General features: G+C 40.9%; 10 protein-coding genes, 1 long non-coding RNA gene, 2 other non-coding genes and 1 pseudogene across 30 annotated transcripts in view; 5 read left to right on the top strand and 9 right to left on the bottom strand.

Annotated features, from left to right (window-relative positions):
* Nucleotides 1–37,058: 37,058 nt before the first annotated feature.
* On the bottom strand, nucleotides 37,059–37,917 carry LOC131752844 (olfactory receptor 4N2-like). Its single transcript, XM_059057535.1, is given in 2 exon segments — nucleotides 37,059–37,094; nucleotides 37,096–37,917. Coding segments are annotated over 2 exon segments (846 nt in total). The 5' UTR covers nucleotides 37,906–37,917.
* Nucleotides 37,918–53,616: 15,699 nt separating this feature from the next.
* On the top strand, nucleotides 53,617–54,489 carry LOC131752409 (olfactory receptor 11G2-like). The gene has a single exon (XM_059056744.1). It carries the CDS (start codon nucleotides 53,617–53,619, stop codon nucleotides 54,487–54,489), a length of 873 nt encoding a protein of 290 aa, XP_058912727.1.
* Nucleotides 54,490–91,238: 36,749 nt separating this feature from the next.
* On the top strand, nucleotides 91,239–92,148 carry LOC131752220 (olfactory receptor 11H4-like). Its single transcript, XM_059056379.2, is given in 2 exon segments — nucleotides 91,239–91,555; nucleotides 91,557–92,148. Coding segments are annotated over 2 exon segments (909 nt in total).
* A 9,857-nt stretch (nucleotides 92,149–102,005) lies between these two features.
* LOC131752219 (olfactory receptor 11H7-like) lies at nucleotides 102,006–102,943 on the top strand. Its single transcript, XM_059056378.2, is given in 2 exon segments — nucleotides 102,006–102,057; nucleotides 102,060–102,943. Coding segments are annotated over 2 exon segments (936 nt in total).
* Nucleotides 102,944–104,419: 1,476 nt separating this feature from the next.
* Nucleotides 104,420–116,473, bottom strand: LOC136793926 (uncharacterized). Its single transcript, XR_010840012.1, has 3 exons — nucleotides 116,387–116,473; nucleotides 115,696–115,777; nucleotides 104,420–104,498 (listed from the first exon to the last, which is right to left on the bottom strand). It is a non-coding gene; the product is annotated as an uncharacterized lncRNA (long non-coding RNA).
* On the top strand, nucleotides 111,144–112,616 carry LOC131752115 (glutamate dehydrogenase 1, mitochondrial-like; annotated as a pseudogene).
* An 8,586-nt stretch (nucleotides 116,474–125,059) lies between the features above and the next one.
* Nucleotides 125,060–145,294, bottom strand: TTC5 (tetratricopeptide repeat domain 5). Of its 4 annotated transcripts, XM_067028893.1 has the most exons (11): nucleotides 145,207–145,281; nucleotides 141,786–141,985; nucleotides 141,542–141,674; nucleotides 140,401–140,612; nucleotides 139,894–140,044; nucleotides 138,609–138,700; nucleotides 135,455–135,511; nucleotides 134,748–134,894; nucleotides 134,198–134,412; nucleotides 130,743–130,887; nucleotides 125,060–127,600 (listed from the first exon to the last, which is right to left on the bottom strand). In XM_067028893.1, exons 3-11 carry the CDS (start codon nucleotides 141,576–141,578, stop codon nucleotides 127,481–127,483), a joined length of 1,176 nt encoding a protein of 391 aa, XP_066884994.1. In that variant the 5' UTR covers nucleotides 141,579–141,674; nucleotides 141,786–141,985; nucleotides 145,207–145,281; the 3' UTR covers nucleotides 125,060–127,480. The 4 variants fall into 4 exon arrangements, with proteins under 4 accessions (XP_066884994.1, XP_058913395.1, XP_058913396.1 ...); XM_059057412.2 differs by lacking the exon at nucleotides 141,786–141,985 and having other exon boundaries at nucleotides 145,207–145,294; XM_059057413.2 differs by lacking the exons at nucleotides 130,743–130,887; nucleotides 141,786–141,985 and having other exon boundaries at nucleotides 126,997–127,600; nucleotides 145,207–145,294.
* Nucleotides 145,295–147,436: 2,142 nt separating this feature from the next.
* Nucleotides 147,437–174,295, bottom strand: CCNB1IP1 (cyclin B1 interacting protein 1). 6 transcript variants are annotated; one of them, XM_067028890.1, is made up of 11 exons: nucleotides 174,041–174,240; nucleotides 173,721–173,824; nucleotides 171,831–172,019; nucleotides 171,249–171,309; nucleotides 167,289–167,464; nucleotides 163,896–163,971; nucleotides 162,513–162,576; nucleotides 161,112–161,195; nucleotides 155,463–155,783; nucleotides 150,249–150,582; nucleotides 147,437–148,471 (listed from the first exon to the last, which is right to left on the bottom strand). In XM_067028890.1, exons 9-11 carry the CDS (start codon nucleotides 155,757–155,759, stop codon nucleotides 148,269–148,271), a joined length of 834 nt encoding a protein of 277 aa, XP_066884991.1. In that variant the 5' UTR covers nucleotides 155,760–155,783; nucleotides 161,112–161,195; nucleotides 162,513–162,576; nucleotides 163,896–163,971; nucleotides 167,289–167,464; nucleotides 171,249–171,309; nucleotides 171,831–172,019; nucleotides 173,721–173,824; nucleotides 174,041–174,240; the 3' UTR covers nucleotides 147,437–148,268. The 6 variants fall into 6 exon arrangements, with proteins under 6 accessions (XP_066884991.1, XP_066884992.1, XP_066884993.1 ...); XM_067028891.1 differs by lacking the exon at nucleotides 174,041–174,240 and adding an exon at nucleotides 173,911–174,000; XM_067028892.1 differs by lacking the exon at nucleotides 161,112–161,195 and having other exon boundaries at nucleotides 174,041–174,295.
* LOC131754186 (small nucleolar RNA SNORA79) lies at nucleotides 161,490–161,637 on the bottom strand. The gene has a single exon (XR_009335219.1). It is a non-coding gene; the product is annotated as a small nucleolar RNA SNORA79 (small nucleolar RNA).
* On the bottom strand, nucleotides 163,357–163,432 carry LOC131754200 (small nucleolar RNA SNORD126). The gene has a single exon (XR_009335230.1). It is a non-coding gene; the product is annotated as a small nucleolar RNA SNORD126 (small nucleolar RNA).
* Nucleotides 174,296–174,315: 20 nt separating the features above from the next.
* PARP2 (poly(ADP-ribose) polymerase 2) lies at nucleotides 174,316–187,587 on the top strand. 3 transcript variants are annotated; one of them, XM_067028888.1, is made up of 17 exons: nucleotides 174,365–174,438; nucleotides 174,882–174,944; nucleotides 175,402–175,536; nucleotides 175,871–175,941; nucleotides 176,534–176,584; nucleotides 181,948–182,044; nucleotides 182,469–182,544; nucleotides 183,162–183,264; nucleotides 183,875–184,037; nucleotides 184,295–184,433; nucleotides 185,240–185,303; nucleotides 185,385–185,519; nucleotides 185,997–186,124; nucleotides 186,289–186,388; nucleotides 186,729–186,827; nucleotides 187,073–187,197; nucleotides 187,318–187,587. In XM_067028888.1, the coding sequence occupies exons 3-17, from the start codon at nucleotides 175,476–175,478 to the stop codon at nucleotides 187,475–187,477; spliced, it is 1,572 nt and encodes a 523-aa protein (XP_066884989.1). In that variant the 5' UTR covers nucleotides 174,365–174,438; nucleotides 174,882–174,944; nucleotides 175,402–175,475; the 3' UTR covers nucleotides 187,478–187,587. The 3 variants fall into 3 exon arrangements, with proteins under 3 accessions (XP_058913391.1, XP_066884989.1, XP_058913392.1); XM_059057408.2 differs by lacking the exon at nucleotides 174,882–174,944 and having other exon boundaries at nucleotides 174,316–174,438; XM_059057409.2 differs by lacking the exon at nucleotides 174,882–174,944 and having other exon boundaries at nucleotides 174,371–174,554.
* Nucleotides 187,588–196,806: 9,219 nt separating this feature from the next.
* TEP1 (telomerase associated protein 1) lies at nucleotides 196,807–236,402 on the bottom strand. Its single transcript, XM_067030609.1, has 35 exons — nucleotides 236,376–236,402; nucleotides 234,604–235,014; nucleotides 229,891–230,052; nucleotides 229,515–229,589; nucleotides 227,631–227,755; nucleotides 227,297–227,416; nucleotides 223,590–223,695; nucleotides 223,056–223,146; nucleotides 222,641–222,827; nucleotides 215,263–215,431; nucleotides 214,616–214,774; nucleotides 214,079–214,156; nucleotides 212,442–212,572; nucleotides 209,256–209,432; nucleotides 207,665–207,782; nucleotides 207,313–207,507; nucleotides 207,018–207,193; nucleotides 206,775–206,931; nucleotides 206,486–206,665; nucleotides 205,926–206,018; nucleotides 205,500–205,631; nucleotides 204,143–204,257; nucleotides 203,458–203,698; nucleotides 203,136–203,262; nucleotides 202,116–202,240; nucleotides 201,896–201,995; nucleotides 201,528–201,686; nucleotides 201,147–201,381; nucleotides 200,479–200,691; nucleotides 199,348–199,388; nucleotides 198,275–198,382; nucleotides 197,652–197,896; nucleotides 197,365–197,389; nucleotides 197,089–197,229; nucleotides 196,807–196,929 (listed from the first exon to the last, which is right to left on the bottom strand). The coding sequence occupies exons 1-35, from the start codon at nucleotides 236,400–236,402 to the stop codon at nucleotides 196,807–196,809; spliced, it is 5,067 nt and encodes a 1,688-aa protein (XP_066886710.1).
* A 5,237-nt stretch (nucleotides 236,403–241,639) lies between these two features.
* Nucleotides 241,640–255,093, bottom strand: KLHL33 (kelch like family member 33). 8 transcript variants are annotated; one of them, XR_010839633.1, is made up of 6 exons: nucleotides 250,527–250,616; nucleotides 249,490–250,266; nucleotides 244,595–245,519; nucleotides 244,312–244,479; nucleotides 242,999–244,205; nucleotides 241,640–241,835 (listed from the first exon to the last, which is right to left on the bottom strand). XR_010839633.1 is itself a non-coding variant. In XM_067028887.1 (6 exons), the coding sequence occupies exons 2-6, from the start codon at nucleotides 250,244–250,246 to the stop codon at nucleotides 243,653–243,655; spliced, it is 2,322 nt and encodes a 773-aa protein (XP_066884988.1). In that variant the 5' UTR covers nucleotides 250,247–250,266; nucleotides 250,563–250,627; the 3' UTR covers nucleotides 241,640–243,652. The 8 variants fall into 8 exon arrangements, 7 of the variants coding, with proteins under 7 accessions (XP_066884988.1, XP_066884987.1, XP_066884985.1 ...); XM_067028887.1 differs by having other exon boundaries at nucleotides 241,640–244,205; nucleotides 249,490–250,029; nucleotides 250,111–250,266; nucleotides 250,563–250,627; XM_067028886.1 differs by having other exon boundaries at nucleotides 241,640–244,205; nucleotides 249,490–250,029; nucleotides 250,111–250,266.
* A 4,990-nt stretch (nucleotides 255,094–260,083) lies between these two features.
* Nucleotides 260,084–265,001, bottom strand: part of OSGEP (O-sialoglycoprotein endopeptidase) — a 6,808-nt gene continuing 1,890 nt past the window's right edge. The window contains exons 3-11 of the mRNA XM_059057422.2: nucleotides 264,791–264,966; nucleotides 262,264–262,359; nucleotides 262,078–262,127; nucleotides 261,853–261,931; nucleotides 261,150–261,215; nucleotides 260,948–261,038; nucleotides 260,638–260,713; nucleotides 260,439–260,537; nucleotides 260,084–260,286 (exon numbers count right to left, since the gene is read on the bottom strand). Coding sequence (XP_058913405.1) covers nucleotides 260,247–260,286; nucleotides 260,439–260,537; nucleotides 260,638–260,713; nucleotides 260,948–261,038; nucleotides 261,150–261,215; nucleotides 261,853–261,931; nucleotides 262,078–262,127; nucleotides 262,264–262,359; nucleotides 264,791–264,966 — 773 coding nt within the window. The 3' untranslated portion in view covers nucleotides 260,084–260,246. The remainder of the gene's footprint in view (nucleotides 260,287–260,438; nucleotides 260,538–260,637; nucleotides 260,714–260,947; nucleotides 261,039–261,149; nucleotides 261,216–261,852; nucleotides 261,932–262,077; nucleotides 262,128–262,263; nucleotides 262,360–264,790; nucleotides 264,967–265,001) is intronic.

Genomic DNA, 265,001 nt, shown 5'->3' with positions numbered 1-265,001 from the left:
CTATTTAAAGGAGGGCAGATTCTGTATGTCTTAGGTTTTCCAGGGCAGTTTCAATATTTTTATAATTTCGTTTTGTTTTGATTAAGGTAATTCATTAAAAGCATAATTACACATAATTTCCTTTTTATGCCTCTAATATTTTAACATAAATTATCTATAACCATACCATGAGGAGTTATTAAACTTAAGACTCAAGCCCATAGACTAATTATAATTATATGCAAATTACTATTTAATTAAATTACACATAACCACATACTATCGATATAGGGAGAAAGTTTTGGTACTAATTTCCAATTCTCTTTATGGAACAGATGAAAACCCTTAGGCAGTGTCTCTGGTTGGATTTCTGTTCTTCTGGCATTTGTTTTGTTCATCTTTTATGTCTCTTGGAATGTTCTTGCTCCTTGCCACGTTCTTACTTCATTGTCTCGATTTCTTATCACTGATTATAGAGCAATCTCAGTCTTTGTGCCAATTCTTAATATTTTAAATGTCTTCATTAACTTCTGTTAAAATGTTCCACAAACGTGCTTGCTATTAGCAATAGTTTGTTTTTGCCAGTCTCCTCTCTGCCTCCATCTCTTTTTAAAAAATAGGTCTTTATTGGAGTATAATTGCTTCACAATACTGTGTTAGTTTCTGTTGCACAACAAAGTGAATCAGCCATATGCATACACACGTTCCCATATCCCCTCCCTCTTGAGCCTCCCTCTCATCCTCCCTATCCTACCCTTCTAGGTGGTCACAAAGCACCTAGCTGATCTCCCTGTGCTATGCAGCTGCTTCCCACCAGCCAACTATTTTACATTCAGTAGTGTATATATGTCGATGCTACTCTCACTTCGCCCCAGCTTTGCCCTCCCACCCTGTGTCCTAGAGTCCATTCTCTGTCTACCTCTTTATTCCTGCCCTGCAACTAGGTTCATCAGTACATTTTTTTTTTTAGATTCCATATATATGCCTTAGCATACGATATTTGTTTTTCTCTTTCTGACTTACTTCACTCTGTATGACAGACTCTAGGTCCATCCACCACGCTATAAATAACAATTTCGTTTCTTTTTATGGCTGAGTAATATTCCATTGTATATATGTGCCACATCTTCTTTATCCATTCATCTGTCGATGGACACTTAGGTTGCTTCCATGTCCTGGCTATTGTAAATAGAGCTGCATTGAACATTTTGGTACATGACTCTTTGAATTATGGTTTTCTCAGGGTATATACCTAGTAGTGGGATTGCTGGGTCGTATGGTAATTCTATTTTTAGTTTTTTAAGGAACCTCCATACTGTTCTCCATAGCGGCTGTATCAATTTACATTCCCACCAACAGTTCTGCCTCCATCTTTTAGCTGCTGTGGTATAATTCATTCTGCCAGTGCTGGACTGCTGGGTGGGAGGTTTTATACATGTTGTCTTTTTTGTAGAGTAACTCTTTGACTGGGACTTGTAGTAGACATGCTGGTCCTTTCTCCCCTTTCCTCCTTAACAGAACTCCGATTTAGTTCAAGTATGTAGCTGCCCCACACACCCATCTGTCCCAGGGGCAGCCAGGTTGGATGGAACTCATCTGAGGTGATCCTTTTCTCCTGGTCAGTGGATGATTTGGAATGGATGAGTGATCCTGGACAGTGAGACCTGAAGGAAAATCTGCTGAGGTGCTTCTGGGAATTTTCCTCACTCTTCATAAGAATGCGTATGAATTAACACTTTATTTTTATCCTCCAGATATTTCTGAGTGTGACTCCTGTGACTGCTGATGCCACCTTGCAACCCCGAGGATTAACTATGACTTAGGATAGCGCAGTGGTGAGAGGCAAAGAATCTGGGTCTTTGATGACAGAATTGAGCCTCTGAACAAACCAAACTGAAGTCTGAAGTACTTCTGGACTTCCTGCTACATGAGAAAATAAATTTCTGTGCCCTCTAAGCCAGTTTGAGTCAGAGATTTTGTTATGTGCAAAACCCCACTGTATTCATTTGCCATTGCTGTATAACAAATTGCTATAAAATTAGCAGCTTCAAACAGCCTCTATTTATTATCACAGTTTCTCCAGGTCAGAAGTCCAGACACAGCTTTGCTAGGTTCTCTGCCTGGGGTCTCACAAAGCTGAAATCAAGGTATTGGCAGGGCCATGTTGTCTTCTGGTGGCTTGACTGGGGAAGGACCTGCTTCCAAGCCTCCTCGGTTGTTGGCAGAACTCATTTCCTTGAGGCTGTAGAATTCATGGCAGCTTGATTCTTACAGCCAGTGCCAGAAAGAGTCTGTGACCTCCAGGCCCTCTTTCAGGTCAGCCCACCCAGGACAATACTGCTTTTGATTAACTCAGAGTCAACTAATTAGGGACCAGGGTCTTTAACTACATCTGCAAGATCCATTCACTTTTGTGATATAATGTAACATAATCATGTGAGTGGTAGCCCATCACCTTTGCCATATTCTGCTGTTAGAAGCTAGTCACAGTTTGGCCTGAACTCAAGGGGAGGGAATTATACAAGGACATGAACAGTAAGGAGGAAGGAATCATAAGGCAGCCCTAGAGTGTGCTTACTATAGACACTAAGGGATTCAGGGACCAGGATGAACATTGTTGCCCCGTTGTGGAGAAATACACTTATTTTTCCTGTAAAAGTAAAAATTTTCTCTTCAGAGTTTATTGTTTAACCATCTCATGCTCACAATTAATGAGCAGTACTGAAATGCAGATTTAAACAAAAGCTCTTAGAGCATAACAGAGGGAACAACTAAGTAGAGCACAATATCTCAAGAGCGAGTTCCCTAAAGAGGGTCATTTGAATTAGAGCTTGATGAGTAAGTAGTAGTTCGTAAAGAAGTTGGGAAAGAACAAATTAGACACAAAAGGAGCACTTACTCATGGACAGGAGAAAGTTAATGAGGGTTTGAACACACTCATGTGGTCAGATTGCTGGGTGATTGGGGGTGGGGATGGAGACTGAAAGGTATTGTACAAAGCCTTTAAAGCATTCTAAATAATTTGTGCTAATTCCTACCTCTAGGAAAGAGTAATCTGAGGTCAAATACGACACAGCAGTGTTCAGTGGAAGTTCTATAGACATCTATATAGTAATATGTGTAATCACACATATTGTGTGGTTACATATACAATGTGAATTCTATTTATTCAACTTGCAGATAATATTTTTTAATACAGATTTCTAGACTCCTTGAAATTACTCCATGCAGTGGTATACCTAGCATATTTGACACCTGGATGGGGCCTTCATGATGGGATTAGCACCCTTTAAGAAGAGGGGCCAACGAGCTTGTAGTGTCTCTCTGACCTGTGAAGACACACTGAGAAGGCTGATGTCTGTAAGCCAGGTAGAGAGCACTGTAACCTCACTGTAAATGGTCCATGATCTCAGACTTCCAACCTTCAGAACTGTGAGAACATTTCTGTTTCTTTTTTTTTTTTTTTTTTTTTTTTTTTTTGGTATGCAGGCCTCTCACTGTTGTGGCCTCTCCCCTTGCGGAGCACAGGCTCCAGACGCACAGGCTCAGCGGCCATGGCTCATGGGCCCAGCCGCTCGGCGGCATGTGGGATCTTCCCGGACCGGGGCACCAACCCGCGTCCCCTGCATCAGCAGGCGGACTCTCAACCACTGCGCCACCAGGGAAGCCCAACATTTCTGTTTCTTAAGCCACCCTTGGCATTTTGTTATGGCGGCTGAGCTGATTAAGACACTGTTATCAGGACTCCCCTGGTGGTGCAGTCGGTAAGACTTGTGCTCCCAATGCAGGGGGCCTGGGTTCGATCCCTGGTTGGGGAGGTAGATCCCGCATGCATGCCACAACTAAGTGTTCACATGCCACAACTAAGAAGTCCACATGCCGCAACAAAGATCCCGCATGCTGTGACTATCCTGGTGCAGCCAAAATAAATAAATAAATATTTTTAAAAAGATACTATTACCACATTATCTCAAATCTACTATTTAAACATGAGAATATGTACTACCACAGGGGCTGGAAACATGAAGGGTGCTTGAAGTAATCTGGAATGATTCTGGACCTTTGCAACTTACTCTCTAAATGAATGAGAATTGCTACCAAGTCCACTTGTGTCTGGGGGAAATTGTATAACTGGGAGTTTTCTGAGTTAAATTCTGTGTAGAATATGATGTTCACTGAAGGATAAGTAGTAAAAATGTTCAACTTGAAACTTAAATAAATATTATTAAAATTCAAAAGTAACCATGGCAATGTTTAAAACTTGGCCCCACAGGATATTTCTTTTGGAGGAATAATTTATCACTGACATTGTTCAGAATTGCTGGTGCATAGTGATAATAAATTGCTGACTGATTTTTGGCAAGTTTTATTATTCTTTTTAAATTCTCTACAGACAATGCATACTCTTGTTGCCTGCACCTGGGGCTGACTCTGTCCATCAGCTTGCTCTTGGTATACTACTGACTCCATGATGTCTTAGGTGCTTGTTTCACAGGTTAAGAACCACTGGTCTAGCTTGGGAGACTAGGAAGATTTGGGGTTGATATGGTTTAAACATATTCATTGGGAGGCACCAGCCAGGTCCAGGTGGCACTGTCTAGTAGGCTTTAAAAATATGGATCTGGGGCTCAGGGATGGAGATAAAGATTTTGGAGAAGCCTATGCATCTGGTAGAGAAATCGAAATCAGGAGTGTGGGATCAGATATATTTCTGTTTGTTTCAGAGGTGCCTTAAATCAAGAGGGAATTCTTCTGACAACCATCTTGCCTGTTTTCAATCTAATAAGAGGAATATTTATTAACCTATTGAACCATTTTATGAAATCTCAGTAAGCAAGAAGTTCATTTAATACCAAGCCAGATTCTTTTTTTAGGGAGCTAACAGGCTGGACTTCTCCTTGGTAGGGATAGCACGGTTTTTATGTCTTCATTCTAGGTTCACAAAGAGTGTCCTTGGAGGGATTAGAGATTGGGGGAAAAAATCACAGTTAAGCTTCAACATATACAAAAATATTCAAGATAGGGGCTCCCCTGGTGGCACAGTGGTTGAGAGTCCATCTGCCAATGCAGGGGACGTGGTTTTGTGCCCCGGTTTGGGAGGATCCCACATGCCATGGGGCGGCTGGGCCCATGGGCCATGGCTGCTGGGCCTGTGCGTCCGGAGCCTGTGCTCCACAATGGAGCATACACTTAAAGAGAACAGAGCCAGCTAGAACCAGACCCTCAGGGTTTCAAATCCAGAAACTTGGGACCTGACTTCACCCCTAATAGGGCAGTGACAGCCACAAAGCAGAGGGGAAGAACCACGTCACACCTGGCTCAGTCCCTAGCCCTCCCATGTCCAGCCCCACCTCCTACCAAGGTGAGAGCTGCCAGCGCACCCTGAGGAAAGATGTGACATCAAATCCAGCTCTCCCACCAAAACCACTGGGCACAAACAGACTGTATAGTGTTGCTCCTATATAAGGACCCACTTCAAGGCTAACATAGTTAACTGTTTCATCTAATTTCATAGAGTCAGAGAAAGATAAGCAAAATGAGAAGACAGAGGAATTTGTCTCAACTGAAAGAGCAAGAGAAAACCCCTGAAAAAAAACTTGTTTCATTAGTTAATGAAACAAGTAAATAATTTGCTAAATAAAGAACTCAAAACATTAGTAATAAGAATGCTAACTGAATTAGGGAAAAGAATAAACACAGTAAGAATTTTTTTAAAATAATTAATTAGTTAATTAACTTTTGCCTGTGTTGGGTCTTCGTTTCTGTGCGAGGACTTTCTCTAGTTGTGGCAAGCGGGGGCCACTCTTCATCGCGGTGCGCAGGCCTCTCACTATCGTGGGCTCTCTTGTTGCAGAGCATAGGCTCCAGACGCGCAGGCTCAGTAGTTGTGGCTCATGGGCCTAGTTGCTCCGCGGCATGTGGGTTCTTCCCAGACCAGGGCTCAAACCCGTGTCCCCTGCATTGGCAGGCAGATTCTCAACCACTGTGCCACCAGGGAAGCCCCACACAGTAAGAATTTTAACAAGGATCTAGAAAATATAAAAACGAACAAGTGAGAGCTGAAGGAATAAACAGTAGACTAGATGATACAGAAGAATGTATAAGTGATTTGGAAGATAGAATAATGTAAACCACCCAATCAGAACAGCAAAAAGAAAAGCAAATTAAAAAAAAAAACAGTTTAAGGGATCCTTGGGATAATATCAAGCATACCAACATTTGCATTACAGGGGTCCCAGAAGCAGAAAAGAGAGAGAATGGGGTCAAAAATGTATTTAATGAAATTATGGCTGAACACTTCCCAGCCTAAGGAAGAAATAGGTATCCAGGTATAGGAAGCACAGAGGGTCCCAAACAAGATGAACACAAATAGACCCATACAAAGACATATCATATTTAAAATGGTAAAAGTTAAAGAGAGAGATTCTAAAGGCAGCAAGAGAAAAATAAAGAGTGATATACAAGGGAACCCCCATAAAGCTAAGTTGATTTCTCTGCAGAAACTTTGCAGACCAGAAGGGAGTAGCATGATATATTTAAAGTACTGAAAGGGAAAAACCTGCAACCTAGGATACTCTACCCAGTAAGATTATTATTTAGAATTGAAGGAGAGATAAAGAACTTTTCAGACAAGCCAAAACTGAAAGAGTTCATCAATGCTAAACTGACTCTAAAAGAAATGTTAAAATCCTTCTCTAAGTGGAAAAGGCTGTAACAAGAAGTATCTATAGGAAAGGAAAAATACCACTCGTAAAGGCAAATATATAGTAAAAGCTGATATCAACTACTTTAATAAGCTAGTACAAAGATTAAAAGACAAAAAAATGTAAAATCAAGTTTAACTACAGTAATCAGAAAAGGGATAAACATGAAGTTGTAAAATAGACATCAAAAACAAAAAGCATGAGGAAGAGAGTAAAATGTGTATATCTTTTAGAATGTGTTTGAAACATATAGATACAGTTATAGGTCAACATACATGAACTCCATGGTAACCACAAATCAAAACCCTACAACAGATACACAAAAATAAGAGAGGAAAAACGCAAACATACCATTAAAGAAAATCATCAGGGAATTCCTGGTGGTCCAGTGGTTAAGACTCCATGCTTTCATGGCCGAGAGTGTGGGTTTGATCCCTGGTTGGGGAACTAAGATTCCACAAGCCATGCGGTGCAAAAAAAGAAAAAAAGAAAATCATCAAACTACAAGAGAAGAAACTAAAAGAAGAAGAAAAGAACAGGGAAGAATTACAAAAACAATCCCCAAAAGGTATTAAATGGCAGTAAGTACATACCTATCAATAATTACTTTAAATGTCACTGCACTAAGTATTCCAATTAAAAGATATAGGGTGGCTGATTGGATAAAAAAACAAGACTCATCCAAATGCTGCTTATCAGAGACTCACTTCAGAACTAAAGACACATATAGACTAGAAGTGAGGGGGTGAAAAAAGATATTTCACACAAATGGAAAGGACATGAAAGTGGGGCTAGCAATATTCATATCAATCAAAGCAGTCTCTAAAACAAAGTCTATAACAAAGACAAAGAAGGGCATTATGTAGTGACAAAGGAATCAATACAAGAAGAGGATATTATGCTTGTTAACATATATGTACCCAATACAGGAGCACCTAAACATATAAAGCAAATATTAATGACATAAAGGGAGAAATTGGCAACCATACCATAATATTAGGAGACTTTAATACTCCACTGGCATTAATGGACAGATCATCCAGTCAGAAACAAATAGGGGAACAGTGGTCTTAAGTGACACAATAGACCACTTGGACTTAATAGATATCTATAGGATATTCCATCTAAAAACAACAGAATATGCATTCTGTTCAAGTTCACATGGAACATTCTCTAGGATAGATCACATGCTTGGCCACAAAACAAGTCTCAATGAATTTAAGAACATAGAAACTACATGAAGCATTTTTTCCAACCACAATGGTATGAAAATGGAACTAGAAATCAATTACAGTAAGAAAAATGGGAAAAGTACAAACCTATGGATTCCAAACAACATGCTACCAAAAAAACAGTGGGTCAATGAAGAAATCAAAGAGGAAATCAGAAAATACCCTGAGACAAATGAAAATGGAAACACAATGCTTCAAAATCTATGGCACGCAGAAAAAGCAGTTCTAATAGCAACATTTATAGCAATACAGGCCTACCTCAAGAAACAAGGAAAATATGAAATAGACAACCTAACCTTCCATGTAAAGGAATTAGAAAAGAAAAACAAAGCCCAAAGTTAGCAGAAGGAAGGAAATCATAAAGAACAGAGAGGAAATAAATAAAAGAGACCCCAAAAAACAACAGAAAAGAACAATGAAATCAAGACCTGTTATTTTAAAAAGATAAACAAAACTGATAAACCTTTAGCCAGGCTCATCAAGAAGAGGGAAGACCCAAATAAAATAAGAAATGCAAGAGAAGAACTTAAAACTGATATTACAGAGACACAAAAAAATCATAAGAGAATACTACAAATAGTTATATGCCAACAAATTGGAGAACCTAGAAGAAATGGATAAATTTCTAGAAACAAACAACTTGCCAAGACTGAATCTGGAAGAAACAGACAATCTGCACAGACCAATCACTTGTAGTGAAATTGAATTTGTAATAAAAATATCTCTCAGTAAACGAGAGTCCAGAACCAGATGTTATACTACAAAGCTACTGTGATCAAAACAGCACAGTACTGGCACAAAAACGGACACATAGATCACTGGAACAGAATAGACAGCCACTAAATAAACCCACACATTTATGGTCAATTAATCTCCAGCAAAGGAGACAAGAATATACAATGGGGAAAAGACAGTCTCTTCACTAAGTGGAACTGGGAAAACGGGACAGCTACATGTAAAAGAATGCAATTAGAACATTTCCTCACACCATGTACAAAAATAAGTCAAAATGGATTAAACACTTAAATGTAAGACCTGAAACTATAATACTCCTAGAGGAAAACTCTTTGACTTAAATTGTAGCAATATTTTTTTTTGGATCTGTCTACTAAGGCAAAAGAAATAAAAGAAAAAATAAACAAATGGGACCTAATTAAACTCAAAAGCTTTTACACAGCAAAGGAAATCACTGACAAAATAAAAAGACAACCTACTGAATGGGAGAAAATATTTGCAAATGATATGAGTAATAAGGGGTTAATATCCAAAGTTTATAAACAGCTCATACAAGTCAATATAAAAAAAAGAACCCAAATAAAAAAGTGGACAGAAGACTTGAATAGACATTTTTCTAAAGAAAATATACAGATGGCCAATAGGCACATGAAAAAATGCTCAACATTGCTAATCATCAGAGAAATGCAAATCAAAACCACAATTAGATATCACCTAACACCTATCAAAATGGCTATCATTAGAAAACCTTAAAGACTCTACACAAAAACTATTAGAACTTATAAATGAATTCAGTAAGGTAGCAGGATACAAGATTAATATACAGAAATCTGTTGCATTTCTTTACACTAACATTGAAATAACAGAAAGAGAAAGTAAAAAAAAATCCTGTTTAAAATCACATTTAAAAAATATCCAGGGACTTCCTTGGTGGTCCAGTGATTAAGAATCTGTGCTTCCAATGCAGAGGGCATGGGTTTGAACCCTGGTCAGGGAACTAAGATCTCACATGCCACACGGTACAGCTGAAAAAAAAAAAAAAAAAAAAAAAAAGCAAATAAAATACCTAGGAATAAACTAGGAATAAACCTAACCAAGGAGGTGAAAGACATATATGCCCCAAGCTATAAAACACTGATTTTAAAAATCGAAGATGATTCAAGGAAATGAAAAGATATCCCATGATCTTTGACTGGAAGATTTAATATACTCAAAATGGCCATATTACCCAAAGCAATCTACAGATTTAAGTTATCCCTATCAAATTACCCATGACATTTTTCACAGAACTAGAACAAATAATCCTAAAATCCATATGGAACCACAAAAGACCCAGAATTGCCAAAGAAATCCCAAGGAAAAACAAGAAAGCTGGAGGCATAACCCTTACAGACTTCAGACAATACTACAAAGCTACAGTAATCAAAGTAGTGTGGTATTGGCACAAAAACAGACATATGGATCAATGGAACAGAATAGACAGCCCAAAAATAAACCCACACACCTATGGTCAATTAATCTTTGACAAAGGAGGCAAGAATATACAATGGAGAGAAGACAGTCTTTTTGGCAAATGGTGTTGGGAAACTTGGACAACCGCATGTAAATCAATGAAGTTAGAACACTCCCTCGTACCATACATAAAAATAAACTCAAAATGGCTTAAAGACTTAAATATAGGACAGGGCACTGTAAAACTCCTAGAAGAGAACATAGGCAAAACATTCTCTGACATAAATCGTAGCAGTGTTTTCTTAGGTCAGTCTCTCAAGGTAAGAGAAATAAAAGCAAAGATAAACAGATGGGACCTAATCAAACTTATAAGCTTTTGCATAGCAAAGGAAACTACAAACAAAATGAAAAGACAAAAAAAAAAGAAAGAAAGAAAGAAAAGACAACCTATGTTCTGGGAGAAAATATTTGCAAACAATGTGACTGACAAGGGCTTAATTTTCAGAATATACTAATAGCTCATACAACTCAATAACAAATAAACAAATAACCCAATCAAAAAATGGGCAGAACGCTTAAATAGACATTTCTCCAAAGAAGACATACAGATGGTCAACAGGCCCATGAAAAGATGCTCAACATTGCTAATTATTAGAGAAATGCAAATCAAAAGTACAATGAGATATCACCTCACACTGGTCAGAATGGTTGTCATCAAAAAGTCTGCAAATAACAAAACTGGAAATGGTGTGGAGAAAAGGGAACCCTTGTACACTGTTGGTGGGAATGTAAATTGTGCAGCCATTATGGAGAACAGTATGGAGGTTCCTTAAAAAACCAAAAATAGAGTTACCATATGATCTAGCAATCCCATTTTGGGGTATATATCCAGAAAAGATGAAAATGCAAATTGAAAAAGATGAAAGCTCTATTTTGAAAAGATGCACCCCAGTGTTCACAGAGGCACTATTTACAATAGCCAAGACACGGAAGCAACCTAAATGTCCATCATCAGATGAATAGATAAAGAAGATGTGGTACATATATACAATGGAATATTACTCAGCCATAAAAAAGAATGAAATAATGGCATTTGCAGCAACATAGATGGACCTAGACGTTATCACATGAAGTGAAGTAAGACAGAGAAAGACAAATATCATATGATATCACTTATATGTGGAATCTAAAGTATGATACAAATGAACTTGTTTATAAAACAGAAACACAGACATAGAAAGCAAACTTATTGTTACCAAAGGGGGTGGGGGTGGAAGGGAGATAAATTGGGAGTTTGGGATTAACAGAGGCACAGTACCATATGTAAAACAGATAAACAACAGGGATTTACTGTATAGCACAGTGAACTATATTCAATATCTTGTAATAAACTATAATGGAAAAGAATTGAAGAAGAATATAGATATATACATACATATAATTGTATAACCGAATCACTTTGCTTTACACCTGAAACTAATACAATATTGTAGATCAACTATCTTCAAAAAAATAGGTATCATCAAAAAGTCTACCAATAACAAATTTGGTGAGGATGTGGAGAAAAGGGCACCCTAGTACACTGCTGGTGGGAATGTAAAATGGTACAGCCAGTATGGAGAACAGTATGGAGGGTCCTCCCAAAACTAATACCACATGTTCAAACAATTCTACTGCTGGGTATATAGCCAAAGAAAATGAAAACCCAAATCTTTTTGCTTTCATTTTTATAAGTAATTTATTTTTCATTGAAGTATAGTTGATTTACAGTGTTGTGTTAGTTTCTGGTGTACAGCAAAGTGATTCAGTTATATATATTCTTTCTCATATTCTTCTCCATTATGGTTTTTTACAGAATATTGAATATAGTTCCCTTTGCTACACAGTAGGACCTTGTTGTTTATCTATTTTATATATAGTAGTTTGTATCTGCTATTTCCAGACTCTTTATTTATCCCTCCCCCACCCCCTTTTCCCCTTTGGTAACCATAGGTTTGTTTTCTATGTCTGTGAGTCTGTTTCTGTAAATAAGTTCATTCTTACCATATTTTAGTTTCCACATTTAAGTGATATCATATAATATTTGTCTTTGTCTGACTTATTTCACTTAGGACGGTAACATCTAGGTCCATCCATGTTGCTGCAAATGGCATTCTTTCTTTTTTATGGCTGAGTATTATTCTATATATATACTCAGCCATATATATATATATATATGTATATATACACCACATCTTTTTAATCTATTCATTTGTCAATGGACATTTTGGTTACTTCCATGTCTTGGCTATTGTAAATAGTGCTGCAATGAACACTGGGATGCATGTATCTTTTCAAATTAGAGTTTTCTCCAGATATATGCCCAGGAGTGGGATTGCTGGATCTTATGGCGACTCTATTTTTAGTTTATTAAGGAACCTCCAGACTGTGAAAACACCAGTTCTAAAAAATACATGCACCCCAGTGTTCACAGCAGCATTATTTACAACAGCCAAGATATGGAAGCAACATGTGTTCATAAAAAGATGAGTGGCTAGAGATGTGAGATCTATATCTATATACACACACAAACATATATATATATATATAAAATGGAATATTACTGAGCTATAAAAAGAATGAAATTCTGCCTTTTGCATTAATGTGCATGTACCTAGAAGATATTATGCTTAGTGAAATAAGTCAGAGAAAGACAAATACTCTGTTATCACTTATATGTAGAATCTAAAAAAAACCCAAATGTATATAATAAAACAGAAAAAGACATAGATATAGAGAACAAACTAGTGGTTACTGGTGATGAGAAAAAATGTGGGGAGGGGCAAGAGAGCAGCATGGCATTAAGAGGCACAAACTACTACATATAAAATAAATAAGAAAAAAGGATATATTGTACAGCACAGGGAAATATAGCCATTATTTTGAAATAATTTTAAATGGAGTATAATCTATAAAAATATTGAAACACTATGTTGTACCCCTAAAAATAATAGGTGTTAGTTTCCATATCACCCAAACTTCAATTAAAAGAAAAAGATTGAAGAATCAGAACCAGGGAAAATATAAGTAAGAATAAACAGAGGGCTTCCCTGGTGGCGCAGTGGTTGGGAGTCCGCCTGCCGGTGTAGGGGGCGCGGGTTCGTGCCCTGGTCCAGGAGGATCCCGCATGCCGCAGAGCGGCTGGGCCCGTGGGCCGTGGGCGCTGAGCCTGCGCGTCTGGGGCCTGTGCTCTGCAACGGGGGAGGCCGCAGCGGTGAGAGGCCCGCGTACCACAAAAAAAAAAAAAAAAAAAAAAAAAAAAAAAGAATAAACAGAATACTATATTCAGTAAGAGTAATTTATTTTATTTCCTCTCATTAGTTTTATTATTTATTTTTATATGTAATTTTAACTTTATTTATTTATTTATTTATGGCTGCATTGGGTCTTTGTTGCTGAGAGTGGGCCTTCTCTAGTTGTGGTGAGTGGGGGCTACTCTTCATTGCGTTGTAAGCGCTTCTCATTGTGGTGGCTTCTCTTGTGGAGCACAGGCTCTAGGCACGCGGGCTTCAGTAGTTGTGGCACGTGGGCTCAGTAGTTGTGGCTCATGGGCTCTAGAGTGCAGGCTCAGTAGTTGTGGCACACGGGCTTAGTTACTCCATGGCATGTGGGATCCTCCCAGACCAGGGATCAAACCCATGTCCCCTGCATTGGCAGGCGAATTCTTAACCACTGCACCACCAGGAAAGTCCCTCTCATTAGTTTTAAAATCGACTTTACTGAGGTATATTTTATACCATATATTTTTAAACCTTTTTATTTTGAAATAATTATATATTTAGAGGAAGTTTCCAAAATAATACAGAGGTCCATGTACTCTTCTCCCAGTGTCCCTCAGTAGCCACACCTTATATAACTATAGTACAATATCAAAACTAGGAAACTGGCATCGATAGAATGTGTGTATTTAGTTCTATGCCATTCTATCTCATGTATATATTCAGGTAACTATCATCACAATCTAGATGCAGAACTATTCTGTCATCACAAAGATCACCCTTGTATAAAGGGATAAATCTCCAAAATTTACAGAGCCCATGCAGCTCAATATCAAAAAAAACAAACATTGCAATCAAAAAATGGGCAGAAGACCTAAATAGACATTTCTCCAAAGAAGACATACAGAAGGCCAAGAGGCACATGAAAAGATGCTCAATATTGCTAATTATTAGAGAAATGCAAATCAAAACTACAGTGAGATTTCACCTCACACCGGTTAGAATGGCCATCATCAAAAAGTCTACAAATAACAAATGCTGGAGAGGGTGTGGAGAAAGGAAACCCTCCTACACTGCTGGTGGGAATGTAAATTGGTGCAGCCACTATGGAGAACAGTTCGGAGGTTCCGTAAGAAACTGAAAATAGAAGAATCCTTGCATCCCTGGGATAATCCCCACTTGATCACGGTGTATGATCCTTTTAATGTACTGTTGGATTCTGTTTGCTAGTATTTTGTTGAGGATTTTTGCATCTATGTCCATCAGTTATATTGGCCTGTAGTTGTCTTTTTTTGTGGCATCTTTGTCTGGTTTTGGTAGGGTGATGGTGGTCTCGTAGAATGAGTTTGGGAGTGTTCCTCCCTCTGCTATATTTTGGAAGAGTTTGAGAAGGATAGGTGTTAACTCTTCTCTAAATGTTTGATAGAATTCGCCTGTGAAGCCATCTGGTCCTGGGCTTTTGTTTGTTGGAGATTTTTAATCACAGTTTCAATTTCAGTGCTTGTGATTGGTCTGTTTATATTTCTATTTCTTCCTGGTTCAGTCTCAGAAGGTTGTGCTTTTCTAAGAATCTGTCCATTTCTTCCAGGTTGTCCATTTTATTGGCATATAATTGCTTGCAGTAATCTCTCATGATCCTTTGTATTTCTGCTGTGTCAGTTGTTACTTCTTTTTCATTTTTAATTCTATTGATTTTGAGTCTTATCCTTTTTTTTCTTGATGAGTCTGGCTAATGGTTTTATCAATTTTGTTCATTTTCTCAAAGAACCAGCTTTTAGTTTTATTGATTTTTGCTATCGTTTCCTTCATTTCTTTTTCCTTTATTTATGATCTGATCTTTATGATTTCTTTCCTTTGGCTAACTTTGGGGGTTTTTTGTTGTTGTTCTTCTTTCTCTAATTGTTTTAGGTGTAAGGTTACGTTGTTTATTTGAGGTGTTTCTTGTTTCTTGAGGCAGGATTGTATTGCTGTAAAATTCCCTCTTAGAACTGCTTTTGCTGTATCCCACAGGTTTTGGGTTGTCGTGTTTTCATTGTCATTTGTTTCTAGGTATTTTTTGATTTCCTCTTTGATTTTTTTAGTGATCTCTTGATTATTTAGTAGTGTATTGTTTAGCCTCCATGTGTTTGTATTTTTTACAGATTTGTTTCCTGTAATTGATATCTAGACTCATAGTGTTGTGGTCGGAAAAGATACTTGATATGATTTCAATTTTATTAAGTTTTCCAAGGCTTGATTTGTGACCTGAGATATGATCTATCCTGAAGAATGTCCCATGTGCACTTGAGAAGAAATGTAATCTGCTGTTTTTGGATGGAATGTCCTATAAATATCAATTAAGTCCATCTTGTTTAATGTATCATTTAAAGCTTCTGTTTCCTTATTTATTTTCATTTTGGATGATCTGTCCATTGGTGAAAGTGGGGTGTTAAAGTCCCCTACTATGATTGTATTACTGTCAATTTCCCCTTTTATGGCTGTTAGCATTTGCCCTCTGTATTGAGGTGTTCCTATGTTGGGTGCATACATATTTACAGTTGTTATATCTTTCTCTTGGATTGATCCCTTGATCATTATGTAGTGTCCTTCTTTGTCTCTTGTAATAGTCTTTATTTTAAAGTCTATTTTGTCTGATATGAGAATTGCTATTCCAGCTTTCTTTTGATTTCCATTTGCATGGAATATCTTTTTCCATCCTCTCACTTTCAGTCTGTATGTGTCCCTAGGTCTGAAGTGGGTCTCTTGTAGACAGCATACATACAGGTCTTGGTTTTATATCCATTCAACCAGTCTATGTCTTTTGGTTGGAGCATTTAATCCATTTACATTTAAGGTAGTTATCAATATGTATGTTCCTATTACCATTTTCGTAATTGTTTTGGGTTTGTTATTGTAAGCCTTTTCCTTCTCTTGTGTTTCCTGCCTAGAGAAGTTCCTTTAGCATTTGTTGTAGAGCTGGTTTGGTGGTGCTGAATTCTCTTAGCTTTTGCTTGTCTATAAAGGTTTTAATTTCTCCTTTGATTCTGAATGGGATCCTTGCTGGGTAGAGTAATCTTGGTTGTAGGTTTCTCCCTTTCATCACTTTAAATATGTCCTGCCACTCCCTTCTGGCTTGCAGAGTTTCTGCTGAAAGAACAGCTGTTAAACTTATGGGGATTCCCTTGTATGTTAATTATTGCTTTTCCCTTGCTGCTTTTATTTTTTTTTTTTGCATTTAATTTTTGATCGTTTGATTAATATGTGTCCTGGAATGTTTCTCCTTGGATTTATCCTGTGTGGGACATTCTGCACTTCCTGGACTTGATTGACTATTTCCTTACCCATATTAGGGATGTTTTCAACTATAATCTCTTCAAATATTTTCTCAGTACCTTTCTTTTTCTCTTCTTCTTCTGGGACACCTATAATTCAGATGTTGGTGCATTTAATGTTGTCACAGAAGTCTCTGAGATTGTCCTCAATTCTTTGCATTCTTTTTTCTTCTGCTCTGCAGTAGTTATTTCCACTATTTTATCTTAGGTCACTTATCCGTTCTGCCTTAGTTATTCTGCTATTTATTCCTTCTAGAGAAGTTTTAGTTTCATTTATCGTATTGTTCATCATTGTTTGTTTGCCCTTTAGTTCTTATAGGTCCTTGCTACATGTTTCTTGTATTTTCTCCATTCTATTTCCAAGAGTTTGGATCATCTTTACTATCATTACTTTGAATTCTTTTTCAGATAGACTGCCTATTTCCTCTTCATTTTTTTAGTCTGGTGGGTTTTTACTTGCTCCTTCATCTGCTGTGTATTTCTCTGTCTTCTCATTTTGCTTAATATACTGTATTTGGCATCTCCTTTTGCAGGCAGCAGGTTCATCGTTCCCATTGTTTTTGGTGTCTGCTCCCAGTGGGTAAGGTTGGTCCAGTGGGTTGTGTAGGCTTCCTGGTGGAGGGGACTGGTGCCTGTGTTCTGGTGGATGAGACGGGATCTTGTCTTTCTGGTGGGCAGGACTGTGTCTGGTGGTGTGTTTGGGGGTGTCTCTGACCTTATTATGATTTTAGGCAGCCTCTCTGCTAATGGGTGGGGTTGTGTTCCTGTCTTGCTAGTTGTTTGGCATAGGTGTCCAGCACTGTAGCTTGCTGGTCGTTGAGTGGAGCTGGGTCTTAGTGTTGAGACTGAGATCTCTGGGAGAGCTTTCACCATTTGATATTACATGGGGCCAGGAGGGCAATAACAAAGCTATACAGACAAAATCACACAAAGGAGCATACACATACACACTCACAAAAAGAGAAAAAGGAAAAAAAACTATATATATATATATATATATATATATATATATATATATATATAAAAGGAAGAGACAACCAAGTCAATAAACAAATCTACCAGTGATAATAAGCTCTAAATACTAAACTAAAATAAACATAAAACCAGAAAAAAAATTAGATGCAGAAAGCAAACCCCAAGTCTGCAGTTGCTCCCAAAGTACACCACCTCAATTTTGGGATGATTCGTTGTCTATTCAGGTATTCCAAAGATTCAGGTCATCAAGTTGATTGTGGGGACTTAATCTGCTTCTTCTGAGGCATGTGGATAGTGACCTGTGCTTGCACACAGGCTTCTTGGTGGCTGCAGCTGCAGCCTTAGCGTCTCATGCCTGTCTCTGGTGTCCATGCTGATAACTGCCACTCACACCCGTCTCTGGAGCTCATTTAGGCAGTGCTCTGAGTCCCCTCTCCTCTTGCACCCTGAAACAATGGTCTCTTGCCTCTTAGGCAGTTCCAGACTTTTTCCCGGACTCCCTCCCAGCTAGCTGTGGTGCACTAGCCCCCTTCAGGCTATGTTCACGCAGCCAACCCCAGTCCTCTCCCTGGGATCTGACCTCTGAAGCCTGAGCCTCAGCTCCCAGCCCCCACCCGTCCTGGTGGGTGAGCAGACAAGCCTCTCCAGCTGGTGAGTGTTGGTCGGCACCAATCCTCTGTGCAGGAATCTCTCCGCTTTGCCCTCTGCACCCTTGTTGCTGCACTCTCCTCCATGGCTCTGAAGCTTCCCCCCTGCCCATACCCCTTCTCTGCCAGTGAAGGGGCTTCCTAGTGTGTGGAAACTTTTCCTCCTTCACAGCTCCCTCCCCGAGGTGCAGGTCCCATCCCTATTCTTTTGTCTCTCTTTTTTCTTTTCCCTTACCCAGGTACATGGGGAGTTTTTTGCCTTTTTGGAAGTCTGAGGTCTTCTGCCAGTGTTCAGCAGGTGTTCTGTAGGAGTTCTTCCACATGTAGATGTATTTCTGATGTATTTGTGGGGAGGAAGGTGATCTCCATGTCTTACTCCTCCGCCATCTTGAAGGCACCCCACACACTCCCCTCGCCTCTGGACAGTTCAATCAATCTACCATGGGGGCTTCCCTGGTGGCACAGTGGTTGAGAGTCTGCCTGCCAATGCAGGGGACACGGGTTTTTGCCCCGGTCTGGGAAGATCCCACATGCCGCAGAGCAGCTGGGCCCGTGAGCCATGGCCGCTGAGCCTGTGTGTCCGGAGCCTGTACTCCGCAATGGGAGAGGCCACAACAGTGAGAGGCCCATGTGCACCACCCCCCCAAAAAAAATCTACCATAGGCATCATGTTTCCTACCAATCTTTCCTAATGATTTTAGCATCCATTGATGATTCCCACCAGAATCAATTATCACACTGATGACAAAAGGCTGATTTCTTAATTCAGTAATTTCTTCTATATTTTCTTCCTTTTTTTCTTTTGGCCATACCACATGGCATGTGGGATCTTCCCTGACCAGGGATTGAACCTGTGCCCACTGCAGTGGAAGCGCAGAGTCTTACCCATATATTTTCTATCTAGTAAAGTCCTATATATTTTCTATCTAGCATTCGTCTATAAAAAGAGCCCTCCTTTATTTTCCTTTTCTCTCATCTTTGCACATTATTATAGGCAACATTTTAATCATTATTTTAAAAATGTATGCTCATAAAAATTCAAGCAATACAGAAATACACAAAGTAGGGAGTGAAAACCTTCTGTAATCCTACTTTCTAGAGGAGCAAGTTACAATTTTGTACACATTCTTTTATATATATATATATATATATATATATATACATATATGTGAGAAACAAAAATGGGATCTCACTTTACATAACACTCAGATTTCAGATGTTTTTGAAATAGCAAAATAAGCATCTTAAGGTACTAATATTTTAAAACAGAGCTAAGTGGCAAAACACTTTCCCCAAAACTTGTTTTCCCTCCTACATTCTTAGTTTTTCTTAGAAACGTGTATTGTAAATCCAGCATTGCCAATCACCACTTCCACATCCAATTAACCACCAAGTCCTATTTAAATCCCGTCATTGTCCTTGGATTGCAGTATATCATCTTCATCTTGGCCCACTAGCTGCTCCTCAATCTGATCACTCCTTTCATCCCCATCTTCACCTGCTGCCATCACTCTTTCTGCCCCAGTCATGCCAGATTTCTTTCAGTTCCTTGAACTCACCACACTCTTTGTGCCTCCTGGCCTTTGAACATGTGGTTCCACCTCCTGAAACACCCCCTCCTTACCTTCCCCCAGCCCAGCTGTGCCTGACTACATCTTATTCACTTTCAGTTTAGATACTACTTTCTCAGGGAGGGCTTCTCTGACTCCCAAATTGGTTTATGTTCTCCTGTTTTGTATCCTGTAGTACTTGAAATTAATGTTTCTATTCATGGTCAGATTATAAGTGCCAAAGGACTTATAATCTGTCCACCACTGTATCCTCAGGGCTGGCACAGCATTTGGCACATCATAGGTACTCAATACATGTTTATTTAATGAAAAAAATAAAATGGTGTTCTGAAATACTGGGAACTAATACTGGCAGGGCCCTACGGGGCTCCTGGGCACAAAAGCCTTTTTTGTGTGTCCCCCATTTCTGTGATTACAGGAAATAGGCTTCATTCAGCCACCAAGACCTTCCCTGAGTTCCAATGCACAGATTCAAGCAGTTGTTAATTAGAGAAGGGAGGGGATATGAGACAAGGGAGAAACAAATAGTCAAGAGAAACAATAATGCAGCCTTGGGGCAAGGTCCTGGTTAATGATTAACGATGGTATGCTGCCTACCAGCAGGTAGACCCCAGACAGGTTGGAACCAGAAGGTTGATGATGCTGACTCCCACTTACCTCACCATCAACAAAATCAGAAGAATGTCCACAAAGTGATCATGCCCTCTTTCAACCATTACTATAAATCTTCTCACTACCCTGTCCAAGTGGGGACACACAGTTTTGAGGGCATTAGCCCACTGTGGCCCCCTAGCCTGGAAGAGCAAAAAAGCTATTCTTTTCTACTTCGCCCGAAACTCTGTCTCCAAGATATAATTTGGTGTCGGGGTACAGAGGCTGGATTTGGCTTCAAAACCAGTATCACAATCCCATTTCCAACCATTTCCCCCTTCCCTAGCCTTTCAGTTCCTGAACATGCTGTATTGGACCCTGTCAGTGCTCTGCCTAGATTCTCTGGGACTCTTTGGTACATGATTTCTGCCTGCTTTTTAATGGCCAACACCTATAACTCTCTTAGGAGGACTATCTTTGGGTGATTAGAATTGCTTTTTTTGAGGTATAACTGACTAATAAAAATCCTAGGGCTTCCCTCATGGCACAGTGGTTGAGAGTCCGCCTGCCGATGCAGGGGACACAGGTTCGTGCCCCGGTCCAGGAAGATCCCACGTGCCGTGGAGTGGCTGGGCCTGTGAGCCACGGCTGCTGAGCCTGCGCATCTGGAACCTGTGCTCCACAATGGGAGAGGCCACAACAGTGTGAGGCCCGCGTACCGCAAAAAAAAACCTTTTTTTTAATTTTTAAAAATCCTATATATTTAGGATATACATGATGATTTAAAAAAATTATTTATTTATTTTTATTTATTTATTTGTTTGTTTTTGGCTGTGTTAGGTCTTCGTTGCTGTGTGTGGGCTTTCTTTAGTTGTGGCGAGCAGAGGCTACTCTTCATTGCGTTGCGTGGGCTTCTCATTGCTGTGGCTTCTCTTGTTGTGGAACATGGGCTCTAGGCGCATAGGCTTCAGTAGTTGTGGCATGAGGGCTCAGTAGTTGTGGCTCGTGGGCTCTAGAGTGCAGGCTCAGTAGTTGTGGTGCACGGGCTTAGTTGCTCCACGGCATGTGGGATCTTCCCAGATCAGGGCTCGAACCCGTGTCCCCTGCATTGGCAGGTGGATTCTTAACCACTGCTCCACCAGGGAAGTCCCATGATGATTTTTAAAATCTTTTAATTTTAATTTAAACAATTCAGAAATGCACAAAAATATATTCTTTTGTTGTTCACAATTAAACAACATGATGATTATATATATATATATATATATATATATATATATATATATATATATAGTGAAATGATTACCACAATCAAGTTAATTAACACATCCATCACCTCACAAAGTTAGCTTTTTTTTTGGTGGTGAGAACACTTAAGATCTACTTTCTCAGAAAATGTCAAGCATGCAATACAGTGTTATTAACTACAGTCACCATGCTGTATGTTATATCCCCAGAACTTAATCATTTTATAAGTGAAAATCTGTACCCTTTGAACAGCATCTCTCCGTCTCCCTCAGCTCCCAGTCCCTGGCAACCACTGTTCTCTTTTCTGATTATTCAGTGAGTTCAATTTTTTAGATTCCACATATAAGTGAGATCATCCAGTATTCGCCTTTCTGTGTCTAGCTTATGTCACTTAGTGTAACTTCTGGGTATATAGCCTAAGGAAATGAAATCAGTATTAGAGCTGCTTTGCTTAGGCAAAGGCAAAAGGAATTGACCGGTAGTTTACATTGTAACCGGTAGTTACATCCTGCACCAACCTGCCCAGTCCTCAACTGCTGCAGAAGTATGAAAACCCAGCTCCTTTGATTCCAGTTGGGATAAACTCTAAACTCTGAGCAATAATCTACATTCCAGAGGTCCCCTGAAGGATCTGGCTGAGGTCCATGAGATTGCACCCTTTCCTGTCTTTCTTCTCTCCCTATCCTGCTTCCCCAACTCCCTTACTAGTTTCTCTTGGGATCATTTTCTTTTTCTCCTTCTTCTTCTTCTTCTTTTTTTTGCAAGAACTCAGGAAATATTGTTCCCATGAGCCATTTTAAAATTTAATTTTTAATAGAGATATAATTGACATATAACATTGTATTAGTTTTAGATGTACATAACGATTTTTAAATTGAGGTATAACTTACATACAACATTGTATTAGTTCAGGAGTGCAACATAATAATTTGATGTTTGCATATGGTGTGAAATTATCACCACAATAAATCTAGTTAACATCCTTCACCTCACATAGTTACAATTTTGTGTGTGTACAATTTTGTGTGTGTATGTGATGAGAACTTTTAAGATCTACTCTCAGCAACTTTCAAATATTAAACACAGCATTATTAACTATAGTCACCATGTTGTACTTCACACCCCCAGCACCTATTTATCTTATAACTGGAAGTTTGTACCTTTTGACCACCTTCATCCATTTTCCAACCCTCCCACGCTCTGCCTCTGGAAACCACCAATCTGTTCTCTGTATCTATGAGTTTGGTGGGTTTTTTTTTTCTGATTCCACATACAAGTGAAATCCTACAGTATTTGTCTTTCTCAGTCTGACTTATTTTACTTAGCATAATGCCCTCTGGGTCTAACCATGCTGCTGCAAATGGCAAGATTTCCTTCTCTTTAATGGCTTCATGATATTCCATTGTATACATACATACTACATTTTCTTTATCCATTCATCTGTTGATGAACACTTAGGTTGTTTCTATGTCTTGGATGTTGTAAATAATGTTGCAATGAATGTGGGGTGCAGATATCTTTTCAAGATAAGTGATTTCATTTCCTTCAGATAAATACTCAGAAGTGGAATCCTGGATCATATGAGTTCTACTTTAAAATTTTTGAGGAACCTCCATAATTTTTTTTATAGTTGTTGCACCAATTTACATTCCCATCAACAGTGCACAAGGGTTCTCTTTTCTCCATACAAACACTTGGGGAACATTTTTTTAATAAATCACCTGAATATGAATCTTCTGATTCCGGGCACTTGACCTTGCTTTGACTTCTTTCCTTCCTTCATCCAGGTCTCTGTTCACATGCTATCCCCTCTGAGAGGCCTTCCTGAACCCCTGATATAAAAAATAGCACCCCTTCTCCCTTCCCATCCTGCTCCTGTTGCCTTCCATCTCAGTAACTTGCTTCATTTTTCTTTCATAGCACTAATGACTCTCTGAATTATATACTTATCTTTGTGTTTATTGACTGCTTCCCCAAATGTTTCTCCAGTAGCTGTTCCATGAGGGCAGGGACTTTGTCTTTTTGTTATTGCTGCTCTAGAACAGAGCAGGGGTGCTCAGTAAAAATCACTTAAATGAATTATTACTCTTTAGTACAGCAGGGAAATGTAGTGGTGAAAAATTGGGGTCAAAAGAATAAGATAAAATTCTACTATTAAAATTCATATTTTCCTGAAAATTGTATATAATCTTTACAGTTTTGCATGTTTTTTTGTTACTGTTTTCATTTTGCAACAATTTGTCAGAAATAAATATTTTAATTAGTGTTGTATGGCCTACTTGTAGGAACCCCAAAGACTAGTGTCATTTTCCAACTAAACACCATTTTGGAGAACTTAACACCATTTTGGATGCTACAAATGAAAATAATTTGCAATGGAAGGAGCATGAAATGGTAGTTGTAGTCCTTGTTTTCTACAAACTAGTTCTGTAATCTTGGCCATCATACCCTTCCTGTGAAATGACTGCGTTAGGCTTGGATTAATTGTTCTCAAACTTTTGTGTGCCAGGAAGATGAAAATTTCCTGACCCAAAAACCGGAGAGATTTTAATTCAGGAGGTCTGGAGTGGGCCTCAGCATTTTTCCATAAGCATACTGAGAAATGGAATATTGCCTGCCTTATCAGTAAACAAAGGATGTCACAATCATCAGAGATTGCAGCCACCGGCCAAGGTGAATTTGTGAGCCCTGAGGGAACTCAGGAAGGAAACAAAGAATACTTGCCATCTCATAGCCTTCAGACTGCAGCCACTCCCCATGGTGAGCCCTGAGAAAACACAGGATACTGGCCTCAGTTAGCTGAGGTGCATAACAAAAGAATGATTTCAGTGAGCCCAGACTCTTGCCTCTTCCCATACATAGAAAAGAGCTAAATTCCTTAACATGCCATATCTGGTTTTCTTTAATTAACAATAATCTTTTGATGTTCAGACTACCTGCCCTTTGTTGCAAAACTCCTATATATCCGGGCTCCTGCACTTGCCTCCTTGGAGCAGTTCTCTCAGGGTTACTTGAGATGCTGCCTCCCGAGCTTGAAGTCCTAAAACTCCTGCCAATTAAAACATAACTCTCAACTTTTAGGTTGTGCATAATTTTTTAGTTGACAATACTATAACCAGGTGACTTAGAAAGAGTCAGTAAACCACACTTTTAGAAAGCTGGGCAAGATGTTCATTTATTATGTCCATCATTCCACAAACACTTATTGAGCATCTACTATGTGCTCTGCTATGTGTTCTAGAGCCTGGTGATACAGCCATGAACAAAATAAACCAATCTCTGGTCTCCTGGAGCTTATTCAAAAGTGTGTGTGTGTGTGTGTGTGTGTGTGTGTGTGTGTGCATGTGCGTGTATGTGTATAGACCCTAACTTTGCTCATTCCCTCCTTGGTCCCTGCTCCTAGTGGCCCTGAGGGATTGTTGGGTGGGGGCAGCCCCACAGAGTAGGAGGCTGAGGGGGAGAAGGTCTGCAGATCTAAATGTCCCGGACCCACCCATGTCGAAAAATCGGGAGGAGGAGGAGACAGCAGAATAGGCCCAGGAGCAATGGTGTCCAAAGAAGAACAAGCAGTAAAAAACTCAACATGGAAAATGCCCAGGAGGAGAACGAAGGAGGGGACCAGGTCCCTGTGCAGAGTGGAGAGGAATCACGTCATTTGGGAGGGGGTTTAGGCCAGAAGCCTGGGGGAAATGTAAAGCTGGGGCGGGGCTAGGTGACTTGTCCCTAATTTTCTATGGGCCATGCCAGACAGGCATATTGATCACAATGAAGTGGGAGAGGATGTAGACAAATACATAAGGCAGATGATGGAAATCAGGAGAAAGACTAGGGAGCAGCAAATGTGCGCTTCCAAACTGCTGAGCCTGACAGTCATTATGTATGACTTCTGCCTTAAACTTTGAATCCTAAATTTTCCCCTGAGGTTAACAATGTGGCCTCTGCTCTACAAGTTTGTAATTTTGTGATTACTTTTTCTGTAAATCTTTTGGTGTTTCTACTTACCAGTTTCTAATTGAATATTGTTTTGTCTCAGTGTAAAAGTTTCTGTCCAGCAGGGCAATTTCACCCAGTTATAGGAAAAAAATATTCTTCTCATAATATGAAATTGATGAAGCAGTTTAAAAAGCAAAAAAAAGTGTGTGTGTGTGCGTGTGTGTCCGCATGTGTGTGTCCTCGCGTGTGTGTGCCTGACAAGAGACACAAACAAAAAAACCCATAAAAAAAAAATCTATAGTGTCAGGTGATGCTAAGTGCAAAACAGAAAACTGAAGGAGGGGGCATAGAGTGCTGAGCAGGTGGGGTGGTGGTGAGCGGGGTTGTAACCATGGAGACCCACCGAGATGGTGGATGTTTGAGGAGAGGGAGTGAGAGATGAAACTGCCTGGGAGAAGAGCGTTCCAAACAGAGAGAAAAGGCTCTGAGGAGGGGCCTGCCTGGCATGCTGGAGAAGGGCAAGGAGTGTAGTGACAGGAGATGTGGTGGGAGCTCCTGAGAGGCCAGATCACACGGCGCGTGGTAGGTCATCTTAGAGTCTTAGGTTTTACTCTGAGCAGAGTCAGAGGCCAATGGAGGGAGAAGAGACATGGTTTACTCTACTCTTTGGAAGATTCACTCCCTAAGGGTGGAAATATGCGTGTGCTAAGTGCTCGATGTGTGTAAAGCTGATTTACTTCTCGCAACAAAGAGCTTTAACATTCTATTACCTATTGACTGTCTGAGTTGGTAAAAAATTTTTTTAAAATTGATATTATTCTGTTCTTTGTCTTTCCTGCTTTTATGGTTTCTGTGACTTACTAATTCTCAACAATTTACAATTTCCTGACCTTTTTTCAGCAGGGGTGTGGTAGGATGGGAGGGACGAAGGCCAGTCTTTCTTGCTTCCTGACATTTCCTTCCTCGTGGGTGGACATATGTTCAGCCAGTACTGTGGGGCTGAGGATGTTTTACCACAGTGGATGAGGGTGTGGAGGGAGGAGGTGGGCATTTCTCTCTCTCTCCTTCCTGCCCTCCGGCAGTGTTGATTCTTCTCTGTTCCTCCAGGCGCTAAGAGTTTTAGGGTTCTACTTGGGAAGGTCTGTGGTGGTTTAGCACTATTTGAACCCTTAGAAGTGGGTCCAATTGGGGGTTGAGCCTTCCGAGCATGTAGCTCTCATACCTCTGTGCATATAACATGGGCCAACATCAGCTTATCAATAACAAAAGTGAGGTTTGGCTTCCAACCACCTTTTTTATTGTCTCTATCCTTTTTGATCATAAGGTAGAAAAGAGCTGTAATACTTGGGTCATCTCAAGGCCTAGAGGTACTCTTTGCAGCATTTCTCTCAGTTCTTAGAACAGTGTTAATGAGTTTTTATTCCAAGTTTTTGATTTTTTTTTTAGATAAAAGCTTGCTGGCTGGTCATTCACAAAAATTACAGTAGGTGGCAGACACACTCTATCAAAATCAACTTTCACAGCAGTTCTATTAAGGAACTAGTCAATTTTTTGCAACGGCCCATTAGAAACCAGATTGTCTTTGTTCAGGCTGTTAGAACAAAACCATAGACTGGGTGGCTTTTTTAAAAATTAACGTTATATGTTTAATTTAACCCTTATTTAAATCCAGACTTTGAGGCAAAATTTAATCATTACCTATTCTCCCCACGACAAGGCAGCTCTAGCTACCAGAACATTCAAACTCCCTTTAAATAAAATGTCTATTTTCATCTCATTATAAAAGCATAATAATTTTTTTTTTTTTTTTTTTTTTTTTTTTTTCGGTACGCGGACCTCTCACTGCAGTGGCCTCTTCCGTTGCAGAGCACAGGCTACGGATGCGCAGGCTCAGCGGCCATGGCTCACGGGCCCAGCCGCTCCGCCGCATGTGGGATCTTCCCAGACCGGGGCACGAACCTGCGTCCCCTACATCGGCAGGCGGACTCTCAACCACTGCGCCACCAGGGAAGCCCCAATAATTTTTTTTTTAATTTTAATTTTTTAGGGAGAAAACAATCACCTATATTCCCACCAATCATCACTGTTAACATTTTGATAAGTACGTATCCAATGTTTTTGCTATTCACATCAGTTTTTTATATGGTTACATGGTTAATTACTATGCTTACTTTTGTTTTTAAATTAGTATTTAATAAGCTTTATAGAGTTTATTATATAGTGAAACTGAATCAAACTAAATAGTTCTCCCAGTTGAAGGATTCAAGGCTGAGTTCTGTTTTGCTCGTTACAATATGAGACCTGACAGTGACATCTAACTGCAGAAGAAAGATGTCAAATCAAAGGTGCAAAATAAAAATTTAATAAAATGAATCTGGGGGGATATTTTTCTATATTGAATTTAAAATAGTTTGGGTGGCTTTTAAACAACAGAAATTTATTTCTCACAGTTCTGGGGGCTGGAAGTCAAAGATCAGGGTGCCAGCACAGTTAAGTTCGCCTGAGGATGCTCTTCAGGGTTGCAGATACCTGGCTTCTCATTGTATCCTCATATGGTGGAAAGACAGTGAGAAAGCTCTCTGGCCTCTTTTTATAAGGGCACTAGTCTCATTTATGAGGGCTCCACCATCATGACCTAATCATCCCCAAAGGCTTCATATCCAAATACCATCACATAGAAATTTCAACACATGAATTTTTCAACATATGAAATCTGCATTTAAGGTTTAAGGGGTTGTCGTGTAAGAGCAGACTTACTCTGTGCAGCTTCAGAGAACAGACTCTAAGCCAGTGGGCAGGTAATTACACCTCATCACAAGGAAGAATTCTCTAACATTTTGAGCAAACATGGAATGGAGCAGTTGGTGAAATAGTGAGCATCTGTACCTGGAGAAAGATTCTATCTCTTTTGATTGCTTTGTTAGATAACAACAACAACAATATCTTGCTGATTGCATGGTGCTGATGTTCAATATGGGTTTACATCCTGGCTCTCTACTTGGAGTAGCACCACTAGGTAGAGTTGGTGGACAGACTTGGCACCCAGGCTTTCACTAGATATGTGACATTGCTCAACTGCTTAACTTCCTTGTGACTCAGGTTCCTCATATATAAGTGAAGATAGTTACGGGATTTAGCTCATGAATTGTTGTGAGGATTCCATAAGTTGATCTAAGTGGCCTCTAGTAAGTATTTGGAAAGCATGAGCTATTATTTCTTGATTTGTGATGGTCACTATTATGGACTGTATGTTTATATCCCCTCTCCTCCCAATTCATCGGTTGAAACCCTAACCCCTAATGTGCTGGTATTAGGAGGTGGGACGTTTGGGAGGTAGTTAGGTCATGAAGGTGGAACCCTCATGAATGGGAGTGGTGACCTTAAAAGAGACCCCAGAGAGCACTCCTGTTCTTCCACCATATGAGGACACAGCAAGAAGATGGACATCTATGAACCAGGAAGTAGGCTCTCACCAGACACTGAATCTGCTATCTTGACATTGGAATTCTAGCCTCCAGAACTGTGAGAAATAAAAGTTTGTTGTTTAAGCCACCCAGTATATGGTAATTTGTTATAGTAGCCTGAACTAAAACAGTCACTATATCACTTGTAAAATAAAAACCGTGTTTTCCATAGGCAGAACACTCTATGACATAAATCACAGCAAGATCCTTTTTGACCCATCTCCTAGAGAAATGGAAATAAAAACAAAAATAAACAAATGGGATCTAATGAAACTTAAAAGCTTTTGCACAGCAAAGGATACCATAAACAAGACCAAAAGACAACCCTCAGAATGGGAGAAAATATTTGCAAATGAAGCAACTGACAAAGGATTAATCTCCAAAATTTATAAGCAACTCATTCAGCTCAATAACAAAAAAACAAACAACCCATTTTCAATCCAAAAATGGGCAGAAGAACTAAATGGACATTTCTCCAAAGAAGATATACAGATTGCCAACAAACACATGAAAGAATGCTCAACATCATTAATCATTAGAGAAATGCAAATCAAAACTACAATGAGATATCATCTCACACCGGTCAGATTGGCCATCATCAAAAACTCTAGAAACAATAAATGCTGGAGAGGGTGTGGAGAAAAGGGAACACTCTTGCACTGCTGGTAGGAATGTAAATTGATACAGCCACTATGGAGAACAGTATGGAGATTCCTTAAAAAACTACAAATAGAACTACCATACGACCCCGCAATCCCACTACTAGGCATATACCCTAAGAAAACCATAATTCAAAAAGAGTCATGTACCAAAATGTTTATTGCAGCTGTATTTACGATAGCCAGGACATGGAAGCAACCTAAGTGTCCATCAACAGATGAATGGATAAAGAAGATGTGGCATATATACACAATGGAATATTACTCAGCCATAAAAAGAAATGAAACTGAGTTATTTGTAATGAAGTGGATAGACCTGGAGTCTGTCATACAGAGTGAAGTAAGTCAGAAGGAGAAAAACAAATACCTTATGCTAATGCATATATATGGTAAGAAAAAATATGTCATGAAGAGATTAGTGGTAGGACGGGAATAAAACACAGACCTACTAGGGCATGGATTTGAGGATATGGGGAAGGGGAAGGGTGGGCTGTGATGAAGTGAGAGAGTGGCAGGGACATATACACACTACCAAATGTAAATTAGGTAGCTAGTGGGAAGCTGCAGCATAGCACAGGGAGATCACCTCTGTGCTCTGTGATCACCTAGAGGGGTGGGATAGGGAGGGTGGGAAGGAGGGTGATGCAAGAGGGAAGAGATATGGAAACATATGTATATGTATAACTGATTCACTTTGTTGTAAAGGAGAAACTAACATACTATTGTAAAACAGTTATACTCAAATAAAGATGTTAAAAACAAAAACAAAACCCGTGTTTTCATATTTCCAAGTCAACATTATTTTTTTGTGACTTAAGAATGAATCCTGGGCTTCCCTGGTGGCGCAGTGGTTGAGAATCTGCCTGCCAATGCAGGGGACACGGGTTCGAGTCCTGGTCTGGGGAGATCCCACATGCCACGGAGCAACTAGGCCCGTGAGCCACAACTACTGAGCCTGCGCGTCTGGAGCCTGTGCTCCGCAACTAGAGAGGCCGCGATAGTGAGAGGCCCGCGCACGGCAATGAAGAGTAGCCCCCGCTCACTGCAACTACAGCAACGAAGACCCAACACAGCCATAAATAAATAAATAAATAAAATAAATTTATGAAAAAAAAAAAAAAAAAAGAATGAATCCTGCCAGTTCTTTCTCAGGGTCACAGAGTCTTTTCAATGTCTATACAAGATGGAATTGACTGAGAGTAAATTTTATTTCTTGAAGTAGTCAAAAGTTATTCAGAGCCAAGTCCTTCAAATAAGAAAAGCCATTAAATTGCGTTTTTGATGTGTGGCAGGATAATTTTTGAAAGTAATAATTTGTATTTTGCCATGTACTTATTTCTGCTTCTCCAACCCAAGTGCATGGCCAGGCCTTTTTAGAAATTCCTTGCTTCAGATGTTTATTGTAGGCTATAAATACCAATTTTGATGTCAATAAATCTTTTTTTGATTTTGATAGTATATGACCTCCACCGAGTTTAATTTATGTCCTGGAGGCATAAGAAGGAGAAGAATAGACAAACAGAGAGAGATAAGGAAAAGACACTAGAGAGTGGGATGGGGATAAAAGTCACTGGGACTTGTGCTTATCAGAAACCTGGGTCCCAGGCACAGGGACTCCTAGCCTTGCCTCTGGCTCCAGTGCTCCAAGTGTGCATAGAAGAAGTGAGATGCTAAACCAGAAGGGACCACGATCTATTGGGACAATGGGCTTCTTAAGCATTTTGGGTAGATGACTGAGAAACTCTCTCATGCTTCAGCACTGAAAGATCACAGGATCTTGACACAACTTGGGAATCAGGAACCCGAATAGTGGATGGAATGGCATTTCTCCAGCAGCCTGGCAGAATGGGGCTCAAAGTCAGATTTCAGACCATTAAAAGAAAATAAGACAACAAACTGTTTTCTGTATCCCTGAAATCATCAGATTTCAGATGATTAAAAGAAAATAAGGAAACACTATTTCTTGTATCCCTGAATTTGTGGACCTGGAGTCATAACTGCTACAAATATTTTTTGCTAAATACAAATGTATGTCTCTAAAATAAACATATTAACTTTTCCAGCTCCAGTGTTTTTTGTTTTGTTTTTTGTTTGGTTTTTTTTGTGGTATGCAGACCTCTCACTGTTGTGGCCTCTCCCGTTGCAGAGCACAGGCTCCAGACGCGCAGGCTCAGCGGCCATGGCTCATGGGCCCAGCTGCTCCGCGGCATGTGGGATCTTCCCAGACCGGGGCACGAACCCGTGTCCCCTGCATCGGCAGGCGGATTCTCAACCACTGCACCACCAGGGAAGCCCCCCAGCTCCAGTGTTTTATAGATCTGTGAGTGCCCCACATTTTCTGCACAACAGCATCATTGGAATAAGTATAGAATTTTCTAGCTGACTATTTGAAAGTCAGTGCTCTTTTGCCTGTATAGATTATTTTTTTAAATTGAGATATAATCGACATAATGCCTACATGAATTACTAGTAGATAAAACGGTTTCATTATTTTGAATTACTTTGTTTCATTACTTTGACTTCCTTTGTCTGTTATGAGGGGTTCTTGGGAAAAGCCTGAAATTAGGCTTGAGATCCTATAGTATCTCCATGTAATGATATATTTTAATTTAAGTTAATTTAATTTTTAAAATCCATGTAATGATATTTACTTCTCACATTTATAGATTAACTAATAGATTTTGAGACAATTAGCTTGTTGATTATTTGGGGATAATAATAATAATAGTGTTAATGATTATTATGATGATAAACTAATTGAAATGATAGAAACAAAAAAGAAGGCTACCTAGTAAAGTCAAAGAAACAGTATTTTTGGATTTATTATTGTCATTTAACTATTCAGTGAATATTTTTATAGAAGTTACTGTATGTGTTGTATATTTTTCTAAGGACTTTACTAATATTAACTCGTTTAAGACTCATAACAATTTTATTAGGTAAACACTAGTATCTTTTCTACTTTAAAGATGACGAAATTGAGACTTAGAGAGTTTAAGTAACTTGTTTAGGTTATGCAACTAGTGATGGAATCAGGGCTTAAACCCAGGTAGGCTACCTCTAGAGTCTATGTTCTTAACCACTATGCTACACTGCCTCTCTCTAACAGGGTCTAATGAGCAGCTGAGATCCTCTTTTTTAGGAGGAAAATGAGAAGGCATGGGTGATCTGTGACAATAGGAAGAAACAGCTCATTAATTAATTTGTTTATTCATTTGGTTCCTAGGCTCCATTTGTTTAGTTCTCAGCCTCAATTGCTATTCCAGAAAGTTTATGAAATCTACTCAACCCTGTTACCAACTGTTTCAATTTAGTGCTTAGGTGGTGAATATGTCCATCAACTCTGCAGCCAATTCATGGCTTCACTGGTATTATTGAATGATTTTCCTACATCACATAAAGAACAAGAGCCATATTTTTGTCTGTGGATTTACCATGCAACAAACAAGATAAAGAGACTATCTTTATACCTGTCCTCATCTTTAATCACCAGAGAATCTCCTGAAAGATTACATACTAAATATCTCAATTGTTCTGTTACCTAATCAAGGCTAGGACAATCACACCAACCATATGCTATTTTGCCACAAGCTGAAATTGCTTCTACTGACACCATTATCCAACTCATTATAGACTCTAGAACCTCTCGTTTTCCTCTGGTTTGATACTTATTTCTGGTTGGTTATTTATCTGTAGGTAAATGTGGAGTACAGTAGAAGTTCCTGGGCTTCTCCGGTGGTGCAGTGGTTAAGAATCCGCCTGCCAAGGCAGGGGACACTGTTCGATCCCTGGTCCGGGAAGATCCCACATGCGGCAGAGCAACTAAGCCCGCGTGCGACAACTACTGAGCCTGCAAGCCACAACTACTGAGCCTGTGTGCCACAGCTACTGAAGCCAGCGCACCTAGAGCCCGTGCTCTGCTACAAGAGAAGCCATGACAATGAGAAGCTCCTGCACCGCAGTGAAGAGTAGCCCCCGCTTACTGCAACTAGAGAAAGTCCGCGCGCAGCAACGAAGACCCAACACAGCCATAAATAAATAAATTAATTAAAAAACAAAACCCCTAAAAAACCAATGGAAATTCCTAAAGGTATGATGTTTTGTATAAGTCTCAAGTTCCTAGTCAAGATACTTGTTCTTCCCCCATCGCCCAAAACCTCAGAATGTGACTTTATTTGGAGATAGAATCTTTTTTTTAATGTCATATGTCTTTTTTTAAAAAACCATATTTTTCTTTTTGAAGACATCTTGAAATGAAGGGGAGGCTTGAGGTACCATGGAGACCCACAGTCTTCTGGGACCCTCAAACCAGGAAAGCAGGAGAGGACAGCTCTAGTAACAGGCTGGAAGAAGGTGAACCAGTAGTTAAGCTTACTGTTGTCAGACAGAGGGTCTTGGAGATTTTCTCTCCTGGATAGTTTATTTTCTGTGAAGTTGACATGAAGTCTTTGTGGTTGCAAGGGATTCTCTATCATTCTAAGTAGGTATGCTGCACATCGACCGTTTCCTGGTAGCCAGGGTGCTGTCTCATCTCGGACACAGGAGGAATTTGTTCTCCATGTACTTCATTATCAAGTAAATAAAAACGCAGGGTGTTGACATGACACAATTTCCCAGGCGAAACAATTGGCTATTTTGTGGTCTCAGTAGAATGTGTTGTTATTTATATCCAGAACTGTTAATTAACAACTTTACATATTGGAATAGACAGTTACATAGTAAGAAGTGATCAGGATAATTTTGACATTTCGTTACATTTTGAGATTTCTAACTCTGAAGCAGATATTATGAAAATCGTGGCCACCTCTTATATCATCTTTATTTTTTCTCTACATTTCAACCTTCTTATGGTTCTTTCCATAATATTTTCTCTCTCTTCTTCTCCATTTTTCTTATTTAAAAATGCTTCCTCATGTTCTGAAAATCTCCTTGAGTCAGGTCTCAGCTTAAATGAGTTTTCCAGCAAAACCTCTTCTATTGCCCAGATTAGATTTGGTAGCACTACTAAAAGTATTAATAGCTAGTGCAATTGATCAGTTCACTCATTTATTAATGATGTGAATGAAATCATGTTTATATTTTTAATGTTTGTCCTCTCTGCCATTAGACTTGGTGAGGGCAGGGACACATTTGCTTCTTTCATTGCTAAATTCCCAGGGCTGGCATATAATAGTAGGTATCAACAGTTAATTGCCACCTTTTGGAAGGTTAAAAAATCTTTTTTTCTTTTCTATTTCATCAGATACCTCAAATATATTTATATGCAATACAGAATATTAAACCTGGAAGGGACTGTCAATGGTTATCTAGTCCAATTCTCTACCATTTCCCCTAAATTTAAATATGAGAGAACTAGGGTCCAGATTGGTGAAGTGACTTCCACATTGTTACATAGAACACAGGGGACAGACCTAGGACTCTCAGTCCAATATAACCCTATATTACATTGGCTTCCCCCCCTTACTTCCCTTTTTGTTACTCCAAGTATCTAGTAAGTAAGGAGGAAACCTGTACAAGATGAAGGGAATATTTCTCTTCTATTTAGTTCAGTTCAAGTTATCTTAAGTTTTCAAAGCCTTATTTGGGGATGATTTTAAAATTATTTTTGAAGTATAGGAAACAGGTATAAAAATTTTCATAATTCAACATAAGTGGGCCATGTACACATAAAGACATCAACCTTGAAGATGTGACTCTATTTTCCTTAGAGTCACACTGTTATGATTGAAAGGATGGAAAGTGAGGACAAGGATAATGCCAGGGATGCTAGAATAATCTGATATGGAATTCATAATCCCATAGATCTCTGAGGTTGATCTGGCAAGCAGGAAAATAGTCTTCTCTTCCCTTAACAATACACTAAACTTCCTAAGACAATACAACTTAGTGAGATAGAAAAAGTACTCCATCCAGAGGAGGAACTTGGGATTTGAAAAAGTCATCCTGAGCAGGAAGAATTATGAGAGGTAGTTGAATCATAGGTATTCCAGAGGCTAGGTATTACAGGGGTACTAGGCTATTAGCCTAGCGGCCAAAGCACTGCTATTAAAATAATTCTCCTTAATCTTATATGAAAATGAGGAGTTAGCATGAGAGTGCTTCTATGAGATTGTAATGTCTTAATAGTGTATCATTTTTGAGAACCAGGGGGAAATCATTTTTTATTCAGTTCTAGTTTTTGCTTTAATAGACTGATGCATTGTATTTTTTTAACATCTTTATTGGAGTATAATTGCTTTACAATGGTGTGTTAGTTTCTGCTTTACAACAAAGTGAATCAGTTATACATATACATATGTTCCCATATCTCTTCCTTCTTGCATCTCCCTCCCTCCCACCCTCCCTATCCCACCCCTCTAGGTGGTCACAAACCACCGAGCTGATCTCCCTCTGCTATGCGGCTGCTTCCCACTAGCTATCTATTTTACGTTTGGTAGTGTATATATGTCCATGCCACTCTCTCACTTCGTCACAGCTTACCCTTCCCCCTCCCCATATCCTCAAGTCCATGCTCTAGTAGGTCTGTGTTTTACTCCCGTCCTACCCCTAGGCTCTTCATGACATTTTTTTTTCTTAGATTCCATATATATGTGTTAGCATATGGTATTTGTTTTTCTCCTTCTGACTTACTTCACTCTGTATGGCAGACTCCAGGTCCATCCACCTCACTACAAATAACTCAATTTCGTTTCATTTTATGGCTGAGTAATATTCCATTGTATATATGTGCCACATCTTTATCCATTCATCTGTTGATGGACACTTAGGTTGCTTCCATGTCCTGGCTATTGTAAATAGACCTGCAATGAACATTTTGGTGCATGACTCTTTTTGAATTATGGTTTTCTCAGGGTATATGCCCAGTAGTGGGATTGCTGGGTCGTATGGTAATTCTATTTTTAGTTTTTTAAGGAACCTCCATACTGTTCTCCATAGTGGCTGTATCAATTTACATTCCCAACAACAGTGCAAGAGGGTTCCCTTTTCTCCACACCCTCTCCAGCATTTGTTTTTTGTAGATTTTCTGATGATGCCCATTCTAACTGGTGTGAGGTGATACCTCATTGTAGTTTTGATTTTCATTTCTCTAATAATTAGTGATGTTGAGCAGCTTTTCATGTGCTTCTTGGCCATCTATATGTCTTCTTTGGAGAAATGTCTATTTAGGTCTTCTGCCTATTTTTGGATTGGGTTGTTTGTTTCTTTAATATTGAGCTGCATGAACTGTTTATATATTTTAGAGATTAATCCTTTGTTGATTCATTTGCAAATATTTTCTCCCTTTCTGAGGGTTGCCTTTTCAAGGAAAGATTACAGTGTGAAAGAGAGAAACCAACCACCTTGTCAGCTGGGAAAGCTCTGAAGGGGCAGGTGTAGATGAAGATGCCAGGCCCAAACATGAGAAATATATTGATGATATGGGTGGTGCATGTGGACACGGCCTTGCTCTTCCCCTCAAAGGAGGAACCACATTCACAGCAGAGGGTGACTACATAGGAGACCAGAGGTCCCAAGAAACACAGGAGGGTCATCAGACCACTGTTGCAGATCATCAGGATCTCCACCACAAAGGTGTCTGTGCAGGTCAGCTTGATGACCTGTGGCACAACACAGAAGAAGTTATCCAGTCAGTTTGGGCCACAGAAGGGCAAGCAGGGGATGAAGGCCACCTGGATAATGGAGTGGACAAAGCCTCCAAGCCACAGAGCCAACAGCAAGGCATAGCAGGTTCTAGGGTTCATGACAGTTGAATAGTGTAAAGGATGACAGATGGCAATGTAGTGGTCAAAGGCCATCACAACAAGGAGTAACCCCTCTCCTCCTCCAAGGAAGTGCAAGAAAAAGAGCTGAGTGATGCAGCCTCTATAGGAGATCACCTTCTTCTCAAAGAGGAAGTCCACCAGAATCCTGGGAGCCACAATGAAGGAGTAAGATGCATCCAGGAAAGCCAAGCTGCTCAGCAAGAAGTAGAGGGGGGCCATGAGGCCAGGGTCTGACCTGATGGTGAAGATGATGAGGAAATTGCCAGGGAGGATGATATGGTAGAAAATTAAAACTAGCACAAAGACCAGGAGCTGAATATTTTGAGACTGAGTCAGACCAGCAAGAATAAATTCTGTCACCACAGTACTGTTCTCATGCTCCATCCTCTCTGCTTGCAGTACATAAAGAAGCAGAGTTTATTATTACAATTTCTTACAACTAGACCTGAGTTGTTCTCCAGCTAAAAATATCTGACATATTCACCATTTCAGTGTTTCAACACTCTCCAATATCCTGGGCAAACTCCAAACATTTCCTTCCTCTATATTTAAAACAAACAAACACTGTTCTCAAAGATGCAGTCTTATTCCCATTCAGCCATGTGCTTCTATACCACTGCTGTTCACTCTCAGAGTCTAGTATCCTACACCTTCTTGGGATTCCTGCCTTCTTGAGTCATAGAAAATTTTCCTGATTGAGATATAACATAACTCCAATTATTAAGATCTTTACATTTTAAAAATTTTATTTATTTATTTTTGGCTGTATTGGTTCTTCGTTGCTGTGCATGTGCTTTCTCTGGCTGTGGCGAGCAGGGGCTACTCTTCATTGCGGTGCACCGGCTTCTCATTGTGGTGGCTTCTCTTGCTGCGGAGCACGGGCTGTAGGTGCACGGGCGTCAGTAGTTGTGGCACACAGGCTCTAGAGTGCAGGCTCAGTAGTTGTGGCTCATGGGCTTAGTTGCTCTGCGGCATATGGGATCTTCCCAGACCAGGGCTTGAACCTGTGTCCCCTGCATTGGCAGGTGAATTCTTAACTACTGCACCACCAGGGAAGCCCAAGATCTTTACATTTTGGTGGTTGTACTGTGCTTGAGATTTAGCAGTTTTCTTGGAATTACACACCTTTTCTCCTCATCTACCAACCCAAACTTTTTACTGAGTATTATGCTTTCTTCAGCTCTTGTGGAATTCCCAGTTGCTGCCTGCTAACTCTCTGCCTTGCTCTGTTTTCTCTTATTGCCCTCCTCTGACCTGGTTTCCTTGTATTACCCTGTCTCCAAGCTGGTCACTAGTTTCCAACAATAACTTTACTTTCCCTCTAACTTAGAGGTAGGCTCCAGCTGTATCCCTGGTGATATAGCACCACTTACATAGCCACTCTTCACCTTGTCCATGCAGGTTCATAACACTCTCTCAGTCTCAATTCCTTTCTACATTCTCCTCATCTCCATCTTTCCCTGAAACCAGCATGACGCCCAAGGGAGAGCCTTTTGACAAACAACAGGTTACTATATAAATTTGCCAGGATAAATTTTTTAAATTAATTATGTCAACACATAAAATCATAGCATAGAAGAGGGAGAAGTAACAGTAAAGATCCTATAACCTAATGATTACTTTCAAAGACAAGAGAACTAAAGCTACCGTGGTAGCAGCACTTAAGTTTAGAATGTTATCTTTATTGTTACTATTGAAAAGTAGTAGAAGAGGGCAGGTGTGGTAATTCAGTATAAAAACATAAAAAATTATTTGCACAGCTTTAATCAATGAATGCTGTTTTTTGTGTACTTGAATAACAAAAAATATTACTAGTCTAAAATCACTCCTTAACAGAGCTTAGAATTGGAAGTTTAACCCTGTATAATTAAAACACTAGTTATTGGGGGAGGTGGAATCCAGATGTAAGGCTCAGTCTGTTTAGTGGTGGGTGCTTATTCTAGAAGTGTCATGTGATGATCCACTGAAGAGTAAAAAGAAATAGTATTAAGTATGTACTGCATGTATATAATGATGCATATATGTGTATATATCATTGGCTTTTAATTTTATTCTTTTCAAAATGCTACTTTTAATATATATAATATATTAATATAATGGCATACAGACATTTTAAATATATGTGCATATATTTAAGGCAAATGCTCAAAAATATTTTGTTGTGGGTATGAAATGTTTTTAAATATGAAAATTGCTAATCTACAGAAAAATACAATGTAGTATATATTAATATTCCCAATACCATTTAATTAAATAGCACAATTGTCTTAAGTTCTGTGGAACATTGGGTGGAAAGAGGAGGAAACTTTGACAGAAAAAGCTAGTGACTCAGTACTTAGAAAAGAAAGATAGAAAGAGAGAAGTGAGTGACAAAAGAAGAAGAAAGAAATAAAAAAGTGAAAAAAACCAAGTTTACACGGTGCATTGTTATGGTACATATTTTAGGAAACATTAAAAATATGTTTTAAATCTCTCCAGAGCTGAATAGAATGGCTAATATACTTCCAGCCACTGATGGAATTTATGAAAGTCTTCCTTTAAAATATCAGCATATATATGTATACAAACACCACATACACACACACACACACACACACACACACACACAGAGGCAAAGTGGGACCTACACAAAATTGTAATGAAAGATATTTTTTAGGGTCTTCAATTAGCCTCTCTGCTTATTTCTTAACTTTCCTCCACTTCCACAGACACTTGTCTCAACATTCATTCTATCATGTGCCTATAAAAATACACCCTCAAATCCAGGAATATATGTGAAGAGCCCCTCTACTTACTCTTAGGTTTGGTGCATTCCACAAGCTCACTCAGAGTTGGTTATTTCATAATGTGTCAGTGTTTGAGGATGTCTCTAAGACATCAGAGGATTTCTGAAGGTTTCTATGATTGAGGGTTATAGATGCTTCTACTCTGCCTATTTCCTGTTTTTCATCTCTGTTTTTCCACTATTACCCAACAGACAGGATTCCATGCTACCTGACATATTTGATCCATTTCCCTCCCATATCCTGTTCCCATCTACGTACCTTCTGGACCTGTGATTCTGAAATCATGCTTGACACAGATCAAGAGATTGTGTTTCAGATGAGCATTTCTCTAGGTAAAATAAGATACATTTCTGAAAAAAAAATTATGGCCCTCTTCCAAATCAAATATTATATGTTAGCCAAATTAGTGGGAAAAGTGTTGTCAGAAAAGGCTGAAAGAGGAATCTAAATTCTCACCATTATATCTCTAATCTTCCATGGCACTTCAGCTAATTAAGAGATTCATCTGACTCTGGCAGTGATGAAACAGTAGAGGAATAGTAAGGCCAGGGAGACAGGCTCCCTCATTCTTAGGGAGGAGACACAAACATCATCAGACAACATGGTGCCTGCCTGGAGCGCAAACTGTGGTCAGACCAGCTCCTGGAGCCCAGCACTTAGAGACCCAAGGAGCTTACTTCCCCATCTCTTGGAAACATTTCCTCACTCTTCCTTCCTTATTTTCTCTCTTTTCTCTTTCTCTTCCCTTTTATTCATCAACGAGCCTTTCACTTCCTAATTTATTTTTATGAGTTCAATTGTGGTTTCTTTTCCCCTGTTAATTTATTGTCTCTCATTTTCCCCTAATTTTCTTTCCTTTTTCATTTTATTTTCTTCAAATCTTGCTTTTCTTTATTATTTTCTCTTCTTTCTCCCTCTCATTTATTCAAGTTCTTTCATCTGAAATGTTTTCGCTCTCTCCACTTGTCCTCATGTTCATTGCTACTCCATTATATCTCATGCCTGTCTTGCCATTATATTAAAAAAAAAAAGACCTCATTGTTGTTTCCTTTCAAGGGAAAATGAGAAATGTGTATGCTTCCCACCATCTTCCATTCTAAAACAGTTGGACTACAAAAGAAAATTGTATAATTCACTATGGAGTACTAACCATTTTCTCTTGAATGGAGAATTTTTTTCAGTTTACCACATCTGAACAACTCATTAATTACTTCCCATTTCCTCATATATTTTTCTTTATATAAATGAAACTAATAAAATGACATGATTTGCCTTTCTTGAAAAAAGGAAATCTCATTACTATCATTCCACTGGAATGAATATATTTAATAAAGTTTCCAAAATTTCGAGTACAATATCTGTCAGCATATTGATTGAAGTTTATGTTATTTAAGCACAAATTAACAAGTTTTACATATTACAAAAAATGTGAGTTAGGCTTAAAACATGACCAAATATTTAATTGATACTGATGCTGATGATGAATACATGAAGCACCAAACAAATGTATGGGTCTTCAGCCAGGAAATCCCCTCATTATAAAATGGAATGGTTAAATTAAATTACCTCTAAATTTCCTTCACATGCTACCTTTCTAGGCAATGTTAGAAGGACCCTTGGTTTGGAATCATTTTATCTGAGTCTAATGCTTTGGCTCAGTAATTCACTAACCATATGGCCCTGGGCAAGTCACTTAGCTTTCAGAAGTCTGTTTTCATTCAAGAAATAGAATACTGTGTTGACTCTGACTGGGGTGATCTTAGGATCAAATTGACGTGAGGATGGTAACAATAATTCATTCAAGTAAGTTCAAACCAATACTAACCCTGAAAATAATTAGATGTTAAAAAGTAGCTCTAATGAATGGACACATTGCCACTAGAGACTCTGCCAACATCTTTAGGATGAACCCTGGGTGATGGTAGCTGCATAAATCTGAGTGATTAATAGAGAGAAGAAACTGTGGAGGTGAAAAACCCTTCAGGTAAAATTGCCATTGCAGTCAGTTGTTTGTATACCCAGCTTTTCTCAGTTTCACAACCTTCTATCTAACCATCAAAGCCCTATATTGATGAACACTAGAACCATAGGCAACAGATGAAACTCCTAAATATGTTGAGTATGGAAAATAAGAGATCTGGGCTGGGCTTCCCTGGTGGCGCAGTGGTTGAGAATCCGCCTGCCGATGCAGGGGACACAGGTTCGTGCCCCGGTCCGGGAAGATCCCACATGCCGCGGAGCGGCTGGGCCCGTGAGCCATGGCCACTGAGCCGGTGCGTCCGGAGCCTGTGCTCCGCAACGGGAGAGGCCACAACAGTGAGAGGCCCACGTACCACACACACACACACAAAAAGAGATCTGGGCTAATCCTCTGCAAAATCATAAAATAGGTGAAGTTTTTCTCTGAAGCCTTAGCCTACCCTTTTTAATTCTTCCTCCCTTTCATCTATACTTTATAAGGAAAATAAAATATATCATTCATTGTATGCTCCTGGTTTTAAACCAGATGTCAACTCTCTGAAAGCTATTGATCATTTCACTTAATTATGGTAATAGAATGAAAGTTTTTGTCCACCATTAAAGTAATTCTAAGCATCAAGAATAGATGGAAATATATTGGGGAGAGGGTAGAAAATGCCACACTGATGAATGTTGACCTAAGCTTCTGGCTGTTACTGCTCAAACTCTGACCTCTACTCCACTGCTTTCCAAGGCAGCTGATGAACCAGTAGAATAGTCACAATATGTTTTCTATTGTCTTCTCCTTCTTGTTTCTCATAAATATGTATAGCCTCCACCTCAAAAATTTGAATCTCCAGGTTTTATGTAACTCGCACAATGTTGCCATTCTTCCCATTCCCATAAAACATTAACTGACTATTCTTGTCATTGCTCAGAAATATTTGTTCTCACACAGGGAACCTTAGATTTTGAAATCTCCTCTAACTCTTTATGATGCAATGGAGAAAGTGCCATGGAGATTTGAGACTGCCACAATCCTACTGAATTATCTTATTAATATTTTGGTGGGATTCTTGAATATGGAGATTGGTGTCTCTCATTAGTTTTGGAAATTTTTCAGTATTATCTTTTCAAATATTGCCTCTGTCACATTTTTGTCTATCCTCTACTTCTGAAACTCTGATGAGGCATATGTTAGAATTTTTCATTCAGTTCTCAGTGTCCCTTAATCTGTCTTTCATTCTTTCTATCTCCTTTTGTCTCTGCCCTGCATTGTTGATAATTTACTTAGCTCTGTATTCCAGGTTCCTATTTTCTCTGGGTGTGTCTAATTTGTATTTAAATACACCTATTGAATTTTTAACCTGAATCTGTTCTCTTTATTTTTCTTATACTTTTCCTGTTTGTTTTTATAGTGTCCTTTTTATTTATATTTCCAACCCTTTTTTATTTTTCCAAAAATACTAAATATACCAAGCCTGCTTGGTTTTGTAGTTAAGCAAACTGCTTTCTTTTTTTTTTGCGGTACGCGGGCCTCTCACTGTTGTGGCCTCTCCCGTTACGGAGCACAGGCTCTGGACACACAGGCTCAGTGGCCACGGCTCACGGGCCCAGCCCCTCCGTGGCATGTGGGATCTTCCCAGACCGGGGCACGAACCCATGTCCCCTGCATCGGCAGGCAGACTCTCAACCACTGTGCCACCAGGGAAGCCCCAAACTGCTTTCTTGAGTGATCATTAACTTACAGGGGTCTCCCATACTTTTTTCTTTATCTCCAATCCCCTAGTGGGATTAACTATTTAATCACCTACTTTTTCCTTTTACTCTGTCCCTATCATATCCTTTGAGACTTCAGCTTGTGGTCTCCTTGGGTGAGCCCTGGGTTTTGTCTCCTATCCGTCTCTGTCCCTACCACTAACACTTGTGGCCTTGAAAACAGAACACAAATCCTCACAGGAAAAGCTGATTTCTATTCACTATTTATTTCTCTGGGTTTCCAAATTCATTTGATTTTTAGATTCTCAATATTCTACACCATCTTTTTTTTTTTGACCAGTTCATCAAAGTATTTCAAAAGATGTTTATCGAAGATGTGTATTTGTTTTTAGTGAGTGGTTCAGTAAAGTTATTTAATGTGCCACCAGATGGAAATGGAGCAACTCTATAGTTCCTGTATTGTCAAAGCATGTAGATTTCATACTTTTCAGCCATGCAAATTCCCACATTAGTTTCAGGCTTAGATGTAGTTTAATATATTTAATATTCAATACCCATCCTTTTCCCTAGTTTCTTGGTTTTCACATGATTGACTGAAGTTTGCTCTCGTAGTTTCTTCAAAAGGGTCCTGTGAAACAACATTCCCAAATTTTTGTTTAAAATTGTTTGTAGGCTTTTAATTTAAATGCCAGTTTTGCTAGATATAAAATCTGAGGTTTACACTTACTTGTCTGAAGAATTTTGTAGCTTTTGTCGCACCTCCATTTACTTAATGACAATTAATCATATTGTGTAGAAATGCAAAATAGGCAAACTGGCCTGCATCCAATGGAGCTGGGTAGGGGAAACCTCACAGGCTTTGTTAGAGGAAAGCCCCAATACCTGGGGAAAGAGAGATTGCCAGTAATATTCGGCTTTTTCCTTATATGTTCATATATTTTAACTTTTTTATTTTTAATAAACATGTTATTTTAGTAATTTAAAAAACAGGAGAACTTTATTTTTGTTTGGATAATAAAGATGTTTTTTACCAGATGAAATAGTAAAGTCCATCTTGTTAATTAATACTGAGATCTGCTAAAAGCTATGAGAGGGGTGGAACTTGAGTTCTAAAATCTCAGGCTGGTCAGTGAGTAATTGAAAGTGTAATCATTATCCGGAACCAACGATATTAACTTACTCAATTCAGATACTGCTGATATTAAAAACAGAAACACAACAGCAGTTTGGGAGAAATAGGAGAGACTAAAAGACTAAAAAAAGATTAAAAGACATTTAGAAGTAATGGAGAGAAACAGGGAAGAGTTAAGTGGGGAGAAGGAGTCTACCCACATACCTGAGGGTACTAGGTTACTTAGAGGCAGCCCTGCACATTAAAAGATTATGTATGAGATTAACACCCATTTACCTACATTAGCCTGCCTTATATCCCTGCTCATTGTCTAAGGCAGGATTTCACAATCTTGGCACTTTGACATTTGGTGCCATATAATTTGTGTGTGGGGGTAGCTGATACACATTTAGCAGCACCCCCAGTTTCTACATACAATATGGCAGTCACACTTCCCAGCGTGACTACCAAAAATGTCACCAGACATTTCCAAATGTCCGCTGGATGCTGCAATTGCCCCAGTTGAGAACTACTGATATAAGTCTTTATACCAATCACGTCCTCCATGAATTGGGCTGGGTCATTGCTTGCCAGTGAACCAAAAGTTCTCCACTTCTCTATTTATGTTAATTCTAGATGTGTGTCTAATTAAGCAACTCTTCATTACAATACTATTTTTGATTTTTTTTCTTCTTATTGTTACCTTCAGTATTCTCAACAACTATCATTCTGTAGTATCAATATACTGGTGTTTGAAGGGCACACTGTGTCAGCAGTCTCTTTCGAAAGAAATGTAATCTTCGCTAAATGAAGGATAAGTGACAAAATGAGTAGAAGGCTGGCTGGTTTGAATACAGAGAAATAACAATAAGGTAACAAACTCTAGAAACATAACTCATCATTTTTATTATGTATGTTTGTATCTTTTGTATGTTAGATTTTTTTTTCATTCTCTGTTGTAAAATATTAGAGAAGTCTACTGTTTTATTTCTTTCCAGGCAATGAAAAGTCAACTCAAAATTCAAGAATCATAATTTCTATCAGTGTCTTTGGGTTCTTAGAAGAAAATTCACTGCAACGTTGAAGATGAAAGAGGATCATTGTGATATTGTGTTTTATTTTTTAATTTTTATTTTTTTTTGTGATACACGGGCCTCTCACCATTGTGGCCTCTCCCTTTGCGGGGCACAGGCTCCGGACACACAGGCCCAGCAGCCATGGCTCAAGGGCTTATCCGCTCCATGGCATGTGGGATCCTCCCAGACCGGGGCACGAACCCACGTCCCCTGCATCAGCAGGCAGACTCACAACCAGTGCGCCACCAGGGAAGCCCTGATATTGTGTTTTATAAGAAATACATATATTTGGTCAACCCTTGGCTCACAGATCTCAAAACCCTTGGAATTTTCTGATTGATACAATGGGGAGCATTTTTGTTATAATATTTGGTCTCTTGTCCTCAGGGTCACAAAAGAGAATGAGTGTCTTGTTATTCATAGCAAGCCCTTTCCATCACAACTAGGTTTATATTAATGAAGGTGACTTTTGAATTCTACCCCAGGGTGGGGGTATAGTTGCCAGGGGAACCAACCATGTGATCACAGGGTTGGAACTTTCAGTCCCACCCCCTGATTCCCAGGGAGGGGAAAGGGGTTTGAGGTTTAATAAAACATCATTGGCCAATGATTTAGTCAATCATGATTATATTATAAAGCCTCCATAAAAACCCAAAAGGACAGCTTTTTGTCCTTTTTGGAGAGTTTCCATACCCCAGAAACAGAGTACTTCCACATGCTACCATGCCAGGCCCCAAGCTCCACAAGGACAGAAACTCCTTTGTTCAGAACCTCACCCTACAGTATCTCTTCATCTGGCTGTTGATTGATACCCTTCGTAATAAGTTGCTTATCGTGAGTAAATAGGTTTTCCCCAGTTCTGTGAGCAGTTCTACCAAATTAATCAAACCCAAAGAGGGGATCGTAGGAACCTGATTTGTAGCCAGTCAAGCAGAAGCACAGGTAACAACCTGGGCTTGCATCTGGCATCTCAAGTGGAGGTTGGTCTTGTAGGACTGAGCACTTTACCTGTAGAATCTGATTCTATCTTGGGTAGATAGTGTCAGATTTGAGTTGAATTTTTGGACACCCTGCTGCAGTCCAGGAATTGATTATTGGTGTGGGGAAGCCTCAACACAAACAAGGGGGCTGGGAACCCCATTGAGTCTTCATAGGGAAAAATTCCCAAAGCAAAGAACAAACTTTATGTACTATTATTCCTTCCTATGTGCCTGAAGTGCGCTGGATCTAGCACAAATTACCTTCTCAATTAATAAACAGAATATAGATAAAGAATAACCCTGGTATTGTTTTAATCAGTTATTAATGTATATTCATTCCTAATGCTGAAAAGAACCTATTTCCTTCAAAGTCTAATCATAGTATGTTATCAAAAAAATATAAGACTAAAGCTCAAAGCTCAAAAAGTGCTCTTGCCCTTGGATGAACAGACCCCCTAGTTTTGAAATTGAAAAGTTCATTTAAATTTTAAAAAATTGTATGCACTCAGATATTACAACCTTTTACATTCTGAAGCATGGTCAGTAATTGGGTTCTTAGTGTCAGAGAAGAGTAAATTGATCACTAACAAATAATTCACTAGACAATTATGGAAACCAATACATCCATTTGTATCATTAAAAAATAAATAAATAAAAATGGATTTAATAGGAAAGTGGCGGGGGTGGTGGTGGTGTGATGAATTGGGTGATTGGGATTGACATGTATACACTGATGTGTATAAAATGGATGACTAATAAGAACCTGCTGTATAAAAAAATAAATTAAATTAAATTTAAAAAGAAAAAGAAAACTGCAAAACAATAACCCTCATGAATATAGACGCAAAAATCTTCAACAAATACTTGAAAACTGAATTCAGTAGCATATTAAAAGGATTATACATGTGACCAAGTGGGATTTACCCCATGGATAAAAGGACACTTCAACTTATGAAAATTAAGTAATATAATATACTGCATTAGTAGATGAAGGGAAAAAAAAACATGATCATCTCAATAGATGCAGAAAAAGCATTTGATAAAAGCCAACAAACACCCTTTCATGACAAAAACAGTCAACAAACTAGGAATAAAAAGGAACTTCCTCAAGCTAATAAAGTGTATTTATGAAAAATGTATAGCTAATGTTATACTCAATGCTTCCCCCAAGTTCAGGAACAAGATAAGGTGTTTTCAGAATATATTTTTTAAATATTTAAAGTAACAACAAATTCCCAACAGAAAATTGGACACGACTCTTAAGTCTTTTCAAAAAAAGAGTGTAGGGGCTTCCCTGGTGGCGCAGTGGTTGAGAATCCGCCTGCCGATGCAGGGCACACGGGTTCGTGCCCCGGTCCGGGAAGATCCCACGTGCCGCGGAGCGGCTGGGCCCGTGAGCCGTGGCCGCTAGGCCTGCGCGTCCGGAGCCTGTGCTCCGCAACGGGAGAGGCCACAGCAGTGAGAGGCCCGCGTACAGCAAAAAAAAAAAAAAAAAAAAAAAAGAGTGTATCCATATATAACACAGGGTGTGTTTTCCTAAATGTTTAAAAAAAAACTGACATAACCAAGGACTGGCAAAAAATGCAGAATAATGGGGATTATCATATACTACTCATGCGGGTGTACATTTGGCAAATATTTTGGAATACTTTTCGATGTTATCTATTAAAGTTGAACATATTCCTTCCCTAGGATTCAGCATTTCATATATATATACAACATAAATATTTGCAAATATACACCAAGAGATATGTAGAATACTATTCGTTGCAGTATTATTCATAACAGCCCCTAACTGGAAGCAACCCAGATGTCCCAACTACAAAAGAATAAAGATTTGTGGTATATTTACTCAAAGGAATATTACAAGCACAGAAAATAAATGAAATACAGTTATATGAAAACCACAAATAAATCTCACATATTTAATTATGGATGAAAAATTCCAGACACAAAATAGGCACTGTATAATTTCCTTTACATACATTTCAATAGGGCAAATTGATGATATCAGAAATAAAGATACAGGTTACTGTGGAGAGAGAAGTAGTAATAGGAAGTAATAGGAAAGGTCACAATGAGGCTTCTGGGATGCTAAGTAATGTTCTATTTCTTTTATTCAGGTGGTTGTCAAATGGGTGTGTGCACTTTTAATAATTCAGTGAACTGTGTAATTGCAATGTATATAGTTTTAGGTATAATGTTTTGAAATTAAAAAAAAAAACCTCCTAAGCCAGATCTTTTTATTCTCTGCTCAACACCTCTACTGATCCTTTCTTACAGTGAAAGCCAAAGTCTTTACAATACCCTACAAAGCCCTAAATGATCTGCCCTCACCCTGTCATCTCTCTGCTGTCATGTCCTATTACTTTCCCCATTGCTTACACTACTATAGCCACACTAGCCTCCTTGCTGTTTCTCCAACATGTTATAATTTCTTTCACCTCTGGTTCTTATGATTAACTATTCTTTTTGCCTGGAATGCAGTTCTCACAGATATCCAGAAAGTTTGTTCTCTCATTGTAAGACATTATTTAAATGTCACCTTCTGTGAGGCTTTCCTTATCACTCTATTTAAAATCATAACCCATCATGCTAACGTTCTCTCCCCCACTCCCTGCTTTCTTTTTTCTCCATATTATTTTCTAATATATATGTAATTATCTTATTTATGTTATTTATTTCCTTCTCCTTCCAATAAAATTTAGACACTGTGAAGACAGGAGTTCTGGGGTTGTTTTCTACAATATCCCTGAGATCTGAAATAGTGATTGGCATATGGTAGGTATTCAATAAATATTTGTGGAATAACTGAATGGCAATTAAATTTCTTAAGCCAACAGTTTTTTTCCAGGTTTATTGATGTATAATTGACATATAACATTGTGTAAATTTAAGGTGTATAACATGATGATTTGATACACATATAGACTGTAAAATGATTACCACAATAAAATTAGTTGACACCTTGATTGCCTCACATAATTACCTTTTGCGGGGGGTGGCGATTGTGAGAAGGTTTAAGATCTATTTTCTTAGCAACTTTCAAGTACTTAATATAGTTGTTTAACTATAGCCACCACGCTGTACACTAGAATTTATTCATCTCAAAGGTGGAAGTTTGTACCCTTTGACCAACATCTCCCCATTTCCTTCATCCCCCAGTCCCCAGCGATCACCATTCTACTGTTTCTATGAGTTTGACTTGTTAACCCTTTTTGCTCTAAAAAAGAAATGCAACTCAAAAATCTCTAACAAACTATACAAGTACAGATACCTGATGGGCAAGGATTTCTTCTTCTTCAAAATAGATATAGGGAACCCAGTGATAAACTTCTATTGTAGCTATTATGACAGCCCCAATATTACTTAACTTTTCCCCCAGGAACCTTCAACTATACACGGATACTACGGAATGAAAAACAAAAATAGTCAATTTTCACATCTTCACTATTCTTTGGAGAGTACTAAGACTTGGTGTTTGATTACAAGTAAGTGAAAATTCAACATGATCTCTTCTTTTAAACAGACCATTGAGAGAAAGCCTGAAATCCCCAAAGATTATGATGCAAGGAAGTATGCATATATATTACCTTCATCTATGCTTTCATCTTAACCATAAACATGTGCCTTGAAGCTGGAGAAAAATTACCTTGCAGGGTTCATCCTATGCAACCCTTAAAAGATTACAAACTGGATCATCCAATTTCTTGGAAGTCCCTCACATACCTTTTGTGCCATGGAGTACAGTTTTATCACCTGCCTCTGAAATTCTTCTCAGCATTCATCTAAGGAGTGAGTGGAAACTATAACATGTGAGCCACATGTGCCTCATATTTTGCAAAAATAATTTAATAGGAAGCATTTTCTTCTTTGAGAAAACTAAATATTTCATTAGGATGAAATGCTAGCCAAAAAGAAAAAAAGCCTAAAAATATAGATTTCCTTCTTGTTTCCTTAACTTTTGGAAACTTAAGCTCTAAGTTTCACTTAGTTCATTCTCTCTCTAAAAGATGAATAAGAGATATAAACAAAGAGGCTTAGATTTCAAGTGAAGATACATATTAACTCATAAATTGCTGGAGAAGGATTTATTTTGATGATTGCTGTTGCTTGGTTAGTAGAGGAAATATGACAAATCTTTCATTTCAGAGATATCGTCTTTCCCAAGCCCATACACTGTTTTCCAGTTCCATTAAACTAATGAGCCCTGGTTTAATATGCATTCTTTTTGAAGTAACAATTTTCAGCATGTATGAGTTTTTGTTGTACATACAAGATTTACTCTAAATCTGTCACTGGAGAGTTGCTATCTCCAGGAAATATTCCAAAACAAAAAGGGTAAGTATCAATAATGATTTAAAACAAATCCTTTGTCAATGACTTTTCTCTACATAAAATACATTAACTGAGGTGGCTGACACTAGGATCCTGAGTCAAAAGGACATAGGAATGTCTAAAGGACAGAGAGATAATTCATTTGAATATAAAAATATCTTTCAAACAAGGTATTAGGAGACATGTTTCCTCAAAAGCCCTGCGAATGAGTGAATTCTTTCTTTAAAAACATTAACGGACTGTTTTATACAACACATAGAGTCACACGTTTAGCTGGCCTAATTTACTGCATCCATATTTACATAATCCAAAGGGCAATGAGGATCTATAAATAGTAGTCGTTCCAATTTAGGTGCCATCTCGATCGTCAAATGAAAGAGTCAGCCATCTATGTGGTCTGACTTAGAAAGCCTGATATTACCTTCCTACACAGAAATATGTCAAGGACTTCCCTGACACAAAGTCTTGGATTCCCACCTTGAAAAGACTTCCTTGATTTATTAAATATTCTTTCTAAAATGAAAAAATTGGAAAACAAATGAAAATTCAGCACAAAATGTATTAAAAGTCTACTGTTAACCTCTTGATTATAAGCTCCATGAGCTCAAGATCTGACATGTCCACAATTGTTTCTCCAGCAATTAAAAGCCTACTTGACACAATGAAGATGTTAATAAATATTTTTGTGGCTACGTAATATTCCATTACACTGTAATATTACTGGTGCAATAATATATGTGATATATATTATATATATAAATATATATCCATTCATCTGTTGATGGATACTTGGTCTGCTTCCATATCTACCATTTGCAGCAATGTGCATGGACCTAGAGAATATTCTGCTTAGCGAAATAAGTCAGACAGAGAAAGACAAATACTATATGATCTCACTTATACACAAAATCTAAAAAAATAATACAAACAAATGTATATAGCAAAACAGAAGCAGACTCATAGATACAGAAAACAAACTAGTGGATAACAGTGGGGAAAGGGAAGGGGGAAGGATCATGTGAGGGGTATGGTATTAAGCGATACAAACTACCATGTATAAAATAGATGAGCAACAATGATATACTGTATAGCACAAGGAATTATAGCCATTATCTTATAATAACTTTTAATGGAGTATAACCTGTAAAAATACTGAATCACTATGCTGTATACCTGAAATAAGACAATATTGTCAATCACAAAAAAGAAAGATAAATAAATAAACATTTTTGAATGAATTATTTTGCCTAATGTATTAGGTCAGAGTAAGGTCCTGAGGAGACAGGAGAATTGAGTTTTGATTCAATAACAACTACTTGGGATGGAAGCGGCCAGAGAGAGAGAAGTGAGAAGTTTCTTGTTTCAGAACGTGCCCAGATGCGGTGGAAAAGGGCTGTGAATAAAGGAATATGAAAATTCTCACCCCCTCCCCCCAAAAAATAGATAGGTAGATAGGTGGATGGATGACTAGATAGATAGATAGGTATCTTTCTATTTTTCTTGAAGCTAACTTGACCATGGATACCAAATACAGGCACATTGAACTTGGCCAGTCACTGAGACAGTCTGTTCTTCCTTGTGTCAATTGCCATGAAGGGCATATTACACCTTGAGTAAGCTGGAGGAACTGAAAGTGAGAATGAGAATTAATTTATGTTCTGTCATGGCACTGCATTGAGACAGAGTGTTTTACAATATCTTGATTTCATTTCTAATATTATATCAGTTATAAATCATAAAGAAACAGGTATTCATAGTACTTTTGAAAGAACTTCACATGAACAGAAATGTAATATCAATAGTGCAGGTAAACAGATGCAAGAGCAGACTAATACAGGTAATTTAACAGAATCACAAAAGTTTACATTCTTAGTATCTAGTTTAGAATTCTTAGAAAGGTAAAAATTTGTCTCCAATTCATGTTTCCCCTGCTTTCTATTATGGTGACTCTTTAAAATAATATATGTTGAAGGCCAAGCCATGAAAGTCATGGCTTTGTTGCTTAAAGAAAAGTCTATTTACAATTTTATGAAATAAAAGATAAAGAAATTAGATTTTTTTCAGGACGAATCAGCATACTCCATTAAAGTGCAATAACCACTGTCATCTCCATGTCTTCCAGAATAATGAATGTGTCCAGCAGAAAAACCACCCAGTCTGTTAGCCACTTTATCCTCGTGGTCTTTCCCTCACACCCAGAAATGCAGCTCCTCTACTTCGGGCTCTTCTCAGTAGCCTATACCCTGACCCTGATGGGGAACACAGCCATTGTCTGTGCTGTGCAGTGGGATCAGCGCCTTCACACCCCCATGTACATCCTCTTGGGGAATTTCTCTCTCCTGGAAATATGTTATGTCACCACGACCGTCCCTAACATGTTGGCCAACTTCCCATCCACAAGCAAGTCCATCTCCTTTGTGAGTTGTTTTGCACAGTTCTACTTCTTCTTCTCTTTAGGGTGTGATGAGGGCTTCTACCTTTGCATCATGGCCTTTGACAGGTACCTTGCCGTCTGCCATCCTCTGCATTACCCACGCATCATGACTAAACAGCTGTACACTGGCCTCGTCATCTTTGGCTGGTCCTGTGGGTTCGTGCTCTTCCTAACCCCAGTTGTTCTCATTTCACAGTTGCCCTTTTGTGGCCCAAATATCATCGACCATTTTATGTGTGATCCTGTCCCATTGATGATGCTGTCCTGTTCTGAAGACACCGCCACACAATTCATTTACTCTACTTTCAATGCTATTTTCATGATTGGCACCTTTCTCTTCATCCTTTGCTCCTATGCTCTGGTGATTCTGGCTGTGCTAAAGATGTCCTCAGCAGCAAGCAAACGCAAAGCTTTCTCCACTTGTGCTTCTCATCTGGCTGTAGTAATTCTGTTTTTTGGCTCTGTTATGGTGATGAATGTTAGTCCCAAATCAAGTGAAAATGCAAAAATTCATTACCTTATTTTATTCTGTGATAACACCTTTATGCAATCCTCAGATATATAGTCCCAGGAACAAGGAGATGAAGGCTGCCCTAATGAAACTCTTTGGAACTGAACGACATGTTAATAAAATATAAATGAGAGCTAAATTTCACCTCTCAAATGCAACTTACCTTCATAAGACATGAGTGATATTTTTGTCTCTAAATTCACTGTTTTATTAAGAAGCTAATGTAATGAGGGCCCATTATCACCTTAACTACCACTCACCACAAGATGCAGTAGTCTTAAGAAAAATATGTTTTAACAAGTGAATTCGATTTTGAAGTTACTATCAAGTAAGTGCAATTTCATGTATCTAAACCTATCAGTCCCTCTATATATAATTCAGTTTCTAAAAAGAAGACAGAAGTCTGCTTTGCATTACTGAGATGAAGCTAATAATACACATGTAATAGAAATCATAGACTGACTGGGGATTAATACTGTAAGGCAGTAATTTTCCACTGGGACATATTGACTGATAAATAAGATTCCACCTTGCCAGAGTGTAGCATTTGTCTTTACTAAGGAAACAGACTAATAACTTTAGCTAGATATTAGTGATTTTTTGATGCAATTGTAAATGGGATTGTTTTCTTAATTTCTCTTTAGGATACTTCATTATTAGTGTATAGAAATGCTGCAGATTTATGAATATTGATCTGTATCCAGTGACTTTATTGAATTCATTTGTTAGTTCTAACAGTTTTTTGGTGGAGTCTTTAGAGTTCTTTATATATAGTATTATGTCATTTGCCAATAGTGACAGTGTTACTTCTTTCTTTCTGATTTGGATGCCTATTTTTTTCCTTGCTCAGTTGCTCAGGCTAGGACTTCCTATAGTATATTGAATTAGTGGTGAGAGTAGGCATCCTTGTTTTATTCCTTATCGTAGAGGAAAATGTTTCAGCTTTTTACTGTTGAGAATGATGTTAGCTATGCGTTTGTCATGTATGGCCTTTATTATGTTGGGTACATTCCCTCTATACCACTTTGTTGAGAATTTTTATCATAAATGGATGTTGAATTTTGTCAAATGCTTTTTATATATCTGTTGAGACTATCAACAGATGAATGTAAAAAGAAGATATGGTTGTGTATACAAAGGAATATTACTCAGCCATAAAAAAGAATGAAATTCTGTCATTTGCAGCAATGTGGATGGACCTAGAGAATATCATACTTAGTGAAATAAGTCAGAGAAAGACAAATACTACATGATATCACGTATATGTGGAATCTGAAAAATAATACAAACAAATGTATAAAGCAAAACAGAAACAGACTCAGAGATATAAAAATCAAGCTAGTAGTTAACAGTGAGGAAAGGGAAGTGGGGAGGGACAAGTTTGGGGTATGTGATTAAGAGATACAACCTAGAATGTATAAAATAGATAAGCAACAAGGATATACTGTATAGCAAAGGGAATTATAGCCACTAGCTTGAAATAACTTTTAATGGAGTATAATCTGTAAAAATACTGAATCACTATGCTGAACACATGAAACTAATATAATATTATAAAGCAATTATACTTCAATTAAAAAATAATAATTTTTTTAAAAGAGATGCTCCATGTGATATGTCATCAGGGAAATGCAAATTAAAAGAACAATGAGATACCACTACACACCTATTATAATGTCCAAAATCTGACATTCACCAAATGTGAATGTCACTGACAACACCAAATGCTGACAGGAAGGTGGAGCAACAAGAACTCTCCTTCATCACAAGTGTGAATACAACATGGACCAGCCAGTTTGAAGACAATTTGGTGGTTTGTTACAAAACTAAACATGCTCTTACCATACAATCCAGCAAGTGCACTCCTCAGTATTTACCCCAAAGAACTGAAACTTATGTCTACAAAAACCTACACACAGATGTTTTCAACATTTTTATTCAAAATTGCCAAAACCTGAAAGCAACCAAAGTGTCCTTGAAATCACAAAATAAACTGTGATACTTCCAGATAATGGTATATTATACAGCACTAAAAAGAAACAAGCCGTCAATCCATGAAAAGATAGGAAGAAAAGTTAAATGCATATTACTAAATGAAATAAGCCAATCTGAAAAGCCTACATTCCAGAAAAAGCAAAACTATGGATACAGTACAAAGATCAGTGGTTTCCAGGAGTTTGGCAAGGGTGGGGATGGTAGTTGAAGGGATGAGTGGGTGGAGCACAGAGGATTTTTGGCCAGTGAAAATAGTACAGTACCATAATGATGGCTATATGCCATTATACCTGTCTAAACCCATAGAATGTACAATACCAGAAATGAACCCTGAGGTAACTATGGACTTTGGGTGATTATGATGTGTTACTATGGGTTCATCAATTGTAACAAATGTACCACCCTAGTGAGAGGAGTTGATAATAGAGAAATTTATACACACGTGGTGGCAGGGGGTATATGGGAAATCTCTGTATATCATCTCAATTTTAACCTAAAACTGCTCTAAAAAAATAAAGTCTTAAAAAGGAAAAAAAAATTACTATCTTCATTCACTATGCCTAGGCAATTGCCTCAATCAAAATTTTATCGGTGTCCAACTTATTCTGACTTAGGGATTCATCATTCCAACCTAAGAAAACCTAAAATATTAAGAGTTACCTCAAAGATGGATTCGATACTCTCAAAAGGAGATATATACATACACACACAATTTGGCACAACATACCTGGAGTTATCAGGGAAGGATAATAGCAGAGTGGTAAAAACCAAATCTGATTTCAAAAGATGATAAATTACTGCTGTAAAACCAGTTTTTGTGTGTGTGTGTGGTACGCGGGCCTCTCACTGTTGTGGCCTCTCCCATTGCGGAGCACAGGCTCCGGACGCGCAGGCTCAGCGGCCATAGCTCACGGGCCCAGCCGCTCCGCGGCATGTGGGATCTTCCGGGACCGGGGCACGAACCCGTGTCCCTTGCATCGGCAGGCGGACTCCCAACTACTGCGCCACCAGGGAAGCCCTAAGACCAGTTATTAAATGACACAATATGTCCAGTGAGCTGCTTCTCTCCCTCCTTCCAATTTTATAGAAGGGAGCATAAAAGACTTCAGAGCCATATACATTACCCCAGAAAAGGCAGGGTGAAAGGGCAGGTTCCAGGTGTCTTGACCTGTACTACTCACAGAGACCTGACCCATAACCAAGCCTGTGATGCTTCCGAACCTATTCTTACCTAAAAAAATTATCTGGGAAAGTTGGCTTCACTTCAGGTGTGCCATTTCATTCTAATTGCTTTTAGGTCCTAGTTTCTACCCAGTGGCCAAATTCGGAAACCCAGTCAGGATCTAGTCTACTTCAGGAGTTCTTATTAGCTAATTAATGGTTTAGCTAATTAATGGCTCCTCAGTCCTGAAAGAAAGTTGGGGTTTTGCTGTTTGTTTTTGTTTTGTTTTGTTTTGCCACTGCACTAAAATAATTCGTCTTACTTGGCAATGGATGAGCTAAGAATTATCCTGGTACATTGAGGTTACGTGATTCTAGGCTTCCCAGAGTTTTACTGTCTCAGCCCAACTACCTACTAAAAATAAAGCAGGGCAGAAGACAATGAGCTCACTGGAGATGTCACAGAGCCTCTTTACATGCCAGCAATTTTTAGAAGAGAACACAAAGAAGGGTAGAGAGAAAGGAAAGGAAAGAGAGGAAAAATGCAAGAAAAGTTGGAGAATAATAGAAAAACATACAGTGTCTACTTCGAGTGGAGAAATGCATTGAAAATTCTGGGGAAAACAATAACATTTTCGGAAAGGCTAACTTTCCAACAACTTGGAGAGATGTGGTTTGATGGAAGAATGGATTCTGAGCTATGGCTCATCTTAGACGAAAAGTAAAAGGATTTGGGACTGATTTAGAAATACACAAACTATTATAATACCAAAACATTCATATTAAAGACACTAGATAGCCATTAAGATGGAAGAAAATGAACAGCTATTTTCTGTAAGCAGATCATTGAGTTGGGTGTGAAAAGGTTTGGGTTTTTTTTAAGCTTTTAAAAAATTAGTTATCTATTTTATACATATTAGTGCATATATGTCAATGCCAATCTCCCAATTCATGCCACCACTACCACCACCACCCCCGTTTTCCCCCCTTGGTGTCCATACGTTTGTTCTCTACATCTGTGTCTCTATTTCTAATAAGAGCCTTCTGTATTAAAAAAATAAAATAAAATTCAAAAAAAATTATGTTAAATTAAAAAAAGTTTATAGATAAAATAACGTTCATGGATTTTGTGGGAGCAACATTTACAACGTTGAATCAGGATAGTCAAAAGGCTCCCACATATACTTAAACATTTCTAAACAATCTTAGGTATCCAAGATTTTGGATTCATACTGCAGCATTGATGCAGGTTGGTCTTCACAAAAGGTCCCCTTTAGCTGTTACACACAGAAAGGAATAGAGACCAGGAAACTTTCCTTCCTTTTATTTTGCATCCTGTTTTGGCCCTATATTGTCACTGGAGGTCACCTCTTAGGAGCAGGATGGACAATGCCAGTGCATCACTCAATCCCCAAGTATGTTTTACTTTCAGTGATGAGCTCAGTGGTGAAAAGCCCTCCCTGAATCCATCAGTGAGACTGTCACATACTAATGACCTCTCTAATTTGCTGCTCACCTGACACCTCCAGACAGGTTCTGGATTTAAAAACCAGCTCCATATTGGATGTCCCCAGTTGCTTCAAGTCTCCTGGAGCTCCCCTTCCCTCATATGTGCTTCTTTAAGTGACAGATAAAATTCACTTTAATAAATCCCCAAATCCCAAATACCTTCCTAATCACCCACTAAGAGTAACATGCCTGTCTATTTTTCTCTCCCAGTATAGGGGTAGTAAAATTTGGTCTCCTCTATTCCATCTATAGGCCACTCAGCAGAGGAACTGATGCTCACTGGAGTGGTCCACTAGCCTTCACAATTCAGTGTGTATAAGAATCACCTGGGGTCTAATGTAGTGTTCAAGTGCCTGGGCCCTCACCACAAGTCTATCCAATGCCAGGGCACTGTGCCAGCAGATTTTACATGCAAAATGTGAGGGAGGCATTATCCTTTTCAAGTGATAAAACATAAGTTTACAGAGGTTAAGAGATTGGATTTGGCTATAATTCAGCTAGATGTTTTATGTTTTGACATTCCTAACATCCATACTGTGTTTTATGTTTCAAAAGATTAGGATAGCCCTAGTGAAAATTATATCTAATCTGAGTATGGCTTCTAATTAATGTTAAATTGTAATGCCTTTTCTTCACTCTGGTCAACATTATGATAGTTGGTTGGTTTTTTTTAAGCTGATTTCTTAAATAATGTTGTTACTTAAAGCACTATACTTGATAAACAACATGATTCAATGAACAAGTATTTGAATGTTAGGCTCTGGAGAGACAAGATAATAATTAATCTTTGCCCTCAAGAAGCTCACAGTCTAGCCAGCCACTCTGATCAGACCAAAGTTCTAGGGAGTCTATAGGGGCAAAAATCCAGTCCAGGGCAGAACTTCAGACCTGATTCATTTTTAGCTAATTGAGTATTTATGTTGTCATCTGACACTGACAGTGAAGTACAGTCTTGGCCAAATTGATTTTTATAACAAGGAGAGAGGAGGATGTGTTCTGAACTTACTTCTTCAGTCAGGCATTCTGATTCCCTTCTGCCCTGGCCACTTTTCTCCAAGCTTTGTTCACGTTGGCCCAGAGCCACAAGGTGGCAGGATAAGCCTCATCATTTCTTGTTCAAATCGACTGCAGCCACAGGCTTTTAAGTGCATGCTCACTCTGCCCATACGCCTCAAACTCATGTTGGGAGCAATTTAGAGCAAATATCCAGAGTAGTATTACCTCGATTAACTAGTTTCCTTCTACCACCCACCCTCAGTTCTACTATCCTTTCAGTGCTAACTCAAGAACATTCCAAGGTTATACGTTGGAGAACCCTTGGAGTATCTGGGGTTTCATTGTGCATTTCAAAACGCTTTCAGAGAAGATTGGTCCTAGATGGCAGAGTAGAAGGACGTGAGCTCACTCCCTCTTGTAAGAGCACCAGAATCATAACTAACTGCTGAACAGTTATTGACAAGAAGACACACTGAAACTCGCCCAAAAAGATACCCCACATCCAAAGACAAAGGAGAGGCCACAATGAGATGGTAGGAGGGGCACAATCACAATAAAATCAAATCCCATAACTGCTGGGTAGGTGACTCACAAACTGGAGAACACTTATACCACAGAAGTCCACCCACTGGAGTGAAGGTTCTGAGCGTCACATCAGGCTTCCCAACCTGGGGGTAGAGCAATGGGAGGAGGAATTACCAGAGAATCAGACTTTGAAGGCTAGTGGGATTTGATTGCAGGACTTTGAAAAGACTGAGGGAAATAGAGACTCCACTCTTGGAGGGTACACACAAAGAAGTGTGCACATCGGGACCCAGGGGAAGAAGCAGTGACCATACAGGAGACTGAACCAGACCAGCCTGCTAGTGTTGGAGGGTCTCCTGCACAGGCAGGGGACAGCTGTGGCTCACCATGAGGACAATGAAACTGGCAGCAGAAGTTCTGGGAAGTACTCCTTGGCATGAGCCCTCCCAGGGTCCGCCATTAGCCCCACCAAAGAACTGGTAAGGCTCCAGTGTTGGGTCGCCTCAGGCCAAACAACTAACAGGGAGGGAACCCAGTCCCACCCATCAGCAGACAGGCAAATTAAAGTTTTACTGAGCTCTGGCCACCAGAGCAACACCCAGCTCTACCCACCACCAGTCCCTCCCATCAGGAAACTTGCACAAGCCTCTTAGATAGTCTCATCCACGAGACAGCAGAAGCAAGAAAAACTACAATCCTGCAGCCTGTGGAATGAAAACCACATTCACAGAAAGATAGACAAAATGAAAAGGCAGAGGAATACATACCAGATGAAGAAACAAGATAAAACTCCAGAAAAACAACTAAATGAAGTGGAGAAGGAAACCTTCCAGAAAAAGAATTCAGAATAATGATAGTGAAGATGATCCAGGACCTTGGAAAAAGAATGGAGGCAAAGATCGAGAAGATGCAAGAAATGTTTAACAAGGACCTAGAAGAATTAAAGAACAAACACCTAGAATAATTAAAAAACAAAACCAACAAAGATGAACAATACAATAACTGAAATGAAAAATACACTAGAAGGAATCAATAGCAGAATAACTGAGGCAGAGGAACGGATAAGTGACCTGGAAGACAGAATGGTGGAATTCACTGCCGTGGAACAGAATAAAGAAAAAAGGATGAAAAGAATGAAGACAGTCTAAGAGACCTCTGGGACAACATTAAATGCAACAACATTCGCATTATAGGGGTCCCAGAGGAGAAGAGAGAGAGAAAGGACCTGAGAAAATATTTGAAGAGATTATAGTCAAAAACTTCCCTAACATAGGAAAGGAAATAGCCACTCAAGTCTAGGAAGTGCAGAGAGTCCCAGGCAGGATAAACCCAACGAAAAACATGCAGACACACATAGTAATCAAACTGACAAAAATTAAAGACAAAGAAAATTATTGAAAGCAACAAGGGGAAAATGACAAATAACATATAAGGGAACTCCCATAGTTAACAGCTGATTTCTCAGCAGAAACTCTACAAGTCAGAAGGGAGTGGCATGATATATTTAAAGTGATGAAAGGGGCCCTGTCAGCACCAAGAAGTCCTAGCCTGAGGGATGGGGTGATGCAGGCAAAGTGAAACTATTCTTCGTTCCCTTTTTGTGAGACTCTTTGGGATTTTCTCCTTAGATGATGAGGTCATCTACAATAGTGTGGAGGACAGGATCTTGGTGCTCCAGCCAGGCATCAGGGCTGTGCCACTGAGGTGAGAGAGCCAAGTTCAGGACACTGGTCCAGAAGAGACATCCCAGCTCCACGTAAGATCAAATGGTGAAAATCTCCCAGATATCTCCATCTCAACGCCAAGACCCAGCTCCACTCAATGACCAGCAAGCTAAGTGCAGGACACCCTATGGCAAACAACTAGCAAGACAGGAACACAACCCCATCCACTAGCACAGAGGATGCCTAAAATCATAATAGGGCCACAGACACCCCAAAACACACAACCAGACATAGACCTGCGCAAAAGAAAGACAAGATACAGCCTCATCCACCAGAACACAGGCACTAGTTCCCTCTACCAGGAAGCCTACACAACCCACTGAACCAAGCTTAGCCACTGGGGACAGACACCAAAAACAATGGAAACTACGAACCTGCAGCCTGTGAAAAGGAGACCCCAACACAGTAAGTTAAGCAAAATGAGAAGACAGAGAAACACACAGCAGATGAAGGAGCAAGGCAAAAACCCACCAGACCTAACAAATGAAGAGGAAATAGGCAGTCTACCTGCAAAAGAATTCAGAGTAATGATAGTAAAGATGATCCAAATCTTGGAAATAGAATGGAGAAAATACAAGAAACGTTTAACAAGGACCTAGAAAAACTAAACAGTAAGCAAACAGTGATGAACAACACAATAAATGAAATTAAAAATTCTCTAGAAGGGATCAATAGCAGAAAAACTGAGGCAGAAGAATGGAAAAGTGACCTGGAAGATAAAAGAGTGGAAATAACTACTGCAGAGCAGAAGAGAAAAAAGAATGAAAAGAATTGAGGGGCTTCCCTGGTGGCGCAGTGGTTGAGAGTCCACCTGCTGATGCAGGGGACATGGGTTCGTGCCCCAGTCCGGGAAGATCCCGCATGCCGTGGAGCAGCTAGGCCCGTGAGCCATGGCCGCTGAGCCTGTGTGTCCGGAGCCTGTGCTCCGCAGCGGGAGAGCCCACAACGGTGAGAGGCCCGCGTACCGCAAAAAAATTTTTAAAATTTAAAAAAAAGAATTGAGGACAGCCACAGAAACCTCTGGGACAACATTAAACACACCAACATTCGAATTATAGGGGTCCCAGAAGAAGAAGAGAAAAAGAAAGGGACTGAGAAAGTATATGAAGAGATTATAGTCATAAACTTCCCTAATATGGGAAAGGAAATAGGTAATCAAGTCCAGGAAGCATAGAGAGTCCCATACAGGATAAATCCAAGGAGAAACACACCAAGACACATATTAATCAAACTATCAAAAATTAAATACAAAGAACAAATACTAAAAGCAGCAAGGGAAAAACAACAAGTAACACATAAGGGAATCCCCATAAGGTTAATAGTTGATCTTTCAGCAGAAACTCTGCAAGCCAGAAGGGAGTGGCAGGACATATTTAAAGTGATGAAAGAGAAAAACCTACAACCAAGATTACTCTACCCAGCAAGGATCCCATTCAGAATCAAAGGAGAAATTAAAACCTTTATAGACAAGCAAAAGCTAAGAGAATTCAGCACCACCAAACCAGCTCTACAACAAATGCTAAAGGAACTTCTCTAGGCAGGAAACACAAGAGAAGGAAAAGACTTACAATAACAAACCCAAAACAATTAAGAAAATGGTAATAGGAACATACATATTGATAACTACCTTAAATGTAAATGGATTAAATGCTCCAACCAAAAGACATAGACTGGTTGAATGGATATAAAACCAAGACCTGTATGTATGCTGTCTACAAGAGACCCACTTCAGACCTAGGGACACATACAGACTGAAAGTGAGAGGATGGAAAAAGATATTCCATGCAAATGGAAATCAAAAGAAAGCTGGAGTAGCAATTCTCATATCAGACAAAACAGACTTTAAAACAAAGACTACTACAAGAGACAAAGAAGGACACTACATAATGATCAAGGGATCAATACAAGAAGAATATATAACAATTGTAAATATTTATGCACCCAACATAGGAGCACCTCAATATGTAAGGCAAATACTAACAGCCATAAAAGGGGAAATCGACAGTAACACAATCATATTAGGGGACTTTAACACCCCACTTTCACCAATGGACAGATCATCCAAAATGAAAATAAATAAGGAAACAGAAGCTTTAAATGATACATTAAACAAGATGAACTTAATTGATATTTATAGGACATGCCATCCAAAAACAACAGAATACACATTCTTCTCAAGTGCTCATGGAACATACTCCAGGATGGAGCATATCTTGGGTCACAAATCAAGCCTTGTTAATTTAAGAAAATTGAAATCGTATCAATAATCTTTTCTGACCACAATGCTATGAGACTAGATATCAATCACAGGAAAAAAAATCTGTAAGAAATACAAACACATGGAGGCTAAACAACACACTACTTAATAACCAAGAGATCACTGAAAAAATGAAAGAGGATATCAAAAAATACCTAGAAACAAATGACAATGAAAACACAACGACACAAAACCTATGGATTGCAGAAAAAGCAGTTCTAAAGGGAGGTTTATAGTTATACAAGCCTACCTTAAGAAACAAGAAACATCGCAAATAAACAACCTAACCTTACACCTAAAGCAATTAGAGAAAGAACAACAAAAAAACCCAAAAGTTAGCAGAAAGAAAGAAATCATAAAGATCAGATCAGAAATGAAGGAAAAGATAGCAAAGATCAATAAAACTAAAAGCTGGTTCTTTGAGAAGATAAACAAAATTAATAAACCATTAGCCAGACTTATCAAGAAAAAAAGGGAGAAGACTCGAATAAATTAGATACGAAAAAGGAGAAGTGACAACGGATACTGCAGAAATACAAAGGATCATGAGAGATTACTACAAGCAACTCTATGCCAATAAGATGGACAACCTGGAAGAAATGGACAAATTCTTAGAAATGCACAGTCTTCCAAGACTGAACCAGGAAGAAATAGAAAATATAAATAGACCAATCACAAGCACTGAAATTGAAACTGTGATTAAAAATCTTCCAGCAAACAAAAGCCCAGGACCAGATGGCTTCACAGGCGAATTCAATCAAACACTTAGAGAAGAGCTAACACCTATCCTTCTCAAACTCTTCCAAAAGATAGCAGAAGGAGGGACACTCCCAAACTCATTCTACGAGGCCACCATCACTCTGATACCAAAACCAAACAAAGATGTCACAAAGAAAGAAAACTACAGGCCAATATCACTGATGAACATAAATGCAAAAATCCTCAACAAAATACTAGCAAACAGAATCCAACAGCACACTAAAAGGATCATACACCATGATCAAGTGGGGTTTATTCCAGGAATGCAAGGATTCTTCAATATATGCAAATCAATCAATGTGATACACTATATTAACAAACTGAAGGAGAAAAACCATATGATAATCTCAAGAGATGCAGAGAAAGCTTTCGACAAAATTCAACACACATTCATGATAAAAACCCTGCAGAAAGTAGGCATAGAGGGAACTTTCCTCAACATAATAAAAGCCATATATGACACACCCACAGCCAACATCGTCTTCAATGGTGAAAAACTGAAACCTTTCCCACTAAGATCAGGAATAAGACAAGGTTGTCCACTCTCACCACTCTTATTCAACATAGTTTTGGAAGTTTTAGCCACAGCAATCAGAGAAGAAAAAGAAATAAAAGGAATCCAAATCAGAAAAGAAGAAGTAAAGCTGTCACTGTTTGCAGATGACATGATACTCTACATAGAGAATCCTAAATATGCTACCAGAAAACTACTAGAGCTAATCAATGAATTTGGTAAAGTAGCAGGATACAAAATTAATGCACAGAAATATCTGGCATTCCTATACACTAATGATGAAAAATCTGAAAGTGAAATTAAGGAAACACTCCATTTACCATTGCAACAAAAAGAATAAAATACCTAGGAATAAACCTACCTAGGGAGACAAAAGACCTGTATGCAGAAAACTATAAGACACTGATGAAAGAAATTAAAGATGATACTAACAGATGGAGAGATATACCGTGTTCTTGGATTGGAAAAATCAACATTGTGAAAATGAATCTACTACCCAAAGCAATCTACAGATTCAATGCAATCCCTATCAAATTATCAATGGCATTTTTTAGGAACTAGAACAAATCATCTTAAAATTTGTATGGAGACACAAAAGACCCCAAATAACCAAAGCAGTCTTGAGAACGAAAAATGGAGCTGGAGGAATCAGGCTCCCTGACTTCAGACTATACTACAAAGCTACAGTAATCAAGACAATATGGTACTGGCACAAAAACAGAAATATACATCAGTGGAACAAAATAGAAAGCCCAGAGATAACCCACACACCTATGGTCAACTAATCTATGACAAAGGAGGCAAAGATATACAATAGAGAAAAGACAGTCTCTTCAATAAGTGGTTCTGCGAAAACTGGACAGCTACCTGTAAAAGAATGAAATTAGAACACTCCCTAACTCCATACATAAAAATAAACTCAAAATGGATTAAGGACCTAAATGTAAGACTGTACACCATAAAACTCTTAGAGAAAAACATAGGCAGAACACTCTATGACATAAATCACAGCAAGATCCTTTTTGACTCATCTCCTAGAGAAATGGAAATAAAAACAAAAATAAACAAATGGAACTTAATGAAACTTCAAAGCTTTTGCACAGCAAAGGATACCATAAACAAGACCAAAAGACAACCCTCAGAATGGGAGAAAATATTTGCAAATGAAGCAACTGACAAAGGATTAATCTCCAAAATTTATAAGCAACTCATGCAGCTCAATACCAAAAAACAAACAACCCATTTTCAATCCAAAAATGGGCAGAAGAACTAAACGGACATTTCTCCAAAGAAGATATACAGATTGCCAACAAACACATGAAAGAATGCTCAACATCATTAATCATTAGAGAAATGCAAATCAAAACTACAATGAGATATCATCTCACACCGGTCAGATTGGCCATCATCAAAAACTCTAGAAACAATAAATGCTGGAGAGAGTGTGGAGAAAAGGGAACCCTCTTGCACTGCTGGTGGGAATGTAAATTGATACAGCCACTATGGAGAACAGTATGGAGGTTCCTTAAAAAACTACAAATAGAACTACCATACGACCCCGCAATCCCACTACTAGGCATATACCCTGAGAAAACCATAATTCAAAAAGAGTCATGTACCAAAATGTTTATTGCAGCTGTATTTACGATAGCCAGGACATGGAAGCAACCTAAGTGTCCATCGACAGATGAATGGATAAAGAAGATGTGGCACATATATACAATGGAATATTACTCAGCCATAAAAAGAAATGAAACTGAGTTATTTGTAATGAGGTGGATAGAACTGGAGTCTGTCATACAGAGTGAAGTAAGTCAGAAGGAGAAAAACAAATACCGTATGCTAACACATATATATGGAATCTAAGAAAAAAAATGTCATGAAGAGATTAGTGGTAGGACCGGAATAAAACACAGACCTACTAGAGCATGGATTTGAGGATATGGGGAGGGGGAAGGGTAAGCTGTGACGAAGTGAGAGAGTGGCAGGGACATATACACACTATCAAATGTAAATTAGATAGCTAGTGGGAAGCTGCCGCATAGCACAGGGAGATCACCTCTGTGCTTTGTGATCACCTAGAGGGGTGGGATAGGGAGGGTGGGAGGGAGGGTGATGCAAGAGGGAAGAGATATGGGAACATATGTATATGTATAACTGATTTACTTTGTTGGAAAGGAGAAACTAACACACTATTGTAAAATAGTTATACTCAAATAAAGATGTTAAAAAAAAGTTACATTCTTTTCAAACCATATAATAAATTCTTACCTCCTCACATACCGAGGCCAACCTTGCAGCCTACTTCATTTATTACAATAATATGCACTACTATTTCTAAGAATTTATCAGCTACTAATCACTGACATAAACCAACTATATAAACTATCTCCAAATTTACCAACATTTTTTTTAGGAATAATCCATGTGAAGTTAATAGGAAAGGGGGCTCAATTTTTTAAGTGCCACATTTAAATAAAGCAAGTAATGGGTTACACCAAATTAAACAAATTCATGAAGGCTTCAAAACGTTATAAGCATGATGAATCTCCAAAATACATATACTAGAATGGAGCTTTATCCATTTTTGACAGGATAACTTCCTTGTCTCCCAAATCACCTCATGGGACTATTACTGCACTGAAAGTTTGAGGTCAGTCACTTCATTTATTATATACAACCTTCTGGAGCAAGATATTATCAACACCATGTTAAAAAATTAGCAAACTAACAGTTTTAGTGAGGTTCAGGAATTTTCCTAACATCACACAACTAGTAAATGATCACGGAACCAGAAGTTTATTGTAGCAGATGCTTTTGGTGAGCTTCTATTTTCAGCTGCAGTTGTATTGAATAGTTCCACGTGAATTTTAAATCATACTAACAGTGTCCCACTTGAAAAGTACCACATATCTTTCTAATTTCTGCCTCAGAGTTTCTCAAAAGTCACCAGAGTCCCTACAGCTTATACATAAGTGCAGCCCTGAAGTGTATGGGATTAGTATAGATGGATGAATGCATCAAACATTTATCTTTCTGGGAGACATTCCCTATGCATTTCAGAGGTCCTAAAATCCAATCTCCTTCTACAGTGGCTTTTTCTCCTCCCCTCTTACTCTCTCTGCTCCTTCTTGCTTTTTAAGATCACCTCATATGTAACATGTGCACCCAAGTCCTTGTATCAGGCTCTGCTTTTAAGAGAACACATATGAACTGGTAAGATAAGTGGCCCTAGAACTCAAACCCTCCATATAAGATTCTGGAAAGATGGCAGCAAAGACCCCAGTGCAGGGAGTAACTCGAGTGATGATAACCCCTAGTATAGAAGAGCATCACACTTGCTAAGACTTTCACCTGTGATAAATTAGGAGGAGTCACAAGTGGAAGGGAAAGTACTGTCTATGCAATAACTCTAGTACTTGAAGTAGATGGAAATAATGGTAATTATAAGAGCTGTGGAGTTGTGAACTTTTTATTTCCTAGAAAGAAGTACAAACTCAAGTCAGTCAACCAATTATCAAGTCAGAGAACATCTCTGAAATAAAGGACAAGTTGTTATACTTTGTTATACTTTGCAACCCTCCTACTAAGAAAGACACAGGACTGGGTGGGATTCGATATTTGGGATACAGATAAAACCACATTTGTTGATTATTACTCTGACACACGTATCAAGACTTGGAGAATGCCGATTTTGAGTGAAGCCAAAAGAAACTTCCACAGGCTGCTGTTCATGTTGCCCTGCTGAGCAGCAGGCTATGTAGATAACATGATAAGCATTGGTAGACTGGTCCAGCATATCCCTTGAGTCCTAGAACAAGGTCATATTTTTTATTATATAGAACTACTCACTGTTTTCAAAGGAGATCTTGATTTCCACTGGGAAAAAATCCCGAGCATCTTTATATGAGAAATCAAGTGGCATGCAAACAGAGCTTCCCATCATGAGCTGGATACTGTCACATCCACCAAGTCATAAGTTCAGTCAAGAACAGCAGCAATTCATGATGCATTGGTAATGGTACATTAGTGTATGTGTCCAGACAGGTTCAAAGGACACATCACCTTCTTCTGCTGTACCAACACCTCGTCCTTAGTTTAAACGTATGGTCTCACGATGGGTTTCCAACAACCAGAAAATGAAGGAAGAAGAATCTCAGTCCTGATTTATGGGTAAGTTGATTCATATATTCATGGGAGCCAAAAATAGATGGCTGCTTCATTCAGCCTAACTCGGAGGCTGACTAAATCATGATGCTGAGGGTAAGTTCTTACAGTATGTAGAAATGAAAAAAGAAAACTTAGTTTTCCAGCTGTATGATGGGGAAAAAAACCTAAGATAAGGCTTATTTATGGGTTCTTAGGCTGTAACAAATGGTTTTTCTGGTCAGTCAGGGATCTGGAAGAAGCAAAATTGGAAAATCAGAGATAGGAAGGAAGATAGAACGATGGGAGTGGACACAAAGTGAGCAAATCTTGGTGTTTCATATTGATGCCTACCACTTGAAAACCAAGTGAATAGAATGATTCATACTGCATGTCAGGTAGCTTTTGTCATCTGTCATCCCAGTGCTTGTACAATATGCTCACAAATGGAGGCACCATATGGTAGGATTGAGGCTATGCATGAAACCCAAAACATGAGCCTCTTACCAAGGCTGACCTAGTTAACTAACTAGTTACCTAATTATCTAACAGATGACCAGCCAGCCAGCAGCAGAGACTGATGCTGAGCTGTCAATATAGTCTTCACTGAGAAGCACCCAGCCACTTGGTGGCAAGTTGATTACATTAACCCCCTTCCTTTATGGAGAAGTGATTATTTATCTTTTCTGAAGCTCCTACTTATTCTGGAGACAGGTTGTGCTTCCCTTTTGATAACTGCACACAATTTCTATTCACAAAAAGAGACAGTTTTCAATTCTACGTCTTACATGTTATATGTAATCTCAAGGTGTGAATATATTCCTAAGCACAAAATCGAAGTATAAACCATTAAGAGAAAGTGATATATATGACTACATAAAAAATACCTTTGATTGGTTTTAAAAATTACTGTGCACATATTGAACAGGCAAATGCCAAAAATGGTAAAGGTGAATATTTATAAAATATAAAAAATTATTTTAAATCAAGAAAAATGAACACATGATTAGAAAGATGAGTTATATACATAAATGAGAAGAAAAGGAAAAAAGGCAAAATGACCAATAAAATATTATTTTAATTTCAACCTTATTACTAATTAAATAAATACACATTAAAATAATGACACATTACTTTTAAATATTCATAAGGGTAATTTTTAGAAAGAATTATAATAGCCTGTGTGTGTGTTTCAAATGTGAGGAAAATGAGCATTCTTACTACCTGCTGGCTGGAATGTAAGTTAGGACAACACATTTAGAGAGCAACCTAGCAATATGGCAAATAAAAACCTTAAAATATACATTTTGATTAGTTAATCCACTTATAGTAATTCATTGTAAGGGAATATCATCACAGAATAGTTTGTAATAGAAAACAATTGCAAAACAATCTAAATGTCCAACATGAGAGAACTACTTACATTATGCTGTAACCATAAATGGAATACTATGCTCCTAGTAGTGATTAGGTAGAATTATATTTACTAACATAGCAAAAGATTCACTCCAGTTTATATATATATATATATATATTTTTTTTTTTTTTTTTTTTTTTTTTTTTCGTTACGCGGGCCTCTCACTGTTGTGGCCTCTCCCGTTGCAGAGCACAGGCACCGGATGCGCAGGCTCAGCAGCCATGGCTCACGGGTCCAGCCGCTCCGCGGCATGTGGGATCTTCCCGGACCGGGGCACGAACCCGTGTCCCCTGCATTGGCAGGCGGACTCTCAACCACTGCGCCAAAAGGGAAGCCCCAGTGTGTATATTTTTTAAAGAATGTTCCAAGGCAACTTGTATGAAATGAGCCATTTTTAATGTCAATATAAATAGAAGGAAAACATCAAATTTTAATATTATACCATTTTTTGTTCTGATTTTTTTAGGTTTTCTTTAATGACATGCAGCCTAACTTGCATAATTCAAAGATTTTTTAAATGCATCAGCATTTTGGGAGAAACCAAGAGGGGAAAAAAAAATCACAAAACAGTGATCTAAAGACAATGTGAATGTGGATGGAACACTGGAGGACTGAGGAAAGTTATGGGTATAACTGAGGTATTTCTGACATAATCAGAGTCTCCCTGAGCCAGTGCCAGGTGCCTGCCCCCAAGCCTATTAACATTCTATTTCTGCCCAACTTCTTCTGAGTCAGGGATTCCACCTCTCAGACCTGAGATTATCAGTCACATCAAAGAATCTCAAAATCCCACAAAATTCTCAAAATTAAATTAATTAAATTCACTTTCATTTGAAAATTCATTATTTAATGTACAGGGCATGTTTGAAGAGAAGAAAAGAAGCAGCATGGTGAAATTAAGCACTACCTATACCAACTCCAAAAGTTTGGATATCCTTGATGTAAAGACAGTCATGAAATGACAAGTATATATATTTGGCCACTACTCTCTCTTCGCCCAAATTCATGGAGGACATAGCAACACTAAGAACATTTATATATGGCCAGGGAAGGCTGTGCAAAGACAGGGATCTGGTGTCCTGGGCCATTTTGCCCAAAGCAGAACCTGGTCCAACACAGCCCTTGGGGCTTAGCTGCCTGGAACAAAAAGAGTGCCTGGGAAGGTCTGATTTGCCCCAGGTGCACCACTTCCTGCTAATGGCTTTCAGGTCCAGTGCTGATTGCTTCCCAGAGTTTGAATCCAGAAACCTAATCAGCAACAGGTTTCCTTGGGTATTCCTAACTAAAGCAGTGATTTCCAGGCCCAAAGCACATTTTCTCTTCAGCAGTAAAATGTCCTGTTTGACTTAAGTTTAGAATTGTCCTGGATTATCCAAACTGGGCATGGTTCGCATACCCCCAGAGCTTTACCATATGAGCTCAGCTACCCACTGACAGATTTAGTGGGACAAGAGAGGCAGTGAGCTCACTGGCAATATCATAGAGCTTTGGTTGCCATGGCACCAATTCTAGGAAGAAAACACAGAGAAAGTGAATCAGAGAATGGAAAGAGAGAAAAATATAATAATGAAGAGTGAGAGAAAAATATATGGGTTCAAATTTACATTTGAGGAATTTATCTGAAACTGAAACATCTAGAAAAATTCAATTTTTTTCAGAATGGCTTTCTTTCTTGGGGCAATTGACATGTCAGAGAGGACTGGCTTCTGAGGTACTTCTGAAGTTAAAAAGGGAGAGAACTGATTTGGAAGGTTACATACTAATGAAATACCAAGGTAAATATCATCAATAACAAAATATTTTAAAAGATCATACCAAGGGCTTCCCTGGTGGCGCAGTGGTTGAGAATCCGCCTGCCAATGCAGGGGACACAGGTTCGTGCCCCAGTCCGGGAAGATCCCACATGCCGTGGAGCGGCTAGGCCCGTGAGCCATGGCCGCTGAGCCTATGCATCCGGAGCCTGTGCTCCGCAACAGGAGAGGCCACAACGCTGAGAGGTCCGCGTACCACAAAAAAAAAAAAAAAAAAAAAAAAAAAAAAATCATACCAAAGAAGTTAGACAGTCATCATCAAAGCAACAAAGAATCCAAAGAAGTTTTTATAAGCAAGTCATTGAGGGAGGAGGTTAAAGATGAGTCTCCAAATGCAATATGAAAGTATTAGTGGGTCTCAGACTTCCAGATACATCAATGGTGCTTCCAAAATGGAAAATTAGAGTAACCTTAAGTCATCACTAGAAGAAGCAACAGGAAGCAGGGGCAGCAGTAAAACAACCTGGCCACTGTTACTAAGAAGTATTTTCCCCAAAGTTGCTTTTTGCAGGAACTAGTGAACATTGAACAGAGTTAGTCGGCTACTTCCAGTATTGCTGCCTTTGTCAGCTTGGACTTGAGACATTCTGGCTGGTTTCTGCCACCTGATATCTCTGTGTTAGAATAACTAAAGCTTGGAGAAGAAAGATAGAGCCTAATGCAAGTAATAGAGAGTCTAACAGAAGAAGGTAACATCTGAATCTGGTCTGATTCCCACCTTGCTGTGAACCATTACCAAGAGTTCAAATGTACCTCATTTTCAAGACTACTCCGTGTCTACTTAAGCAGCAAAAAATAAAAAGGAACTAAAGTTTTGCCCTTGCACAGGGTTTTTGCTGAAACTTTTGCCAAAGCAGCTCATTACCTTGAAAGCTTCTCATGGGTAATGATTGTTTTGAACAAATCTTTGTTCACAATGGACAATCATTTTTCAGTGAAATTTGTTGTACCAAGATAAATAAGATGCTAAGCCATAAAGACCAGGTTCTGAACAACCTTATCAAGTATAGTGTTTGAAGTAAAAAATATTTAAGGAAGCAAAGAAGTCAAAATAATAATATTAATAGAATTTTCCCAGAGGGACAGAAAGGCATAACAATGACCAGGAAAGAATAATAGGTAGAAACTTTAGGCAGATTAAATATAATTTTTCACTTCAGACATCCTACTCGTAGAAAAAAATAAATAAACCAAGACGAGTTATCACCAAATATAAACTCTTATCCTCTGTGGACATCTCTTCAATCATTTTAAAATGGTACGACAGTCTTCAAAAGAATGTAATGAGTATTTTATAAGATAACACATGTGAAATCTGCTGGCACAGTAATCAGCACATAGCAGCTACTAAACACTATCACCTAAACATAATGTAAAGCTGGGTAGAGTGTTTATATCCATTGAGACAGGAGAAGATAATTTAAAAACATAAGAAGACATAAAATCCTTGCTGTTGAGGATGTGACAGGAAGCTCTGAATGTTAAATGACACCCTGGGTATTCTTATACTCATGAAATCTGAAAGCCAGGGGACAGTTCTAGCGGGCATCAGTCCCTGCTGCCAGGAGTCTGCTGGGGGGATGCCGACCAACTTTTAACACCACTGTACTGAATGAATAAAGATCAGTGGGGAGGTTACTTTTAGTGAGTCATTGGGAAGATACTCAGGATTTGGGGATTTGTTAAAGTGAACTTTCTATGTCATTTGAAGAAACACATATGAGGACAAGGGAGCTCCAGGAGCCTTGAAGCAACTGGTGACATCCAATATGGAGCTGGTTTTTAAATTCAGAACCTGTCTGGACGTGTCAGGTGAGCAGCAAACTAGAGGGGCCATTACTAGGTGACAGTCTCACTGATGGATTCAGGGAGGGCTTTTCACCTTTGAGCTCACCACTGAAAGTAAAACACACTTGGGGATTGAATGATGCACTGTGATTGTCCCTGCTGCTCCTGAGGGTTAGCCTCCAGGGACAATATGTGGCCAGAAAGGGATGCTTAATAAATGAAGGGAGAGTTTCTTGGCACTTTATTCTTTTTTGCAGCTAAAGAGAATCCTTTGTGAGGCTCAAACTGTGGCAGAGTGTCACCAGGAACCCCAAATCCTGCACATCTAGGATCTCTAAGAGGTCACAAGTGGTAGCCCCTTGACTGCCTGCTGCAATGTCCACCGTGTATATTATTGCTACAAAAAGAGGGCTGTAAATGTTCTTTTGTATTTTTATCTATAAATATGTTATATTGTAGACAAAGTTGTATATAAAATAATATATATATTTTTTACAAAGTCCCCATTCTTCCTTGTGGAAGAATGTCTATCCAGGATGTAGTTGTTTGTTTAAAAATCCCATCAGGAAAATCTGAGCTGACACTTCTCTGTTTTGCACTGTCTATCAGATAAAAAAATGACAGAAGCTAGTGGGCTCCATATCACTTCAAAGGAGATAAAACATTTGTAAGTAATGGATATTTATTTTCATTAAGTATGATCAAGATTGAAGAATTCCTATATTTGCAGTGAAAAGAAAAATGAATGTGTAGTCCCAGGTAGAATCAACAGTGACCCAAGACAGGGAGAGAAGGACCCTCAGTGTGTTGGACTTAGTGAGGCAGGAATAGAGGGATTTTCAAAGATCAATAAGTCTGCCCTTGAAGTGGGAAAGGAAGGAAGAACATTCACAAGAGTTGCAGGCTGTACCACAGATAAGAATTTGAAAGAAAACCTGCTGCTTCTTTCTCTTTCTCTTTGCATGACATTTTCTTTTCTCCTACTTCAAATTTTGATTAACACCTTCTCATTCAAGAGCCACCCTCAAAACATCAAAGGCTTCTTCTCAAGTGTTCCTTATTCTCTCCTTAATTTTGAGGTGAGTTTATACTGACTCTGACCAAGAGTGAAGGGGGATTTCTTGTTCAAATACAACATCTTTGAAATGTACCTTCCTTCCACTCTTTCATTCCTTATCATGTTTCTTTGCCCTGTTCACATGCAGTCTTACCCACCATAGCCAGTTCAACTGTAATAAGTAAAATTGTGGTCATAATCAAGAGTGTGATGGCTCTTACTAAACACATTTTAGCTAAATATCAAATAATGAAAATTCAGGTTGTCTAACTATGGTTTAAAGTATAATATCATCCCTTCCAATCACTGAATTTCCAGTCAAAGTCTCCTCCAGTGAGCCCATTACCTCGAATTTACAGTTTATAGTTTTCCATTTCAACTCACACATCTGTTGTATGCCATGTTTGATCTTCCTAAATGAACACAGGTGACATCATGTGGCAGCAAGGTGAGCTTTCAAGTCGCTTGTTCTTCCTCTGTGCATCCACTCTCTGCCTGTTTATTCAGAAAGTATTAGTGGAAAGACCTTCAAGATGGCGGAGGAGTAAGACGTGAAGATCACCTTCCTTCCCACAAATACATCAGAAATACATCTACATGTGGAACAACTACTATAGAACACCTACTGAATGCTGGCAGAAGACCTCAGACTTCCCAAAAGATATATATATTTTTTACTTTTTCTCTTTTTGTGAGTGTGTATGTGTATGCTTCTTTGTCTGATTTTGTCTGTATAGCTTTGCTTTTACCATTTGTCCTAGGGTTCTGTCTGTCCTTTTTTTTTTTTTTTTTTTTAGTATAGTTTTTAGTGCTTGTTATCATTGGTGGATTTGTTTTTTTGGTTTGGTTGCTCTCTTCTTTCTTTCTTTTTTTCCCCTTTTTTTTATTACTTTCTAATTTTTAAATTTTTAATGATTGTTTTTTATTTTAATAACTGTATTTTATTTATTATTTTTTTCTTTCTTTCTTTTTTTCTCCTTTTTCTTCTGATCCATGTGGCTGACAGGGTCTTGGTGTTCTGGCCAGGTGTCAGGCTTATGCCTCTGAGGTGGAAGAGCTGAGTTAAGGACATTGGTCCACCAGAGACCTCTCGGCTCTATGTAGTATCAAGTGGTGAAAACTCTCCCAGAGATCTCCATCTCAACACTAAAACCCTGCTCCACTCAACGACCAGCAAGCTACAGTGCTGAACACCCTATGCCAAACAACAAGACAGGAACATAACCCCATCCATTAGCACAGAGGCTGCCTAAAATCATAATAAGGTCACAGACACCCCCAAACACACCACCAGACGTGGTCCTGCCCACCAGAAAGACAAGATACAGCCTCATCCACCAGAACACAGGCACCAGTCCCATCCACCAGGAAGCCTACACAACCCACTGAACCAACTTAGCCACTGGGAGCAGACACCAAAAACAATGGGAACTATGAACTTGCAGCCTGCAGAAAGGAGACCCCAAAGACAGTAAGTTAAGCAAAATGAGAGGACAGAGGAACACACAGCAGATGAAGAAGCAAGGTAAAAACCCACCAGACCAAACAAATGATGAGGAAATAGGCAGTCTATCTGAAAAAGAATTCAGAGTAATGATAGTTAAGATGATCTAAAATCTTGGAAATAGAATGGAGAAAATACAAAAAACATTTAACAAGGACCTAGAAGAACTAAAGAGCAAACAAACAATGATGAACAACACAATAAATGAAATTAAAAATTCTCTAGAAGGAATCAATAGCAGAATAACTGATGTAGAAGAATGGATAAGTGACCTGGAAGATTAAATAGTGGAAATAACTACTGCAGAGAAGAAGAAAGAAAAAAGAATGAAAAGAATTGAGGACAGTCTCAGAGACATCAGGGACAACATTGAACACACCAACATTTGAATTATAGGGATCCCAGAAGAAGAAGAGAAAAAGAAAGGGACTGAGAAAATATCTGAAGAGATTATAGTTGAAATCTTCCCTAATGGGAAAGGAAATAGTTAATCAAGTCCAGGAAGCACAGAGTCCCATACAGGATAAATCTAAGGAGAAACACACCAAGACACATATTAATCAAACCATCAAAAATTAAATACACACAAAAAATATTAAAAGCAGCAAGGGAAAAACAACAAATAACATACAAGAGAATCCCCATAAGGTTAAGAGCTGATCTTTCAGCAGAAACTTGGCAACAGTGGTCTTAAATGACACAAAAGGCCAGTTGGCCTTAATTGATATGTACAGGACAATACATCCAAAAACAGCAAAATACACATTCTTTTCAAGGGCACATGGAACATACTCCAGGACAGATCTCATACTAGGTCACAAAACAAGCCTCAACAAATTTAAGAAGTTAGAAATTTTATCAAGCTGTTTTTCTGACCACAACAGTATGAAACTAGAAGTTAACTATAAGCAGAAAAATGGGAAAAGAACAAACACATGGAGCCTAAACAACATGTTAGTAAAAAATCAATGGGTCAATGATGAAATCAAAGAGGAAATCAGAAAATACCTAGAGGCAAATGAAAATGGAAACACAACTTCCCAAAATCAATGGAATACTGCAAAAGCAGTTCTAGGAGGGAAGTTTATAGCAATATAGGCCTTCCTGAATAAACAAGAGCACAAAACAGCCTTAATAAATTTTGAAAAATTGAAATCATATATCTCTTTTCCAGTTACAATGTAATGAAACTAGAAATCAACAGCAGAAGGAAAACTGGAAAATCGACAAACAAGCAGAAAGTAAATGGGACAAAGAAAAAATTACAAGGAAAATTACTTTAAAAACTTTAAACAAATGAAAATAAAAACACAACATACTAAAACATATGGAATGAAAATAAAGCAGTGCTAACAGAGAAATCTGCAACTGTAAAGCCCTACATTAAAACAGAAGAAAGATCAACAATAAGAGGAAAGTGAGAAGATCTACAAATATGTGGAAACTAAATAACACACTTCTAAACAACCATTACATCAAAGGAGAAATCAAAAGAGAAATAAAAAATTATCTCAAAACAAATAAAAATGAAAACAGAACATATCAAATATTATGGGATGCAGCAAAAGCAGTTCTGAGAGGAAAGTTTATAGCAATAAATGCATATATTAAGAAATTAGAAAGATCTCAAATAACCTTACTTTACACCTCAAGGAACTAGAAAAAGAAGAAAAAACGAAGCCCAGAATTAGCAGAAGGAAGGAAATAATAAGAATCAGAGCAGAAATAAATGAACTAGAAACCAGAAAAACAATAGAAAATATCAACAAATCTAAGGGCTACTTCTTTGAAAAGATAAACAAAATCAACAAACTTGTAGCTAGATTAAGAAAAAAAGAGAGAAGACTCAAATAAAACTAGAAATGAAAAAGACATTACAACTAATACTACAGAATAAAATCATAAGAGACTACTATGAAAACTTATATGCCAACAAATTACATAACCTAGAAGAAATGAATACATTTCTAGAGACACACAACCTACCAAGACTGAATCAGAAAGAAATAGAAAATCAGAACAGACAAATAATAAGTAAAGAGATTGAATAAGTAATCAAAAAACTCCCAAAACAGAAAACTCCAGGACCTGATGACTTCACTGGAGACTCCTACCAAACATTTAAAGAAGAAGTAACACCAATCCTCCTCAAGCTCCTCCAAAATATCAAGGAGAAGAGAACACTTCCAAGCGCATTCTAAGAGGCCAGCATTACTTTGATACCAAAACCAGATAAGGGTAACACAAGAAAACTGTAGACCAATAGCCCTGATAAATATAAATGCAAAAATTCTCAACAAAATACTAGCAAAGAGAATTCAAGAACACATTAAATAAATTATACACTATGACCAAGTTGTATTTATCCCTAGGATGCAAGGATGTTTCAACATACACAAATCAATAAATTTAATATATCACAACAATAAAATGAAAAATAAATCACATGATCATCTCAAAAGACAGAGAAAAAGTTTTTACAAAATAAAGCATCCATTCATGATAAAACCCTTAAGAAACTGGGTTTAGAAGGAACATATCTCAACATAATAAAGACCACCTACAACAAACCCACAGCTAATATACTCACTGGAGGAACAAGGCAAGGATATCCACTCTCACCGATCCTATTCAATATGGTACTGGAAGTCCTAGCTAGAGAAATTAGGCAAGACAAAGAAAGAAAGTCATCCAAATCAGAAAGGAAGAAGTAAAATAGTCATTATTTTCTGATAATATAATCCTATATATTGAAAATCTCAAAGAATCCGTCAAAAAACTATTGGAATTAATGAACAATTTCAGTAAAGTGACAGGATACAAAATCAATATACATAAATCAATTGTGTTCCTTTACATTAATGATGCTGCATCTGAAAAAGAAATAAAGAAAACCACCCTATTCACAATAGCATTAAAAACAATAAAATACTTCAGAATAAATTTAACCAAGGAAGTAAAAGATCTGTACAAAAAAATTACAAAACTTTGCTGAAAGATATCAAAGAAGACAAAAATCAATGGAAAAACATACCATGTTCATGGGTCAGAAGAATTAATATTGTCAAAATGCCCATACTACTCAAAGCCATGTACAGATTCAACACAACCCCCATTAAAATACCAAAGATATTTTTCACAGAAATGGAAAGAAACAATTCTAAAATTTGTTTGGAAGTACAAAAGACCCAAGACAATCCTGAGTAAAAAAGAACAACGCTGGAAACATCATGCTTCCAGATTTCAAATTATGCTACAAAGCCATAATAATAAAAACAGTATGGTACTGGCACAAAAAATAGACACATTAACCAATGGAACAGAATAGAGAGCCCAGGGTTAAGTCACAGCATATATGGTCAACTATTATACAACAAAGGAGTCAAGAATACCCAATGAGGAAAGAATAGTCTCTTCAACACATGGTGCTAGGAAAACTGGGGAAACATATGTTAAACAATGGAATTGGACCCTTATTCACACCACTAACAAAATTAACTCAAAATGGATCAAAGACTTAAACATAGACCTGATACTATAAAACTTTTAGAAGAAAATATAAGGAAGAAGTTCATTGATATTGGTCTTGACAATAATATTTTTTTGGCATGACACCAAAAGCACAAACAACAAAAGAAAAAAATCAACAAATGGGACTACATCAAACTCAAAAGCTTCTGCACAGCAAAAGAAACAATTAACAAAATGATAATAATGGGAGAAAATTTCTGCAAACCATATACAGATAAGGAGTTAATATTCAAAATATACAAAGAACTCAGTCAACTTAATAACAAAAAAACAACCTGATTTTAAAATGGGCAGAACAACTAAGTAGACATTTCTTCCAAAAAGGCAGCAAAATGGCCAACAGGCACATGAAAAGATGCTCAATGTCACCAATCATCAGGAAAATGCAAATCGAAACCAGAGTTATATATAAGCTCACACCTGTTAGAGTGGCTATTATCAAGAAGACAAGAGACAATAGGTGCTGGCAAGGATGTGGTGAAAAGGGAACTTTTATACATCGATGGTGGGAATGTCAATTGGTCCAACCACTATCAAAACAATATAGAGATTCCTCAAAAAATTAAAAATACATCTATCATATGCTTCAGCAATTCCACTTCTGGGTATATATGCAAAGGAAATGAAAACAGTATTTCAACAAGATATATGCATTCCTGTGTTTATCACAGCATTATTCCCAACAGTCAAAATATGGAAACAACCCAAATGTCCATCAGTGGATGAATGGATAAAAATGATATGGTACATATACATAATGGAATATTATTCATCCATGAGGAAGGAAAATATCCTCCTATTGCAACAAAATGGAGGCACCCTGAGCACATTATGCCAAGCAAGATAAGTCAGACAAAGACAAGTACCATACGATATTCCTTATATGTGGAATATAAAAAGTTAAACCTATAAAAAACAGAGTAAAATGGTGGTTACCAGAGGATGGGGAGTGGAAAGGGTAAGAGTGATAGTTTAAGGGTACAAACTTGAAACAAGTAGTAAATAAGCCATAGTATAATGAATACAGACAATAACATTGTACTATAATTATGTAATGATAAATATTGTTATATCAGCAGTCATATTACAATATATAAATGTATCAAAGGAATACTTGTACACCTTCAACTTACACAATGTTACAGATCAAATTTTTTCAAATTTTAAAACCCTGAAAAAATTAAATTAAAATTTAAAAATAAAATTAAAATAAGCAGTAGCACAAACAAACAAAAGAAGAAAGATCTCAAGTTAAAACCTAACTTTACACCTTAAGGAACTAAAAAAAAAAACAAGAAAAAACCATACCCAAAGGTAGCAAAAGGAAGAAACTAATAAAGATTAGAGCAGCAATAAATAAAATAGAGAATAGAAAATTAAAAACAACAACAAAAGAAATGAAACCAAGAGTTGGAATTTTGAAAAGATCAACATAATAGACAAACCTTTAGCTAGACTAACTAAAACCCAAATGAATAAATTCATAAAGTGGAGACTTCACAGCTGATATTTTAGGAATAAAAATTATTATAAAAGAGTACAATGAACAATTATCCATAAAAAATGGTTAACCTTGATGAAATAGACAACTTCTTAGAAACACACAGCTACCAAGATGAATCATCAAGAAATAGAAAATCTGAATAGACCTATAACCAGTAAGGAGATTAAATCAATAATTTAAAACCTTAAAAACGAGAGCTCGGATCCAGATGGCTTCACTGATGAATCCTACCAAACATTTAAAGAAGAATGAACAACAATCCTCAAACTTTTCCAAAAAAGTTGAAGAGGAGGGAACAATTTTACCTCATCCTATGAGGCCAATATTATCTTATATCAAAGCCAGTACAAAAAAGAAAACTACAGACTAATATCCTTTATGAATACAGAAGCAAAAATCTTCAAAAATATTAGCAAACCAAATTCAACAGCATATTAAAAGGATTATATACCATGACCAAGTGGGATTTCTTCCAGCAAGTTTCAGCATATGAAAATCAATGTAATACACATTGGCAGATGAAAGAAAATCTATATGATCACGTCAATTGATGTATAAAAGGCATCTGACAAAATTCAACACCCCTTTCCTCAAAAAACAAGGAACAGAGGAAAACTACCTCAACATAATAAAAGTCATATATGAAAAACTCACAGTGAACATCATACTTAATGACTTTTTTAAAAACTGAAAGTTTTTCCTCTGAGATTAGGAACAAGACATGAATGCCTAGTTTCACCACTTCTATTCAACACATTATTGAAGACCTAGCCAGAGCAACTAGGCAAGAAAAAGGAATAAAAGGTATCCAAATTGGAAAGAAAGAAGTAAAATTATCTCTGTTCACAGATGCTGTGATCTTATATGTAGAAAACCCCAAAGATTACACACACACACATACACACACACACACACACACACACACACACACACACACACACACCTGTTAGAACTTAAAAACAAAGCCAGGAAAGTTACCAGATACAAAGTCAACAAACAAAAATCAGTTGCATTTTTATACACTAACAATGAACAACCCAAAAAGGAAATTAAGAAAATGGTGTCATTTATAACACCATCAAAAAGAATAAAATACTTAGGAATAAATTTAACCAAGGAGGCAAAAGGACTTCCATATGGAAAACTATAAAATGTTACTGGAAAAAAAAGTAAAGAAGACACACATAAATGGAAAGACATCCCACATTCATGGATTGCAAGATAATATTATTGAGATGTCAATACTACCCCAATGTAATTTACAGAGTCAATGAAATTCCTGTCAAATCTCAATGATGTTTTTTTCAAAATTAGAAAAATCCATCCTAAAATTCATATGGAATCTCAAGGATCCCTGAAAAGCCAAATCAATTTTGAAAAAGAAAAACAATGTTGGAGGTCTCACACTTCCTGATTTCAAAACTTACTGCAAAGCCACAGTAATCAAAACGATGTGGTAGTAGCATAAAGACAGACATGTAGACCAATGGAATAGAATAGAAATCTCAAAAATAAACCCTCACATATATGGTCAAATGATTTTTTTTTTTTTTTTTTTTTTTTTTTTGCAGTACACGGGCCTCTCACTGTTGTGGCCTTTCCCATTGCAGAGCACAGGCTCCGGATGCACAGGCTCAGTGGCCATGGCTCATGGGCCTAGCCACTCCGCGGCATGTGGGATCTTCCTGGACCGGTACATGAACCCATGTCCCCTACATTGGCAGGTGGACTCTCAACCACTGTGCCACCAGGGAAGCCCTGGTCAAATGATTTTTGACAAGGGTGCCAACATCATTCAGTAGAGAAAAGACAGTCTTTTCAACAAATGTTGCTAGGAAAACTGGATATCCACATGCAATATAATGAAATTGGATCTTTATCTTATACTATATTCAAAAATTAATTCAAAATGATTCAAAGATATAAACATAAGACCTAAAACTATAAAACTCTTAGAAGAAACACAGGGGAAAACTTTCATGACATTGGATTTGGCAATGGTTTCTTAGACACAGCACAAAAAGCACAGGCAGCAAAAGAAAAAATAGATAAATTGGACTACATCAGGATTTAAAATATTTGTGCATCAAAGGATGCTATCAACAGAATAAAAAGGCAACCCAAGAAATGGGAGAAAATATTTACAAATTATATATCTAAAAAAGGATTGATATCCAGAACATATAAAAAACCAAAAACTCAACAACAACAAACAATTAAAAAATGGGCAAAGTACTTAAAAGAGGCAAAGAAAATACACAAGTGGCCAATAAGCACATGAAAAGATGCTCAACATCATTAATCATTAGGAAAATGCATCAAAACTACAATTAGATACCATTTCACACTCATTAGAATGGTTATTACCAAAAACAAGCAAACAGTAAGTAAGAACTGGCAAGGATGTGGAGAAACTGGAGCACTTGTACATTGCTGGTGGGAATGTTAAATGTTTCAGCCTCTGTGCAAAATAGTATGGCAGTTCCTAAAAACCAAGACTTACCATATCATTCAGCAATTCCACTTCTGGGTATATATCTAAAAGAACTGAATGCAGAGAATCAAGCAGATATTTGTACACGTCTGTTCACAGCAGCATTATTCACAATAGTGAAAAGGTGAAAGCAACCCAGTGTTCTTCAAAAGATGAATAGATAAACAAAATTCTATATACACAAACAATGGAATATTATTCAACCTTAAAATGAAAGGAACTGCTGACACATGCTAAAACATGAATAAATCTTGAAGACATTATGCTAGGTGAAATAAGCCAATCACAGAGGACAAATTTTATGTGATTCCACTTATATGTTTCCTAGAGTAGTAAAATTCAGAGGCAGAAAGTCAAACAGTGGTTGCCAGGGTCTAGGGGAGAGTGGAATGAGAAGTTATTTAATGGGTATGGAATTTCAGTTTGGGGTGATGAAAAGTTCTGGAGATGGATGGTGGTGATGGTTGCACAACAGTATGAAGGTACTTAATGTCCCAAAACTGTAAGCTTAAAATGGTTAAAATTATCATTTTTGTGTTATGTATATTTTACCACAAGAAAAAATATTTTAAAACCATCAAAAGGACTTCCCTGGTGGCACGGTGGATAAGAATCCACCTGCCAATGCAGGGGAAACAGGTTTGAGCCCTGGTCCAGGAAGATCCCACATGCCACGGAGCAGCTAAGCCCGTGCGCCCACAACAACTGAGCCCGTGCTCTAGAGCCCGCAAGCCACAACTACTGAGCCCACGCGCCTACAGCCCATGCTCCACAAGAGAAGCCACCACAATGAGAAGACTGTGCACTGACATGAAGAGTAGCCCCCGCTCACCACAACTAGAGAAACCCCATGCGCAGCAAGGAAGACCCAGCGCAGACAAAAATAAATTAAAAATTAAATCTTTTTTTAAAAAAAACCAAATAGTAATGGGAAAGTAAAATATTGAAAATTCTTGAATAATCTAGAAGAAAAGAAAGGAGAAATAAAGGAACAAAGAACAGACAGGACAGATGGAAAACTAATAGTCTAACAGTAATTGAGGGCTGGAAACAAAAATTTACAGTTGTCAAGTATGTGAAGAAAATATACTCCCAGAGAATATTCTACAGAGAAAAAGACTTTTCCTGAAATCAAAAAGGAATTCTCTGGAAATCTGCACAGACAGCTCACCACTGCCTTCAAGACATTACCCCTGCCTTCACTCTGGGAGCCAATTTAACCTAAACTATAATGAAAATTATAGATAAGGAAAGGATGTTACACCAAGGAGTCTTGAGGGAGTCATAAACCAGCCCAAGAGGAATCTGAAGACTTCACAATACTCTCTAAGATGAAGCTTTAATTGCACCCTGGAGAGTCTCAACAACACTCGCTTCCCCTTCATTCACCTATGCCCCATTATTGAAATCTCATGAGGTTCATACTCCATTTCTTTCAGCTACTCTATGGCAAAAGTAACCAACATATAAAACTCACTTGTTGAATTTTCTCTTCTGGGTGAGACAAGTGAAAGATGTGGGTGCCTGAGGGTGATTGAGGTCCCTTATGTAGCTCTTGATGAAAATATCAGTATGTCAAATGAGGCCCACATCTCAATGACTAATCATAGGGCTGTGCTTCTTTTCACTGGCTATCATATGGCCCAACAGTACCAATGTACCCTGTTGCTACAACTGTTTCCTTTGAGCACTTCAGGAAGGGAGGAAAGGGAGTTTCAGCATTTAACTTTGTATATCCTAGGATGATCAGGGTCAGGCCCCTGGGTTTTGATTGCATATAAAGGAAAAAGAAGCATCTATGAGAAGATACAGACTCAGTATTTATTCCCAGCTTTGTCTATGCTTAGCCCTATCATGAAGGGTAAGTAACTTTTCTCCCTGTCTAGGCATCACTGTATTTTTTCTAAGACATCTACAAATGGATGCTAGCTCCAGTGGAATCCCATTTTAATATTAATATACTTTTGCAAACTTGTGTGTTTTATGTTTCGGGATATATAGTTTCACCCACTAGTAACACAAGTTATGTTATATGAAATGCTGACTCCAGTGCCCAGCTACTCATCTCCCTCAGTTTAACAATCCCTGAAACTTTCTTGCTTAATGATTCACAAAGGAAGGCCTCATTATTCAGAAATTTGATAAACTATGCAACTTGGTATGAGAAGACTGTTTAGTGTTGTATTCAGTAACTCATTTTCTACAGCACCCCCAATAAAATATAACTCATTCTCACTTACTTTCATGTTCATTACAGGTAATGTAACACACTCCCTTTAATTATTTATTTTCTGCTTCTTGAATTATTAACATTATTATGTTTTAATGTCTTCTTCCTTTATATCAGACCAAACTGTATGTTTTTAAGTGCCAGAATATATAAGGAGGTCAGTAAAATAAATCTGAGCAACCCAAGAGAGTTGCCCATAGCTTTGCTGTGTGATACATTGGAACAGAGTGACTTTTTAATCATTTAGGTTTTTAAATAATTATGCTAAAAATTTATTTTAGCTACTTTGTAATCATATTTGTTGATAGTACTATTATTAACAACAACAGCTATGAATTTTTTCAGGTCCTAGTATATTCCAGGGACTGTACTTGGCATATACATTCAACAGCATTTTCACAGGAGTGCTGAAAAATAGGTGTTAACTTGCCCAAGAACATGCAGTCTGTCATATGCTATTTGAACCCAAATCAATGTGACATTGTCATTTATTTTCCTTTAAGTATAGTGATGTAACAGGACGACTGAGTTAAGTATTACTGGATTTAGTCAATCAGTTATAAACCAGATCCAGTTGTGGTATCTCACCACATAGATTGCAGAGTGAATGTTCTCTTTCTTCCTCACCAATCTGTTTGAGGATCCATTTTTCTCCTAAAATGACATTCTCAGTCCTTCCTAAAGAGGCCCATTTTTCTTTTTGGTTATATGTGGAGCTGCTTCACTCTGCTACTGGACCATCCAAACAAGGAAAGCATTTACAGTGACCTCCTATGTGCCCAGGACAGATTTGAAAAACATCTGGGAGGGAAAATCAATAGGATTTGGTGACTGATTGCATATAGGATGTGACAGAATTAGAAAGTGCCTTGAACAACTCAAGTTTCTAGCTTTAGCAAATGCTAAATGGATTAGTGAATGGAGAGTAAGTAGTTCCATTCACCAAGATGTGAATACTAAAGGGGAAGGAAAAGACGGAATAAGAAGTACTGATCAACTATACTCCAATAAAAAATTTATTAAAAAAGAAGTACTGAGGAGAATGGTGATAATAGGCCTGAAATATAAAAGAGGGTAAGTAACTAGGGAGGCTTATATTTAGAATGGACACTCACACATGACAGGGATATGAGGCAAGCTGGGTTTAGTAGACCATAGATTTGCTATAAATTTGAGTCAGTCACACAAGACTGCCCAGTGATGTTCAGATTAGTGATGGTGATGTTCATAAATTCAGTAGATTAGCTTTTCACTGACAGAATTGATGAGTTTGAAATGCATTCAACCATTAATTCATTGAGCAAATGCCTACTAAGCACCAGAAACTGTCAACTGAGAATATAAATTTAACATAATTTATGAATTATAAGTTTTCAGTCTAGAGGAAACAAAAACATGATTTAGTCATTATGGCACATGCTTTAGTAGGGATATGTACAACATGCTATGGAAATATTAAGCAGGAATTTTTCTTATATATAATAGGGCTTTGCTTTGCTGACTTCAATAAATGATAGGTATCAAAGGATATCTAAAAATCTTCATCATCAAAAGCTAGGACACAATACATTGATTAGTCTAATTATTAAATTTTTAATCATTTAACCTCACTTTATGGGTCAAGTATATTAAGATATATGCTCAAGAATATTAATTAGAGTACTTATTATAATACAAAACACTGATAACAATCAAAATCTATCACTAGGGAGTTGATTAAATCTATAGAAAACCACGTAGCCACTGAACTGATGATGTAGAGCTATATTTTTGACATGGAAAAAAAGCTGAAATATATTAAGTTTAAAAAGCAGATTATACAAGTACCCATCAACAGATGATTGGCTTAAGAAGATGTGATGTGTGTGTGTGTGTATATATATATATATATATATATATATATATATATATACACATATACACATATATATAATGGAATATAACTCAGCCATAAAAAAGAATGAAATATTGCCATTTGCAGCAATGTGAATGGACTTAGAGAATATTATGCTTAGTGAAGTAAGTCTGACAAAGAAATACAAATGCTATATGATAACACATGTTGGAATCTAAAAAATAATACAAGTGAATCTATATACAAAACAGAAACAGACTCACAGACATAGAAAACAAACTTATGGTTACCAAAGGGAAGGGGCAAAGTAGAAATATGGAATTAACAGACACTAAACCTATACATAAAATAGATAAGCAACAAGGATTTACTGTATAGCACAGGGAATTATACCCAATATCTTGTAATAACCTATAATGGAATATAATTCACACAAACACACAAAAAACTGAATCACTATGTTGTACACCTGAAACTAACACAATATTGTAAATCAACTATACTTCAATAATAAATAAATAAATAAACAGGTTATAAAACAACATATTTTGAAAAATCTCATTTTAATTTTTAAATAAGAGAGGACTGCCATTCTCCAAAGAGTTAAAATTTGTTTACTCTGGGAAGTAGGATTACTTTTTTGCCTGGTTCTATATTTTTCATGTTCTAATTATATTTTAAGTACTTTTACTTTGAAAATAAATTTTATTTTGGTAAAGTATATATTGAACATTGTAACATTAATAAACTGAAATAATAGGACATAAGCAATTTCTATTACAGCATTTGAAATGTTCCAAATAACAATGTTAAAATATGTCCTTGCGTTTGGAGAAGGCTTATTGAAAATTTTTTACATGTCTTGTGTATAACCAAAATGAACGAAAAGAAAATATCATTTGTGTTCAGCAAGAATTGATCTTTTGCAACATTTAGAGTAATGTTATGTCTGTCTACTTGACTTTTGCCAAATGACCTTTCCAAGCTTATTAAGATCCTAAGTTTCCTGGAGGTAGGCAGGTGGGACTGCAGTCAGAAATGTCAAAACCTATCATCTGTGATATGTGGACAACATAAGAATGAATCCTTTTAAGTAACTGAACCATATATTTTGAAATGGTTTATTTTAATGAGAGATTTGTGTAAAATGATTTTATTTTTTATTTCTTTTTTCTTATTGGAGTAAAATTGCTTTACAATGTTGTGTTAGTTTCTGCAGTACAATGAAGTGAATCAGCTATATGTATACCTATATCCCCTCCCTCTTGGACCTCCCTCCCGCCTTTCCCCACCTTGTTTAGGGTAGTAGAGACTCAACTGACACATTAGAGGCGTTTACAATAAAAGCATGAAGTAAAATCAATTCAAGAATATTCTGAGGTAACTTAATTCTGTACTCTCCAGAAAAATTTTACTATGACCTGTCCTCTTGGTTTCTATGCTGACCCTTATTCACTAATTCACTAATATGTTCTAAGAGAAAATTATTCTGATGTGAACAGCTCAGAGTGCATGATGGACATTCACAGCTCTGGAGTATCTGAGAAGTATGTCAAGTACTTTCCACTTGGGGATAGATGTCCAAAAAATTAGTTATTCTGCTCCTAATTCTTGGCTAAAAATTAACTCAGACTAAAAGCTGTTCTATTAGAAATAATTAATGATGGGTAGGGAAAAGAAGTACAAACTGATAATCACCTTGCTCCTTTTCACAGAGGGTAGTGCTTCTGAGTTTCCAAAATTTCAAAGGGAAGAGAGGAGTTTTTTAAACCTAACCCATTGATAAAGAAAATCCAAGTAATGTAAAGATTCTATTGTTATGAACCCAATTTTACTGAAATTTGGGATCACTAGGATTGTCGGTTGGTGGCTTTTAAATAAGAGGTAGGAGTTAATTGATGGGTTATTCCAAACTAATTGTCAAACAGACAACATAGCTACCTTGCATAGGTTTCCTACAAGTTTTTCAAGAAACAAAACAACTTATATATTGGTGTTTTCTGTCTTCTCTGCAGTTCTGGGATTCATGAACAATGCAGTGGCAAGCACGGTGACTGAGTTTGTCCTCCTAGGCTTCCCTGGTTGTCAAGAGTTACAATGTCTCCTCTTTTCACTGTTCTTTGGAGTCTATATATTTACCATGGTGGAAAATGGGACCATTGTTTGTGCTGTGAGGTGGGACCAAGGGCTCCACACCCCAATGTATATTCTCCTAGGGAATTTTGCTTTCCTTGAAATCTGGTACATTACCTCCACTGTGCCCAGTATGCTAATCAATTTCCTCTCAGACACAAAAACCATTTCTTTTGTTGGCTGTTTCCTCCAGTTATATTTTTTTACTTCTATATTTCCTCTGCATCATGGCATATGATCAGTTCCTTGCTATCTGCCGCCCATTGCACTACCCAACCATCATGACCCAATGCTTCTGCTCTATTTTGACGTCTCTTTGCTGGGTGTTTGGGTTCCTTAGTTACTCTGTCTCTACTGTGCAGCTCTCTCAATTGCCTTTCTCTGGGCCCAACACCATCGATCACTTTGTGTGTGACATGGACCCACTAATAGCTCTGTCCTGTGCCCCAGCTCCCATCACTGAGATCGTCTTCTATGTCCTGAGCTCCCTCATTATCATGCTAACTCTTCTGTACATCCTTGGCTCCTATGCCTTTTTATTGATAACTGTGTTAAAAGTCCCTTCAGGAGCTGGCCGGCAGACGGCCTTTTTCACCTGCGGATTACGTCTAACAGTGGTGTGTTTATTCTTTGGCCCTCTTTTGGCCATGTATGTGAGCCCTACAGCTGATAACCCAGCTGAAATTCAGAAGATTATGACTTTATTCTATTCTGTGGTGACTCCCTTCTTAAACCCCCTGATTTACAGCTTATGAAACAAGGAGATGAAGGCTGCACTGAAGAAGGTCCTGAGAATAGAATGAACATAAACTAATCTACATGAGAACAAGTGAACCATTGTCCAGGCATAAAAGATTAATTAAGAAAGACTTCAGGGCTTCCCTGGTGGCGCAGTGGTTGAGAATCCGCCTGCCGATGCAGGAGACACGGGTTCGTGCCCTGGTCCGGGAGGATCCCACATGCCGCGGAGCAACTAAGCCCGTGAGCCATGGCCGCTAGGCCTATGCATCCGGAGCCTGTGCTCCGCAACGGGAGAGGCCACAACAGTGAGAGGCCCGCATACCGCAAAAAAAAAAAAAAAAAAAAAAAAAAAAAAAGACTTCATATACTGCTGCTAATTCTCCAATGCACACTTTAAAGAAGATATTTTTCAGTGCAGTCCATCCATGTTTTATTCTTCAACTAACCTGGCAGAGTTAAACCACAGCTGATTCAGAATACATTCTAAGTGTAATAATAATATTTTCAACATGAATAACTTCTTAGATAGTAATATGAGGGCATTATATTTGTCCTATTTCACACACTGTCTTAGTTTTGATTTTGGGGGGATGGAGGTGAAGCTAGAACAAGAGAAGTTATCCCAGGTGATCATCATTAGTGTACTCAAGGCATTTCTTAAGACAGTACAATATTTTTTAAAGTGAATAAGTAATCTAATTTAAATGCCTAATGGATTCTTACCTAAAGAATTTAGTAACAGAAAAACCTTCTTATCCCCTTAGCTCTTCATGGTTGAGAATCTTCCAGATTAGGGACAAACTTTCATGTGTATATAAGTGATGTTTTAACATCATATAAAGCAGTAATTCTTTCAGTCAACAAAAATTTATTGAGCATCTACTTTATTCTAGACACTCCTGTAGGCATTAGAGATACAGTATGGCCAAAATGGTCAAAAATACTATCTGTGTGGAGTTTAATTTCTAGTGAGGGACAGACAATTAAAAAAAGTAAAAAGTGGGCTTCCCTGGTGGCGCAGTGGTTGAGAGTCTACCTGCCAATGCAGGGGACACGGGTTCGTGCCCCAGTCCGGGAAGATCCCACATGCCATAGAGCGGCTTGGGCCTGTGAGCCATGGCCGCTGAGTGTGCGCGTCCGGAGCCTGTGCTCCGCAACGGGAGAGGCCACAACAGTGAGAGGCCTGCGTACCGCCAAAAAAAGAAAAAAAAAGGAAAAAGTAAAAATATAGCATGTTGGAGAGTGATAAGCAACATGGAGAAAGGGGTTAGGAGGACAGGAAGTGTGGGAGAAAAGGGTGAAATTTGAAATAGGATGATCAGGGAAGGTCACACTGAGAAGGCAACATTTAAGCAAAAGCTTGAAGGAGATGATGGAATGAGACATGTGGACAGCTGAGGGAAGAGCATTCCAGGCAGAGGAAGGCAAGTTCTCTATAAGATCCTAAGGCGAATTGTGTTCCACTAACAGCAAGTAGTTTGGTTTGGTAGAAGTAGAGAGATGAAGGGGGAAATTATCAGAGATGAAGTCAAAGAGAGTATACAGAGTGCCAAATTGTGCAGGACCTTGTGAGCCACAGTAAGAACTTTTAATTCTGTATGAAATGGGAAGCCTTTTTGAGCAGAGTTTTGAGCAGAGGAGTAACATAATCCCATTTACATTGTAAAAGGGTCATCCCCCTGGTTGCTGCATTGACAGTAGACTAAAGAGAGGCAGGGGCATTTAAAAACTCTTATTTCTAGTTGTCAAATAAAACGTTATTTCTCTTTAAAGGAATTTGTATCTGCAAGCTGATCTTGAGGCTATATATTTGGGGAAGGGGAAAAGTCAGGGAACTTGCTTGCCCAAGAGGAATGGAAAGTCCTCCTAGATCCTCAGACAGGAAATTCTAATTATAGAATGACATTTTCATGACAATCTTGAGAGATAATGGAGTTAGGAATCCACTCTTGAGGCTCCTGAATCACACTTAATCATATTATGATTATATAGACATTTACAAAATATTTTCATGTCTATTATCTCATTTCATTCTCATATCAGCCCTATGGAGAACAAAAAGGTGAGTATGTCTCTAATACTTGAAGAAATGAACTCACCAAGCTCTTACAGCTAGTAAGTGAAAACACTCAGGCTAGGACCTAGGTTTTCTGTGTCCTAGTTTTCTATCTAATACCCCACCACCTTCTCTTTAGGTTCAACTCTGTTCCCATCCAGTGCCCCCATTTTATCTCAGGTCATTCCCTTTCACATGATGTCTGAATAATCTTCTCCACCATTTCCCTGCCTATGCCGGGCCTCCTTGTTTTCCTCAATATATCACAGCATGGAGCATGGGGCAAAGTCACAAGAAATAGGCAGGAGGAATAGTTAACAATTCTAGACAGAGTTTCCCAAGACCTACCGGCATGAAGTTGCAGAGCAAAGAACAGACACTTCCTGGGGGTCATCCTTGGGGATCAGCAGCCCCTATGTCTGACCTCTGGTCAAGGTTCCTACTAGACCTCAGCAGAGAACCCGAATTCTGACCCCTGATCTATCACCAACCAGCAGTGTGATCCTGGATAAACAGACCCTGGGTCTGTTTCTTCTTCTGTGAAATGAGCACAAATATGTTTTTCCCACTAAGACACAGAATTTCTGTGAAAACCAAAATGACACAAAATCAGAGCCTGGTTTAAATGAAGCAACAGAGGTTACAAAAAGAAAAAGATTTGTCCAAATTTCTACAGCTTTTTTCAGAGTCCCATCCAACCTAAACTCCCAGCTTCAACTGTTCTGAGGGCCCCAGTCTGCCAGCTGCTTCCACTGCTCCATGCTGTAGGTGAAAACACTGGGGAAATGATAATGTGCTGGATTTGACACATTACTATTATTGTTATTATTATTATTATTTATAAACCATATAAAGATTGTTGTGAGTTCTTGTCCTATAATGGTATGGCTGGTTTATATGCTCTTATCTTCCTTAAAAATAGAAATGACAAAATTTAATTATTAAAAAACCAAATTAAAAAAAAAAGTCTTCTAGATGCTTAAATCTAAGCCTACTTTTCTAGATAACAACATCACCTAAAACTCAGCTTCAAGTGTCAATTATCCCTGCAAGTATCATTCTTAATCCTCTCTCCAAACCATGCTCAACTAATCCCTAATCCTACTGAAATCCTTCCCAAACTTAGAAGCTATTTCAAACATACCCATCCTTAACCCAGACTTTAATGATCTATACACTGGTTGTCAAACTACAGCATGCATCAGAATCACATGAAAGTTTATTTAAAAAGAGGTTTGTGGGCCCCAGACTGAGAGTTTCTGACTCAATAGGTTGGGGTAGGGCCTGAGAACTTGCATTTTAACAAGCTGTCGAGTGGCGTTAATACTGCTGGTACAGGGACTATATTTTTTAGAAGCTGCTTTGTTCTTACACAGCCTCACTCCTAAACTCAGTAGTGTTCTCTCCTTGAGTTCTTGCTATGATTGAATTCATCTTCCCCTCAGGTTCTCTGCCTCACCTTGTTTGTTCTCCTTCACCTGATATCAATGAAAGAAATCATACTTCCCATCTCTGAACCATTTACAGTGCTAAACTTTCATTTTCACTAATGTTGTATCATGTCAGTCAACAGCATTACAAATCCACTTTTACATAAAACTCAATTTTTTCAAACAAATGTGTTCAAGCTATCCTTAAAATTGAAAAAGGAGATTCTTTATCTTATGTTGAATGTACCAAAATTAAGTAACTATATATAGACGAAGAAACTTTTTAATTTGAGTCCTTACAGGTTAGACACCAAGAATGAAGTGGATGTACTTTGGAGAAAAGATCACATACACATACACACACACACACACACACACACACACACACACACACACACACACAACCTTATATGCACATATATTCTTTCTCTCCTTCTTTCTCTCCTCTCCCATTAACCTGTCCCACTCTCCACCTGCCTTCCCAAACTCAGATCAGTTCTTTAGAGGAAGATTATCACCACAAAGAGGAAAATTTTCCTGGCTTCTCTTGGATATTTATCCAGACCTCTGTGTGTCACTAGTTAAACCACTGGGAGAAATATAAACAAATATAGGTAGGATTAGATGCATACACAGAAATACATGCACAGGGAACTAGGTGCCTCTCAGTGAGCACACTGGGGAATCATGGATCCTATTCAAGAGAGACCTGTAAACTCTTTATAATCATGGACATGAAAAATACATTTCATTTGGTTCAGAATACTAAAGGAAGCAAGTCTCTGGAGCCACAAATGTGGCTCTCCATCCATGAATGAGCTTTTTAGATTGGGTAATGAGGACAATCTTGTAGCTAGAGATGCTCTCACATCCTCCTCTTGGAGACAGAAACACCACCAGGTATGTAAGGAAAGTCTGCCTGCATCAGTGCATCACTCCTTCTGTATACCCACTACTGTAAGAGCATGCTATTCTTCTGTAAATCTGTTAACTCTTTGTTCCTTTGTTCTTTGTATGAACAATGTGTTAGGGCCTGCATGAACAATGTGTTAGGGCCTGCAGGTCTCCTCTCCCAACTTACTTCTAAGGAGTTCTTAGTGAAATACTCACAATAAGGGCTCACTCAGGTATCACAGAGTTCCCACTATGAAACTCACTTAAGGAAAATAGTGTTCAAATGTCTTGGATATTTTGGAGGGGCATGAAATATCCTTCAGTTAGAATGTAGCCTGAGTCTTGAACCACTTTCTTTCTAATATTGGTCAGTGAAGTTTTCATTGGTAAATATCCTTCAGCAAGAGCAATTAAAGCAAGATGTTCTTATTCTTTCAGAGTTGTTGGCAAGTGACAAGTGGCAAGTAGAAACTGAGAAAGAAGAAGACCAACAGACTCTTTTGTCCTTTGGATTTATCTACAGATTAACCTTAAAATATAAATATTTAAAGAAAGAAGAATCCGTGCAATTACAATTTTTAAAGTGCTCTCCTCTGAGCAAGTGGCTTAAATCCTAAGCAAGTGGTTGGGGTTAGAGAGGTGGATCTAGCTTCCTTATTAGTTAATACAGAAAGAATTGCCCCGGTTCCTTTTTCCGCCTCTTCTCTCCAACTGTTCATTTTGTTGTATCACTTGAGGGGAATAGAAAGATGAAAGAGGTGGATTGAAATTTATCATTTGGGGGGCTTCCCTGGTGGCGCAGTGGTTGAGAGTCCGCCTGCCAATGCAGGGGACACGGGTTCGTGCCCCCGTCCAGGAAAATCCCACATGCCACAGAGTGGCTGGGCCCATGAGCCATGGCCGCTGAGCCTGCGTGTCCAGAGCCTGTGCTTTGCAAAGGGAGAGGCCACAACAGTGAGAGGCCTGCATACCGCAAAAAAAAAAAAAAAAATTATCATTTGGGGCTTAATGCACTACAATTTAAATTCAACATTCAACTTTTTTTTTATTGTAAGCCTAGTAACTATGTTTTCCAGCCAAAATGACAGCATGCGCTCTGGCAAATATAGGTATAGTTATGGAAAGCATATTTGAAATTATAACTCTCCTATAAATTTTGATACATACAGTCGTTATAATTATAGTCCATTAACTAAATCACTTGGACAAAAGTTAAATTTTCATGTTTATTAGTCATGTTTATTAGAGGCAGTCTTTCTTATCATTCTAAAAATATTGTTATTCAATACAAATATCCAAAGTTACCCTGGCAATAAAACATTTATCCTCTGAGTTTGCTCCAAGTTTGATCAAATACTTAGAGGCAGGCCTCCTGCCTGCACTCTGAAGAATGTATAGACTGCAAAAGGATGAAACTTTGTGAGTATCTTAACAATGACATTAATATATAACATAGCCAATTATCCTACTTTTGTAGTTAATATATAACTAAATTTAAAATATTGATGGTCAAAAAATCTACAAACAATAAATGCTGGAGAGGGTGTGAAGAAAAGGGAACCCTCTTGCACTGTTGGAGGGAATGTAAATTGATACAGCCACTATGGAGAACAGTATGGAGGTTCCTTAAAAAACTAAAAACGGAACTACCATATGACCCAGAAATCCCACTACTGGGCATATACCCTGAGAAAACCATAATTCAAAAAGAGTTATATACCAAAATGTTCACTGCAGCTCTATTTACATTAGCCAGGACATGGAAGCAACCTAAGTGTCCATCAACAGATGAAAGGATAAAGAAGATGTGGCACACATATACAATGGAATATTACTCAGCAATAAAAAGAAATGAAATTGAGTTATTTGTAGTGAGGTGGTTAGACCTAGAGTCTGTCATACAGAGTGAAGTAAGTCAGAAAGAGAAAAACAAATATCGTATGCTAACACATATATATGGAATCTAAGGAAAAAAAAAGGTCATGAAGAACCTACGGGTAAGATGGGAATAAAGACACAGACGTACTAGTGAATGGACGTGAGGATACGGGGAGGGGGAAGTGTAAGCTGTGACAAACTGAGAGAGTGGTATGGACATATATACACTACCAAACGTAAAATAGATAGCTAGTGGGAAGCAGCCGCATAGCACAGGGAGATCAGCTCAGTGGTCTCTGACCACCTAGAGGGGTGGGATAGGGAGGGTGGGAGGGAGGGAGACGCAAGAGGGAAGAGATATGGGAACATATGTATATGTATAACTGATTCACTTTGTTATAAAGCAGAAACTAACACACCATTATAAAGCAATTATACTCCAATAAAGATGTTAAAAAAAATCACATACCCTGTTTGAAACACACAGGTTTAAGGAGACCATAGGATCCCCCCAGTCAATGTAGCACATTATTTCTAATAATCCCTATGAGCCAACTTATCAGAAATATTAATGAAACCCCCAGGCAAGAAGTAAGAAGGTCACTAGGGGAAGCATGGGAAGTTATAAGATCACATTTAAGAAAGAGATACCTGAAAATTCTCAACAGTGGCTAAAATGATGCATAAATGAAGACCAACACATAGTTACAACATACTCTGTAGGAAAGAGGCCACTAGAATCTTATGGTGCAAGGGAAGTAAAATAAGTTATGCATGAAGCTCTCCCATAGGGCTTCCACATTAAAGCCAGTGAAGGAGAGGGACTTCCCTGGCAGTCTAGTGGTTGAGACTCCCTGCTTCCACTACAGGGTGCACGGGTTCGATCCCTGGTTGGGGAACTAAGATCCCGTATGCTGCACGGCATAGCCAAAAAAATTTTTATTTTTAATTTTAGAAAATAAAAATAAAGCCAGCGAAGGGGAGAATCTATGGGCTTCCCAGGATGACCTGGGAAAGTTTCATGCTATATAGGAGATATTCCCTGCTGGGCACTGCTGCTATTATACAGCACAGGTGGGCCTAGTCACCTATACATCTGTACATTTGATATGCTCAAGAGGTTGAGTATCAAAGAATATTGGTTTCTCTTTCAGCTCAAGAACAACAAAAAAATCTCTCAGAGAATTTAGATCACCATGGAACTCACACTCTCCAAAATAAATGCACTAAATGGTACCAAAGTCATCCACGGGTCTTCCCCTTTTCAGGAAGTGGCTGAGCCACCAGGAATAGTATGACTTTTATAGATATTTTGGGTTTTTTTGTTTGTTTGTTTTTGTGGTACGCGGGCCTCTCACTGTTGTGGCCTCTCCCGTTGCGGAGCACAGGCTCCGGACGCGCAGGCTCAGCGGCCACGGCTCACGGGCTCAGCCGCTCCGCGGCATGTGGGATCTTCCCAGACCGGGGCACAAACCCGTGTCCCCTGCATCGGCAGGCGGATTCTCAACCACTGCGCCACCAGGGAAGCCCTTTTATAGATATTTTGAACAAAACAGTATGAAACTAGCTCCATCCACTGCAGCTAAACCCAAGAAAAAATGGAGGTGGGTTTTTTTTTTTTGGTATCCTCTTTCACCTCTCCCCTCTTTGTCCACCCTATTACTCATCTGCAACTTCAGGAAAAGTGGCATTAAAACATTTTTTAACAATAAAATCAAATCAGTGTGTATGAGGACTAAGATTCACATAGGGTTTAATGATGAATTAAGAACTGCTTCTTACAATTATGTCAGAAATTATCTGTGAAATTCATTTACAATGCTTTCACTACAGTTGACTGATAGTTTTTCTGTGAGATTTTTTTAAAATTTTAATGTCAAAAAAGTGGTCTATAGCTCAAGTACTTGAAACTAAGTCTTGTGCAATTTGATTTTGAGTCGAAGTCTGTGACTCTGAGATTATGAATTCAAGTTATTGTTGCTGCTATTCCAGGGGTAATTGGCTACTCTCTGCATCACTGCTTTCTTATCTTGTTGAGGAGAGCAGGCACTAGATTGGAAAGCATGGAGTTCCCATAGTGGGGAGCCATCTTTTCAGATGTCTCACCAAAATGAGCATCAATGCAAGTTAGTTTAGTTCTTCATAATCATCCCAGTTTTAAAAATTAAAAAGAATTTATCTTCATCTTTTAGTTTCCTTCTCTTCTTGGTTTCTTGTCCACAAGACTACAAACTGCTCAGACATAACTATCTCAACAGGAAGCTTATGTTTGCTTCTTGATGAGTAGGTTCATAGTTCCCACTTTTTTATGCATTTTATGTATTACTAATTTAATGAACCTGCAACGTGTATCATTATAAATGTTTATCTTATTTAATATAACCTCACCGAAGAGAAGGAATTTTTTTCTATTTAATTATGTTAAATGAGTACTATATATATATCACTATCAAAATTATTTTTAAGGAAAATTTCCTCTTATCAGTCAAAAAAAGTTAAAAGTGTCTTGTTAAAAGATGTCTGGAGATTTCATTATGTTAAAGCTATCATTGTGATCTTTATTCTGAGTTGTACTGGGTTGGCCAAAAAGTTCATGTGAGTTTTTCTGTAAGATGTTATGGAAAAACCCAAATGAACTTTTTGGCCAATCCAATATTTGATACTTTAAAAGACATCTTCTTTAGTGATGGTGTTCTAAAGGAAATAAGGACAAATTTCAGAATATGGGTAAATAATTATTTTTGAAACATCTTTGATTCCCTCATTTTCTGTTATTTTGAAAATTGGGAGCCATTGTTTAAATAGACTAAAGTAAAATCTTCCAAATAGTGAATTTTAAGGGAAACTTGTGCCAGCAGTAAGAAGAGCTTTCAAAGAAAATCTCTTGGTTATTTTAATTTTCTTCTCCAATACATCTCATATGTTATATTCATCTTTAATTACATATAGTTTAAATGTATATGAAGCATGATAAATTACCATGTGAAATTAATCATCATGGGGTGAATAACAGTGACTTTTCATTGCTATAAACAAAGGGTTAAATACTGACTTGTAAATGAGCCGTGATGCAATATAAATGTCTTAAAATAGAAAATAGCAAAATATATAAATAATTTATTATCTGAATATCCTTTTTTATTTTCTTCTGGTATCATGGGGGGAAAATGATAGAAAATCTCCTAGTGGAAATAGTTGAGGAGAGAGAGAGAATCTGAAATAATGTCAAAGCTCAAATCACTGAAATCTGTAGAAAGTGTCAGATTCAAATCTGCTTTTAAATGACAGCATATGTGTACTCTCATTTTGAAGTGAAGGGCATTAACTGCCATATATGAAGGTTTTACTGGAAAAAATTAGACATAAGACAAACCATTTTTGCCTCTATTTCAAGATTTCTTTATATGAAAAGAAGATGAAATTTAACTGATTTGGTCCACTAGCAAAGAAAATTCAAGGAGCCTAGAACTGTACACTTACAAAGAATCAGGGCCAAAGGGCTTATTCAGAATAGGACAGGATTTATTAAAGACTTGTTTTAGAATATTCGATACACTTGCCTGAATGAATCAAACTCCCTGTCCCAAGAAAAGTTTCAAATGCCTCAGCAGTGAATTGATATGTCATTACCTATCTGTCTTCTCTCCACAGTCTGGGGACCATGAATAAGTCAGGGGTATCTACTGTGACACAGTTTGTCTCGTTGGGCTTTCCTGGAAAATGCAGATCATCTTTTTCTCAATGATTCTCTTTGTCTACATCTTGACTCTAACTAGGAATATGGCCATCATTTGTGCTGTGAAGTGGGACCACCGACTCCATACCCCTATGTACATGTTCCTGGCCAACTTCTCCTTCCTAGAGATGTGGTATGTGACCTGCACAGTCCCCAGTATGATGGTCAATTTTCTTTCCAAAACCAAGACCATATCCTTCTCTGCTTGCTTCACTCAATTCTACTTCTTCTTTTCCCTAGGCATAACTGAATGCTTCTTCCTCTGCGTCATGGCTTAAGATCACTACCTGGCCATCTGTCGTCCACTGCACTACACCTCCATCATGACTGGGCAGCTCTGTGCCATTCTAGTGTTTCTTTGTTGGCTCACTGGTTTCCTGGGACATTCAATTCCTATTTTCTTCATTTCTCAACTACCCTTTTGTGGTCCCAACATCGTTGATCACTTTCTGTGTGAGACGGACCCACTGACGGCATTGTCCTGTTCCCGTTCACCCATTACAGAGCATGTATTCCATTCTGTGAGCTCTCTTATCATCGTTATCACCATTGTGTACATCCTTGGGTCCTATACCTTGATGCTCAGAGCTGTGCTTCAGGTTCCTTCCTCAGCTGGGCAGCAAAAGGCCTTCTCTACCTGTGGATCCCACTTAATGGTAGTGTCTCTGTTCTACGGAGCCATTATGGTGATGTATGTGAGTCCCACACCTGGCAACTCAGTTGCTATGCATAAGATCATCACACTGACATACGCTGTAGTGACATCAGTCTTAAATCCCCTCCTCTACAGCTTACACAACAGGGACATGAAATTTGCCCTCCATCAGATCCTCTGTGGAATGAGAATTATCCAAACCTTATGAAAAGGTTTTTGTGAAACCCGATGACTCTCTTTCTGCAAGTGGAAAAAGAATCCTCTTCTTCCAATCCAAACTGATTTGGCTTTATTCATAACCATCACAGTCCTTTTGTGAACAGTGAAATTCATCACGTATTTGATTATATTTTGATGTTCTTTTAGTTTCATGAATGTGTTTCCATAGGAAGAGATTGCCACCTGACACACGGTAAAAATAACTCTCAAAAAAATCTTTATATTTGCCTCCAGGAAGATTTTGACTTTTTCAATGTGCAACCTCTGTCCCACAACTTTAAGAGATATGAATCAAATTGGTTATTTGCTTACATGGCTGTCTAATGCTTTGTTTAAAAGATACATAACATATAAAATGCCTGTTATCCTGAATTTTTGGCAGAAACCCCACACATCAATGTTGGATACACTAAAAGATTGTTAAGCCAGAGTCACAATTCTTAGTTCATCATCCTCATTAACAGTATACAAGGGGAGGCTAGAAGTTTGTTTGAAACAATCAGTAAGAATATCTTTGGTGACTCTTCAGTATGCAATCCCCTAAGGAAAATTAAAATTACATCAAGAAAACCACTAAGAGGATTTGCCCTTGTCCCCTGGAGTTTAAGAGACACCTGCCCTGGTTCATACCTGGAAATAATGTAAAGACTGTAGAAGAGCTGGCTCAGAGAGCAGGGTAGAAAGAACTGGGCTATAACGTACTTCTCAGCAATAATGGAACAAATGTAGAGTACCCACATTTGGCCTCATTAAAGCTCATGGAAGGTAACAAATTTGGACCATCTTGAAAGGGATGCCTCCCAAAAGTACTACTTGGAGAAGTAAGGCAATTCCAAAAGTTAGTCTATATGGAAAGGGTCACCAGAATCCAGAGATGAAAGAAGTTATAAGTAGCCAGCCAATGAAGCATTGTCCACATCAGGGAACTGAAGTTTAGAGTGCTCCTATGCCACCCCCCCAAAACAAATAACTCCATGAAATAAAAATCAACATACAAACTTTTGTCAAACCTGTAAGGCAACAATACCAGTAAAGGAAAAACCTTTCTACCCTTACTTCTCTTCTGCCTCTAACCTAAAGTAACTAGAGGCAGTGTAGAAATGTGAGGGGAGGAATGAAAGGGCAGAGGAAAAGAAGTAGATCAAAAGAAGTAGAAGCCTGAGTCAAACTGTCTTGAGGAATAAGTTTTAATTTGTATAAAAAATTAAAATTTGGTTTTAGATTGTACCTGGATAAAGAAACCATGTATTAATACTAAAAGCAATCAGAAAACCTATCATACTGGTCCAAGATACTATCCACAGGTGGAGACAAACAGAACATCAGAAAATGTTTGAAGCAGACATGGTGAGAAAAAATAAAGTTCCTTTGTGTTTATACCCTCCAAAGCCCAAATCATCTCATTAAATAGTTACAAGTACAAATGTTTAAACATTGCTGTAGCATGAAAAAGGAATAAAACTCACCTGAAGGCCAAAAGGTATCTCTTTGAAAGTCCTCTTGGGAAACTGGAGAGCACTATGCTTCAGGGTGGGTAGAGAGATCTAAAAAAGGTAGGAAAAGGAATCAGAAAATATGCTTAGAAAACTACTAAAGACAAGCTTGAAATATCCATCACAGTTGTGCCTTAATTCAGCCCTAATACTTTAATGATTCAGCTGAACTTATTAGCTGAAAGAGGAACAGAAAATATTTTGTATAAAACTCAATAGCTCACAAGTATACTGCTGCTGCAATTTACTAGATGTTGAATATGTATCTATATCTGTTATTTTCTCATTAAGAACACCTAGTCTTTCATTAAGATTCAACTCACACATCACTTCTACCAGAAAACCTTTCTAATATCCCCAGGCTGTACTCTGTGTCCCTTCCATAATGCAACTAGAGTACACCAGGTCAAATTCCATCCTTGTACTTACAGATGCTTTGAGGTGAGTCTATTATGTGTCTGTGTCTCTTCCCCTAGACTATAAGCCCTTTGAGGACAAGGACACTATCTTATGTTTTTATCCCCAGCATCAGCCTGTTAACTGACTAGTAATCAGGTAGTGAAAGGAAGTTTTTAGAAATGGATGAGTGAGCTAGTTCTTGAATCAGTCCTCACTAGAATTAAATATGTTTTAGTCACAAAACCACTAACTGATTGTTTACATTTTTAATATTTAAGAAGCTTATCTGTTTTTAAAAATACATTTTGATATATGTTTTTATTACAAAATAATATATACTTGTCATAAATTTTTCAAACAATATATGAGTGTAAAGTTAAGGGTAAAAGTTCCCATCCTCCTTTCTCACAATCCCATTTCCCACAAATAACAAGTTTAGTACTGGTCAGTTTCTAACATATACAAGCATGCAAATGCATACACATATAATGGTTCTAATTTTTTTAAACTGATTATATTATACAAATATTTTATAGCTATTTTATTCTCTTAAAATTTTGTAACCTCCTATTCAAATGAATACAAATAGATATGCCTCATAGTGTAATATTGTCTTCTTTGTGAATAAACCATAACTTACTTAATTTTTCCCCTATCGCTAGATTCATGTTTTTAAGTGTTTTGTTCACACATAGGTTCAAGTTATTAAAAAAACACAGTTCTAGGAAGGGTCTTGTTAGAGACAATAATAAATCTACCACAAATCCTTTTTTAAAATTATACAATATACTAAACATACATAAAAGTCTATGTAATATATCTGCAAGATTAAAGAATATGAAATTCAGAAATGCCTGTGCCCTTCTTTATCCAAGTAAAAAACATGGAATATTATCAACATTTTAATAAGCATCCTGTAAGCCTATCCCCAACATCAGTCTCCCTATGCAACAAGGGGGAAAGGGGAATTTTGTGTCAATAATTCCCTTGTTTTCCTTCAGCTTTACCACTCATTTATCTCTAAATAAAAATGACAGAATGGGAAACACCAAAGACCCATTCCTCCACAGAAAAATTGAAAACACAGGCAAAAATTGTCAGAATCAGCTTTATTAAAAGTCTTGAAAATATTCAAAGATTTAGAGCAATGAAATGAATGCTTCATCAAGAAAAAGGCAAATAAAACATGGTAGGAGAGCTCTGTGGCATTTTAGCTTACCTTTGCCACATCCCCTTCTCCTCAGCTCAGAAGCATTTTAAAGATAGGAAACCATATTCCTAGAAGGGGTTCCTGGTTCCAGAGAAAACAGAATGGACCTTAGTCTCAAAAGTTTCCTCTCTGTTTTGACCTGTCTAGGGGCTCCCTGGAAGACTACAACAGTAGGTTTCGCTTTATTTCACCTAACTTGAAATTCTCTCAGAACAGAGAAACAGCCACATGGAGGATATTCCTCTAAAATATAATAAGGCAAATGAACCAACCACTGCCACCCAAGGCAAAGAATATCAGTTGAGACAAATATTAGACACACTAAAACCCTAGGAGGAAAAGCTGGGGAGTGAGTTACTTTGGAGAATAAGGCCTCTGAAGAGCTTCCACATATTCCTGAGAATCTTCCCTAACACAGAATGTCAATAAAGAGATAGAAATTATGCAAAAGAACTAAATTAAATTTTAGAGCTAAAAAGAACAATAACAAAAGTGAAAAATTCACCAGAGGATTTTAACAGTATATTTGAGCAAGCAGAAAAAGGAATCACTGAACTTGAGGATAGGTCAATTGAGATTATCCAATCTGAGGAACAGTAAGATAAAGAATTAAGTAAAACAAACAGAGTCTAAGAGACCTGTGGGACACATCAAATATATTAATATAGACATAATAGGAGTCCAGAGGAAGAAAAGAGACAAAAAAAGAAACAAAGAATATTTGAAGCAATAATGGTCAAACAACTGCTGATGATGAGAGATATGAATCTACATATTTAAGACATTCAATGAACTCCAAGTAGAATAAACTCAAAGAGATCCACATTGAGACACATTATCACCAAACTGTCAAATACAAAGACAGCAAAGGAATCTTGGAAGCAGCAAAAGAGAAGTAACTTTTTATGAACAAGGAATACAAAGATGAACAGCCAACTTCTCATCAGAAACCAGGGAAGCCAGAAGGCAGTGGAATGACATATTTAGGGTCCTAAAAGAAAAAAACTCAACCAAGAATTCTAACAAACCTACCCTGCAAAAAATGTCAAAGGAGTCCTCCAAGCTGAAAAGGAAGGACAACAGACAGTAACTTGAAGTCATATGAAGATATAAATAACACTGGTAAAGGTACCACTGGTAAAGGTAACTACATAGATAAATATAAAGCCAGTATTTTTGATTTGTAATCCTCTTTTTTTTTCTATGTGATGTAAAACAAATGCATAAAACAATAATTTTAAAACCATGTTAATGGGAAAACAATGGAGTGAGAGCAATTTTCAGAGGGAAACTTATACCAGTAAATATCCACATTAAAAAAGAAGAAAGATCTGAAATAAATAACCTAACTTTACACGTTAAATAACTAGAAAAAGAAGACCAAAGTAAACTGAACTCTAACAGAAGGAAGAAAATAATGAAGATTAGAGCAAAGATAAATAAAATAGAGAAGATAAAAGTAATAGGGAAAATCAATGAAGTCAAAGTTGGTTCTTTGAAAAGATCAAAAAAATTGACAAACCTCAAGCAGGACTAAGAAAAAAAAAAAAACACTCAAATTTAGAAAGAAAGAAAGGAGGGAGTGAGGGAGGACAGTGGGGACACTACTATTGACCTTAGAGAAATAAAAAGAATTATAAGAGAATACTAAGAATGATTATATGCCAACAAACTAGATAACCTAGACCAGGGGTCCCCAACCCCTAGGCTGTGAACCAGTACCAGTTTGTGGCCTGTTAGGAACCTGGCCACACAGCAAGAGGTAAGCAGTGGGTGAGTGAGTGAAGCTTCATCTTCCACTCCCCATCGCTCTGCATCGCTCACATTATCACCTGAACCATCGCTTGCATTACCACCTGAACCATACCCCCATCACTTGCATTACCGCCTGAACCAGCACTCTCATTACCGCTTGAACCATCCCCCTGCCCCCCGTCCATGTAACAATTGTCTTCCACGAAACTGGTCCCTGGTGCCAAAAAGGTTGGGGGTCACTGACCTAGACAAAATGCACAAATTTCTAGAACACACAAACTACTAAAACTGACTCAAGAAGAAAGAGAAAATATGAATACACCTAGAAAAAGTAGAGAAACTGAACCAGTAATCAAAATCTGCCTAAAAAAAGAAAACCCAGGGCCATATCACTACTGTGATGTACTCTACCAAATATTTAAGAAGAAATAACACTAGTCTTTCTCAAATTTTTCAAAAAATAAAAGAGGAGAGAATACTTCCTAACTCATTTTATGAATTCAGCATTACCCTGATACCAAACCAGACAAAGACATCAAAAGAAAATAAAACTACAGATCAATATCTTATACAGATATATGCAAAAATACTCAACAAAACACTACCAACTTGAACCAGCAGTATATTAAAAGGATTATACACCATGACCAAGTGGGATGCAAGAGTGGTTCAACATAAGAAATTCAAGTAATGCTAGAGTGGTTTACATAAAATCAATGAATGTAATACACCACATTAATAGAAGGAAGGGGACAAAACAACATGATCATCTCTATTAATGCAGAAAAATCAATAGATAAATCTAACAGAATACACTTTCTTCTCAAGTGCTCATGGAACATTCTCCAGGATAGATCATACCTTGGGTCACAAATCAAGCCTTGGTAAATTTAAGAAAATTGAAATCGGATCAAGTATCTCTTCTGACCACAACGCTATGAGACTAGATATCAATTACAGGAAAAAAAATCTGTAAAAAATACAAACACATGGAGGCTAAACAATACACTCCGTAATAACCAAGAGATCACTGAAGATATCAAAGAGGAAATCAAAAAATACCTAGAAACAAATGACAATGAAAACACGATGACCCAAAACCTATGGGATGCAGCAAAAGCAGTTCTAAGAGGGAAGTTTATAGCAATACAATCCTACCTTAAGAAACAAGAAACATCTCAAATAAACAACCTAACCTTACACCTAAAGCAATTAGAGAAAGAAGAACAAAAAAAACCCAAAGTTAGCAGAAGGAAAGAAATCATAAAGATCAGATCAGAAATAAATGAAAAAGAAATGAAGAAAACAAAAGCAAAGATCAATAAAACTAAAAGCTGGTTCTTTGAGGAGATAAAATTGATAAACCATTAACCAGACTCATCAAGAAAAAAAGGGAGAAGACTCAAATCAACAGAATTAGAAATGAAAAAGGAGAAGTAACAACTGACACTGCAGAAATACAAAGGATCATGAGAGATTACTACAAGCAACTATAAGCCATAAAATGGACAACCTGGAAGAAATGGACAAATTCTTAGAAAAGCACAAACTTCCAAGACTAAACCAGGAAGAAATAGAAAATATAAACAGACCAATCACAAGCAATGAAATTGAAACTGTGATTAAAAACCTTCCAACAAAACAAAGCCCAGGACCACATGGATTCACAGGAGAATTCTATCAAACATTTAGAGCAGAGCTAACACCTATATCCTTCTCAAACTCTTCCAAAATATAGCAGAGGGAGGAACACTCCCAAACTCACTCTACGAGGCCACCATCACCCGGATACCAAAACCAGGCAAAGATGTAAAAACAAATAAAACTACAAGTCAATATCACTGATGAACATATATGCAAAAATCCTCAACAAAATACTAGCAAACAGAATCCAATAGCACATTAAAAGGATCATACACCATGATCAAGTGGGGTTTACCCCAGGAATGCAAGGATTCTTCAATATACGCAAATCAATCAATGTGATACACCATATTAAAAAATTGAAGAATAAATACCATATGATCATCTCAGTAGATACAGAACAAGCTTTCAACAAAATTCAACACCCATTTATGATTAAAAAAAAAAAAACCCTGAAAGTAGGCATAGAGGGAACTTACCTCAACATAATAAAGGCCATATATGACAAACCCACAGCCAACGTCGTCCTCATTGGTGAAAAACTGAAACCATATCCACTAAGATAAGGAACAAGACAAGTTTGCCCACTCTCATCACTATTATTCAACATTGTTTTGGAAGTTTAAGCCACAGCAATCAGAGAAGTAAAAGAAATAAAAGGAATCCAAATCAGAAAAGAAGAAGTAAAGCTGTCACTGTTTGCAGATGACATGATACTATACATAGAGAATCCTAAAGATGCCACCAGAAAACTACTAGATCTAATCAATTAATTTGGTAAAGTTGCAGGATACAAAATTAATGCACAGAAATCTCTTGCATTTCTATACACTAACAATGAAAGATCAGAAATAGAAATTAAGGAAACAATCCCATTCACCACTGCAACAAAAAGAATAAAATACCTAGGAATAAACCTACCTAAGGAGGTAAAAGACCTGTACTCAGAAAACTATAAAACACTGATGAAAGAAATCAAAGATGACAAACAAATGGAGACATATACCATGTTCTTGGATTGGAAGAATCAACATTGTGAAAATGACTCTACTACCCAAAGCAATCTACAGATTCAATGCTATCCCTATCAAACTACCACTGGCATTTTTCATAGAACTAGAACAAAAAATTTCACAATTTGTATGGAAACACAAAAGACCCCAAATAGCCAAAGCAATCTTGAGAAAGAAAAACGGAGCTGGAGGAATCAGGCTTCCTGACTTCAGACTATACTCCAAGGCCACAGTAATCAAGACAGTATGGTACTGGCACAAAAACAGAAATATAGATCAATGGAACAGGATAGAAAGCCCAGAGATAAACCCACACACATATGGTCACCTTATCTTTGATAAAGGAGGCAAGAATATACAATGGAGAAAAGACAGCCTCTTCAATAAGTGTTGCTGGGAAAACTGGAGAACTACATGTAAAAGAATGAAATTAGAACAGTCCCTAACACCATACACAAAAATAAACTCAAAATGGATTAAAAACCTAAATGTAAGGCCAGACACTATAAAATTCTTAGAGGAAAACATAGGCAGAACACTCTATGACATCAATCACAGCAAGATCCTTTTTGACCCACCTCCTAGAGAAATGGAAATAAAAACAAAAATAAACAAATGGGACCTAATGAAACTTAAATGCTTTTGCACAGCAAAGAAAACCATAACCAAGACCCCAACTTCTTCAAAATGGTGGACAGCTTCTTCTACTGAGGCACCAGCATGGTGGAGGACAAGCTTGTGGAGGACCTCAAGACCCCAGACAGCAAGGAACAGAAGAGGAACCGGGTGTGTGGCATCCTGAGGATCATCAAGCCCTGCAACCATGTGCTGAGCCTGTCCTTTCCCATCCAGCATGACGACGGCTCCTGGGAGGTCATCGAGGGCTACCGGGCCCAGCACAGCCAGCACCACACGCCCTGCAAGGGAGGTATCCGTGACAGCACTGATGTGAATGTAGATGAAGTAAAAGCTCTGGCTTCTCTGATGACATATAAGTCTGCAGTGGTTGATATGCCATTTGGGGGTGCCAAAGCTGGTGTTAAGATCAATCCCAAGAGCTATACTGATAATGAGTTGGAAAAGATCACAAGGATGTTCCCTATGGAGCTGGCAAAGGGCTTTATTGGTCCTGGCATTGATGTGCCTGCCCCAGACATGAGCACAGGCAAGAGGCAGATGTCCTGGATTGCTGACACCTATGCTAGCACCATAGGGCACTATGATATTAATGCCCATGCCTGTGTTACCAGTAAGCCCATCAGTCAGGGTGGAATCCACGGACGGATCTCTGCTACTGGTCGGGGAGTTTTCCATGGGATTGAAAACTTCATCAATGAAGCTTCTTACATGAGTATTTTAGGAATGACACCAGGATTTGGAGATAAAACATTTGTTGTTCAGGGATTTGGTAATGTGGGCCTGCACTCTATGAGATATTTACATTGTTTCAGTGCTAAATGTGTTGGTGTTGGTGAATCTGACGGGAGCATATGGAATCCAGATGGTAATGACCCAAAGGAACTGGAAGACTTCAAATTGCAACACGGAACAATCCTGGGCTTCTCCAAAGCAAAGATCTATGAAGCGAGCATCCTGGAGGCGGACTGTGACATACTGATCCCTGCTGCCAGCGAGAAGCAGCTGACCAAGTCCAATGCACCCAGAGTCAAAACCAAGATCATTGCTGAAGATGCCAACAGACCAAAAACTCCAGAAGCTGATAAGATTTTCCTAGAGAGGAACATCATGGTTATTCTAGATCTCTACTGGAGGAGTGACAGTATCTTACTTTGAGTGGCTGAAGAATCTAAATCATGCCAGCTATGGCCGTTTGACCTTCAAATATGAAAGGGATTCTAACTACCATTTACTCATGTCTGTTCAAGAGAGTTGGGAAAGGAAATTTGGAAAGCACGTTGGAACTATCCCATTGTACCCACAGCAGAGTTCCAAGACAGGATATTGGGCTCCTCTGAGAAAGACATTGGGCATTCTGGCTTAGCTTACACCATGGAGTGCTCTGCCAGGCAAATCATGGGCACAGCCATTAAGTATAACCTGGGATTGGACCTGAGAACAGCTGCCTATGTCAACGCCATCGAGGAAGTCTTCAAGGTGTACAATGAAGCTGGTGTGACCTTCACATAGACTGGACTGGACTGCAGCTGACTTCTTCACTACCCTTTCACCTCTTCATCTGCAGACCTATCACAAGTTTACATGTAACCACAGAAATCTCTCTCTCTCATGACTTAATAGATAATGGACACCATTCTCAACAAGTCAATCCAAATCAGCCCCTTAAGAAAAAAAGTTAGGGGACCACATATAAGCTAATAAGTGATAGTAGAAATTAGCTATGTCAGAGAGCCATTTGGGCATTTTGCCTTTAAATAAAGTCTTTTCCCTCTCCCTGTGCTGCCTTGCTCCATGGCTGTTTCCCAGCACAGTCAGCTGTAGCCCTGGGAAAGCTCCTTTTGTCCAAGAGTTGTCAGTCACTTGCCACTTCAGCCCTGGACAGATCTACCAGGTGCTTTGACACATTTAAGAAGGAGGTATCTGGCATTTGCAGGAGGTAGCATGGTCCTCAAGTGAGTTATTTGTATTTTACATCAGCAAAATAACTCAATTTTACAGGTTACAAACAAAAAACACTTTCTCTTTATGCATTTTATTCTTTTAGAATAAAATAAGTACATGCTGCTGTAATAAAATTGCCTTTAATCACTTAACAAGCCTAAACTTGACTCAAGCAGTGAATGCCTGTAAACATAATAAATGAAAAAAGCTAGTTTGTTTGTTTGTTTTGCAGTACGCAGGCCTCTCTCTATTGTGGCCTCTCCCGTTGTGGAACGCAGGCTCCGGACGCGCAGGCTCAGCGGCCATGGCTCACAGGCTTAGCCACTCCGCGGCATGTGGGATCTTCCCGGACCGGGGCACGAACCCGTGTCCCCTGCATCAGCAGGCGGACTCTCAACCACTGCGCCACCAGGGAAGCCCAAAGCTAGTGTTTTTATAACATAAAACGGTATCATTTATAATTTGACAATTGCATATCGTCATCCAGCAAAAATAAAAAGCCCAGCAGAGAATTATCTTTATACCTGCAAATGACGGAGGCTATTTTTGTTAAGACTGTCAGAATTTACTAACCACAATTATGACATATAGTCCAAAGAATGCAGTAACCTCCTTATCATGTTAATTAATTGTCCTCTTTTGAAGATCTATTCTGTTGACTAATTGAACAATAATTCAAGTAGAGTGTCCCAGAAAAAAACCACTTGTGCTCCCTCTTTGGAGTCTGGCTGGAGGCTGTGAGCATTGCCAATGGTCCCGACTCACCCTGACTTTGTGTCTTCATTTAGAGGTCTTGTCTTCTGCACATGGCTTCATTCCCAGTGGGCTGGAAACAATCTGGGGTTGTGTTTGTTTGGGAGTTGTTTGGCCAGGGCCCTTTGAACAGTAGTGTCCCAATGAAGTACTTGATAATATTTATGTAAGAATGAGCTTTTCTTTTTTTTTTTTTTTTTTTTTTTGCCGTACGCAGGCCTCTCACTGTTGTGGCCTCTCCCATTGTGGAGCACAGGTTCCGGACGCGCAGGCTCAGCGGCCACGGCTCACGGGCTCAGCCGCTCCGCAGCATGTGGGATCTTCCCGGACCGGGGCACGAACCCGTGTCCCCTGCATCGGCAGGCGGATTCTCAACCACTGCGCCACCAGGGAAGCCCGAGCTTTTCTTTTTTTTAACAATAATATCCTTTCAGAAATATCTACCTACTTTATAACTGCGTGACTTAACCTGCTGACAAAAGCAGTTATTAAAAAGACTACCTTTTCCCAAAAAAAAGAAAAAAAAAACCACATGCAACCCAATGTTCATTGCAGCACTATTTACAATAGCCAGGTCATGGGAGCAACCTAAATGCCCATTGACAGACGAATGGATAAAGAAGATGTGGTACATATGTACAATGGAATATTACTCAGCCATAAAAAGGAACGAAATTGGGTCATTTGTAGAGATGTGGATGGATCTAGAGACTGTCATACAGAGTGAAGTCAGAAATAGAAAAACAAATATTGTATATTAACACATATATGTGGAATCTAGAAAAATGGTACAGATGAACCAGTTTTCAAGGCAGAGATAGAAACACAAATGTAGAGAACAAACATGGACACCAAGGGGGGACACTGGTGGTGGTGGGATGAATTGGGAGATTGGGACTGACATATATACACTAATATGTATAAAATAGATAACTAATAAGAACCTGCTGTGTAAAAAATTAATTAATTAAATTAAATTTTAAAAAAAGAAACATGAGCAATAGAGAAATTTTTTAAAAGATGAATGGATAAAGAAGATGTGGTATACATATACAATGGAATACTACTCAGCCATAAAAAAGAGTGAAATTTTGCCATTTGCAACAACATGGATGGACCTGGAGGGTATTAAGCTTAGTGAAATAAGACAGAGAAAGACAAATACTGTATGTTATCACTTATATGTAGAATCTAAAAAATAAAACAAATGAATGAATATAAGAAAACAGAAACACATTCCCAGATATAGAGTACAAACTAGTAGTTACCAGTGGCGATAAGGAATGGGGGAGGGGCAAGATAGGAGTAGGAGTTTAAGAGGTACAAACTACTATGTATAAAATATGTATATATTGTACAGCACAGGGAATATAGCCAGTATTTCATAACAACTTTAAGTGGAATATAATCTCTAAAAACTTTGAATCACTATACTGTACATCTGAAACTAATATAATATTGTAAATCAACCATACCTCAATAAAAATAAAATTTTTAATTAGTTTTTTAATGCAAAAATAAGAAAACAGGGGGCTTCCCTGGTTGCGCAGTGGTTGAGAGTCTGCCTGACGATGCAGGGGACGCAGGTTCGTGCCCCGGTCCGGGAAGATCCCACGTGCCGCGGAGTGGCTGGGCCCGTTAGCCATGGCCGCTGAGCCTGCGCGTCCGGAGCCTGTGCTCCACAACGGGAGAGGCCACAACAGTGGGAGGCCCGTGTACTGCAAAAAAAAAAAAAATAAGAAAACAAACCAAACAAATGAGCTAAAGATCTAAATAGACACTTCACCAAAGAAGTCATACAGATGGCAAATAAGCATATGAAAAGATGTTCCAAATCATATGTAATCAGAGAAAAGCAAATTAAAACAATAATGAGATACCACTACATACTTACTAGAATGGTCAAAATCCAGAACACTGACAAGATCAAATGCTGGTGAGGATGTGGACCAACAGGAACTCTCACACATTGCTGGCTGGGAATGCAAAATGGTACAGTCATTTCAGAAGACTATTTGGAGGTTTCTTACAAAGTTAAGCATTCTCTTACCATATGATCCAGCAATAGCATTCCTGGGTATTTACCCAAAGGAGTTGAAAACTTAAATCCACACAAAAACCTGAACGTAGATATTTATAGCAGCTTTAGTCATTATTGTCAAAATTTGGAAGCAACTGAGATGTCCTTCAGCAGGTGAACAGATAATAAACTGTGGTACATCCAGCAATGGAATATTATTCAATGCTAAAAAGAAATAAGCTATCAAACCATGAAAAGACATGCAGGAATCTTAAATGCATATTACTAAGTGAAATAAGCCAATCTAAAAAAGGCTTCAAACTATATGATTCCAACTATGACATCCTGAAAAGGGCAAAACTATGGAGACAATAAATATTAACTCTGGGAAAGGCAGGGGACTTTCCACAGAGTTTCTCATGATTGAAACCATACCGCTCACGGTTTGCAACTTTCCCCTCAGGAAAACATTAGTGACAGCGAAAGGAGGAAATGTTAAAAGTGCTCAAAGCACGAGATTAATAATCGAAACACCGAATTGATACGGATGTTCACGCCTCAGTACCTCAGGGTTGACCAGCCTGTCTACTCATGTCCCCACAGGAAAATGCTGCTCAGTCCTGCTCTTCCTCCACAGACGCCCGGGCGCCCTCCTGTGGCGGAGACCCACGTGCCTGACGGGCGCGCTGACGTCACCGTGCGCGGGGAGGGCAACAGGGAGGCGGATTCCAGGGCGGGGCGGTGGGGGGCGGATTCCCGGCGCCGGACTCCAGCGGCCTGTTAGCATCTCCTGTCGGCGCCGCTGCTCTCCAGTCTGAGGGGAATGCCGGGCTGCTGCCCTAATTGCCTGTTTACTGCTCCAGCACTGCGGTGTAGAGCCCTGAAGCATCTACTTTTTTTCCCCTCATTTTTCCCCTACGTCAATAAATCCCGCAGTGGTTGAGAGTCCGCCTGCCAATGCAGGGAACACGGGTTCGTGCCCCGGTCCGGGAAGATCCCACATGCCGCGGAGTGGCTGGGCCCGTGAGCCATGGCTGCTGGGCCTGCGCGTCCGGAGCCTGTGCTCCGCAACGGGAGAGGCCACAACAGTGAGAGGTCCGCGTACCGCAAAAAATATATATATATATATAACCCAAGAAGCCAACCTGAAAAGGCTACATACTCTTATGATTCCAAGTATATGACTTTATGGAAAGGGCAAAACTATGGAAACAGTAAAAAGATCAGTGGTTGTCAAGGGCTAGGAGAGAAGGAAAGAATGAATAGGTGGAGCACAGGGGATTTTTAGGGCAGTGAAACTACTCTGTATGATACTATTATGGTGGGTACAAGTCATCATACATTTTTCAAAACCCATAGAATGGAACATATGTATAACTGATTCACTTTGTTGTAAAGCAGAAACTAACACACAATTATACTCCAATAAAGATGTTAAAAAAAACCATAGAATGTACAACATCAAGAGTGAACCTTAATGTAATCTGTGGACTTTGGGTGATAATGATGTGTCAATGTGAGTTCATTGACTGTAACAAATGCACCCTTCTGACGCAGGATGTTGATGGTGAGGGAGCAAGGGGGGGGGCAAAAGGTATATGGGAACTCTCCGTACTTTCTACTCAATGTTGCTGTGAACCTAAAACTGCCCTAAAAAATAAGGCCTATTTAAAAAATACTTCTAGGGTTTCTCTGGTGGCACAGTGGTTAAGAACCCGCCTGCTAGTGCAGAGGACACAGGTTCGAGCCCTGTTCCGGGAAGATCTCACATGCCACGGAGCAACTAAGCCCGTGCACCACAACTACTGAGCCTACGTGCCACAACTACTGAAGCCCACACGCCTAGAGCCCGTGCTCCACAAGAGAAGCCACCGCAATGAGAAGCCCGCGCACCACAACCAAGGGTAGCCCCCGCTCACCACAACTTGAGAAAACCCGCACCCAGCAACCAAGACCCAAAGCAGACAAATAAATAAATAAATATATTTTAAATAAATAAATAAAATTAAAAATAAAAATACTTTTAAAAAATGTAACCCAATAATGATTATTGTCAAAAACTGTACAACTAGTGTTTTTTTTCCCCTTTGGGCAGTGACAAACAGAAGCAGACACAGCAAGTTTTCCACAAGGCTTTTTGCTATAGAGAAGTCTGTGCACCAAAATGTCAAGGCTCACACTCCTCAAATGATAAGTTTTTCATCTACTCCCATCATTCACCAGACCCATTTTGGATACCTCAGCCAGAAATCTCCCTCTCTGCTAGCAGGAACAAAAAGCTCCAGGCCACACACAACAGTTGGTAAAATCTAGAAGAAATTGGCACTGTTCAAGCTGCCTCAGTGAAACCAATGCCCTAAGGATCCCTATACTCCCAGGCCTAATCCAAAGATAAGTTGGTTTAACAGATTAGAAAAAAAAGTTGAAGAAGGAGAGTCATAACAGAAAAACCTAGGGTCCCCAGGCACCAGTTTAAGACTCTCTGCAGCAGCTCTGCTTTGGTCGGTAAAAGCAGGAGTTGGAGGCTCCTGAGAGCCAATTAAAAAAGGAAGTTAGGATGAAGGAGGGAGAAATGATTCCAGCAACTACCAATTAAAAGTGAATGGATCCCACAGCATGAAGGGACGGTGATTCAAACTGTTGCATCAGCCACGTTGCAGCACCAACTCCCTAAACATGAAGAGAGAGCAAAGGGGAGGGGTGAAGGAGGGGAGCAGAGGTGTCCCACACTCTGGCAAGCTTCCACTGCTTATCTCAAGTGAATACACACCTGACAATTAAAGCGCAAGTGGAATCTCTTGATTAGCCATGCAGAAAACCCCAAGACCATGCCATAAGAAGGACAGGACCTGTAGGCAGGGAAACATGCCCCAAAGTTAGGCAGGATGCTGCTGACACAACAGACCTGCTGCCAATTCAGAACTGCTCTTGTCAAATCAGATCACACGTGACTCACTGTCCTTTGTGGAGAACAGTGTTACTTCCATCACTATCCCTCCCCTCCACGGTATACTTGTAAAATACCTGATGATTTTCAAGCATGTTCACAAATACTGCTTCAGTGATTGTCACAAACAAAATCCCTGTGGGTTCTGTCGGGTATGTATTAGTATTTTCATCTAGGAATTTTTAAAAGTTAATGCTGAAGTTCAAGAGATCTAAGAGCATAAAAGCAGTATTATTTGTATATTTTAAGTGATATGCCACTAAGCTTATATATACATAAGATATCTCTTGAACAAAATGTAAGAAAATGGAGCGGTTACTACAGCAAAGGAACTAGAGGTCAGGAATGAAAATGAGGCTTTCTTTTTTCTGTTAGCTTTTTTGTAATTTTACAGTTTTACACTATTGTATATATAATTTCCTGAAATTAAATGAAAAAGAAAGTTACAATTAGGGAGCGGAAAACCACAATCCAATTCTCTTTCCATATAATGCTGCCTCCCATGTTGGGTAAACAGGACAGAACAGTTTTCTTTCTCCTGTATCTTGCCACTTATTCCCCATTCCATGACCACCATCCACATGTATGTATACACACACAACTTTCTGTGAGAATTTCCCCATGATTGCCTGGTCAATACAAATCTGCCAGGAGCTGAGGGTGTGCTGAAAACCAACCAAGTGACAGGGAAATTGAAAATGTGATTCTGGCTTATAGGAAGAGTGATCCTAAACGATACATTTCATTTGGAAAAAAATAGCATTTTTGTTCAAATATTTTGAGAAAACAGAAAAATAAGCTAGCACTTCAGCATGAAGGATCAATATTAGAAAGAATGAAGGCCACAAAATCTGCCAGTATTGGGAACGTGGTTCCCTAATACTCTACAGCCTGGCAAGTCACTGACAAAAAGGGAAGAACTTCTTTTCCTGGAGATCAAGGGAGATTTCATGGCCTGATACAGAGACAGGTTCCCACAAGAAGAAAGGTGAGAAGCTATATGACACAATGGGAAATGCGGCTATGCACATCTAAAGATAAAATATATAAATTAAGTTAATGGAGTACTGGAAGACATTGCCTCTCAGGTCACACTCAACACTGATACCCTGACTCTACAAATCACAGATGTAGGTAGATCAGTAAGTAGAGAAGGAAAATGCTAACAGAATCCTGACACCAAGAGGCAGTCATCACCACGGACTAAAGTAGGAGACTACCATGGGAACAGAATGCATACTTTTAAAATGTATTCAATTGTTCCATGTGAATTACTGAGCACTTGTATCAGGTACTGAGCTAGGATTTAAGACCACTAAGATGAGTACCTTCGAAAAGTTCACAGCCTATAGGAAACTGGCAAATAATTAAAACACAGTAAGTGCTCTGAGAGTATAGAGACACACATCAAAATCGAATATGCTCAGGACGGTTTTACAAAAGAGGTAATGTTTAAGCTGAATCTCAAAGGACAATCAGGAGTGAAGACAACACATTTCAAGCAGAAGGAATCACATGTGCAAAAGTGCTGAGGTATGAAAGAGCATGGAAATTTCCAGATATTAAAAATATGCTGGGGTTGCCATGCATTAGGATTATAAGAAGAGGGCAGAAATGAAGTAATATAGATAAGCAGACCAAAATGTGATGGCTGTGGCCCATGTGAAGGAGTGTCTTACTGGAATTAAAGAATTGCTGACAGTTTTTAAACAAGGAAATTATATGATCAGATTTGTTTTGAGAAAGGTGAAACTGTTGGCAGCATTTCCCACTTCTGAAACAGCAGAAGAGCACATTAGCATAACAGGTAGAGTACAAGCTCTAGAGTCAGGAGGACTGGGTTCAAATTCCAGCTCTAATACAGCTGGAATTCCAGCATAATTGAGTCCTGCTTATCTCTACTTGTCATGTACCACCTGTAGGACATGTATTAGTTCATTTAATCCTCATAACAATCCTAAAAGGTAGGTAGTAATATTACCTCCATTTTACAGATGGAGACACGGAATCTCAGAGAGGTAAGAAACTCACCCATAGCCTTTGAAGCACAATAACAGTAAAAATTTCAAATCATGGCTCTACTACTTACAAACTTATAAACTTGGGCAATACTACTATTATGATCATTATTACTAAAAAGTGAAAAAATTTTGAGAAAGTAAGATTTCAACTACAGGGAAAACAAAGACCACCATTGCCATAGTCAGGCAAGAAATACAGAATTACTGAACTAAGACAGTATGAATGGACAGAAGATAAATGAAGAGATACTTAGGAGACATGATCAACATAACAGCCATGTGACAGACTGGGGGATATTAGACATGAAGAAGGAATCAGAGATGACTTCCCAAGTTTCTGGCCTAGATAACTGAATACATGGTGATGTCAGCTGCTAATATAGAGACAACAGAGGTGGCTGCTAGAGATAATGAGTTCTATTTTAGATACGTTGGATTTAAAACATCTATGGCACATATAGCCTAGTAAGCAGGTGTAAACTTATCACTAGCACTAGGGAAAAAGATCTAGAAATATAAATTTAGGAAAATTAGTAATTTGGTAAATGAAGACATGGCTATGAATGAAATGGTTCAATGAAAATGTTTTGAGGAAGAAGAGCAGTAGGCCATGGGTAGAACTCCTAAGGCTACCACCATTTAAAGAGAGGATGAGGAATAATTGTTCATATAGGAAGTAGGATTCAGTAAGATTCTGACTTCTCCACCAGGGCTACGCACATCATATCCACTGATCAGAAACAGTTTGTGCTTTGGCAATTACCTGGGTTCACTATGTTCACGGTTACCATCTCGTACTCAACACCCTAGGTCTTTATCCCTTCAGTTCTTCCCCTAATCACTGTAATTAGGCCTCTTTTCCTCCCATGTAGAACCAAGTTATAACCTTCAACTTCTGGTCTACTCTTGGAGTATCCTTCTAGCAGTTCTACATGTTGGTTTGTACTGTGCCAACCTGCTAAGCTGGAACTATATAAGGTCTTTTTTATATAATAAATATATTATAAGACTTTGCCTGAGGTCTAATTTATATAATAAATCCCTTATCCCATAACTCATAAAGGTTCTGCTCCCCTGATTGAACCATGACTGATATATTCCATCCCCCTTTTTCCTAATTCTGACCTCCATGGCCCACCCCCCCCAAGTATTGTGATAAAGACTAGCACAATTTCCACTATCTCTCTGAAGGCTAGAGACCAAGTGAACCTACAAGAGAAGCAATTACCAAAGCAGGAGCCCTGTTCTAAAGGCTCTTCAAGCCAATAGAGTAAAGTTTCAAAATCATTATTATTCTGCATACAAGGTGTCAACACTCTCTATATATTAATCTAATCTATCTTGTTTTCCTAACCCACCATCTGTCCAGCCAGCCAGCCATTTGTTATCGAGTCAGGCAATGTCCAACACTCAGAGATGTACATAATAATGTCTAGAACTCAAAGATAAGTATGAGTTAGTGGCTGTCCTTTAAGAGTTCAAACCATAGAATCAAGTAATCATAATATAATAAAATATGTCATATAATATAGATGGTACAAAGTGCTATATCATTTCCTAAACATAGCTCCCTAAATTTTTTTTCTTTAATACATTTTCCTCCTTCTTGGATGCTCTCTTTTACATTTTACATCAAATTTATAAGTAGCTAGCTAATATTTTATTAAAAGATGTTCAACATCACAAATAAAGAAATGAAAATTTAAAACAATGAAATGTCATGTTGTCTATCAGATACAAAAATTATATCCCAGCTCATGAATAGGCACTCTTATAACAGGAGAAAAAAAGGATATTATGAAGATAAAAATAAAAACTAATGAAACAGAAAAAAAATACAAAAGATGAGGGTAAACAAAGTCAATTTCTTTGAAGACTTGTAAGAGACAAAAGGCTGAAGAAGTGGTAAGGTACAAATGAATAATACCATTAGAGAAAAAGGGGACAAAACGACTGATACCATAGAGAATAAACAAATAAGGAACATACTACAAATATTTAGGAGAGTAAATTTGAAAACTTAAATGAAATGGATAAATTACTAAAAAATACAAAATATCAAAACTTAATCAAGAGAAACTTGAATAATTCAATCCAATAAACCTTAAAGAATTTAAATCAGAAGTAAATCTTTCCATTAAAGAAAATGCCAGGTGCTGATTGATGACTTTATGGGCAAGTTCTACCAAGAAAAAGACAAACTGATTTTATATCATCTTTTCAAATAAACATACAGGAGAAATGCTCCTTACTCATTGTATGAGGCTAGCATAACTTTAATACCAAAACCAGACTAGAAAAGATTAAGAAATAGTGTAGACTCATAAACTAATATCACTTGTGACCCACAGATATAAAATCTTAAATATTACACAAGTGAATCCAGCGATATAAAAAAAAAATACATATCCTGACCAAGTAAGTTTTGTACCAAGAATGCAAGTTTGGTTTATTAATCAAAAGCTGAGTACTCTAATCCACCACACTAACAGATTAAGAGAAAAAACAAATCATCTGCCATCTCAATAAATGCAGGAAAAGCATTAGATAAAATGTAATAAATACCTTTTCATCATAAAAACCCAAATAGGGGGCTTCCCTGGTGGCGCAGTGGTTGAGTCCGCCTGCCGATGCAGGGGACACGGGCTTGTGCCCTGGTCTGGGAGGACCCCACATGCCGCGGAGCGGCTGGGCCCGTGAGCCATGGCCGCTGAGCCTGCGCGTCCAGAGCCTGTGCTCCGCAACGGAAGAGGCCACAACAGTGAGAGGCCCGTGTACCGCAAAACAACAACAACAACAACAACAACAACAAATAGGCTTGAAATCTAAGATCAGGCATATGTAAAAACTATATAACAAACATCTTATTTAATATTGAAATTTTGAAAATATTTCATTTAAGTATAAGAACAAGACAAGGATGCTTGCAATCATCACTTGTATTCAGCATACTAGAGATCCTAACTACTGCAGAAAACAAAGAAAATAAAAGGTAAAAGGACTGGAAAGGAAGACACAAAAAAGTTGTTATTTATACACAGAAAACCAAAAAGAATCAACAAATTATTAGAATGAGAGAGATCTATAAAGGTCACAGCTACAAAATAGTCAATCATATATCTATTCCCAAGCACAGTTAGCAAATGTAATTTAAAAAATTATACTATTTACAATAGCATAAAAAATTACAAAGTATCTAGGAATAAATCTAATAAAAGATATATAGGACTTTTCCAGAAAAAATATACAATTATATTGAAATACACAGAAGAAGACTTTAAGTAAATGAAGAAAATCATGAATAAGAAGATTCAATGTTATAAACATGTCTGTTCTTCCTAAATTGATGTATAAATTCAATGCAATCCCAAGCAAAACCCAGAGGAGTTTTTCACGAAAATTTACGGATTCTAAAATGTAAATGGGCCACTGGTTAAGAACAACATGGCCCATTGTTATTCTGATTGGATACTGACTTTTTATAAAACGAAAAGACAATATGGTATTGGAATAGAAATAGACAAATAGATCAGAATAGATCAGAAGAGAAAGCTCAGAAACAGACCTACATACTATATATAAAAAGTTGATTTAAGACAGATTGGGCTTTAAAGATCAGTGGTCAAAGGATGGATTTTTTTTTTTTTTTGCCGTACGCGGGCCTCTCACTGTTGTGGCCTCTTCCGTTGCGGAGCACAGGCTCCGGACGCGCAGGCTCAGCGGCCATGGCTCACGGGCCCAGCCGCTCTGCGGCATGTGGGATCTTCCCGGACCAGGGCACGAACCCGCGTCCCCTGCATCGGCAGGCAGACTCTCAACCACTGCGCCACCACAGAAGCCCAGGATGGATCTTTAATAAAAGGTGCTGGGGCAGTTAATTACTCATTAAGAAAAAAAATTATATACCTACATCATAACACAAGGAAAGGTCATAATGAAAAAGGACAAAATGATAAAAATTCATAAATCAATAGAGGGGATATGTCCTGATGACTTCAGGATAGGGAAGGACTTCTTAAAACACAAATAGCACTAACCATAAAAGAAAATATTGATAAATTCAATAATGCTGAAATTGAGAACTCTGTTCAACAAAGGATCTAATACAGAGTTAAAAAAAAAAAGACAAGCTAAAAACTCTTAGATGTTTGCAGCACATAAAATGACAAAAGATTAATAGAGGAGATAAATAAGTCCTACAAATCAATTTGAAATTCAATACAGAGGTGGGCAAAGACACAAATAGTCATTTTTACCATGAGAAAATATTAGTGGCTCGTAAATGTATGAAAAGATATATATTGGCTCAAACCCATTAACAGTGAGAGAAATGCACATTAAGGCCACCGAGAAATATCATTCAAACTTCCTATATTTGTGAACCCTAAAACATAAGATGACACCAAACATAAATGAGGATGCAGAAGACTCATTAGTAGGAAGATTCATCCACTGATAGCAGAGACAAATTGGTACAACCACTTTGAAAATGTTTGATATTTCTCAAAAAAAAGTTGAGCATATATAACTCCATGATCCAGCAATTCCATCCTTGTGCCAATATTCTGAAACAGTGGTTCTCACACATGCATCAGAATCACCTGTAGGATTTGTTAAATAGATTGCTGACTCTTCCTCAGAATTTCTAATTCGAATACTGAGGCCTGAGAATTTGTATTTCTAAGAAGTTCCAAGTAATGCTGATGCTCTTGGTTTAGGAACACTCTTTGAGAACCATTGCTATAAAAGAAACTCTTGCACATCAGGACATGTACAGAATACTAATAATGTATTGCCTTAATAGCAAAAAAAAAATGAAACCCAGTATTGTTTAACAGTAGGATGAATAAATTGTGGCATAATCATACAATGAGATATTATATATCTGTTAAAAAAATGAAATAAGAACATGGAGAGGCACACAAGAGCTTCTAAGATACTAGTGATTGATATTTCTAATTTTCAAGCCAGGTGGACATTTTCACAAGTATTCTAATTACTCTTTAAACTGTACACATATATTTTGCATCCTCGTTTGTACATGTATTTCATCAAAAAATCTTTTGAGTTCTGCTTCTATCACCTACTGGCCATCTTTCTATTGTCTGGCCCAACACACAAATATGTCAACTTGTCTCAGGACTTGAGTAAAAGGAGTACAGTTACTGGATCTCCTCTCTACTGACTTTAATGTATACACCTCACCACCCTCCTCTTTCCCAATTGCTTTCAAACATTTCTCACGATAATTTACACCCCCTCAAGTTCCTGATCACTCTTCCCATGACTATAGGCCTCAAAATCAACAACCAGAATGGAATACAAGGCTCTACATGTGGTCTGACAGACACTGTATTTAAAACACTCTCTGGCTAGCAGATTCATTGGTATAATCTAAAAACAGTGTTTTGCAATTATATCATACTTGTTATTCATATTGACTTTACCTTACCTACTAAAATTCCGAGTAATTTTTCATACATGATGTAGAAGATACACCTCAGAAAATTGTCCTTTTTGGACCAAAAGAATGGATTTTAAAATTTTATTTTAGATTCGGCCCTTAAAACTTCTTTAGATAGATTGATGTTTATTCTACCATCCATTCTCTGAGGACTTCTCCATGTTTTACATTCTTCATAAATTGAATGAGTCATCAGTGATATTCAAGTCTCTGATCAAGAGTTGAACAAGACTGGACCAAGGACAAAGACCTGAGCCACATCACTAGGAAGTCTTCCAAATTAACCTGTATCCATTAATGCACTCTCTGGTTATAACCATTCAGTTGGTTAATAATCCTCCCTCACATTTCCCTATTTTTCCACAAGGATATTAAAAGAAACTCTTATAAAATGTTATCACTAGAACCTAAAGGAATTGAATATCTAGCTCTCTCTGGTCTTTCACCCTAGTAACACTATTAGAATAGTACTGCTGTCATGTTGGACTATGATAAGGGCCACTCCTAAGGATGACAGAATGGGGAAGTGGAAGGAAGCTTGTTCCCAACAACTTTGTGGAACTGCCATTGCTACCCTGGGCTGCGTATTGCCAGATTTCTTTTAACTGAGAGAGAAATAAACTATTTTGTTTAAAGAAAAAAGCGGGGAAGGGGGTATTACTCTAATGGATTGAAGTGATCCTAAAACCAAAAATTCAAGCCTAGAGAGAAAGAAGCAGCCCAAACTACACAGTATTTTTTTTCCAAACAAATTTAATTCTGTTCCAGCCCCAAAGAAGGGGAAGCACCTAAATTTTAAAAATAAAATAAAAATTGCTCAAAAACTAAGTCATTAAAAAAATTAAGCCCCCTCCCTTAGCAATAAATATTGAAATGATATATACACATGAGGCTCAGGAAGGAGGCAAGAACAGGAACCTTGGGGATTCTGTCCCATGACAAGGTCCCAACACTTCTACCAACTCCATGCTCTTTGCCTAAAAATAGAAGAGCAATGGAAGAGGCAGGAGATATACCAGGGACATGTGTGGCCCCAGACAGAGTTGGAACATAACAGGAGAGAAAGAAGACACAAAGTGTCTTACAGGGCAGAGGAAAGGAAAGTTGTCATCTAAAACATCCCCCCAATTCCAGCTGCGTCACTGGATCTGGCTGGTGCAGTTGCCGAGTGCCCTTGAGCTTTTCTCCTCGCCTCCACTCCCTCTTTAGCATGCCATCCAAGGAAGGTCATTCACACTGTGGTCTCGATGCCACTGTGGCAGCAGCCTGGCTGCTGGAGCCCTGAGGCTTCCCATTCACCACCAGCAGGAGGGGCGTCTCCACACGAACACTGGAAAAGGAATAGTCCTGGAAAAGACAAATATACAGAGGCTCATTACAGATCCTAAGATGGAAGAAACTCCAGCACAGGGATACACCACCTGTGGCTTTCTCACCCCCTCCTTTCCACCTCTCGCAGCAGATATACCCCTTACCTCCATCTCACATTAAACAAAGCTGAACAAACATAGGGGATGCAATTTTCCCAAAGTTTTCAATCTTCAGAAGGAAAATCTGGGACAGGTAGAGTGCCAGTAACTGTCATTACGAGAATGGGACAATTCTGATTCAAAAAGAACAGGATCCTGGCACTGCCCAACAAAAGGGTCCCACCAGCTCTACAGAACCTTCCCTTCCCATAGTGTTTATCAAAAATTATAACTAAGGGCTTCCCTGGTGGCGCAGTGGTTGAGAGTCCGCCTGCCAATGTAGGGGACACGGGTTCGTGCCCCGGTCTGGGAAGATCCCACATGCCGCGGAGCAGCTGGGCCCGTGAGCCATGGCCGCTGAGCCTGCGCGTCTGGAGCCTGTGCTCCGCAACGGGAGAGGCCACAGCAGTGAGAGGCCCGCGTACCACAAAAAAAAAAAAAAAAAAAAAAAAAATTATAACTAATTTTTTAGTTATAACAGCAGCCAAGCCAGAGCCAATGGAAAGTCTGAGAAACTCTTAGATCAAGTGTTTGTAAAGTTATAAATTAATCTGCCTAATATAAATTAGACTTACTTCTCCTTTAATATCAGGAGGAATTAACAAAATGTAGGTTTAAACATTCTCCTAATAACAGAAAACATCAGCTCAATTTATCAGTTTAAATGTACTTTAAGTTGCAAAATGTGTTGTTAAAAGATCTTTATCCAAAAAATACCGTTCCACTTGGAGTATAAAGGAGGTTCTTTTAAGTCAAAGTAAAGAAGTGAATTAAACAGTTTTCATAAATCAATTTTTAAAACATCCTAATAGGAACATGGGCAAGTGACAAAAATAACCAATTTATAAAAGAATTATAGTCAATAAACATATGATAACATTTTCAACCTCACCAATAATCAAGAAACCAAAGCCAAACAATATTGATGCTATAATTCTCATGTAAAATCAGCAAACAATTTTTCAAAGGTTTCTACACAGAGTTGCAAAGAAAACCATAGAAAAACAATTACTGACATCCACTGTTGATATTAACTGGTACAACCTTACAAAAAATAGTTTGGCAATATGTATCAAAAGTCTTAGAGGGACTTCCCTGGTGGCGCAGTGGTTAAGAATCTACCTGCTAACGCAGCGGACAAGTGTTCGATCCCTGGTCTGGGAAGATCCCACATGCTGCGGAGCAACTAAGCCCGTGCACCACAACTACTGAAGCCCGTGGGCCCTAGAGCCCACGCACTGCAACTACTGAGCCCACGCACTGCAACTACTGAGCCCACGCACAACTACTACTGAAGCCTGCATGCCTAGTCCTGCGCATTGCAACTACTGAGTCCACACACCGCAACTACTGAAGCCCGCGTGCCTAGAGCCAGTGCTCTGCAACGAGAAGACACAGCAATGAGAAGCCCTTGCACCACAACGAAGAGCAGCCCCCACTTGCCACAACTAGAGAAAGCCTGCGTGCAGCAATGAAGACCCAACTCAGCCAAAAAAAAAAAAAAAAAAAAGTCCTAGAATTCTGCATACCCTTTGGAGCCAGGATTCTACCTTAGAAATTCACTTAATTTCTTTAATGAATTAATTAAATTTATTTAATAATCATGGATATGCACAGATATTAAAATATTTACTAAAGTACTTTTATAATAAGGAACAATTATTAATAATCTAAATCTGGGGTCAGCAAATTTTTTCTGTAAAGAGTCAAATAATAAATATTTTAGGCTTTGTGGGTCATATGGTCTCTGTCACAGAACTATTCATCTCTGACACTAGTATAAGAGCAGCCACAGACAACAGTAAACAAATGGGTATACTTTGTTTCAAAAAAATTTAATTACAAACACTGAAATTTTAATTTCCTGTAATTTTCATGTATCACAAATTATTATTATTCTTTCAATTGTTTTCATTTAAAAATATAAAAGCCAATCTTGGCTCACAAGCCATACAAAAACAGGCAGTGAGCCAGATTTGGTCAACCGGCCAGAGTTTGCTGACCCTTCATCTAAATGGGAAAAAGCGGTTAAATATCTGCTCTTGTAGAGTTTTGTAAGGATTCAATGATCCAATGCAGGCCATAAAACTCTTCGCACAGTGTTTAGCAGTCAGTTAAGTGCTCAGTAAATTTTAACTATCATCATCATCTTCATCACCACCTCTATGTGTTAATTCAAAACAATGTTGCAGAATATGGAAAACCACAGGAAATGTTCACAAATATTTGCATATAATACTCCACTTATAATTAAAAATATACACATGAATGTGTACATAAATTTATGAAAAGACTGGAGGTTTACATACCAAACTGTTAACAGTAATAACATCTGACTGATAATATTTCAGTCCATTTTTTAAAATTTATTTTTATTGAAATAATTGGCATATAACATTATGTAAGTTTAAGGTATTAATTAACATGTTAATTTGATATATTTATATATTATAATATGATTACCACCATTACATCAGCTAACACCTCCATCACATCACATAATTATCATTTCATTTTTGTGGTGGGAACAATGAAGAGCTAGTCTCTTGGCAACTTTGAAGTTTATAATACCACATTGTTGTCTATAATCACTATGCTGTGCATTAGATCTCCAGGACTTATTTATCTACTGGTTGCGAGTTTATACCTTTAAACAACATCTCCCCAGTTCCACCATCCCAGGATAATCACCATTCTACTCTCTGTTTTCACAGTTCGGCTTTTTAAGATTTCACATGTAAGTGATATCATATGTATTTGTCTTTCTCTATTCAGTCCATTTATAAAATTCTTTTTGTTTACTAGTAGTTTTTTAGTAAAGAAAAACAAAACAAAAAACAAAAGAATTACTTTTTAGTAAAAAATAAATTACATATATACATATCCGTGTGTAAATATAGGATATCATACAACACACACACACATATATATGCATTACTTTATGTATATTTTTTAAAAGAGGTAAACTTGTCCCACTTTGAGAGCCTATGAGGTGAGAAAGAATCCTAGCCATCACTCACCTTTCCCTTGTGCTGAATTCGGTGAAGCCGAAGGTTAGGCTCAGGGATGGCTACAGAGTCCCCAATGAGCACTCCCCAGCTCTGCACCATATTATATACCATCACTGCACAGCAAGGTCCATCTGAATCTACCAGGCCAAATGTACTGCCAGGTTAAGATGGGTTAAGAGAGAGAAGAGAAAAGGAAAAAAAAAAAAAAGGAAGTGGGCAGGAAAGAAAAGCAAAAACAGGGGTTTTAAAATATCAGAAAAAAAAAAAAAGCTTTCTTAGTTACTTATTTAGAACTCTTATGACAGGTACTATCATTCACTATGTACATCTGAGGGCTCATTTGTCTTAGATATCTATCTTCAGAGAACATGCACAAGACTCATCAATCTGTCACTTTTCTAAGAACTTGGGACACATTCAACAAATATTAATAATGAACTAGTTCGAAATGTTGCAGCGGAACAGTATTCCTGCTCTAACAGTTTAACTATCACAACCTTCATCAAACTCTCTAACCATTACTGTCAATTTAATTTAATTCCACAAACTTTCACTGAATACCTATCATGCATCAGGCACTGTGAGTGAGCTTATTAGTCTAGTGGGTGTCAGACAATTAGAACAACACTAACAGTACAACTGCAATAGGTGCCAGAATAGCTTTTTGCTTGTGATGAATTCAGTGAAACCAAAGGTTGGGCTGTGGGAGCCCAGAGGAGAAATGTCTAAATCAATGGCAAGCCAGGAAGGTTTCTGTGAAGAGGAGACCCTCAAACTGAACCTTAAAGAATGAAAAACTACCTGGGTTAAAACAGGAAAACTAATCCTCAGTGGAAATAAAAAATCTCTAAGGGAAGGGGATATGGCTTGACTAGGAAGGAACATAAGAGAACTTCTGAGGTGGTGGTAATGTTCACTATAGGTGTTTAGGTTATATGGGTGTATGCATTTGTCAAAACTTAGGAAATATGCACTAAGATCTATACATTTCATTGTATGTAAATTTTACATAAAAAGAATAAAATTATAAACAAATATTGAACTCTAGTTAATGACTGCATGCTGAAGTATTTAGAGGAAAGTATACTAATGTCTGCAGTTTACTTTGAAATGGACCAAGAATCAGAGAACCATAGATCTGTGATAAACTAAGTATAATAAAATATTAATAGTAGACTATAGGTACACAAATGTTCACTGTAAAATTCTTTCAATTTTGCTGCATGTTTGAAAATTTTTATAATAAAATGTTGGGGGGGAAATGTAATCTATACCAAGAAGCAGCAAAAAGATTATCCAGGCATAGTAACTGTGTGTAAAAACACAGAGGCATGGGCTTCCCTGGTGGCGCAGTGGTTGAGAGTCCGCCTGCCAATGCAGGGGACACGGGTTTGTGCCCCAGTCTGGGAGGATCCCTCATGCCGCGCAGCGGCTGGGCCCGTGAGCCATGGCCGCTGAGCCTGCGCGTCCGGAGCCTGTGCTCCGCAAGGGGAGAGGCCGCAACAGTGAGAGGCCCGCGTACCACACACACACACACACAAAGAAACACAGAGGCATGAAAATAGCTGTTCTGAAACCTACAAAATAATCCCAAGGTTGGAACAAAAGGTACAAGGATTAAAGTGATGAAGATAATGGACAAGGGGAGGCAGGGAGAAAATCATAAAGGGTTTTGTGTGTTAAGCTAAAGAGTTAAAACTTCATCCTAAAAGCTACAGAGTACCAGTACGAGATTTTAAATAAGAAACAGCAATGGTCAGATCTGCATCTGGGAAATATTTCTCTGTACTGTGGAACACTGGAGGAAAAACAGGGAACAGGGAGACTTATCTGGAGAAGTGTTAAGAGGCTGAATTAAATTAGTACAGACAGGAAAGTAGGGACTAAAAGGTATATCTATTGGACTTGGCGATTGCCTCAAAGCAAGAGAATGGAGAAGTGTAGAACAACTTCCAGAAGTCTTAATTAAGTGACTGAGTAGAGGTGGTACCATTGATTGAAAAGGAATTCAGGGAGGACAAGCAGGTTGACAGAGAAAGATGAGGTGAGTAATTCTGAACATACTGAGTTAGAGGGTTTCTTATTATAGCCCAGAGGCAGCTAGATATAGGAATCCAAAAGTTGGAAATGAGCCCTGGGCTGAAGCTAGACCTGTGAGCATAGAAGAGGCAGCCAAAGCCTTGGGTTTGTATGACGTCACCAAATGAGATGACCTGTAAGTGAGATGGTGAAGAATCGATGCTCATGCCATCACTTGGCACACCCAAATTCACAGCAAACACTACAAATCAAGCACAGCATTCTGCTGGTGAAACCAGTCAAAGCCTCAGAATCCTTCTTTACAGTAAATCATGCAGCCACTGCCAAGTTATCAAAGTTGGCATCTATTTGCCATCCTGATACAGAGAGAAAAGAGGAAAGGAACAAAAACAGAGTCCTCCTAGAACTTAACATTTAGAAATTGCACATAAAAAGAGGAGTAGCAAAATATTTGTTCTCAAGGGCCCCTAAAACCCTAACTTTGTCTATATTTCTTTCTCATTCCTCTTAACTCGAGGGTCTGTTCTAGTAACTAAATCTTTTCTCAACTATCTTCTTGCTCTTCAATTCTTCAAATACGTATACCATGAAAATGCCATGGAGGAATATCAGGCATACAATGGGAGTTATATTTTAGTTTGAATGGAGCAGAAGGGATATGAAAGGGAACAGTGAGAGAGAAATCAGAATGCTTCCAGTAGAAGCTACTGGATCAAACACTGGTGGATCCCAGAACAAAACAAATTCAGTAGAAAACAAAAAAAGGAAACTAGTCAACCAGGGATTGGGAAGTGAGTGAAGGACCAAGGAATGATGACACTGACCAAACCCTCATTTTTCAAGAGTTAAAGATTTTCTAAATGAATATTTTTAACTCATTTCCTCTGCTAGACTATAAGCACCCTTCATTTGGGTGTGTTACATTTTTTTTAACTCCCTACAACACATATAGCAGATGCTCAATGAATATTTGTTGAATAACGTCTGAGAGGATCTCTCCATCAGGCCATAAATTCAAACTCAAAGCTCACCTTCCAGAACTGCTTAGGCATACCTAAGTCCAAACAGAACTTAGAATTCTTCCTCTTTGTGCCTCCATGATAATGAAAACACAAAGAAGTAGGAGAATTTTAAGGTTTCCATCTGTCTCATAAAAAAAAGTAGCTGTCAAATTTCAGCTTCGAATATAGGAGTCCACAGAACACCAAACTCAGGGAAATAATGGACGGTGACAGAATCTATAGAGAGATTGTTAGATATCACCTAAACAATAGTTGCTCACAGAAGGGAAGACACTCACAGAAGGGAAGCAGAACTCACTAATCTCTGACCACTAACAATGTCCTCAGCATTTAGAGAAAGGCCAGGAAATAAGAGCAACTAGTTTAAAAGGATGAAAAAGAGAAAAGGCAAGAGAAACTCACAAGGGGACTTTCTCCTCCATAGTAAGGCTGAACACCACCTTTCCCAGGACCACAGCTCCACTATTTACACCAGGCTGCAGAGCACTCAGGGGCTTGCGCTCCAGGGTCACCTTCTGCCCAGAGGCTGACTGATAGCGCCCATCACCACAAGGGCCTAGATGGGCTGGGCGCAAGCTTCCCAGCATGCTCTGTAACTTTCTGGTCTTCACCTTTCCCTGTAAAGGAAAAGGAAATAGGTAAGAAGCTAGGAACTGACAGGGAGGGTGGGAGGGAGGGAGACACAAGAGGGAAGAGATATGGGGATATATGTATATGTATAGCTGATTCATTTTGTTATAAGCAGAAACTAACACACCATCGTAAAGCAATTATACTCCAATAAAGATGTTAAAAAAAGAAGCTGGGAACTAGTCACTCTCCTTGAGAGTCTAGTCCTCCCCTCCCACCTACCCACTTCTATAGGGTCACTACTACCGAGGCCTACTTTATTCTTATTTTATTGACCTACAGCAGAATAAAAGGGCAGGATTCAGCATTTAGACATCTCTACCTTGCTCTCAAGGAGGCTGGTTAATCTATTCAGGAAATCCAGGAGTTGCTGCTCTCGCTGCTGGGGCTCTGGCCAGGCAGGGTCCAGTGCTGCAGCCCGAGAAAAGCCTTCCAGGGCCTCCCCATAATTCTCTTCATATTTGTGTAACTGCACAAGAAGTAACCCAAAACCTCCCAATTATAAGTGTGTCCAACACAAACTATCCGTGAGGTAGGGGGAGGGGCTGGAGAGAGATTAGTAATAGCACAGTGGGCTAGGAATCTAGAGAAATAAACTGTTTTCCTTCCCAGCTGTCTTCCTCTTCTACAAATGAACAGCCTGAAGAGCCAGTAACACCTTACATCCTGGCCAAGGTGATCACAACCCCGAAGATGGAATCATTTCAAATAAGCTAACTTCCAAACTCTACAACAGTTACGTTGTATATATTGGGTGATTCACTTCAGGAAAGTCTTCTAAACTGTGTCCCCCATCCTCTGTTTACCCTCCCACCAACTCAGCCCCTTTTCCTTTCCCTCCAGATACTTCAGTCAAACTAAGCTAGCTTTTCCCAGAAATAATTTGGCTTTTCTCTCGCAGTTTGTACCCAACCTTTTCTCTGTGAATACTCAGTCATCCTCACAGGCTAAGACCTAGATATCTTATGTATTTTACCTTCAGATGACCACTCCCCCACACAAATGATTTTTTTTAATTTTTTTTTTTACCGTTGCCCTGTTCAGATGAAGATCAGGATTGCTGGAAGCTGTCCTGTCAACCTTCTCCTATAGTGGGATAAAAAGATCATCAGTGGCTCTTGTCTCAGTCTTAAGGATGGCCATGTACAACATGTCCTAAACCTCCTTACCCTGGAAAAATTTAAGTTTCTTGCTTGTCAAATGTTTCCCAGGGCTTCCCTGGTGGCGCAGTGGTTAAGAATCCGCCTGCCAATGCAGGGAACATGGGTTCGATCCCTGGTCCAGGAAGATCCCACATGCCGCGGAGCAACTAAAACCGTGCGCCACAACTATTGAGCCTGCACTCTAGAGCCCGCGAGCCACAACTATTGAGCCCATGTGCCACAACTACTGGAGCCTGCGCACCGAGAGCCCGTGCTCTGCAACAAGAGAAGCCACCGCAATGAGAAGCCTGCTCACCACAATGAAGAGTAGCCCCCGCTTGCCACAACTAGAGCAAAACCGACGCATGGCAACAAAGACCCAACGCAGCCTAAAATAAAATAATTTTTTTTAAAAAAAGTTTCCTATACCCACACTGTTATACAGTAACTGCTTGTGTGGCACATATTACTCAATCGCTGAAACCTCAAGGATGAAAGGGTTTCGTATTTGCATGAAACTTTAAAATATGATTACAATTTATCCATGCAACAGTATAAAAATAGAAGAAATATGTGATTAACATCTGATAAAAGGACTTTACCGGTGGCTCAGTGGTTAAGACTCTGCTCTCCCAATGCAGGGGGCCCAGGTTCAATCCCTGGTCAGGGAACTAAATCCCACATGCATGCTGCAGCTAAGAGTTCACATGCTGCAACTAAGGAGCCCGCAAGATGCAGCTAAGACCTGGTGCAACCAAACAAATAAATAAATAAGTCTGTCATACAGAGTGAAGTAAGTCAGAAAGAGAAAAACAAATACCCTATGCTAATGCATATATGTGGAATCTAAAAAAACGGTACGGATGAACCTAGTGGCAGGGCAGGAATAAAGATGGAGACATAGAGAATGGACTTGAAGACACGGCTCAGGGAAGGGAAGCTGGGATCAAGTCAGAGAGTAGCACTGACATATACACTATGAAGTGTAAAATGGATGGCTAGTGGGAAGCTGCTGCATAGCACAGGGAGATCAGCTCAATGCTTTGTGACCACCTAGAGGGGTGGGATAGGGAGGGTAGGAGGGAAGCACAAGAGGGAGGGGACATGGGGATATATGTATACATATAGCTGATTCATTCTGTTGTATAGCAGAAACTAATACAACATTGTAAAGCAGATATACTCCAATAAAGATGAAAAAAAAAAAACCCTTGAACAACACAGGTTTGAACTGCACGGATCCACCTACGTGTGAATTTTTTCCAGTAAAAACTAAAATACTAAAAAAAAAAAAAAAATACTGATAAAAAATTTATTTTAATAAATGAGGAAAGCCTAGGAAATAAATGATGTCAATTTAATGCATATCCTCTGCCCATGAGCCTGGCTCCAAATACAAACATCTACATCTAAGCTCTCTTAAAACACACAGTGAAAGCCAAATTCTGATTCTCCAATTTAAATACATGGCCAGAAACCACATGACAGTGCAGACAAATATGTTATGAAGAAACTGCTGCCTATGTTCATGGCTATGATCACTTTATTTTTTTAATTCTATTCACTGCCTGGCACACTGCAAAAGCACAAACAACATGAATTAAATTGTTTAAATGGTTGGTTCAACTACGTTTAAAAATGCAGGACTGATGAAGAAATTAAGAGTTAAAAGCAACTGTTTAGCAGTAGCCAAACATAAAATTTGAAGGAGTACATCATGCTTTCAAATGTAAACATTTTCCAGATTAAGAAATTAGAGTAAAATGTAATTCCTCAGCCTGAAAATTTCCCTGATTGAAAAAAAGAACAACCCCACTGGCTATACAGGTTGGGTTGAGGAAAATGCCACCATTAAGACTACAGTGAGAAGCATAGTGTGTGAAGAAGTCATATCTATCATTTCTTAAAAAGCCGTTTTATTACTGCACCCTCCTCTGTCGTGAGTGTGAGTCCCACCAGTTGAGCTGCACTCATCAGCACAGCAGTGAGGGCAACAGCACAATGTACACGTGTGTGCCCACAGCTCCCGATTATGGCTGCACCAGAGTTCATCCAGGGCAATGCCAAACAAATAGTATGAGAAGTGTACTTTTTAAGAAATTAATTTGAGTTGAGATATTTTTGGAATATAAAAATTGGTTGTATTTTTTAAAGCCATAATTCTTGTAGACATCTTGTGGTTCAAAATTTGACTGTGCTTATTAAAAATGGTTATCTATGTTTTGCACTTCAGCTTTGTGAAAAATAAAGTTTCTGTGGGATGGTGAAAAAAGAACAGCTCCTAAACGGCAAACATGAATACAAGGTAGCTATATTCTTTATTCTGCCAGCCAGAGCAAAATAAACAATGGTAAGTTAAAAAGCAAGTCTCCATGTCAAGAGAAAACAAAAAGAAAGTTGAATATGAAGCCTATATAAAAAGTGCTCAGGTCAATGTAAACCTTGTAACAGTGAGCAGGTCAGGCACTCAAGGCCTGAAGGAAATCCCCCTGCAAGTGGCTATCGATATAAACATAGCCTGAAAGCCTAAGGCAAAGCATGAGCCCCAGTGAATTAATCTCTAGGCTATAATGTAGAATGGGCTACATGCTGTTTTCCATTTTAGTCTGTGGGAAATCCAGAGCCATACTATCTAGTGGTTAACCTGGGGATACTACTTAATTTATACTTAAGTATTAGAGTTTTCATTTTTCTTTAAAAATGTACACGAATATTAACAAGCATTATTTTCACACAGAACATGTTAAAAAGATGAACATGTTGGCATGGGCTCTGTGGTTTGGTTATGCACGCCTGTACGAAATCCAAACAACTCAAGGAGCCACCTAGCACTGAGGCACACACTGCAAGTGGTTGCTAATACTCAAGTTACAGGAAGAGATACATCACCTTTGCACACCCAGCTTTGCGAAACTGCGCACACTGGACGCCGGCAAACACTGCCCGTGCGTCTTGCTAAAAAGCCCCAAGGAAGACTGAACAACACCCTTGTTTCTGTTGCTGCCTCTATATATCTTGCCTGGGTGACCATAAATACTTACTGCTTGGGCATAGGCACTGAGGGCTTGCTGGGAGATCTTAGGGTTCTGGCCAGTACTGAAGTAAAGAGAAAGGTACGCATTCCCCAGAATATCTGAAAGAGAAACACAGGGTTCTGCATGTAAGGAGCTTGAAGTCGCCACTCAATCCTAACAAGGAAAAAGCTGAACAGACTAAAAAATCCACAACTCTTCCTGGATGCACAAGAAAGGGGATAACACAGGGCAAACTGCTGCCCCCAAAATTGGAAAGACAGGTGAATACAGGGAGTTATGGCTTAGCAGAGCAGAAACTTATGAGCTACCACAGGAACACTGCTGGGGTAGGAAAACCTGAACTGAATTTGACGAATTCTGGAGGCTCATTGTGGACAAGCCCAGGGGTCCCAGTCACAAGGGAGTCCCCACAATATTGTGAGATTTACCTCCAGGAACTCAACCATATTCCCACAGCAAATATCGGAGAAGAACACCCTCATACTTCCAGCAGAGGGAGGGGGCAAAGGAACTTTTTTGAAATATGCCAGAGCACTCTCTTCTTCTTCTTCTTGTTTTTGTGCATTTTTTTGGCCACATCACATGGCTTATGGGATCTCAGTTCCCCGACCAGGGATTGAACCCAGGCCATGGCAATGAAAACCTGTGATCTTAACCACTAGGTTACCAGGGAACTCCCAAGCACTCCATTCTTAACAAGGCCTGCCCTCAGGAGAAACTAATTAACCAGAGTCTAACCTGCTAGGGTAAGCTATCAGTTATCAGAGGGTAACTGACCTAAGGAAGAGAAATACCCAACTCCAACCCACTCTAGCCATCCTGTCCCACCTAAGCGGGTTGGGGGGGAGGAGAAACAAACTAAGAAACACAGTGATGGATCATCTCAGAGCTCAAGTTCAAAGTATAACTATCCTGGTTACCCTCAAAAGTCTATATGAAAGGCCCCACGTCTGAAATAAACCATTGATGACACTAAACTTACAAGTATACCCCAAATTCCACTGGGATAGAGGCAAACATGGACACAAAGGAGAAACTACAACAGACTGCACAAAAGCCCTGCCTTGCTTATATGGAAACATAAGCCTCCTCTCTTCAATGAAAAGGTCCAAGAGTTCCTAGAATAGTGGTTCATCAAAATATCTTTTGGGTTTCTTCAAAGCAAAGATGCCCTGGCTTCACACTTATTGGAGTCAGACTCAATAGATGGGCTCCAGATGATTCTGGTCTGCAGCCACGGTTGAGAACCACTGCTCTAGAAACTTGCTGGAGATCTTTTGAGAGCACTCACACCAAGAGCGGCCATCAAGGATGTCCATCTGCACAGCCAACTTAGCCTGTCGGACACTGTCCATGACATGGCGAGAATGTTCATCTCCAGAGTCAGTCCGCAGTTGGCGAAGCACCATTGACAGGTTTTGAAGGGAGACTTTGTTCTCGCACTGCAAATGGAGAAGGCGTATATTCAACCTTTGTGATTCTAGTTCCCCTTTCCAGATCTACTCTATCTCAACCTTATTCTAATTTTTCATCTTAATTCTTACTGCCATCTGTGTCTTAGACCCCCATTTACAGGATCAACTTGGTTGCTAACTTTTCTTCACTTCTCATCTACCCCTGAACCTGATCCCATCATCTTCTTCCTTTCTCAGTCCCCTGTCCCTGTTTCCCCCCCTTCTGATTCTGTTCTAGTTCCAGTACAATTCTACTCTGGTATTCATGATCTAGGGAAACTCACAGAACCAAAGAAATCCCATCCTCCCATCCGTGTTTTCCAAGGGCATAGTGAGTGGCTCACATGGGTGAGAGCTCCTGAGAAGCAGGTGTGGGCAGCTGCAACATCCCCTTTTTTCCAGTACACCTCACCCAGCTGGTTCCAGGCTTCCACCAGCTTGGGCTCCAGCTTCACAGCCTTTGACAGAAGCTCCTCAGCCTTAGGGCTATAGTCAGGAGTCACATTCAGTGCCTTCCCAGTTAGCATCAGAACCTGTGCCTTGCCCTGAACAGAACCTAGGAGGAAGGGAAAAGAAAAGTGGAAAGGAAAGTGGAAACCCAGGAGGTCTTACAGGTAAGACTAGGGTACTCTCTCTCAAGGAATAACCCCATGCCACTTCTAGGAATGAAATAATTGAGAAAATCTTCATGAACAAATCATTTATTGAAAACCTACCACATGCAGTGTACTGTTAGAAAACAGGGTACCAAAGAAAGCATTATCTCTACCTTTGAGGGGCTTACAATCTAGTGGAGAGGACAATGCATATCCATGGAAAATCAAAAAAACAATGAAAAGGAGCATATGGCATACACTCAATGAATGGACTTTACAAAGTGAAAAGGAGAAAAGACAAGACACTCCAGGGAGAAAAATGATGTAAACAAAAAGGCAGAAATACATGTGGCATGTTAGTGGGAGAATGGATGGTTCAACCTGAATGAAACAAAAAGTTCCTTTGTAAGTAGGTAGTCAGAGATAAGGGTAGGAAAAAAAAAGTCAGGCAATGGAGACTTGAATACCAAGTGAAGAGGTCTGGACTTCAATCAGTCAAAAGTAGGAATCTTTGAAGATATTTGAGCAGAGAGGCAGACAAGGAATGAGAGTAAATGCATGAAGTAAGGATTTAGAAACATAATGGCCATGGTCATTATTTAAGTTGATTTGGATGTAAAAGAAATTGGAGGCAGAAAGGTCAGTTAAGAAGATTAGTGCAATAGTAATCAAGCAACAAGCACGCTCTTTTTTATTTCATGGCATTGGGAAATGGAGTTTAGAGAGCTGAAAGGCTGCCATCCTTGCACAGGCACCCTAAGAAGAAATATTCTGTTGTACCATCTTGTGGCAGCCACATATAGGATACCAAAGAATCTACAGAGAGAGCAAAACTCCATCACGTTTCAGTGAGGGACCAGAGGTTGGCATGTTCTTTTGGGACTCATACCCACTACTTCCTCCATCTGCTGCAGGGTCTTCTCCATCTCCTCCCGCACATCCTGTTGCTTCCTCCCAGCATCCTCAACACCGTGTGTCTCGAAATAGCACTCTCGAAATGAATAGAGCTGATCCACCAGTTCCTAGGAAGTATAAGAATGGTACCATTAAGTGCAGAGAATACCAGACAAGCAAATTTGAGATTGACTAGCCATACCAGCTTTTGGCCTGGAAATGCTGATTCTCTATCTTACCTAGGAATGACACAAGAGGCAGGTGGACAGGTCTATCAAAATACCACAGACCGCGAAGGAAAGTAGCTCAGCCAGTGGGCTGAGCTGTCCCAAGCCAGTCTGTACCGTGATGATAGTTCTCTCCTCCCAGATCCAGCAGAGCTTCCAAAATGACTGAACACTTCACATAGCATAGTCAGGAGGGAGGAAACGCTTTGCAACTTGAGATAAAACAAAGTTAATAAGATCATCCTATCTGGTACTGGTCCCCAAAGTGCAGAACTTCAAAATTTACCTTTTTAAAACTGGACCTCCTAACAAAAACAATACCTTACCCCTGATTATTCCTATGTCAGTATCTGAAAATACATGACCCCTGTGAACATGACAAGCAAGTTAAGAGTCGTTTTCCACAACAAACAGACCAATTTAAGTTTGACAACCTTGGTATTTTTTACAGAGTTTTGATTCTTTAAACACTGGTGCTTTTGTTTGTTTTATTTTTGTCAAGTCACCTTCTGGCTCTCTTGCATTCTTTCCAAGTAAATGTTCTCTTTCCTCCTTTAAATATCTCTATCTCTGAGTCTTCCTGGGACACCAGTCAAAGCTTTTCCATTATCTAGTCTTTTCCTAAAACAAAACAGCAGCAGAAAGGTATAATCCAATCCTACCAAGTCTTATCAACTACCTCCACATCACATTCCCCAATCCATCTACCTGTCTGCATCTCTCTATGACTATCCTCAGCTAAATCAGCATCATTACTTGCCTGGACTATTTCAATAGCTTCTTAACTGGTCGTCCTGCTTCTACTCTTTCCCATTCTCCTCACTATAGCTGGAGTGGCCTTACAGAAATGTACCTCATGTCACAAACCCTCAGATAGTTTCCTATTGAAGACAGAATAAAATCCAACTCCTTATTACGGCCTATAGAAGACTATAAGATCTGACCTCCCACCACTGATCCTGCCACAGACTTCTTATCACTCTCCTACAATACTCAAGCCACACTGGCTTTCATCTAGTTCCTCAAATCCACTATGCCCAATCCCACCTTTATACATGCTGTTCCCTTTGCCTGGATGTTCTTTCTCCTGACCTTTGCATGACTCATTTCTCATCATTATTTAGATCTCAGTTCAAATATCAATTTTTCAGAGAGGCTTTCCCTGACTACCCAAACTAAAGTAACCCCTTACTCCTCTGCCCCACTGTTAAATCACACTTCTACCTTCCTTCATGGTACTTATTTGAAATTATGTGGCCTATTCATTGATCATCCACTGTCTATCTCCACCACTGGAATGTAAGCTCCATGATCGGAGTATCTTAATCGGTTTTGTTTAGAGCTATACCTGAGCACTACCAGAGGGTGTGGGACATGATAGCCTCTCATTAAATAAATTAATGAATCTCCCTTTCTCTAACAAATACTTATGTACTATACTTAATTTAAAATCCTACCCAGAATGAAGAAGTTAGACTATCACTTTCTGCAGCAGTGCTTTTCAAGTTGTGTTATGTGTATTATTTCCAGGACCCGGGCTACAGACATTCTGATGTTAGTGGTTTTAGCAGAACCCAAAATTCTGCATTTTAACAAGCACCCTGCATGACTTTAATAAAAATGATCTGTAAAACACACTTTGAGAAAAATCGTTTTATATATTCCTTCTAACCTAAAATATCTATAACAATGAAATAAAGTTTACCACCATTCCCATGAATAGCAACATCACCATCCTTTTCCTCTCTCTACTGCATTCTCCTATTCCAACCCTGCACCTTCCCCACTCACCCCCCAAGGTACCCCAGGTATCCTCTACCTAGCTGCTTAGGGCATCTACCACAAATCAAAGCAAGAAAAGACAGCTCTCAGCAAATACTACAACCCATTTCTTTTTGTCCTGCAATCAGCACAGCTACATATTAAGAATTATAGAAAAGGTCTTATTGTTTGTTTTTAGTTGTTATAGTAAACATGCAAGAAATTGTTTGATTTTGTTGGTTTGTTTTCCTAGAGTGAACATTTTTAATAACTTTTTTCTCATGGCAAAAATCAATATATATTAGTTGTTAAAATTCAAATAGATACATGTAAAACAGAAAAGGTTAAAAATTCCTCATAATCATCCCAATAACCTCACAGATAACCACTGCTTAGTTTACCTTTTCAGGTTTTTTCCTACACATATTCAAACATACATACACAAACAATGTTTGTAATATGGAGCCAGGATTGAGAATCTCTGATTTCAGTCAGTCACACTAGAGAATAAAATTAAATTAATCAAAGTCAACTGAATGTGAAATAAAGCTCACACTCTAAAAAGCGTTATTATTTTAATCTGCTCAAGAAACAAAGAAATCTCACCAATGTTTAAACTTTTGCAGTAGAAGCCTTTAAGAAAGTTACAAGCCTGTCATAAGCCTAATGTTTAAATTTCAGTCTGTCTTAGAACACAAAAAACTCAGTTTCTGAGGTTTAAGAAAAATCTTCGGTCATCAAAAGAAAGGTAAAGGTCTTCCCTGGTGGCGCAGTGGTTGAGAATCCGCCTCCCAACGCAGGGGACAGGGGTTCAGGCCCTGGTCCGGGAAGTTGCCATACGCCGCGGAGCAACGAAGCCCGTGCGCCACAACTACTGACCCTTCGCTCTAGAGCCCGCGAGCCACAACTACTGAAGCCCGCGTGCCTAGAGCCCGTACTCAGCAACAAGAGAAGCCACCGTAATGAGAAGCCCACGCACCGCAACGAAGAGTAGCCCTCGCTCACCGCAACTAGAGAAAGCAAGCACGCAGCAAGGAAGAGCCAACGCAGCCAAAAATAAATTAATTAATTAATTTTAAAAAAAAGAAAGATAAAGAACCAAGCAATTAGTTATCTCCTGCCTACCAAGTACAAAAGACTGTCCCACTCACCACAGTCAACCGTGGACTGGGTGGAGTCTGGAGCCTTCTGCCCAAGGCCCCAAACTGGAATTGCACAGTGCGCAAAAACTCAAAACTGTTAAGTTCTAAGGGGAGTAACCAGAATACACGCGGTGCAAGCCACTACTGTGATCGCTGCCAATTTGAAAGCAGAAAAGTACTTAAGAATTGGTCTTTGTGGGGATCAAAACAACATGCGATAGGTAACAGCTCCTGCAGATCTGCCAAACACAAGTGTATGCTATTTGTTGTGAGTGAATCAAGGGGGAAAAAAATTTTTTTTTTTTTAAATTGAGTGCAGTCAGGTCCGCAGCAGGCGGTCCCAACAAACTGGCTGCGCCCGTCCCCTGCCCGGGGACCTCCCCAAGCCAGCTGCGGCTGCACCTTCGGGAGTTGTTATAGTAACCACACAGACACCAGCGGCGGGTATATGTCAAGAAATTCGAAGGCACTGCATAAACTAGGCTCTCTACTTCTTCCCGAGTAATACAGATTTTAATCTATGGCCTCACCTGCAATTTCGGCAAAATCTCCTTGACTTCTTCCTCTTCCTCAGCCATCATTTCCCAGACACCCTTGGCTTCTCCGCCCCCAACTTTATAACCACAGAGACGCATACCCGTCCCCACCATGGAGCCACAGCGACATCTAGAGCTCTGGAGGCTTACCGCGCCTGAGTTTTCAAAGAAGCTGGTTTTGAGCTGGTTTTCAAAGAAGGGCGTCGCTCCAAACCTAATTAACCCAATGCCTATAGCTCAAAGGAAATGGTCTGCAATCACTTTCCAATTCATAAACTTGTTTCTTTTCCAAATCCTGTAAACGAAATGTTCTCAGATTGAGTGCATACATATTATTGTTTCGTATCTTCCTATTTATTTATACCAAGATTATAAAACCCCAAAAAAGAAAACAAGCTAAGACAGTGGATGCCTGTGTTGTTAAGTTTAAATTTTTGCAGGAAATGTAGTGTACAATGGTAAGGTAACTTGTCTGAATGTTTTCCAGTTCTTACAGTGATTATCTATACATGAGGAATTTTATGATTTTGAACACACTATCCTAATAAATCTACTGTACTTGGGATGGTATTAAGAAAGCCATCACTAATACACTAATAGTATATGTATCAGTACACTAATAATGCTTATATATTGATAGACTTTATCCCCAAGGGTATTTTAAAAAACAATGTCTCTGGAGAGGGAAATGGGACTGAGAGTTGACTAGGCAAAGAACATTCTTTTCACTGTGTACACTTTTGGACGTTTTATCATGAACATGCATTACCTATTCAAAAACAAACAATTTTTATTAAAAAAAAATTTAATATATTTATTTATTTTTGGCTGCGTTGGGTCTTCATTGCTGTATGTGGGTTTCTCTAGCTGCAGTGAGTGGGGGCTGCTCCTCATTGCGGTGCGCGGGCTTCTCATTGCGGTGGCTTCTCTTGTGGAGCACGGGCTCTAGGCACACGGGCTCAGGAGTTGTGGCTCATGGGCTCTAGAGCGCAGGCTCGCTAGCTGTGGCACAGGGGCTTAGTTGCTACGCAGCACGTGGGATCTTCTCGGACCAGGGCTCAAACCTGTGTCCCCAGGTGGACACAGGTGGATTCTTAACCTCTGTGCTACCAGGGAAGTCCCCAAACATAATTTGTACATAAAAAAGTATTTGCTTCCACATAGACTATCTCTGAAAGAGACACAAAACACTGGGACACATAGACTATCTCTGAGAGACACAAAACACTGGGAACAGTAATTGCTTCCAGAAAGGGGAAGTGAGTGGTTGGGGAACAGGGGTGAAAGGTAGAATTTTCACTCCATGTATTTTTTTTTGTACCTTTTGAATTCGTACCATATGAATGTATTAAACTCTTAAATAACTCTTTTTTTAAAGTACCATGTAATAGTCCACCAGAGTTTTTCTTTACTTTTTAGTTTTAATTATAGCTTACTTACACTTCAAACTGATTCTGTGAACCTAACAAAGGAAGAAGCAAAGGTTCAGGGCAGAAATCATGAATGTACAAAAATTATTTCTTCAAATCAATTTTTAACAAAATTTAAAACTTCATAGGGAAGAAAAAACTTTGCAATCTATAAAATCTGTGTAATTAGCAATGAAATAGGGAGGGATGTTTTTAAGCTTTTAAGTCAAGATTTTTTTCATCCTTTCTCAGCCACCATTTTAACTTTGGGGTTCAGTAAAAAATATTTTTGAAGAGATTTTATATTCTATACCCCTAAAGAAGAAAACATACTTGCTTGCTATTAAATTATATAAAGCAAGGGCATTCATTCACTTGCCTTTCTGCAATAACTAAATATAAAATATCCTCAAATGATTTCAGTATGACTTTTATTACCTAAAAAACAATGGAATTTGGAATTTAGGGTAATTCCATTGTAGTTCCTCCCAAACCAGTAACAATAAATAGTAAAATCTAAGAGGTAGAAAAGGCTGTAAGGATAATTTAATTCAATCCCTCACTTTACAGATGTAGAAACAAAGGCCCAGGAAATTTAAACTCAAACTTGCACAATTAACAGATGGGAAAAAAAAAAAACTGGAACCTTGATGTTCTGCCTCGCCAACCAGTATACTTTCAAGTCTTGCCTCTAATAGTATGTAAAGTTACTGAAAGTGTCCTTCAAATTTCTTTCTTGGCTCTACATTTTAAATAAGTTTCCTGTGATAGTAGTCAGAAATGATCACTATTTAATAAAGAAAAACAAGGAATAAATCATTGAAAGTATTTTAATTAGTATAATCTCTTGAGATCAACAACACATTGGTAAGTTTTCTGCAGTAGAAGTGCATTCCTAAATAAGTAGACCCAGGGAAACAGCTAGCAAAAGGGTAAAGAAAGTAATTTTATTCTAAAATAAATGCCAAAAAGTCAACTTTACAAAATAACTTTATCAATGTGAATTATTTTTAAATAGAAATAGGAACTAAACATACCTGCATCAAATTGTACCTTCATTCACTGACATGAGCACACCTCCAAACAAGTTAATACAAGGGCAAATACATTAAATATATACAAATAAATGTACACACCCAAGTAACAAGCTACAGGCCCACTCACTATTTCCTGAAACAAAAATCTTCACATAAACATACTGCCAAATGCAGCAAAAAAAAACAATGTAAAGCAACATACATATACATGTATGTATAAATACCAGAACCCAAAGTGACATGTAGCCATATAACATAGGTGCTTATATAGTATGTTTAAAAACATGGCCTAGACAGAAATAGCCCAGACAGAAACAAATGGTGATCTACAAAACACCCAATAATATTGTAAGCTTTTCAATACCAGTGAAAACTCAACAGTTCACCCTAAAATTGAGTTTAATAAAACCTTAAAGAATAGAAACAGAAAAGGAAACCTGATTCTAAAGCCACCCACAACTGCCACTGAATTTCTTGTAAGTTGAAAATGTGAAGACAACTTCGAAGACTCAATACAAACACAGAGAGGGTGGTGACTCCTATCTAAAACAAAGATTATTTACTAAATGAAATCACTGAAAGTAAACAGAGAAACATTCTCTAAGGTGAACTAAATTCTTTTTACTTTAAAGGCCCTGCTAGAGACTTGCTGCTGCTCTAATTCATTACTTGGGGAGGCAAAACTAAAAAAGCTGTTGGTGGGTTCAGGTGCTGTGGGAGAACCCACAAAAAATGGTCTGAACTGAAAATCTCCATCTCCACCACCCTGATTTCGAACTGGTGTACTGTCCAAAGGAAACTTGGAGTTGTTCCCTAGGAGAAAAATAAGGGAAGAACTTAAGCATCTATTTCCTTACAGATCTTTTGGAACAAAAAGACAAAGTCATTCAATAAATATTGTAACAGAACTCAACTCCTATGAGACGGATAAAACATAAACCTTGGATAAAGAAAAGGACTATGACAGTCCCCTCCCCTGACCACAGTATATATACCATACCTTCTTCTGTGTGTAGTTTCCAATGATAGCCATTATCTCATCACCAAAAGTAATTTAACACAATGAAATACCTTAGTAGAGCTAGAATTTATAGTGCCACAATTTCATTCATTATCTATTCATCTACATCAAAGGAATATCATATGTATTCGTGTGTATGTATAAACTTTTGTTTAAGAACAAATCTTTTTTTAGGATTTCCATAAACATTCTGGAAAATATATGACAACCATGAAAACCTGGCACGTATTTATGACCCGAGATCAATTAGAATAGCCTTAAGAAAAATTGTACAATAGATCTAATAAAATAAGCATTTAACAACTTCCACTGAATGCATCCTTGGCTTTAGTTACATAACTAAAGGAGAATGCTGACTATATCTGATTCAAGCCAACAATGGTAGCAAGAGGTAAAAGTATTAAAAAGGTAAGTGTGTACAAAAAGAGGAACAGGTAAGAACTGGTGAAAATGAAAGAAATCGAAATAAATGTGAATAGTGACAAGGAAAAAATAAGAACACCTATAATGCCCACAAACAATAATACTTTGATTGACTAAATTATACGATTAACTGAAAGTTAAGAAGAAACTTATTTTTGTTTTGATTCTCATATCTGATATTTTTCATCTCATTACTTCATGCCTTTTCTAGGACATCGTCTCCTCCTCCACAATAAAATTCAAAAAATGAGGTTTTATAAAAATCCAGCTCAAGAATTTTTACTTTTTTGTGTGCCAAAATTTATTAATAGCATAGTAAAAACTATTGGATTCTGCTATATCAAGAATAGTATAAAGGGGAGAACTCAGGAAGAGATATGAGATTCATTGCATCTGACAAGGCATCTAATAAGCAGAAAAGCTAGACTGTACATTTCCATGGGGCAGGAATCCTATCTGGATAATCCTTATATCCTCATTGCCTAAGATTATGCCTAGTAGCCTGGCACATGAATCATGTTTGGTAAATATTTGATGAATGTATGAATGAATAAACAGAAGAACAAACAAACCAAACAACCGACAATAACTTAAGAACTGTACAATCAGTATTGTCATGTGAAAGAAACTAAAACATGGCCTTCTCAGAGGATAGGAAATACATAAGAGTGTGGGCTCTGAAGATAGCTCTGTGACCTTGACCAATTTACTTAAACTTTCTGTTCCTCAGTTTTCTCATCTGTAAAATAGGGATGATGATAATAACACCTACCTCATAAAGTTTTGAAAATAACACAAATACATGTAAAGTTATAATAGGCTCTAGCACTTAGTAAGGAATCATTAAATGGCAGCTAATATTATTATTATTACTGCAACTAAATAGCTTTTCATTTGAAGTGGCAATTTGCAACTTTAATTTTGGAATTATTTACTCTCTGTTCAAATAAATTGAAGACGTAACTTAAACGTAAGCAAATAAAATAGATAAAAGTAATGATGGGCAGGTTGACATGCAGATGAAGAACTTAGAGCCTAGGTCTCTAGGTCTCTAAGTCTCCACTAACTGCTTGGAATTATGCAGGGCACATGTGAAAAATCACTGATTTAAAGAACAGATATTGGATATTACATGTCATTTCTTACCTAATGGGAAGCCAAAAACACCAGACTGTGCAATCATGGATGGTTCAAGGGTACTATCTTGGTTAGCAATAGTGATATTTCGTAGCCTAAGGCTATCATAGAGGCCTTGGAGCTTTTGATACTGGCGATTTCTCTCCATTAGTTTCTCAGAGATGTCACTGAACTTTTTCTTGTATTCTTCTAGCACTTTCTTCATGGAGGTGACCTCCCCTTTCATAGAGGTCAATTCTATATCCTTGCTCTGTATTTGCTGAGTATATATCTTCTCCAACTGTTTCAGATGGCCCTCAGCCTTGCTGAAATTGTATTCTTGATAGAGACGCTCCTGGTGTACCTGTCCCAAGACAGAAAAGAAAGATTTAAGGTAATTAATGCAAAGTTGTATATTTTAACTTTATATTGATACAAACACAGAAAGAAAAGAAAGACACACATACTGGGATGTTATTACTTTAAAGTTTAGAACCAGGTTAAGAAGCAATTAGGACGTACAATAGGATGGTTATTATAGAAAATAATACACCATGTCACTAAATTCATAGACAAAAAATTTGGAGGAATAATCTCAAACCACTACCAGACTACCAAAAAGTATTTGTTTAACCTTAACAAGTGACATGTAGCCCAAAGGTTTCTAAGTATAATACTATATTTCAAGTATCCATAGTGTGGATAACAGATTATAAGATAGCCCCCAATTATCCCTGCCTCCTAGTACTTATATCCTCCCCTTGAGTGTGGACAGGACCTGTGATTAGAATACAGGAAAAATGACAGGATATGGCTTCATCAGTACATTACGTAAGAATATAGGGTTTGTCTTACTAGCACACCCTCTCTTGCTGGATTTGTGGAAGCAAGAGGCTAAATTGGAAAGGCCAACAGGCAAGTAACTAAGAGCAGCCTCTGGGCAATAGCCAGCAAAATATTGAGGTCACACTGACTTTAAGCATAGACTTTACAACCTTCACAAAAATTAACTCGAAACTGATTACATAGCTAAATGTAAAACACCAAAACTATAAAATTCCTATGAGTTAACATAGGAGAAAATCTAAATGACCTTGGGTTTGGTGGTGACTTTTTAGATAAAATACCAAAGGCACAATCTATGAAAGAAATAACTGACAAGCTAGACTTCATTAAAATTAAAAACTTCTGTTCTGCAAAAGACAATGTCAAAATAATAAAAAGACAAGCCACAGACTAAGAGAAAATATTTTCAAAAGACACATCTGATTAAGAACTCTTAAAACTCAACAATAAGAAAACAACCGAATTTTTAAAAATGGGCCAAAGACCTTAATAGACACTTCACCAAAGAAGATATACAGATGACAAAAAAGCATATGAAAAGATGCTCCACATCTTATGTAATCAGGGAAATGTAAATTAAAACAATGAGATACGACTACATACCTATTTGAATGACACAAATTCAGAACACTAACAACCCCAAATGCTGTCAAGATATAGAGCAAAAGGAACACTTTCATTGCTAGTAGGAATGCAAAATGTTATCACCACTTAGGAAGACAGTTTGGCAGTTTCTTAAAAAAGTAAACATACTCTTGCCATACAATCCAGCAATTGTGCTCTTTAGTATTTACCCAAAGGAGCTGAAAATGTATGTCCTGCATACAGATACGTATAGCAGCTTTACTCATAATTACCAAAAGATGGAAGCAATCAAGATGTCCTTTAGCAGGTGAATGGATAAATCTAACAAGGGAATACAATTCAACATTAAAAAGAAATGAACACTATCAAGCCATGAAAAAACATGGAGGAAACAAATTCATATTAGTAAGTGAAAGAAGCCAATATGAAAAGGCTACAAACTGTATTATTCCAATTATAGGACAGTCTGGAAAAGGCAAAACTGTGGAGACAGTAAAAATATCAGTGGTTGCCAGGAGTTGGTGATAAGGAGAGATGAATAGGTGGTGCACAGAGGATTTTTAGGGCAGTGAAACTACTCTGTGTGACACTGTCATAGTGCATACACATCATTATATATTTGTCCAAACTCATGGAATGTACAACCCAAAGAGAGAATCCTAATATAAACAATGGACTTTGCTGGGTGATAGTGATGTGTCAATGTAAGTTCATCATTTATAACAAATGTACCACTCTGGTGGGGGATGTAGATAACGGGGAAGCTGTGCATGTGTGGGGACAGGGCATATAGGAAAACTCTGCACTTTCCTCTCAAATTTGCTGTGAACCTAAAACTGCTTTTAAAATAAAATCCTTTAAAAATAAAGTCCATTAAAGAGAATAAAAATGAGGCCCTCAGTCTGATAGTTCATTAGAAAGTGAATGCTGCCAACAACCACTTCGAAGCTGATCCCATTCTCCAGTCAAGATTCAGATGAAACTGCAGCCCTTGTCAACACCTTGACTGCAGCCTTGTGAGACCCTGAGCAGAATCCATGCATAGACTCTTCATCCACAGAAACTGAGATAATAAACGTGTGTTGTTTTTAGGCCACTAAATTTGCTGTTTAAGCCACTAAAGTTGTTATACATCAACAGACAACTACTACACACAGAAACCAATTTTGGCTTATCTTTGGAGTCACTGTCCTTTAAATATTGACAGAAAGTGAAGTATGACCACTCTTTTTTTAACCATTTTTTAATTTGCCCATTCTATATAGTTTGATGTAACTCTACCAAGTCTGGGTTACCTGTCCCTATAATATGGTTCCATAGCACTTTCTACTTCCCTTATCATTATTGGCATGAAAAACGTATTGTAAATATCTGGGTTTTTTTCTTTATCTTTATCACCACTAAACTGTAGCTTCCTTGAAGCTCCTTATATATTGTTCATTACTATATACCCAGCACCTAAGATGGTGCATGAGATATAAGTGTTTCCTGGCATTCAAAAAACTGTATGTTGAATATATACATATATATACATATAGAATGACTAATAGGAAAAAAAGTGAATAAATGAAGTAGTGAAAAATCATTTCTGGCTACTAATTCATTCACTGGTTTCCACCACATCTGAAAAGATGAGAACAATACCACATGTTCATGTTCAATCAATACTACCCCCCCAAATTGGAATCTACTTTAAGACAGAACGTCTATTCATTCAGTCAATAAGTATTTACTGAGACTTAAGACCAGTAATGATGGTCACTGACGACCCAGAGAAATACAGGAATCAAAACTTGACCTAAAGAGCTCTCCTAACTAGAGAAGATGAACAAATATATAAATAATTACAATACAGGATAAATAATACAACAAAGGTAAGCATAAGAAGATACAGGATCATGTAAAAGGAACACCTTACCTAGAAAAATATAATGATAATGATAATATTTACTTGACAGATGAAAAATAGAACCTTTAAGAAGCATTATTATAAATGCATATACAAGATATAAAAATATACTCAAGGACATGATAAAAGCTCTCCACAGGAAGGCCTTTCTAAGAAGCCAAAGGCAGAAATCAAAAAGGGAAAGAAATAAGTTTGTGAATTTGAAGATAAGAATGCTCATCACAGCATTTTTAAAAATAACTTACAAATTATGATACAATCCAATCATTAAAATTATGATTACATCGAATACACAAAAATTTTAAACTTCTGTATGTCAAAAAAATCAATGAAGACTAATAAAAGATAAGTGGAAAAAAAATTTCTAGCAACATCTGAGTTAAGTATATGTGTAGAAAGAATTCCTTCAAATCAGTAGGGAAAAAACTATAGCAACTAAAAAAACAAACTAAAACAGGCAATTAATAAAAGAAAAATACATTAAAAATACAAGAAAATGTGTTCATCTAAAAGTCATCCAAGAAATGAATATTCAGAGAGCAATAAGATTCTATTTTACCCATATCTAATTGGTGAGTAGAAAGTATGGAGAACAAGCACCCTCCTACACTTCTTAAGGGAACACAAATTGACATGATCTAACTGGAGGGCAACTTAAAAATACTACAATTTTTAAAACTTTGACATGTTTAAATCCACTTTCAGAAATTTAAACTTAGCAAAAAATTAAGGATATGAATTTAATGATAACTGCTCATCACAGCATTTTTAATAATGGAAATAAATTATGATATATTATGACCATTGAAATTATGATTATAGAATGGCTAATTTTAAAATATTTAATAAAATACTCATAACAGGCATAATATATTATCAATTTACCTGGTCAAAGAAACAGTGTCTGTGGTACTACTCTATTTTTGTACAGGCAAAATATATTTATTATTTTGCCTATATACAAAATATATAGACTATATATATAAATATTTATTTATTTATACACAGAAAAAGTCTAGTAGGGACTTCCCTGGTGGTCCAGCGGTTAAGACTCCACACTCTCAATGCAGAGGGCTCCGGCCCAGGGAATTAGATCCCGCATGGCATAACTAAAGATCCCTCATGGGGTTCCCCTGGTGGCACAGTGGTTAAGAATCCACCTGCCAATGCAGGGGACACAGGTTCGAGCCCTGGTCCAGGAAGATCCCACATGCCACAGAGCAACCAAGCCCGTGTGCCACAACTACTGAGCCTGCACTCTAGAGCCTGCGAGCCACAACTACTAAGCCCACGTGCCACAACTACTGAAGGCTGCGTGCCTAGAGCCTGTGCTCCGCAACAAGAGAAGCCACTGCAATGAGAAGCCTGTGCATAACAACAAAGAGTTGCCCCTGCTCGCCATAACTGGAGAAAGCCGCACGCAGTAAAGACCCAACGCAGCCAAAAATAAATAAATTAAATAAATAAATTAAATAAATTAAATTTTTAAATAAATAAATAAATAATAAAGATCCCCCATGCTGCAATGAAGATTCTGAATGTGGGAATGAAGATCCCGAGTGCCGCAACTAAGACCCAGAGTAGCCAAATAAGTAAATAAATAAATATTTTAAAAAGAGAGAGAGAGAGAACCACACAAAAAGAAAAAGTCTAGCAATACACAAACAAAAATATATCAACACTGGTTATCTCTGAGTGATGGAATTATGGATGGTTTTTTATTTTCTTCCTTTTGGATTTTCAACAATAAACATATTACTTTTGAAAAAAAGAAAATTTATTAAAAATAAAGTTTTCCATACATTCTTTAAAAAATAAATACAAACACAGCGAAGGAAAAACATTAGAAGCTTTCACATGTGCCTCAAATCATACCCTCCAGAGAAACTAGCCTAAGCACTAACCTGATACGTCCAGAAGGCCAGTGCTCTGGAGCTAATGTCCAACACAATCTCTGGTCGAAGTCCTGCCAATACCATGGCTTTATATTCCTCTGATGGACTGAGTTCTGTGCGGACAATATCTAGCTTTCCAGAAAGAGTACTGTTGCAGGCAGGGCAGATAGCTGGTGAACGACTAAACTCACCACTGCCATGCTGATCACAGAATATATGAGAGCAGGCAGTGACCCATGCATAACCAGAGAGTTTGATGCGACACTTGCGATAGTTACAAAGCAGCATGTCTTCACACAAAGACATAATAGATAATAAGGTTTCCAGATGCTGAAAAGAATCCAAAAAAGGGGTAAATGAAAAAGTCAAATTGCAGTAAAATTAAATAAATAGATAAGTAAGTAAAACATGTTTTTATTCTATTAAGACAAAATAATGTACCTTTTATTAGGCTTTTGTATTTATTATAATAAACATATAATATTGATTTCAGTCACCCAACAATACTGGTTCCTTCTTTGTGCAAACCACTACCAAGGCCATGAAAAAACTTTTCAAGGAAAAAGTTAAAGACACAGGTGGTTCCACATCTTACTTACAAGTCAAAAATAATATGTTCATGGAAAAAAAAGGTTTAGGAACATTTACAAAGTACAAACAAATAAAAATTAAATTAGTGCTTTTTGCCATTCCTCAATACCTAAACAAAAATCCAAATTTATTACCCATTCATAGTTCGCTAGAATATTTTAGTATCACTTCTCACACTTGGCAGATATAAAAGTCCAGGCACTGATTTCAGGCATTCTTTAATGCAAAGTATTTTAAGTTACGTTTTTAGGTTTTCATATATGCTGATTCCTCAGATTCTTTACCTGTGCTGCCTTGACTAAAAAAGTAGTAATCTGATAGTATTAAATGTAAACTAACCTAATTCATCCACGTAGTTGACATTACGAAGCCTGAAAATCTATATAAAAGCAGATTTTATCACCAATTAAACAACTCACCTATTAATATAAATACTATTCAATGCTGCGCTTCTATTTCAAACATTTGAAAAAACATATAAATACACAAGTTATTTTTCAATATAGTGTTCACTGTTACTGGAGTTTTACTAATCCAAACTAGGCAGCAGTATTCTGAATATACCCAAATTAGTCATATATTGGATAAAACAATAGTAACACACCAATTATACACCAAGGGAAAATGGTCACATTTATGAACTGATAAATTCCGTCAAGAATGTTGCCTTGGTCATAGGGGTGGACAAGGATGCTCTGACACATTTACCCCAAATGCCCCAGCTGAGGGTGTCTCCACAGGTATAGGCACCTGCCGGCCGGAGTTATGAGGCCTATTTTCCCTCCGGCAGGGCAATATGCCGAGGGGAAGCAGAAGAGATGGAAACAGTTTGGAACCTGAGCCCCTTCTCAGGCAGAGCCAGAAGCGCAGCTAATTACAAATTTTCCACAAGGTGGGAGAAAGAGCCAATTTAGTGAGCTGTCCAAGTTAGCGAGGACCAAGGTTTGAGGTTTAGACTCACGGAAACTTCAAATTCGCAGCCCGCTTTCCGCACTCGAAAGAGAAAATACTAACAACACTAATACCAATAAAATATCTAACCAGAGGCGCCCAGAAAAAGCGCGGGAAAATGCCGTTGCCTCCTCAACTCCACGACGACGAGTGAGGATTCGCCGCGGGCGTCGCCACTACGTCTGAGGGCGCATGCGCGGAGTCGCCCTGGAGTTTGCAGGGGGTGAGCGCCCGGGTTCCTGCCGCTCAGGATCCTGGGACCCGCCGGGCTGTGGCATTTGCACTGTGGGCGGTGCATCCCCGGGTACGTGCATCTCAGAGAGCGAATCTGACTGGGCCTGGCCTAGGTTTCCCACTTGGGAGCCCCGCAGATATTGTCATAGTGTGCTTTTTTCAGCCCTCGACTGGCACAAGAATGACATCCTAGCTGTCATGGGCCTAACATTTGAGGTCAGAGCAGAGTGGGTACAGTTGAGAAGCTAACAGCCTCTGAGTACCTGCAGGTGTTTTTCCTGGGAAAATTTGGGAAGTACCGACTGGGCAACAAAGGCTTTCTAAGTATTTAAGGGAAAAGTCCCCCAAATTGTGCGATACCTATAATTTGACACCTAACACCTCTGTGTTGTGGTAGATTCTGCCATTTTTAAAATCCATCTTGAAATAGACATCTTTCCAGCTTTTCCACATCTTCTGTATATTAAAGAAATTTTCTTGATTCAGAGTCTGCATTATGAACATTCATTACAGCTCTAGGAACGAAGCGATAGGATAGGGTGTCACAGTTGTTTTGAGGTCATCTGCCTATGTGTTTTCCTGGACGTGCTTGTAATTGTTTAAATATCTGTACTGGCTTTATCCTAATGCTGTTACCTGTCACTTTTTCTGTTCTGTGCTTACTGTATGACTTTCTGCTCAACCTATGAGTCTATTAGAATTCATATTAGAAATTAAGCCAAAAGCTTGAGGGGTACTCAGGATATATGCCTTAATGCTCTTTTGTCGCCACCTTTCCAGATTATGTGAAACCAGTATGAATTAGTAACAGAAACAACCCAATAAATCAGTAACACAATGGACACTAAGCCCTGCAAACCCCTTTATGGGTTGTGAATCTGTATACTAAACCTTTCTCCTTCAAACAGAAACCTATCCTGATTAAACAACTTTCTGCTCGTTTTTTGTCTATTTGCAACTAGTTCATAGTAATCAGGGTCATCTTGGCCTTTGTATACTTTCCCTAAAACATCTTCTGACAGTTTAGAATAGAAACTCAATTCTAGTGGTACAAAATAGGTTTGAAGAAAATTAGGGGTTCATATGTAAACCATGTAATCCTTAACATGTTCTGGTTATCTGAGCCTTTTGTGCATTTTCTGGTTTTAACTATGCTAAATGTAGAAATATTACTTAAAGTACAATAAAAGGGTATAATCTCATTTCAAGTTATAAACACAAAGCATTCAAATTCTACCAGTACCTCACTTTATGATTCTAGCCAAGTTACCTTTGTGCTGCAGTATGATCCCTTCCTGCTTCTTCATCAATATCGATTCCCCAGTGATACTGATTCCCCAAACCTTAGTGTTACCCACACCATTTTCTCTCTAAATCAGTTTCCAATTTCCAACCCATGTAGCTAAAAGCCTATATGAATTAAAACACACAGACACACAGACACACACCCCACACACATTTTGGGATGGGGGGAGAGAACCTGTTTTGCCAGATAGGAGAAAAGGGGGGTGGCTACAAAGTCTTAATATCCCAGTAGACTAGAACACCAGGAATTGACCTGTTTCTTGGTGGCATGTTGTTGGGAAAATGTAAAGTAGTCTTGTTCAGGCTTGAGACAGAAGCAGGCCTCTGCTTGACCTGTGACCCTGCCTGGACTGCGAGCCTGCTTGCACACCTAACAATTGCTGCTAGCAAGTCAGGCAATGCTTACAATAACAAAGGGAGTGGGTCTTGGAATTTCTTGAGCCCTGGGGACCTGGCCAGTCCCCCATGTTCTGGAAAATCTTGTGACTCACATGGTGAAACCAACAGCATTGTTAAAGTGAATCCAGAGCTGCATTTTTGCACACAAACTGATGATATCAGTTTGCGGCCTGCAATTATAATCGGAAGCCCCCAGAACTCCAATCTGAAGTCTCTCACCTGTGGGGTGGATGCACCATCCGGGACCCTTCCCAACTGGGGCTTCAGATTGCTGTCACTCGGGACTTTCCAGCTGCTGTTTGGATGTGGAAGTAGGTGTCGGCCCAATTTGGTGATGTATATATCCTGTTATGTTTCTCTAATATTCCTATTCCTTCCCTTCTAATGACTGTATATTAAAATTAAGCTTAATCATCTTTCATTAAATAATTGATTAAAGCTATTTATTTATGTGAAACAAGTGGTTATTTTGCCAACGAATCCAACAAACCTTAAAACTGAAAGCAGGCTTTCAGCAAAACACGTGTCCTGTTCTCTCATGACATAGACGAAACCTTCAATGGCTCATTTCTAAGGTGCTCCTGGGGATGAGACCACTGAAATCAATCAAGGCTGGGATACAGACCCATCCACCAAAAAGAGCTCTTTAAAATATTGGTTTTTATTATTAAATATCAAGCTTATAAAAAATGTATGGAGAATGACCACCACTCAGCTTTAATAAACCCAAACCTTTCTCACATTTGATATTTTTAATGAGGTAACAAATTACAGATACAATTGAAGCTTCCCCTGTGTACACCTCAATCCACTTTCCTCTTACCTCTTCAGAGGTAAACAAGCCAGATTTTGGTGTTTATCATTCTCATGCATGCTTTTATACTTTTTTTTTTTTTTTTTTTTTTTTTTTTTTTTGCGGTACGCGTGCCTCTCACTGTTGTGGTCTCTCCCGTTGCGGAGCACAGGCTCCAGACGCTCAGGCTCAGCGGCCATGGCTCACGGGCCTAGCCACTCCGTGACATGTGGGATCTTCCCGGACCGGGGCACGAACCCATATCCCCTGCATCGGCAGGCGAACTCTCAACCACTGCGCCACCAGGGAAGCCCCATTTATAGATCTTTAATCCATTCTTCCCAAGAAGTCTGGATAAACTCTGAAAGCACAATTTGTGCTTACATATCACTTATACCATTTAACTGCAGGTTACTTTACCTTTCAAAATGGTATTTTTACCATGAAGTTTGATTTTGATCTTATTCAGATATTTTAAGTACACATTGGCTATATTATGAGTATTTATGCACCACGTTTCTCTAAGAGCTTCAGAGATAATAATCTTCCCCCCATTATCTCTGAATCTGACTGTCAGCATCATCTAATCTAAAACTAATTTGATACTTATATTTGTTTTAATAGAAGAATCTAAAGAATAGGTTTCATATTCTAACAGAAGTTATTATAGTTGCATACCATTTGTGTGATTCTGGCATAAGCACAAGTATTAAATTTCATTCCAAAACGCAGTGAAGTATACCAAACTTCCAATATTTGGATGTATATTTTGTACCCCTTGAATGCTAAATATACCTTCATGGTAAATAAAGACTATAGGGCAAAAAAATCTGTAAAGTATAATTTAGCCAAAACAATTGAGACTATTTCAACATTAAATATAAAGCAAAAAAAAAACAAAGACTTTTTAATCATACCTGAGTGGTATGTGCAATTTAAATCAATGAAAAATTTCCAGTGAAATGTACATAATAAAATATTTCCTACTAAATATTAGTAAGCTTTTATATAGCTATTCCTCACATACACAGTTTGTTTTGGCAGCCATTCTTCATTGTCTCTTAAAGGATCAAGCATCATAATCAGATATTAAGTAGACTCATTGGTATCCAGATAGTTTATACATCAGAGTCAAAATTTAAGTCCCAGTTATTCCATGTAAATGTCTTGCTGAAATGCCATTAAAATGGTTGTTATTGTCCAGGGATTAAAAAAACAAAATTCTATGGAGATTTTAATTAACTTCAAATATTTTTTGAGTATCTATTCTGGGCCAGGCATTACAGATAAGCTAGTTATCCTTCTTTCATGGAGTTTACAATCTAGCAAACAATCAAAGAATAATAGAAGAAAATGTTTTACTCTGTTTTTTTGCTGCCTCTTACATTTTTGAAAGTTGATTCTATAAACCATTTCTGGTGAGAAAAGTCAGTGTCAGTCTTTAATTTGAAGAATCATCTACCTTCATGCTGCAAAGAAAAAGATATTTTTAATACTTCCCTGAAATGTGTGAATAACTACTCAATAGAAAACTGAGTAAACCATTTAAAATTTATACATGAATGACTTCAGAGTATAATGTTACAATAACTCCCAGAATCAACTGACTAGAGCTCTTTCTTTCATAGCCCTAGATCAGTGTTATTCAAAAGCAATTGCAATCAAAAGGTTCTCTATACATTAGATCCTCATGTTTTAAAATTAGTGGGGGGTTTTTTAATCACAGGTATATTTTCTTAACCTAGAATCACCACCCGCTTTGCAATTGTTTGACTCCGCAAAAATCAGATGGCACTAACGGACAGCCAACCCATCCTCATGGTGCCCTGAGTGAAGACAAGTCAGCTTAGATATATGACAGACTAAAATCCCACTACTTATGGCTCCAAGCAGTGAGAGGAACAGCCATCAAATATTATCTCTAATCATTTTAATAAACATTTTAATAAATGTTTTAAGAAATATCACTACAATCACTACATCTAACTTTTTAAAAATTCAGTCAAGAACTAGAACCATTAAGTATCAACTGGACCAGCTAGAAAGACAAAAGGAGGAATTAGATGATAAATAAATTAGTGGCAAAAACAAGATGAATTAAGAAAATGTTATTGGAACAGTTATATAGGGATATACACTATAGACCTTATTACCATACTTTGCCTAATTCTGGAACTAAATTAGGCTTTGTGTGCTAGGGGTAAAGATAATGAGGGATAGACCAACTGGCAGAAAGATGCACATAAGCAATAGAAACAAAGAATTTCTGATAACCTCTTAGGCAGATGTCAGAAATTGCCAGGTAGTACAGTCTAAGATAAATATAAACATGAACTCTGATGATAAAATAGCTAACGTATATTGAGCATTTACCACATGTTAACAATGTTCTAAGCCCCACACATTTATTATCTAATTTAATCTTGCAAGTTAAGTATTATTCCTTTGAGTCAGGTACCATAATTATCACCTTCTACGATATAAAGACCCTAAGACTCTCAGATGTTAAGAAACTTGCCAAGGTTACACAGCTGCTTAAGTGATACAGAATGGGTTTGAACGCAGTCTGACTCCAGAAGCCATGTATAACTACTATGTTAAGCTACCTCTCAACATCTTTAGTTGACTTTTTTAAAAATGAAATTTGTAGCACCTTAGCAGCTAACCATGCAGTCACTAAGCTGAGTTCTCACAGATTCATATGTATGTCAAATTTCTCAATTTCAACATAAGCCTTACCATAAAACAAAAATGCTATTATTATCTATTGTATATCCAGGACTTACAGCTCCCAAGAGTTCAGGCTGGGAAAGAAGTGAGACTCCAATCTAGTCTCCTGACATTTCACTTCTGCAAAAGACACAGACAAAAGCTAAAAAAATTATTTCAAGTGCTGATGTTACTCTGAATTATTCATATTTCCTATATTTCACCCTCATATGTAACCCCATTCTGTGCTGAAACTTGCAGGTACAAGAATATGAGCCTGTCCCATCTAGGTTGCTTTAAATAACTTTAAATTATACATGAATATCATAAAGTCAGAAAATACTAGTTAACAAGATCACCCATACAACTCAATTCTAAAGACAATAATCCCTAGTATTTGAGTATATTCTCTCAAATGACTTCTCAAGTAAACATAGCATATAAAAATGTTTAAGCAGAAAAAGGATTATACATATTGCTCTGTAACTTGTTTTTAAATTAATGTATCATGAATACTCTTCCATTTCAAGAAAGACAAACCAGTATCATAACTTTTAGTGATTGTATAGTATTGCATTTTATTATCTTGATTTTAAAATTGATTTAACCAACTCTGGGGTTCTCTTAATCTTATATATAGACTAACAAAATAGTGATTAGTTTAATACTGTCAAGTTAAGTAGTTAATAGAATTATACCAGTTATCAGTGTTTTTTCTGTACTGTTTGAATTATTAGATTAAGGGTTGTAGACCCAAGTTCTGTCTATCTCAAAGAGATATCACAAAAGATCAAAGCACAACAAAATGTTGTAGTAGCAAATTCATAATTCAAAGATTTAAGAATTACCTAACATCACAGGCTAGATTCCAGCAAAACTTTCAAGACACAGAATTCAATTCCAGGTGTTTACCCTAGCTTTACTCTGCTCAGAGCATGTGTTTAATCAGGACGATTGCTGAAACATGAACTTAACATGCATTTCATCATGGCAAACTGCAAATGACTGACTGGTAAAGGACAAACCACCACCAGCTCCTCATCCCTAAACCAGGGAAACTCTGTTAAGGTTAGAACTAAGGCCCCTTCAACTACCACTAAATTTCAGCCACTGAGAAAATTGAGCCCCCGGGGACTTCCCTGGTGGTCCAGTGGTTAAGAATCTGCCTTCCAATGCAGGGGATGCAGGTTCAATATCGGGTGGGGGAACTAAGATCCCACATGCCGCAGGGCAACTAAGGCCGTGTGCAGCAACTACAGAGCCCTCGTACTCTGGAACCGGTGCACCATAACTAGGGATAAGTCACGCACCACAGTGAAAGATCCCATGTGCCACAAACTAAGACCCGATGCAGCCCCCAAAATAAATATTTTTTAAAAGAAAGAAAATTGAGCCCCCAAAATTGCTAGGTGATTAGAAATTCAAATGAGGTAAAAATGAAGGTTTTCTTTCATACTTACCTGTGGTATCAAATGAATCCAGCTTGTATCTAGGAATCAAGTTGAGCTATAGGATTTATCAACTATCTGGCATCATCTGTGGAAAATAAAAAATTAATAAATTTTAAAATATGCAGGGACTTCCCTGGTTAAAGTGGCGTAGTGGTTAAGAATCTGCCTGCCAATGCAGGGGACACCAGTTTGAGCCCTGGTCCAGGAAGATCCCACATGCCACGGAACAACTAAGCCTGTGCACCACAACTACTGAGCCTGCCCTCTAGGGCCTGTGAGTCACAACTACTGAGCCCACGTGCCACAACTATTGAAGCCTGTGTGCCTAGAGCCCGTGCTCCACAACAAGAGAAGCTACTGCAATGAGAAGCCTGCGCACCTCAACGAAGAGTAGCCCCCACTCGCTGCAACTAGAGAAAGCCCATGCACAGCAACAAAGACCCAATGCAGCCAAAAATAAATAAATTAAATAAATAAATCTTTTAAAAAAATATGCAAATGCTCTGACTATAAGACTTGAATGCACACCAGCCTACTCCACACCAAGTCACACCCATATAGCCTCAAGGAAAATTAACCTCAAAGAAAACTGTTCATTCTTTATTTGAATCTCCATTCAGCAGTATAAATTGATCTATCTACTTGGAGGATGTCATCAAATGCCCAAACTCAGTATCAGACTAGGGCAGGACTTCTGTACAAGCTCCGCTATTTGTATAAATTTAAAAGTTTGGGTAGGGCTTCCCTGGTGGCGCAGTGGTTGAGAGTCCACCTGCCGATGCAGGGGACACGGGTTCATGCCCCCGGTCCGGGAAGATCCCACATGCCGCGGAGCGGCTGGGCCCGTGAGCCATGGCCGCTGAGCCTGCGCGTCCGGAGCCTGTGCTCCACAGCGGGAGAGGCCACAACAGTGCCCACATACCGCAAAAAAAAAAAGTTTGGGTAAAACTGTATGATAAATCTAACCAGCCTCTGAAAGGTTATAAAAGTCAACAGTCTAACAAAAGAATAGGTATGCAAAAAGAAGGACCCATGTGCTGGCTGCAAACAGAGCTTGGCAGCCATGGGATAAATGGCATGGGTTACTGCCAGTCTCTCCAAGTTCACAGGGTAGTGATTGCAGAAAACACTCATAACCACCGCAGGATAACCACAGTCATTAAATTCACAAAATCCTTTCAAAAAAAAAAGGGAAGAAGCTAAGAACTCCTAAGAGTCAAATAAATGAGAAAACCTAAAATAGTCAGCTTTTTTTTCAAAGCATGTTTCAATTTCACTTGAGCCAGTGTCAATTATATTTAACCTCTACTTTTGTTAAAGTTTTATCACAATAAACTAAAGAAAACCTTCCCTTGACATAGCAAATTTGAATTAGCATTCTTTGGAGCACAAATCGGCCACAGGATGGCACTGTAAGAAAGAGGCTTTAATTTGTTCTTCCAGAGCTTGAGTGTAATTTGAACTTTAAGGTGAAACAGATTGCACACAAAGCTCATCACCGTAAGCAACCCTCATACTATTCCCTACTCTTCACCTAATTACTAACTGGAAAATTCTATTACATTTAATGATCATTTAAAATTATTAACTACACGTTACAGTTATATTTTTATAATGTTCCTTTTCATGCAGCAATGGGGAAATTTAAAACTCCACAATCTCAAATACAATCCAGCTAGAAAGACAACACTCATGAAAATTAATGTCTATGGTAAATACAAAATAAGTGGGAGAGAGAACCAAGTAATGTTAAGAAGAATCATTGGTCAAGGAAGCCTTCATAAAAAAAAGAAAGGTAGGTCGTGAATGAGCCTCAAAATTGCACTTAGAATAATATTTATTATATATATGAGAGTTGCTAAGAGAGTAATCTCAAAAGTTCTCAACACAAGAAGAAAAAATTTGTAACTAGGTGTGGTGATGGATCTTAACTAGAATTATTGTGGTAATCATTTTATAGTATATACACATACTAAATTATGATGATGATCACCTGAAACTAATATAATGTAATACATCAATTATATCTCAATAAAATAAAAATTGCACTCTCCAATAGGTTAACACCACATACAGCCTAAATTTAAATTAAACTAAAAATTAAATTCTGCAGTCACATTTTGATTGCTCAATAGCCTCATGTGGCTGATAGCTACCAAACTGGATAGTACACATATAGAATATTTCCATCATCACAGAAAGTTGTGTTGGACAGCAGTGCCTTAAAGGGTGGGTAAGACTAAAATAAGCTGACAGAAAGGAAGTAGTAGCTATCGTTCTTAAATATTCCTACAATCTGTCAAGAACTATTGAAACCATTTCAAACTTTATAACAAAAGTTTTTCTCATATTTACAAGGAAATTTGAGGCTCAGATAAGTTAAATAAATTTCAAAAGTCCATCTAGCTATTAAGAGCTAAGATTTAAACCCAATTCTGTCACAGCTCCATATTTTCACTTCACAATGCCACTTCCTACGTGAAATAAGAAGCAGAGCTACAAAAGATGGTTTGCTTTAGAACGTATTAAGAATGGCAATAGGTCAGAAAGAAAATGAGGTGTTTTAAGTAACTCAGAGATATAATCAAAGTGTTATTTTACTCCTTCTTGTCCTATACTTGAATGGTGCTTTAATTATTCAAAATGTATTGGAGATCAGCAGCATGAGAAATTAACTAAGGGAACATAGGAAGCAAGACTTATTGCGAGATTTCACCATTTCTTATTGTGAGAGTTTCAACATTGTCTAACCTCAAAAGTCCATGTCCAAGTACTTCTTACAAAAAAATAATTATAGATTTAAAAGTGTAACTTCTCTATTTGTCTCATCTCACAAACAAAACACAGATTGCAAAGGGCCTGGTCTTTGTGTCCTCAGCACATAGCACAAAGCCTAGCACATAAATCCTGATGATATATGTTGCCTTTCCCAATGTGTGATGTTCCCTGCAGGATTCTAGTCACGCTTCAGCAACTGTTATTCTACCACCTGAAGGCCATTGTATATTTACTGAGTTGTTTAGGGAGCTAAAGGAAATATTCTGTAAATACCCCATTAACAATCAATGACCTGCTCATTTTGTTTCCTGTGGCAATAAGTTCTCCAAAGGACTGGTGCTCACAGGGCAAAAGGTACATTTTACATGTGAACAGATGCTTCATGAGGTCTGATAACAAACCACAAATTGCTAATACTGAGTCAGCTGACGCTTCTATTTTAAGGTTATGTTATCACTCTATTTTACTCAGTTCCATTCCAATTTACTCAGTGCCTACTGTGTATCTCACACTATGGGATACAACGGTAACTCCACGAACCTATCTTTTTTAGATAGAAAAGGCACATACACACGTGAAACAGAGAACAAGGCATCATATCTTGGTCAAAGTTCAAGTACTTACGTTTATGATCCCATCAGCGTTTAACCATTCCTACTGAGGATGTCCAAATCGAATCCCCCTTGATTTTTAGGGGTCTGCAGCAGATGTTACAGAGGCTTTCACACTGCTGCTTCTGGGCTGGCACACACACTGCTAGAGACCTAGGCCTTTCTTCCTCAGAGGATTCCATCTTCAACCTGAAGCAGAAGGAAAACAACACAAAACTTTGTATAGGAAGTAAAAGCTAAATTGGTTGCTTGGCACCGTCCTCTTCTAGAGACAGCTCTGTAAGGCTGTACTATCAGAACAGATACCCACATTTTATTTCCCATTCACTATCAGTTATTTTAGCCAAGAATACCGACTGTTTTAACCTCTTAGTGCAGGAGGAATCCACTCAGAGCACATATGAAATGAAAGTGGTGAGATCAGAAACACTGACTGATCATACAGCTCCCAAGAGACCACCATTTCACCCAATCCCAGTCCCACCGCTGGTGGAGCAAAATAAAAATGAAATAAAAATATAGTACCTGAGGGCTTTGGGTTGAAACAGCAATAAGGAATGATTTAAAATCAATATGAAAAGGCAATAAAACCTACTCTGTTAACTTCATATTTTATCTATTTCATAATACTTTGCCTAACTTAGAATTTATAAAGCACTGTCCATATATGTCCACATAGTACCTCATTTTGCAAGTACTACGTCATCTCCATTTTATAGGTATACAAGCAAGGTTTAAATAAATGGCAGGCAACTTAGCTTAGTGGTTAAGATGGATTTTGAAGTTGGACAGAAGTGGATTTGAATCCTAGCTCTCCCATATATTTGCTGTGACCTGGGGCAAGTTACACAACTTCTCTAAGTCTCAGATTCCCTTTCCATAAAATAAGGACAAATACCACCTACCTCTTAGAACTGTTGTGAAGATTAAATGACATAAAATAAATATAAAATACTTTGCACAGTAGCTGGCATGTAGTTAAATGTTTAGTATGTTATTTCTATTGTGTCCAAGATCAAACAGCTAATAAGAATGCAAATATTCTGCCTAAAATTTCACACTTTCACAATAATCTTGAAGCCAGGAAAGTCACTCATGTACTCATAAATGCCCTTCCAAATCCAAGATTCGTGTCTTTTAAGAAAAAAAAAAGTTTGCTTTCCCCTTCCTCTCATTCTTTACTTAGTAATGAAGACTCCAATGTATTCTAAATAAAATTACTCCGTAACAACAAAAGCATACTTCCACTGAAAACTAATTTTTCTCCCAATCATCAAAACCTCCTAACTGGAAAACTAAATGTTTCATAAGACATGATATGGACCTTTTAATACTTTTTAAATAGCCTTGGAGGAATTCACAAAGGCTTCCTCTTTTATTTTGCATGTTTACAGCCCCCAAAACATTTCCGTTTTTCCTAACTTAATGCTAAAATATGAGTTCACTCACTCAACACCATAATTTCAGAAAGATATCCAGCCCGTATTTTGTCAAGTAAACATGGCAAGCATGCTCCTTCTGCACTTGTGAATACGAAGACCATGTGGCTTCTCTGATTCACACTGTCATTCCTTCTCAACGTTAAACATGTGTTCACAACAAAATAAACCATCCCTTACTTAAACTGAAGTGGGCAAGGATATATTCACATAAAGGCCATCAGCATGGTTTTGGTTTTGATAGCAAATCCTTTGTTCAATCAAGATATTTAGGGTGTTGGTTTCTAGTCATCACTATGTGCACAAAATAACAGGAAGTACTGCATATTTAGAGTCCTTATAAACAAGAATATATCAAAACCCAACTGAAATGTCACATGTTGACAAATGACTTATGTACAAGGTTTTTCATTTTGAAGGGAATAACAAGATTGTAAACCACCTAAATGTACACCAACAAAGGTTAAATAAACTATGGTGTGTACATACATAGATTTCTATGTAACCATGTTAAAGAATGTGGACCTTCTATATTTTCCTCACTTGGAAATTCTAAGTGGAAAAAGTAAGATACATGGTAGAGTATGTATACAGGAGGGGTAAGTACATATATTTGCTTATATACGCATAAAATATCTCAGGAAGGATACATAAGAAATTATTAACACTTACTGAGGAGGGGAATCAGGCTTAAGAGACTTCATTATGTACACTATGATCCCTTTTGAATTTTGAACAATGTGAATGTATTACCTATTCAAATAACATAAATTTAACAGTAAAGCTTGAGAATTATAAGGATTATGGGGGATCTACACCTGGCTATTACCACATTCCATGCACTAGTTTATGTTTCTCTCACACCTTCTACCTGTAAGGATAACACATACATTATATTCAGACTAATGTATGTCACTCAAAGTCACTAGGCAAACTTTTTATGAGAAAAATAATATACACAATAAATTTATTGCCTGCTTCTAGAAGGTATGTCACATGGACTAGTGTTTAGATTTTGTATACTTTGATCTTCAAAAGCTAAGCCTGGGACTTCCCTGGTGGCGCAGTGATTAAGAACCTGCCTGTCAATGCAAGTGATATGGGTTCAAGCTCTGGTCTGGGAAGATCCCGCATGCCACAGAGCAACTAAGCCTGCGTGCCACAACTACTGAGCCTGCACTCTAGAGCCTGCAAGCCACAACTACTGAGCCTGCATGCTACAACTACTGAAGCCCACACACCTACAGCCCATGCTCCGCAACAAGAGAAGCCACCACAATGAGAAGCCCACGCACCACAACACAGAGTAGCCCCTGCTCGCCACAACTAGAGGAAGACCGTGTGCAGCAATGAAGACCCAACGCAGTCATAAATAAATTAATTAATTAATTTTTTTTTTTTTAAAGCTAAGCCTAACAATAGTTCAATGACTCACCCAAGATCACTGCAGGAGTAAATTGTGATGCTGGAATTTGATTTAGGCTTGCACTACGCTAAGGCCGTCATCTTTTTCAGTATATCCTAAGCTTTTCAGTGCACAATGCCAACATTAAAATTGGGAGGTCCTTTTAGAGCTCATTAAAATCATCTGACTTCAGAGTTTGCAGCCTAGTCCCACTAAGAAAGCCGAACTGCTCTGAGCAAAGACCAGGGCAAAGACAACATCCACTGCAGCTCCCACAAACCCAGTAAGAACCTGGGCCCTGCAGATACAGGAGAATTAAAACTGACTAGTCTGAACTCCTCCTCCCAAGATCTACCCTCTCACTAAGGGAGACAGAAGTCAAAACAGCACTGAGATAATAACAGTACATTTTCCTCCAAGCAAAATGAATCCAGGCATTTTGCAGAAACACTATGTACATGAAGCAGAGCCTACTGTTCCTAGGTCACCCTGTCTCGGAGAAGGAAGACAGACCCAGTCCAGCAGAGGCCCACGTGGAAACAAGCCAGGCAGATCATTTCACTTCCTTCCTCCAATCTCCACACAGCCAAAATCAATCGCCTTATAGCTCACCCACACTCCAAGGCTGGCTTGAAATAAAGGGCTGCCACCAGGCTACAATGGCTCAAATTGAAGAGAAATTCAAAACAATTAGGAAGCAAAATTAAGTGCACACTCACCAGTCCACCACCAAAAGGAAAGAGAGAAGGTGGAGAGACAGGAAGTAGCTTTGAGAAGTGGCCTCAGAGCCTGATTGGCTAATGATGATTCCCTCCTCCTTTGCCTTAAAAGGTGCTGAAATGATGCAACCCTCCCCTTCACCTACTTGTCTCTTTAAGGACCAATGATGCTACTTGCACTGTTTTTAGATTAAACTTTTTAAACCAAGTTTCCTTTTAATATATTTAGCACAAGCAAACATGGGCTAATTCGAGCTATTTACACACATTCTTGTTTAGTTGGACCTACTGCAAACAATTTTCATTCCTTTGGGATAATTTCATATCTTTTGTGACCTCAACATGGTTAATTTATGCAAGGTCACAGGTTTCATTATAAACAGTCTAGATCTACTCAAGTTAGAACTTACCATCAGGGTAATATTCAAGTTAACAGGTTTAGCAGGAAAGATACTGGAAGAAGACGTCCACCTGCAATCCAGGGAGAAAAGATTTAGAAGAAAGCCACACCGGGGCTTCCCTGCTGGCGCAGTGGTTGACAATCCGCCTGCCAATGCAGAGGACACGCGTGAAGATCCTAAATGCCGCGGAGCAACAAAGCCCGTGCACCACTGCTGAGCTCTGCACTCTAGAGCCCGCGAGCCACAACTACTGAAGCCCGCGCGCCTAGAGCCCATGCTCTGCAACAAGAGAAAGTACCGCCCGCGCACCGCAACGGAGGGTACGCCCCGCTCGCCACAACTAGAGAAAAGCCCGCGCAGCAACGAAGACCCAACGCAGCCAATAATTAATTAATTAATTACTTTTAAAAAAGAAAGAAACCCACACTACTGACACCTTTATCCTGGACTTACAGCCTTCAGAATTTTGAGAAAATAAATTTTTGCTGCTTGAGCAACCCAGTCTGTACTTCTTCGTTATGGCAGCCCCAGCAAACCAATACACTGTGCGACCTTGAATAAATTACTTACATTTTTCTAAAGTTCAATTACCTCAACTATAAAATGGAGAGAGTGGGCTTCCCTGGTGGCGCAGTGGTTGCGAGTCCGCCTGCCGATCCAGGGGACGTGGGTTCGTGCCCCGGTCCGGGAAGATCCCACATGCCGCGGAGCGGCTGGGCCCGTGAACCATGGCCGCTCAGCCTGCGCTCCGCAATGGGAGAGGCAACAACAGTGAGAGGCCTGCGTAACGCCAAAAATAAAAAATAAAATGGAGATAGTAATAATACCTACCCTGTAGGGTTGTTGTGAGAATTAAATAATATATGTAAAGCTCATAGCATAGTAAGCACTAGATAAATTCTAGCTATTATCATTATAAAGATTAAATGAGGTTATGCATGTAGAGAGCACTTAGCTCAATGTCTAGTACACAAAGAAAGCTCTACTCAGTATTAACTATTTTTAATAAACTTTGATTTTTATTGTCTTCCTATTTCCAAATGAATGCCTTTTAGACCAGTCTAACGTGCTTGTGCCATAATTAAGTCAGATGCAACAGGCTTTGACATATCTCGGAAACAGATTAACCAATCCCATCCAATCCAACAAACATTTGTTGAACACTTACATTTTGTTAGATTTATTCCTAAGTATTTGATATGCTTTTATGTTACTTTAAGTGGTATCTTTCCTAAAAATTCTGTTTCTCCTTGTTTGAAGCTCTTTTATAAAGATACAATTTACTCTTACATGTTACTTTCTAGCAGCCTTGCTAAGCTTCCTTACTAAGTTAAAAAATTTATCCTCCAGTTTCTTCTGGATTTCTTATCCCTAATCAAACCACATGCAAATAATGAGAAAAATTTATTTTCTTCTTTCTAAACTTTACATGTTTTGGTGAACAAAATTTCTCAATTTTAATATAATCAAATTTATTTATATTTTCTCTCATACTCAATGATATTTGTGTCTTTAGAAACCCGTCCCTTCCCTAAAGATCTAAAAGATATTTATGTGTATTTTTTTTAAATTTTACTGAAGTATAGTTGATTTACAATGTTGTGTTAATTTCTGCTGCACAGCAAAGTGACTCAGTCATAGATACATATTTTTTCATGTTGTTTTCCATTATGGTTTATCACAGGATATTGAATATAGTGTTCCCCGTGCTATACCATAGGACCTTGTTGTTTATCCATGCTATATATATTAGTTTGCATCTGTTAATGGCAAACTGCCAATCCTTCCCTCCCCCACCTCTCTTCTCCTTGGCAACCACAAGTCTGTTCTCTGTCTTTTACGTGTATTTTCTACCTAAGAGTTTTCAAGTTTATTTTTGAATGTCAATCCTTAATCCATCTGTAGTTCTCTCTCTCTCTCTCTCTCTCTCTCTCTCTCTCTCTCTCTCTCTCTCTCTCTCTCTCTCTCTCTCACACACACACACACACATCCATCCGTATTAGAACAAATCACAATTGTAGCCTTAACCTGGAAAGCCTGGCTTGCTGTGGGCCCTGGCTGCCTCTCCAGCTCGTCTCATACCACACTTCCCGCTTTCATTGCTCCAGCCCCTCCGTGTCTCTCCTAACTGATTCTTCTGATACAGCTCAACTCCTGTCATTTCCTTAGTGATGAGTTCCCCAGTTTGTTCTCCCATTAGAACTTCCCTTAGTATATTTCTTATGGCGCTTGTTGCTGCTGTACTTTTGCTCGTGTAATTACTTGATTAATGTCTGTCCCCAAGTAGACTCTAAGGTCCATGAAGACATGAACCATGTCTATTTTGGCTAAACTACCATATCCCCAGAACCCACCAAGGAGTCCAATAAATGTGCTGAAGTAATGGTTGTTCTTGTTAAAAATGCAGACTCTCAGTTTTTAATTCAGAGGGTCTGAGACAGGGTTTCAGGTATATGTTCCCAGCGGGGTGGTGGTACCTACCTTTTCTAAGGTTCACTTGACCAGGTTTTCCGAGTTCATTAGCATTGTCTGTAGCTTCCACGGCCCCTCTATCTGCTTACTCACTCATACCTTCCTTCCACAGCCTAAAAGAGAGGACGGGGGGGAGAGTAGTCTGAATTAGGTTATGAGGCCCCCACACGGGGTACCTCACCTCAGCCATTGAACTCACTTCGCTGGCCGTGAGTCTGTTCCAAGCTCCGGCTAAGGAGGCATCCGCCAGGCCCCTCCGCAAGGGCGGGGTCCATGGCATCTCCTGCCCAGTCTGCCCTCGCGCAGAGCCCCGTTCTCTGGGAACTCACCTCCCCGAAGCTCAGGGAGGGCCCTGTTAGGGCCGCTTATTGGCCCTAGTCTCAGACCTTCCCAAGGGACATCGGACGGAGTGACTAGACGCACTCAGCTTGTGGCCCCATCGATGAGCTTCCCTCCGCCCTATTCCGAAAACTGAACTCGCAGAGTACTTATAAGGCTCTCAAGCCTAAAGACATTTGTAGGTTATGGTGACTTCCCGCAACACATTGCGACATGCAAATCCTGCGGAGCGTACCTCCCCTGACAACTCCTCGCTGGGACGCACGCGCGCTACGTGCTCCCGCCTTTGGACTGCGCCGGCGATACTTGGGAGAGGGTTGATGACGTCAGCGTTCTGGCTCCATGGCACCTCGGCGGCGGCGGGGGAGAAGCGGCGGCCGGGCGCGAGGTTTGGAGTGCATTGTGGGGGGCAGAAGGCTGGGGGGCGGGAAGTCGGAAAAGGAACGGTGCTCTCTGCTATAGCCCTTCCTACTTCCATCGCCGCCTGAACCAGCACTTGTCTTGGTACCGAACTTTGAAATTTTTTTGTTCTCATAGCTTTGGGGATTACAGAACTGTGTATGCCAGCTTGTTGACCTGTAACAACTAACTTAGTGCCAGCACTATCTTAAATACCTAATGTCATCCAGTTAAAAAAAATTAATTGTAAGGTGCATCATTGTTTTATGTACCACTAAGCAAGGAGAAACGCTTCCAATTAAAACATGATTGACTACTTATAAGTCATCCATGGTAAAATGCATACCAGTTTCAGAGATAATAAAATGCAACTCTTAGAACTGACTTATGATGAGATATCATACTCTGTGTATTGTGTTCTTACGTGCATAGGTCCACCGCACAAATTCGGTACTGTGCTGTCTTCCTCTGGATTTATCAGTTGGGGCAACTGAGGTACAAAGAGATGAAATAACTTCTACACGATTCCACAGCTGGAAGAGACAGGGCTGGGCTCTAAGTTAGACACAGACTCCAGAGCACTCTAGTAACCATTATCTCATACCACCTTAGGTAGTTTGAGGATAGATATTTGGGTGGTATTAGGGCACAAGTAAACAGAAGAGATAAGCAGGCTATGAGACTCATGCCTCAGGCCATGAGCTCACAAGGACCTCAAGGCTACATTTTGCTTTGTTTAGTTTTATGTGGCTAGAATAGCAATTCAGGAACTCACACTGTTTTCAAGAACAGTGGTGTGGCAGTTATTATTTCTTTGTAAATTTACAAAACCACCTCAATCTATTTCTTTAAAAAGATGTTTTTTCAAAGTAGCATCATATTCCGTGTGTACTCATTCTTTCTTTTGCTTCTTTGCCCGTGCTTCTTGCCCATTCTGTATCACTGAATGAAGCTGAAAGAGTTAATAATGGCAAAACAGCTACAGAAGACCCTCCACCTGCAAAGAAAATTCGAAAATGCCAGAAGATGAAAAAGGAGCCTGTGGCTGGAGGAAAGGCTGATAATGACAGGATGGAAGACAAGCAAGGTCAGCTCCCCGACATACATAGGCCAGGGAGCACCTGGGCCAGCAAGGGGGTCTCTGGGAGGGGTGAGGGTTGGGGGTGGGGGTATCTTGTTTCTTCAGCTCTTATTTCTTCCTTTCTTGAAGATATAATTAACTTTCTATCTTTTGGGCATACCACAGGACTAACTTGCTTTCTCAAAATCTTCAGTTTCCTGTATTTGAGATGAACTGAGACCTGGGCAGATCAGGAGTGCTTGGGAAGGGCAAAGTTAATTATGACAGGTTTCTGTCTAACCGTGACAGATATTTTTGATTCCCATACAAGTGGATGTGGTACATATCTGTCTTTCCTCAGAGTCTGTGAAGACCTTGCTGTTAAAGGGCAAAGCTCCAGTGGACCCAGAGTGCACAGCCAAGGTGGGGAAGGTGAGAGACTCCCATTGATTTCTCAGGGAGCAGTTGTTCATTTGTTATTGGGATTCCTGTCTGGAACATTGCTAGTATCCATTTTAGGAATGCTCTCCAAAATGTTACTAGTGATTAACTCTCTCCAAGGCTGAGTGATGGCAGGGGTGGGGTTTGGGGGTAATCATCAGGGTGTTTTTTAGCATGGTTAACTTCTGGAGTTGTCATCAGCTTTCCACACCTCAGTCTCTTTCTCAGAAAATTGTATCATTATCAATGTTCTAATGAGAAACTGCCCTGGTATGTATGGTATGAGTTACTGGTGAATGGGAAGAGGATTTGAAGAATACGGAAGAAAGGCTTCCTCTGGAACAGGTTTCCTTTAACTGAGTTAGACTGATTTGTATTTCTGTAGTTACAAAAAGGCAACATGTTTTCATCATAGGAATGACAGTTTATGTGTAGAACGTACTTTTGCATTTCTTTCCCTGGAAGATGCATGTTGGTAGAGTGGGAGAATACTACCTCGAGGCATGAGAAAATTTAGAGCCTCGCTTAGGATCTCATCAGGGCTGTGACTGTACAAATGTCAATTTTTTTCTTTTCTCTCTAGGCCCATGTATACTGTGAAGGAAATGATGTCTATGATGTCATGCTAAATCAGGTAAAGGAAGAAACTCTTTTATTTATGAGAATTTCTTCTTGATAATTATTGTTGACAGTGTCCAGTGCCCAAATCTTTAATTCTGAAGTCCCTTATGTTAGCCCCTAGGGGTTCATACTCCCAAGTACTCAGCCCTAGTGCACTCTACCTGATAGTGTAGTCCTCTATGAAAAGGAGATCTTTTAGCAGATTTTATGTCTTTTATTGAACCTATGAACCCTCTGTTCATATCATTTTGCACATTTTCTGATAGGTTTTTGGTCTTTTTTCTTATGGACTTTGAGGAACTTTATATAATGTGGAGGATAGTCCTTTGTCTATAATATAAATTGCTTATATATTTTCCAAATTTGTCATTTGCCTTTTGATTTTCCTTATGGTATACTTTTTGCCCTTACTGAAGTTTTACATTTTTATGTAGTTAAGTTTATTTATTTTTTAAAATTTACTTTTTATTGAGGCAACATTGGTTTATAACATTATGTAAACTTCACATGTACAGCATTAGATTTCTACTTCTGTAAGCACTACAGGGTGCTCACCACCGAAAATTTAGTTCCAATTTGTCACCATACAGTTCTCTATGCTCATCAGAGATATGGGCCTCCAATTTTCTTTTTCGTTTTGTCCTTGTCTGGTTTTGGTATCAGGGTAATGTTTTGTTTGGGGGGAGGTTTTTTAATTACTATTTCAATCTCTTTACTAGAGTTTTTGGTCTATTCACATTTTCTATTTCTTTATGATTTAGTGTTGGAAGGTTGTATGATTCTAAGATTTGTCCATTTCTTCTAGGTTGTCCAGTTGTTGGCATATAGCTAGTCATAATATTCTTTTATAATCCTTTGTATTTCTGTGGTACTCATTGTTACTTCCCCTCTTTCATTTCTGGTTTTATTTATCAGAGCCTTATCTCTTTTTTTTCTGAGTCTAGCTAAAAGTTTGTCAATTTTGTTTATCTTTTCAAAGGACCAGCTGTTAGTTTCATTGATCTTTACTATTGTCTTTTTAGTCTCTATTTCATTTATTCCTACTCTGATCTTTACTATTTCCTTCTTCTGCTGACTTTAGGCTTCATTTGCTCTTTTTCTGGTTCCCTTAGGTGTGAGGTTGGATTGTTTATTCAGGATTTTTCTTGTTTCTTGAGGTAGGCCTGTATTGCTTTAAATTTCCCTTTTAATACCACTTTTGCTGCATCCTGTAGATTTTGGTATGTCTTATTTTCATTTCATCTTTAGTATTTTTAATTTCTCCTTTGATTTCTTTGTTGACCCAATAGTTGTTCAGTAGCATGTTGTTTAGTAGCATGTTGTTCAGTCTCCACATATTTGTGATTTTTCCAGCTTTCTTCTTGTAGTTGATTTCTACATTGTTGTGGTAGTTTCACGTGATCAGAAAAGATTTTTGATACGATTTCAGTCTTATATTTATTGAGACCTGTTTTGTACCTCAACATATCGATATGATCTATTTTTTTGTTTGTTTATTCTTTTCTTGGATATGATCTATTTTTGAGAAAGTTCCTTGTGTACTTGAGAAGAATGTGTATTCTGCTGCACTTAGATACAATGTTCTGTACAAATCTATCTGATCTAATGTTTCATTTAAGGCTGCTGTTCCCTTGTTAACTTTCTATCTGGATGATCTATCCATTGATGTAATTTGGGTGTTAAAAGTCCCCAACTATTATTATGTTGCTGTCAGATTCTTCCTTTAGGTCTGTTAATAATTGCTTTATATATTTTGGTGCTCCTGAATTAGGTGTACATATATTGAAAAACTTGTCTTCTTAATGAATTGTCCCCTTTATCATGATGTAATGTCCATCTTTGTCTCTTGTTAACTTTTTTTCTTGATGTGTATTTTGCCTGATATGAGTATTAATTATACCTGCTTTCTTTTGGCTGCCATTTGCTTGGAGTATCATCTTCCATCCCTTCACTTTGAGCCTGTTTGTCTTTAGAGCTGAGCTGAATCTCCTGGAGGCAGCATATAGGTGGATCTTATTTTTTAATCCATCCAGCCACTCTGTGTCTTTTGTGGGGTTTTTTTTGTTTGCTTGTTTTTTAATTAATTTATTTATTTTATTTTTTTGCCACATTGGGTCTTCGTTGCTGCGCGCGGGCTTTCTCTAGTTGAAGCGAGCAGGGGCTACTCTTTGTTGCGGTGCGCAGGCTTCTCATTGTGGTGGCTTCTCTTGTGGAGCATGGGCTCTAGGCGTGTGGGCTTCAGTAGTTGTGGCATGCGGGCTCAGTAGTTGTGGCTCGCGGGCTCTAGGGCACAGGCTCAGTAGTTGTGGTGCACGGGCTTAGTTGCTCTGCAGCATGTGGGATCTTCCCGGACCAGGGCTCCAACCCGTGTCCCCTGCAGGCGGATTCTTAACCACTGCGCCACTAGGGAAGCCCCACTCTGTATTCTGATTGGTGAATTCAATACATTTACATTTAGGATGATTATTGATAGATGAAGACTTAGTATTGCCATTTCATCTTTTGTTTTCTGGTTGTTCTATATCTCCATTGTTTCTTTTTCCTTGTGTTTCTGTTTGCCAGTTTAGTTTGGTGGTTTTCTATGATGTTTTTCTCAGTTTCCTTTTTTTTAATGTTTAGTGCCTCTGCTCTAGATTTATGCTCTGTGGTTATCATGAGGTTTGTATAAACGTCTCTTAGATAAAATAGTCCTTTTTCTGCTGATAGCATCTTCATTTGACTATATGGCTTCCATCCTCTTCCTCTTCCCCTTTTATGTATTTGTTGTCTCAAATTATCCCTTTTTATGTTGTAAGTTTGTTACCACATTGATGTAGCTATAGTTGTTTTTTCTGCTTTTTTTCCCTTTAACCTTTATGCTGTTTAAACCTATTCTGATAGAGTTGCAATTTTCTGATTCTGTTTATCACCTTACTCAAAGTTTTGTGTACCTTTGCCTTTTTCTTTCAAGTAGAAGAGCTCCTTTCAACATTTCTTGTAAAGTAGGTATAGTGATGATGAACTCTCAACTTTTGTTTGTTTGGGAAAGCCTTTTTTCTCCTTCAGATCTGAATGGTAACTTTGCTAGGTAGAGTATTCTTGGCTAACAGTTCTTATCTTTCAGTATTTTGAGAATGTCATTCCACTCCTCTAGAGTTTCTTCGGAAAAATCTGCTGATAGCCTAATGGGCATTCCTTTATAGGTGATCATACTTTTTTCCCTGGCTGCCTTTAAAACTCTTCTTTTATCATCAACTTTTGACAGTCTTAATAAAATGTGTCCTGGAGAAAATCTTTTTGTGTTGAGGGAATTATATGCTCTCTTAGCTTCATGGAGTGGTCTATCAATCTTCTTCCCCAGGTTTGGGAAGTTCTCAGCTATTCTTTCTTTCTGCTTTGTTCTTTTATCGTTTTAATCTCTTCAGAAAAGTACTCCTTCTGTTCATTAATTTTATTCCTGAGCTCATTGAACTGCCTTTTTGAGTTTTCTTTTAGCTCATTGAGCTTCTTCATGACAGCTATTTTGCATTCTCTATCAGTTAGATCACAATGTTCCATGACTTTAAGTTTGGTTTCTGGAAAATTGTCATTTTATTTTCATGATACACTGTAACTGTGGTTCTTCATGGTGTTTGATGAGTTGTTCCTCTGCCAGTATGTCTGAAGTAGCAAACACCGCTCTTTAGGTAAAGCTTTTTTAAAAATCTTGATTCTGAGGATTCAACAGGTTAGAAATTAGAGGCCTTTCTTTTGTTTTCCAGTAGGTGGCGCTGTAACACAAGTTTTTGGTTTCTCTTATCGGCCCTGCCTCTAGATACCTTTGAGAGCACTTTCCACCCTCCACCACCTCTGTCAGGGGTCACCCGGTGCCCTCCTTATCACGGTTGTGCCTCCCAGGTCATTGGTGCTTTGCTGCTGCTGGTGTCACTGGCGTCACCACCTGGGGCACCAGGATGACAGGAGCCTCCGTTCGTCTGGGATCTCCTAAGTCACGCGAAAAGGCGCAGGGAGCCGGGTCGCCAGCGCCTCTAAGTTGTCTGGTATTGTTGTGTTCAGCCGGAAGCTGCCACTGAGGGTGAAGGTGCAGGGGCCCGAGTCACGGGCCCTCCATGGCTCCCCTATCACTGCTGCCCAGTTACCTGTGGCTGCCAGCACCACTGCAGCCAGGACGCCAGAGTCCTGTGCACCGCCTCACCTGCTGCTGCCAGGTTCTCTGGGGGCATGGAATCGCAGGCACCGCCTCCACTGTTGCCCTGGTTCCACCTCCTCTATGTGTCCCAGTCCACCCACCTTTAGATGTACAGATGTGTGGAATTCTCTGGCAACCTGGAGTGTTAAGACAGAGGCACCTTTGTTGAGTTGTGGATTTTTTTTACTGGTTGTAGATTGAAGGGGAGAGATGAAGGGAGCATCTTTTCTCCACCATGATGCTGATATCCCATTTTTTTTCTTTTTAATCTTTTTTCTCTTTGTTTATTTTTGTTGTTTTGGATAGATACTACACATGCCTGGTTAATGTATTTCCTGAATATGTCTTCATATTTGAATTGATTGATCTATCATATATACTTTTAACAGCTACCTAGTATTCTTTTATTACCACTCTTTTCAGTTAAAATATCATGAGCAGATAGAAAAGATCCTAAGGCCCCTTTTTGTTCTACCATCTGCGACTTTATAATGTGAGCAGACAGGAGGTAGGAACAGGAAACACACTTAACAAAGAAGACTGCCTTGGTGACCAGGGCTTGGCCTTACTGTACAAGCTGCTGTTCCTTATCATGGACTGCTCACTCTCTTCACTCAGAGTAAGTTACTCACAGGATACTGCTTTTTAGACACTAGTCACAGTTTCTCTGAATGTCTCCAGCTCAGGTCACGTTAGGTACAGGACAGATGTGGCAGTGGTTTCTGCCAATCCTCCCTCCCCTCCTAACATCCTGCTCTCAGCTCATTGTCAGATTGCTGCAGCTGACAAACCAGAGCTGTAAGTGGAACTACTGAGAATAAGTTGTCTAAACAAATAAGCATAATAGTTACAGATCTTTGGGCCATCAAAATTGTTTTCATTTGGAAAATAATTATTGGGAATGGATTGAGAGCTGGAAAATACATATGACCTCGGAAACATCTGTGGAGGGAAGTGATGATATTTGAGGTTGGGTAGAGGTTTTAGGAAGCTTCCAGCCTTTAATTCCTAGGAACTCAAAGTTTAATATAGAAACCCTTTTCCTCCTTTCTTATATCCTTACTCTCACATGAACCTGATTTTTTTGTCCCTTGCTGTCCTTTCCTCACGGCAATTACTCGTACCTGTAACCAAGGAAGAGTCATTGGTTTCTGTAGCTTCCATTTGCAAACTTCTCTCCTTTTATGTTCATATTTCTATCATCGTAGACCAATCTCCAGTTCAACAACAACAAGTATTATCTGATCCAGCTGTTAGAAGAGGATGCACAGAGGAACTTCAGTGTTTGGATGAGATGGGGCCGAGGTAATGACTTTTATTGTGGATTTTATGAATTATTATTCAGAAAGCCAGAAGCAACTGAGTGAGTAGCCAAAGGATCCTCTGGGTTTAAATTGGTGAAGTGGAGTTTCTATAACCTGTTAGAGGCTTAGGAATCAAACTGTGCTGCTTGAAATTGGGGAGTGGCCAGCATCCTCATTTGCAAGTTCCCATCAGAAAAACTACTAGCATCCTGTTGAGGCTGAGAACTGTCCTGCAATTGGGCTGCTAGTGCCGTTCAGAGTCAATAGGATCATTTCCCTAACCTTTCACCTTTTCCTTCTTCCCTTCCTGCCTATTTGTCAGATGCTAAGCAGAGAGACCTTAGAGAGCTGGCTTGTTGCTATCAGAGAACTGTTCTTGGGTTGGGGGGCAGAGAACCATCTTACATGTGGCATTTGCTTTGCAGTTGGGAAAATGGGGCAGCACAGCTTGGTGGCTTGTTCTGGGGACCTCAACAAGGCCAAGGAAATCTTTCAAAAGAAGTGAGTGCTAAGAAATGAGTACAAAAAAATATCCTTCTTCTTCTTGGATATCTCTTCTTTAAGAATTTTATAGTAAGTGTGATTTGGCCTAAATGATAATGTCTTTTCACTGTGACATTGTATGATCGGAACACCAAATTGCATCCTTAGTTACTGATTAAATCACCTGGAACTGTGAAATTGACTAAAAACAGAAGAAGCTAATATATTCAGCACATGACCAACAATTTAGGAAATTTGGGAAAAATGAGATGAGACTGTTCAGCTACAGTTTGAAAAATTATTTTACTATGATATGAAAAACTTTCTGGAGTCTCTGGGAATGTTTCTTTCAGAGAAAAGGATTGGATAGGGATCTTTTGTCTTAAATCTCAATGACTTTTGTGATGTTTGGGGCCTTTGGGAAGCTCAAGGGTCCTTTTTTCCCATTTTTTTTGTTCCCTTTGTCTCTAGAGCTTTTCTGTCCATTCAGGGTCCTAATTCAGAATCCAGATTTATGGAAAATTGATGTCGCAGGAGATAAAAAGTTTGGAGATGTTCTTAGGAAATAATTGTAAGCCCATCCCTAGTAGTAGACCCTTGTTTGTAAGATTTTCTCACCACCTTGAACTTTACAGATTCCTTGACAAAACAAAAAATAATTGGGAGGATCGTGAGAAGTTTGAGAAGGTGCCTGGAAAATATGATATGCTACAAATGGACTATACCACCAATACTCAGGTAAACTCTGACTATACGTTTAGGGAAGAACTGTTTCCTCTTAACCAGGGTGAAGTCTAGCAGTGACTTAGATGAGGTCCTAGTCTCTGTTATTTACTAAGGTTCTTATAAAATCTTAGGTCCTGTTTCCAGAAGTTTAATATTATGAATCAAGAGAGGAGTAATAAATAGTCAAACTGATAAAACTACATTAAAAGTTGCCTTCACTTCTAGTTATATACCACAGTTAAAAAAAAACATTTAATTTTGAATGCTGAGTTATAACCAGGATGCTAAAAGGATCTGTCCTGAAAACTGTCACATATCTGAAAAATGGAAAACCAGTCTTTTTAAGGTGAGAAGATTTGAGATACAATAGCTTCTTTACATACTTAATGACATCATATTTGGAGGGCCTTTTAGACTTACTCTGAGTGTTTAACTATGGGAAGCAGAAGTAGGACTGGAAGGTGGAAGTCACACTGAGTGCTCTAATGGAGCACTAATGGAATGGGCCTGTGTTCAAGCAGAGGCCGATGTTGACCTGCCAGGAATATCGTAGAGCCAGTCGTTGCAGGGAGCGTAAAATAGATCCTTTCAGATTTTATGACTTTTTTTTTTTTTGCTGTAGGGTGAAGAGGAAACAAATAAAGGTGAATCTCTCAAATCCCCCTTGAAACCAGAGTCACAGCTAGATCTTCGTGTACAGGAGCTGATAAAGTTGATCTGTAATGTCCAGGCCATGGAAGAGATGATGGTAGAAATGAAATATGATACCAAGAAAGCCCCACTTGGTAGGACTTCAGATTCTATCCTACATTCTCACTTCATATTCTAGTTCCTTTACCAGGATATTTTATCACCATCATGATTTAAAGCTTGCTGATATTACTGAATAAAGAAAGAGAGATTTGAGGTGAGAGGTTGCATGGGGGGGAGGAAGAACAATTTTGAAAGTTGAAAGGTGAGAGTCTTTGTTGGACAGGGACACAAATACAGTTTACAGGCTGGGACCCTAGTTGTGGAGTCTGATCTCTGGCTGGGTCTGCAGGGAAGCTGACAGTGGCACAAATCAAGGCAGGTTACCAGTCTCTTAAGAAGATTGAGGATTGTATTCGGGCTGGCCAGCATGGACGAGCTCTCGTGGAAGCATGCAATGAATTCTACACCAGAATCCCACATGACTTTGGGTAAGGCCTGTGCTGTTACTTCACTTTGCTCTTCTACCCAGCCAGATCCCCTACATCACTCAGCAGCAATTATAATCTTTTTAATTTTTCATTTCTAAGGAAATGATCATCTTGAATAGCTGTAGAGCCAAAATGATTTATAGATAGCCTATTTAATCAGCTTATGAATATGGGATGTGATCTCCTGGCCTGATTACAACCATATTCTCTGACAAAGTGTAAGCTACCAACTCAAGAGAGAGTGGGTCTAGCTATCCAACCAACATGTAAAACACCTTCAGGCATATCACCCTGTTTCCTATTCTTTAAGGTGAAAGTAACACACTAACACCATTTCTGTGAACTCAAATGATATTAGGTATATAAAATACATTTTATCTTTGTTGATTCTGCACTCTGGTGCTTACTTTATTTTTAGTCATCTATTGCTTTATAGAAGCCTATGACCTAGAAATAACCCCGAGTGGTCAATAGGTGTATTTCTGCCTCTAGATAGGACTTCATCCAAACTATTCCTTATTGATGTCAATACATCTTATTTTTTAAAAGTTCCCATAAAAAGGAATTTTAACTCTAGTCCTAAATGTCAAAATCTATAGTTTGTTCATTTTATCCTACTCAGAGTATATGCATAATATCTCTTTATATATTTGGAATTTAAAATCTCTTACAGATCTCTATCAAATGGAAAACCCCAGTTTCTTATACCTATTTTCTAAAGGACCTATCTTTAGTCTGTTATTTTTAGTCATGTGCCTTTTGGCCACACATCAGAGAACTAATTATTGGTTATATCTCTGTCCTAGACTCCGTACGCCTCCATTAATCCGGACAGAGAAAGAACTGTCAGACAAAGTACAGCTACTAGAGGTGAGATATGTGTGGATTGGGAAGTATTACATCTCTTGTCCCAGGTTTCTCCCACACTGATTTTCTGTCTCTTCTTATCAGGCTTTGGGAGACATTGAAATTGCCATTAAACTGGTGAAGACAGAACTGCAAAGCCCAGAACACCCACTGGACCAACACTATAGAAAACTACATTGTGCTTTGCTCCCTTTAGACCATGAGAGTTATGAGTTCAAAGTAAGAAAAATGATCATTTATTTTCATAACAAAATAAATGATCCACCTTTCCCCATCCCCCTGTTCTCTGACTACTTCTGGTTAAGAGAAAACTTTAAGGCAGAACTTCTATTTACTAGGAATTGGGAAGGTAGGGCTCTTTTTTTTTTTTTTTTGTGGTATGTGGGCCTCTCACTGTTGTGGCCTCTCCCGTTGCGGAGCACAGGCTCCGGACGCGCAGGCTCAGTGGCCATGGCTCACGGGCCCAGCCGCTCCGTGGAATGCGGGATCTTCCCGGACCGGGGCATGAACCCATGTCCCCTGCATCAGCAGGCGGACTCTCAACCACTGCGCCACCAGGGAAGCCCGGTAGGGCTCTTTTTAGCTGCCCTTGTGAGACCATTTGGGCCAATTTATACCAGAAGCCCTGAGGTTCTTCAGCTCACCGTGGTCTCTTATAGAGTCCACATCAGCCATTTTTTTCATTCTTCTTCACAGGTGATTTCCCAGTACCTACAGTCTACGCATGCTCCCACACACAGTGACTATACCATGACCTTGCTGGATGTTTTTGAAGTAGAGAAGGAGGGTGAGAAAGAAGCCTTCAGAGAGGACCTTCATAACAGGTCTCCATTTAGCTTTGGGTTTGGGAAGACATTCCCTTGCCTGAAGTGCAGTTACGGAACTTACAGAGAAGGATAGCAGAGACAGCTGTTGGTGTTTTTTTATGCTTATGGCCTATGTTTGCAGGAGAGCAAGAGAGAGTACAATAATACTGGCTTTTCCTTAGGATGCTGCTATGGCATGGTTCCAGGCTGAGTAACTGGGTGGGAATCCTGAGCCACGGGCTTCGAATTGCCCCACCTGAGGCTCCCATCACAGGTTACATGGTGAGTAGATATTGAACCCTGGAGGTGGGTACAAGGGAAAGGAATACAATTTTCTCAGTCCTTCCCCCCACCCTTTTTTTTTTCCTAGATTAGGATTAGGTGGTGACCTGGCATTGACTATGACCTTCCTTTCTTAAATTCCTAAGGATATCCCTCCTTTCTCCCCAGAAAGCAGAGATTCATTGATGCTTCTGCCTTCTCTTGGAACAGAATTGTGAGGGGAAAGGGAGAAGGGTCTATATTGTATTTCAGATAATAGAACACAGGGTCAGTGGTATGAGCCTCCCTTCTAACACAATGGGTTAGGCAGTTGACCTTGTTTTTTATTTATATGTTTCAGTTTGGAAAAGGAATCTACTTTGCTGACATGTCTTCCAAGAGTGCCAATTACTGCTTTGCCACTCGCCTAAAGGATACTGGACTGCTGCTCCTGTCAGAGGTAAGGCAGGAACACATCTGTGATTTCTAGTTTATTATTAGTTCCTGTTTTTCCAAAGAGAAAATTCAGCCACAGAACCAAGAGGTTCACCTGGGAGAACCTGAGAGGGAAGCCAAGTGCAATTTCCACTGCATTCGATTCTTCTGATGGAGTAGGAGAAGAAAGTACTGATGGAGTTTTCTGTTTGGCTTTAGAGCCATTCATTTCAGTAGGATGTGGTCATTTAAAGATCCTTTTCATTGCAGGTAGCTCTAGGTCAGTGTAATGAGCTACTAGGGGCCAATCCAGAGGCAGAAGGATTACTTCAGGGCAAACACAGCACCAAGGGGCTAGGCAAGATGGCTCCCAGTCCTATGTGCGCCGTCACCTTGTAAGTACTCAGAGCCTGGAGGGTCAGAAAACTCCTTTTGGCCAGATAAGACTCTCTACTTTCTCTATTCAAACTTCTGAACCAGAGGCAGATGTTGACACACATTCTTCCATTTGGCAGGAATGGAAGTACAGTACCCTTAGGACCAGCAAGTGACACGGGAATTCTGAATCCAGAAGGTTATACCCTCAACTACAATGAATTTATTGTCTATAACCCCAACCAAGTCCATATGCGATACCTTCTAAAGGTTCGATTTAATTTCCTGCAGCTCTGGTGAATGTTGATATTAAACAAAGCAGAGAAAATACGATCTTCAAGCAAGAAAACAGGCAACATTGTACTTTCGATTTTCTCATATTTTCTGTAATAAAGACAGTACAAATCTTCCACTGGCTTCTTTGGGCTTTACTTCTGCAAGCACATATTTCTTCTGATGTTAGTGTATCTTTATTTCCAGGACAGAAAATGTAGCTTCTCTGCATATGCCACAGCTAGCTGCAGGTTACTCAGGATCCTGTTCTGTGCCTTCACAGCAGAATAGCCTCTGTGCATTGAGGGAGACTAATGGAGGTTAATGTTTTTCCCCATTTAATACAGTTTTTCTGCACACTGGAGTTTGTTGGGTAGTATAATAGGAAGGGTAGAGGCAGCAAAGACTGAATTGTTTCCCATACAAATCTTCTCACTTGCCTTTTTCCCCTGTTTACCACCTGCAGACCAGGTCTCCCACCACTTAGCATCCTAGGTCTCAGCAGATGTCCAAAATTTTGGGTAGCACTTGGAGGACTGTCAATAAGCCTAAATATATCTTAGGGAGGAAGGGAGAGAAGGAGAATGATTTTGATGTACCCCACTCCATCTAAGAAGTACCAAAGTCTAAAACTGATCCAGAGACTTCTTGACTATTTGCAAACACATGCAACACAGATAAACACACACATACAACATACTTCCTTAGTAACAATGAAGGTTATTTAAATGAAAACAGTAGCTTGTAACTTTTTAGAGACCAGATTACCAATATCTATCAAAAATTTTAAATGTACACACCCTTTGACCTAAAAATTACAGATGTACATGTTTACATAGATGATGTCACTGCAGAATTGTTATATGCAAAAAAAACCATAAATAAGGAACTAGTTAAATATATTCTCTCATTGAAATACTATGCTGCTGTTAAAACTAGACTATACAGTTCAAAAAAATGTAAGAGAAGGGAATACTTCCCAACTCATTCTATTAGGCAGTATAAAACTAAACCCAGATAAAGATATCACAAGAAAATTATACACCAATATCCTGTAAGAATGTAGATACAGGCACAGTGGTTAATAATCCGCCTGCCAATGCAGGGGTCACAGGTTCAAGCCCTGGTCCAGGAAGATCCCACATGCCGCAGAGCAATGAAGCCCGTGAGCCACAACTACTGAGCCCGTGTGCCACAACTACTGAAGCCCACGCGCCTAGAGCCCGTGCTCCGCAACAGGAAGCCTGCACACTACAACAAAGAGCAGCCCTTGCTCGCCACAACTAGAGAAAGCCCGTGTGCAGCAGTGAAGGCCCAACACAGCCAAAAATAAATAAATGCATTTATTTAAAAAAAAAAAAAAGAATGTAGATGCAGGGACTTCCCTGGTGATCGAGTAGTCAAGAATCCACCTTCCAATGCAGGGGACATGGGTTCAATCCCTGGGTGAGGAACTAAGATCCCACGTGCCGCGGGGCAACCAAACCTGTGTGCCACGACTAGAGAGCCTGCATGCTGCAACTACTGAGCCTGTGCACTCTGGAGCTCATGTGCCACAACTAGAGAAGCCCGCATGCTGGAACTAGAGAGAGAAGCCCACAATGAAGAAAGAGCCCACATGCTGCAATGAAGACCCAGCTCAGCCAAAAAAAAAAGAATGTAGATACAAAAATAAAATACTATCAAGCCTAAACCAGCAAAACATAAAAAAGGATTATACGGCATGACCAAATGAGATTTATTGCAGAAACACAAGGTTGGTTCAACATGAAAATCAACCAAAACTGATGGTTGTGACTTTTGCCAAATGTAGGGCAAAAGTCACATGACCATCTCATTAGATGCAGAAAAAGCACTTGGCAAAATTCAACACCCTTTCACGATAAACATTCAACAAACTAAGAATGGAAAGGACCTTCTTCAACCTAATAAAGGATGTCTGAAAAACTGCAAAAAGACAGTTTTTCCCCAAAGATCAGGACAAAGACCAGGATATCTGCTCTCACCACTTCCATTCAGCATTGTACTGGATTCTGGGCACAGTAATTAGATAAGGAATAGAGGGGAGAAGGCATCCATATTGAAAAGGAAGAGGAAAAACTATATTGGCAGATTACATGATCTAATATATATATTAGATTACATGATCTAATATATATATAGATTAGATTACATAATCTAATATATATATAAAGCCCTAAACAATACATACAAAAAGAAATTAGAGATAATAAGTTCAACAAGGTTGCAGGATACAAGATCAATATACAAAAATCAATTGTTTTTCTATACACTAGCAATGAATAATCTGAAAAGGAAATTAAAATCCCTTTATAATAGCATCAAAAAAATAATTAGGAGTAGATTTAAATCATAAAACTTGTACACTGGAAATGACAATACATTGCTGAAAGAGATTTAAGAAGACCCAAATAGGTGGAAATACACTCTTGTGTTCATGGATTGGAAAATTTAATATATCTAAGATGGCAATACTCCCCAAAGTGATCTACAGATTCAGCGCAATTCTGGTCAAAATTCCAATAGCCTTTTTGCACAAATGAACAAGACAAACCTAAAATTCATATGAGATTGCAAAGTGATCTTGAATAGTCAAAACAATCTTGAAAAAGTTGGAGGACTTACACTTTCTGATTTCAAAACTTACTACAAAGCTGTAGTAATCAAGAAAGTGTGGTACTGGCATAAAGATGATATATAGATCAATAAAATTGGCGAGTTGTGAAATAAATACATGTATTTATGGTCAACTTATTTTCAACAAGGATGCCAGGACTACTAAAAGGGGGAAAGAATAGTTTTTTCAATAAATGGTGCCGAGACAACTTGGATAGCCACATGCAAAGTAATCAGTTTGGAATATTACCTCACACTATATGCAAAAATTAACTCGAAGTATGTCAAAGACTTAAATGTAAGAGCTAAAACTATAAAACTCTTAGAAAACACAGATGGAAATCTTGTGACCTTGGATTAGGAAATAGTTTCTGAGATATGACACCAACAGCACAATCAACCAAAGAAAATAATAGTGTTCATCAAAATTTGAAACTTTTGTTAATCAAAGGACACTATCGGGACTTCCCTGTTGGTCCAGCGGTAAAGAATCCACCTTCCAATGCAGGGGACACAGGTTCGAACCTTGCTCGGGGAACTAAGATCCCACACGCTGCAGGGCAACTAAGCCCACGTGCCACAGCTACTGAGCCCATACTCCTCAACTAGTGAGCCCACGTGCCGCAAACTACAGAGCCCACACACTCTGGAACCAGTGTGCCACAACTAGAGAGAGAAAATCTGCACACCACAACTAGAGAGAAGCCCACGCACTGAAACAAAGAGGACACAAGATGCAACAAAACATTCCATGTACCACAACGAAGACCCAATGCAGCCAAAAAAATAATTAATTATAAATAAATAAATAAATAAATAAATAGATATACTAGGGGAAGAAAAAAAAGGACACTATCAAGAAAGTGAAAAGACAACCTATAGAATGGGAGAAAATATTTGCAAATCATAACATGATAAGGATCTAGTATCCAGAACATATAAAGAACTTTACAATTCAACAATAAAAAGATAAATAGGGGCTTCCCTGATGGTTCAGTGGTTAAGAATCCGCCTGCCAATGCAGCGGACACAGGTTCGAGCCCCGGTCCGGGAAGATCCCACATGCAACGGAACAACTAAGCCTGTGCGCCACAAGTACTAAGCCTGTGCGCCACAAGTACTGAGCCTGCGCTCTAGAGCCCACGAGCCACAACTACTGAAGCCTGTGTGCCTAAAGCCTGTGCTCCGCAACAAGAGAAGCCACCACAATGAGAAGCCCGTGTACCACAACGAAGAGTAGCCCCCGCTCACCACAACTAGAGAAAGCCCACGCGCAGCAACAAAGACCCAACGCAGCCAAAAAAATAAATAAATAAATAAATAATTTATTTTTTAAAAGATAAATAACCCAGTTAAAAACCAACCAAAGAATCTGAATAGAAATTTCTCCAAAGAAATACAAATGCCCAATAATAAGCACATGAAAAGATGCTCAACATCATTAAATATTAAGGAAACAAAATCACAAGATACCACTTGACAAACACTAGCAGGGCTGCAATTAAAAAGACCAAGAGAAACAAGTAGTGGTGAAAATGTGGACGAATTAGAAACCTCACATGTTATTGGTGAGAATGTAAAATGGCTCAGCTTCTTTGGAGAATAGTTTGGCAGTTCCTCAAATAGTTAAAACATACAGTTACCATGTGACCTACTAATCCTGATCTTAGGTATGTAAAGAGAATTGAAAAGAAATGTTTACACAAAAACTTGTACGTGACTGTTGATAGCAACATAATAATAGCCAAAAAGTGAAAACAACCAGAATTTCTATCAATTGATGAATGGATGAACACAATATGGTGTATCTATACAATGGAATATTATTGTATTATTTATTGTTATATTGTATTATAGCTTATTATTGTATTGTTTATTATTATAAAATGGAATAAAGTACTGGTACATGCTACAAAATGGATGAACCTTGAAAACATGCTAAGTGAAAGAAGCCACACAAAAGGCCACATATTGTATGATTCCATTTATATAAATGTCTTGAATAGGCAAATCCGTAAAGATGAAAAGTAGATTAGCAATTGCCAGTGGCTGGAGGAAGGGGTGAGAGGGGAGTGATTTGGTACAATGTTTCTTTTGGAGGTAAAAAAAATGTTCTGGAATTAATGGTGATAGTTGCAGTGTTGTAATACACTAAAAACCACTGAACTATAGGGTGAAAAACAGGACTCCCCTAACACCACTAGTCCAGTGCTTCAGGCTCCGGGGAAGGGGGAACGGGTTTGATCCCTGGTCAGGGAACTAAGATCCCTCATGCTGTGCAGTGTAGCCAGAAAAAAAAAAGGTGAAAATGAATTATATCTCAATTAAAAATGCTATACTGAATTTTTGTGATATATATTTTTCCTTTATAAATAGTGGCCAAAAAAGTTGCATTGAAATATACACATTATGAAGTTTAAGTAATAAAATGCAACAGGCTCCCAAACAGTAAAATGGATATTCATGAGTCCATACTGATATGTGAATGACTCAATATATAAATAAGTGGGGAAGAGGGGATAAACATTCCTTTTAGAAGAATTTCAATTAATATAGAAGGGCTGAGGGAAATAGAAAATCATCATTAGAAAATCACAGTAATAAGTGCTCAGGCAAGATTGATGGATGAATATTAAAAAGTCAGTGAAAACAATATTTGCATAGTCTAAAAAAACTTACCTCAAAATTTATTGATTTTGTGGTGATTACCACAAATCCTTTGATATATCTCCCTCTTAGAGGCTTAACCCCCTTCCCCTTGAGTGTGAGCTAGACTTAATGACTTGCTTCTAACAAACAATATGGAGAAGGTACAGTAAGAAAAACCTGGCAAACATCACCTCAACCTTACAAGCGATCAAGGTTAACACCACTAGTAATAAGTCATGTTGATATCATTGCTTTTGATATGATGTAACAAGAAGGGCACATCATCTCTTGTATTCCTCCTTTAAATTCATAATTTCAGTCTGTTCATGAGAAGATAGCAGACAAAGCCAAACTGAGGGATATTCTACAAAACACCTGACCAGAAATCTCCAAGAATGTCAAGACTATGGAAAGTCTGAGAAAGGGTCACAGTTGAAGGATTAGACTAAGGGGCCATGATGACTAAATGCAATGTGGTATTCTGGACTGGACCCTGGAACAAAATGAAGATATTAGTGGAAAAACAGGAAATCGAATCACATATGTAGTTAATAATATTGTATCAATGTTTTTTGGTTATGTAAGATGTTAACACTAGAGAAAGCTGGGTGAAGAAGGGTATGTGGGAATATTCTGTGTAAATCTTAACTGATCTTTTTTAAAAAAGGACTAAGAGCCATTCTACTGGAAAAGCATCAACACAGGTTCTTTGAGGGTATAACTGTGTATCTGGTTCCTAGTTCTTCCAGATACATGGTAGGATGACACTTCCCTCCCCTTTGACAATAGGCAGCGCCATGTGACTTACTTTGCTCACGTATACAAAATATGAGCGGAAGTGATGTGTTTTATTTCCAGGTAGGTTTAGAGCCAACAAGTGCGTTTTTCTTTTCTTTTTTAAAAATTCTATCAGTTCCCCATATATATATATATATTTTAACTGAAAATTTGAGTCTAGATTTCATCTGACTGATTAAATATATACCAATAACCAAGACATTTTTGAGAAAGAATAACAAGGTGATACTTGCACTAGTGGATAAGGAAGAGAACAGTCGAGCACTTCCTGAACATTTACCATGTAAGTGTCAACTACTGTTCTAAGTGTTTCACATGTTTTAACTCATTTAATCCTCACAACATCCCTAAAAAATAGGCAATATTATTATGCCTATTTTACAGATGGGGAAAGGGAAGCAGTCTTGTTAAAACAAATTTCTGACCTGTCATGGAACAATACTTTCGTAAAATATAATAAAAATGAAGTACCAGGAAAATGAACCATCAAGAATTTGTGGGGGCTTCCCTGGTGGCGCAGTGGTTGACAGTCCACCTGCTAATGCAGGGGACACGAGTTCGTGCCCCGGTCCGGGAGGATCCCACATGCCGCGGAGCGGCTGGGCCTGTGAGCTGTGGCCGCTGAGCCTGCGGGTCCGGAGCACAGGCTCTGCAACGGGAGAGGCCACAGCAGTGAGAGGCCCGCATACTACAAAAAAAAAAAAAAAAAAAAAAAAAAATTTCTGGAACAGCACTGGTCCACAAACCAAACTTTGAATAGATATGTTCTGGATTTCAAAAACAAATTGTGGTGAGAGTTCCCTGATGGCCTAGTGGTTAGGATTCTGGGCTTTCACTGCTGTGGCCCAGGTTCAATCCCTGGTTGGAGAACTGAGATCCCGAAAGCTGCAAGGTATGGCCAAAACAAAACAAACAAACAAACAAACCCAAACTGTGCATAGATGTGTAAAAACAGATGTTAAAAACTGACACATGAAAAAGGTGCTTTTGTGGGTTGAAGAAGAAAAGACTGTTCCAATGTCCTATGATCCTATAATCCAGTGACTATAATTGAACTCATCCAGGCACTGGGCAACACTGAAATTGTTTAATGATAAGAACTCAGAAAATATTTAACGTAAAACCTAAATTGATTTTCCCTTCAACTCCCTTGGGGACATATTTACTTTTACCTAGAACCTGTTCTTCACTCACAGCAATTATACTTTTGCCTCGCTGTATATCTCCAAGATAAGAAAGATCACACCCTTCAGGTGGACCTGGTAAACAAAGCTGAGTCTACTGAGCAAGGTATGCTTTACTTTCTCCAGCCCCACTCCTCCATCCTCAGCTGGGGTGCCTTTGTAGAATTTTTAGAGCATGGAAGACAGACATCTAGGGCTTCCTCCTGTCCTTGGCCCATGCTTTCAGGGGAACAAAAGGCAAAGGATTGAAACCAGTGACTTCCAGAATGATGCTGTGCCATGGTTCTCTGTAGCATTTCTGGGTAGTAGTATGAATCATAAGTTTCAAATTACCTTAACTTGGACTTCTAGTCACAAGGTTCATGTAGAGCAGGTAGTCTAGAAGGTATATTTAGAGCCCTGCATGAGGCATGTGAGAAAAGATAGAAGCATGACCTATGATTAAAACTTATCAGCTGATGGCATTCCTTATGTCTTTATCCTCAGGCTGAGACAGAACGAGGCATTGTTAGAAATAAGATAAAGTCCTTCAGGTGATTTCTCCACATAAAATCTAGAATCAGGGCAAAGTAAGAATAAAACTGAGTACCCCTCAACTCCCTAAATCCAGAAAACTCTAGACCAGAGTGCAGTGATATGTCTCTGAGAGAACCCTACCAACCCAGGATACAATCCTGTAATAGCTCTGGCTTATCATACACAAGTCCTTGACTTCTTGGACACCGAAGACCCTTAAACCTTCCTTAACCTTTAGAAAGAAAGGGTCTCAGGGAACTTCCTTTCCCATAAAATAGACTTATAGGAAAATAAGAGGGTCACAGTTTACTTAAGAGGGTCACAGTCCACAGCAAGTCCATGTGTAGGCATTGTTCCACCTTTCAACTCATTTTATCTTTATGAACTTCAGTTTGAGAGAGATACCCTTTTGTGATCTCCTCCAAGAATGCAAATTACTATACTGACTAATTCTTCCAAGTCAAGTGGCTGCCGCTGCCCTGTCAGAGGCTGTGAAAGCGAGAAGACACGTTCTGCTCTCAGTGCCCTGGCGTCTCACCTCTCACCTGGGCAGTTGGCTCTGAGTAGATGGGGCTGTTTCTGTGACAGGAACCTAGTGCTGTCCTGGTTCTATCCCGGTTCTTTCCAAATACCCTGACCAGGGCCCAAGTGACTCATTCTTCCTTCTCTTCCTCTTCCTTGAACAAGTGAGAGGTCTTCAGATTTCTGTTCAAACTAAGTGCTGGTCAACATCATTTTCATTCCTCCTCCTGGTAGGAGTCATACCTTACGGTCCTGGGGCCAGAAAATGACACAAGAATTCTAAAGCATAATTTCAAAGAATACTAAAGATCTGGTTCACTTTCTTGCAGTTCTAGTAAGGATTAATGTTAAATCAGAAAAGAAACATAAGAACATTCATATTCTTCCCTCTTGGTCCATATCCACATAAGAACACAGGACTGCATGTGAGACTTTCTGACCTTTTATTTTTTTTATTTATTTATTTTTTTGCGGTACGCGTGCCTCTCACTGTTGTGGCCTCTCCCCTTGTGGAGCACAGGCTCCAGACGCGCAGGCTCAGCGGCCATGGCTCACGGGCCCAGCCGCTCCACGGCGTGTGGGATCTTCCCGGACTGGGGCACGAACCCCTGCATCGGCAGGTGGACTCTCAACCACTGCATCACCAGGGAAGCCCGCAACTCTTTTGTAAACAGTAAGTTTCTTAAATTCTGCAGCCCCAGGAATTTTACACAATGTATATAAAAAATATATGTATTATATATATATCTTTATTATAGCAGTAATCACTCTGCATATTGTTGGCAGTTTACTTATCTGCACACTCCTGTACTGGGAGCTCCCTTAGTTAAAAATTAATTTCAATCTGGTTCACAATGCCTGGCCCAGAGCTTAGCATAAAGTAGGCACTTGATAATTATTACTTAAATTGACATGATGAGGAGCAGAAAACAATTTCCCAGTGACTTTTTCCTGCTTACTAACATCCTATTGACCTAGCTCAGAAGTAGAAGGGAGTGATTTGAGCAAAATCCCAGATGCAACTGTATTCATTAACCCAGCCACCTCATTTCACCTGATGGGTGCTGAACCCTTCTGCAGTTCTACTTGCCACTCACTGACTTTTTCATCAGCACTGACAACAATCAAGGTGTGTGCTGGGTACCAGATCAGAGCACTGAAGCGGCCTGGAGCCTAGTGAATACAAGTTTATTTCAGTATTTCTGAGGAACCAGGATTAACCTTCTTCCCCATCCCAGGCGTCTATGCAACCTCTAACCCCGGCACATACCATCAGATACATAGCCAGGGCAGAATTCACATAAACAAAGAACTGAAGTTGACCCAACTCACCTGTGCTTTGGCTACAGCCTTAGCTTCCTGCCACAAGTTGAGTTCCCCAGCTTGATTCCCAGACACTGCTGTAGAACCGTCTGGGGCCCAGGCCACAGCAGTGATGGCTGCAGTCATGCAGCCTGGGTATATATGTGTCATCTGGAGAAGAAAGGAAGTAATTCATTAGGAGCTAGACCACTGTTGGGATACAAGAGGAGATAGCAGGCTACCCTCGACCTTCTTGGTCCAACACACGCCCCTTTCACACCTTGAGTCTCTCCACACCTCACTCACCTGCTTCTTCAGGTACCTGCCAGAGCTGTATGGAACCACCCTCTGAGGGGGTCAGCAGGAGGCCTGAGGTTTCTGAAACAGCAGCTGCACTGACTGGGCCACTGTGTCCCAGGAGGGTGTGTGTTTGAAACACCTAGGAGGAAAGGATGGATACGGAACAGTGGGGAGGTGACACAACAGGATGCTGTCCCATCACACCCTCTCCACTGCCCCCACCCAAGGCCTTTCAGGGAACTCACCAAGAGTAGATGCCACAACCGTGTGGCCCCATCCAATCCCACAGTTACCACCAGAAGCTCTGACCCCAGCTGGCCAGGTGATAAGACTCAGAAACTGAGTCAGGAGAAGTGGAGAAGGGAACAGGCAGCGGGGACGGGAAGGTGGCTGACATTTCATCACCTGCACTGGGCTCCAGGGCAGCTGCACAGTGGCTGAGGGGTCCTGAATGAGCAGGGATGCTGGTCATCTCCACACCCTGATGGTCCCACGCTTTCAAGGTCCCATCTCGGCCCACAGATACCACGTGCTCCTCCTGCCCCAGAGCACAGGATCAGAGAAGAGTCACACTGAGCGGGACATGGGAATTACGACTCCCGCCACAGAGGTGTGGGCTCAGAATTAAGGGCCTAGAAGATGTCAAAGAAAAAGGACACCCCGGATAGTGGGGCTGGGAGGCTCAGGACTACCTCATGCCATAAGGTCATGATATTGAGATACTCTGTTTTCATGCTCTCCCTCCCCTCACACCAACCCTCAGCCTCAATACCCTAATCCTGCTCTAATTCAGGCCCAAGCATCTCACTCTTTATACTCCTTTTGCCTTTGGGATTAGATACGCAATGCATCCAGTCTCCCAAAGCCCCCTTAACCTTCCCAGGGACCCCCAGTGAGCTCTCCATTGCCTTCTCACCAAGGCCAGCACGGTGCTCATGGCACTCTGGTGACCCAGGAACTGACCACGCTGCTGTCTCGACTCTGGGTCCCACAGCCCTACACAGCCATCACTGGAGCAGGAGACCTGCAGAGTCAGAGGGCAGAGGAGTGGAATAATCAGCATCCCTCCAGCATTTCTCTATACTTATAACGTAGGGTGGAGGGCTGTAAGCCTTGTGATTAACAGCAAGGGCTGTCCTGGGTTCAAATCCTAGTTCCACCATTCATTGCTTGGTGACCTGGGGCAAGTTCATCTCTCTGGGCCTCAGGCTTCTCATCTGTTCAACTAGGATAATGACAGCGCACCTACTGATATGGGGCTGAAGCATCTATGTAAAGGAGTTAGCAGGATGCCTGGTACATAGTGAGCACTGAATAAATAGTAGCTATTGTCCTTGTTATTAACATAATGTCAGTCAACAACAACTTTGTCTCACCCCAACAAAGGTGAGAAGTATGCAATGCCCAGGAGAGATCTGGCTGGCTAGAAGTCAGGGGTAGGACAGACAATGACAAGCCTATTCGATTGCTACTCATTTCTTTTTGTGAACAACGGGGACTCTGCGTTGGAAAACTAGGCTTTACCAATGCTGAGTGCATAATTTGAGACCCATTTTTCACTTAGGACCAAAGAAATCATAGCACCTTTACCTGCAGGGACAGGGCATCCTAAGCCCTTGGGGAGACAGTTCTGTGTTCTTGTTAAGGGCTTTCTTATCATAAAGTTTACTGGCTCAGCTTCTTCACTTACATGACCTTGGAAATGGTCTTTAATCTAGCTGAGCTCAATATCCTTGTCTATGAAATAGAGAAAATAGTAGTATCTTCTTTACGGGATGTTGTAAAGACTAAATGAGGCCATATATGCGAAGGGCTTAGTCCAATGTCTGGCACATACTAAGTGCCCAATAAATGTGAGCTATTATTGGGTGTTAGAAAATCATATACTATATTATAAATGGGTATTAGGAACAGGATGAGGTGGGATGTGCTGTCCTCCCCCAGGAGCCCTGCTGAGCTTTGTGCCACCCCCCCAACCCCTTCACTCACCAGGAGGTTGTCTTCGGTCCAGGCACAGCCAGTGACCCAGTCTCGGTGACAGGCAGAGAAGGAGCAAATCAGAACAGGGGCTTTGGGTGTCCTCACATCCCAGCAGAGCAGACTCTGGACAGGCCCCAAGAGAGGAAGCCATCAGGACCATAGGACAGAGGTAGGAACACCAGGGCTATCTCAGGCAAAAAATTTCAAGGAAAGAGGGAATATCAAAGGAGGACGAGTGGACAGATCCCATACAGGCCATTGAGCAAAGCAAAAAGCTGGAGGAAGCAGTGGGAAGTGAGCTGCTCAGGAATCCAGGACCAGAGGGGCTGGGGGCCCACAGGGAGGAGCGCCCTGCAGCTCACCCGATCCCTGCCCCCGGTGGCCAGGCTGCATCCATCAGTGCTGAAGCTATAGCAGCTTATGGGGCCCTCACATCTCCTCTCCGGAGCTCAGTGCCACAGGGAAAGTCTTCTGTCTTTTGTGACACTGTGAGGCCCTCTGCATTAGAAATGGGGAGAGAGGAAGATTTTCTGAAAGAGGAAGTGACACAGGCCTGGGAGGCCAAAGACAAAGGCAATCATGGGGGCTGAAGGTGATGTCTGAGGGCACAGCTCCAAGGGAGGGATGCCGTGAGTCCCACCCAGGCCCTGGACAAGGATCGGTCACCATGTGAGGGCACAGGACAGGAATGCCAGGCACTGCCAGCTCTGGCTCTGCGGCCATCTCCTGCTAACTCCCGAATGCACCGCCACACTCTCCTCTCCTAAAGTGCACAGTGTCACTTTGAACAAGCCTCTTTACCTAGAGAGGACTAAGGCCATTTTCACCTTAACATCTCTCTCTTCTCCTAAGGGAAACCCATCCCTTTTACACAGCAAAATCCCCCACTAGGCAGAAACTCAAAGGGTGACAGGAATTACAAAGAGGTCCCAGAATCAGGGTTAGGGAACAAGAAGAAACAGTCTACACAGATTATGCAAGATAAACGCATTTAAAAGCACTTTGCAAGTTGTAAAAAAAAGTTATATAGGTGTGTGTATTTTCATGCACACATATACATACAAATTGAAGAAAGGTGTTAGCACATTTGAAAGGAACAGTGATTCACGGACCCTGCCCGTGCCCATTGCCCAGCCGTACCTGAGGCTGCAGCCAAGAGTTCCTGGGACGTGGCCAGTGCCAGCACAGGCTTCTGGTGTCTGGACAAGAGCCAGAGGGACTGAAGGGAGCCTCCCTGGAGCATCCAGCCCCGCAGGACCCCATCTTCGGCACCACTCGCCAACACCTTAGGGCTGAGCCAGGCCAGTGCAGACACTGCCACATCTAGCGCTTGACACTGAGCCCCCTGGGAACCTAGAGAATGAAGGACAACAAAAGAGTAAGATGCTTGGAAAGGGGGCCAGAATTGGGGGAGAGGGGCCCTTTCCAGGCTCAGACACTTCAACCCTTCTCCTCCAGTACCTGAAGAGATTGTGTAGATCCGAATGCCATCTGCTCAGTACCCAACAGCCACCTGATCACCATCTGGGCTGAGAGCCATGGAGAGGGCAGAAGAGAGAGAGGGGCAACCTAGGCACCCACGGGGACGACCCAGAGACCTGGACCACACCTGAACCTGAGGGCCAAGAAAGGGGCTTAAAGATAACCCACCCCCCATTAATGTCCTCCTTCCAGAGACTCGTCTCCGAGAGCTACTGTGCACACACCGCACCCCCTCCCTGTAGCACAAGCTCCTCCAGACTCCTCGGCAAAGGCGCCACCCTCCCCCAAATAGTCCCACACCTTTGCAACCCCTCCTCATAGCCCACCGCCAGCCCTCTGTAACCTGACCTTGCCATCCTCTCCAGCCATCAGTAACTGGCACCCAGCACGCAGGAAAAGGGCAGCAGTAACGAAGCCATGGTGTGCAGGGAAGACAGCCAGCCGTGTCCCCTCCTGCCAGACCCAGAGCTCCACCATCCCGTCCAGCCGGCCCGCAGCTACAGCCCGCCCAGACACACTGGAGGCCAAGGCACGGACAGAGGCTCCTGGGGCCCCCAGTTCCTGCGTGGAGAGGTAGAAACTGGAACATCAGGGCCCTGCTCTCAACCCAAACCAAGAGTGACCCAGGATGCAGGTGTCCACCATTTCCCACCCTCCACTCCCACCCTCCCGTGCTTCCTTCCCCAGGGCCACCCTGCTCCTCTCACCTTGGTGACTTTGAGCCCATCCACCTGGAAGAAGCTGGAACTGCCAGCCCAGCTGCCAATGGCTATTATCACCTGCCCCTCTGGGTGGAAAATAATGCAGTTGAGGGGCTTGGGACAGGTGTGCTGGGAGGCCAGCTGCCCACGGATTGTGTCCCACAGCTGGAGGAGAAAGAAGAGGAGGAGGACTCAGGGTGCTGAACACAGATGCCTGAGCTGCTCAGTCCCAGAGCTCCAGGGGCCACCTTGTCCAGTCCCCTGCCCTCAGCAGGCCAAGCAGGCAGAGCCTCTGCCGCGCTGAGGAGAACGACCTCACAGGGCTGACCCCGAGTTCAGGGCCGCTTTCACCACCACAGGCCCCTGGTCGTTACCTTCAGGCCTCCCCCCAGGCACACGGTGGCCAGAAGCCAGCCGTCTGGGCTCAGGCAGCAGCCGGTGATCCAGTACTGGTGAGCCTTGATCTGGATCACCCTACCCCAGGGAGACAAGGTCGGGGGGCCCCCTGGCCACAGACTCCCTCCTCATCCCCCTCCCCCTGGGCTTCCAACAAACAGGGACGGCCCTCACACTGAGATGTGAGGGGCCTCTTACTGACAGCCGTGCTGCAGGTCCCAGCACTCCAGGAGCCCGTCAAAGCCAGTAAGAAAGAGGGCGTTGTGGGAGAGGAACGAACAAGAGGAGACCCCATCACAGCCACTCACCACAGACCTCTCCTCCTGGGACAGTGAGCGGGGAAGCACTCGCCTGACCACTCCACGTCCAGCCACTCCAGGAAGGAGGCAATGGCTAGAAGGGCTGGAGCCCTTAGCTCTCTACACTCCCTGCTAAGTCCCAAACTCTGTCCCTCTAGTCCCACAGCAGGAGCCCCTGTGAAAAGTGCAAAGCTTTGGGCCCTGCTCCAGACCTAGGCCAAGCTCGAACAGCTTCAAGTGGGAACCTCCTGATCCAAGTGAGGTCACATCGTCCCCCTCACTTCGAACCCCATACGTAACCCCGAGTCACAGAAGATTTGGTGCTTCTGAGGTGGGAATGACGTCACACACACGCCTATGGGGGGCGGGGGGCACTGACACGGGTGGAAGAGGAGACGGCGACTGTGGCTGCAGAGCCCACCTCTCCAGCCTACTGTACTACCGCCCTCTCTCACGCACACTCTGCTGCCATTATTCTCAGCAACTTACAGGGAACATCTCCCCAGCGTCTTCGCCCGGGTTCCTCACTCAAGCCGGAATGCCTCCCCCTCTCCACCCTACGTCCTCCAGTAACTGCACAACTCACTTAGCTCTTACCTATGCCACATGGCTATGTTTTGGTTCCTTTTTTACCTTGTATGCCTTGTTTTTCAACAAAACTGACCACCTGGTGGGCAAAGACAAGGTCCTAAGCCCTGTGTTCCTTGCAGTGCTTAGTACGGTGCCTTGAAAAGAAGGTATACAGCAAGCATTTGCTGTGGGATTGGTTTTTTGACCAAGCCCTTATGATCTGATGTGAGGAAAGTAAAGTTGCTGCATCAAACAGGGTGATAACAGGTGGGTTTGGCTTGCCTCGGGCTTCGGGGCAGGACCTGAGGCTCTTCTGAAGGTAAATCCCACTCCGCCTTGCATGTCGTACCCGCCAGGTTCTGAGGTCCAACAGGTAAACTGTCCCACTGACAGTGCCCACAGCTGCCCTTTGCCCATTGGGGGAGAAGGCCACAGCTGTGGGGGGGGGTGAGGAAACTGCCAGGGACAGGCTGGAGCTAGAGAAAGAACAGCAAGAAAGGGAGGAGATGAGGAATGAGGGGAAGGAAGAGGATGGGAATTCGTTTCTGCATTTCTGGGCCTGAACCCCCCTCTCCATGGTGACTGCGGTCTGTTCTTTACTCTCCAGTTTCAGAGAGGGCTGCAGCTTGCTCTCTGGCGAGTTTGCCAGCATCTGGGGTCAAGGGTTTTACCTTTGCTGGCCCCTCAGGGTCTGGGGTTTATTAAGCCAACGTAGCATGCACCGGAGGTGCCATCGCTGGGAGAGCTGGGGGGCCTGGCGGCAAAGGGGCGAGTCCAGAGGCTGGGTGGCTGCCTGCTGGTGCAGAAGCAGTGGGTACTGGCTGAGGACTGAAGCCTGCTGCCTCGGGAAGGTGTGAAATACAGCAACATCAGCCTCAGGGAGCTTCTGTTCCTCGTCAGGGACTGAGGAAGCTATAGAAGAGAGGCGGGGTGTCACTGGGGAGCCAGCCTGGACCCCCATTAACCCCAGCACCAAGTCAATCATATGATGTGTCTAAAATGCTAAGTCTCAAAGTGTGGCCCTCCGGTCCCACATCAGGAACATCTGTGAAGAGTACGAAGCTTTGGGTCCCTCTCCAGACCTAGGAAACCAGAATCTGGGGACGCAGGGATCAGCAGTTTCAACAAGTTTCCCAAGTAATTGTGTGCCCACTAAATAAAGTGTGAGAGCCTCTCGTTTAGGAGACCTAAGCAAAAGGTCTCCCAAGAATCACATGCTTACCCTCTTGGCCTTTTCACCTTGGAACAGAAATTCAACTGTTCTTTCCATTACACCTCCCACTGAGCAGGCTGCCCCCCATGAACACACCCAGGAGCCACAGCTTGGAGAAGACTCCACCCAGTAACTCATCTCACCATAGAGGGCACGGGCCTCCAGGAGCTGAGAGATCAGACCCAGTTCCAGGTGTGCAGCCACCACGTGGAGATTGGTAAGGAACTTTGCAAGAAAGCCACGGTTCCTGCTCTGGAGCTGGGAGAGTCAGACTGGATTCATTAGGGACGTGGTGAGGCTGGTGAGGAGGGACAGTCTAGTCCTAGACCCTGCCTGTGCAGCTAAGACCTAGACTTAGGAGCTGGGACAAAGGACCTGAAGGACGAGGGCAGGAAAACTGAAAGGAGAAATGTACATGGAGTTTGGGAAGGGGGTGGGGGTGATAACGGCAGTGGAGATGATGGTGGTTGTCATGGGGGAGAGGGGTCTCAGAAGAGCCAAAGAAGTTCCTTGGGAGAGGGTGCCTATAGGATATGGGGACTAACCAGGGGATAAGGCAGGTCTCCCAGAGCTTCAGGAGGGCAACTTCAGAAGGTACCTGAGGCATCAGGGTCACATGTCTTCCAGAGCTGAGCTGCAGGTGTGGGTCACAGGAACAGACACTGAGACGGGTTTGGCCCCGAAGCATCTCCAAAGATCAAATCCCTCAGGCTACAGCAAGAGCCATCCACCCCCTGGGGTAGCAGGTGAGGGGGCCAGCCGATGTGGAGCACCAGGTCCCACAGTCAGTGTCCCGGGGCTTAATGGGGCTGCAGTCACCTGTGATGAGGATGTGTGCTGTCTTCTCCAGCTCTGGCCTCTTCCCATAGTGACATTTAGCGGCTATTCTCAGGGGCCCATCAAAGAGGCACAGCCGGGCACCAGGGTGCTCCAGGGGTCCCTCCCCTAGCAAACTGATCCCGTGTGAGGGAGAGAAGGCAGGACAAGAGGGAGGAGGCCTGTAAGTGAGCATCTGGCATAGCTGCGGGTTCCCATTCCCACCTCAAACAGTGGTAACTTGAGTTGACAGCCATTCACGGTCTGGGAGACAAGTGCCAGGGGCTATACGGAGGGAAGGGTAGGATGAAGAGAGGATCACATGGGTCCCTGGCTCAAAGACAGGGAGGTACAGAAGTCAGTGGGAGCTCAGCTGGGGGCACCTATACCTGCGCAGACTCTGGACAAGGCAGGCAAACGAACCCATGGGGTAGGGGTCCCTGCTGTTACCAGCAGCCACTGCTTCTTCCCAGGTCTTGGTCCCCCTGGGAAGTATCCGCCATACACTCAACACTCCATGCAACTGGTCCACAGTCAGACCTAAAAACCCAAGCTCTCTGAGGCCCTAAACCACGCAATGTACCCATCCCCATGACACCTAGTCCCTCCTTGCACTGCTTGCTGAGGCCCCAACTGAACTGAACTGAAGGTCGTCCGACCCCCGAGCCCACTCCAAGTACTGACCGCTGCTGTGACCTCACAAGTGGCCAAGGCTTGGGGAAAGACATCAGGGCCATGCTCTTGTTCCCAGGTGCCCAGGATGTGCTGCAGCAGCAGAGGGACAGTAGCAGGCAGGGTCCGGAGTCTCTCAGACACCTGGGAGGGGACAGGGAGTGGCCTCAGTCAGTGAGGGGAGGGGGAGAAGCAGCTTTGGTTGTGGGTAGGGGAGGGGACAGCAGAACAAACCATGGGAAGGGATGACAAGGAAAGAGCAACGCTGGTGGGAGAGAAGCAGGGCTGGGGGTGTGGATGAGGAATGGGTGATCACAAGATGGCAAAGGATGAGGGTGGAAGAAGGTGAGGGATGGGGATGAAAGAGGCTGAACGGAGACTGGGAAGTAGGATTCGGACTTAGAAGGTGAAGGGTGAGCGATCACATCCTCCACTGACCTGCTCAAAGAGTGTGAAGAGCCTCAGGTGACCAGTGACCAAGCGCAGGTAGAACGGCAGGACTGGCCCTAGCTTCACCAGCAGCAGCTGCGTCTGAAGACTCAGAGGACTCAGCACAGGACCAGAGAGCCTGGCCACAGCCAGTTCTCCACCCCCTGCCCTCCGTCCTGGCACCAAGCCCAGGGCAGGGCAGCTTCTCCTCTAAGAGGCCCCACCCAGGAAGAGACCCATGGCATCACCTCAGGACACAGCCATCCCTGCCCTGCACTGCTCTAGCCAGCCAGCCCCGCTTTCAGAAACCCCCCCGCGGTTCAGCCTACCCCATTCAACAGCCACAGCTTTCTCCTCCCCTCGCCCGGACAGGCCCTGGAGAGGCCATTCACCAGGAGAAAAGGAATGGGTGACATTATAAGGAGTCGCGGTTATCTTATTGACAACTTCCCTGGGCTGAGAAAACGAAGGAGCTGGTCTACGTGGGGCAGCTGCTAGCTTCAACACCCAGGGTTCTCCCAGCTCCCAGATTCACCCCACACACCCACCTGCCCTGGCCTACACCCAACCTGGTTGTTGAAAGGTGACTCTTCCAGCCTCTTCCCGGACAGAGCCAGCTCCTCTCGCACCAGCCGGGCCCGGGCAGATGGCTCCAGAGGCCCCAGGGCCACCACATGGGCACCTTGGCTCTGCTCGAGTGTCTCCCCCAGGCCGGAATCACTGGACACACTCAGCACCAGGTGCACCCACTGTGGGATTTGGGCAACAGGGTACAAATGTTGAAGGAAAAGGAGGAGAACTCTGTTGGAGAGGTCCCTCTCCCTACTGCATCCCACCCCACCTCCTTCTCACACTTACCCGGGGAAGGGTCTTAGGGATACAGTCCGAGATCAGCCGCCCATGCTTGTCCACCAACCTGTCAGCCCCATCAGTGATCAGCACCAGAGGCTGGCCAGTTTTCAGGGACTGAGCAGACCCGGGGAGCAGCCTCTGCTGCAGCTCCCACACCAGGCCCCTGTGTATGGAGGAGAAGGACCAAGGTTGGCAGGGGTGGTGTCACGTGCTATCAACAAGGCTGGGCTAAGTGGGGGAGAAACACACCAGTATGTGCTGGGGAGGGCACTTGGCTCTTGCAGTTGGCTATGCAGATAGGCACAGAGGCGTCTGAGCAAGATGAGGACAAGACCCTGGTCAGGGCAGGCCCCTGAAAAGTGGAAGAAGACTAAGGGGGCCACCGTGGCCCCATCAGGAGCTTGCAGGGCTGACACAAGGGATGCCTGCATGGGAAGAGACCAGAAAACACATTTCACATGCACAAGCTCCCTGTTTCCCACCTCCTTAGCCCTCCTGAGCTCACACAGCCCTCCCTCCTGTCCAGGCCTCTGAGACTCTGTACCAGGAAGGTGGTCTTGCCCTGTCCCGACTGCCCGGTCACCAGGCTCAGCCTTCCCTGGTACCGCATCAGCTTCTGCACTGTGTCCTGAAGAAGGCGTGGTCGGGCAGGACTCAGAGGGTTCTTCAGCTGCTGAAAGGCGGCCTGGACCAAGTCATCATCCTGGATGGGCACTGGCTGCTCCGGCTGGGCCGCAGGCTGAGAACACATGGGGCAGTGACTACCTATGTTTCCATGCTCCTCAGGACCCCGGGCCTAAAACTCACTGTGCCCCCACCAAGTTACCTCCCACCCAGGGCTACCCGGCCCACCCTACCCCCTCTCCACTCCCCTGGCCACCAGAGTTCCTGCTGACCTGTAGGTAAAGCTTCTGGATCATACTCCACACATCCCACAGAACCAGCTGCCCAAACTCCTCCAGCTCCCCAACACAGGGCCGGCCAGCTGCTACAACACCCCACTCACAGCTGTATCTGTAAGCAAAGCGGGCACAAGCAGGGTCACAGCGGGCCGGGCCCCCCTTACCACCTCGCTCCATGCAGGTGTTCCCTACCTCTCCCAGCTCACTTGCGACAGGTGATCCCTTCCTGTCTGCTCAGGTAGCTCTTCAGTTCTGAGAGCCGATGGGAAGCCTCTTCAGACTCAGAAATAAAGTCAGACTTCCAGGCATCTGGCACAGAGCTGACCACCAAAGATACCCCAAGAGCGGGGCTGGATTCAGACCCCAGCCTCTCTCCGTCCCCAACCACCAGACCTGGCTGTGGTTCCCTGAAACCCCTCAAGTGGAGATCTCCTGCAAGGCTGCTTTGGTGCTGCAAGGCAAGCCCTCTGGTCCCTGTTTCTCCATTCTAGGTCCCCCTCTTGTACTCTGAATGTTATGGACAGAAGACACTTCCACTGAGCCTGTCTGGTCTTCTTTGGAGACTGAGGACTGGAGACAACAGAAGATACCTGAGGAAGCCAGAATCCCGGAAGTAGATGAGAGGCTGGGCAGAGGGCTGCAGGCGGAGCCCCCGATTCAGGAACTGCATCACCTCCATCTCCATCACAGAGCGACCTGAAGGGGACTGCTGGGCCTGCAGGGAGAGGCCAGAGAGCAGGCAGGTTCAGTCCTGGTCACACGAACTCCTCCTCTGAGACCTGCCAAGACCCCAGGGCCCCTTCATCTCAGTAATGTTCCTCTCTCCCTCCAGAGACAAGCAAATAAAATATAGCTAATAGCTAACGTTGATTGAATGCCTTTCACATGTTGAGCATTTTTCTGGAGCATTTTTAAAGTAGATTTCTAATTGTTGTAATAACGCTGCAATGTAGACATCACTGTTTCTATTTAATATATGAAGAAGTTGAGGCTAGATTAAGATGAACCGTTTTCCATAAAATCGCACAATGACAGAAGGGAGATCAGAATCCAGCTCTGTCTGACGACAAAGCCTCATCAGCTCTACCGCTTACCTCTCGCACCCCATGGCCAACCCAGAGGTATTTCCCAAAGGAATTCCCTCATCTAGGACTTGATAACTCACAGAACCTTCTACCTGTGTTTCCCTTCAAGTCTCAAGGATCTGCCTGTTCAGAGTCCTAGGGTTCTAGACATGCCGAGGCTTCTCGCATCCCTGCCCCAACCTTGTCTGCCTTACCCAGAGGAGGTGAGGATGGTCAGGGAGGCTGTAGTTGGGGGGAACATAGCCATAGTGGGAGCCCAGGATGCCCACAAACAGCTGCGAGTTCTCCACGTCCCCTAGGCACACTTCCAGCTGCCCGCAGGATGGTTATGGGGGCGTCGTGTCAGGGAGACGGGGCTCTGGCTCACAACCGATAGCATCCAAAGAGCACCCCGTACCCTTGGCACTCAGCCACCCTGCAGCCCCAGCCCCGCCCAGGTCAGCTCCCCCACTTAAGCCCCTCATCGCCGACCCAGCCCCTCTTCTCTGTGGCCCCCATACCTGTTCTGACGGGTCTCCTCCTCAGTGACGCCCCAGCACAGGTCGATGGCAGGAAGACTGATGCAGTGGGGGGCCTCTTGGGCCTGCAGTGCTGGCAGCAGGGACCTCAGCAGCAGGTCCGGCTCCCCATTCATGTCCCGGAAAGTGGAGGAAATGAAAAGCCGGATGCTGCGCCATCTGCAGGAAAGCCAGGGATCAGCCCACAGCCCAGCTCCACACACAGGGCTGTGACCTCCCCTCAGCACTGACAAGCCAGATACAGCAGACTGCAGCGGGGAGTCCAGCAGGCCTCCAGAGAATAACCTGCTTGTAACCTCAACTGCAGAGCCTAGAAATTAAACCTCACCTGGGGACTGCCAGTGCAAGGGGCGCAAGTTCGGAGAACTAAGATCCCACGTGGCACGCAGCATGGCCAATAATAAATAAATAAATAAACCTACTTGCCATTTCTCGGGCACCCTTCCTGTGTCAGCAATAATTATTACGCACCTACACTCTGCCATGAAATGCTCATGACAGCACTGTGAGGTAAGCACAAGAATTACCTCCATTGTACTGATCAAGAAACTACAGCTTAAGACATCAAACAACTAGCCCCAGTTTCAAGCTACTGTGTGGCAAAGCCAGGATGGAAAAGCCAGAGCCTGCGCCCCTAAGCCCTCTGCCTGAGCCCTGGTGCCTGCCACGCGCCTCGCATCCTAATCCCTTTCCCTAGTAGAGAAATGGGCATGCTCACCATCTGTGTTAGAGACACCCCTACCTGGGAAAGAGGAAGCATTCCTCAGCAAATAGAACAAGCAGCATCTCTACAGTCACCTGAGTTTCTCTACATTTCGACTGAAACCCCTCCCAATTCACAAAGGCATAAAACACAGACTGATGCAAGCTGGAAAACAGGAGCCAAGGGGCTTGGAGTATTCTCTTCCAGTGGCCAGAGAGACTGGACCTCTGTCTTCCCTGGGGGCGGTGGAATCTTGAATATTTTGTCCATTTGGCCTACATGTTCTAGAAGGTGGGAGGCCCCACGCTCTACAATGAACCTGACATAAAGAATGACAAAATAAATGAGAGCGAAATAGCAGAGTGAGAATCAGGAAGACCTTCCAAGGGGGCAGGGGACAAAGATATGGCTAGATTAGGTTCACCCAGTTAACTGGAGCTCCTTAAGAAGATGACCATAAACAGTAAATGTAGACTTAAAGTAAGCGAGGCAGCAGAACCACAGGAATGAAAGAACAAAGAAGAAACTATAGCCTATTCTGCTGTGTGCATGGTATCATAGGCTTTCTGTTGGGCCAGGGGCAACTGGGCTGAATGAAGATGTAAAGATTAAGGTTATTCCAGTCTGGGCTTGATCAGCTCTGTACCAGCCATGAAAGCTCCCTGGAGAGGGAGGGAAGTGTATGAGGCTTCCTAACAGGAGTAGGGGGCAATGGGTGGCATCCAAAGGAAAAGGCAGGGGAAAAAAAACAAATAAATGGGAATCCTAGTAGCGGAGAGAAAAACAAAGTTAAAAGATTTCTAGGGCTTCCCTGGTGGCGCAGTGGTTGAGAATCCGCCTGCCGATGCAGGGGACATGGGTTCGTGCCCCGGTCCGGGAAGATCCCACATGCTGCGGAGCGGCTGGGCCCATGAGCCATGGCCGCTGAGCCTGCGCATCCGGAGCCTGTGCTCCGCAACGGGAGAGGCCACACAGTGAGAGGCCCGTGTACCACCAAAAAAAAAGATTTCTGGGGGCTTCCCTGGTGGCACAGTGGTTGAGAGTCTGCCTGCTAATGCAGAGGACACGGGTTCGAGCCCTGGTCCGGGAGGATCCACATGTCATGGAGCAACTAGGCCTGTGAGCCACAACTACTGAGCCTGCGCATCTGGAGCCTGTGCTCCGCAACAAGAGAGGCCGCGATAGTGAGTGGCCTGCACACCGCGATGAAGAATGGCCCCCGCTTGCCACAACTAGAGAAAGCCCTCGCACAGAAACGAAGACCCAATACAGCAAAAATAAATAAAATAATTAAAAATCAGAACAGTAAGGCCAAAATTCAAGTCTTTTTAAAAAAAAGATTTCTGGATCTGGCATAAATAAAGTTAACATGGAATTTCCTCTGAAACAGAATGGAACAGAGGCCACAGAGAATGAATAAAAGTGATGTGACCAACTCTTGAGTTGTTCCCTTAAAAGCAAACAGCACAATCTCCCATGTCCCCTTTTCTCCTTTCCTACTAGATGTAATACAAAAATAATGGCTGGAGCTGGAGCAGCCATCATGAACTATGAGGTGGAAGCAGAGTAGTTGAGGATGGTAGAGCAACAGATAGAAGATGCCCAGGTCCCTGTAATACTGTGTTGTTGCCATGCCTAGACAGCTGTAAAAGAAGAATAAACTTTTATCTTGCTTTTAAAAAGGAAGTGGGGACTTCTCTGGTGATGCAGTGGTTAAGAATCTGCCTGCCAATGCAGGGGACATGGGTTCGATCCCTGGTCCAGGAATTCCTGATCCCATATGCTGAGGAGCAACTAAGCCCGTGTGCCACAACTACTGAAGCCCGTGCGCCTAGAGCCCATGCTCCACAACAAGAGAAGCTACCGCAATGAGAAGCCCATGCACTGCAACGAAGAGTAGCCCCCGCTCGATACAACTAAAGAAAGCCCGCATGCAGCGATGAAGACCCAACGCAGCCAAAAATAAAATAAATAAATTTATTTTTAAAAAAGGAAGTGAACAGAGTGGAGGCCACAGATAATCTCTAAAAGATGTTCTAACAAAGCCCCCAATCTCTCCAGTGTCCAACCTGTACTCACTTCAGTATCCCATCAGTGCAGCCTGAGAGTGTCACGTCATTGGGATTCAAATCTGTGTATCTGGTAAAGGAAGAGTAGTCACTACCAGTCAGAAACAGTGCCAAGAACACAGAGTCACTGCCCCTAATATCCTAGGATGGACACCCTACCTGTGCACTTTTAATAGGGTTTGGTGCTAGGCTGGGACTGGGGTGGACCATCACGAAGGGGTATGGAGCCAGCCTGAAGACTTCAGAGAAGGTTCTAGCACTTGAAGTGCAATTGAGGTAAGAGACAGAAATGGGGAGGGGTCTGGTGAGTGGGAGTGTCCCATGCTTTAGTAGAGGTAGACAGGAAATATGGATCTCTATCTGCTGACACTGGGCAAGGAATGTGAGCGCCCTTACAGGTAACCTGTCCTTCTTAGGAGAACACCAACAAAGAGGCACTTGGGATTCACGTGCTGCCAGAAAACCTGTTTGGCTGCATTTATCAGTTTCTCACTTGTAGTCTGGCCAAAGACAATGACCCTGTCCACCTGTAAGATGAAAAGGGAGGGGCTAAGATGAGGACCAGAGGGATAGTAGAGCTACCAAAGAGCTCAGGACATCAAGAGACAGGTCTCTGAGGACTGGGGAATTAGAAGAACTCTGAGGTGGGGTGAAAATGGCCTTTTCTGAGAGCACTCAGGGTGCGAAAGCCCACCCCACCCTGACTTGAGGGGCATCAAAGTAGAGTTTGGGGTTGGCAAGACATGGAAGCAACCTAAGTGTCCCTCAACAGATAAATGGATAAGGAAAATGTGGTATATGGGATTCCCTGGTGGTCCAGTGGTTAGAATACCATGCTCTCACTGCTGAGGGCCAGGGTTCAATCCCTGGTTGGGAAACTAAGATCCCACAAGCCACATGGTATAGCCAAAAAAAAAAAAAAAAAAAAGGAAATATGGTGTGTGTATGTGTGTGTGTGTGTGTATATACACACACACACACACATATATATATAAATGTGGTGTATGTATATACATTTAGTGTGTATACACATATACACAAACACACACAATGGAATACTACTCAGCCATTAAAAAGAACAAAATTTTGCCATTTGCAGCAACATGGGTGGACTTGGAGGGCATTATGCTAAGTGAAATAAGTCAGATAGAGAAAGACAAATACTGTATGATATCAGTTATATGTGGAATCTGAAAAATACAACAAACTAGTGAATAAAACAAAACAGAAGCAGAGTCACAGATATAGAGAACAAACTAGAGGTTACCAGTGACAGGGGGATAATATGGGGTGGGGGGTGGAAGGTACAAACTACTGGGTATAAGATAGCTCAAGGATGTATTGTACAACAGGCAGAATATAGTCAATATTTTGTAATAACTGTACATGGAAAGTAGCCTTTAAAAATTATATTAAAATTTTTTAAATTTTTAATAAAAATAATAAAAATTTAACATAAAGTGGAGTTTGGGGTGGGCCAGTGTGTAGCTGGTCACTCAGGCTGACCAGAGCTGACTGTCAAACTTTTAGGAATTCTGTGAGCCAGCTGTTAAACATGGACTGCCATTAAATATTAAATTGTACAAGCTTATTATTGAATAAATTATATTAAAAACAAAGGTAATAAATACGAAAACATCATTACTTCCTAATTACTTTACAACATTTCACTATTATCTACTCTTGACCTTATTTACATTTACTTTATCTCTATTGTGGAAATACTATACAAACTGTGCTGAGTACCTCTGAGTACCTCTTCCCCACTCTGTGTTCACTGATAGCACGTTGGTAGCTTGAAATCAGCCGTGGAAGGAGTAATTACATCATGGAAATTAGCAAATGCTGTTAACCAAGACTTATTTTTCCAGATTGCTGGTTGTTAAATATTTACCAGCATGTCACTGAGTCGGGGGTTGCAGCCAGCAGGGTATTATGCATAGCATGCAAGGAAGCTTTGAGAAATGAGATACATCAGTGTGGAGGAAAATGTTAGGGAGGGGAGGGTTTCTCAGGAACTGGGCAGTACTCACAGGGACCCTCTGGGTAGCCAGGGACAGCAAGTGCTTCCCAAAAGTAGGCAGGGACCATTCACACTTTTCATCTGACTCCTGAAGGAAGAAAGAGACTCGTGTCACGTGGTTGCATGGGAGATGATCGTTAAACAACAAATAGGAATATATAGTCTGCTCAAGAAACTTCAGAACTGAGGGACTTCCCTGGTGGCACAGTGGATTAAGATTCTGTGCTCCCCATGCAGGGGGCCTGGGTTCCATCCCTGGTCAGGGAACTAGATCCCATGTGCATGCCACAACTAAGAGTTCACATGCCACAACTAAGGAGCCTGCGTGCCGCAACTAAGGAGCTGGTGAGCTGTAACTAAGAAGTCCAGGAGCCACAACTAAGGAGCCCGCCTGTCGCAACTAAGACTGGTGCAACCAAATAAATAAATATTTTTTTAAAAAAAGAAAGAAAGCAATCTTCTAAACTGAGTATAACTGAGCCTTTCCTAGTCAGGCTGTTCCCAGGCCTCTGTCTATTCACATATATTTGCATGGTGGGTGTCTGACCTGGACTTGAGCTTGGAGTTTGGTGGCAGTCGTCAGGATACCTTCCTCTTCCTTAATCACAGCAGTCTTCACAGTGCCACTTCCACACAGCAAGAGATCCACCTGCTCTGTCCGTGTCATCATCATTGCAATCAACAGCAGCACATAGTTCAGAGGGGGCTGACTGGACAAGCATCAGGGTAAAATAAGACTCCTGTATTTTAGAATCCACCTTTGCCCACCCAGCTCTAGAGACCAAACATCTCCACTGGTTGGGGAAAAGTGGACAAAATCCCCAATTAAGATGGGGCGGCTTCAGCAGTCCCCAGGAAGAGTTGACCAGGTAGGAGGTGGAGAAGGGCCAGGATCCCTGCCCAAATTCAACACTGGGATGTGAGGAGGTGAAAGTGACACATATTTTGGTGAGAGAAATTTAGAGAGTATTAAGGACCAGCCAAATGTGAAAGGTTAATGCTATGATCCACGAATATGCTTGAGACCACATTCTAGGAATTATCCCTAGGAACCAAGGTCTGATACTGGGAAGCAAATGCATGTCATTTATTTTAGTTCTGAGTGTTTGCCTGGGAGGACCAGGTCTGGGAACAGGATGCCTCTCAGGATCTCCAGCATCCTACCAACACCACCCCATCTTTTTATTCTTTTACCCCTTGTGGGTTGCTCTTGGGAAGGATCCTGTCTGCATCAGCATCTGTCAGACAGACCAAGAGGGTGCTGCCTGGCAGCGGGGGCAGGCTGTGTTTGACGGAGAAGTTCACAGCTGTCTCCAGGGCCTGTCGATACTGAGCCAGCATCGCACGGTCATATTTCCACTGTCTGCAGGCAGGAAAGAAACAGACAGGGGCTTCACTGTTTGCCACTCTGAGGCAGATGGAAAGATGAGAACTTGCCACTCAAGTATAAAGTCTTCACCCCCTCCACAGCGCATCTCCAATGTCAGTAGAGAAAACAGGGACAGAGCTTCCCTTGGCCCCCATTCTACAAGACTATCCTAATCCATTCTCGTGGCAGAAGAGAAGTCATCTGTAGACCCATTCTCTGAAATCACTTGCCATGCTGACCACATCAATCCATACTTACTTCATGAGGCAAGATTTAATTGCTACATATTTCTACATTGTAATTTAAAGAACACATGCTAACTTCTTACTCTAAAAAATGGCAATTAAAGGAGAAAGAATCGAACATTCATCCCACCTTTCCAAGACAATCTCTATTTCAAAGTAACTAAATAGCTTTAGTTCATGAGGGAAGTTCTTTTTAGAGTTCCAGCTAATAAATATGGGAATGACAGAAAACCCCCATTCTGCAACTGCTAATGAAACAATTGATTCAGGCATAGACTATCAAATGGGTAAACCATTAACTTTACAGTGGATAAATCAGGCTACCATAACCTAAAAGCACTGATCAATCATCAACACTATGCGTGGGACCAGTAGGCTTCTGGTGCCTCCTGATCCTGTGTCCTACCAGGAGACAAAAATTCTGGTGGGCTTACTCATTGTGTACAAAGGATCACCTATGAAATATTCACGGAAGAAAAAAAGTTAAATCTGAATCTATTCAAGCTTTTAGAGCTAATGCCCAGGGTACACGAAATAGAGAAACAAGTGAGATGACATCTGTGAAGTAGACAAATCTAGAATATGGGACCTTCTGTGGGGCCCCCTGAACTGATTTCCACAGCAAGTCAATGGCATGTAAACAATTAAAAGATTTTTAAGAGAGTTAAGTAAATCTGGGACTTCCCTGGTGGCACAGTGGTTAAGAATCCACCTGCCAAAGCAGGGGACACAGGTTCAAGCCCTGGTCCAGGAAGATCCCACATGCCACGGAGCAACTAAACCCGTAAGCCACGACTATTGAGCCTGTGCTCTAGAGCCCACGAGCCATGACTACTGAGCCCACAAGCCACAACTACTGAAGCCCGCGCGCCTAGAGCCCGTGCTCCGCAACAAGAGAAGCCACCGCAATGAGAAGCCCGTGCGCTGCAACAAAGAGTAGCCCCGCTCGCCGCAACTAGAGAAAGCCTGTGCATGGCAACAAGACCCAATGCAGCCAAAAATAAAATTAATTAATATAAAATAGATTTAAGTAAATCTTAATAACTACATGTAATGTGTGTATGCCTTGTTTGGATCCTGATATGAATAAACCTGTGAAATGATACTTTTGAGACAACTGGGAAATTTGAATATAGACTAGGTAATAAATGATACTACCAAGGAATTATTTTCAGTTCTGTTAGCTATATTAATGACATTCTGATTATACAAGAAAAGGTCTGTTTTAAGAGACATGTGAAATATGGAGGGGTGAAATAAGATGTATCATATTATTTGGCATTTGTTTTTTTAAAACATCTTCAAAAAAAAAAGAAAAGAAGGGAAGAGAGGGATCAGGAAAGGAAGGCTGATAAAACCTAGATTTTCACTAAAAGTGGCTAACAGTTTCATGGGAGTCCATTATATTATTCTCATTACTTTTGCACATGTTTAAATTTTTTCATAGTTTTTTTAAATCTAGAGAATCCAGCAGTCTCTACCAGTGCTATCCAGTAGAAATAAATTACAATGAATGAAATGAAATGAAATTGAAACTACACATGTAATGTAAGGTTTTCTAGCAGCCATATTTTAAAAAGTAGAAAGAAACAGGACACACATTACATTTAATTTAGCCCTATATATATATATTTTTTCACCTCAACATGTAATTAATACAAAAATTACAAATGAGATATTTTACATTCCTTTTCACACTGCCCCCAAATCTAGCACATATCAGTTTCCATTAGCCACATTTCAAGTGCTCAATAGCCACCTGTGGCTAGTGGCTACCAAACTGACCAGCAAAGACATCCTGTTTGGACAGCATCCTCAGCTTAATTCTTTAATGGCCCCATGTTCTGCCACTGATTCAGGTGAGTCCTGGCCATTGAGTCCTACTAGAAGGTTAGATGAGCCCTGCATTTACCTTGAATGAAAACAAATGAAGATACTGTGGATGCATCTAAAAGGACAGAGTGCTGGGACTTCATCAAGCTTACAGAACAGGTTTTATGCCTGACTTTGAGTCGGCTTGATGATAACTATCTTTACATGTGTCAAAAGAAAAAGGAAACAACAGAATACACATTTTTCTCAAGTGCTCATGGAACATTCTCCAGGATAGATCATATCTTGGGTCACAAATCAAGCCTTGGTAAATTTAAGAAAATTGAAATAGTATCACGTATCTTTTCCGACCACAACACTATGAGACTAGATATCAATTACAGGAAAAGATCTGTAAAAAATACAAACACGTGGAGGCTAAACAATACACTACTTAATAACAAAGTGATCACTGAAGAAATCAAAGAGGAAATCAAAAAATACCTAGAAACAAATGACAATGGAGATACGATGACCCAAAACCTATGGGACGCAGAAAAAGCAGTTCAAAGAGTGAAGTTTACAGCAATACAATCCTACCTTGAAAAACAGGAAACATCTCAAATAAACAACATAACCTGCACCTAAAGCAATTAGAGAAAGAAGAACAAAAAAAACCCAAAGTTAGCAGAAGGAAAGAAATCATAAAGATCAGATAAGAAATGAAGGAAACAATAGCAAAGATCAATAAAACTAAAAGTTGGTTCTTTGAGAAGATAAACAAAATTGATAAACCATTAGCCAGACTCATCAAGAAAAAAAGGGAGGGGCTTCCCTGGTGGTGCAGTGGTTGAGAGTCTGCCTGCCGATGCAGGGGACATGGGTTCGTGCCCCGGTCCGGGAAGATCCCACATGCCACGGAGCAGCTAGGCCTGTGAGCCTGAGCGTCCGGAGCCTGTGCTCCGCAATAGGAGAGGCCACGACAGTGAGAGGCTCGCGTGCCGCAAAAATAAATAAATAAATAAATAAAAGGGAGAAGACTCAAATCAATAGAATTAGAAATGAAAAAGGAGAAGTAACAACTGACACTGCAGAAATACAAAAGATCATGAGAGATTACTACAAGCAACTCTATGCCAATAAAATGGACAACCTGGAAGAAATGGACAAATTCTTAGAAATGCACAACCTGCCAAGACTGAACCAGGAAGAAATAGAAAATATGAACAGACCAATCACAAGCACTGAAATTGATACTGTGATTAAAAATCTTCCAACAAACAAAAGCCCAGGACCAGATGGATTCACAGGCGAATTCTATCAAACATTTAGAGAAAAGCTAACACCTATATCCTTCTCAAACTCTTCCAAAAGATAGCAGAGGGAGGAACACTCCCAAACTCATTCTACGAAGCCACCATCACCCTGATACCAAAACCAGACAAAGACGTCACAAAGAAAGAAAACTACAGGCCAATATCACTGATGAACATAGATCCAAAAATCCTCAACAAAATACTAGCAAACAGAATCCAACAGCACATTAAAAGGATCATACACCATGATCAAGTGGGGTTTATTCCAGGAATGCAAGGATTCTTCAATATACGCAAATCAATCAACGTGATACACCATACTAACAAATTGAAGGAGAAAAACCATATGATAATCTCAATAGATGCAGAAAAAGCTTTCAACAAAATTCAACACCCATTTATGATAAAAACCCTGCAGAAAGTAGGCATAGAGGGAACTTTCCTCAACATAATAAAGGCCATATATGACAAACCCACAGCCAGCATCGTCCTCAATGGTGAAAAACTGAAACCATTTCCACTAAGATCAGGAATAAGACAAGGTTGCCCACTCTCACCACTCTTATTCAACATAGTTTTGGAAGTTTTAGCCACAGCAATCAGAGAAGAAAAAGAAATAAAAGGAATCCAAATCGGAAAAGAAGTAAAGCTGTCACTGTTTGCAGATGACATGATACTATACGTAGAGAATCCCAAAGATGCTACCAGAAAACTAGAGCTAATCAATGAATTTGGTAAAGTTGCAGTACACAAAACTAATGCACAGAAATCTCTGGCATTCCTATACACTAATGATGAAAAATCTGAAAATGAAATTAAGAAAACACTCCCACTTACCATTGCAACAAAAAGAATAAAATATCTAGGAATAAACCTACCTAAGGAGACAAAAGACCAGTATGCAGAAAATTATAAGACACTGATGAGAGAAATTAAAGATGATACAAATAGATGGAGAGATATAACATGTTCTTGGATTGGAAGAATCAACATTGTGAAAATGACTCTACTACTCAAAGCAATCTACAGATTTAATGCAATCCCTATCAAACTACCACTGGCATTTTTTACAGAACTAGAACAAAAAATTTCACAATTTGTATGGAAACACAAAAGACCACGACTAGCCAAAGCAATCTTGAGAATGAAAAATGGAGCTGGAGGAATCAGGCTCCCTGACTTCAGATTATACTACAAAGCTACAGTAATCAAGACAATATGATAGTGGCATAAAAACAGAAATATAGATCAATGGAACAGGATAGAAAGCCCAGAGATAAACCCACACACATATGGTCACCTTATCTTTGATAAAGGAGGCAAGAATATACAGTGGGGAAAAGACAGCCTCTTCAATAAGTGGTGCTGGGAAAACTGGACAGCTACCTGTAGAAGTATGAGATTAGAACACTCCCTAACACCATACATAAAAATAAGCTCAAAATGGATTAAAGACCTAAATGTAAGGCCAGAAACTATCAAACTCTTAGAGGAAAACATAGGCAGAACACTCTATGACATAAATCACAGCAAGATCCTTTTTGACCCACCTCCTAGAGAAATGGAAATAAAAACAAAAATAAACAAATGGGACCTAATGAAACGTAAAAGCTTTTGCACAGCAAAGGAAACCATAAACAAGACCAAAAGACAACCCTCAGAATGGGAGAAAATATTTGCAAATGAAGCAACTGACAAAGGATTAATCTCCAAAATTTACAAGCAGCTCATGCAGCTCAATAACAAAATAACAAACAACCCAATCCAAAAATGGGCAGAAGATCTAAATAGACATTTCTCCAAAGAAGATATACAGTTTGCCAACAAACACATGAAAGAATGCTCAACATCATTAATCATTAGAGAAATGCAAATCAAAACTACAATGAGATATCATCTCACACCGGTCAGAATGGCCATCATCAAAAAATCTAGAAACAATAAATGCTGGAGAGGGTGTGGAGAAAAGGGAACACTCTTGCACTGCTGGTGAGAATGTAAATTGATACAGCCACTATGGAGAACAGTATGGAGGTTCCTTAAAAAACTACAAATAGAACTACCATACGACCCCACAATCCCACTACTGGGCATATACCCTGAGAAAACCATAATTCAAAAAGAGTCATGTACCAAAATGTTTATTGCAGCTCTATTTACGATAGCCAGGACATGGAAGCAACCTAAGTGTCCATCAACAGATGAATGGATAAGGAAGATGTGGCACATATATACAATGGAATATTACTCAGCCATAAAAAGAAATGAAACTGAGTTATTTGTAATGAGGTGGATAGACCTGGAATCTGTCATACAGAGTGAAGTAAGTCAGAAGGACAAAAACAAATACCGTATGCTAACACATATATATGGAATCTAAAAAAAAAATGTCATGAAGAGATTAGTGGTAGGAGGGAATAAAACACAGACCTACTAGAGCATGGACTTGAGGATATGGGGAGGGGGAAGGGTAAGCTGTGACGATGTGAGAGAGTGGCAGGGACATATACACACTACCAAATGTAAATTAGATAGCTTGTGGGAAGCTACAGCATAGCACAGGGAGTTCACCTCTGTACTTAGTGACCACCTAGAGGGGTGGGATAGGGAGGGTGGGAGGGAGGGTGACAAAAGAGGGAAGAGTTATGGGAACATATGTATATGTATAACTGATTCACTTTGTCGTAAAGGAGAAACTAACCCACTATTGTAAAACAGTTATACTCAAATAAAGATGTTAAAAAAAAAAAAAAAAAAAAAGAGTCATGTACCAAAATGTTCATTGCAGCTCTATTTACGATAGCCAGGACATGGAAGCAACCTAAGTGTCCATCAACAGATGAATGGATAAAGAAGATGTGGCACATATATACAATGGAATATTACTCAGCCATAAAAAGAAATGTAACTGAGTTATTTGTAATGAGGTGGATAGACCTGGAGTCTGTCATACAGAGTGAAGTAAGTCAGAAGGAGAAAAACAAATACCATATGCTAACACATATATATGGAATCTAAAAAAAAAAATAGTCATGAAGAACCTAGGGGCAAGACGGGAATAAAGACACAGACCTACTAGAGAATGGACTTGAGGATACTGGGAGGGGGAAGGGTACGATGTGACTAAGTAAGAGAGTGGCAGGGACATATATACACTACCAAATGTAAATTAGATAGCTAGTGGGAAGCTGCTGCATAGCACAGGGAGATCACCTCTGTGCTTTGTGACCACCTAGAGGGGTGGGATAGGGAGGGCGGGAGGGAGGGAGACACAAGAGGGAAGAGATATGGGAACATATGTATATGTATAACTGATTCACTTTGTTGTAAAGCAGAAACTAACACACCATTGTAAAGCAATTATACTCCAATAAAGATGTTAAAAAAAAAAAGAAAAAGGAAAGTGAATGGGTCAGAAAATACACAGAGTAGAGAAACAAAAAGAAAAACAAACAGATATCACAGACAAGAAAAAGAAAGAAAATGTGAACCAGAGCATAAGCAGAGAGGCACTATCATGTACTAATAGGAAGGAAAATGCTACACAGGCTGAAGGAGTCCACAGAAACCAATAAGGCTATCACAGATAATAGAGTGGAGGCCCAAACACAGATAGATTTTGTTTCATGATCTCTCTACAGGACAATGTTAAAGACAAGGTTTGCTGTGCTAGAGAAGACTGGAAACAGGCAAGTCTCAGCCATTGGGATGACTGACAAGCATGTCTTTGCAGAATAAAAGCTGGGGTTTCCATATGACTCCCAAGCCCTTTCAGGGTGGCTCTTATTGCCCATCCTTTGCTCCCAGATAGCACACACTCACACACACACCTGGCCTTGTGTATTTTCAGCTTCTTCCACTTGAGCTGCTCATATATCACGGGGATCATCATTGCTGCCCAAAGTTCCTGATGACTTGGTTTATAAAACTGCCAGGAATAGGCATACTTCTTGCCATATCTTGTGTTTTTAATTACTATCTGCTTTATCAGTTTTGTGTTGGAAGGAAGTGGTAACTCTGGGTGATGACAGGTAAGTATCTGAGTCAGGCAGCTTCTACTCCCTCATCTTGTCTTCCCATCAATGCCTGTCCTGAGTCCTGATCCTTTGGGCTGGCCACTGTCTGACCTCTGCCCACCCCCATACCCTGAGACTGGAAGGCAAGAGACTGAAAATACCAATGCTGCTGTCTCATCTATTCTCAGGCATGAGAGACAAACAGGAGCTGGAATAAGAGAGTTAATACCTTTCTTTTTGAGTTGAGCCTCAAAGTCACTGATGGAATCATGAGCATTAAGGAATCTGAATGGAAACTGCTGACTGTTGATCACTGACTTCTGCAAAGCAAGAGAGGGGTCATGAGCAGAGGACCAGGAAGCATGGGGAGTATCAGAGGCTCCAGGGACCCGGTAGATGAGATAACCCCTCTATTAGATCTGTGGGAAGGTGAGGAAGACCAAAATGGATATTAGATAAAGGTGGAGAAGAATAAAGAAAGATGTCATGTGAGAATATGAGGAAAGGAGAGGAAGTAACAGAAGGTTCCCTGTATCTTTTATATCAGACTCCCTCTGAAGTTAGTTAAATCACAGAAATGATCTCAGAAAATAAAAAGGAAAGTTCTTATACTCTATACTCTAAGGGATGATGAACTCCCAAACCTGTCTCCCTCAACCTATCTGAATCTCCATATCTGTTTACAGCCATATGGAAATAGCTTGGTGGCTATGACCTTCCCCAGCCACTAGGAGAAGGCTAGCTCCCTGCTCTTCACACATACAGCATGCTGGATTCTCTGGAGCACAAGCTTGTGGTGGCAGGTGCTGATTCCAACCCGCAGCAGGTTGCGCAGATTCCGAAGCATGGCCATGAAGGGAAGCTTCCCACTGTCTGCGGAAGGCAGGACATAGGGTGAGAAAAGCAAACAAAGGATGAGTGAGAGAGGTCAGAAACCAGAGCCATGCAGAATGTTCACGTTGGAGCAAATGAGGTACAAACATATGATCTGTCCTACCCAAAATGTTTTAAAGGTCTGGAAAGATAACAACTGGGTTGCCTGAGCTTGGAGCAAAACCTAATCAGCACTGTTTATGGGATTAGCTATTTCAATAAATAACTTACAGTATAACTTTGTTTGCTGGCTCCAGCCCTGAGATTGGGCTCAAGAGGCAAAATACATTCTCTAATCTACAGTAATGATTTCCAAAGTTTTTAGATGGCTAAAAGAGAAATTTCCTAGTGTAACCTTATAAATTATATACATGTAGTATAATCATTAGTTAATATTTCAAGGCAGGATATAAAGTAAAGGTTCACCATTAACTGTTGAGTGTAAATTGATATTTCAAATAGTCTTCTTGATAATTCTTAAGTTTTTTGGTCAATGTCTTTTATGAGCTGATTAAATAGTCATCATTTTTTATTTAAAGATAGGTGAGGGCTTCCCTGGTGGCACAGTGGTTAAGAATCCGCCTGCCAATGCAGGGAACACGGGTTTGAGCCCTGGCCCGGGAAGATCCCACATGCCGCGGAGCAACTAAGCCCATGTGACACAACTACTGAGCCTGCGCTCTAGAGCCTGCGAGCCACAACTACTGAAGCTCGTGCACCTACAGCTCGTGTTCCGCAACGAGAAGCCTCCACAATGAGAAGCCCGCGCACCGCAACGAAGAGTATCCCCCGCTCACTGCAACTAGAGAAAGCCCGCACGCAGCAATGAAGGACCCAATGCAGCCAAAAATAAATGTAAGTAAAATAAATAAAATAAATTTTAAAAATAAATTTAAAAAATAAAGATAGGTGAAAAAGGGACTTCCCTGGTGGTTCAGTGGTTAAGACTCTGCACTTCCACTGCTGGGGGCATGGGTTCGATCCCTGGTCAGGGAACTAAGATCCCGCATGCCACATGGTACGGCCAAAAAAATTTTTTAATTAAAAGAAAAATAAAATAAAGATAGGTGAGAAAGATTCGCTCTGAAGCAGAATTTCACTTCTGTCACTTTCTTGTTGTTCACTTGTCCCTGTGATATTAGTATTACCTTCAAGTCATAGTTTCTTTTTAAAAAATTAATTATTTATTTCTGGCTGCCTTGGGTCTTCATTGCTGCGTGTGAGCTTTCTCTAGTTGCGGCGAGCGGGGGCTGCTCTTTGTTGTGGTGCACGGGCTTCTCATTGCAGTGGCTTCTTTTGTTGCAGAGCAGGGGCTCTAGGCGTGTGGGCTTCTGTAGTTGTGGCATGTGGGCTCAGTAGTTGTGGCTCACGGGCTCTAGAGCGCAAGCTCAGTAGTTGTGGCACACAGGCTTAGTTGCTCTGCGGCATGTGGGATCTTCCTGAACCAGGGAGTGAACCCATGTCCCCTGCATTGGCAGGCAGATTCATATCCACTGCGCCACCAGGGAAGTCCCAAGTCATAGCTTCTTAATAATCTTTTTAAGGCTTATGTCAATTTTACAGGGTTAGTTTGGTTAATACTGAATAATAATTCTAAATCCATTTACAATTCAGAGATAAGCTGCAATAAGTCTCATTATGCAGAAACCAAAAAAGAGTGAAGGGGCCCCATCAATGCCCTTGTATTGTGGAACTCCTCCTCTTCCTCAATAAGCCTCAACTATCATACATGACACATAACCATGTAACATGAACTAAGTGACCACAGGGGTTCAATCTGTATAGTAAACATTGGAAACATTCTTTCTTTTAGATAAAGGTCAACATAAATAGGAGGTGTGATATTTTTCCTGGCTACCACTCAGAGATGCATTCAGACTACATTACAGACCAGGCCTATTAGTCCCCACCCACATCCCAGGCACTAGCCCTACCATCAGCAGCTTTCACTGGGAAAGTGGTGGTACCTTTTTTTAAGGTGATATAAGTCTCATTTGAATTATAGCTAGGAAGCTTTAAGCCTGTTGGAAATCCTGGGGCTCTCCAATCATAATACTTCTGATTTACAGACTGTGTAGAACAATTATGTTGTATACGCAATGTAAATGATGTGTGACAACTCATGAACTATTGCATCCTCTGTCAACTCATTCGTTTTGCTCAAATGTTGCTATGTATGAAAGATTTTCTAGATCACTTTGATAAGAAATTAAGTTCAATATCATATTTATTGATAAGACACTAGATGAATAAATGAATATTCATCCTACAGATTGAGAAATTCACTGATTTCATTCCAAATAATTCATTAATGAGTTGTTAATGAGCCTCTGGTTTCCAAAGAGGGATCTGTATATCTAATTATATTTTATCTTATATTTTATAGTTATATTTATTTTTATTTATTTTCATATCTATATTTATAACTATATGCTATATAGTTCCTAAAGTACATAATTGATTAGAACATGTATAAAAATTTTTTAAATATATATATATACATATATTCTGGTGTATCCCAAAAATTGTTTCTGCAATAAATGATCCAGTGGTCTGGAGACCACTGGTTTAGATTATGGGCATTGGTCTCAACCAAGATAAACAGCAGTTTTAATTTTCAGAGGCAGAAGGAGGGAAGGGGAGATGATGTGTACAAGAATCACCAACACATGCTGACTGCCATCCAGGCTCCTTTATCCTACTCTACCCAAAGTTGTATCAAACATTGCAGAATAAGTTGTCAAGCGTGTGTGTGTGTGTGTGTGTGTGTGTGTGTGTGTGTTTTAATTCCCATGTGATTCTGATACATACAGCACTAGTGACAACCCTGAAGTGGGAGGAACGATAAGCAGTTAAGCTTTTTGGGCTGCCCTGAGTACAACCTATAAATGGCAGCCTACAGAGCAATAAAAGCCAACTTGGGCTTCTGAAGCTCCAAAATATGAAGTCCACAAAACTCAAGCAGTCAAAAGGGCTACAGTCAGGTATTTTTCAACAGAAAGAAGTTGACTTCAAAGATGAAAGAGCACATAAAAGAAAAAATGGAACAGGACAATCCTTCTATAGTTAAAAATAAACTAGCAAAAAAACAGACAGAAAGAGAAGATTGAAAGTAACTTGGTCTTCCCCATTTGAGTTCTTTTTATCAGTGTGGGCAAATTACCTAAAACATCCATGTCCTAAAAAATGGGTTTTGGTGGAGATTCCAGTATGCCACATACTAGTCCTACCTTGTTCGGATGAGTTACGCAGATATTGACACAAGTGAAATCAGATAGAAGGTACTGCTTTTGTCATGTGTTGATAAAGGCTTGTGTATCACCTCACCACGTCTGGAATTATGAGCTACCTATGATGCCAGTGCTACTCAAAGCAGGTGCCACTGTTCACTTTGGTGTGGTCAATGGCAGACCTGATAAGTCCAATCATTTTCAGTGATGGAACTGCCAAGTAAGAGAATAACTGCACCATGCCATGGAAAGCTTCTAGTCAGGGTCCAAAATGTAGAGGCATGAATGAAGAAGAGAGGAAAGGAGTGTGACAGTCAAGGTTACTCTACCGATGAGCTCCTCTCAGACAGAAGCTTTGTTCCCCCACAAGCTCAGCTCTCGCTCCCTGGTCTCTGGCTTAGCAAGTTTCATCTGCTTCCCGGCTCTGCTAGAATCCCAGGGCCCCGGAAGGCAACTTCGAGAAAAGGCCTGTAGATTGGAGGGGTATCTGGAACAGAGGAGGAAAAACTTACGATTTCAAAGCCAGCTGAAAATAACTGAGAAAAGGAATGGTGAGTCAGTCAAAGCTAGTGAGTCACATTTAAGGCCAGGTCTGCCCAAACTAATGTTGCTGGGGTCCAACTACAGGGATTGGGGCCACGGGTGTTGAAGAATCAGGCCATTACCCGGATGGAGCATGTGCTCTTGGTGCATCTTCTCACCTGCAGCCCAGGAGGGGCTGGACAAGCTGTGCAGGCTCATGGATGTGCAGTCTCTGTACCAATTTCTTCAGGGTGAAACTTGGCTCATTCTTCTTCTCTGACACTGCACTGCAGGTTGCCTCAAACTGTGGAAATATCCGCAAGTCCCACAGGGGTCATTCAATCTATGACCATGGTCACTTTCTTCAGAAAACAAAAACCAAGACTATCCTATACGTATGGTAATTTCTTTCCCCAAAGTAGATGTGGGCAAAGAATAGGAATAGAGGGTAAAACTCTCCAACAGCAAGAGCTCCTGTGATTAACATAACAGAGTAGGTCTATGGGGTCACCGTGTTTCATTTACACAACGTTGAACTATCAATGGTTAACATGGGATGACTGGCTTGTGACAAGCAAGATGGGGACTGAATAAACAGAAAACACCTTGTTCTTAGAGGGAGGGAGAGGGAAAAGCAGCTCTTATTTAAATCACTGAGACCTGGGGCTTCCCTGGTGACACAGTGGTTAAGAATCTGCTTGCCAATGCAGGGTGCACAGGTTCGAACCCTGGTCCGGGAAGATCCCACATGCCGCAGAGCAACAAAGCCACTGCGCCACAACTACTGAGCCTGTGCTCTAGAGCCCGTGTGAGCCACAACTACTGAGCCCGCGCACTGCCAACTACTGAAGTCCATGCGCCTAGAGCCTGTGCTCCGCAACAAGAGAAGCCACCGCAATGAGAAGCCCACGTACTGCAACAAAGAGTAGTCCCCGCTCGCCACAACTAGAGAAAGCCCGCACGCAGCACCGAAGACCCAACACAGCCATAAATAAATAAATAAATTTTAAAATAAATAAATAAATAAATAAATGAGACCTGGAGCATGTAAATGGAGGCATCAGCACAATGTAAGCTGTGAGGAGTTAAAAAATGAAAGAAGCTGGTTTTCAGAATCTTCTCTGTAAGAAGAGCTAAATTTGGGTTGTATTAATAGGATGAAGAGAAAAGACCAATGGACCAACTGAGGATGTGTTTTCTTGTAACACTAATATATTTTTCTAAAAATCTATTTTAATGATGATGATGATGAAATCATCACTTACTCAGTGCCAGGTATTGTTAGAAATACTTTAAATACAATAACTGATTTAATCCTCACAAAAACCCAGTGAAGAAGGTACTGCTATTATCCCCATTTTACATGTGAGGAAAATGAGGCAAGAGGGAGTAAGCCATTCAGACAAGGTCACAGAGCCAGAAACTGGTGGTGGGGCAGGTGGGGAGATTCAAACCCAGATGGTCTGAATCCAGCTTCTACACTCTTAACCGCTAAGACTAGTGTCTTGTTATTAAAGTAAAAGAAAAAACTTTTTTTGTTTGGTTTGTTTTTAAAACTTCTCATGGGGCTTCCCTGGTGGCGCAGTGGTTGGGAGTCCGCCTGCCGATGCAGGGGACACGGGTTCGTGCCCTGGTCCGGGAAGATCCCACATGCCGCGGAGCGGCTGGGCCCGTGAGCGATGGCCGCTGAGCCTGCGCGTCCGGAGCCTGTGCTCTGCAACGGGAGAGGCCACAACAGTGAGAGGCCCGCGTACCGCAAAAAAAAAAAAAAAACTTCTCATGGAAAGTGGATATTTCATAATGTTTTTAACTCACTTATCCCGCTGGATGTGCCATCTGTCAGTAAAGAATGACACCAAGGAGAGCAAAATGGAAATAAAAGGAGCCTTTCCAGGGGCTCTCAAAACCCCATAATCACAGCTGAGAATTATCCAGGCAGGACATTGGCATGTTCCTACCATACCCACTACAAGTATTTCTGGACCAAATGGAATTCCATTTCTAAATATTAGTTGAGAAAAGACAATCCGTGTATGTTTAGAATCCCAGAACAAGGCACTCACCATCTTCTGTTCATCTTGAAGAGGCCGAATGAACTTTGGCAAGTATTTCTGTGTCTCAGAAAATGTATGCTCCTTCTGTAGGGACAGGACAAGCCATTTCAGAAGAGGAAGTGGAGGTTGTCCCTAGAGAGACCCATTCCAATAGCCTTGAAGGCCCATCTCTACCACAAAGGAAACTGGCTGGGAAAGAGGCGGGCCCTGCCCTCTCTGCCCTCTGAGCTCCACCCAGCTCCTCTGCATTTCTCTGACTCCTTCTGTCCCTGGTGGTAGAAACATGTCAGCTGTTTAAGGAGGTCAGCGTGTTCCCTCATCCCTCTTACTTTCCGGGGGAAAAGGGCCTAGGCTGTGAATGACCAGGGTTGAGGCAGGGACTGACTGGAGGGCAGGGTGGCCGGCGGGGGCGCCTCTTGGCCCGGTGCATCCGAGGGTTATACTTAGCCAGCTGGTACTCATCAAACTGGGCAAATCTGTCTGTCATCGCAGCACGCAGGCAGGCAGGCAGGGGCACCAGCCTGTCCTCCTCTTCTCCAGTCAGGCGCTGTCAGAGAGATGAGAAACCCTCAGGAACGAGACCCTCCAAAACAAATTGAGAGCACTTCATGGGGTTAAGTGACAGCACAGGATAGGAAGTCCCCAGCCCCAGCTCTACAACGACAATTTATGTGGTCCTGGACCTGAGGGCAGACTTCTCAGATTCTTATTCTCTTCACCATAAACACGAGGTCCGGAATAACACCAAGTTTTCTCAAACTCAGTCCAGCCCTTCTCAATCATATTCTCCCTGTTGGGCAACCCAGCCTGGTACCAGGAGAAGCTGTCCTGTCTGGGCACCAGGGTTGAGGACAGCTGAGGGCAGGTCAAAGTGTCTGAGAATTTTCTCCACAGATGCAGTGAGCAGAGGAGAGGGAACCAAGTGAGGGTCAAAAGTCAGGGAACTGAATGCCATACCTGGTAGAACCTGGCTACCTGGATCCAATCAGAAGACAGCAGGACAATGGCACAGAAATATCATCGCAGGTAGGGGCGGCAGACTGGCAAGAAGGCAGCAACGGCCAAGACTTTGTTGGCCACATCCTGGACATTCAGCTGCTGCCTGGCGTACAGAGATGCCTAGGGCACAGGGTAGGGAGCGCTGGCCTCTCAGCCACTTCTGCACAGCACCATGCCCTGAACTAATTTGCTTATCTAATCTGCCTGCATAAAACCTTTCCTGAGCCCTCCATATTGTCTGTAAATATAAAAATCCAAGCCTCTTGGCTTGGCATTCTACAACTTCCACGATCTAGCCCTTATTCACCAGTCTTCTCCTAAGTCTATTTATCCCAATTTAAGGGCCTTTTAACCTAGTTCTTTCACGCTTTGGAAGACCTCCCACCATCAATGTCTATCAAAAACTTACCCAGGGTTCAAATTGCTGATTTATCCTGCCATCTTCCAAAGTTTCATAGGAAACATTTTCCCTCTCTTTTCTGCTTCTGAAACATTCACTATCTACTACTCCATTTGCATTTATATACTATTTGGGATCGTTTTGCTTCGCTAATAATACCATTAATAATACCATTCGGGGCTTCCCTGGTGGCGCAGTGGTTGAGAATCCGCCTGCCGATGCAGGGGACACGGATTCGTGCCCTGGTCCGGGAAGATCCCACATGCCGCGGAGCAACTGGGCCCGTGAGCCATGGCCACTGGGCCTGCGCATCTGGAGCCTGTGCCCCGCAATGGGAGAGGCCACAACAGTGAGAGGCCCGCGTACCACAAAAAATAATAATAATAATAATACCATTCCCTAAGAGCCAGATCCAAGTTTCGTTTTATCTGTTGGTATAACCCTCAAGGCCTAGCATTGTGTACTTAGCCTGTGTACCTACTAAATAAACAAACCCTAGGATACTCTTTGTCAATACTATCTTCCCCCACTCCTCAGAGAACCCTAGGGACTGGGCCTCAGGCTCATCCAGAGATCCTACTACCTTCCTAAGTAAAGTTCCTTCAGTCCCTAGTATAAAGCTGCTCACCGACCCCTCGCACACCATAACCAAATTCCCTTCCTCCTAACTTCCCACTCCCATCCCCTCTTTCATGTCACAATACCTTGAGTATAAATTCAGGCTCCAAGGGGGCAAGTTCACTACAGACTTTGAGGAGGAAAGCCTGGGTAGAGTAAGCTGCATCACTTGTGTTTACATTTGACACCAGAGTAGAACACAGAAAGCTCATTAGAACCATCTGGGAATTGGGAAAGAGAGGGAAGAAAGGAGAAAAGAGGTAATAAGGACCAACTTAAGCATCCACTCAGGACAACTTCCAAAGACAGAGAGAGTGAACCCCGATTCAGGAAGATGTTTGTCCGGCTGAGAGGTCAGAAAAGGGGATTAGGAAGTAAGAAACCAGAGTTCCTTCCCCTTCTCTCTGTGGAGGGAATCAGCCTTTGGTGACCACTCCACCCAACTTCCCTATGGCCTCCCCTCCACCATCAACCTCTCCCCAGTTCTGGAACTTTTACCTTCTTTTCCTGAAGGGCCTGGTCAGCAGGCTCTGGATGAGATTCAGAGTCCCCAGGCAGGGGTGAGCTTCAGGGTCAGATCCTCCACATTCTCATCCTCTCCCAAGCTTAGACTATAAAAAGGCATTTGAGCCTCTGCCCATTCCTTGTCTTCTGGCTTTTTCTCTCCAGAAGAAGACCATCGACCTTGGGGATAGTGACAGCTATTAATGCCAGCACTCACCCACAGCCCCTCATACAAGATAGATATCTGAAAGCAGCATCCAGGGCTAGGAAGAGTCCACATCTACCTTCTAGCACCTAAACTCTTCTCCCCTCACACCCCAGCGTGGATCGGTCCAGTCTGACAAGAGTGATCTCTCAGTATCACACACACACCCTTTCCCAAATCAACATTCTGAGCCTTTGCTCAGATGCTTCATCATCTTCCGGCTTCTTTCATCTCCTTATTGATGTCACAGCCTAGGAGCCTGGGGCCCTTCACAACACACCTCCCAAGAGGCTATTAAAATATTTTAGAGTCAGAAGAAAAAGGGCCAAGTCCCAGATCAATCGCCCAGCAATCGTGAGCTTATCCTCTGAGCCTCAGCTTCCTCATTCCCTGCCACCTACCTGATGGGGCTATTACAAGATTAAATACGGTCATGTATGTATGACTCTTTGCAAATTGCAAAGCCCTAAATAAATGTAAGATGGCAGTAGCTGTAATCCTGACAATGATCCTATGAAGTGGATTTTCATTGATCTCATCTTAAAGGTGAGGAAATTAAAGCTTCAAAAGGTTAAGAGTCTTTGGGTAGTATAGTCATTTTCACAGTATTGATTCTTCCAATCCAAGAACATGGTATGTCTCTCCATCTGTTTGTGCTGTCTGATTTCTTTCATCAGTATCCTATAGTTTTCTGAGAACAGGTCTTTTGTCTCCTTAGGTAGGTTTATTCCTAGGTATTTTATTTTTTTGTTGCAATGGTAAACAAGATTGTTTCCCTAATTACTCCTTCTGATCTTTCGTTGTTAGTGTATAGGAATGCAAGAGATTTCTATGTATTAATTTTATATCCTATGACTTTACCAAATTCACTGATAAGCTCTAGTAGTTTTCTGGTGGTTCTTTAGGATTTTCTATGTATAGTATCATGTCACTTGCCAACAGTGACAGTTTTACTTCTTCTTTTCCAATCTGGATTCCTTTTATTTCTTTTTCTTCTCTGACTGCCATGGCTAGGACTTCCAAAACTATGTTGAATAATAGTGGTGTGAGTGGACCACTCTGGAGAAGATGTGGAGAAAAGGGAACCCTCCTACACTGTTGGTGGGAATGTAAATTGATACAGCCACTATGGAAAACAGGAAACTAAAAAATATTAATAGAACTACCATATGACCCAGCAATCGCACTCCTGGGCACATACCCAGAGAAAAACCATAATTCACAAAGACACATGCACCCCAGTGTTCATTGCAGCACTATTTACAATAGCCAGGACATGGAAGCAACCAAAATGTCCATCAACAGAAGAATGGATAAAGAAGATGTGGTACATATATACAATGGAATATTACTCAGGCATTAAAAAGGAACAAAATAGTGCCATTTGCAGAGACATGGATAGACCCAGAGATTGTCATACAGAGGGAAGTAAGTCAGAAAGAGAAAACCAAATATCGTGTGGTGTCACTAATGTGTGGAGTCTAGAAGGATGGTACAGATGAACTTATTTGCAAGCCAGAGGTAGAGACGCAGATGTGGAGAATAGACTTGTGGATACCAGAGAGGGGGAAGGGGAGGTGAGATGAACTGGGAGATTGGGATTGACATATATACACTACTATGTATAAAACAGATGACTAATGAGAACCTACTGTACAGCACAGGGAACTCTACTCAATATTCTGTGGCGACCTAAATGGGAAGGAAATCTACAAAAGAGGGGATGTGTATATACGTGTAACTGGTTCACTCTGTTGTACAGCAGAGGCTAACACAACATCGTGGAGCAACTATACTCCAATAAAAATTAATTTAGAAAAAAAAAAAAGGTTAAGAGTCTTACCCAAGGTTGAGCGGCTTATAACTGGCAAAAATGATAGAGGGCTCAGATTTGCCTTTCCCTCAGTCCAAATCTAAGTCTACATAGAAGGAATGAAGGAATGTGTGTTTGTCTACCGATTCTGACCTGTATACTAAACACGTTTATATAGATGTGTACAAGTGGATGTGTGTCTGCATATGCACACACAGGGAAGTGGTACTGTAGTCGTTCCTCATGCCTTGTAAGTCTCAAAAGCACTTGATTGACTCTGCTACTGCAATAGTATATTGGCTCTCCTCCCGAACAGAGGCTTTCCAAGGAGACAACCTACTTATGCTCTATTGTCCAGAATCTCGGCACTAGATAAGCAATAAGAGTAATGATGCTCATGAAGACAGTCCTCGGGTAAAAGACGCTTCAGGAAGAGGCTCTGAGGAAAGAAGGTACACAGACACAGAGCAGCACAGAGGGACACCGTGGCACTGAAAGCTAGTGACTAGACATTCTAACAGACATGGCTGCAGTGAAGACAACTGTTTGGAGCTATTACCAAAGCTGCTTCCTGAGCTCTCTCTGTGGCAGAGATGGTTTTCAAGACCCTGGGGCAGGTCAGAAGGCCTAGACCCTCAGAGAAGCACTGAGCCCTTGAGGCTGGAAGCTCAGAGAGCAGATGGTTGTTGGCACTCAGGCTGCACAGGTCAGAATGCACCATGTGAGGTATCTGGAGACTCTGGGTTAAGGGGCTGGTGGACACAGTGCTCTTCAGAATGGGGAGTGTGGCCAGGCACCGGATCTCCAAGGAGACGATGTCTGAGTGGGTAGACACATGCCCATGTGGTTTCTCCAAGGTCTTCAGGTCAGGAAGTGTGGCCAGGCACCGGTTCTCCAAGGAGAAGATGTCCAGGTGGATAGACACACGCCCATGGAGTTTCTCCATGGCGGGAGCCCAACCAGTATATGCCTAGAAGGAGAGAAAGACAGGTAATGAGCAGCCGGTTGTATTGGGAGTGCATGCGTACTGGGACTAAATCTTTCCCATAGTCCTCCTGGTAATGCCAGTGACCTGAAGGCAGAAAACAACCAATATTTGTTTCTCCAGGACTGGGTTCATTCCAAGGATGTATACAGGGAGTATTCTAAGGGAAGGGAGTAGGGAAAAGGTGAGGTAGAAGCTTAAGAGTAAGGAAGTTTAAAAAACAAAAAAACGGGACTTCCCTGGTGGTCCAGTGGGTAAGACTCCGTGCTCCCAATGCAGGGGGCCTGGGTTCCATCCCTGGTTGGGGAACTAGATCCGCCATTCATGCCACAACTAAGAGTCCACATGCTGCAACTAAAAGATCCTGCATGCCGTGACAAAGACCCGGCCCAGACATACATACATACATACATACATACATAAAAAGTAAGAGCTGGAGAGGAAAGGAACTTGTCTTCACATGAAGGGGTAAAGGAGACCCCCCCCCAGGGCTATCAGTATGATCCCAACTTAGCATAGGAGCCATACTCATAATCTGGACTCTGGATTCTTAGCTCCAGAGAAACAAACATTTTGATCAAGTTGTCTATACTCACCACCTCAACTTCCTTGCCTCCTACTCACTCTTTTTTTTTTTTTAACATCTTTATTGGAGTATAATTGCTTTACAATGGTGTGTTAGTTTCTGCTTTACAACAAAGTGAATCAGTTATACATATACATATGTTCCCATATCTCTTCCCTCTTGCGTCTCCCTCCCTCCCACCCTCCCTATCCCACCCCTCTAGGTGGTCACAAAGCACAGAGCTGATCTCCCTGTGCCATGTGGCTGCTTCCCACTAGCTATCCACCCTACGCTCCTACTCACTCTTAACCAACGAAATGGGATTCTTTTTCCACTATTCCTCCAAGGCTGTCCTCTCAGGTAACTAATGGAATTCTTCTTACTATAAGAATAGACATATCTTGGAGCTTATCCTTCTTCATCTCTCAAGTGGAATATGACCCTGTGATGACTGCCTCACTGAAACTCTCTCCCTTTGACTTCCACGGTGCTGTCCCAGTTTTCCTCTTACAACCCTGATCACACCTTCTTGGGGGTTTCTTTCTCTGCTCTTCCTTGAATGTTGATGCTGCTTAGAGTTCTTTTCTAACCCTTCTATATACTTTCCCAGGGTGGTCTCACCTACTCTGTTGCTCCACATAACACTGCTATACTGACAACTCACATATTTATTCCTTGACCTAGATCTCATCTGAGCTTCATACTCATTTATCCATTCCCCTGTTGGACATCTCCACTTGGATGACTCAAAGGTACCCGAAACTCTATATCATCTTTCTACCTCTCCTCCAAATCCATTCCCCGTCATTGCCCCCTATGCTTACAAGGGTTTGGTATAAAATAGGCTTGAGTTTGAATCCTGATGGGACCTTGGGCTAGTTCCTTAAACTCTGTGCTGCAGTTTCATCACCTACAAAACTTAAATAAATGCCTACCTCACAGAGTTGTGTAGGAATAAATAAGAAAAAATATATCAAGAACTTAGAGTTAGTAAGTATGCAATAAGTGGAAGCTATTATTACTTATTATTGTTATCATCCAATAAATTACCAAATCCTATTGATTCTACTCCCTCAACGTCTCCTAGATCTATCCAATTCTCTCTGTTCTGCCTGCCACCGTCATGGCTGAAACCCTCCAATCCACGTGGCACACAGCATGTAGATCTGCCTAAAGGAGCTCCCAATACATACCCCAGCCACCATTTACAACACCTTGTTTATTTCATCATAATAAAAATTTATCTTGTTAGTCCATTTGCCTACTTGTTCATGGCTTCTCCTTAATAAAATAAAACTCCCTGAGGGTCAGGGCTCCTGTGTCTTGTTCACCTCTGCATGCCCAGCATCACACACATAACCTGGCTTCTGATCTCCCAGCCTCACCTCTTACTGCTACTCCCATCTAACATTAAGCTTGAACCATACAAACTGTTTTCAGCTTATGAATTGCCAAGGTATCTCTTGACTCTGGACTTTGCATAAGCAGAGACCTAGAACATTCTTCCTTCTACCAAGACCACCCCCCTTCCCCAGCCCCTCCTTTACTAGGCCAAACTCTACTTCCCTCTCACTTTGAAGGCCTGTTTAATAGTCAGTTCCTCCAAGGAGCCTCAGGTGACACCCAGGCCCCATTCTGGTACAGGTGGTCCTTCTGTTTCCACACTGTACTTCCTCTAGCATACAACACACCCTCTATATTGTAATTGCCTGGTCATTTGTCTTTCATGCCTCCCGACTGTAAGTTCCTGAGCACAGAGACTCTTTAGCCTTGTTCACTATTGCTGCAACAATGTCTAGTCAGTGGGATTCATAAGCTTCTGAGAATCTGGTGAAAGCCATGGAGCTTTTTCACAGAAAAACATGAGTATATACTACTTTGCATTCAATTTTCAGGGAGTCCACCCACGGATCTCCTAGAATCTCCATTAACTACACATTAAGAACCTCTGCCTGAGAGGATGCTTGAATTTATATCATTAGGAATGTATATACTCTCTTATTTGGACAAATGCTTATCTCCTATTTACATTTATGTATTTTAGGAATAAGTATGTTGTTAAGTCAATTGCTTAATCCTTAATATGCAAGAGCTTATGGACAGGAATGTAGAATACTTCCAAGAAGACTTGAATGGACTGACAATCCAGAACCAGAAAGGACAATGGATATCTCATTGGACATACGTGCAGGCAAATTGCATCAAGAATGATGGCCTAGGGCTTCCCTGGTGGTGCAGTGGTTGAGAACCCGCCTGCCGATGCAGGGGACACGGGTTCGTGCCCTGGTCTGGGAGGATCCCACATGCCGCGGAGCGGCTGGGCCCGTGAGCCATGGCCGCTGAGCCTGCGCGTCCGGAACCTGTGCTCCGCAATGGGAGAGGCCCCAACAGTGAGGCCCCCATACCACAAAAGGAAAAAAAAAATGTAACACTTGAAAGAATGATGGCCTACATAGGCTTGTACATTTCCCTCATGTCTTGACACTATATAAGCCCCCAGCAGAAGGCCTGGGGAATCTCAGAATCGACTCAAGATTTTCAAAAGAAGAAGTCTCATAACAAAAATTAAGTTAACAGGGCTTCCCTGGTGGCGGAGAGGTTAAGGATCCGCCTGCCAATGCAGGGGACACGGGTTCGAGCCCTGGTCTGGGAAGATCCCACGGGCCACGGAGCAACTAAGCCCGTGTGCCACAACTACTGAGCCTGCGCTCTAGAGGCCACGAGCCACAACTACTGAAGCCCGTGTGCCTAAGAACCCGTGCTCCGCAACGAGAAGCCACTGCAAGGAGAAGCCCGCGCACCGCAACGAAGAGTAGCCCCCCGCTCGCCCCAACTAGAGAAAGCCCTCGTGCAGCAACAAAGATCCAACTCAGCCAAAAATAAATAAATTTTTAAAAAAGAAAAAAAAAATTAAGTTAACAGAAAAATAGTTACATGTTTTTCACACCCTGGTGTTTGTGAAGGGAGACTGAGCTGACTTACAAATGAAAAGTAAAAGTCTCTACAAATTAGAAGTAAAAATCCCCATCTCTAATTCCATTCTCCAGGGATAACCACTGCTAAGTTTTATATGAAGAGTTTCAGACACTTTCTATGCATATACAAATATATGTATAGGTCTGTACCTTCCCTTCCCCCATATCCACCACCACCCCCCTTTTTGTTTTGTTTTGTTTTACACATAGAGGATCATACTTTAGACACTATTCTGCACTTAGTATGCCTTGGAGAACTTGCCGTGTTAACACATTAACAGCCACCACACTTTTAAGTTGGCCGTGTCGACAACCTACCCTGCTTAAGCACAGCCCGGGTTTCCGTTCCAAGGAGCATATAGAGCAAGGAAGAGCGACCCTTTCTCACTTGGTCTCTTCAACCTTCTTCCCGTGCCCTTCTGTCCCCGGGCCCTCCCTTTCCCTCATCCTTCCCAATCCCCCTTTCACACACCACGCCCGCTCCCGGAGCTGCCGGAAGAGCAGGGCCGAGGCACCCCTCCCGGCGCCCGCCCCGCTGAGTTCCGGGAGGTCACTACCAGGCCGCGCTAGGCCCTTCCCACCAGCCCCGGCGGCCGAGCCCACGCCTAGACCCGGGGCCAGGGCCAGCTGCTGCCGGCGCTCGACCGTCCCCGGAACCACCCGGGCCTGGACCAGCTGGCTGTCACGCGGGGTCGCTCGGTCCTCGGCAGCAGGAAAGGGACCAGGCTCTCGTCTCCGCGGGTGGGTAGAGTGGAAGTCGGAGGTGGGGCCGGGCGAGGAGCGGGGCGGAGACAACGCGCCGCCGCAGACGCGGGGCGGGGCGGTCGCGGCTCGCGGGGAGGAGAGATCCGCGGCTGGCGAAGGAACCGCAGAGAGCGCGTTGCAGCCTTTTCTGGGGCCAGAGGTTAGTCCCACTCCCTCCCGTCGCCTTTCCCCCCTCTCCCCGCTTCCTCGTCCTCTTTTCTCCTGTCCCTCAGGTTTCCTCTTCCACCAAATTCCGCTCTTTTGCTAAATTTCCTCTCTTTTGTAGTATCTTCCAACACCATTTCTTGAAAAAGATTTTGGCATGTTCGCTGCCGATCTGGACACCTTATGTCCTGGTATCACATAGTGTAGTGGAACTCTTAATTCATGCGAAAGTTACCTGGTGAAAATAGAAATAAAAGGAGACGGAAAGTCTAAAGCAATGGCCTGTAACCGGGTGTAAATATCAAATAATTAAGGCAGAGTGAACTAAGAGAAGCTTATGTCCATCTGGGATAGGTCCCTGGACAAAGACTTTTTTGGAGCCATCCTGAATGGCTAATGCGGAACTGTTTTCAGAAAGTGCGACCAGGCTCAGTCAAGGGACAAGTGACCTTTAGGATGGTAATGCTGGTGCTGTTTCATAAAGAGCAGGGCCAAGCAGATACTAGCAGGAGAAACATGCTTACCTCATGTAAGATAGGTTATCTGTTTTCTGGAAAATATCCCTTTCCTAAGGGTAGCGGGTACCCTGCATTCTCAGGTAACAACTGAAGCTTCAGCTCAGAATCAGGGGCATCCTTTACTCTCAATTTGTTGAGCCAGATCCCACCTCACTTCCTTAGATGCCTCTCTTACCACCTACCCCATTAGTCCCTGCACTCTTTTTATAAGAAATATTTTTCTGTCCCCTTTATGATCCTGAACTACAACTTATAAATAATGTATTTTAGCTTCACACTGGTGGTACAGGAAGAATAGGAACTGGTGACCATTGCTTCCTGGTTGACTAGGAGGATCTAGAGTTTCCTTTCTGGTTAGCTGCAAGAGCAAAGAAATTCAAAGCCAGCACATTGGAACCATTGGAAATCTTTTTTAAAAATCCCCAAACCCAGGCCACACCCTGGTAGTGGTAAATCACCTGATAGTGGTAAATCACCGATGATAGTGGTAAATCCAAGTAGAGGTGAGGGCTGCTTAAAAAATGTAATATACGACTAGAACCCAGTTGAGTCATTAAGGCTTGGGATAGAGGAGAGGTGAGCTTTCTGAAGAGGATCATGAAGCAAAATAAGAGAAAAACATGGGCAACCCAGAATTAGGCATAGGAGACTCATATAGTCCAACACACTTATTGGTATTGAACCTACACCCCCAGTTCTATCCAGTTCCTGAGTTGACCTGGAAAAGATGAGCGCAGGTGTATAAATTCCACCCTCACCCACAAAGGAAGAGTTGAAGGAAGAGTGGGGGCAGGTAGTAGGGGAGTACCTACAACACCTTGGTTCATTATCTGATTTACCAAAGATAAGAATCCTACATCTCTAGGAACTCACCAGACTGTAGCCTAATCCCTGGATTGCCATGATTGCCTGCTCTGTAGGAATGATTTCTGTCCCAATTCCTGATCCTCACTCTACTTGCTTTCTGGGGTCAAAATACTACCCTGAATTTCAGTGCACTTGCCCAGGGCCCCAGCTCGTTGCCTTGCCTGTATCAGGCCCCTCTCACTGAAGAGTGGTCCAAGAGCAAGGCCAGTGTCCTGCTTCACATCAGAAACCTCCTCCTCTCTTCTCATTCTAACCACAATTTCAAAAATGGACTTCCCTCGTGGTCCAGTGGTTAAGATTCCGTGCTTCCCCTGCAGGGGGCACGGGTTTCGCATGCCATGGGGTGCGGCCAAAAACAAAAAACAAACAAACAAAAAAAGTAATGAAAGCTAGAGCCTTCTGCAGCTGACTCCCCCATCTACATAATTTTGGACCTTTGGCTGTCAGCTCTGCCTGGGATGGCACCACCCCCTCTTGGACACTATGATTTGACTTTCAGCCACCTCTTTGGATTGGAGAAGTAAGAAGAGTAGGAGAGTGTGCTATCTCTGGAGCCAGGGAAGGAGAAATTTTTAGGGTAAAAGCCAATTTTCAAGCCAGCCAATTCCTGCAGAAAGATGAAGGAAAATGAGGGTGGCCTTAGATTGTTTGATTTGGTGAGAAGTAGGTCATGGTGACAATGAAGGAGGATGGTTTCAGTAGTGTGGTGGAGACAGAAACCAAATTACAAGGGATATTGAATGTTTTTTACAATAGAGAAACTTAGACAAGAATGATTCAGTCATGGTGAAACCTTTATTTAAGCCTGTCCTTGCATACAAATCACAGAGCATGTTCACAGAACTTCACCCTAAAGACTCAATCCTCGTAGTTTCTCAGTGCTTCCGATTTCCTTCTTCCCTGTCTTCTTCAATCTTTCTTCTCTGTTCTCTTATATAGCCTACTTACCCCTCCTCATTTTCAACTATGTTCCTAAACAGGGATATAGAAAAAAACCTTAATAAAATAATGAAATCTCAAAACAATAAACAAAAACATGTCAAGTCTCTCCTGGCCAGGATGAAGAAAGATGTGAGGGAGGCTCCCTCATCTCACCCTTAGCAGCATGAGAATCTAAATAAGCAAGGGTAAGAGAAAATTGACCTGTACAAAGAACTGGCCCTTCTTTGCCTTAAGCTGCTTAGGGGTTAGAAGTGGAAATACCAGACAGGAAAGACATATAGGGGAGTTGTGGAGGAAGAGAACATACAATTAGGTGAAAACCACTGTCTTCAGGAAGACTCCAGGGAAGAGAGTAGGCTAGAACAGCAGCAGAATTCTCTGAAGAATCCCTGGAATACTGACTTCCCCTTTGCTATGGAGACACAGGGCACCGCATGCCCCATTTGCTTCTTTCCTCTGACTGGAATGCCTCCCTCCTTCTCTGACTGGTGAGTTTCCAGGAAGCCTTCAAGATCCAGTTCAATCTACACCCATCTGATGATGCCTTCCTAACAGAAGTCTTCCCTGGACAGAGTTCCCTCCTCCATCCTCTGGGCTCTCATACCTTCAACTACAAGGCATGTGAGGTACACGGCTCTCGTGAGAGGTATGAGGCAAGTGTCCATACCTCTAAGTCCACTGTAAAACTTGTATTTGCTTACAAGTCTGTGTGCTGGTCGGGAGCTCCCTGACCTTGGGATCCTTAGTGCCTCACATCGTACCCGGCACACAGTAGATAATTAATAACTGTGAGGGAGAAAGGAGAAAAGATAGAAGAGAGCAAAAACATGGGGAAGGAAAATCAAGGTGGAGGAAGAGAGAGAGGAAACATCTGACTCAACTTTCCCTGGCCAAGAAAAAGGGAAATGGATTCAAAAATCTCTGGAAGAAAGGGACAGAGGAAGAAACCACTTTTCTGGGTCTCATCTGCCTCTCACTCTTCCCTCTGCCACTTCCTCTCACAACTTAGGACCTCACACCACACTGTACTGTTTTCTCTCCTGATCCCTCGATTCACCCCAAAGGGAAGGAAAGAAGCCAGCCAGCCTCCTGACTTCTCCCACCCCATGCCCTCAAATCCTGTTTCGTCCCTTTGCCGCCATGGGCGCCTCCCTCCTTTCCCTCCTCATCTTCCCCGCCTGCAGCACTCCCACCTCGTCGCCTTGGCATCTCGGGCCCCTTTGCTGTGCCAGGTCCAGACAGGAGCGTCCTCCTCAGATTGAAAACCAAGAGGCTCTTAGGGGCAGGCTGTGGTGTACGGCTGAGGAAACGCTAGACTGGGTCTACAAGTTTACCTGAGAAAGAACATTGTCAGGAGGGTTTTGGTGTCCCAGGGATTGGAGAGTAAAGAGAAGCAGCAACGGCAGTCCTTTCCCCACACTCCTCAGCTCTTTCACGGATGGCCTCTCCATGTTTTTCTCCTTCGCCCATTGATCAGAATATCATTTTCCCAACTGACCTCTCATGGCCCCTACACCTTGGCTATTGACGCTTCTCGACTGTCTGCCCGGCCAGATGCACTTTCCCCACCAAGAATCTAAACTTTGTACAGTTGCCCCTGGGTCTCCTCTCCTTACCTAGGTATTCAGCTGCCTCTCCTTCCCCAATGCTCTTTCCCTAGGAATTCCAGAGCCAGCTTTTCATCAATGCAGATCATATATACAAAACCGCTGTGTGAGTTGTAAAGCACTGTGCTAGAATGAAGTACGATCATGAATAAAGCCTTCTCTTTATCCCTGCCCCCATTATTTCTATCCTCTCAAAATGTTTCTTATCCCTTCCTCACGCCATCCACCACCGCTCCCCCTTCACCCGGCAGGTTTAGTCTGGTGTCTTGTGGGAACCAAAGCTATTTGCTGCACGGTGGGCAGTGTCAGGATGCAGGCAGGCATCTCAGCCCGAGGCCTCGGCAGAGTTCCCAGGCACAGCCATCGTCCCAGGCCAGGACAGAAGGCGTGGATAAGGTGGGAGGGGGCGTAAGTACGGTGGCTGTAGCCCCCCAGCACCAGTAGCTCCCCCTGCAGCACAGCGCCTGCAGCCCCGACATGGGGCGAGGGCAGGGGGGTCAGGTGAGTCCAGCTATCAGTCCTTGGTTCATAGGCCTCAAAGCTCAGCAGGTCCCCAGTCTCACCTAGCCCACCCGCTACATACAGCCGCCCACCCAGAGCAGCCATGACGTGGCCAGCCCGAGGTACCCCCATAGGGCTCAGAAGTGTCCCCGGCTTCTCAAGCTTGGGGTCATAGTGCAGCAACGAGGCCAGGTACTGGCCAGTCCCGCTGCAGCCGCCGCTCACGTACAGCTGGCCCTCCAAAACAGCAGCTGCGTGGGCAAAGCGTGGTGCTGGAAGAGCAGGTGCCGGCCTGTGGAAGAACAGGGCACGTGATCAGGCAACAGTCATCTTCAGTTCTCCTCTTCCAAGACTCCTAGCCTCTCCCTGATGCCTGAAACACCCCCTTCCCTGCTCACCTCCAGATATTGAGCTTGGGGCTATAAGTCTCCACAGAGCTGAGGGCAACACCACTGTCTCGTCCACCCAGGGCATAAAGCAGTCCATCCAGTGCCACCAGGGGGAAAAAGCTCCGAGCCTGGCACAAAGGTGCCATCTCCTCCCAGTCCTCTTGCCTGGGGTCCCACCTGGACACAGTGGGAGGAGAGATGGTAAGAGTGACCCTGGGAGTCTGCGGTTGGCTGGGCTGCCAACCTCCCACAGCTGCCCACCTTGGGACCGGCCGCTCTCAGGGACCCATACCTGAGAGTCGAAGCCAGGGTGTTCGAGTGGCCGTAGAAATCCTGTCCGCCACACACGTAGAGCTCACTTCCAGCTAGGCTCGCCGCCCCGTGCCGAAAGCGCCCGGGGGCAGGCAGGGGAGGCAGCCGTCCCCACTCCACAGTTCGAACCAGTCCTACGCCACAGCGAAAGGCCCGGGCCCACCACACTCCTCGGGACGGCTGTCTCATGGCCATGTCTGATCTGAGCCCGTCCCCGCCAATCACTACTAGTGCTTGGTCAGGCTCCCTCCATCTGCCTTGTCCTGGAACCTCAGCCTCCACCATCAGCTGACGCAGCAAGTCCGGGCTCAAGGGTGGAGGCAGCCCAGCCGCGCGTACCCTCCGCAGCTCCCTGGTGGACATACGGCCAAAGCGGACGCATCGAAGCAGGGCCTTGGCCTCTGACTCCTGGGTGTCAGGGTTGGCAGCTAGCCAACGCCGTGCAGCCGCAAAGGCCTCGAACTCCTCCTGCAAGTGTAGCTCATCGCTGTCCAGGAGCTCAGCCAGGCAGGCGACCGGTAAAGATGGGAAAGCGGAACACAAAGCCACAGCAGGTAGGTGGGTGAGGAGGTAGTGACGGGCTTTGCTCCAGAGCCTCTCCAGCCCAGGGGCTTCAGCCATGAGGATCAGGGCCAGGCAACGGGCAGGGTTGAGGCCTTGTGCCAAGGCTCTCTGGCACAGAGCCAGGCAGGAAGAGCTCTGGTACTGCAGAGCAGCCTGGGCGGCTCTCAGCAGTCCTGGCCACCTTGCCCGCACAACCCCAGAGTAGGCAAAGGAGACAAGGAGTCGCAGGTCCTGGGCAGAGATGGTATGCAGAGACACCTCTGTGCCCTGGGATTCCCTCATCCCGCTCAGGAGCATGGCCCCAAAGAACTCACTGCCACAGGCGAGGGCTGCTCGGTGCACTGCAAGAAGGAGAAGCAGAGGAGGACCCAGAGTGTTGCAAACTGCGAGGCACTCTCCTGACTTCACAGCCCCAACTTTGGGCCAACCACCCAAGACCACAGGCCAAACTGCGGTATATGCACCAGAACCACATGGGGTGCTTGTTACAGTGGTTTCACGGACCCACCTCCAGAGATTCTGATTCAGTAGCTCTAGACTGAGACCCTAGGAATTTGTGTTTTAACATATTCAAGCACCCTGCATGTTTCTCATGTTAGTGGCCTGAAGACACTTTGAAAAACATTGCTTTAGTCTTTTTGATGCAGGCCAATTAGAGAAAGGGTCTTGATCAATCAAATGAAGATGCTACAGAGAACATTTGCTAAGAGGGGGTACAAAATAAACTGCAAAGACCAATGTGCAACTTATATAGGTCTTTCTATATTGTGCACAGAATAAAGTTCTTTACAATTGTAAGAGCCACTGACATCAGCCATTCTGCTAGTCAGATTTTACTCAGAAAGTGGTGCCACACTCAGGAATGGCTGTGACCCACACTCATCTAACTGCCATCTCCTCTTACCCAAGATTTAGTGCTTGTAAACTGGAAACCTTCAAAATCACCTACTTCAATTGCTCCTTTTAAGATATGGAAACTGAGCCCTAGTGAAAGGGAGTGATTTATTTTCTACCTCCGTGCGGTGGCTGTCTGGGCAGATCACTGTAACTGATGTCAGGCTGCAATGAGCATACTTGTGTATCAGTTCCCTGCTTATCTGCATGGCCCTCGTGACTCTGAAAATGTCCTATTCAAAAATGCTATTAAATAACTAGACCTTATATGCTCCCTAATGTAATTCAATTTGAGGCAGTTGGCATCAAGTATGGCGTATCCTTACCAAAATATTTAACCGAAATCTAATCAAACCTTCAGATCTAAATTCAAGTTTATAGGAAATTGAGAGGCTAAAAGAATGAGTTAAACAAAACCATGAGGGAAAATGCTTACAAATCTAGAACATGGAGCACTCTATAGGACAACTAATCTTGTTTCTTCAATAAGTCATTAAAAAAGGGAAAGAGGACTGTATGAGAGTAAAGGAAGCTTAAGAGACATATATCTGAGTTCAGTGCAAACCTTGATTGGCTACTGGGTTGAACAGAGCAGCTCTAAAAGACACTTTTTTGGACAAGTGGGAAAATTTCAATGTGGACTATGCGATATTAAGAAATCACTGTTAATTTTGTTAGATATGATAAAGAAATTGTGGTTACATGAGAAAATGTCCTCTTTTAGAGAGACGCATACCCAAGTATTTGTGAGTGAAATGTCTGAGATTTACTTTAAACTTCAGCAAAAAATAAAGAAATGGAACAAATATAGTAAAATGTTAATTGTTAAGTCTGGGTGATGGGTGTTTGAGTGTCCATCTTAATATTCTCTTTTCTTTGCTATGTTTGAAATGCTTCATAACAGAAAAGAGAGGAGGACTTCCCTGCTGGCGCAGTAGTTAATAATCTGCCTGCCAACGCACGAGACACGGGTTCGATCCCTGGTCCAGGAAGATCCCACATGCCACGGAGCAACTAAGCCCGTGCGCCACAACTACTGAGCCCACATGCCACAACTACTGAAGCCCATGCACCTAGAGCCTGTGCTCCGCAACACGAGAAGCCACCGCAATGAGAAGCCCCCGCACCGCAACAAAGAGTATCCCCACCCGCTGCAACTAGAGAAAGCCTGCGCACAGCAACGAAGACCAAACACAGCCAAACATTAATTAATTAATTAATTAATTAATTAATTTTTTTAAAAAGGGGGAAGTGCTGCTAGAAGTCCTCTCAGGCAGGTCACACAGACCCAAGCTCCCAGTGAGGCTTATGAACATCAAGCTGCTTTGATCAGTTGCAGCATGTTCACCTCTCTCAAAGGGCAGGTGATATCGGCGTGGCTTTCCACTGTCTTTTTGAGCAGTAGGTAGTAGCTTGGTGCTTCCCAAGCAGTAAACATTAGTAACAGCTTCCACGTACATATTGCCTGAGAAAATCTGCATTACGTAAAGCAGGTAAGCCATCTCATCTTCCATACCATCAATCAGCCTATAGCTCAGAGCCACTGACAAAGGATTCACAACCACCTGTATTTTGTGCCCCTTCTCACTCATCATTATTCCTTAGAATTTTAAGTGACAGGTTCCCACCACTAAGTTGGAATGTTTCTTAAAGGAAGTGAAAGCATATTGAATACAAGGATGTTTAAATTCCAAATCCTCAGGAGAATTTTATAACTATGAAATTTTAAATTCCCCCTCCATCTAGTGCTATTGGAAATGATAACAAACACTTTAGAAGTCTGTTATGGACTGAGTGTTTGTGTTCCCCACCCCCACCAAATTCATATGTTGAAGCCCTGATCTCCAACGTGATAGTATCTAGGTGGGGACTTTGGGAGATAATTATGTATGAGAGTAGAAACCCTCATGAATGGGATTAGTGCCCTTATAAGAGGAGACATGAGAGAGATGATCTCCATCTCTCTCTGCCATGTGAAGATACAGTGAGAAGGTGGCCATCTACAAACCAGAAAGAGGGCCCTAACCAGAACCTGACCTTGCTGACACCCTGATGCAGCCTCCAGAGCCATAAGAAATAAATTTCTATTGTTAAACCACCCAGTCTATGGTATTTTTGTTATAGCAGCCCAAGCTGACTAATATAGGATCCTTTTCCTTTGGGGAGTCCCAGAAGCACTTTGGGTCCCAGTCATTCCTCCAATGAGCAGTAGCTCTGTGACTTTGGACTTGTCTTAAAGACTGATTTCCTTATCAATAAAGTGTAAGAGCTGAACTAGGTAATATCTAGTTATTACTAGATATAATAAAATCCCTTTTTTTTTTTTTAATAACATTTTTTTTTTTTTTTTTTTTTTTGTGGTACGCGGGCCTCTCACCGCTGTGGCCCCTCCCGTTGCGGAGCACAGGGCGCAGGCTCAGCGGCCATGGCTCACGGGCCCAGCCGCTCCGCGGCACGTGGGATCCTCCCGGACCCGGGCACGAACCCGTGTCTCCTGCATCGGCAGGCGGACTCTCAACCACTGCGCCACCAGGGAAGCCCTTAAAATCCCTTTTAATGTTAAACTTTTATGTGTCTGCACTCTGACTCCATTTGCCAGGTGCTATGTGTCTTTGACTTGACTGCATAGGAGGCAATGCATAGCCTAGTGAGAGCAGACTGGGTTAGTGGATGTGGGCCTGTATCCTGGTTTTCACCTATTAACATCTCTGAATTTAATATTCTTTATCTGCACCCAGGGATAATGATATCTAACTCACTAGTTTTCAGTGAGATGAAAAGATATGGCATGTGTAAAAGAAATTCCTGGTACCCAGTACCTCACTAAATGTTAGTAGAATCTGAATAAATCTCAACTTATTCAACCCTCTTCAGCTTTCCTGGTGATGAGCAGAGTTAACTTCAAAGTGCCATGAACTGGTAGCCTTAAGATTCTGGCCAAACAGTACCAGATCTTGCTCACTAGCTGTAGGGTCCACGTCTGCCATGGTGTCAAGCTCACTTAGGGGAAAGGACACACTGAATTTTTCCACTGTGTTCCTCTGGCTTTTCCTGTGTCCTAAATAGAAGATGCCAAGAAGGGCCTTTGGTTAATCTTTGCTTGAGTCAGTCACCTCCTGCTTGTTCTACTGGCATGGACTATAGACCCTTAGCTCCAGCCAGCTGACTGTAAATTTCTTGTTTCTGGGCACAGGAAAAGCCACAGCATAAATCTGTCGGTGCTCTTAAGAAAACAACTCAACTGCGCATGCCCCATTCTCAGTGGGTCAGGAGAGGTGCCAAAGGTCACCCCGGGGAAATCCTGACTGCAGCAGGGATCAAAACCACTATGGTAGGGACCGAACCACCCGCTGCTTGCACACACCATTCCAGGTGGCATATGCGCCTGCATTAATGTAATGCCCCACAGACCCTCACCCCGCAGCCGGCAGCCGCCTGCCTCCAGCTCCAGGTCACACCCGATGCCTTCTTGGTACAGGAATTCCATGGTGCGCAGGTTCTCTCTCAGTTCCTCTGCCTGGCTGGGCTGCTTTTCATCTTCCCGGGTGCTTCCAGCCCCCTCGCGTCCCCACTGGGCCGCAGCCTTCACCCGGGGTGCTCCCAGGGCTTCAGCCGCCACCAGCACATCCCCCCGTGGGGCGGGTCCCAGCACCCCCTCATAGGCAAAGGTCAGCACGGCCTCCCAGGCCCCGGGGGTTACATCCAGGCTGAGGGGGCGTTGCAGACCTCTGCTGCCCAGCAGCCTGCCTCTGAAGAGGCTGCTGACTGCGGCCAAGATCACCCGATGCACCCCGTATACTCGCCCCCCGACTGACACGTCTTCATCCAGCAACAACCTCTGCTCTCGCAGCCGCTGTGCCTCCGCGAAAAACTGGCTGGGATGCGCCTCGCTGCGCAGCTCCTCGGGCTCCTCCGCGTCTTCTCCGTCCTCATCCTCTTCCTCCTCCTCTTCTTTCTCTAGGGACAAGGCTGGAGAGGGAAGGCTCCCCGGGGCCATGGGCCTGGGGCCAGGCTCTTCCAGAGGAAAGGGGGGCAAACCTTGATCCTCGTCCGGGGACGGAGACCAGGAGGGGGTTCTCCTGGTGGCCAAAGGGAGGCCAAGGCCGTCCTTCCGGACCGGAAGAGAGACTTGTCCAGGGTCTGAGGGACGATGTGCCGAGTCCGAGACACTCATGGCCCAAGCTCACTGGATTGCTGCAGGTAAGCAGAGGAAAGAGAAGAGAGGGTAAGAGCTGGACCCACAGAGGCCAGAGGAAGCCCTGCCTCCAGTCCGGCGACATGTCAGACCCTCTTCCTACTTCAGCCCCCTCCCCCCATCCCAGGGCTCGAGCGTGTAGGCTACACCGCGCAACTCTGAGGTTTCCCCAGGTGCAGCAAAGCACACAAGATCTATGCGTAAAAATCCAGTACCCAGAACTGTACCCCGCCCGTCTAGCCACCATGCCAGTAGTCACCCTCCGAAGACACCAGCGTTCCGCTTGCCCTCTCACTTGAGCCTGCTCTACTCCTGACAGCGTGGCAGGACGGAACGCGCCCCCAGGGCCCCGTCCCTGACCGAGCCCAGCTAATTATAGGCAGTGCTGGCAGTCTGGGGGCTGGTCTCCAGGTGCCCAAACTCTGACACCCAATCCCCTGGGCCTGACCTGAGAGGACCTCCTCCCCCCTTCCACTTGTAGGTCATGCCCTGGTGCTGAGCGAGGCAAATTCGGAAGCCAGGTAGGATGTAGGGATCTGGTGGAGTGAGCCAGGCCAGAAAGGCTTCCTTCACTGGACTGGGCTGGACCGGGTGCGTGAAGAAAGTCTGGACTCTGCACACCCGCAGGAAAGTGGGGAGAAAGAGTGAAGCGTGTGTTTGGGGTCAGTCCCTGGCCTTTGTTGATTTTTCTGTTCATGATAAAGCTGGGACCCTGGAGCGAACAATCCTGATGTAAAACTCAAATATAACACATCCATCTGGTCCAACAAGGGCAGAGGGGTGTGGGAGGTGAAGGGGCACGGGTCAGGGCTACCGACCATTGGTGACCCACCTTTAGAGAGGGGTTTCCTCCCTGTGCCAACGTGGAGTTGGTGCTGAGAGAGCCAAACCCAACCCTCGGGCTGCACTCCTCCAAATGGGTAAACAGAGAGGCAGCCCATGGCTGTCCTGGCTTGTGAAATGGGCGATAGTGACCAGCCTCTGCGTGGATCCTCTTATGGCCTCCCCTTTGCAAGCCAAGGTGGCCAACACCTTGGGCCCCCACCAGGAAGAGGAGGAACCGCTATCTGGCAGAGACAAACCCCAGGTCAGCCTCTGCCCTCCCTCTGCCAAAAAGGACAAGTACACTGGACCCTGATCTGCACTCTCTGCCAACCCCATGGTCCTGGGACAGCTCCACCACAGCCACGTGTCTCTGGAGGCTCTGCTCGGCTCCACCATGGAGAGGCCCACACCCCACAGCGAATCCCGAAGGTTGGATGAAACCTGCTCTTCTGTGCAGTCATCCACCTTCCATTAAATGCGTCATGACTGACCTCCCCCCATAGCACCTCCAGGTCTGTTAGCCGTCCTTCTTGTTGCTGACCTGCTGACTGGGGCAGGGTCTTGGGATCTCAACCAGGGGACAGTATTACTTCCACCTCTGCTCAGGAGCCCCATGTGGAGCCACACTCCCCAAGAGATGATGTGGAGAATTCGGGGGCCAGGCCTGGCAAGGCCCCATTGTGCTTTATCTGGGTCACGGGAGTCATGGTAACAGATTGGTGCTCAGGGTTCCCAAAGGTTCGGGATGGAAGCAGGGAAAGAGAACTTCGCTCCAGAGGACAGTCTCAAGGGTCCCTCTGAGGGTGAGAGGAAAGGGCTGAGGGTGACCTTGACTCCTCCCTCCCTGATGATCAGGGACATCATCCTCTACCTGCAGCTGCCTTGGATCACTGCTCAGGCTGGCATAGGTGTGGGCTCAGCACTCTGCTAGACAGTAGGAAGGGATTTGGGACTCGGCCTCAGTGAATTAAAGGAGCCCCATTCCCATCCCACTCCAGGGCTCAGATCACTCGATACCTTGCTCTCAGCTTCAGTCACTACTATCACCAACCTGTCTATCTCGGCCATCTCCACCAATGGCAAAGTCAAGGCTGGTGAGTCTGTTGTGACTCCATGACCTCTTAGGGCCCCGGTCCTGTTGGGAGTTGGTGCGACCGATTGCCTCTTCTTTCCTCTCCTCTCAGGTGGTACCTACTTCCTTGTCTTGCACAGCCTGGGTCCGGCGCTTGGCAGTTCCATTGGAATCATATTTGCTTTCTCCTATGCAGTAGCTGTGGCTGTGCATACAGTGGGCTTCACAGAGACCCTTTTGGACCTGTTCTGGGTAATGCCCATTCCTTTCCTTCATGCATCATTTTCTCAAGTCAGCTGACCACCCAGCTTGCATTTTCACGGCTCCAGCCTGGGCAAGTCATTTTAAGAATCAGATGGACCAATTAAAAATCCCTCTGACCCCCTACCTCTGTGTTCTGCCCTTCCAGGAGCATGGGGTGCAGCTACCAAACATGGATCCTGAAAATGAGTTTCGGGTGGTGGGCCTGGTGACTGTGACTATCCTTGTAGGCGTTGGCACTGGCAGGCGTGGAGTGGGAGTCCAAGGCAGGCGAGGGAGAATTGAGTTGGGGGTGAAAGGACTAAGGGGATGGAGGTGAGAGCTGGACAGATCAGGAAGGGGCAGAATGTGGGGAGATGTGGGATTGTGTGTGGGTAGTTGACAGAGCAGATTTCCAGGGACCCAGGCCTGAAACTAGCCGGTTTTGCTGGGAGAGACTCCACATGCGAGTTTTTTGAAGGGGAAAGTAAGGAGGACTCCTTCGGAGGATCTGTTGGGATAAGCACTAGACATGACTACCAGATGAGAAATGCCCTGGTTCTTGCTCCCAGTATTTACAATCTTGATATTCACCCCTCTGGCATGGGAAGGGATGCTTTGTAGTTTGAGGCAAGAAGGAAAAGAACCCCCGTTGAGCAACATTCCTTTATGGGAGGAGGTCGGTAGGAAACAGAACGAGAGGATTGGAGAGAAGAGTGAAGATGAGACAAGGAAAGTGAGGAGGAGGAGGAACTACTCCTTCCCTTCCACTCACCTCTCTGTCTCTTCTTCCCTCCCTCTTTCTCCCTCTCTATGGAGGGAGGTGGTGTCACCCATGGTATTACAGGCCCAGATTATCTTCTTCCTGATTTTCCTTTCTCTTATCAACTACCTGCTGGGGACTTCCTCCCCACAAACCCCAGCCAACAAGTCACTGGCTTCTTTGGGTACCAAGGTGAGACAGTGGGAAACTGACTGAGAAATGTGTCCTCCTCAGAAAAGAACCCTCAACTTCTGATTCTGTATGTCATTCACAAGTTGGCCATCAGACCACTCAGAGTCCTGTAAGTCCCTGGGCCAAAAATCCCTTATGCTTCCCAGCCAAACCTAAGACACTGACACTAAACTGGGTAGAGGGGTAATACAAATGAAGCCAGGAGGTGCTCCTCAAAACCTCATCTTTTCCTCTCTGTTCCTTCACATAAAAGCATTTTCTTTCATAATGTTGTCCCGCAGTGGGGGGCATGGTCCAGAGGGCAGTTTCCTTGGTATGTTTTCCATCTTCTTCTCCTCAGCCACTGGGGTACTCACCAGGACCAGTATCTCTAGGGACCTCAAGGTGACAAAGATGTCCAGGCATGGAGCACACTATCACCCCTCTTCTCTCTCCACTGATGGTTCAACTTTCGTTCCCAGGACCCTGCTACAGCTGTCCCCAAAGGAACCATCCTTGCCATCACGTGGACCATACTTTCCTACCTGGGCATCTCTGCCACAATTGGTAAGGCCCTCCACTCCTGCCTTCGGTGCAGAATGACCTGGAACCCTGGTTTCTGCTTCTCTGAGGGGCTAGGTGATGAAATGAGCCAGAGGCATTCATCTATTAAAAGTAGTTTATATGCAGGTAGGCCCCCATCCCCTCCTTCACTGGTTCTCTCCATCCCTCGTTTCATTAATGAATTGTATGGTGCTCTTTGATTATCAAATTTGGTTGTCCCCCCCCAACCCCGTGCACACACTCTTCCATTAACCGCTTTGGCACTGGTGGTACCTACAGTCCTACTGCTTTGGGTTGGGGTTCTCTTCCCATGAACGAGTGTGTCCCCTAAATCTCATTTCCAGGCTCCTGTATGATTTGAGATGTTTTAGGAAATAGGACCGACATGGGTGTGCAGAGTGGGAGCTGCCTAGGGTCAGAGTGCCAGTATGGCTAGTATTTCGGCAGATGTTGAGAGCCAGGGTCTTGCCTCTATGGGCTCTCTGATTACTACCAGGTGAGTGAACCAGAGGGGAAGATTAGAGAGATAAATCTTACCTAGCCCACTGCCCAGCATAGAGTAGATGCTCAAAAAACAGTAATGACTTAAGTGGATTCATGTAGGAGGAGCTGAAAACCGATGGAAGAGGAGTTTCTGTGGTAGGGGGTACTGGCTGTGGGGAAACAGTGGCTAATCTCTACCTACATCTGAAAAGGTTTATGGTTACCAGTTTGAAAGAAATGCCAGCTGGGCAGCAAAACAGAAAAACTAGAGTGAAGAAGCCCTATTATCCCTAAATCCCCAAGGACAGAAATTTCAAAGGATGACATACTTTCTGTTCCCTTCTGTATCTGGGGTTTCCTTTCTCTGTAGCCAAAAGGCTTTTGAAGACTTGGTGGTCTTACAACAGGTGCAGAAGCCACCACCAAAGGAGAACTTGGCACCTACCTCTCTCAACTTGACTCCTGCTCCTTCAGGCTACATCCCTGAGCAGAACCTGAAGACAAACCACAAGCAGGTAGATATACAGGAACAGGGCCATTAAAGTGGGGGCAGTTGTCCCAGAGTACAAACTGACAATGGCGTTCACCTTGTCCCTGCTCACTTTTCCTAACCATGCAGTCAGAGTGGCACATGTGCCTTCATAAAGTCATATGGCAATATTCATGCCTTCATGAAGTCCTATGGCTGCCCTCAACAGTCATGAATCTGGGAAGATTTCAAACTGCAGGGGCATAGAGCTCAGGGGTAGGACTAGTCCAATGGCTACAGAAGCTGAGGAACAGGTTCCGTTTCTTACATAACAGGAGCCTGCCTGTGATCCCTCAGTCAGCCTGCCCTGGGGCCCTATACATGACCTGGCTGGAGATGCTGTCCAGAGGCCTGACATCCCCCATTGCCTTCATTTGTGGAAATCAGCAGTACACACTCACCCTATACTGTTAGTGAGACTCAGGAAGAAAGACAGCTAGGAAGAGGAGTCCATAATTTAGGACTCAAGGAGACAAGATTTTAATCTCCTGGCTCCACAAACTTTTTTGAGTCTACTATTGGGTAGCCCAAAGCTTTGGACACACAAGGATTTTACAACAGCCCAAAGCTTCCTAGGGAGAGAACTCCCTGACTACGCAATACGAACTGCATCTGCAGTGCCAAAGAAGGTCCTTCCTCCACAATTCATTCCACCCCATGATATTAATAAAAACTTACAAATAAATACCTGAGGCTAATGTGTAATAACATACTTGAAAACTCCCCAAACCTAGAAAAACAGATTTTTCCTGTTCTCAAATATATTCAAGAAGAATTTATTTTCTATCTCCATCTCAAAGTTTCTACTTTAAACCTCCACGCCTTAATGCATTTCAACCCATTTATGTGTCTATCCTTTGTAAATGAAAAAAGAAGCATTTATCATCACTTTCTACTTGGAAAGTAATCAGAAACTTCCTCTTTCCCCAAGCTCATGTAATCCTACTTTTTAAAATCTTTTGGCTCAAGTCTTACCTTATAGTCCTTTGATTTCTTTGGTTTAGTTCCTCATCAGCTTATACATTCATTCAGCAAATACTAACTGAATGTCCACTATGTGCCAGACCCTATTTTAAGTACTGGGAGATGATATGCCAATGAATAAAACAAGCTACACCTCCCCTCAGGGAGTTTATATTCCAACAAGAAGAGATAAACAATGTACATAATAAAAACTATTAGAATACGAGCTGCTAAGTGCTATGAAGAGAAATAAAACAGGGGAGTAGGCTAGAAAGCGCTAGAGGAGTACAATTTTAAGTAGGGTTGTCAGGAAGCCCTCACTAAAAGAAGCTGAGCAGACTTACAGACTATACCTCCAGAAAAGCCTTGAGGGCAGCACACCTTCAGTGTTTAAGGAAGAACGAAAGGCCAATGTTGGTGGAGCAGAGGGAACAAGGAGATAAGTAGCAGGAAGTGAGGTCAAAGCATTACTTGAGGAAGGGTGGGGTAGGTCATGGAGGCTTTTACAGGCCTTTAAAGGACTCTGGTTTTTATTCTGAGGTAGGAAAACACAGAGGGTTTTGAGAAGAGTGACACAATCTGGCTTCCATGTTAATACTATTCACTCTGGCTGCTGTGTTGAGAATTGACTGTAAGAGAGAAATGGTGGAAGCAGGTAGACCAGCTACTGCAATAATCTCAGACAGCAGTCTCCACCCTTTTTGGCACCAGAGACCAGTTTTGTGGAAGACAATTTTTCCAGGCTGTCATGCAAGCGATGGTTCAGATGGTAACGCGAGCGAGAGGGGAGCTGCAGATGAAGCTTCACTCCCTTGTTCGCCCGCCTGCCACTGCTCACCTCCTGCTGTGCAGCCCGGTTCCTAACAGGCCGCCAAACGACCCAGTACCAGTCCATGGCCAGGGAGTTGGGGACTCTGATCTTGAAGGCAGAAAATTCTGGCTTGGGCTAGGGTGGCAGCAGAGAAGTGACAAATTGGATTCTGGATGTATCCTGAAGGTTAAAGTCAAAGTGATTTGATGAATTGGAGAAGATGAAAAAGAGGTGCCAAAGATAATACCGAGACACTTTAACATGAACAACTAGAAGGATGGAGTTGTCATTAACTGAAATAGGAAAGACTGCAGCAGTAAGCTGGGGAGAAAATAAGTTCAGTTTTGTATATGTTAAATTTGAGATGCCTATTAAGCATGCAAGTTGAGATGCCAAGGGCAGCTAGATATTCAGGATAGAAGTCCTGATTGGAGCTGAAAAAATGGGGAGTCATCCACATTGAAATGACTCTAATGTGTAACACTGGATGAAATCACTCCAGGTATGTATGTAAACAGAAAAGCAGTCCAAGGACTGAACTCTAGAGCGCTATGGAGATGAAGAGAAACCAGCAGACTAAGAAAGAGTACTTGGTAAACTAGGAGGCAAACCAGAGAATATGTCCTAAGACCAAGTAAAGACAATGTTTCAAAGAGGGGGTGTCAAATGCTGCTGACAGTCTGTGCAAGATAAAGCAGAAGATGCCATTAGATTTAGGTTTGTGCAAGTCCTTGGTGACCACGATGAGAACAGTCGTGGTGCAGTGGACTTAATAGGGAATTGGTGGAAAGTGGAAAAGACTCTAGTAAGATGTTCTGCTACAAAGCAGAATAAACAAACTACAAGGATATATTGTACAGCACAGGGAATACAGTGAATATTTTATAACTTTAAGTGGAGTATAACCTATAAGAATACTTACTAAATCACTATGCTGTACATCTGAAACTAATATTGTAAGTCAACTATAATTCAACTTAAAAACCTAGTAATAAACAAAATATTTTTAAAAAATTGAGCAAGAGGCTTCCCTGGTGGCGCAATGGTTGGGATTCCGCTTGCCAATTGGGGGGACACGGGTTCATGCCCCAGTCCAGGAGGATGCCACATGCTGCGGAGCGGCTGGGCCCGTGAGCCACGGTCACTGAGCCTGCACGTCCAGAGCCTGTGCTCCGCGATGGGAGAGGCCACAGCGGTGAGAGGCCCGCATACCGCAAAAAAAAAAAAAAAAAAAGTAAATAAAAACTGAGCAAGAAAATTGGAAGCAACTGGAAGGGGAAATGGGGTCAAGAAAGGTTCATGTCTTTGTAAGATAAGAAAAATGATAGCATATTTGTGTGCCAACAGGATGCTCCAGGAGAGAAAGGGGAATACTGACGCTACAGAAAAGGAGAACTGTTGAGAGATGTCCTTGAAAGCCAGATGATGGGACTGGCTGGACAGGAGCCTGGACAGTCTGTTTAGAGCAGCATTTCTCAACCTTGACGCCAATGACATTTAAGCCCAAATAGTTCTGTTGTGGAGGGCTGTTCTGTGCATTGTAGGTTATTTTGCAGCATCGCTGGCCTCTACCCAGCAGCACCACCTCCCGGTTGTGATCAACCAAATGTCCTCTGGGAGCAAACTCAGTCCCAGTTGAGAATCATTGGTGTACAGTAACAAGAGAGAAAGCAGAGCTTACAGGTATAAATGCTGGAAGGTATGTAGGTATAGTGGTAGGAGCTTATGAACCTTTTCTGATTGTTTCTATTTTCTACCAAAGTAAAAGTGAGAATGAGGGATGTTGGAGATTTAAGGGATCAGAAGCGAGGGCAAGTGGGGAATTCCTTGGTGGTCCAGTGGTTAGGACTCCAATCCCACAAGCCATGCAGCATGGCCAAAAAAAAGGAAGGGCAAGTAAAAGGACCAGGGGATGTTGCTAGTAGCATAAAAGACTCACTCAAGTTTTATGGTAATGAATTTAAGGACAAGTCAACCTGTTTCTTCCTAGCCCTTTCAGCTGCATGGATCTAGGAGTAAAGCTGGTGAAGAGTTGAGTGTGACAAAAGCCAGAGAGAAGCAAGGGAGGTAAGGCTTTGAAACGAAGGGCTCATGACTGGAATTTAGTGGCAGGAAGGAAATGAAGGCATGTGAAATAAACTAGAAAGATAGGAAGTAATGGTGGGAAAGTGGGGGTGGAGGACAAGATCACTGGAGGAGCAAAGAACTGAGACCAGAGTGTTAGAAAGATTATCTACATGGATATTTAAATCACCAAGCTTTATGACAGGTACTGACTTGTGTTTCAAAGCTGAGGTATGTCAGAGATGAGAGAGAATAGTCTTAAAAATAGTATGAGGAAGAGACGCCCCTGGCGGTCCAGTGGTTAAGACTCCATGCTCCCAATGCTGGGGACCAGGGTTCGATCCCTCGTCAGGGAACTAGATTCCACATGCTACAACTAAGAGTTCGCATGCCACAACTAAAGATCCTGCATGCCACAACGAAGACCCAGTGCAGCTAAATAAATAAATATTTTTAAAAAACATAGTATGAGAAAAAATGAGGACACTTGCACTGCCTCCAGGCCCAGTGGTACAATGGGTGTAAGAGAAACCACCACCACTACTAAAAGAAGCAGAGTCCTCAGGAGAAACCAGGGCTCAGAGCAGGACTATAAAAAGGGAACATACAGGGCTTCCCTGGTGGCGCAGTGGTTGAGTCCGCCTGTCGATGCAGGGGACACGGGTTCGTGCCCTGATCGGGGAAGATCCCACATGCCGCGGAGCGGCTGGGCCAGTGAGCCATGGCCGCTGAGCCTGCGCGTCCGGAGCCTGTGCTCCGCAATGGGAGAGGCCACAACAGTGAGAGGCCCGCGTACCGGAAAACAAACAAACAAACAAAAAACAAAAAAAGGGAACATATAGAGAAGAGGTTGAGCATATGCGGGATTTTTGCTAATGACTGGCTGTTAATTTCAGAGAGGATGTGTATACCTGGGGCCCACTCCCTCAAGCCTGCCAATGGAAATGTCTGTAGGCCTAAGTGTATGGAAGAGGGATGGTTTTACTTTTGAGTTATCAATTAGCATGAAATTACACCTGGCTTCAGGCTATTTTCAGGGAAATCCTGAGTACCTATACTTCAAAGAATTTAAATGAGATGATAAATATAAAGCAATTAGCATAAGATCTTGCTAAAATAGTATCAATGATAATAGCATTACTAAGGAGAGGTTAGAATATCTAAGAGATTCCCCTCAATTTTAGCTCCAGAGCAGCAGCTCCCAAGGCAACCTGCATAATCAGCCAGGGTGCCGCTCTGACCCCCTGCCTCCTTACCCATCACCCCATCAACAAGAATTTATCCAGTGCCAACTGTGTATCCTTCCTGAACACAAGTTGATTATCAACATATAAAAACAAAAATATTTTAATGCTGAGTCATCTTGAGGTTCAAATGATAGGAGGGGGCATCCACAGCCTTGCCAGGATTCTTATGTCAGGATAAAGATTAAGGCCCAGGGTCCCCCCTTGGTCTCCACTTAGGGCGCTATCTACTCCGATTCTGTTAACCTTGTTAGTCCCTCCAGGTCACTTCTACTTCATCTGTGCGATACCTGTAAAATAAAATAGGAAAAACTTGGTGGACAGGTACCCCTTAGCCCCTTCCATTCTTCTCTGCCCTCACAATTCTGGATCCTCTTCCCTGCTGATCATTTTTGCCTAGCTCCCATTTAATCCTGTCTACCTCCTCCAAGGGGCTACTCACCTCTGTGTGACCCCAGATTCACTGAGAGGAGTCCTGTGTCCAGCCTGAAACATCTCCCAGCCAGCCTGGGCTATCATGGCTCCATTGTCAATGCAGAATCTGGGAAGGAAAAGAGGTGTGAAATTCATGATCTAAGCGTGGAAAGTCACAGTAATTGGAGGGGGGAAAAAAGAAATAAAGAAAGGGAAAGGGCCTTTACCTCTCATCTGTGGCAAAAAGCCGGGCTCCACGCTCCTGGCACATCGTCTCCATCATTTCCTGTAACCTCACATTACCTACAAAGAGGTAGGGGTACAGTTAGCTTACTTTTGGCCATTTCTCCACAGTCTGTACACCTCATGTGCACTGACTTAGGAAAATGAAGTAGGGATTCCAGGGGCAAGGAGTGGGAAGCATAGGACAAGAAATAAAACAAGTAATTTCCCCAAACCCTTAGAGATTTAGAGTATCAGGAGAAGGATACACATGCCCCCAAATAGGAAAGAGAAGCACAGTTCAGTGATACATACACCCCACACCTCCCACGATGAGGGCCTCCTGGGAGCCACAATGTGCCATGGCTCGCTCTGTGATCTCTACCAGCATTGCAAACACCGTTTCCTATGGAAGGCAAACAGGTGAAAACATCAAAGAGAAGCCCAGCTTAGTTCTGTCTACTGTATAAAAGCTCCTCCAGCTTCAACTTTCTGTCCCAGCTTTTTACTCCATTACCTGCAGGGAGAAACATAGATCCTCAGGAGTACACTCGCCCGTGGCCAGCATCCGCTGGGTTACATCCTATAGTTAAAGGGGAAAACATATAAAATAACGAATTGTGGTTTGGGGATGACATATGAGCAAAAAATTAGTGCACTTGGAGTATCACCATGTTTCACCACAATTCAGTTTACCAGTACATCCCATATGACACCTTGCCCTTCACTGGCACTGAGCTATAAAACCAGCAGCAGTCTTTCAAGATTCAATAATTATGGGGGGGGGGGAGAAAGAAAGAAAATACTATGATTATCTTAAAAAAAAGACTCAGTAATTATGAATGTCTACCCTGGTACCCTCCATTCCCTACCCCAGTTAATTTTTCTCTAGAGCACTTGTCCCCATCTGACCCTTTTTATTTTATTATTTCCCCCCTTCTTTTTTTTTTTGTTTCTTTTTCTGTCTCCCACCCCCACTGCATGAAATGCAAGCTCCAAGTAGGCAGGGATTTTTGTTTTGCTCCACCTTGTATCACTATTGCCTTGAACAGCACCTGGCACACAAAAGATGTTCAATAAATATTTGCTAAATGAATTTATTCAGCATCTAACATGGGCCAGTACTATGCTATATGTAGAAAATACACTGGTGAGCAAAACACATGTGCTTCATTAAAAAGCATGAGAAGTACCCATCTCCTCACCTCTCCCACACTCACCTCAATGAAAGACAAGATCCCTGAGAATGAGACGTCCATCCCCTTTACAGTGTATGGCAGCTCAACTAGCTTCTTGCCTCTATGTGGAAGTGAGTATATGAGGCACTTAAGCCTGTAGTCAGCTGGCTGCTCACCCTCCAAAGCCCTCCCAAACCTCATTAACATATATACAGGGAAATTCCTGGCGCCCCACCAGTCAGCCTCCTTCCACCTTATTCCCCTTACCGCTTTGCCATCTGTTCAATGTTGTAGCCTGGACTTGGGTCATTGGAAATCTAGCAGAAGGAAAAAGAGGATGAAGTCAGGTATGCAGGAAACATAAGAAGCTAATTTACTACTTTCCTCCTCCTTTTCCATGGCTCCCCGCAAATACATTCACATCTTATGTTCTCTGTAGCCTCAATAGCTTACCTTCAGCACTCGAGCAAAACGATCCAGACAATTACCCACAGCAATATCGATGGTTTCCCCAAAGATGCGGTAACGATGTTCTGAATACGCAATCACCTAAGGGTGATGAGGATGTCCATGAAACCTCAAGTCTGTAAAGAGGAGCATTAGGCTTTGGGGAAGAATGCAGCAGAGGATCAACATGGTCACTAGAGCTTCCAAAATGCAATAAGCAATGGGAAAAAGTAGTTTCCCAAGCCCTCAATGGGTACTTTTTAATAGCCCTTATCTGAGAAGTCTATATATACCCCAAGGATTCCCAGAGCAGATTCCCAGTCTACAGAAGGTAGTCTAGGTCAGGGGAGAAGCAAATTATCACTTTGGATGCATTTTTCTTGCTTAGAGATTCCTAATATTCCTTTAAAAGCAGTCTAGACAGTGTGTACTAGGGAAGGCTTTCCTTCTTGGAAGCAGGAAACCATAGTTCTTCTAGGTTATCCTACCAGGGTGGTGGTATTTGGAAACCACCAAGGTAGAGTTAAAAGAAACTCAAAAATCCCAGGGAATTCCTTAGCGGTCCAGTGGTTAGGACTCCGCTCTTTCACTGCTGAAGGTGCTCGTTCAACCCCTGGTTGGGGAACTGAGATCCCACAAGTCACGCAGTGCAGGAAACACAACAACAAAAAAAACAAAACTCAAAACCCCATTCTGGGTCAGACTAATGGCCCATCCAACTCAGCACTGGCAACCAACTTATGTCCATTCTTCATACGTGACCAGATTCTAGCACAGAGAGTATTTATCACCCACTGACACATATGCTCCATACTGCTGACAGTGAGTACTTCCTAAGGACCATAAGTCCCTTTCCCTTTCTGGTGCTGCTAGGGATTTTCTTCCATTCTGATGTAGCTCTTACTCTACTGTCAAAAGCTGGCAACAGAAGAGGAAAGAAAAAATTCTGCCTTTCTAATTCTGTCATCTACACTTCCCTACCCAATCATCTTCTGTTTTTCACACCTAAGCAGGCTTCAAAAGGGAGGAGGAAAAGAGAAAATTCCATTGCTGCTCATCTCCATTAACTCTTGTAAGCTTCCACTGATACTTTCCACACCCCAAGTCCCTAACGTTGTATGATATCCTTCAGGCCTCAACCAGTTGCTTGCTCTCTACCCATTAAAGTTGCCACATCATTTTCACAGGAATATGTGCTTCATCTTTAATAACTATTTCACAAGATGAAGTTTTAGAACATAACCCTTTCATAAGCTGGAGACAATGACCATTCCTGACGATAATCCCATCCGGTGTTATGTGGGAAAGGAAGGCTGGAGTTCTCTAATCCCAACCTAAAAAGACCTTATAAGGTATCCCAAACAACTCTGGCTTCACCTGTAAGTTTAAAATACCTTCTGCCATTCATAAAATGTTTTCTAAATTATTTATATTTTCATACTCTTAGAGTAAAAACTTCTATATATTTATCACCAGTATCTAAAACAAAACATGCAATTGTTGTAAAGATACAAATGGGATAGTGCCCCTTAGTTTTTGTTTTTTGCGGTATGCGGGCCTCTCACTGCTGTGGCCTCTCCTGCCGCGGAGCACAGGCTCTGGACGCGCAGGCTCAGCGGCCATGGCTCACGGGCCCAGCCGCTCCGTGGCACGTGGGATCCTCTCAGACCGGGGCACGAACCCGTGTCCCCTGCATCGGCAGGCGGACTCTCAACCACTGCACCACCAAGGAAGCCCTGCACCCTAGTTTTAATTGCTAAGATTCATAGAAAAAATAAGCTTCAAAATAATGAAAATGAAAATCCTTTCATTATTTTGAATACTTCAATCCTTAACCATTCTTTCCTTCTCTAAATTGGAAATTCCTTATCTCTACAGCCACATATATAAAGGTCATTTAATGTTCTAATCATATTGCCCAAACATACAATACCACAAACTCTGTTGTGGGTTTTCTAGTATATCACAGTTTAGTTTCAGATGAGCCCAGCTTTGCTCTTGCAGTTCCCACCACTCAGGTGGAACGTGAAAGTTGTTGGTACAGTGCCTTAGAAATTAAGAAGGAATGGTGGGGCTTTTCTGCCGTAGTCCCGAGTGGTTTCTGTCAAAATGGGCAAGTTCATGAAACCTGAGAAGGTGGTGCTGCTTCTGGTGGGTCATCATGAAGAACAATGATGATGGCATCTCACTATCCCTGCAAAGTGATGGCTACCACTGGCAAGAAGAAAATCGCCAGGAGGTCAGAGATCAAGTCTTTTGTGAAAGTTTATAACCATAATCATCTCATGCCCACAAGGTACTCTGTGGATATCCCCTTGGAAAAAACTGTTGTCAGCAAGCATGTCTTCAGAGACCCTGCTCTTAAACGCACGGCCCAACAAGAGGCCAAGGTCAAGTCTGAAAAGAGACTAGCAAGAACAAATGGTTCTTCCAGAAGTTGTGGTTTTAGACCTGTTTTGTTTCAGTCATTAAAAATAACCAAAACGCTCTGAGGGGAAACAAAAAGAACGAATGGTGAAGTACTGTTAAATACCTGTGTATTTCCTCCACTGACATATAGCACAGTTGGGCTGGTGGCTCCAGTGATGAGGCGGCCCATCTCAATGTGGCCTATGCAGTGGTTAACGCCCAGCAATGGCTTATTCCACAACTGAGCCATAGTACGGGCTACAACAGCCACAGAAACCAGTGGGGCACCCATGCCAGGGCCTACGGGGACAGAAATGGGAGTGAGAATCCTATAG

Source organism: Kogia breviceps, chromosome 3 (genome assembly GCF_026419965.1).
Source record: "Kogia breviceps isolate mKogBre1 chromosome 3, mKogBre1 haplotype 1, whole genome shotgun sequence".
NCBI lineage: Eukaryota > Metazoa > Chordata > Mammalia > Artiodactyla > Physeteridae > Kogia > Kogia breviceps.
The sequence above is the reverse complement of the archived record's forward strand: the minus strand, read 5'-3'. Positions and strand labels throughout refer to the sequence as shown.

What these genes read in the sequence shown, in the direction of transcription:
- TEP1 (XM_067030609.1), bottom strand. Translation starts at nt 236,402, where the DNA reads ATGACGGGGAATGGATTTGGAGGAGAG. An exon ending in CAGCCCCTCCTGGGCTGCAG is followed by an intron (nt 227,417 to 227,630) that starts GTGAGAAGATGC and finishes CCTCTGTTCCAG; the next exon opens with ATACCCCTCCAATCTACAGG. An exon ending in CTAAGAAGGACAGGTTACCT is followed by an intron (nt 209,433 to 212,441) that starts GTAAGGGCGCTC and finishes GCTTTCCTGCAG; the next exon opens with ATGGCGCAGCATCCGGCTTT.
- PARP2 (XM_059057408.2), top strand. Translation starts at nt 174,393, where the DNA reads ATGGCACCTCGGCGGCGGCGGGGGAGAAGCGGCGGCCGGGCGCGAG. An exon ending in AAGGAAATCTTTCAAAAGAA is followed by an intron (nt 182,545 to 183,161) that starts GTGAGTGCTAAG and finishes TGAACTTTACAG; the next exon opens with ATTCCTTGACAAAACAAAAA. An exon ending in AGAATCCCACATGACTTTGG is followed by an intron (nt 184,434 to 185,239) that starts GTAAGGCCTGTG and finishes TCTCTGTCCTAG; the next exon opens with ACTCCGTACGCCTCCATTAA.
- LOC131752409 (XM_059056744.1), top strand. Translation starts at nt 53,617, where the DNA reads ATGAATGTGTCCAGCAGAAAAACCACCCAGTCTGTTAGCCACTTTATC.
- KLHL33 (XM_067028884.1), bottom strand. Translation starts at nt 250,246, where the DNA reads ATGAGTGTCTCGGACTCGGCACATCGTCCCTCAGACCCTGGACAAGTC. An exon ending in AGGCGGCTGCCGGCTGCGGG is followed by an intron (nt 245,520 to 249,489) that starts GTGAGGGTCTGT and finishes TCCTTCTTGCAG; the next exon opens with TGCACCGAGCAGCCCTCGCC. An exon ending in ACCCTGGCTTCGACTCTCAG is followed by an intron (nt 244,480 to 244,594) that starts GTATGGGTCCCT and finishes CACTGTGTCCAG; the next exon opens with GTGGGACCCCAGGCAAGAGG.
- TTC5 (XM_059057412.2), bottom strand. Translation starts at nt 145,257, where the DNA reads ATGATGGCTGAGGAAGAGGAAGAAGTCAAGGAGATTTTGCCGAAATTG. An exon ending in CCAGCCTCCTTGAGAGCAAG is followed by an intron (nt 134,413 to 134,747) that starts GTAGAGATGTCT and finishes TTTCCTTTACAG; the next exon opens with GGAAAGGTGAAGACCAGAAA. An exon ending in GAATTCAGCACAAGGGAAAG is followed by an intron (nt 127,601 to 130,742) that starts GTGAGTGATGGC and finishes TGTCTTTTCCAG; the next exon opens with GACTATTCCTTTTCCAGTGT.
- CCNB1IP1 (XM_067028892.1), bottom strand. Translation starts at nt 155,759, where the DNA reads ATGTCTTTGTGTGAAGACATGCTGCTTTGTAACTATCGCAAGTGTCGC. An exon ending in TGGCCTTCTGGACGTATCAG is followed by an intron (nt 150,583 to 155,462) that starts GTTAGTGCTTAG and finishes GTCTTGGGACAG; the next exon opens with GTACACCAGGAGCGTCTCTA. An exon ending in TGTTTTTGGCTTCCCATTAG is followed by an intron (nt 148,472 to 150,248) that starts GTAAGAAATGAC and finishes TTTTTCTCCTAG; the next exon opens with GGAACAACTCCAAGTTTCCT.